At 37.6% G+C, this 238,419-nt stretch overlaps 3 protein-coding genes, 1 non-coding gene and 2 pseudogenes across 6 annotated transcripts; 2 read left to right on the top strand and 4 right to left on the bottom strand.

Moving 5' to 3' along the window:
- Positions 1-10,083: 10,083 nt before the first annotated feature.
- PPM1E (protein phosphatase, Mg2+/Mn2+ dependent 1E) lies at positions 10,084-217,771 on the bottom strand. Of its 2 annotated transcripts, XM_036836473.1 has the most exons (7): positions 217,226-217,771; positions 35,488-35,606; positions 29,408-29,607; positions 22,958-23,146; positions 20,420-20,563; positions 20,088-20,181; positions 10,084-15,301 (listed from the first exon to the last, which is right to left on the bottom strand). In XM_036836473.1, the coding sequence occupies exons 1-7, from the start codon at positions 217,669-217,671 to the stop codon at positions 14,241-14,243; spliced, it is 2,253 nt and encodes a 750-aa protein (XP_036692368.1). In that variant the 5' UTR covers positions 217,672-217,771; the 3' UTR covers positions 10,084-14,240. The 2 variants fall into 2 exon arrangements, with proteins under 2 accessions (XP_036692368.1, XP_036692369.1); XM_036836474.1 differs by lacking the exon at positions 22,958-23,146.
- On the top strand, positions 47,177-48,404 carry LOC118886544 (annotated as a pseudogene).
- On the top strand, positions 158,628-159,204 carry LOC118886548 (deoxyuridine 5'-triphosphate nucleotidohydrolase, mitochondrial-like). The gene has a single exon (XM_036836475.1). It carries the CDS (start codon positions 158,650-158,652, stop codon positions 159,142-159,144), a length of 495 nt encoding a protein of 164 aa, XP_036692370.1. The 5' UTR covers positions 158,628-158,649; the 3' UTR covers positions 159,145-159,204.
- Positions 198,759-199,495, bottom strand: LOC118886547 (annotated as a pseudogene).
- Positions 208,972-209,250, bottom strand: LOC118886549 (small ubiquitin-related modifier 2-like). 2 transcript variants are annotated; one of them, XM_036836478.1, is made up of 2 exons: positions 209,103-209,250; positions 208,972-209,045 (listed from the first exon to the last, which is right to left on the bottom strand). In XM_036836478.1, the coding sequence occupies exons 1-2, from the start codon at positions 209,248-209,250 to the stop codon at positions 208,972-208,974; spliced, it is 222 nt and encodes a 73-aa protein (XP_036692373.1). The 2 variants fall into 2 exon arrangements, with proteins under 2 accessions (XP_036692373.1, XP_036692372.1); XM_036836477.1 differs by having other exon boundaries at positions 208,972-209,250.
- On the bottom strand, positions 209,265-209,370 carry LOC118887632. Its single transcript, XR_005018106.1, has one exon. It is a non-coding gene; the product is annotated as a U6 spliceosomal RNA (small nuclear RNA).
- Positions 217,772-238,419: the final 20,648 nt, after the last annotated feature.

Here is a 238,419-nt window from a genome sequence, read left to right as displayed (position 1 = left end):
TGATGGTGGCCTCATAGAATGAGTTTGGGAGTGTTCCTTCCTCTGCAATTTTTTGGAAGAGTTTGAGAAGGATGGGTGTTAGCTCCTCTCTAAATGTTTGATAGAATTCACCAGTGAAGCCATCTGGTCCTGGACTTTTGTTTGTTGGAAGATTTTTAATCACAGTTTCAGTTTCATTACTTGTGATTGGTCTGTTCATATTTTCTATTTCTTCCTGGTTCAGTCTTGGAAGGTTATAGCTTTCTAAGAATTTGTTCATTTCTTCCAGGTTGTCCATTTTATTGGCATAGAGTTGCTTGTAGTTGTCTCTTAGGATGCTTTGTATTTCTGCGGTGTCTGTTGTGACTTCTCCTTTTTCAGTTCTAACTTTATTGATTTGAGTCCTCTCCCTCTTTTTCTTGATGAGTCTGGCTAATGGTTTATCAATTTTGTTTATCTTCTCAAAGAACCAGCTTTTAGTTTTATTGATCTTTGCTATTGTTTTCTTTGTTTCTATTTCATTTATTTCTGCTCTGATCTTTATGATTTCTTTCTTTCTGCTAACTTTGGGTTTTGTTTGTTCTTCTTTCTCTAGTTCCTTTAGGTGTAAGGTTAGATTGTTTATTTGAGATTTTTCTTGTTTCTTGAGGTAGGCTTGTATAGTTATAAACTTCCCTCTTAGAACTGCTTTTGCCACATCCCATAGGTTTTGGATCGTTGTGTTTTCATTGTCATTTGTCTCTGGGTATTTTTTGATTTCTTCTTTGATTTCTTAAGTGATCTCTTGGTTGCTTAGTAACGTATTGTTTAGCCTCCATGTGTTTGTGTTTTTTACGTTTTTTTTCCCCTGTAATTGATTTCTAATCTCATAGCATTGTGATCAGAAAAGATGCTTGATATGATTTCAGTTTTCTTAAATTTACTGAGGCTTGATTTGTGACCCAAGATGTGATCTATCCTGGAGAATGTTCTGTGCGTACTGGAGAAGAAAGTGTAATCTGCTGTTTTTGGATGGAATGTGCTATAAATATCAATTAACTCTATCTGGTCTATTGTGTCATTTAACGCATTTCTTTCCTTATTAATTTTCTGCTTGGATGATCTGTCCATTGGTGTAAGTGAGGTGTTAAAGTCCCCCACTATTCTTGTGTTACTGTCGATTTCCTCTTTTATAGCTGTTAGCAGTTGCTTTATGTATTGAGGTGCTCCTATGTTGGGTGCATATATATTTATAATTGTTATATAATCTTCTTGGATTGATCCCTTGATCATTATGTGGTGTCCTTCCTTGTCTCTTGTAGCATTCTTTGTTTTAAAGTCTATTTTATCTGATATGAGTATTGCTACTCCAGCTTTCTTTTGATTTCCATTTGCATGGAATATCTTTTTCCATCCCCTCACTTTCAGTCTGTATGTGTCCCTAGGCCTGAAGTGGGTCTCTTGTAGACAGCACATATATAGGTCTTGTTTTTGTATCCATTCAGCAAGCCTGTGTCTTTTGGTTGGAGCATTTAATCCATTCACGTTTAAGGTAATAATCGATATGTATGTTCTTATTACCATTTTCTTAATTGTTTTGGGTTTGTTTTTGTAGGTCCTTTTCTTCTCTTGTGTTTCCCACTTAGAGAAGTTCCTTTAGCATTTGTTGCAGAGCTGGTTTGGTGGTGCTGAATTCTCTTAGCTCTTGCTTGTCTGTAAAGCTTTTGATTTCTCCATCGAATCTGAATTAGATCCTTGCTGGGTAGAGTAATCTTGGTTGTGGGTTCTTCCCTTTCATCACTTTAAGTATATCATGCCACTCCCTTCTGGCTTGTAGAGTTTCTGCTGAGAAATAAGCTATTAACCTTATGGTAGTTCCCTTGTATGTTATTTGTTGTTTTTCCCTTGCTGCTTTCATTAATTTTTCTTTGTCTTTAATTTTTGCCAATTTGATTACTATGTGTCTTGGTGTGTTTCTCCTTGGGTTTATCCTGTAAGTGACTCTCTGCGCATCCTGGACTTGGGTGGCTGTTTCCCATGTTAGGGAAGTTTTCGACTATTATCTCTTCAAATATTTTCTTGGTTCCTTTCTCTCTGTCTCTCCTTCTGGGGCCCCTATAATGCGAATGTTTTGGCATTTAATGTTGTCCCAGAGGTCTCTTAGGCTGTCTTCATTTCTTTTCATTCTTGTTTCTTTATTCTGTTCCGTGGCAGTGAATTCCACCATTCTGTCTTCCAGGTCACTTATCTGTTCTTCTGCCTCAGTTATTCTGCTATTGATTCCTTCTAGTGTGTTTTTCATTTCAGTTATTGTATTGTTCATCTCTGTTTGTTCTTTAATTCTTCTAGGTCTTTGTTAAACATTTCTTGCATCTTCTCAATCTTTGCCTCCATTCTTTTTCCGAGGTCCTGGATCATCTTCACTATCATTATTCTGAATTCTTTTTCTGGAAGGTTGCCTATCTCCACTTCATTTAGTTGTTTTTCTGGGGGTTTATCTTGTTCCTTCATCTGGTACCTAGCCCTCTGCCTTTTCATTTTGTCTATCTGTCTGTGAATGTGGTTTTCCTTCCACAGGCTGCAGGATTGTAGTTCTTCTTGTTGCTGCTGTCTGCCCTGTGGTGGATGAGGCTATCTAGGAGGTTTGTGCAAGTTTCCTGATGGGAGGGACTGGTGGTGGGTAGAGCTGGCTGTTGCTCTGGTGGGCAGAGCTCAGTAAAACTTTAATCCGCTTGTCTGCTGATGGGTGGGGCTGGGTCCCCTCCCTGTTGGTTGTTTGACCTGAGGCGACCCAACACTGTAGCCTACCTGGGCTCTTTGGTGGGGCTAATGGCGGACTCTGGGAGGGCTCACGCCAAGGAGTACTTCCCAGAACATCTGCTGCCAGTGTCCTTGTCCTCACGGTGAGACAGAGCCACCCCCCGCCTCTGCAGGAGACCCTCCAACACTAGCAGGTATGTCTGGTTCAGTCTCCCCTGGGGTCACTGCTCCTTCCCCTGGGTCCCGATGCGCACACTACTTTGTGTGTGCCCTCCAAGAATGGAGTCTCTGTTTCCCCCAGTCCTGTCAAAGTCCTGCAATCAAATCCCTCTAACCTTCAAAGTCTGATTCTCTAGGAATTCCTCCTCCCATCGCCGGACCCCCAGGTTCGGAAGCCTGACGTGGGGCTCAGAACCTTCACTCCAGTGGGTGGACTTCTGTGGTATACGTGTTCTCCAGTTTGTGAGTCACCCACCCAGCAGTTATGGGATTTGATTTTATTGTGATTGCGCCCCTCCTACCATCTCACTGTGGCTTCTCCTTTGTCTTTGGATATGGGGTATCTTTTTTGGTGAGTTCCAGTGTCTTCCTGTCAATGATTGTTCAGCAGTTAGTTGTGATTCTGGTGTTCTCGCAAGAGGGAGTGAGAGCACATCCTTCTACTCCGCCATCTTGAACCATCTCCTACAGTAGCATTTTGAGGTGTCCCTCTGTCCTTTATTTGGGGGGAAGTACCCGTTTTGTTTTTTGTTTTTAAATTGTAAATGTTTTTAACCTTTACTCTTATTTTTAATGACCTTGAGGTCTTTTTAGTCAGTGGATTCCCCATAATGGCATAGGGATATTTGAATCATAGTACATTTTGGATCTTGAGTATTTTTTTGGCTTTTCTTATGCTGTCAGGTTATGTATAAAAGCAATTAGGAGAGCTGCCCTTGTTTTAGATGAATTGAGAATTGGTTGAGACCCTTTTACATTGGTGGAATTTGAGTTCACTGTGTCAGCAAGACTATTTTTGGTTGTTATAGCTATAGGAAATTTTGAAGGTATTTCTTTATGCTTGTACAAAAATTTTGTAGGGAAAATTATTTGAACTTAATTGGTATATTATCTTCTCATATATTTTAGAAACCCAAGCCATTTGTACCATATTCTGATTTCTGATTCCATATTAAGAATAAAGTCTATCTCTTGAAAAGCAAAAAAAGTAAGCTTCTAAAGAAATGATTTGTAACTGCCCTCCTGGCATAAAATTCTCTATTTTTATAATTAAAGTTGATAACAGGTTTCATGAAAAAAACAAACTTGTAGGTAGCTAAAGGATGTACTCAAAAGCAGTTCTCCTATGATGAAGAAAATCATGTCCTGTCTGTTTTGTTGGGCTCCAGCTCACCTCAAGTATTGTTGTTTGTGAATTTAAAAATAGTAAGAAATATGCAGCATATACAAATTCACACAGTCCATTGAGGAAAACCTCTGGGGTTCAGTTAACAAGTATCTTCCTGGCATTCCCTCTAGGGGTAGACATTCCACCTTGTTGTGTGAATCAGAACTTTATTCCTTTTTACTGCTGAATAGTATTTCACTGTATGGATGTATATGATTTATTCATTTACCATTGAAGGACATTTGGGTTATTTCTAGTTTAGGGTGATTATGAACCTTATAAACATTTGTGTGTAGATTTTTGTGTGAACATAAGTTGTCATTCTCTAGGGTAATGTTTGCCTTGGAGTGGGATTGCTGGGTATGTAATAAAGAATTTGGCCTTTGTCCCTGGTTCCTGGGACATAGCCTCTTAAGTCCTTGGAATTTCCTGAGCGATAGGAGTGTCTTTGTTACTTATGGTGGATCCTGATAGCTTAGTTAATGAGATGACTCAGGGTAAGGACTGGCTGTGCCAGAAAGACTAACCATGTGATTAGAGGATTCGGCCACTGAGTCACATGTTATCAGCCTGAGTAGTTTAGACTCATTGCCAGTGAGTCAGTCATGCTTATGTAATGAAACCCCAGTAGAAACTCTGGACATTGAAGCTCAGCTGAGCTTCCCTGGTTGGCAGTACTCTGTCATAAATTGATGTTTTGGGAGGGTAACATGCTCTGATCACAAGGAAGCTTCACACTGGGACCCTCCTCTACCTCACCCTGTGTCTCTCCTTTTGCCAGGTTCTGATTGGTATCCTTTTGCTATAATAAAACTGGAATTGTAAGTATTTTCCTGAGTTTTGTGAGTTGTTCTAGTGAGTAATCACACCTAGGGGAGGGTTGGTGGGGGAACCCCAAACTTGCAGCTGGTATCTGAAGTGAGAGCAGTCTTGTGGAGGACTTTGCCTTTAACCTGTGAAGTTTAGCCTAACTCCAGGTACTTGGTGTCAGAACTCATTGCACTGAGTCATGAGGTAGGTATATGCTTAACTTTATAAGAAACTGCCAGACTTCCAGAAGGCACTGCCATTGCATTCCCACCAGCAACATATGAGGGTTTCCAATTATGCATATGTTAGACTGATATTGTTCCATAGCTCTTATATGTTCTGTTCTGGATTTATTTTGCTTTTGTTTTTCATTCATTCTTTTTCTTGTGTTTCAGTTAAGGTAATTTTTATCGACTTACCTTTAAATTTACTGATTCTCTTCTCAGCAATGGTAGATCAACTGATCAGCCCATCAAAGGCATTCATCATCTTTGTTACAGTATTTTTCATTTCTGGTATTTCTATTTATTATAGTTTCTGTTTCTTTGCTGAAATCACCCACATGATCTTGCATGTTGCCCACCATTTCCACAACATATTAACCATAGTTATTTTAAATTCTGTAAGCTCCAAAATCCATGTCATATCAGATTCTGGTTCTGATGGTTACTTCACTCTGTATTTGGCTTTTTTGTTTTTGTTTGTTTATTTTTTTGGAGTTCAGGTTGTTTTGTTTTTTTTAAAAAATTTTTATTAGAGTATAGTTGATTTACAATGTTATGTTAGTTTCAGGTGTACAGCAAAGTGAATCAGTTATACATATACATATATTAACTCTTTTTAAGATTCTTTTCCTATATAGGTCATTACAGAGTATTGAGTAGAGTTCCCTGTGCTATACAGTAGGTCCTTAATTAGTTATCTATTTTATATATTGTAGTGTGTATATATCAATCCCAATCTCCCAATTTATCCCTCCCCGCCCCCTTCCCCACTGGTAACTAATTAAGGACCTACTGTATAGGTATTTACAAACATAAATTTGTTTTTTTATTTACAAACATAAATTTGTTTTTTACATCTGCAACTCTATTTCTGTTTTGTAAGTAAGTTCATTTGTACCATTTTTTTAGATTCCACATATAAGTGATATCATATGATATTTGTCTTTCTCTGATTTACTTCACTCAGTATGACAATCTCTAGGTCCATTCATGTTGCTACAAATGGCATTATTTTGTTCTTTTTTATGGCTAAATAATATTCCATTGTATATATGTACCACATCTTCTTTATCCACTCCTCTGTTGATGGACATTTAGATGGCTCCCATGTCTTGGCTATTGTAAATCGTGCTGCCGTGAACATTGGGGTGCATGTATCTTTTCGAATTATGGTTTTCTCCAGATATATGCCCAGGAATGGGATTGCTGGATCATATGGTAGCTCTGTTTCTAGGTTTTTAAGAAACCTCCATACTGTTCTCCATAGTGGTTGTACCAGTTTACATTCCCACCAAGCTCAAATTTAATTGGCTCAAGTTACAAAGGTCCCCAAGGAGGGCCTGGGAGGGGAGGCCACCTGGAGAGAACCTGGGAGAGGCAGGTTCCCTGCCAGTACCCACCACCCTGGTTACTTCACTCTTTTTTTTTTTTTTTTTTTAATAGTTTTATTTATTTATTTATTTATTTTTGGTTGCATTGTGTCTTCGTTTCTGTGCGAGGGCTTTCTCTAGTTGCGGCGAGCGGGGGCCACTCTTCATCGCGGTGCGCGGGCCTCTCACTGTCGCAGCCTCTCTTGTTGCGGAGCACAGGCTCCAGACACGCAGGCTCAGTAGTTGTGGCTCACAGGCCTAGTTGCTCCACGGCATGTGGGATCTTCCCAAACCAGGGCTTGAACCCCTGTCCCCTGCATTGGCAGGCAGATTCTCAACCACTGTGCCACCAGGGAAGCCCTACTTCACTCTTAAGAATATATTTTTTCTTGTTTTCAGATGCATCTGTGTATTTTGTTGAAAACACATTTTGTGTAGGACAGTAGATTGATGAATGGGTTTTCTGCCTAAAAATGGGCAGGCCTTTCCTGCTGCTTAGACCTTTACTGCAGAATTTGAATTAATCTAGTTAGGAGTTGTGTTTGGTTTGAGGTTCATGGTTGCTGTGATTAACCTTAGTGGCTTTGAGTTCCTATAGCAATACATTGCATTCCTGATTGGGGATGGATTACCAGAGCAGTGTCTCTTCTGACCTTGAGTTTAGGGCTTCCCTTTGTACTGTGCCTCAGAAAGTTGTTAAGTCTCTGCATGCTGTTGTTGCTTTCCTGTCCTTCTCCCAGAAGTGTTCTGTTATTTGAAGCTTGACTGGAGGCAGGGGAGAGACTGACATTCTCGGATTAAGGGGAAGCTTTAGGCGCTGTGTGTTTCAGTTTACTGTGTCTTGATTCACTTGCCCCTCCACAGCTAGTTGTAGGCCCGGTGATATTCCTGCCTCCCCCAGAGTAGGGTTTTTCTTCCCTGTTCCCTTTCATCAGCTGCAATGACTTTTCACAGGTACCCTAAGGGTGGCAGCATTTGTGGCCCTTTTCCCCCATAGAATAACATTTATGTAGGAGAGATGGGAGAAAGGGTCTGATAGTTTCTTGACTCTCCCACATCCCACTGCTGGGTCTGCACCACAGTTGACCCTTAGGGCTGTTTCTAATCTTTTCTTTGAGCACCTGGTAGAGTTTGCAAGAGAGTGCAGACTCCACTAATTTCTGCAGCTCCCGGGACTTCCCACTGTCCTGCCAGCACCAGTTCATTACTAACTCATGCTAAACAGTTTTTTCCAGTGTCTGCTTATAGCTGCCCTATGTAAACTAGTGCTGATGGCTCGTCTTTCCCGGCAGGTGCCTGCCCCTCTTTAGATTTGGGCCAGTTGCAACCTCGGCTCTCTGATGGGTTTGAAAAAAGTCATAATTTGAAGTTAATCTGGATTTTTTTTTTTTTTTTTTTTTTTCTTTTGTAAGGGTGGAAGCAATATTCCCTTTAGCTCTACATTTCAGAATTGGAAGCTGGAAGTACTGTGGTTTTCAAAATATATATAATTATATTTTTTGAATTAAAAAGTAAGTGTAATTAATTTCACATTCACAATTCAGAAAGTAATGAGCCATTCTTAGTTTTCTATCCAAAAGAATTTTTTATTTTTCTTTTAATTATAAAGGTGATAAGATTATAGAAAATTTGGGAAGTACAAAACTGAAAGAGCCATGTGTGTGTTTGTGTTCCTTTTAGTCTTTTCATAGTGATATTTTTAGATTTCCCCTCATTTATCGCTAGTTCCCACATTAACCCATACATGGCTTCATAGTCTTACGGAAGTTTCATAGAAGTTTTAAAATTCTGTCTAGGGAGGGTTAAGAGCAAATGGTGACATCCGTCATTGTATAGTTTGGGACATAAATTATATGGTCTGCTCTGTTTCTAAAAACCTTTTTCTCCACTTGGCACATTTATGTGTTTTTTCCTATTAGAGAGTCTTCTCTTCCATTCCTGCAGAGCCTCTGCCCAGCCAGAGCCCTTGCCTGAGTCCTGCAGGGCAGTTAAGTCTGTCTCCTTATGTGCATTTAGGAAAGCCTACTCCATAGGCCTCCCTGCTATTCAGTTTCATTTGATCCCATAGCAACTCTTATTTGGCTTAATTGCCCACCCTGAATGCCCTAGCTCCAGGATCTCCCAGTGTAACAACTGGCAGGGACAACTTTTTCATCTTTGGTTAAATTCCAGTTACTCATTTGAAAGATGGTTTCTCCAAATACATATAATTCCTGACATATTTCACATTTATTTTTTCCCTAGTCCTAAAGCAGGATAAGAAAAATCAGAACCTGTGTGTGAGGGCCCCTGCTTGTACCATGAAGCAGGGCACATCTCATCTGGAGGTTTCATGACTGGGGGTCTTAGACTCAGCATAAGAGGGATGCTAAACTCAGCTGCTCAGGACGAGAGCACTTTTCTCCTGATCACCACTTAACAGTTTTGAGTCTGAGAGGAATTAGATTTGTTTGAAATATAAATTAAAAAGGCTCTTCTATGAGATTATTCCTTGGCCAAGCAGAAGTAGGTTTTCCTAAAGTGCAATAGAAGGGTGTTCTTTACTAATTGCTGTTAAAATGACAGAGGACAAACTTGTAATGGAAAAAGGAAATGAACAATTAAACACCTTATTTCAGGCAATCATACTGGATAATTTGGTAATTTAGATAAATTTCTATTAAATTCAAATGAGTTCAGTATACTTAGTGGTTTGCTTAATATCTTGCTGTGTGCTGCTTCAGAAAGAGATGTTCCTTTTGAACTAAGAATACTAATAGGGGATTTTTTTCAAGTATAAATAATCCTTATCAAAATATTGCTTTTCTTTCATTCCCTGCTTTAGCAAACTCTTGCAAATACATGATTCTTGCAGACCTTCACTTTGTTTTCTCAATTATTCTTTCTTTGGGTTCTATATAAAGTCATACTAAGTACTTGAATGAATTTAATGTAATTAGGAGTTTAAGGTTGTTATAACTATGGTGGGGAGAGGAGTGTAAGAATGCAGTGTATTGATTAGGTTTACTTATTTTTCAGGTTTAATGCCATTCCCTTAGATGGAGATGTCTTGTTTTATCAGCTTTATTTGTCCCCCACATTGTCCTTTCTTTCTCTTTTTATCTCCTGTTACTCTTCCTAACAGACTTTCAGCCACAATTCACCTGATTATTTCCTTTCTTCCAGTTTGAAACGACAAGGGGAAAGACGTAAGGGAGAGGGAAGAACTTGGGCTGGACGCAGAGTTTGAAGAATAAAGTAGTTGGGAGATTGGAGGAGTCAGCACTTAGCCGTTGGCAGGTCCTGTTCCTCATTCATCATCTATTTTAGGATAACCCCCTGCCCCCAACATTAAACTGATGGGGGAAATGTGTAAGATGAGATATATCTCTTCTGGTTTTTCTGGGGAGGGAATAACAACAGTTGTAGCAGCACTTAGCAAACTTTCTTTTTAAAATGTTCCCACTTTAAAGTTTAGAAAACTGCCACCTCAGGATTTTAATTTCAGTTCTGAGGGAATCAACCTAAATCCCAGCACTAAATAACCTTCCTTTGAATAAAAAGACAATTGCCTAGTGGTTTTAAGTTGCTGGGTTTTATTAAGATATTGGCAAAATGTGAACATACTTCTTACCTGAATGAACAGTTTTAATAAAATATGAAGGATCACTCATGATTACAACTGAACTCAAAAGTGAGCTGTAGAGAAGATTTATAAATTGATAAATTTGCTTGGTAAGAAATGATTCACTTCATTTGCTCCACTCCATAGAGAATTCTTTGCAGAGAAATGTCATGAACAAGAGAACAAAGCCTGTCTCTCACCAAAGAGCACCTAGAGTAAGAGGTAACACTGACGTGTCTGTACATTATCTCATGCATCAAAGTTTATCAGAGTATTTTCCTTTTCCAGAACAACTGCTGTGTCAGTCTGGAGCTCCCTATCATCTTTTATTTCATATTTTCTAATTAGTATAATATAAATAGTCTTTAAAACAGAAGATAAAATGCTGCTAGAGGAAGTAACAATAATTATTTTTCAACACAGTACCATTTCTGGGAAATAGTCGTAACACTGGCAGTATCTTGTTTTGGAAAAAAAGCATTTAAGCTAGTCACGGGTCAGAACAGAAGAGTGGGTATTTGTCCTTTAACGTCATGTGATTTTAAAAGGTGAAAAGAAGCATGTTCTTTCGTTTTCTAATTCATGATCCAAAGAATAATTCTCCTAAATTATGGTATGACCAAAACTTTTATGGCATTGCTTCGGTGTGAATGATCACTGAGTGAACGAATTATGTTTAAACAAACATTAAAATAATAATTTAGATCACTTTCTTACAAAGCCTCAGCAAGCCTTTGATGGGGAAGGAAGTACTTGAACCACAGCAGTTTTATCTGTAAACAAACACTTAACTTCTTTATGCATCATTTCATCTGCCCGTTGGATGTTGCGCTTCTTACTGGCACAGTGTTCCAGCAAAGGAGTATGGTTGTCATGAAGATGCAGTGTGACACTATACCACCATGTTGACATTGTAGTACCACTATAAATGTGGTCAGAATCAGACTCAGTGTTGACATTGACATTGTTGACATTGTCCTTGGAAAAGGTGTTAACTTTCCAGGATCCTCCTAGTTAAATTAAATGCAACAGTAACTTTATATTAATTCAAGGACAATGGATGGCACTTTTAGGTAAAGAAAAGATATATACATGTATTTCCACCATCCTTTTCAGTACAGACCTAAATGGGATTAATAGCCCCAGTGTTTGGTGCTGTAATGTTGCTTAACCTCAGATATCCCTCAAAAGCACACATCCAGAAAGTGAACAAAGGAAACCTTTAAATTAGGGACTGATTCCCTTTGAAACTCACAGTGAATGTACAAGGAGTTTGTATTGACTTCAGTTAGTGACTTGAAGTCTGTTTCCCTAACCAGTACTGCACTTTCTTTTTTATATTTATTATTTCCTATTCTAACAAACAAAACCTTAGCAAGCAAACAAGTTGATGCAGATCATGTTAAACTGTAAAAGGGATACTGCCATCTTAAGGATTGAATGTAGAACTTCCACCATCACTAAATCACACAATGAATAAAAGTACAAAACACATAATTCACAGACTGTACCTCAGCATTAACGGTTAATATATATTATATACTTTTATATCTGTCTAATATTTTTACAATCACCAGATACACCATCATTAAATACAAGTTACAGAAATGTGTAGATACCATTAGTAAGAGGGGGGACTTATTGCTTACGTCAGCAAGCAGCAGATGAGGGCACAGGATTTGAACTGAAGGGAACTACTTCCTATCACCAGTGGCATTAAGATATAATACTGCATTTCACAAAGCACTGCTTTTTATCTAGTTTATAGAACCAAGAGCAGTACATATCAGACCAATAACCACTACTTTAATATGTATTATAGAATTTTAAAGGACTTACCTTACAAGTGGTACCTAACTATTCTATAAATATGCATGTCGTGAACAAATGAATAGTAGTTGCTATTTTTTACAATATTGGCTTATAACGTGACCACACTAGGAACTACTTTGCTTTATTTTCTAGAGGGCTACTGGTATCAGAAATGGAGTTAACACTGCTTATGTAGTTACACCTACAAAATTCAGACCCTTAAAGATGTGGTCTCTTAGTCCCAATTTCATCCAACCATTTTTCCCCACTGAAAAAACCTGTCACTTGTACCTTATTTCCTTTCACCTTCTTTATTCTGATCAAAATCATTAGCAATAGACAACTATAGAAAAATCTTAAAAAATTTTTTAACTTAGCTTAGTGCTTTGGGCTATAATATATACCAGTGTTCTGCTGCCTGTTTTCTTGTTTCCTTAGATGATAATTTGATTTGAAACTGACACTGCACCTGATGGATCTAGGCTTCCAAAAATGACAGATGTGAGTGAGGTCCATGTATGGGGGTAAAGCATCAGGATGGTGAAAAGATTCTGGTACTACGGTTGGAGCCATGGGTGCTCCCTCCTTTTCAGCCATGTGTCACAAGACTTGAGAAGAAATGACTTCAAAATAAGGGAAAATACTGAAAATCTCTACTTACATCCAAATTTTAAAAAGTAAAATCTGTAGATTATCAATCTGTTGCTAAAGTGAATCTGTTTTTATTTGTTTGATGTAGCTACACTGGCACCCCAAAATATGCTACAGTCCTCTGTGTTTTTAAGATCCAGGAATCTTAGTCCTCCACTTTGAGTCTGGGGAACATAAAGTAATTAGTATTAGTGTGTTAGTATTATGTTAAAACAGGATTGCTCAGTGCACGATTCTCGGCGAGAGCATTTAGCGCCTCCCAACAGGATGAGGGAGTGAGCCCTGCAGCAGGCAGCTCCTGCGCATTGGCGAGGCTGCTCCGTGCTCGACCGGGGGAGGGTAAAATGTCATGTGGAGACACTCACGATTCTCAAAGAATCAGGCTGCTTCACTGAATGAATCTGATTATTAGTTTATCTGCCGCCTCTAGTTGCAGATATGGTTCTGACCTGAAACTGTAGAAATGACAAAAAGCAGACAATTTCAGAATATCAAATGTAAATAAATATTGAAAAGAGAAACATGTACTATTTGGTCTGAAGCTGCCGGACTCAAATTTACAACTAAACAGACCTCAGCTGCAGTAATCTGCAGTCTCCTTTGCACTTGGCCTCTGGGCTCACTTTAGGCAGTACTTTCAGCCTCTTCCACACCAATTATTTCATTCCCTTGGGGGAAACAATTTTAGAGAAGTTAAAACTAATATTTTTCATTCTCCAACACCACTTTTTATTTGATCGTAGTACATGCCTTTGCTGTCTGAACTTTTTTTTTTAAAAAGGCAGAAAAAAATAGAGATACTATTTGATTTCCTTTTAAAATGGCAACTTGATTCTAGTATATTTGTACCTGAAATCATCTCCATTAAAGAAGTTTTACTCCTGAGATGAAGGTACAGTGAAAAACACATTAGCGTCATAGGTTAAAACCAATTGACAGCAGTCTTCTAAAAAATAGTAATAATTCCGTCAAAAGCACCATAACAGGTTATGAAACTCCCAAATAGCTACAGCCCTAGGAAATACTTTTTAATTCAAACAATTTTCATTGTTGGTCTTTTATGTTACAGGAAAAAATTAGTGAATCTGTTTGACTATATACCACCTCACAAGTCTGAGAACATGACATTTTTACACTAGTTTTCTACTTTCATTGTTACCAGTTAAAACCCATGTGGCTTTTAGCCTTTTACCTACCAAAAAAAGGGGAGGGGCTTTCCCTCATAGTCCCCAGTCTTTTGAGGAACATTCCCCAACTAGATCTTATTCTGCATTAAGTTTTCCAGAGATATATTAGGCACATCAGAACAGATTTCACCTGCCGTGAGATTTCAACACTGTATCTCCTGACTGAAATAACCAACTCGCAAGCTTCCACTAGTGACGTGAACGGGTCATGGGGTGGGGGTGGTACGTAGGTACAGAGACACGTCACTGGGACCAGGTGTATAAATTTGCTAGTGAAACCGCCAGTACTTTTTTATTAGATTGAAAACACTGTAGTGAGTTTCCTAGAGATCTATTTACATTTAAGAGTTGAGCCATCCATGGCTCATCATAATGAAGCACACAATACTTCAGAAATGTCTACCTTGTTTCTACTCTGATAGTGATGCTTTTATTGGGGGAGAGCTAGCTAGCCTACTTTAAAGAGAAAGTTATTTATTATATTTTAAAGCTCCAGGGAAGAGCTGGGTATGGAATAGCATTACTCTTTTTAAGCTTCCCCATCATGTTTTCACTGTACCCTTTCCAACTGTTTTGTCTCCATGGCAGAGAACTTCTTAACATCCTATTTCTCTTCCCACTTCGAATAAGTGAGGACAGGCTAGTGCCTGTTTTGTGGGAAGGCTCTCGAGCAGAGAGAAAAGAATAAAACTTTGGATTAAACCTGAATCCGTGCCGCCTCTTTGAGTAGTGGTAGTGTAAACGAGACAATCTAGAAACTCTCTTTCCCAGGAATTTGAACTGTTCATTTTCCAACCTAGAACAAACAGGAGACAAGCTCTCCATTCTGCATATCTGCTGCCCTGCTGAACCCAAATTAAAAGAAGAGGGAAACTCTCCAGCACCACTCCGTTCAGGCAATGATGATTGAACTGATTTTTTCTCCATTATTAGCTCATTAATAAGATTTGCTTTCTTTGGTGCACCAGGACCAAACATCTCAACTGGTGGCAAAAACTGGGCACTGTGAGGTTTGCTTGCTTCTATTTGTGTGAGATCTAGGTAGCCTGGGTCTTCCAGCACGTTGATTTGGGACCCTGGGCTCAGGCTAGTTCTATCAGTGAATGAATCCACACGCCCATCATAGCCTAGATCGGCTGGTGCTGAGCACTGGTGCTGAGGCCAAGGGCGTTTGCACTCTCCATGATTCTCCTTATCATCCCCACCATCTTCTTGCCCTCCTTGAAAAGAGTTCTCTGTCCAATCTGATTCCTCACTAACATTTACAGCTTTGTTCATGTCCCTCAGGAACACCACAATGACAGTGATGTTATCACTTGACCCAGCATCACGAGCTGATGCCACTAATTTGTGGGCAACCATGCTGCTGTCTCCATTATTCTCCTTCAAGTGGTCAGAAACAACTTTCACTGCCTCATCAGGGTTCACGGTGTCATAGAAGCCATCACAGGCCAGAATGAGGTAGTCTTCAGTTCCGTCCAAAACAGTAGAGGCAGAATCTGCATCCCCACAGATATATGGCTTATGTTCAGCATCTCCTGTGGGAATCAGAAAATAGGTCAGATTTTGGTTTATCTTGCATGTAAAAATGTTTACGGCCAGCTCAAATGTCCTAAGCAGAGAAGGGTCCTCTGTTGAGGGAACAGTATCAGCAAAGATACAGAGGTAACTGTTAGGGAGTAATTTGTAGTTGAATATTGGGTGCTTGGAGGGGCAACAGACTGGAGACCTGGGGCCCAACTAAGCTAGGTTTCTGTCACCAGATTACGGAGATAATTGATCATCTACAGTGCATTTTGGAACTTTCAGATCCAGAGCACTTCCAGATCCCTTGCTTGTTTATATTCGTTGTTTTCCTTTAGTACTTGAAGAGAGCCTTAGCAAACAGGTCCTTCGCCTGTTGGGTAACCAAATAACATTACTACAGGGGATACTCATTTACTTCTTTACATAAAAAACATGGAGTATTGAGCAATAGTTCCTAGTTTAGGGTATCATAGTTCACTGGCAAACAGTAGTTTAAAAAAAATTTTTTTTACAAGATGCTTTATCATTCTTAAAGTGGTAGCATATAGCTTAGTGGTTAACGATGCAAGCCCTGGAGTCAGACTGCCGGCATCCGGATCTCAGCACTTGTTACTTACAAACCCTCTTCATTCCTGTCCATTTTATTGTACTAAAACTGAACTATCTGACTAGGGGAAGATAAAATGAAGTTACGTATACTTACTTAAACGATGTGGCCATATTGTTACTGTTTCTGATATCTGTTATAGGTTCTCTCCTACCCAAGTAAAGTTCTCTCCAATATTTCACATCCCTGTTTAATCCTCAAATAGGCCCAAAAAGCTCAATGGGAACGCTATGGATAACTCTGCTAGAACCACTGTGGGCCACATACCCTATCCAGCAGGCTGCGTGACGGGATACCCTGAACAACAGATACTTAATATTTAACTACCTGGGTTAGTTTATCTACAAGGTAAGAAACTAGTCTTTTTCACAGACTAAGGTAGCCAGAACCATCTTCCTCAAGTACGGTTTTGATTTCGTCAACTTCACTGCTATACTGTGGCACCTCCCAATAGCCTGTTACAGCTAATTAACACTTCCAGTCACTGGGGAGTCAGTGTCCTCCACCAATCCACTTCACTAAATTTCGCCATTCCCTGCTCCACCTGACTGTATTATTATCATCATTATTTTCTGAATTCCAACTCTAAAAATAAATGTGATCTGAGTCATACTGTTCCCAAAAATCTTGTTTTAGTGCTTCAATTAAAAGGCTACTGCAACTGTTAGTTTGGAACAGAACAAAGATCTGCACAGAGAAAATGCTGCCAAAATTCTGGCTTTTCACCTGATCTACTGTTGGATGTCAAATTAATGACATTTCGCCCCCAAATTTGGTGGGAGGGCATGATTATCCATTTCATTGTAGAAATGGCAACATCCTTTTGTCTTAAACCTCCTCTCTCCATATGCTAGAAAACATATCATGCCTCTTGTCAACTTTGGATTATAAATCTGAAGGGCTCATGGGGAGAAACAGTTGAAAAGTGTTTTATTTGTAAAGTGTTAAGTGTTATTTACTTTCTAAGTAGAGTTGAACTCTGCTCAGGAGTCCTTTTTCTTTTTTTAAAATTTATTTATTTATTTATTTTTGGCTGTGTTGGGTCTTCATTGCTGTGCCCTGGCTTCCTCTAGTTGCGGCGAGTGGGGGCTACTCTTTGTTGCGGCACGCGGGCTTCTCATTGCGGTGGCTTCTCTTGTTGCGGAGCACGGGCTCTAGGCATGTGGGCTTCAGTAGTTGTGGAGTGTGGGCTCAGTAGTTGTGGCTCGCGGGCCCTAGAGCGCAGGCTTAGTAGTTGTGGCGCACGGGCTTAGTTGCTCCATGGCATGTGGGATCTTCCTGGACCAGGGCTCGAACCCGTGTCCCCTGCATTGGCAGGCAGATTCTTAACCACTGTGCCACCAGGGAAGTCCCAGGAGTCCTTTTTCGTGTCCTTATTTAGCCCCTATTTTATTCCACGAGCTTTCCAAATCTTTCTCACATTCTTCAGCTCTTTCCAATTAAGTTAACTGGATTTTGGTAGATGGCCTAATTTCCTACTTCAAAGAAAATTCAGTTTATCAGGCCCGAATTCCCTCAATTCCTCCTCCCGACTTAAAAAAAAAAAAAAATCTTTAGTGATTCACCTATATCCACAACCATTTTCTATTTTCAAAATTCTATGACTTGACCTCTGCAGCATTTGACCCTGTTGACTACATACTCCTAGAAACCCCCTTCCCCAGCATCTGTGATACCCCGTTTCTATGTCTCTGATCCCTTCCTGATTTTCTTCACTGGCTCCTTCACTTAAAATCACCAAAAATCATTGTGTGCTAAGACTGTGCCGGGCAGGGTTCTAAGTGTGGTGTGTGTATTATGCCATTTAATACAGAAACCCTATGAGTTAGGTACTGTTACTATTCCTGCTTTACAAAGGGACAAATAGATACAGAGAAGTGCAGTAAATTTCTCAAGACCCACAGCTGGTAAAGTGGCAGAGCCAAGATACAAACCCAGAGAGCATGACTTCATGTTATTCTACAACAAGTAATGAGTCTCATCCTTGGTCTCTCTTCACACTAAATATTCCTGGGCAATGTCATCCATTCCTGTAGTTTCAACTAATACACACACACACACACACACACACACATATCACTTCACAGGTTGCTAATATTATTGTCAAAATGGGATGAATTCCCATATCTCTGTCTCTAACTCAGAACTCTGCTAAGCTCTAGATCTGTATTTCCAATTTCATATAAATTATCTCTTCCCAAGATATCCCACAGGCACCTAGAATATAAAATATGTCCAAAATGAACTCATTATCTGCCCTCCTCCCCACTCCCAAACTGCTGCTGCTGCTTTATTACAAATGTTTTATCATCTTCTCAGTCACACAAGTCCGAAACCTGGAAGTTAACTTTCCTCTTCCCCCACAAACTGTCGTTTCTGTCTCATCAATTTATACCCTCCTCTGTATCCCTTTTTCAGCTGTCCTTATCTCTGAAACAAATTGTATCAACAGCCTCCTGAATGACCTCTCATCTAGGCTTTCTACTCTAGTTCGTCTTCCATGATTATTACAAATATTTATAAATACAAACCTGACCACATGGGCCCTCGTCTTATTCACCTGGCAAAGTCCAGACACTTAGCCTGGCATTTAAGCCCCTTTGCCCTCTGGTGCCAACACTTACCTCTTCCCACTCCCACCCTCTGCCCCAGCCTCCTGCACTTGTCACTGTTCCTAAAACAAGACATGCCCTTTGAGATGCCCATGTGTTTGTATTCGCCATACCTGGCATGTCCTTCTCTGCGTACTATCCTCCATGTCCACTTCAGAAGTCATTTCCTCTCTGAAGTCAGCCTGGTTTTCTCTTAGATTGTCACTTATTCAAGGACATTCTTTCCCTGCTTTTCCCCCTTGTGTCATATTTTTAGAAGCAAGAAATGACAAGTATCCTCTAGGATAAAGTTGGTTCTATAACAAGCATTAAAGTTACCTCTCAATACTCGGACAAAGACAGATCAAGAGAAGAGGTCTTTGGTTGGAGTTGTCAAAAATAATTCTATTTGAGGGTGTGTTTTAGAAATCAGAAATTTCTCCCCTTTGGCCTTATTCCAGAGTTCCTAATAACTCCCTCAGTCTAAGGTAAGGCCAGCTCTCAGTTTTTCAAGAGGTACTGCAGAACCTTTGAGCTTCCTCCTTCTCTCTCAGCCTCTGCTGCTCCCATTTGGGCCACTTCACAGCTTGCCAGCACCTTCCCAAAGAGTAGGAGGGAAATCACATCAGTGGTGAAACTGAAATCAGTCCTTTGAGATTTTGTTAATGTTCCTGGAATATTCTGGTAATGATAAGCAAAATTTGGGGATTAGACCTCAATTCCATTTATCCATGTTATCCCTATGTCAAACTACTTCATTTATTTAGGAGGCAGTGACTGAGAACTGCAGTATATATGCATATATGCATACCACCCATATAGACACACGCACATTGATTTGTTCTTTTTAAAAAAACAGAAAGTGAAGCTGAGCCATGAAGCCTAAAGCAGTAGACCCAGGTGCAAAAGTGAAACAGACAGAAACAGTACTATAGCCCAATTCTTTGAACTACACCTTTGCATTTTGTCCAAACAGCTTAGCTGTTTACTCACTCAATTTTAGACAGAGAGTTTTATCGACTTCCCCTTCTTTTAAAGAATTTAGGTCCAGGGAAGCAGATTCGCTGAAACCCCAGGGTTATCTGACAAATTACTACATTCCACATATAGTAAAATTAGTTTTCTAACTTTAATATAGTAAAAATTGTTTTCATCTAAAAAGCACATTATTTGTGTTATTTTAGAATTCATTGAAAAAATTAAAGATATAAGCAAGGTAAAATATGGGGGGGAAGCTTCTATTTTATGGAAAGTACTGATTTAAGCTAAGTATGACCCAAAATGGAATGAAAAATGAGGATCACTGTGGTTTTAAGCAGATTTGTATGCCAAAGGTTAAAGGTTTCCATTAAAAAAAAAAAAAAAGAAACTAGTAAGAGAACATTTCTTAATATAGTTCTCTTTTAAGAATGGAATTTATATAAATGAGTAGGTTAAATAATTAATTAAAAGAAGCATTATCCAAATGTTATTTTAAACAGTAATAAGCATTCTGAAAATCTGTTATTATCTCAGGTTCCCTTGTTGTATCAGATTAATATAAGACAGTGTTCTGGAAAAGGAAGTTTGGAGAAACAAAAATTAATCGGTTTTTCCTACCAATAGCTCTGGAGACCGACAGACTTCCATTCACCCTCCAGGCACCAAACCAGACTACACAACCTCCAAGGGCCTCAATTCGCTGCTTTTCATCCTGCACAGTAATGTAATAGAAAGAAGCAAATAATTGGATTCAGGATTTATTCATCTACCTTAACAGTAAACAACAGATATAATACTCATCAGCTTCCTGGAAAGGGTTCTCTTTATTTTTCCTTTGGAAGGTGGGCATGGTTACTGAGATAATGGTGATAATTATAATAATAAGTGAAAATCAGTGACTAGAAAACTGCCTTTGTGGCATGTGCCCTAACAGAACAGACCATACTTACCTCTCTGTCCGGTTTGTGTGGCTTCATTAGTTCAACAGCTTGGCCTTTTCTCACAAGCATAACCTGCGAATCACCTACCCAGGCCACATGTAGCATGTTGCCTCTGATAAAAGTCACCACTCCTGTGGTCCCGCATCTTAAGCTCTGAAAGTAATTTAAATAAGAGTCAGTAAAAATAAGTAGACATCAAATTCTCATTGAGAAGCAATTTATAGGTAATACAAACTTTTCAGTTGGAAGCTAGACTACTAATAACTCGATTTCATAAATAGCAATTCCCATTTCTCAATGCATTCTTATGTGCTTGTATGTATTTATATGTGCACACACACATACAGATCCATTTTATCTGTGATATGCAAGGCAGAGACAATTATCAATTCCATTTTATACACAGGTACTATGGCAGGTTATGTGACTTGCCCAAGATCAGGTAACTGATTAGAACAGAACTGAAATTTTTTCCTCCTAGTCCAGTGCTAAGCCACTATATCAATCCTTAAGAGTAAAGATTTCCATACTCTGGTCTCTGTTTTGTTACTGACCTACTGTATGTTCAGGGGGAGAGTCCTGGCTTTACAAAATAACATACAAAGCATCTGGTGTGTACACAACAAATGCTTGCATACTCTGGATATTAAAACAGGAGCCAAGAGATTACATACATTCCCTGGAGCGCTAAGTTGCTTGTACCTTTAAAAAAAAAAAAAAAAATCTCCTACAATAATTTTAGGGGCCTTTGCTTTTGGAACATTGCATAAAAAAACAAACAGCCTGGAATTTCATCACAATAGCTCAGTACCACTGTACTTAATGTCTTGATACTACTATCCTAAAATGACATCTCCATTTGACATGAGTCACTACCAAACGAGCATGACTTTCTGTTACTAAGGACTTGGCCTAAATTAGAACCAATGCGTCAAGACGGTAGAAGGCCCCTTGTATCCAATGAGAAAACAACTTCTCATTTTCCCTATATAGGGAAAGTTTGTTAAAAATCCTCACCCACCAATAAAATGTCTTCCCACACAGAATGTTCAAAACCTCAGCCCCCTGGAACACACGATAAAGACACTTCAGTACATATGCCCCAGAGAGAACAGGAGGCAGGGCTGCTGCACAACAGGAATAGCTCCTTTCTTCCCAGCAGTTAGCAGCACATGGAAGCACAAGAAGGAGAAAAGTAACTGCTGAGACAAACCTAAATTATTCACGAGAACTGTTGGCAAGACTAAGAGACACTAGCATCATTGGCAAAGCAAATGAGGTGAACACGGTCAGAAAAAAAGCCGTGATTTTGAGGACACAGAGGAAAAGGGATAGGACGGAGGATGAAGAAGACAAGGTGATTCTCTTAGTTTCACGTTGATGATCTACAGATCACCTCTCAGGGGCCAGGTCTTGTCCTCAGTCAGAATGATGACAGCCGGCAGCTCCAAGGCAGGCAGAGCCAAGCAGTGCCGGCCCGCCACAGACTGGCAAAGTCTGAGGTCAACAACTGTATTTTGTTTTCTAGCCCCACCTCTATTTGCAGACCATAGTGGTTACTACTGTTGGATTTGCATATTAATCTAAACCTGGGGTGCAGGTGGGGAGATAGAGAATGTTGCCCTTGCTTAACACCAAGTAGTTATGAATTATTGCTTCATTAATTCCAAACCCCACTGTTGCTGTGTAGCGTAACTATGAGATCAAAGAAAAGGATTCAATGATTACCCTGTTCTCTCCAAGTCCATTTCAAAAAGAGTTAATGTTTAAGTCATAGGGCAGGAGTCGTATTTTCTTTGTGTATATAATTCTGCAATTACTTTTTAAAATTAAAAGTTATTCTCTTTCTGTTAGTCCCTAGTTGGAAATGAATATAAAGTCCTGTAGTTAATTGTGTACCAATGCCCAGAATGATAATAGATTAAAATTTTTACTTTTAGATCTTAATTTAGAGCCCCTGTCATTCGTTCAGAGTAAAACCTTAGGTCTGATTAACCTTAAGAAATCAGGACATGAGCTCTGACCTTTCTTCCTGTTAAGAGAAAATCAGTTCAAGGATCATCTAAGGATTCACTCTCTCCAAGCAAAACTTTCTTCAAGAGATACACAGCAAAACACTGCCAACCCATTTAGAACCAACTGTATGGAGAAATCCCAGCTTCTGTTTCTCTTTTATAGACCACTGTTTTAACCACCATATCCAGATTTTGTCAGCAAAAGTCTGCTTAGAGAGATGGTCCTGGTGTGAACCTGACAGGCAATGGTGAATAAGATAAAAGTCACCTGCCAAATCCAGCAATGGACTGGCTTTCTAGAAAATTATAGCTTGGGAGTTTCTATACAGTACATCATAGCACCCCACTAAATCTATTCCTAAAGAGGGAGTTAGAAGTACAACAATCCAATACTGTGTGTCAAGAATATAGTTTGGAAGAGAGCTTTAAACAATGTCTACCACAAGAGAAAATCCAAAATAGCCTTTTAACCACAGAACAAGTAGATCTCAGCTAATGCATCATGGCTGGAATTTATGTGGAAACGGCATACCTCCCTGGCTGCCTTCTGTACAAACCGCTCGTCAGTGACCCGGAAGGCCCGGCACAGGGCCTCAGCAGGATCATGGGGGAACATCTCCTGGCGTACTAAGTTAACATGCAGGTGAATGGAGGCATAAATGGCAGCGTCCACTCCCCCATGGCCATCAAACACTGCAAAGTAAGCTTGTTCTTCCTGGTCCTGTCAATAGGAACACAGAAACAGTTAAGGGAGTTAGGTGTAGCATGACTCAAAATGAGCCAATCCCCCGCACTGCTGCCCATCTTCCTCCACTGCTTTGTCACCCAGATAATGAGACTAAATGTTTCCCTTTTCTGACGTGCCTGATCAAATGCTAAAATACCTGCAACATTAGGGCATCTGTGTTTACACACCAGAACACTGGAACACATCATGCCCAATTAGCTCAGGCTGAAGTGCCCTCTCTCACTGTGAAAGCTGTTGTCTTGTACCATGGAAACCACCTACATACATTGGCTTCAAAGTTGCTGTTATAAGTTGTGGGGAGGGGGAGAAAGAGAAGATATGAGGAGGAATTAAGCAAAGGCTGTTCTGGATTGAGGATTTTTGTCAAAATGAAAGTACTTTAATAATAAAATTAGAAACTGAGAACAATAGGAAATAACTGGCCTTCCAAGCACGAGGCCAATTATGTTAGACTGTTTAAAATACACAGAGAAAATGAAAGCATACACATACTTCTAAACTATAATATCGCCTTCATAAGTCATTCATGGTCACATTGTATTCTCACCATAAATAACACAGTCTCTAAATTGGTTACCCAAACTTGAACCACATCAGATGTCTATATGTCTTTACCTAATCCCCTAATTCAAGATGTAGCTTCACATTTCCTAGCTCACCCTCTGCTCGAAGCCCTGTGGCAACTGCCAGAAGAGAGTCTTCCAAACCTGTGACTTGTCTTGACAATGGAAGCCTAATCACAAGAGTATATTTAACTCATTAAATACTTAGTTTTTTCTTTCTCTTCAACTCAAGTGTTTAAATCTCAGCTCTAGCTCACTTAGGAGATCTGTAACTCACTGAACTCTCACTGAGTTCTGGGCTCCTTTTAGGCAACACTAATGATTTTCATTTGGAGCTGTGACTTCTTCCTTGGGCTCTTGGAGAGTTCAGTTGAGTCCAGGCCCTGTCATTCAAAGTGAATAAAATATACAGAGTAAAGCATATAATCTTCTTGTGCTTGTTTTTTCATCTGTTAGGTAGGGATGAGTTGGTACCTCATGGGGATTTGGAAGGACTACTAAAATATACTAAAACAACAGGTGTATTTGTGCTTTGAAAAAGTTCTTTTTAAACGAACTACTACATTTACAAAAGTACCAAATATAAATGTCCATAGAGTAATGATACAAACTAATATTATGAAATCTATATCTAATACAGATTATTACAACTAGTTAATTTAGCAATATAATCAAACCACCTATAATGCCATTGAAGATGACATTGATAAACAGAACTCTTTAGAAAAAAAGTCTTGACATGTAGAATTTCTACCTTGTACTAAAGAAATACTCATTTTTCGACAAGGGGGTAATATCCAAACTATATTAAAATATATATAATATGTTAAAACATATTAAATATATATATAATATATTAAAATATATTAAATATATAAAATATAAATATATTTATATATATATAAATAGTTATACAAGTCAATCAAAAAAACCCAAATAACCCAATCAAAAAAAATGGGCAGAAGACCTGAATAGACATTTTTCCAAAGAAGATACACAGATGACTAACAGGCATATGAAAAGACGCTCAACATCGCTAATTATCAGAGAAATGCAAATCAAAAGAACAGTGAGATATCACCTCACACCTATCTGAATGGCCATCATCAGGAAGAACACAACAAATGTTGGAGAGAATGTAGAGAAAAGGGAACCTCCTACACTGTTGATGGCAATGTAAATTGATGCAGCCACTGTGGAGAACAATATGGATGTTCCTCAAAAAACTAAAAATAGAATTACCATATGATCCAGCAATTCCATTCCTGGGTATATATCCAGAAAAAACAAAAACACTAACTCAAAAAGATACATGCACCTCAATGTTCATAGCAGCACTGTTTACAATTGCCAAGATAAGGAAACAACCCAAGTGTCCATCAATAGATGAGCGGATAAAGAAGATGTGAAATATATATATATATTATTCAGCCATAAAAAAGAAATTCTGCCATTTGCAGCAACACAGATAGACCTAGAGAATATTATGCTTAGTGAAATAAGTCAAACAGGGAAAGACAAATACTATATGATATCACTTATATGTAGAATCTAAAAAATAAACCAAACAAATGTATATAATAAAACAGAAACAGACTCACAGATATAGAAAACTAGTGGTTACCAGTGGGGAATGGGAAGAGGGGAGGGGTGAGATAGGGATACAGGATTAAGAGATATAAACTACTATGTATAAAATAAATAAGCAACAAGGAAATATTATATAGTACAGGGAATTATAGCCATTATTCTTCTAATAACTTTTAATGGAATATAATGTATAAAAATACTGAATCACTATGCTGTACACTTGAAACTAATATTATAATGTAAATCAACTATACTTCAATTTTTAAAGAAGGGATAAAGAGATGTGGTGTGTATGCATACACACACACACACACACACACACACACACACACACACAAAATTGAATAGTACTCAGCCATAAAAAAGAAGGTAATTTTGCTATTTGCAACAACATGGATAGACTTGGAGGGCATTAGGTTTAGTGAAACAAGTCAGACACAGAAAGATAAATACTGTATGTTATCACTTGTATGTGCAATTTAAAAAATAAAAGAAATGAATATAACAAAATGGAAATAGGCTCACAGATACAGTGAACAAACCTAGTGGTTACCAACGGGGAGAGGGAAGGGGGGGCAATGTAAGGGTAGGGGATTAAGAGACACAAATGACTATATATAAAATAAATAAGCTACAAGGATATAAGTATAGCACAGGGAATATAGCCAATATTTTATAATAACTTTAAATGGACTATAATCTATAAAAATTTTGAATCACTATATTGCACACCTGAAACTAATTATAAATCAAAATACCTCGATAAAAAATTCTTATTTAAAATAAATAGCGGTAAATTATTTTAATGTACTCATTTTTAAACAGCTCAATTGGCAGGATAAGGGTAAAATTGAAAAACTGCATGTCCAAGCAGTTTTTTTTGGTTTTGGGGTTTTTTTTGAATTTTTGAATTTTATTTATTTTTTTATACAGCAGGTTCTTATTAGTTATCCATTTTATACAGATTAGTGTATATATGTCAATCCCAATCTCCCCATTCATCCAAGCAGTTTTTAAATGATGAGTGGACTGATATGGGATCATCACAAAGAGGAAGGGGGCAATAATAGCTTTATGTGGGCATGAGAATATAACTTTAAACAGTGTGAGATTGGTGAGGAGATTCTTAAACAATATAACATAAGAAGAAACAAAGGAGCCAAGTGGATCTCTTTAAAAAAAAATACTGATGTCTTCCCTGTTATAAAGATAACGTATGTCTATGGAAGCAACTTAAATGTCCATCGACAGATGAATGAATAAAGATGTGGTATGTGTGTGAGTGTGTCTGTGTGTTGGGGTGTGTGTGTATAATGGAATATTACTCAGCCATAAAAAAAAGAATGAAATAATGCCATTTGCAGCAACATAGATGGACCTAGAGATTATCATACTAAGTGAAGTAAGTCAGACAGAGAAAGACAAATACCATATATCACTTATATGTAGAATCTAAAATATGACACAAATGAACTTATTTATGAAACAGAAACAGACTCACAGACATAGAAAACAAACTTATGGTTACCAAAGGGGAAAGTGGGTGGGGAGAACTAAACTAGGAGTTTGGGACTAGCAGATACAAACTATAATACATAAAACTGATAAACAACAAGGTCCTACTGTGTAGCACAGGGAACTATATTCAATACCCTGTAATAAGGCATAATGGAAAAGAATCTGGAAAAGAATACATATATGTATTCTTCAGGATATATATATATATAAAATAACTGAATCACCTTGCTGTACACCAGAAACTAACACAACATTGTAAATCAACTATACTTCAGTTTTTAAAAAAAGATAATGTATGTTTATTTGGACTAATAAAGAAGTGTACAAAGGAAATATATATCTCTAATCCCACCATCCACAGATAACCAGTCTTTTTTCTATAAATATAAATTTTTAATAAAATAAAATTAGAATCATAATGTACACAAAATTTTATATCCTGCTTTTTGTTATTTGCCATATCATTAGCATTTCCCCCAAGTCATTATTTAAATGGATAAGTACTATACATCTTATGAGCATATCATAGTAATCATTTCCTATATATGACTCAGATCATTTCCAATTTTTTATTATTGACTATGTTGTGTAAAACATTTGTCAAACAAAACATATGTAAGAATTTTCTGCATTTCTTTTACCTTATAAAAGTAAAAGTGAAATTATCGGGTTTCCCTGGTGGCGCAGTGGTTAAGAATCCGCCTGCCAATGCAGGGGACACGGGTTCGAGCCCTGGTCCGGGAAGATCCCACATGCCGCGGAGCAACTAAGCCTGTGCGCCACAACTACTGAGCCTGCGCTCAAGAGCCCGCGAGCCACAATTACTGAAGCCTGTGAGCCTAGAGCCCGTGCTCCACAACAAGAGAAGCCACCGCAATGAGAAGCCTGCACACCACAACGAAGAGTAGCCCACGCTCGCCGCAACTAGAGAAAGCCCGCGCGCAGCAATGAAGACCCAATGCAGCCAAAATTAAATACATAAAATAATTTTTTTTTAAAAAGTGAAATTATCAAATCAAAGGGTGTGAGGGGCTTCCCTGGTGGCGCAGTGGTTAAGAATCCACCTGCCAATGCAGGGGACATGGGTTCGAGCCCTGGTCCAGGAAGATCCCACATGCCGTGGAGCAGCTAAGCCCGTGCACCACAGCTACTGAAGCCCGTGCGCCTAGAGCCCACGAGCCACAACTACTGAAGCCCGTGCGCCTAGAGCCTGTCAGCCACAACTACTGAAGCCCGTGCGCCTAGAGCACGCGAGCCACAACTACTGAAGCCCGTGCGCCTAGAGCCTGTGCTCCACAACAAGAGAAGCCACCGCAATGAGAAGCCCGCGAAGCCAGCAAACCAAAACGAAGAGTAGCCCCGGCTCGCCGCAACTAGAGAAAGCACATGCGCAGCAACGAAGACCCAATGCAGCCAAAAATAAATAAAAAATTTTTAAAAGGGTGTGAAAATTTATAAGGTTCTAAATATGTGTTCCCAAATTGCCCTCAAGGTCTGTTTCACTACAGCAAAGTGCTCCTTTCTGAGTTAGGCCTTTGGGTTGATTTTTGAGGCAAAATGAAAACCAACCAGGTCAACAAACAGCCATGATGCCCTCAAACCTGAGTACAGTCTTCAAGCGGGTGCAGTGATGTGAGGCTGTTTATCACACCGCAGCCTTTAGGGGTTACATTTGCACGGGCGTGGTATCAGCTGATCTTTCTTGTAACGTAAGCACCAATTACCAGCCCACTATCACTGCTTGTCAGACCTTGACAGTCAGCTAAAATTTAAATTTAGCTGCTAAATGAAGGAAACAGTGTGCTTTGTATAAATCACTACGTTGTAATTTTTAAGTTATGGACTTCAGTGAGGAAAAGCAGCAAGTGACAGGCATAGGAAACAAACCTACCTCTGTTTGCATTAACATAATAGAAAAAGAAGAGGAAGATAACAAGAAAATGGTTATTAAGTTGACAAGGCTCATATGATCCAATTTGTCAGTCACAGAGATTCATGAAATGTAATTCCAGCTACTTTCCTATCTCAGAAACCAAGATTTAAAAAGTAAAATCACATGAAATCAGAAAACTGTCTTAGTCTTAAATTTATTCTTTTATGTTTGTGTTTTGTGTTGCTTCAGAAACATAGTAATGTGGGAACTTAATAGACAACGTTTGATTATACTATAGAAATAGGTTCCTTTTAAAAACAGCTTTATTGAGATATAACAGCTTTCTTTTTTGTTTATATGTTTATAGAATGTCTCTGGAAGGTTACACAAGGTCTGGTAAGTTTGCTTGCCTCCGTGGAGGGGATATGAAGTGTCTGAGAGACAAGGATAAGAGAGGGATTTTTATTTTCCAATTCTAAACCATGCGAATGCATTACCTATTCAAAATAACGTAAAATAGTTCCTTTCCTTTCATCTAATGGAAGCAAATTTGTGCCACTTTGCCCTTAGTCCTATTCGAACCTATCAGAGATACTATTACAATATATTAGAAGTTCTCTTGGTAGAAAACAGGCCCGTGATGGTGTTTTGCTTTCCACATCTCACTGACACTTCAGAAGTGTCCTTTACCTCTAGGTTGAAGAGCATATTAAAGTCAGGAATGCAGACATGTTTGTCCTCCATTTTCCTGCGCATGTTTTTGATGGCATGGATTGATGTCTCATAATAAAGCTGGGGTCTCCTGCGGAGAGGGAAGTCTTTCACCCAGCTGCAGCAAATCTCGTGTAGTTTACTGAAGACAGAACGGGCCAATTTCACTGTCTCAATCTCTGTGAAAGAAACAGAAACCCCCAGTGAAGAGCCTTGTAAAACTGCTTTTCACTTGCCTGCTTGGTAAAGACAGAAGTAGGTCACCTTAGTCGAGCTCCTCCTTAATAGAAGAAATTCCTCCTTCTCAAGAGAAGTGAAATGTTGCTTCTGAAGAGAGAAAGTGAAAACCTATCTAGTAGAAAATCATCAGCCAGCAGCTGCCACTAAGATGTCCTTACGTCATGAGGGGAAAACCTCTGAGCAGGGCTGGATCTATTCCTAGGCTGGAGTTCTTCCAGCCGGTGAAGTGCTCTGGCAACACCATCTAGTTCAGAGCACTTTTGTTTGGCTGCCAAGGTTATCATCTGGAAACCCAAGCCCCCTGTGCTTAGAAGAATGACTGAAATATGAACAGTGGTCATCCAACTAATTGGAATATGAAAGCCTTATGAAAACAGATCATTTATTTATAAACAACAGGAATAAGAAGAGTTTACTTTGATTACCATTTGTCTTAGTCTCTCTCTTTCTTCCTGACCTTTTCCTGTACCTCACTCCAGTTCCCTTACTTTTCTTTCCTGTAACTGATTATAATTCAAAGCTAAATTATATATTTTTGTTATTTGATGTATTTTTAAATTAAAGTGGTAGGCAATAGCTTAAATAGTTTAACCGAGAGGTTAACAAATGAGTCTAAAAGTTTGGTATTTCTCTAAGGAAAACATGCTTACATTCTGTCTATGTGTATAGCCCTAGATAGAAGAAAGGAGATAGCAATCAGAGGGTTCTTCACCCTAGACTAGTAAGTCTACTACTTGACCCATTAAGTGGAGCAGACTAGCTCCCTTCTGAGGCTCCCTTGCATCCCTCAGTGGATGGACAGATGTGGAAGCCTTTCAAGCAACACTGAATAGCACTGAAGAGATTGCATCTCACATCATCTCCACTCAAGCTGTCCTCTACTCAAATTGCAGCTGTTGAAATAACCAAGGGAAGATTAGGTTATCTCAGGCCAGTATTTTAGAGGGTCCCCCTACATCCCAAGTAAAAAAATTTAGAATTCTCCAAAAAAAATTTTTTTTTTTTACTTTACTAAATCAGATATAGCTTGACAGCCTGAGAAAACGTGTGCCAGATGGGCACACGTGTAATGCACATACCTCTTCTGATCTAGAGCACAAATCTCAAAGAAGAGAGACTATGTGTTCTAGAATGGCCTGGGAACTTAGATTCCCATTTTTTTATTCTTTACCCTGCTGTTGCCTTAATCTGTAACTTTACCTGTTTTCTTATTCAAAATTCTTCTTTCAGTGACTATATTCAGAAATCTGGTCTCAAGGTTTTTGTTGCTTTTCTTTTTCTCATTAACATAGTACAGGGTGGCAAACCATGTTTGTGACTTTGTCCCCTTTGACATTTTTATATAACTGAAAGTCAAGGGTACATTTGAAAGAGAAAAGAAGTTCAAAGAGCAAGTACAACCTGAGGAGGTGTGTATAAGAGGGAAAAACTGAGGCCAGTAGACAACCCAACATTTTGATTGTTTTTAGCAACTCCAATCTTTTTGTTTGTTTGTTTAAAGCACCAGTTACCAGAGACTGTCTCTTTCAGCCAGCAATTACCTATTTGTATCTCTCCAACCCATCTGGTCTCTGCAACAGCATATCCCCCCAAATCCAGACCCTACATTTGGGTGTGCATTTGACTCAATCACAACAGAAGATTGCAAAACAATAAGTGAATTAAGAAACTTTGAGGGAGCATGGGGTGGGGTGAAACAAATAACTGATACTAACTATCAGGATAGTTCCCAGATTCCCAGATAATAATATAAAACATTATATCATACTTTGGTTTAATTATTACTTTTTATATTACTCTTAGTATATACACCTCTACTGTCCAATTGGGTAGCTTACTAGCTACATGTGGCTATTTAACTTTAAATTAACTAAAATTACATAAAATTTAAAATTCAGTTTTTTGGTCACATTAGCTATATTTCAAGTACTCAGTAACTATATATGGCCACTGGCTACCACAATGGACAACGCAGGTAGAGAACATTTCCGTCATTGTGCTGTCTACTGGACAGCCCTGGTGTAGACAGATTAAACTGGTCAAGTGAAGCAATACCAGCTTTCTCTAATATTTAGTAAACCACTAGATCTGTCTTTGTTCACACCATCTATTATAGCTCTTACCACATTTTTAAACAATGGATAACATTTATTGACTATTTGCTACATTCTATGTCTCTGGAACATTTCACAAACAGGCAATACCATTCTCAATCCCAGGTCTATCTGACTCACACCCATACTCTACTTTTCCCAAATTAGATTGCAGATAGAGACTGTGTCTTAATTGTCCTGGATTAGTCATAGTACAGTACCTAGCAGATAGCAGGAGCTCATAAGATGTTGACTAAATAAATGAATAAGCAAACTTATATAAATAACCACTAAAATATTAAAATATTTGTATGCTTCTTGGTTGTTAATTCTTCTTCACTGATCTCTCCAACTGTTTCTACAATGATGTCATTCTTTAAAAATTACTATAACTTTATAACGTGCTTTAATATAAGAAGGACTAATTTTCCTATTATTCTTAATTTTAAAAGATGTCACTTGTGTAGTTTGACATGTTTATTCTTCCAAAGGAACTAATTATTTTGTCAAAGTTTGAGGGGGAACTATGTTGCCATTGTGTTTGGGATCATATTGAATTTACAGAGTTATGTGGGAAAAAATTGACTTCTTTTTCATATTAAGTCTTATTCAGGAACAAGTTATATTGTTTCATAAATTTAAATCCTTTTTATGTTGCTCCATAGAGTTTTAACGTAGGTCCTTCTTATTTCTTACTGAATTTATTCCTAGTTATTTTATTTATTTGCTACTCTGAGTCAGAACTTTGTTTTAATGTGTTATTTGCCACCTAGCAAACATTCCTCTTTCTACCAGGAACATTTCCTTCTCTACCCTCAGTCCATGTGCATCTAGGGGTAAAACGTTATTCAGGTCTAGCCAATTAGGAACCACATTCCTCTGGCCATAGTTATTCGTTCAGGAAAGGGAAATAACCCAAGCTGGGCTGATTACAATGAATCCTGTGATTTATGTAAGAGCAACTGAGTAAAGTTACTCTTATTTTCCTGCTTGTTTTGAACCTGGGCAGATGAAGATCTGGTGCTCCTAGCGGTCATTTTGCCATCCCACAGAGCCTGAAAATAAAATCAAAATGAAAAAGAGTACAGCTGAGAGTTGGAGAAATGCCAGGTCTTTATGACATCTTGTGAAGCCTTGAATCTAGCTGTGTAGCCCTTACCTGAAGGGTAGCCAATAAATTCTGTTTTGCTGAAGCCAGCGGTCACTTGCAACTAAAAAATTCTTTAGTATATACTTTAAGCATACCTGCTAGATTTTTGGTTTGAGCCAAATTTGGTCCTACAATGTCCAAGATGTATCCATCTAGTTCTACTCTATTAAGTGTATTTTAAAAATTAGGAATGAATATTGAAGTTTATCAAATGCTTCTTTGGGCATCCTTAGAGATTATTCTGTTTTTTTCTTTTGACCTATTAGTATACAAATTATGTAATAAATGTCCCAATATTTTTGTTTTTTTCACTGCTGTTTCCCCAGGACAGTGCTAAGCTATAGTAAGCCCTCAATAAAATACTCATTAAATGAATTAATTGTTGTACTCAATATACAAATATTTCACTTAAGATTTTTTACATTGATTACTAAGACTTATCTCTCATTCCTTATTTTAGTTTTGTCTTAGGCAAGTTTTGGTATCAGTGTTATGCTGTGCAAATTTTCCTTCTTTCCCTATGCAATTGGATAATTCATTTTAAAAAGCAATGGGATTATCTGTCTTTGTTTGAAAATGTTCACCTGTAGAATCACCTACTCCTTTTGTCCTTTTTGACAATCTTCTCAATTTCTTTCTTCTTCGGTAAAGTTTTGTTAACTTGTATATTTCTAGAAAATACCCAGGTTTTCAAATTTATTTACACAAAGTTTTCATAATTTCTTTTAATATCCTCTGTATTAGTGATCATTTTCACCTTCTTGTTTTTAATTTTTACACTGGGATATTTTAAATTGATTTTAGGTTTTCTGGACAGGAGTTATGTCTGCCAACAGAAATGCAAGGTTGTTTAACAAACATTCTGTTAGGGATGACATAAACATAAAAAGAACTTTAAGGTAAGGATTTTTCTTCTTTAAGGCTGTTTTTGGAAACACCTAAGAGAAGAGTCAAAGGGCATTTCAGTGGGGACTTCAGTGCCTTTAAGACAATGACAGCAGGCCTTATTCAGTATGCTCATTTTCCACTCTGATGTATGGCTAAACACAATATGCCCTGTAGAGATTCTCCTCAGTGCAGTTCACACTGAGTGATTTGGGTTAAATAGATTAAGGACGTGCAAATAGTTTGGAACTATAATAGATCATTCTGAATCACAGCAGCGGCATGGAGACATTACTGGGTAATCTCTTGGAAAAATATGAAATCTGAATGACCAATGATATCCACCAAAAGAAAAATCCTTAATTTCACTTTTGCTATCTTATGGGGGTTCAGAAAATTCTTCCAAAGTAGGCACGTAGGGCAACACTTCCATCTTGCTACGTTAAGTATTCTCCTGCAGGAAGTGGTGTGAGAACCTCAGTATATAAATTATTGCTGCTTGAAATGGAAAAATAAAATAAAATTAAAAAGGGTGCGAAAAAGAGAAAATTGTCCAAAGTAGCAGTCCACCCCCTCACAGCTGTAAATTACTCATCAGTCGTTAATGTCACTGTAGTGAGCTGGAGCTGAGCCAGCCATCACCCTGGCTGCAGCGAAGCAGGATTTAATTTCCCTCATCTTTTCATTATAGGGCTTTTACTTCATGCATCAGTACAAGAGGAAAGACCAATGCTTTGTAGCAGGAATTCCATCCAACTTGACTCTGGAACAATTTGGTTCCAAGTAAATCAATTACTCTCAGTAAAAACAAGCAGAGGAATTCCTTCTTTGCCAATTTTCTATCAAAAATTATCTAGAGAGATAAAGGAAGAATAGGAATGTTTATTTTTATATCTGCCTCACATTCTCTGGAATCTAGCTGTCCTGATTCATTAATATATGCTTTGTTCCTTCTGCACCATGTTTAAAGGCAAATGCTTAAAATAGAACAAACAGAGTGAAATATTAAAATCCCCAACAATTTTGAGTAGCCATTCCCTAATTTTTATAAAAATTGGTATGTTTTTAGTCTGTCAAATATGTATAAGCCTAATACATTAATAAACATGCCTTCGTTAATAAATAAAGCCTCAAAATTTACCTGGAAAAAAGATGTACAATGATCCAGGCAGTTAAATCACATTACAAAATTGTCATAAAGAGCTCTATTTACTTATTGGTAGATATAAAATTTAATATAATTAATAAGAAGTTCTGTTACAACTGATTTCTTGAATTTGTATATATGATTTTTTTACTTGACTTCTTAAAGACAAGCTGAAATTTGAAAATAGGTTTTGCTCAAACTCTCCTTGCCCTCACTTACTCATCTTTTCTGCTGTGGCTTCACATTTCTCAATTACTCTCTCCATTTATCTAGATATTATTTATGATAACATACAGTTATGATAATCTCTCACTCCAGTTACCTTCATATGGTTTCAAAATATGCCTGTATTTTTCCCTCTTTTCCCTACTTTTATTGATTAGTTTGAAAAAAATTTTTTTGCTTTTTTTCCTCTTGATACTACTATAAAATCAACCAGTGGGTAAACATAATTAGATATAGTATTTTGTAGACATTTTCTGTGAATCACTACACAGGAGAAGATTTTAATATTTTAAAATAAATAATGCAGAAAAGTACTTACCCACAGTCCCTTCTGTGCCATCGGTTTCCTTTGGAATATAATGTGCAGAAAGATCACTCTGAAGGACTTCATCTGATGTGGCTCTGGCTAAAGCAGCAGCCAAAAAGGAAGGGCAGTTACTAAAAGAGAAAAATAAAAGGCTATTTCAGTAAGAATTAGGAACCATCACATTTTAAATTATTACTAATTACTTATTAACATATTGTCTCAAAACAAAATCATACCTTTAAACAATATTCACTGCATATTTGTTGAGAGCATATTATATGGTAGGCAGTCTGCCTAGGCACTGGGTATACACTGGTGAATAACACAGATATGGCCCCTGACCTGGTGGGACTTACAGTCTGGTTAGGGAGACAGATGATGAATAAGTAAACAGATAGGATATAACTTAAAATTGCAATACGTTTTATAAAGGAAACAAATAGGACAGAAAGTATTAAAGGGAAGTACCTACTTAGAATAGTCAGGAATGCCATACCTCAAAGGATGAGAAAGATGCAGTTATGTGGGAGTGGGAAGCTGGGGGAGAATATTCCAGACAGAGAAAACAGCATGTGTACAGGCCCTTTCGGAAAGCTTAGTATGTTTGAGGAACCGGAAGAAGCCCAAAGAAGATAAAGTATAGTGGGTAAGGGGGAAAGTGGTGAGGAATAAGGTCAGAGGAACAGGAACAGGCCAGTTATATGGATCTTTTACTCAAAATGCAGGGGGAAGTAACTGAAGATTGTGAGCTAGACAGTGTCATAACCAGACATATTAATTAAAATATTACTTTGACTGCTGTGTCAAAGAAAATTGGACGGGAACAAGAATGAAGGAGGGTGACCAATAAGGAGACTGTTGTAATCCAGGTGAGATTAAAAAAAAAAGTGATTTTGGAGAAAGAAAATATAGAACTTGCTGATTACTGTATGTAGAGGTGAGAGACAGAAAAGAATGAGCCTGAGTCCTAGGTTTTGGTCTGAGCAACTCGGTGAATGGTGGCATCATTCACCTAGACGGAGAAACCAGGAAAAGACAGATTTGTGGAGGAAAAGGGTAAAGTAGAGAATAAGAATTCATTTTAGCCATGTTAAGTTGGAAAAATCTGTGAGATATCCTTGTGAAGGTGTCAGATGGCTAATTATATATTTTAGTGTGGAGCTCAGAGATGTTAGGAAATTTGGAAGTCATGAACATATGGATGGTATTTAAAACTATGGAAATAGAGGGGAATTCCCCTGGCGGTCCAGTGGTTAGGACTCCGCACTTCCACTGCAGGGGGCACGGGTTCCATCCCTGGGGGGGGAACTAAGATCCCACAAGCCGCGAACCATGGCCAAAAAAAAAAAATTTTTTTTAAACTATGGAAATAGAATAGATCACATAGAGAAAACATAAAAAGAGAACTACTATGGACCAGTGACTTCTATGTGCCTCCTGTTTTCCCCCTTTTGGAATATTAAGTACCTTCCCAACATACGCATTGTATGTTGGGTAGTAGTGGGGAAGGGGGTAGATAATATGCCTCTTTAGTCCCCAAGTTTTCAAATCAAATGGAACTATATTCAAGGAGCTGTCATCAAGAAATTATACCCAAGGAATATCACCTGGACCTGACCTCAGTGAGATCCTGAACCTCAAGCCTGAGCCTGATGCCATTAAGGGATGAAACTTTGGGAGACTTTGTGGGGAGGGTGAGTGATTTTTTTGCATGTGGGAAGGATGTGAATTGTGCGGCCAGAACAGACGGTGGCAGATTGTTTTTCTAAAAAAGGTCACAGCAATATTTCTGGTCCTACATGCTCTTTAAGAACTTTACCGTTCCAAATGAAGAGGCAGAATCTGTTTTCCCTTCTTTGAATGTGAATGAGACTTTGATGAAAAAAAAAAGTGGCAAGAGTGATGCTGTGTGACTTCTGGGATTTGGTCATAAAAGACTACATGACTTCCCCTTGGCTTTCTCTTCTCTCTTCCTCTCTCTTCCTCCCTTTTCTCCTTTTCCTCCCCTTCCTCTGCCATTCCCCTCCCCCTGGGACATGGACAGGTTCATGTGGGTGTCAGCTGAGGCTCCCAGTCAATGGCTATTATCAACTGCTCGACATGTAATGGCAAAGGCCTTCAGGTGATACCAGTCCCAGCCTGAGTCTTCCAGCTGAGGCCCCAGACATCCTGGAACAGAGATAAGCTGACCCTGCATTGCCCAGTCTTAATTCCTGGCCCAAAGAAACTATGAGCATAATAAATGATTGTTTTATGCCACTAAGTTCTGTGCTAATTTGTTACACAGCCATAATAACTGAAAACCCAACACTGAGAAGCTTGGTGGAAGATAAGGAACCTATAAATACTGAAAAGACATAGCAAGATAAGTAAAAGGTGAACCAAGAGAGTAGAATATTTGAAGAACAGAATGGTCAACTGTGTCAATACTACTGAGAAGTCAAACAAGATAAGGGAAAAATTAGATATTGAATTTAATAACATGTAAATAAATCATCACTGACTGGGTGCCAAGACAATTCAATGGGGAAAAAAATAGTACTTTCTACAAATGGTGCTGGGACAACGGGATATCCACAAAATAATCAAGTTAGTGTCTTTCCTTACACCATATACAAAAATTTACTCAAAATGGATCATAGACCTAATTATAAGAGCTAAAACTATAAAAATCTTAAAAGAAAACATAGCAGTAAAACCTAATGACCTTGGTTGGATTAGGCAATGGCTTTCCTAAATATGACACCAAAAATACAAGCAGCAAAAGTAAAAAAGAGTTAAACTGAACTACATCAAAATTAAAAACTTTTATGCCAGACTTCCTTGGTGGTGCAGTGGTTGGGAATCCGCCTGCCAATGCAGGGGACAACATGTTCAAGCCCTGGTCGGGGAAGATCCCACATGCCGTGGAGCAGCTAAGCCCATGCGCCACAACTACTGAGCCTGCGCTCTAGAGACCGCGAGCCACAACTACTGAAGCCTGCGCGCTCTAGGGCCCGTGCTCCACAACAAGAGAAGCCACCGCAATGAGAAGCCTGCGCACAGCAACAAAGACCCAATGCGCCCCAAAAAAAATAAAATAAAATAACACTATAGAAATATTAAAAAAAAAAAAGAATTGTAGTGGTAGTGGTAGTACTTGGGCATATAACCTAAAAGGATGGAGTGTTGTAGTCTGAGAACAGGATACTTGTGTGTATGATTTTGGAGCTGGTGCAATTTTTGTGATAACAAGGTTTAGGTGGGACCAAGAAAGTGAGTGGTTTAGAAAGAGATAAAATTAAAATGTTTACGTTCTAAGTCCCCAAGGGGGAAAAAAAAAACTTAGAAAATTCTGTTTATCATTCATCAGTATTTTTCAAATTGTAGATTATGATCCATTAGTGGGTAAATCAATTTATGAATTGTGAGCAGCATTTTTTTTAAAAAAAGGAAATAGAATAAGGTGCATGAGGTAAAGCTAAGTATTCCAGATATATATTAAGTATATACTGAATCCTGATTATGATGAAAAAAAATTGAAAGTTACTGCCCTTTAACAATTATGAAATAAATTGATGGCATCCCTTGAAATCCAAATGCTCTATAAACAATATTACCATTTCTCCTTTCATGCTAAGTTAACTGAATTTTTCTTGATGAGTCAAAATCTTCCCTCATAGACCTAAACTCTTTGTCAGCATTGCTTGTCTTTACCTTTCATCACGCTTTATTTTGATTAACTGGACACATCCAGATATTTTGCCCAAGCACACTTTTAGTATATAGTTATAACATTTACTTGGTCCCTTTGCTGTTTTAAAATTTATGTTTAAAAAAATCTGAAAATCTTTATTGCAACCTTGTTCCCAAGAGTTCCCCCCAAAAAGGATATCTTTTGTATAATTATTAAACTATCTGGATCTCGGTTCACCAAAGAATGTGAAAACTTTAGAGAATGAGGCAAGAACCATTAGTCTCATTAATGTGTCATCTGCAGTACATTTTTAGTCACAGTTAATGTAATTTTTTACTTTTTGTCAGACAGAATGAAAATATTTTCGGTGAAGTAGGGAGGAGGATTAGCTGACTAATAGCTAGATATAAAACATCAAGCTAGACACCTCACCCACATCAGCTATTCCTACATGTCAGAAAGCTACAACACTTAGCATGAATAAGTTCTTATGGTTTTGACTCTGATTGAAAGTGATTATTTCTGAAAAATCAGAATTGCAAATATATTTTAAAACATAGTCACATCAGAAAATATTTGATCAACTCAAATAAAAGCTTATCATTAAAGCTTGTCATTTCTAAGAGAACGAGCGAGAGAAACTAACATGATAATAACATAGCAAACTGCTTTCTTTCATCATTTCTCATACAATACTTGAAAGATCCCTATACAGCAGGTTTTAGAGTTTTAAAGTTTGGCAAATGTATTACATAGCAAATATCAGAGGAGGGCCAGTAATCAAGGCAATCTGGGGAACTGGGATTACAAATGTTACTATGTTGAGAACATTGCTGAAGAAGAGTATGATTAGAAAATTTTTAACTTTTGCAGTATGTGTCATTTTGGGGGACTGGCTCTTTTAAAATCAAATTAATCTTGTTAAGGCCCTTCAAATATAGTCCAAGAACACTCTTTTGCTATTTACTTGTATTAACAGATATTTCTAAGTGGTTATTACCATTCCTATCTTCAAGCAATTCACATCGTGCGAACAAAAGGAAATATGTTTTCATACATACCAATTTGTTACTTTCTTGTTTGTTTTGGGAATACAAGTACAGACTTTATATAGTCATAGATAAAAATAAAATCTTTAGTTTATGTCTAAGTCATATACAAACTATATGCATAAAAACCTTTTGAACAATGTTGAGATATCATTAGGGGTCTGGTTAGTTTTAGTTTTATTTATTTATTTATTTTTAATTAATTAATTAATTAATTAATTTTTGGCTGTGTTGGGTCTTCGTTCCTGCACGCGGGCTTTCTCTAGTTGCAGTGAGCGGGGGCTACTCTTCATTGAAGTGCACGGGCTTCTCATTGCAGTGGCTTCTCTTGTTGTGGAGCATGGGCTCTAGGCGCACGGGCTTCAGTAGTTGTGGCACGTGGGCTTCAGTAGTTGTGGCTTGCAGGCTCTACAGCGCAGGCTCAGTAGTTGTGGCGCACGGGCTTAGTTGCTCCGCGGCATGTGGGATCTTCCTGGACCAGGGATCGAACCCGTGTCCTCTGCATTGGCAGGCAGTTCTTAACTACTGCACCACCAGGGAATTCCCTGGTTAGTTTTAATTTTTAAGTTTAGTCACATACATAAAAAAATTCCACTTCACGGGAATTCCCTGGCAGTCCAGTGGTTGGGACTCCTTGCTCTCATTTCCGAGGGCCCAGGTGAGGGCCTGGGTTCAACCCCTGGTCGGGGAATTAGGATCCCGCAGGTGCAAAAAAAAAAAAGAAAACAAATTCCACTTCATTAAAGCTATTTGTCAATGAATACATGAATGCATATTTGGATTTCTGTGTATACTGACTTTCTCAATGTTATGTATTGTGAAGCAGAAATCCAGCTCTATTAAACTTCATACACTGAACTCTATAAACAAAGCACAGGGTCTTGCTTTAAGCTAACAATAGTTCTTCAGACACACAAAATAAAACTCAGATTCATAAATGTTCTGACTCTTCTTCCCTGCTGCTCATATTGGCTAGTGTCATCTTTATCCTCAGACTATTTATCTGAGTAGGTCAGTCTCGACTCCTCAATTCTATTTCAGAAATAACCACAGCCCAAAACATGCTTGGTGGAAGATTTTGAATTATAAAAATACAGTTGTATCCTAGTGACCTTGAACAGTTCAGTACTTATCAATGTTTATACTATTTTATTTTAATCAGTATTTTCCCAAATTAGTCCTTTAAAAAGCCATACAGTATATCTGGGAGCAGTATTTAAGGATGAGGCAGATGTTAAGTCATTGTTACAGACTGAAAGTTTGTCCCCACCCACCCAGATTCATATGTTGAAATTCTAATCCCCAATGTAATGGTATTTGGAGGTGGAACCTTCGGGAGGTAATTAGGTGATGAGGGTGGAGCCCTCATGAATGAGATTAGTGCCCTTATGAAAAAGAGACCCATGAGAGCTCCCTTGCCCCTTCCACCAGGTGAGGACACAAGGATAAGACAATTATCTATAAGCCAGAAAGCATGCCCTCACTAGATACCAAATCTGCCCGGGCTTTGATCTTGGACTTCCCAGCCACCAGATATGTAAGAAATAAATTTCTGTTGTTTATAAGCCTTCCAGTCTATGGTAATTTGTTAAAGCAGCCCAAATAGACTAAGACAATCATTATGGAACTACTCAAATCATTATCATAATTAGTGGAGCATAGAGAAGGAAAACTACAGTACTGAGTATGTTCATGTCTTGTGCTCTAGATGAGCATTGATTTCTTTAGATTTCATAACAGGACCAAGTCATAGGAGAATCCCTAGCATTACTTTCACCTAATGTGCTTGCAAAAATTTTTTTAAGTGATGAAGAATAATTAGGGATCACTGTTGACTTTGAAGCCTGGACATAAACACAAGTGAGACCTAAAGTTTCTGCCAACTTACTTAACTGCTATTCAACTAACTTGTTGGAGACAGGTTATAGCATAAATATAAGGAGTTAGAAAGCTGGGTTCTAATTCTAGCTGGATAACCTGAAAAAAGACTCTTAAATTCTCTGGATTTTAGTTCCTCAATAGAAAAATTAAGAAATTGAAATAAAATAACTCTAAAGTCTCTTCCAGGTTTAAAATTCTAATTCTATGATTCTATTCCAATAAGGTTTTGAATTTGTAAGATGGGGACAAAGGCAGTGTAAAGGTATAAATTAACACACTTCAGATCTAAACAAATGTTTTTATATACACCAGCAGAATGGAAATAAATTCTATATATTCCTTTTGTAAGCAATATGGGGATATTCTGCTTTATGTACTAGTGTCTACTTAAAAGCTGAATGTATATTTATTTTGATAAATATAATCAATCCTTGCAGTGAATCTACCAGTTAGGAAAGAATCCCTCAGATTTTATATATTAAAAGAAACAGGCCATAAACATCATATAAAATAATATTGTTACCAACTGGTTATGAAGCTCTATATTTCAAACGAAAGAGTACTATTTCTTACCTCTTTAAAAATATTTATTTACAAAAGCTTATTATTCTTTCTCCACTCTATAGGTTGACATGAGTCCAATCCAATTTTTCCATTAGAGAAAAGGAAAGGAGTCAGATTGGAATTGAATATGAAAGCTGGCTCTCTTTCAGCACTGTATATTGCCATCTTGGTAGAAAACAGGAACCAATAATTAAATAGATTATTCTAGCATAAAACATTTAATTTTCATTTATTTTCAAATATCACGGGTGGGTAAGTTTTGTTAGATGGACAGGATAGTATTTTAGTCAGATCTTTTTTCTAACTTGACTTGTTAGTATCTTCCACATGCATATTAAGACAATACACATTTTAAGACTGCCAACTGAATTCTTGTTATAAACCAAGCCAGGAAGCATTTTCCTCACAATGCCAAACCTACACAAATCACTAAAGACATTATTAGAGAAATTAGAGGTTTAAAAGTACATCCTTCCTGTCACTGACAATGTGGGCGTAAGCACAGCACCCACAGCCGTGTTTCAGCAGTCTTGGCATAGCATTCCTAAGGTAATAAAAATTCTTGAAGGTGGGCAGTTTCCGTCAATTAACTCTGAGAGAAACTCATCTGGAGCAGCCTCACCTCAGCCCACATATCACGATGATGCTGTCTACTCAATATGCCCTTGCTAGGGTGACAACATGTAAATGTTAAATTTCTGATCACTCCCCTCCCCCAAGTTAATCATATGTATTCTAAATCTAGAATACACATTAAATTAAAATAAAGAAGGCAAATTCTCCACCAGACTTGGTATTCTTTTTCTTAGTGGACCAAAGGGAGTTAAACTCAGGGTTGAAATTTTTCCTCTTTAAGTTATCTTCTTTCTTTCTATAGCAGCCTCCAGGAACGCCACCTGGAGTCAGCTGATTATAATGCACACACATCACAGAGTCTCTTAGTTAGCCTTGTTGAATATAAATAATGCCAACTACCAAATAACTGGCTCCTGAAGTGCTGGGTTTGGGGTTCTTACAACAGAAATTTCATTCCCTACTGTTGCTATCAGTGTAATCTTAACAATCATTTGTTCACTCTGACCAGGTTGATATTCAAGCATAGCCAACAGGATCTTAAGTTTTCTGTGAATGGCAACCTAGATGTTACACATTTACCAAAGATCAAACTACCACTAGTGTCATAAGACCACAAAAAGAAGAGAGCTTAGCAGTAGCTCTTTTTTGTCATTATTCTTCCATGACCAAAAGGAATTAAACTGCACAAGTTAACTGAAACTTGTCAGCATCACCAATGTACCTTCCTGTTGCTAACTCCTACAGTCTGTTCTCAGATCTGACTCACTTAGAAGCATCTGACTGCTGATTATTCCCTCTACTATGATACACTCCCTTCTCTAGGTTTCCAGAACATCACATTCTCCTATGTCACTCACAGGATTCTGTCTTCTCAATCTCATTTGATGGTTCTTTCTCTTCTTCCTGCCCTTGGAATTCCTTTTACCATGCTGTAAGTCTTTTCTTTTTCTTTTTGCATAGCCTTCATCAATTTCTTGTATACAATATGCATTTCTTATTTATTATGTTTATCATTTATTTTATGACTGCATTCTTTCTCCCACTAGACTGCAGATGTTTTTGTCTACTTTTGGTCATTGATGTCTGATGCCCGGATCAGTGCCTGGCACACAGTGATCAATAAGTATTTGCTGAATAAATAAACTTCTGTCTTTCTGATTTATATCAATATATATTTAAGCCATTCCCTAACTTCTTAGACTGAATGTTGCTTGAGAGGAGAAAATCAATACATTTACATAAGAGTATGTCACATAACATGATGTTGAGTTCTTACATGTAGGCTATGAAACTTGGGCTAGTATTAGTAAACAGGTGATAACCATTGGCAAACAGGAACTATGGTCATATTTACACTTTTGTTTCCAACTCAAGTAACTGGTTTATGCTATCTCTAGTCCCTTTCACTAAGAGATAATGTATTCAAAAATTTAAAACATGTATGGCTTTTTAGTAGGAACTTTAATTCAACCAATATTTTTAAACTATTGACTAGTTTTAAGAAAGCAGGGGCTTCCAAAACCCCTAGGCTGTGCAGACAGCCATGCGGGGCCCCAGCCCAACAACCAGGAGGCCAGCAGCAGCCCCATGTACCTCCTGGGTTGCACAGTCAACCTGCCCTCCAGTGGGCGCACAGCCACTGCACAAGACACAGCCTCACGGCCAACCAGGCTAGGGGCCAGCCCTGCCTCCCAGTGCACCTACAGCAGTCAGCTCATCACAACATAAGGGACCATGCAGCCCACATAGGGAGCACACCTAGAGCATATAACTCTGGTGACCAGAGGGGAGTGTGCTGTGGGGCCCCACAGGATGTCTCCTAAAAAAGGTCACTTCTCCAAGATCAGGAAACGTAATCAACTGACCTAACACATTGAAATAAACAGATAATTGGGCAAAATGAGGAGACAGAGGAATATGTTCCAAACAATGGAACAAGACAACTTCAGAAAAAGAACTAAATGTGGAGATAAGCAATCTGCCCAATAAAGAGTGCAAGGTAATGATCATAAGGATGCTCACCAAATGTGGAAGAAGAATGAACACAGTGAGAATTTCAACACAGAGAAAATATAAAGAAGAACCAAACAGAGCTAAAGAATACAATAACTGAAATTTTTAAATACACTAGAAGTAATCAATGGTAGATTAGATTATACAGAGGAATGGATGAGCAATCTGGAAAACAGAGTAGTAGAAATCACCCAAACTCAATAGAAAAAAGAATTTTAAAGAAAGCAGGATAGTTTAAGAGACCTCTGAGACAACATCAAGCATAATAACATTCACATTATAGAGGTCCCAGAAGGAGAGGAGAGAGGGAAAGGGGCAGAGAAATTATTTGAAGAAATAATAGCTGAAAACTTCCCTAACCTGGGAAAGGAAACAGACATCCAGGTCCAGGAAGCACAGAGAAGCCCAAACAAGATGAACCCAGAGAGACTTATACCAAGACACATTATAATGAAAATGGCAAAAATTAAAGAGAAAGAGAAAATCTTAAAAACAGCAAGAGAAAAGCAACTAGTGAGGAATTAGGGAACTCCTATAAGACTATCAGCTGACTTTTTAGCAGACACTTTGCAGGCCAGAAGGGAGTGACATGATATATTCAAAGTGATAAGAGGAAAAAAACTTACCAAGAATACTCTACCCGACAAGGTTATCATTCAGATTTGAAGCAGAGACAAAAAGTTTTACAAACAAAAGCTAAAAAAGTTTAGCACCATTAAACCAGCTTTAAGAGAAATGTTCAAGCGACTTCTCTAAGCAAGAAAGAAAAGGCCACAACTAGAAATATCAAAATTATGAAAAGAAAAATCTCACTAGTAAAGGCAAACATACAGTAAAGGTACTAGATCAACCACTTATGTAGCTCGTAGGAAGGTTAAAGGACAAAACTAATAAAACCATCTATATCTACAAGTAGTTAAGGGATATACAAAACAACAAGATGTGAAATTTAACATCAAAAACATTAAATGTGGGGACTTCCCTGGTGGCACAGTGGTTAAGAATCCACCTGCCAATGCAGGGGACATGGGTTCGAGCCCTGGTCTGGGAAGATCCCACATGCCGTGGAGCAACCAAACCCATGTGCCACAACTACTGAGCCTGCACTCTAGAGCCCGCGAGCCGCAACTACTGAACTTGCATGCCACAACTACTGAAGCCCACGTGCCTACAGCCCGTGCTCCACAACAAGAGAAGCCACCACAGTGAGTAGCCCCCACTTGCCGCAACTACAGAAAGCCCACACGCAGCAACGAGGACCCAACACAGCCAAAAACAAATAATAATTAATCAATTAATTAAAACAAAACAAAAAAACATTAAATGTGGTGAAGGGAGTAAAAATGTAGGGTGATTAGAATGCCTTTGAACTTAAGAGATAATCAACTTAAAATAATCATTCATATATATATATATACTGTTATATATGAACCTCATGGTAACCACAAACCAAAAACCTACAATAGATACATATAGAAAAACTAGAAAGGAATCCAAACAAATCACTAAAGATAGTCATCAAATCACAGGGGAATAGAGCAAAAGAAGAAGAAAGGAACAGAGAAGAACTACAAAAACAAACAGGAAACAACTAAAATGGCAATAAGTACATACCTATCAATAATTATTTTAAGTGTAAATAGACTAAACGTGCCAATCAAAAGACACAGCGTGGCTGAATGGATAACAAGACCCATACATACACTGCCTACAAGGACTCGTTTCTGGTCTAAAGACACACAAAGACAGGCCTAGGGCTGGTTGCCAGGTGGCAGGCAGCTGGGTGCCGCCATCGTGCCATACAGGGGGAGCTGTGTGCCTGGCTCCCACGTCCTGCAGCCATGTTGCCTTGCACCCTCCCCTCAGGGCGGTCCTGCCCTGGTCTGGGCTCAACGAGGCAAGGGCTGGAGCCTGGCAGTGGCAGGGCAGCCCAAGGCCCGAGATGGTGATCTTTCGTGCAGCTGTAAATTACTCCAACTGGCAGGGCAAGGGGGAGAAGCACGCTGTCTCCTGCCACAGGTTTCCCCCTAAAGGACTCAAAATGTCTGACCCAGTTATTAAAGGCTGTTCAGAAGGATAACTGGACCCCCACTAAGTAGTCTTTCCACAGTAGTGAACACTTCACCAAAGAAAGCTTCTCCACGAGGCTGGAGGATCAGCACTGACTGCTCAAGATCATGGCCGTGGCTTCCATCTTCCACCGGACTGAGAAGAAGCGAGCTGGAGGCCATGGATGCACCAGGAGAAAGGGTACCAGAAAGGCCTCAGGGCGCTTCAGGGGACATGTGAGTGAAGCAGACAGGAAAGGAGCTGCAGGGTCATCAACATCCTCAAGTGAAAGCCCAGGGGTCAAGCTGGAGCCCTGCAAGTTGAAGTGAGCTGCACTGTAGGGTAAAACTGCACCCAGGGCCACCCCAGAAGCCACCGGTCAGAAACTGGCGCAGCAGCCTCTGGAAGTACTCCAGAAGCCAATCTGGCTAGCGCAGCATTAGACGGCCGGGGAGAAGCAAACATGTCTGCTGCAGGTGCTGGCAGTCAGAACACCGCCTCCCCGGATGGGGGCCTGGTAGATAAGAGTGGCATTTCCATGGATGACGTTATCCCCCGCAGTATCTGGGGCTTGCAAATTTACTGGGTCGCTTCATTCTTACAGTTTCTCCTCCAAGCACGCTGGAAAGAGGCTGTCTGTCCCCTGAGAGCCCGCTGACCGAAAGAGGCTGAAGAGAGACATGGAGCCTGACTGCAGCAAAACCAGCCTGGGGCCCAACAAGGGCTTGGCACAGAGCCCCACAAGTTTGTCCCTCACAGCAACGCCTCAGAAGCCCTCCCAGAGCCCCTCCACCCCTCCAACAGATGTTACCCTGAAGCCAGGCACAGAAGCTGTGCTAAGTGAGCACAGGGACACCAGCCCCATGTTCATCAAGGAGAGCATCCTGTCAGCATTGCGGGCCTACAAATTCGTCAGTTTGTTGCAGTCCTGCTGCTTCTCATCCTGGCAGAACAAGAACAAAGTGTGCTTCCTTTGGGAGCAGGCGGAGAAGGACAGCAAGCTAAAGACCCTGCGACACAGGGTCAGCTGCTTGGACAGCCAGGCGTGCAAGCTGCAGGAGAAGCGGGACCAGCTGAAGAGAGTGAGCTTCCCCTACCTGAGCAGGCGGCTGTCCCCTTAGCCCCCACCCTGCGGTCAGTACCAGAGCCTTGAGGCTCCCACACTGCCTGGTTATCATGGGGCGGGGTTCTGGCTGATGGCCTCCGAGCACTTCTATGTGTTGCATGCTCCCTGCTGTCTCTGCAGAGGCTATGATAGTAGCTGTACCTTGTAGAAGAGGAGCCCAGGTTGGTGAGCTTACCTCACTCACTCCAGGGCACACTCAAGAGGCATCTTAGGAATGGGGGTTTAGCTAGTGAGAAAGAAGGCATTTCGTGTCAGCTGGGAAAGCCAGAACCACTCAATGAATGGTTGACAATTGGTTTTCCACTTGAACAGGGGAAATCCCTTTGTATTGCATAGCTCACACAAACATAAAATCCTAATGAATTAGGATCTAAATGTAAAATAAAATAGACATAGTAAACTATTAGAAAAATTATAGGAGACTCTTAAAATCATGTGGAGGTTTTTTCATTCATGTTCTAATTAATATCCTTGAAGTTAAAGAATTTTGAACATTAATAATAATTTCTTTAAAAAAAAAAAACATACACACAGAGTGAAAGTGAGGGGATGGAAAAAGTTAATCCATGCAAATGGAAACAAAAAGAAAGCTGGAGTAGCAATACTTATATTAAAAAAGTAGCCTTTAAAACAAAGCTATAACAAAGACAAAGAATGACATTACATAATGATAAAGTGATCAATCCAACAAGAAGATATAGCAATTGTAAATATATATGCACCCAATATAGAAGCATCTAAATACATAAAGCAAATATTAACAAACATATAGGGAGAAAGTGACAGTAATACAGTGGATACACAGTGATCCAAAATCTATGGGATGCAGCAAAAGCAGTTCTAAAAGGGAAGTCTAGTGATACAAGCCTACCTCAGGAAACAGGAAAAATCTCAAAAAAACAATCTAAACTTACATCTAAAGAAACGACAAGAAGAACAAAGAAAACTCAAAGTTAGTAGAAGGAAAGAAATAATAAAGATAAGAGCAGAAGTAAATGAAATCGAGACTAAGAAATAGAAAAGATTGATGAAACTAAGAGCTGGTTCTTTAAAAATATAAACAAAATTGATAAACCTTAAGCCAGACTCATCAAGAAAAAAAAAGAGGCTCAAATTAAAAAAATCAGAAATTAAAAAGGAGAAGTTACAACTGACACCAGAGAAATACAGAGGATCATAAGAGATTACTATGAACAATGACATGCCAATAAATTTGTCATCCTAGAAGAAATGGGTGAATTCCTAGAAACATACAATCTTGAAGACTGAATCAGAAAGAAATAAAAAATATGGACAGACCAATTACTAGTAACAAAACTAAATCAGTTTAAAAAAAAAAAAAAAAACTCCTGACAAATAAATGTCCAGGACCAGATAGCTTCACAGGTAAATTCTACCAAACAGTTAGAGAAGAGTTAACACCTATCTTTCTCAAACTACTCCAAAAATTTAAAGAGGAAGGAATGCTTCCAAACTCATTCTATAAGGTTAGCATTACCTTGACACTAAAACCAGACACCACAAAAAATGAAAATTAGAGGCCAATATCACTGATAAACATAGAAGCAAAAATCCTCAACAAAATATTAGCAAACTGAATTCAACAACACATTAAAAGGATCATACACCGTGATCGAGTAGGATTTATCCCAGGGATGCAAGGATGGTTCAATATACACAAATCAATGTGATACGCCACATTAAAAAACTGAAGAATAAAAATCATATGATCATCTCAACAGATCCAGAAAAGCTTCTGACAAAATTCATCATCCATTTGTGATAAAAAAAAAAAAACCTCAAAAAAAAACAAAAAAAAAAACAAAAAAAAACCTCATCAAAGTAGGTATAGAGAAAATATAGCTCAACATAATAGAGGCCAACAGTTACAAACCCACAGCCAACATCACAGTCAACAATGAAAACCTGAAAGCATTTCCTCTAAGATCAGGAACAAGACAAGAATGCCCATTGTTCCCACTTTTATTCAACATAGTATTGGAAGTCCTAGCCACAGAAGTCAGACAAGCAAAAGAAATAAAATAAATCCAAATTGGAAAGGAAGAAGTAATACTGTCACTATTTGCAGATGGTTTGATACTACATATAGAAAATCGTAAAGCCACCACTAAAATACAGTAAGTCCCCTACATACACATGAGTTCTGTTCCAAGAGCACAGTCGTAAGTCCAATTTGTTCATAAGTCCAACAAAGTTAGCCTAGGTACCCAACTAACACAATCGGCTATATAGTACCGTACTGTAATATGTTTATAATACTTTTCACACAAATAATACATAAAAAATAAACACAAAAAATAAAGAAAACACTTTTAATCTTACAGTACAGTACCTTGAAAAGTACAGTAGTACAGTACAACAGCTGGCATACAGGGGATGGCATCAAGTGAAGAGGCAAGAAGACTTAATGGAGGAGGGAGAGGAGGTGGGAGATCGTAGAGCTGAAGGATCATCAGCAATAGGGAATGGAGGGTAAGCTGCAGTTTCACTCACACCTGACGTTAATGGTGCAGGTTCTGGTTCCTTGCTGGATTCAATTCTATCTACCCTCCTGAAAAAATGACCCAGTGATGTCTGGGTAGTAGCTCTTTTTTTCTCATCATAGATGACACAGTAGCACTGGACTGCATTCTGAACGGCGGCTGCAACCCTCATGTACCGTTCTACGTTCGGGTCCTGTGCCTCTAAAACTAACAGTGCCTGGTCAAATAAAGAAAATCCCCTTGTCATTTCCTGCATCATGAATCTCTTCGGTTCTTCAGTTACTACTTCTTCCTCTTGTCTCTCTTAGTCCTTTCTCTGGGCCTCCAGTTCCATCAGGTCTTCATCAGTAAGCTCCTCGTGTTGCACAGCAAGGAGTTCGATGAAGTCGTCCTCTTGCAGATCTAGCTCCAGCTTCTCACTGAGGGTCACTAAGTTGCTGAAGACCACGTTCACATCTTTGAAAGTTTGCAACTTGAAGGTTCATATGTAGGGGACTTACTGTATACAAAGCACTCTACAACTCAACACCAACAAAAACAAACGATCTGACTAGACAATGGGCAGAGGGCCTGAATAGACATTTTTCCAAATAAGACATACTGATAGCCAACAGACACGTGGAAAGATGCTCAACATCACTAATCATCAAGGAAATAAAAATCAAAACCACAAAGGGATACCATTTCACACCTGTCAGAATGGCTATCATCAAAAAGACCACAAATAACAAGTGTTGGTGAGGATGTGGAGAAAAGGGAATCTTCGTGTACTGTTGGTGGGATTGTAAAATGGTACAACCACTATAGAAAACAGTATGATGGTTCCTCAAAAAATTAAATATAGAACTGCCATATGATCCAGCAATTTCACTTCTGGGTATATACCTTTAAAAAGTATGAATTTGAAAACATATATATACCCCGAAATTCACTGCAGCACTTTTTACAATAGCCAAGATATGGAAGCAACCTAAGTGTCTGTCAATAGACGAATGGATAAAGAAGATGTGGTGTATATATACAATGGAATATTATTACTCAGCCGTAAAAAAATGAAATTTTGCCATTGCAACAACATGAATGGATGTAGAGGGTATTATGCTCAGGAAATAAGTCAAACAGAGAAAGACAAATACTGTATGATCTCAATTATATGTGGAATCTAAAAAACAAAAAACAAATAAATGAAAACAGACTCATAGATACAGAGAACAAACAGGTGGTTGCCAGAGGGGAGGGGTGGGGGTGGGGAACAAAATAGGTGGAGGAGATAAAGAGGTAAAAACCTTCAGTTATAAAATAAATAAGCTGTGGAGATGTAATACACAGCATAAGGAATACTCTTCAATAGTATTGTAATAACGTTGTATGGGGACAGATGGGTGCTAGACTTACTGTGGTGATCATTTCATAATGTATGCGAATGTCAAATCTCTGTAGTACACCTGAAACTACATAATATTATATATCCAACTATATATATATTTTTAAAAAAAAAACAGGGGCTTTACTAAGATGAAACACAATTATTCTTTGAAACACAACCAGAAATAGAACCCTGTTTAATGATTCTACTAATCCACATCACTATTTCTAGATATTACTTTAGGTCATAAGCTGTTACATATACATTCTGAATACAATATTGATATAACAAAATATCTTATTTTCATGAAAAATGATAAAAGTAGCTACAATTTTTTGAGTTCTTATTACCTGCCAGCTAATGTACTAAATTCTTTACATCTTTTATCTCTTTTAATTCTCACAGTAACACTGTGAAATAGGGCGTTTCTGAAATTCTTAACTGAAGAAATTGATGATTAGAGAGGTTAAAGTGGAGCCGCATTTTAAATCCAGGTGTAAGTCTTGAAAGCTATACTGTAAACCCCTAATGGTGTAATTGTTTACCCCAGGAACACATGTGATAATAATCAGATTCTACCGATTAAGAAAAGAGAGACACAAGATAATATGCTAAAAGTTGTATAGCTAATCAACAACATGGTGGCTACAAGAAACATATTTCGTGAATTCCAGTCCCTTAACCTAGTTTTCCCATGAACATAGCTTATGTATTTATTCATTTATTTCATTAATTTTAATTAAGGGGTAATACATACCACACTGTTTTTGAAAAAAATCAAAGAATACAGAAATACTTAAAGTAAAAAGTAAAGGTAAAAATGATCAGTTTGCTAAATCCTTCTAGAATTTTTTTCTAAGTGTTTACAGACAAACAGAAAAATATAGCTTTGTTTTGGATTTATTGCAGTATAAATGAAATGATATATGTACTATTACAAAATGTACTTTTCCCTTAGCAATGTGTTTTACGGAACTTTCCATGCCAATGAACGCACACACACACAAACACAAAACTTATTTTAAGTTGCTAAAGTTTCTCTATCAATGACAGATTATTTATAATTTTCAATACTATAGACAATGCTTCAGTGAACATCATTACATCCCGTTTTGTGCACACTGCACAGATATATAATCCATTATTTGTTAAATTACTGTAATTTTTATCAAAATACTGCAATCATATATACACTTATTAAAGTTGAACTAAAAGACTCATGATGAAAGACAGAAAACCCTTACCCACTGTTCTCTATGCTGCAGAGGATACCAGCGTCAACTTTTCTAGTCATTCTCCTGTTTCCATATTTCTAAGTAAAATCTTTATACTGATATTTCTTTTTTTTTATATATAACATGGGCATACATTTCTTTAAAATTTTAAAAATTTATTTATTTTATTTATTTTTGGCTGCGTTGGGTCTTCATTGCTGTGTGCAGGTTTTCTCTAGTTGTGGCAAGCGGGGCCTACTCTTCATTGCGGTGCACAGGCTTCTCACTGCAGTGGCTTCTCTTGTTGCAGAGCACGGGCTCTAGGCGCGTGGGCTTCAGTAGTTGTGGCACGTGGGCTCAGTAGTTGTGGCTCGCGGGATCTAGAGTGCCGGCTCAGTAGTTGTGGTGCATGGGCATTGTTGCTCCATGGCATGTGGGATCTTCCCAGACCAGGGCTTGAACCCATGTCCCCTGCATTGGCAGGCAGATTCTTAACCACTGCGCCACCAGGGAAGCCCTATATTGATATTTCTTAATTTATCAATATTAGATATCAGATATATTATCTTCTTCCCATGGTAGAGGAGGTGTTAGTTCTTCCTGATTTATCAATATTAGCCATATCTTTTCTCCACAGTGAAGATTTACTGATTCTTCTCACTAACCCAACTCCCCTCCCCCCCAATTTTTGGTTAAATCAGTAAGTTTTAAAAAATTCCAGGGACTTCCCTGGTGGCGCAGTGGATAAGAATCCACCTGCAAATGCAAGGGACATGGGTTCAATCCCTGGTCCAGGAAGATCCCACATGCCTCAGAGCAACTAAGCCCATGCACCACAACTACTGAGCCTGTGCTCTAGAGCCCACGTGCCACAACTACTGAAGCCCCTGCGCCTAGAGCCTGTACTCCGCAACAAGAGAAGCCACCGCAATGAGAAGCCCACGCACCGCAACGAAGAGTAGACCCTGCTCGCCGCAACTAGAGAAAGCCCACGCGCAGCAACGAAGACCCAACACAGCCATAAATAAATAAATAAATTTATATATTAAAAAAAACTCTTTAAAATATTCCAGGTATACAAAGAGTGTGAATTTCTGAAGCGTATACTAAGATCACAACTCCTTTCTTGTACAACTTTTTTTCCCTAGAGTTGATGACTGCCTCACTTTTTCCCATTTGCTTTGTTTTCAACATACCTATCAGTAATTTTTTCCAAATGCTCCAACACCATTGTGGCACACGATTCAATGATATTTTCCATATGTTCAAGCAAATCAGTTTCTATTTTTTCTCCTGGAAAACACCCTGGACTCTACAGTCTTGCTGTACAAATGACACCCTGGGACTTTCTTATGGAGCTCTTCTGTGTTTGATTTCCCATTTCCTAGATCCCTCATCTTCTTTTCTTATCAACTAGCTTTTTAGATTTTGCTAGGGTACATCCTCTGTAGTTTTACAGCTTTCTACTATCTCCCCCCCTTATCCTCCCAATGCTTTTGAGTCATATAATATCTACATATCAGAGTTTATAATATATAAATTCTGTCCTAGAATAGTAAGCCCCCCATTAATCCTATGGATTCAATGCTCATATCAAGTCTTTTGCTATATTTTCATCACTTGGTTACCTAAAGTGTGTCCTCTAGTAGTTTCTCAAGAAGGCATTAGGGAAATTATATTTTCTGAGTTTTTGCATGTTTAAAAACGTTGCCTTTTCACCTGAACAACAGTTTGAGTAGATATAAAATTCTTAGGTCACACTTTCCGTCCTTGAGGACTTTACAGATCTTGCTCTACTGTCTTCTGACACTGAACTTTTCTGAGAATTCTGAAGCCAATTTGAATCATTCTCCCCGTCATGTTTATTCTTCTACTCTGGAGTCATTAAAAAACATTTTTTTTGTAGTCCAATAACATTACTAGATTATGCCTTAACGTTAATTGTTCTCTGTAAATTCTTTCTGGCTCATGATGTGCCCTGTCAATCTATAGATTCAAATCTGCATTTGTTTTGAGCAGTTTCTTTGAAAAATACCTGTAAATATTATATTGTATTACTTGAGTTTTATTCTTCAAGGACAACAATTATTCTCCTTTATCCATGTGCCACATCTAACACTGGTTCTTTATTCCTTTTAGACATGTGGTTAAGTTCCATTTCATTTTGTTCATTTTTTCTCAATTTTACCCTCCATGTACCTTACTGTGTTTTCCAGAAGTGTCTATTCTTTTTCCTGCTTCCAATATGCCCCTCATTTCATTGACATTTAATTTTTCTCTTCCACTTATTTTTCGAGCTCTGTTAGCTAAACTTCACCTTTTGCACTAACCCTTCCTTGACCTACCTCTGCTTTGAGTTCTAGTTTTATCAAAGAACTTGCAAGATTAATTTTTAAAAATTATCATTCAAGACAATATATCTTATTGCAACTTTCATCAGGAATATTTTTCAATTGTCATTTATTTTTATTTTTGTTTACATCAACTTTTTATTTTTTTATTTATTTATTTTGCCATGCTGCACGGCATGTGCAATCTTAGTTCCCTGAGCAGGGATCGAACTTATGCCCCCTGCAGTGGAAGCGCAGGGTCTCAACCACTGGACTACCAAGGAAGTCCCTACTTAAACTTTCTAAAATTGTATCTCTTTATATAAAATCCCTGCTGGTTCCTTTATGATAATAATCTATAAATGAAGTACGTTTTTCCTGGACCAGCTCTTCATAAGAGATTCATGTAGCTCACAATGAAGTTCCTGAGGACCCAAGGTTGTGTGAGGGAGTTATTTTATTCTTGACTTCTCCCTAGCCAACAAAGCTGCTAATAATACAGAGTCTCTTGAGACTTCCCTGGTTGCGCAGAGGTTAAGAATCTGCCTGCCAATGCAGGGGACATGGGTTTGAGCCCTGGTCCGGGAAGATTCCACATTCTGTGGAGCAACTAAGCCAGTGAGCCACAACTACTGAAGCCTGTGCGCCTAGAGCCCGTGCTCTAGAACAAGAAGCCACGACGATGAGAAGCCCGTGCACCGCAACGAAGAGTAGCCCCCGCTCGCCGCAACTAGAGGAAGCCCGCACACAGCAACAAAGACCCACACAGCCAAAAATAAAACCAAATAAATGAATTTTTTAAAAATATGGTGTATTTCCAATTCCTCATTCAGCTTATCTTCTTTTCTTTCTTGGTGCCAAACTAGGTATTGAGAAGTCCCTGCTAGTAGCCTGTGAAAGGTTCCAAAATTATTTTTGCCCCCCCCAAAGAATACCACCTTTTGTGGAGCATACACCTTACTGGCTTTCACTGAGATCTTCAGATGAAAGCATTCTATCTCATCATTTTATGAAACCCATTTGGCCTTTGTTGCATTTGGTAGCCCTTAATTTTCTGATTTGGTGTTAACAGATATATCCTACTCTTACTGAAGACGGAGTTTGCATTTTTCTTTCTTGTTCATCCTCCTTCTTTTTTTTCCTGGCGATTTCTAAGAGAAGCAGACAATGTCATTGTTATTCTACTATTTTAAAGTCTGTAATGAGCCCTTTTTTTTTTTTTTATCACTCTCTGAACTGCTTTTCAGACAGAGAGTGATAATTACTCTCATAATACTGAGGCACATGCGTTAAGTCTATCTTGATTCTTGAGTATGGCAAACAAGACAAAATAATACTTTCTTGAAGGAGTGCATATTCAATGAGTTGAATCAAATACATTCAACTATGAAGCATAATAAATTAGGGAAAGAAATGATTCCAGAAGGAAAATTGATGTGTGAGAAAAATCTGTAATTCTAAACTCTGATTCTATGCTACTTAATTTATGCTATGACCCTGTATTAGGCATTTTGCCCTCAGATTCTTCTCTGTAAACTTAAAATCTTTAGTTATTTGTTGCATGTATTTTGGATGGAATGTAGAGATCCTGTTTAAATATAAATTTGTAGCAACTGAGTAATATTGAGAGTAAATATCAAATCAACCAAAATTTATGAAGTGTTTATAATTACCTTTTATTCTCCTTTCTGCCCTCTAAATTATTCCAATAAGCCCAAGGAAAACTGAAGCCAGGCAAAATCTGTAGCAGGTTGTAGATTCCTTCTTTCTAGTCTGTATAGCTAACATATGTGCAAAACCAACTGCATTCACCAGAATTTAAATAAATCACCAAGGAGAAAAAGCTGTAATTTACTTTCCTACTTTATTTTAATCCACATGATTATATAGAAATTCCAACAAGTAGTCTTGCAAATACTTGCTTCTTTATTTTTTTTTAATATTTATTTATTTATTTATATGGTTGCCCCAGGTCTTAGTTGCAGCAGGCGGGCTCCTTGGTTGTGGCTCACAGGCTCATTAGTTTCAGCTTGCAGGCTCCTTAGTTGCAGCACATGGGTTCCCTAGTTGTGGCATGCAAACTCTTAGTTGCAGCATGCATGTGGGATCTAGTTCCCTGACCAGGGATTGAATCCAGGCCCCCTGCACTGGGAGCGTGGAGTCTTAGTCACTGCCCCACCAGGGAAGTCCTGTACTTGGTTCTTATAAATTGTGATCGAACCTCAAATAAATTCTTAGGACAGAGGTAGGAAGAAATTTTCCTGATACTGAAAATAATGACAACTTATTCCATTAAGACCTTCCAAACTTACCAGAATTTGAAATGATGAGTTGAGATTAGATAAGTTAATTTCTCAATGACATATATAAACAAAATAACATGGTAACATAAATAAATCCAGCAGTGTTTCATATTAGTTTTGTGAAAACTTACACCCAGCCAGAAACATAAGTAACTTAACTTTCAAAGGTAATTGCTTATATTGCTTCACTCTGTGAAGTAAATAAGGAAGCAATTGCTTTTGAGGGTATTAAATGCTTTTTGCTTTCTCAGTATTCTATGATGAAAATTTTCAAATGTACAGAAAAGTTGAAAGAATTTTACAGTAATTATTCAGAATCTCATCACTTAGATTCTTCCATTAATATTTTGCTACCCATCTATTTACTGATTAATCCATCAATCCATCTTATTTTTTATGTGTTTTAAAGCAACATGCTGATATCAGTATACTTCCCCTTAAATATTTTAATATGCATATTCCTAACTAGAATTCAATATTTGTTCTAGCAAAATTTACATACAATAAAATACACAAATCTTATATTTATTTTCACTGAATTTCAACAAGTGCATGTACCTATGTAACTCTTCTACAAAGCTACAGGACATCATCAATACTCAAGAAAGTTCCTTCATGCTCCTTTCCAGTTATTCTCCACCTCCAGCCTCCCACTGTTCTCACTTTTCACACCACAGATTAGTTGCATCTCTTCTTGAACTTAATATAAACAGACTCATAAAACCATGCACTCTTTTATGTAAGTCTTCTTTCACTCAGCAAAGTGTTTTTGAGATTCATCCATATTATTGTATATTGATAGTCCATTCCTTTTTATTGCTGAGAAGTTTTCTATTGTGTTAATATACTGCAGTTTACGAAAGAAATTGAAGATGACACAAACAGATGGAAAGATATACTGTGTTGATGGATTAGAAGAATTAATACTACTAAAATGACCATACTACTCATGGCAATCTACAGATTCAATGCAATCCCTATCGAAAATACCAAGGGCATTTTTCACAGAATTAGAATAAGTAATTTTAAAATTTGTATGGAAACACAAAAGACCCTGAAGAGTCAAAACAATCTTGAGAAAGAAGAACAGAGCTGGAAGAATCATGCTGTCTGACTTCAAACTATACTACAAAGCTACAGTCATCAAAACAGTATGGTACTGGCACAAAAACAGAGACATAGATCAATGGAATAGAATAGAGAGACCAGAAATAAGTCCACATACTAATGGTCAATTAACCTATGACAAAGGAGGCAAGACTATACAATGGAGAAAAGACAGTCTCCAATAAGTGGTGCTGGGAAAACTGGACAACTACAGGTAAAAGAATGAAATTAGAACATTCTCTAACACCATATGCAAAAATAAACTCAAAATAGATTAAAGACCTAAACGTAATACTGGAAACCATAAAACTCCTAGAAGAAAACACAGGCAGAACACTCTTTGACATAAATCATAGCAATATTTTTTTGAATCTGCACCCTAAAGCAAAGAAATAAAAGCAATAATAAACAAATGGTACCTAATTAAACTTAAAAGCTTCTGCACAGCAAAGGAAGCCACTGACAAAATGAAAAGACAACCTACTGAATGGGAGAAAATACTTTCAAATGATGTGGCTGATAAGGGATTAATATCCAAAATATATAAACAGCTCATGTAATTCAACATCAAAAGAACAAACAACCCAATAAAAAAATGGGCAGAAAACCTGAATAGAATTTTTCCAAAGAAAACATACAGATGGCCAACAAGTTCATGAAAAGATGCTCAACATTGTTAATAAGCAGACAAATGCAAATTAAAAGCACAATGAGATATCACCTCACACCTATGAGAATGACTATCATCAGAAAGAACACAAATAACAAATGTTGGTGAGGACGTGGAGAAAAGGGAACCCTCGTACACTTTTGGTGGGGATGTAAATTGGTGCAACCACTGTGAAAAACAATATGGAGGTTTCTCAAAAAACTAAAAATAGAACTACCATATGATCCAGCAATTCCACTCCTGGATATATATCAAAAAAAAAACCAAAAACACTAATTAAAAAGGCTATATGCACTCCAATGTTCATAGCTGCATTATTTACAATACCAAAGATATGGATGCAACCTAAGTGTCCATCGATAGATGAATGGATAAAGAAGATATTGTCTATATATACAATATTATTACTCAGCCATAAAAAATGAAATTTTGCCATTTGCAACAACACGGATGGACTTGGAGGGTGTTATGCTAGGCGAAGTAAGTCAGAGAAAGACAGATACTGTATGTTATCACTTATATGTGGAATCTAAAAAATAAAACAAAAGAATGAATATAAGGAAATGGAAACAGGCTCACAGATATAGAGAACAAAACTAGTGGTTACCAATGGGGAGAAGGAAGTAGGGAGGGGCAAGTTAGGGGTAGGGGATTAAAAAGTACAAACTACTATGTATAAAATAAATAGGCTACAAGGATATAGTGTACAACATGGGGAATCTAGATAATATTTTATAAAAACTATAAATGGAGTATAACCTTTAAAAATTGTGAATCACCATGTTGTACACCTGTAACTAAAATATTGTACATCAACTATACCTCAATAAAAAAAGGGAAAAATGTACAATAAACAAATAAACAACTAACAATATATACTAGAGTTTATTTATTCTACTGTTTGTGGACATGTGGGCTGTATCCAGTTTTTGGATGTGATAAATAAAGTTGCTATAAATATTCTTGTGTGAGCAATTTTGTAGACAAATGTTATCATTTCTCTTGAAGTAGAATTGCTGGGTCATAGGGCAGGTATATGTTTAGTTTTTTTTAAGAAACTGTACACCTTCTCCCAAAGTGATTGTACCATTTTTATATGACCACACTGACAATGTATGGGGTTCCAGTTGTTCCATACCTTCATCAGCATTTGGTATTGTCAGTCTTCTTATTTTAGCAATTGTGGTGGGTGTGTAGTGGTATCTTGCTGTGATTTTAATTTGCAATCAAATCTTTTTTTTTAAAGTTGAGATAATATAATAAATAACAGTAATATAATAAATAATAATAAATATAATTTCTTTCAAATGTCAAATAATCCTAATAACAATATCAGAATGCTTCTAATCTGAATAGTAAATTTTTCCATAGTAAGAAGCTTTTTTGTTTCTGGTTACATTTGCCAGACAAAGCAATTCCACTTTAAAAAGCAAACACATTAAGTGACAATCTTTTACTACACCTGCATTAATGAACAAGAGCATGTAAATTTTATATTTTCAAGTAGTCAGAAAAACAAATGTCACATATTAACTAATTAATATCTGAAAACCCTGATAGTACGTTTATAGTCAATACCCTAATAATCTTTGGTTTAAAGCAGAAATAGCTTTATGCCATGAATGAATTCTAAAGTGACAGAAAACAGAAGAGAGGATACCAATTCATGGAAACAAATTGCTTCAGGTGGTCATATTATGGGGGAATATGACCCAAAGAAGGAAAATATTTGCTCATGGACCTTAGCAACAGCAATATGTGTCAAAAAATGTTATAGAATTGCAAATTTATATAAAACTATTAAACTAATAAGGTTCATTATCAGAGAACTATGGATGCAGTAAAGGAAAAGTTACTCAGGGTAGGTGAAATTTAAAAGTATGGAGACCTAAAACTGGTTCCAGCAAAAAGATGTACTATTTTCATCATTAGCCTTATAAAGATAATATATTTTATAAGACCTTCCAGTAAAAGGCGGCCCTTTTTTCTTTTTTTAAACAAACATAGACTATTCCTAAAAATGCTTTTTACAAAGTTATTTTTCATGGGAAGGCAATGGAAAACGTCCCAATACACCTTTACGAATTTTCACTTTTAGTTCTCTTAGCACAGCAAGCACAACATAATAGCTTAAAAATAAAACAAAGAAAAACTTGGGCCGCCATATTTTACCTACCTGAAGAATTAGTATCAGTATTAGCAAATTTTATGGGCTAAATTGTGTCACCCCAAAATTCATATGTTGAAGGCCTAACCTCCAGTACCTTATATTGTGACTGTCTTTGGAAACAGTGTTTTTAAAGAGGTAATTAAGTGAAAGTGACGTTGGGACTTCCCTGACGGTGCAGTGGTTAAGACTCCGTGCTCCCAACGCAGGGGGCCTGGGTTTGATCCCTGGTTAGGGAACTAGATCCCATACGCATGCTGCAACTAAGAGTTCGCATGCCAGAACTAAGGAGCCCACCTGCCGCAACTAAGACCCATCGCAACCAAATAAATAAATAAATATTTTAAAAAAGGTTAAAGTGAGGTCATTAAAGGTAGGCCTAACCCGGTATGACTTATATCCCTATATGAAGAGGAAATATGGATACATATAGGTACAGAGGAAACACCGCATGAAGACACAGGGAGAAGATGGCCATCTATAAGCCAAGAAGAAAGGTCTCAATAGAAACCAATCCTGCTGATGCCTTGATCTTGGACTTTTAACCTGCAGAACTGCGAGAAAATCGATTTCTGTTAAGTCACCAAGTCTGTGATACTTCGTTACAGTAGCCCCAGAAAACTAACACAATATAATACTAATGGTGTAAGATACTTTCATATTAAAACCTGGTATTCATCAAACTTTTTTTTTTAGTTCCAAACTAATTTCTTTAAGACTCTGGCCTTTGCTAACTCTAATGGCAGTTCTAGCAGGAAAGCAATATGAAAGTAGGAACTATTCAGATTAGAAAGAGTACTGACATAGGACTCAAGAGAATAAATCTTAATCATACTGTATTTCAGTTCATACATCCATGAAGTGTGGAATTATGGTACCCTCACCATTCCTGTCTAGTGTCTACATATCTGTGTTTCACACTTTTAACCTTAGCTATTTACCATCAAACTATAAAATAATCCCTCAAAGCATAACCCTGATAAATGAGATATGTGAGAGACTTCTAAAGATAGAGAAAAAAGTATTACTCCATGTTAAACAAAGAATTAAATGAATTTATTTGAGGTCCCACTGTTATGGTAACAAAGGCACCTGATGTATCTATTTTGGGAAACTTAGAACAGTGAAGAAACTGCGATTCAAAGACTCCATTATTTAACTATTTTTGCAAAGGTAGCTACAGGAGGCCAAAAGACTAAAAGTATGTATGTGTGTGTGTACACACACACACACACACACACACACACACACACACACACACTATATAGCCAGTTTAAAAGTCAGTAATATTCATATATCTTTATAGTATACAAATGAATATATTTGAAAGCAAATCTATTTATTACAAGCCCATATATTCTGACAAATCTAGATCAGGTTTAAAAAACTAAATTGTGATTTAAGATATTAAAAAGAAAGCACAAAGCCTCTGATTCAGTGTTAGTCAACATTTAAAAAATCAACTGTTTATTTTTCATGTTATAATTTGAATAACTTGGTTTTTAAAAAATATTTATTTAGGGCTTCCCTGGTGGCGCAGTGGTTAAGAGTCCACCTGCCAATGCAGGAGACACGGGTTCGATCCCTGGTCCAGGAAGATCCCACATGCCGCGGAGCAACTAAGCCCGTGCGCCACAACTACGGAGCCTGCGCTCTAGAGCCCATGAGCCACAACTACTGAGCCTGCATGCCACAACTACTGAAGCCCATGTGCCTAGAGCCTGTGCTCCGCAACAAGAGAAGCCACCACAATGAGATGCCCACGCACTGCAACGAAGAGTAGCCCCCACTCGCCACAACTAGAGAAAGCCCGCGAAGAGCAATGAAGACCCAACACAGCCATAAATAAATAAATTTATTTGTAAAATATTTCTTTATTTACTTATTTATTTGGCTGTGTCAGGTCTTAGTTGCGGCATGCGGGATCTTTAGTTGCAGTATGCAAAGTCTTAGTTGCAGTATGTGGGATCTAGTTCCCTGACCAGGAATCGAACCCAGGCCCCCTGCACTGGGAGTGCAGAGTCTTAGCCACTGGACCACCAGGGAAGTCCCTGAATAACTTGTTTTAAGTACACATTTATTTTATACATTTGAACTTATAACATTTACATATTATAAAGTCAATTCCAGGAACTTCCCTAGTGGCCCAGTAGTCATGAATCCGCCTGCCAATGCAGGGGACACGGGTTCGATCGCTGGTCCGGGAAGATCCCACATGCTGTAGAGCAACTAGGCCTGCAAGCCACAACTACTGAAGCCCACCTGCCTAGAGCCCATGTTCCGCAACAAGAGAAGCCACCGCAACAAGAGAAGCCACTGCAATGAGAAGCCCGCGCACCACAATGAGGAGTAGCCCCTGCTCGCTGCAACTAAGACCCAAAGCAGCCAAAAATTTAAAAATAAATAAATAAATAAATAAATAAATAAATAAATAATATGTCAATTCCATTAGAAAATGAGGTTGGTTTAATTAATGTAAACACTTTAAACCTGAAGTTGTAGATATTGTTGCAAAGTTCTATCAGCCTTGATATCTAGCTTTCTTTTTCTATTTTGTTTTTGTTATGTTGTACTGAAGACAATCCAATTTTGACAAATGTCATGTAAATAGTAACAGTTTTTTTTTTTAAATGGGCTTCTTCTAAAATCTCAAGCTACTCTTCAATTAAATACAAGTGGCAAAGTTTATTAGGAGATGAACACAAACACAAAATAATCTGGCAGCACAATTAATTGGTTGTGGTCTCTAAGGGTATTAATATTTGTGTTTCTTTATTATAACTTTTAGATAGCATATATAAAAACCAAAAATATATGTACAAACATATATATATTTTTAACTATATAAAAAATCAAAAATACAAAAGGACTTATAATAAAAAGCAGCAGTCCTTTTCCCTCCTCTTTTAGTTCTAGTCAATCAGAGATAACCTAGAAGTAATCCAACTGTCCCATCAATAGGGCACTGGTTAAATACAATGGAACACAATGCATTAAAAAGCCAGGGAGGGCTTCCCTGGTGGCGCAGTGGTTGAGAATCTGCCTGCCAATGCAGGGGACACGGGTTCGAGCCCTGGTCTGGGAAGATCCCACATGCCGCGGAGCAGCTGGGCCCATGAGCCACAATTACTGAGCCTGCGCGTCTGGAGTCTGTGTTCTGCAACAAGAGACGCCGCGATAATGAGACGCCCGCGCACCGTGATGAAGAGTGGCCCCCACTTGCCGCAACTGGAGAAAGCCCTCGCACAGAAACGAAGACCCAACACAGCAATCAATCAATCAATCAATCAATCAATAAGTAAATAAATAAGTAAATAAATAAGTAAATAAATAAATAAATAAAAATTTTTTTAAAAAAAAGCCAGGGAATTCCCAGGCATTCCAGTGGTTAGCACTCTGTGCTTCCACTGCAGGGTGCACAGGTTCGATCCCTGGTTGGGGAAGTAAGATCCCACAAGCTGCGTGGCACAGCAAAAAAAAAAAAAAAAAGCCAGTAAAAAGAATAAGGTAAACCTATATCTTCTGCTGCTGCACACAGATGTCCAAGATATATTGTTAAGAGAAAGAAGCAAGTAAGAGAATAGTATCAGTATTTTAAAAAGGGATTTAGGTGTTGACATGTACACACACTTCTAAATAACTGGACAGCAGTAGTAGGAAATGAAGTTTCATTTTTCTGTATTATTTGAATTTGTAATCATAACATAATATTACTTTTAGAAATAAAATAAATAAATCAGTGGCATAACCAGGAAGCCTGACAGTTTTTACTATATGAGCTATCTAGAAGTCCTAGGTGACACAGTGGCTAGGGTTTGAGAATCATCTCCTCCAAGAATCAATCCAATTATGCCCTATATCTCAGTCACCTCAAAAAGCCAACATCTCCCAGGTAATCCCTTATATCACAGTCTCTCATCTCCATTAAGCTCTGTATGTCCCTTAAAATAATCTGGACTCATATCCTTCCTCTTCAACCTCCCCAACTCTTCCACTGTGCTCTCTGGAACTAAAGGTCTATCGTTAACAAATCTCATATCTTCAGCCTCTTCTCTGAGTATTCCATTCCTTTCACCTTCTTACATTACCGATACTTGACTCCCTTGAAGATACTGTTTTCCTTGAGCCCTCTCAGTTTTTTCTTTCATCCCTTGTATCACCTGGCCTTGAGATAGGTTAGATGTGTTTCTTGCTTGTCATTGCCACCTACCTTCTCCCTAAAACCCTTTAAAACTACGCTATTGGACTATTTCATTCACTACCTACTACCATTAGAGTCTTCAGCAGACCTCCACATCACATGGTCTCATTATTCAAATATTTAGCACCTACATTACTGTCCTTCCACAACTCTTATAAATTTTTAGTGATTTCAGTGTCTACACAGATGATCCTTCCAACATTCAGAGGAGATGGGCCTCCTCACCTCCAATGATCCTGTCCTCCACTTCAAGTCAGTTCCATGATCATCCCCTAGGCCATGTCATTACTAAGAACCTTCATAATACCCATTTCAAGCATCTCACTCTCCATCTACCAGCTCCTACCTTTCCAAGTTACTCCCTACAGAATATGGACGTCAACAATTTAACTCCACCAGGACCTTTAATCCATGTTCCCTACAGTCTTCACTACTCTCCTTTCTTGGTCCATCATTATAATAACCCCTTTGCATAAATTCTCAAGTCACTTATCCTGCCAAACTCACTTTGTAAAATCCTGGTTAACTCCAACTCTCTCCTTACTCCAGCCATCACACAAACAGCCGAATGTGACAAAAGTAAAATTCAAACATACAGACTTGTCTTCCTTTAATTCATGACCACTAACTTTAAGAGGGCCCTTAATGTTGCTTAACGACTTACTATATATTTTCTAAATCAGCTTACTCTCTCTTCCTTCCCTCTCCTCATTCTCATTGAGAAAACAGAAATGATTAGAACTCACATAAGCTCCCATCACATAAGCTATGTACACCTGTAACTGTAAGCTCTTTCTCCCTATTACAATGATAAAACTGTCCGTGCTCCTACATAAGGCCATTTCTTCCACTTATCTACCATATTCCATCCCCTCTAAAACCACCAAGGATATTACTCCTGCAATTTTCTTCTCATATTATCAATTTTTCTCTCTGTAAATCAGCCCCAACAGTATAAAGTATCTCCAATGTTAAAATACAAGTTTCTTGACCAACATCTCACCTTCCCAGCCAATGTTCCATTTCTCTGCTGCCTGCTACAACCAAATTTGAAAGAGCAATTTGTATTTGCTGTCTCTACTTTCTCTATTCCATTGTCTCTTTTTAAAAAATTTTTGTGTTAAAATACACATAACATTAAAATTTACCATTTTAACCATTTTAAGTGTGCAGTTCAGTGGTATTAAATACATTCACAATGTCGTGCAATCATCACCACCATCAATCTCCAGAACTCTTCTCACCTTGTAAAACTGAAACTCTATACTCATAAAACTCCCCACAACAAATCTCCTATCTCCCCATTCCCTCCTCCCGCTGCCTTTGGCAACCACCATTCTACTTTCTGTCTCCATGATTTTGACTACACTAAGTACCTCATATAAGGGAAATCATACAGATTTCTGTTTTTGTGACTGACTTTTCGCTTACCATAATGTCCTCAAGGTTCATCCATGTTGTAGCATGTCAGAATTTCATTGCTTTTTAAGGCTGAACAATATGCCATTGTTTACCACATTTTGCTTATCCATTCATCTGTTGATGGACACTTGGGTTACTTCCATATTTTAATTACTGTGAAAAATACTGCTATGAACATAGGTGCACAAATATCTCTTTGAGACCTTGCTTTCAATTCTTTTAGGTAATTCTAATATGGTAATTCTACTTTTAATTTTTTGAGGAACTACCATACGGTTTTCAACAGCAGCTGTACAATTTTACATTCCTATGAACAGTGCACAAGGGTCCCAATTTCTCCATATCCTCACCAATACCTGTTATTTTTTGTTTTCTTTTCGATAGCAGCCATCCTAATGGATGTGAGGTTGTATCTCAGTAGAGTTTTGATTTGCATTTCCCTAATAATTAGTGATGTTGAGCATATTTTCATGTGCTTATTGGCCATTTGCTTATCTTCTTTGAAGAAATGTCTATTCAAGTCCTTTGCTCATTTTTGAATTGGGTTTGTTTTTTTTGTTGTTGAGTTTTTGGAGTTCTCTATGTACTCTGGATATTAATCCCTTATCAGACATGATTTACAAATATTTTCTTCCACTCTGTCGGTTGCTTTTTTACTCTGTTGATAGTATATTTTGATGCACAAAATTTTAAATTTTTATGAAGTCCAATTTGTCGATTTTTTCTTTTGTTGCCTATGCTGTTGGTGTCATATCCAACATATCATTGTAAAATACCGTGTTGTAAAGCTTTTGCTTTAGATTTTCTCCTAGGAGTTTTACTGTTTTAGGTCTCACATTTTAGTCTTTGATCCATTTTTAAAAATTAATTAATTTTATTTTTGGCTGCGTTGGGTCTTCATTGCTGCACTCAGGCTTTCTCTAGTTGCGGCGAGCAGGGGCTACTCTTCATTGCGGTGCGTGGGCTTCTCACTGCGGTGGCTTCTCTTGTTGTGGAGCACGGGCTCTATGTGTGCGGGCTTCAGTAGTTGTGGCTCGTGGGCTCTAGAGCACAGGCTCAGTAGTTGTGGCACATGAGCTTACTGGCTCTGCGGCATGTGGGATCTTCCCAGACCAGGGCTCGAACCCGTGTCCCCTGCATTGGCAGGCAGATTCTTAACCACTGCGCCACCCAGGAAGTCCCCTTTGATCCATTTTGAGTAAACTTTTTTATATGGTGTTAGGTAAGGGTCCAACTTCATTCTTTTGCATGTGGATATCCAGTTTTCCCAGCACCATTGTTGTAAAGACTTTCCTTTGCCTTTTGAATGATCTTGACACCCTTTCCAAAATAATTTCACCATATATGTGAGGGTTTTTTTTTCGGCTCTCTATATTATTCCATTGGTCTTTATATCTGTCTTTATGCAGTACCACACCATTTTGATTATTGAAGCATTAGAGTAAGTTTTAAAATTACAAAATATGAGTCCTTTGATTTTGTTCTATTTTTCCCCCAAGTTTGTTTTAGCTATTTGGGATGCCTTGAGATTCACATGAATTCTAGCATAGGTTTTTCTATTTCTGCAACAAACATAATTGGGATTTTGATAGGGATTGCATTGAATCTGTATTTCACTTTGGGTAGATATCTTAATAATATTACATATTCCAACCCACAAGCATGGGATTTCTTCCCATTTATATGTCTTCTTTAATTTCTTTCAGCAATGTTTTGTAGTTCATTATAAAAGTCTTTCACCTCCTTGGTTAAATTAATTCCTAGGTATTTTATTATTTTTGATGCTATGGTGAATGAAAATGTTTTTGTAATTTCCTCTTCATATTGTTCACATATAGAAATGCAACTGATTTGTGTGTGTTGACTTTGTATCCTGCTACTTTGCAGAATTCATTTCTTAATTCTAACAGGTTGTTTGTTTTTTTTTTTGGCGGAACCTTTTGGGTTTTCTACATATAAGCTCATATGATCTGTAACATATCATTTTACTTCTACATTTCCAATATGAATGCCTTTTATTTCTTTTTCTTGTCTAATTGCTCTGACTAGAACATTCAGTACTATGTTGAATAGAAGTGGTGAAAGTGGGCAGTGCTATGTTGACTAGAAATAATGATAGCTCTGCTCTTATTTATGGCTCTGTTAGAATGCCTGGAGTCTTAAAGATACCAACATCCCAGTTTACTTAGAATAAAATTTAGATCTCATGACTATAGCTTATAAAAACAATGTCTTTTTTTTTTTTGCTGCGTTGGGTCTATGTTACTGTGAGTAGGCTACTCTTCGATGCGGTGCATGGGCTTCTCATCGCGGTGGCTTCTCTTGCTGCAGAGCACAGGCTCTAGGGTGCGCAGGCTTCAGTAGCTGTGGTTTGCGGGCCCTAGAGCGCAGGCTCAGTAGCTGTGGCGCACGGGCTTATTAATTACTCTGTGTCGTGTGGGATCTTCCTGGACCAGGGCTTGAACCCGTGTCCCCTGCATTGGCAGGCAGATTCTTAACCACTGTGCCGCCAGGGAAGTCCCAAAACAATGTCTTTTCTATATTTTACCTAGATTTAGATTTTGAATTCAAGAAGCAAAGATCCCCCTGAATCCGAATCTTTGAAAGTATCTAAATAAATGTTTCTTATTCAGTTTGTAAAAAGCTATTTTAGGAAATTTATGGTAGGTAAAAAACACCAAACTAAAATTATAAATTAAACATGATAAGTCATAATGAGATAATACAGCATTAAATCTAGCCTTACGTGAAAGAGGATTTTCTTTTACTTGACACAAATTCCAGTCATCTAAGTAATCTCTACCTGATAAAGGAATATGCCCTTAGGAATTCTACCAGTTAAATAGTTCAATTTCTGAAGGACCTATTTTTAAATAAGCCTTAAATATGCACCAAACCCCCAATACAGTTGGCAGCTTCAGAAAAGCTTAATTACCCTTATTCTTTTAACCATCCAAAGAAACCAATCCAGTGACTATAGTACTTATTACCTGCTGTGAGCACAGTCAAATGGATTCCCCACTGTTAAATTCAGAAAATAAACTAGGGAAGAAGGAGAAAAAAAAAAAAAACAGAAAAGAAAAGAAATAGCAATGCTGATGGGGGAAGTAACAAAATATAGCAACCAGTGACAAAATGTCAATCTCACACTGGCTTTTGATACTGAGAAAGATCTGAGAAATTATTTTCAGGAATTACATGAAAAACATCTAGGAAAAGACCTTTGTTCATAGTGGTATGTATAATTTGAATTTGAAATGATCTGGTAAGGTCAATAAATGAAAACTGAACAAAACTTAAAAAAAAAAAACATGGTCGTAAATTTTTTTTTTTTTTTGCAGAAGAACCATAACAGTACAAAGCATGTGTTATTCTCATAATGAGAAGAAGAAATAATTGGCACTAGACACTGGAGCAGGGCTCAAAATCATTCTGCTTTCCATCTATAGCTTCCCTTCTGAAGTCACCATAAAATCGGTCTGTGCTGTTTAAGTTAAAACCAAGAGTAGTGGCATCAAGCTGAACGAATCTGATTGCAGAGAGCTACTGCCTATTTTAAAATGGTTTTTGGAAAGACGTCTCCTTAATGGAAATGCTGAATTATAACCTTAACCATAGCAACACCTCTTGGCATCGCCTCAGGAAAAACTATCGTAGAAGTAAATGGACTGAATGGATGCTATATTTAAAAAGTGCTATAATTCTCTAGCTAGGGAAACAAATATAAACAAAGACAATAACAACAGCAACAATTACAATAGTAATAATAAACTCCAGGTCTCACCAGAAAAAAAAAATCTTAACACATCAGGTATACCCTTTAATTTCCAGTGAATATAGATAGTTCTTATAGTTACTGAAGGAATCTCTGTCAACTAGCTAATTAGTGGTATATCATATATTTGTATCCTACTTTACGTTTACAAATGGTTTTCACATATATTATCTTGGTTATCCCTTATCAAACCCTGTGGGGTAGGTATAATAGGTATTAAAACATAAAACAGAAGGAAGCATAGAAGTTATGTAGTCAACCTTCAATTTTTAGGTAGGAATTCTTTCTATAGTATCCATAATATCTGATTAGCTAGCTTCTGTTATAAAATTTATTTAGCAACAGGGAATTATCAAAGGCTTATGAAGAATGAACAAGGCTTAACTGAATATTTACTTAAATAGGATCAGGAAAACAGGGCAATAGAAAATTCTACCTCTATCAGCTATTTTCTGTTTATTGAGAATTTATTATGTGCCAGGCATTGTCTTTATGTATATGATCTCATTTAATCCTTACAACAACCTGTAAGGAGCAGCTATTAACAGCTTAATTGAAATATTTTGCTAGAAACTATTTTTTCCCAAACTATTTAATGGCCTTTAAAATCTATTTAAATGGAGCCCCTCTGAGAATGCATGTTGAATAGTAGGCATAGCTGGAGATAAGATATGATTATTCCCATTTTATAGATATGAAAAATGAGTTAAGTAAATTAGTCACACTTACAAAGTAATGGGACAGAACCTAGAACACAGATCTTCAATCCACTAGTCCAATACTATTCCATTCCATATTGCAAAGTAAATAAACTACAATGCATTTTAATAGAGATAAACGTTTTAAAGTCCCTTGAATTTACAACAAAAATAAAACTATTTGGGATATAATAATAGTGTTTAACACAGCCAACTCTGAATTATGTGTACTTTTAGTGAGTAGTCTATAGAAAATCATAAAGTGGACAAAGCTTTCTCAAAAATCAGGTTTTGTTCACATGTTATCTCTATATCAAAATCTGTTCAACATGACTTGAACAGATTACATCCTATCAACATGACTTATCACCGGTAATATTAACCTTGACCACTTGGTTAAGACAGTGTTTGCCAGGTTTCCCCGTACATTTTCATTTGGAAGTGAGCCAGCCCTCAAGGCAGGGACAGGGTTAACTCACCTCCTGGAAAAGGGCACTTCACTTCTGTGTATTCTTCTAAAAAACTGTAACACCAGTCTAGTCATTTAGAAAACATTATCAGATAAATCCAGTTGAAGAACATGCTATAAAACACCTGGCCAGAGTTCCTTAAGACTGTCAAGGTCATAGGAAACAAGGAAAGACTGAGCAACTGTCATAGACCAGAAGAGACTAAGGAGACATGATGATTAAATGTAATATGGTAGCCTGGATTGGGTCCTGGAACAGAAAAGGGACATTAGCAGAAAAACTATGACGTCCAAATTAAATCTGGATTTTATTTAATAGCAATGTACCAACGCTGGTTTCTTAGTTTTGTCAAAGGTATAATGGTTATGTAAGATGTAAACATTAGGGGAAACTGAGTAAGAGGTAGATGGTTATATTATCTTAACAGCTTCTTATAAAATCTAAAATTATTCAAAACAAAAAAGTTTATTTAAAAAAAAATCTGCTCAAGGTTACATACTTATAAACTCACTCATTACCTTGCTGACCATGTCCTACAATTCTACTCTTTCTTCAGTCCACTCTAGTCATACTGGCCTCCTTGTTATTTCTCAAACATACCCATCATGCAGTCACTTCAGGCCCTTTGTTCCTTGCATCATTTCCTCTGCTTGGAATGATCTTTCAGATATTCAAATGGCTCATACCCTGACTTCCTTCAAGTCACCATCAAATGTAACATTATTATTATTTTTTTTTTAAAGACTCATGGATGTTTCCTTTTTTTAATTAATTAATTTATTTTTGGCTGTGTTGGGTCTTCGTTTCTGTGCAAGGGCTTTCTCTAGTTGCGGCAAGCGGGGGCCACTCTTCATCGCGGCGCGCGGGCCTCTCACTATCGTGGCCTCTCTTGTTGCGGAGCACAGGCTCCAGACACGCAGGCTCAGTAGTTGTGGTGCACGGGCTTAGTTGCTCCGCGGCATGTGGGATCTTCCCAGACCAGGGCTCGAACCCATGTGCCCTGCATTGGCAGGCAGATTCCCAACCACTGTGCCCCCAGGGAAGCCCAAATGTAACATTATTAAAGGGGATTTTTCTTACCCACTTTGTAAGAAAAAAAACAGCTCCTTACCATTCTTCTTATTACTTATTTGTGAATATATTGTCTGTCCACAGGGGCACAGTCAGTTTTGTTCACTGCTTTTGTTTCCATTACCTAGAACAGTACCTAAAAACAGGTTTTAAAAATCCTTCATGGGTATCTGCATCTTAACAAGAACAAAACCTTAAATCAAAGGAACAAACCTCTTGTGCTGTAATTTTAGATATCATTATTAACCAGTAGAAGTATTTAAAAATAGAACAGCCTTCAAACCACCCCTTGAAAGCATGCATAGATTGTTGCTTACTTCATCTGGTCCTAAGGCCCACACTATTCTTTAGTACACAGGAAGTGGTTAAAGGTTATCCACTATTCTTGTGTTACAATGAAAATTGAGGGAAGAAATGTAGAGAGACATTTAAATTAATATGATCAGAGTCAAAGCAGGAAATTAAAGCTGTTTTTCTGAATATGTACATTATGCAGAGGATACCCTGAAATAAATAACTTTGGAACAGTGATATTTTAAAATATGAAGGGCTCATATCTAAAACTAATTTCTCAGATTTGATAGGAGTATGTTATTCAGACAATAATGGTTCCAAATTATATTATATTCTTAAATTTCTTTAATTTATTAAAATTAAATCTTTAATGTCAGATTTTAACTTGGATGACAAAAGCCTAAAAGCTAGTTTTAGTTCAGACGGTCATATTAAAATCTACCTGTTTCTAACGCATATTGTACAGCATGTGGCATGGTATCTCATCTGCACCTACAGCTAAGCATCACAAACTCAAAGTGTTCTTGCGTCAGCAAGCCAACTGCTTCCACTATATCACATTCCCACTCTCTGCCAAACTGTTTACGCATCAGGCAAAATGCTAAAAATGAACTAAAATGGGTTCTCAGAAACAATTAAGGTTTACAGTTAAGGTCCAATTACAATTGTCTTTATTACAATTAAGGTCCAAGATACAGTACAGCTCAGGTGAACTCAAAGGTATCAAGATAACTGGAATTACTAACAAATCTGTGCCAGCCCACATATTCCAAGTTATTAAAATGAGTGAAAAGCTTGATTAATCATTTATTCAACTAATATTTACTAAGTGCCTGCAAAACATCATAGAATGATCCCTTTTTGTGCTGTGGAGCATAGAAAAATATATAACCCAGTGGTTAAGAATCCACCTGCCAATGCAGGCGACACGGGTTCGATCCCTGGTCCGGGAAGATCCCACATGCCATGGAGCAACTAAGCCCGTGCGCCACAACTACTGAGCCCATGAGCCACAACTACTGAAGCCCGCGCGCCTAGAGCCCGCACTCGGCAACAAGAGAAGCCACCGCAATGAGAAGCCCATGCACCACAACGAAGGGTAGCCCCCACTCGCCTCAACTAGAGTAAGCCTGACCGCAGCAAGGAAGACCCAACGCAGCCAAAAATAAAGAAAATAAATTTTTAAAAAAAAGTAGTTTACAGTCCATTAAAATAATTAAAACTTCATTCCATTTTACAAGTCTTTCTTATACAGTACTTCACTTGTAGAGGCTTGGCAGGTATTATCATCTCTACTTGCCAAATGAAGAAATTTGAGTTGAAAGAGGTTAAGTTCTTACAAAGAGCAAGTGGTAGGATGGTGTAGTCATAATCTATAGGCGATCAGAGGAAGTAGAAATTATTTCTAGCAAGGGTAGTAATTTTTTTCCTACTGGCTGGTATTTTTACATTTTGAACCTGATTTATAGGATTAACCTTCAACAGACTTAACTGTGCCCCAAACCCAAAAGCACAAGCATACCACTACCCTTCTCCCAAATTAGCTGCTTGTTTAGAAGAATTTACCAGCTCGTACATCTTGACTAAAAGCACTGGCTTTGAATCAGGATTAAAATCTGTGTTCTGATACTTACTACCTATGTGACCTTGAACAAGTCACTTAAACTCCTGAGCTTTTTATTCTTCTGTAAAATGGTCCCACTACTTACTTTTCAGGGCAGTTGTGAGAATTAAACGGCATAATTAACATATAGTACTTATTATTATAGAGCTACAGCACTTAGTACTGTATGCCTGGCTTATAGTAAACTCCTAATGATAACATTATTTCATTTAGAGGGTTTCTATGGTGGTAATTGTGTGAGATTTTACTCGCTATCAACTATTAACTCATCCTTTCTCATCCACTACACTTAGTTTATTACTAGTTCAAGAAATGTTACTGAAGATCTGTTTTGTGCTCTGCCACTCCATCAACCTAACCTCTACTTCTGGACACTCCATCATAGCTTTCAGCAAAAGATGTAATCATATTGTTTTGGTTTACTGTCTGGCTTCCTACTTTATTTTTTTTTTCACTTTTCAAACGTTTATTTCATTAAAAAAATTTTTTTTAACTTTTTATTTTATATTGGAGTATAGCCGATTAACAATGTTGTCATAGTTTCAGGTGCACAGCAAAATGACTCAGCGATACATACACATGTATCCATTCTCCCCCAGACTCCCCTCCCATCCAGGCTGCCACATAACATTGAGCAGAGTTCCCTGTGCTACACAGTAGGTCCTTGTTGGTTATCCATTTAAAATATAGCAGTGTGTACATGTTGATTCCATACTCCCTAACTACCCCTTCTCCCCTTCCTTCCCCACTGGTAACCATAAGTTCCTTCTCTAAGTCTGTGAGTCTGTTTCTGTTTTGTAAATAAGTTCATTTGTATCATTTCTTTTTAGATTCTGCATAAAAGGGATATCATACAATATTTCTCTTTGTCTGACTTACTTCACTCAGTATGACAATCTCTAGGTCCATCCATGTTGCTGCAAATAGCATTATGTCATTCTTTTTAATGGCTGAGTAATATTCCCTTGTATATATGTACCACATCTTTATCCAACAGCTCAGGAGGCTTAATATCATCAAAACAAATAACCCAATCAAAAAATGGGCAGAAGAGCTAGATAGACATTTCTCCAAAGAAGACATACAGATAGCCAAGAGGCACATGAAAATATGTTCAACATCGCTAATTATTAGAGAAATGCAAATCAAAACTACAAGGAGATATCACCTCATACCAGTCAGAATGGCTATCAGCAAAAAATCCACAAACAGTAAATGCTGGAGAGGGTATGGAGAAAAGGGAACCCTTTTGCACTGTTGGTGGGAATGTAAATTGGTACAGCCACTGTGGAGAACAGTATGGAGGTTCCTTAAAAAACTGAAAATAGACGTACCATATGACACTGCAATCCCACTCCTGGGCATATATCTGGAGAAAAACGTGGTCCAAAAGGATACATGCACCCCAATGTTCATTGCAGCACTGTTTACAATAGCCAAGATATGGTGGCTTCCTGCTTTAGAAGGCAAACTCAGTGAAAACATTATCTTTTTTATTCACTGCTTATCCATAGTGCCTGGTAAATAGAACTGAAATATTTGTTGACTGGCTGAATGAATGAATAGCACATGGTCTCTTCTCTTGAGAATATTAGAGACTTCTGGGGAGGATACCCTAGTTAGATAATCTTTATACAAAATTAAGACAGACTTACATGTTAGATGCAATAGAAATCCAAAAGATGGCTAGGACAGTTTCCTGTAACAGGTGGGTAACAAAACTTTAAAATATGTTTTGCTTTGTTTCTTAAGTTCAGCTTGTTCTTTTCCTCAAGGTAAAAAAAAAAAAAAAAAAAAAAAAGTGCCAACTAATATTTATTCAGCATTTACAATGTTCTAGGCACTATTTTTAGTGCTTCCCATTTAATAACTCATTTAATCTTCAAAACAATTCTATGAGATAGATACTATGATAGCTGAAGAAACTGAAGCACAGAAAATATAAGTAACTTGCCAAGAGTCAGATGATTCAAAATAAGGCATTTTGCTCTTAGTCACTTCCATAAGTTATCTCTCAAAATCAATCAAAATAGTTTTTTTAATGGAAGAACACAAAAGTAGCTTTATAAGGAGATTTTTCTTCTAGAAGAAAGGAATTTATACTATAGATTAAGAACTTAGCTCCTCAATAAAATATTAACAAATCAAATTTTTTAAAGTATAAAAAAATTACACACAAAGACCAACTGGGATTTATCTCAGGTGTGTAAAGCTCATTCAACACTTGAAAATCAATTAATGTAATCTATCACATCTACAAACTTAAAAAAGAAAAATCACATGATCATATCAAGAGATGCAGAAAAAGCATTTAACAAAATCCAACACCCATTCATGATAAAAACTCTTGTAAACCAGGAATATAGGGGAACTTCCTTCAACTTGATAAAGAATATCTAGGAAAAACCTACACCTCTAACATCATACTTAATGGTGAGATACTCGAAGCTTTCTCATTTAGATCATGTACAAGCAAGGATGTCCCTCCCCCCACCATTTCTTTTCAACATCTTATTGGAAGTCTTTGTTAATGCAACAAGGCAAGAAAAGGAAATAAAAGGTCTACAGAATGTGAAGATATAAAAGTACCTAGCTATAGGCCTCTCACTTTCTGAAGAATGGTAAGTTCTTACCCAATGCTATTTTCACACTATAATAATTCTGCAATTCACAATTTCCATATTATTCTTTTATCTCAATATAGTCTCTAAAGAGGAATGCCTGATTTAAAATATTATGCCAATGGAATTTTTAGTACATACTCACAGTACTCAACGAGAGAATAAAGAATTTTAAATGTCATTTACCTTGCTTTTTAAAATTCTACTATCATTGAACTCACAAGGGAGTTTATCTTGGCTATATATATAACACAACTCCCACAGTAAAGGGGATTTCTGGCTCTACCAGTAAGTCTTTTGTCTTATGGAGAATTTCCACATGCTCATTGCCAACCATAATTTGTCCTATTTTATATTCCTTCACTCTTGGTAAGAGAGACAGCACTCCAGGAACTGCCCCTACTCTATCATAATTTTTCCCTCTCTCAGTAGGTTATCCTATCAGCATATAAACATGTTATGATAGCTCCAATATATTTTTTTAAAGGCTGTTATTCCCTCACTTAACTGTTCTCCTACACAACTAAATTCCATGAAAGAACTGTCTCTACTTACTGTCTTTAATTCCTTTCTTCCCATTTTCTCTTGAACCAACTGTTCACTAAAATTGTTTTTGACAAGGTCACCAATGACCAATCCAGTGATAATTTCTCAAATCTTATTTTATTTGACCCATTGGTAGCATTTGACATAATCTCTCCCCTCCTTCTTGATATAATTTCTAGGCCACCTCTCTCTCTCTTGGTTTCTCTAAATAAATAGTGATGTCCTCCTCAGTCTTGTTTTCTGGTTCATCCTCTGTTTCTGACTTCTAAACTTTGAGGTACCACAGGGGTCAGTCCTTGAACCTCTACTATTGTCTATATTTATTCCCTAGATGATCTTACCTCATCTCGTGGTTTTCAATACCACTATTTCCTTATGACCCCCTAATATTTATTTCTAGCCCAAACTTCTCATCTGAACCCCAGGCCTCCATTTCCTCTTGCTTACTCAATAACTCAACTTGGAAGTCTGATAGATGTTCTGAACTTAACATGACTAAAGCCAGATTCCTGACTCCCAGTTCCCAAACCCGATCCTCCCACCATCTTCCCAATTCCAGCAAATGGCAATTCCATTTATTGATAAAAGCCTTCAAGTCACCTTTGACTCCTCTTTCTCAGTCCTACATCAGCAGATCCAGGTGACTTTTTCTTCATAATATATCCAGATTGTGACCACTTCTCACCATCACCACAGCTACCACCCTAGTCCATCTTCTGTGATAGTTGAATAGCTGGAATCTGCCTCCACACAAACTTACAGTCTATTTCCCACACTGTAACCAAATAGATCAAACTCCAAACCAAAGTCAAACTCCAGTGAAATGATGAATTCAGGCAAGAATGATTAATGGATATCTGAGTCAATAGATGAAATGGTGGCACTGTGGTTATGTAAGTGAATATGCTTATTTTTTAAGTATGAAGTACTGTAATTTTCAAATGGCTCAGCAAAAATAGATAGATAGACAGATAGACAGACAGACAAAACAATTAAGACAAAAGGTTAAGAGCTGCTGAAACCAGAGGGTGGGCAAATGAATACTCATTTTACTATTTTTTCAACTGTTTTGAATGTTTGGAAAATTTCATAAAAAAAAGTTGGGAAGAAAAATGTTTTAGGTCAAATTATGTCTCACTCAAAACCCAATGGCTTCCCATTACATTCAAAGTAAAGCCAAAGTTCTCACAATGGTCTACAATGCCCTGAATAATCTGTGTCTGTTCCCCACTACCAACTCTTAGCCCTAACTCTCCCCACTACTCACTCCTTTACAACACACTGGCACCTGTTTCTCAAATATACCAGGCACTTCTCCTCTATCTGAAAGAAGTATAACCTTACTTCATGAGACACAAATCTACCTTAACCCTATATTATGCCGCAGTCTCTTCCCCAATCCTTCGTGCTTTCTAGGACCCTTACTTTCCTTTATTTTTCTCCATAAACTCATCCTACCTTATATATTATATATGTTTGTTTTTGTTCACTGTCTGTTCCCCCAAAGTAGTGCTCTCCATGAAGGCCAGGACTTAATCTGTTCACTGCTATATTCCTAGTACAAAGGACAATATCTGGCACAGAGTAGTAAAATAACTAATATTTGTTACCTGAAGGAAGAAAGGAATAACAAAAAAGTTTTGGGGCAGCATAAATTGTTTTTTGATTATTAATTTAAATGAATATCCATGAAGAGAACTCTATTATAAAATTTAAAATGAAAAACTGGAGATAGAGGAACCCACATATTTTTCCTGAGAAATAAATCTATTATCTTCATCCTTATGCTTTTCATGCATTAGCAGTTCTCATGATGAAAAATAAAAATTCTCAGAGTTAGGTTCACAAATTGAAATTCATTCTGAAACATTCTTGGTCATTTCATGTATAAAAGATCACTTTTATACAAAAAAAGCTACAGCTTAGAAAACTAGAGGAAACATTGATGATCCTGAAAAAGGACATTTGAAAATAACAAACTAATTTGGATTATTTTAGTGTAAAATAACCAACTGACACTGAATTATAGAGTAAGTATATTTAATTCAGTTATAGAAAACTATAACAATGGCTTCCTATGGGAACTGAATTAGAGGCTGAATGACAGAGGTGAGAGAAAGACATACTTTTTACTGTATACCCACTTGTATCTTTTTGTTTGTTTTTTAAGTTTTTTTTTTTTAATTGAATTTGTTACAGTATTGCTTCCGTTTTATGTTTTGGTTTTTTGGTCACAAGGCATGTGGGATCTTAGTTCCCTGACCAGGGACTGAACCTGTGCTCCCTGCATTGGAAGGCGAAGTCTTAACCAATGAACTGCCAGGGAAGTCCCCCCACTTGTATCTTTTGAATTTGTATCATGTGCAATATTAAAAATAATTTTTAAAAATAGTTTATGTAAACTTCAACTTCTGGCATGAGACTACGTATTTAGACTAACTCTTTCACTGAAAATAATTTAAAATGCTATTTAAAAATCTTCTTTAACATATCCATGAGTTAGCAAAAATCATGCAATACTCACCAAAAAACCAAGTGAAGGCAGGGAGCCCCCAGAGATGTAAGATGAACACTGAAGCTAGCTTTTGTCTTGAGGACATTTGCTAACTGGTGACCTAAGCTTTGATTTTCAGAGCTTAGACTGATTTGGAGGTCAAGAGACAAAGCCCAGAGTATTTCCAAACAGGGAATCCAATAAATGATACCCTCATAAAGCAGGGACTTCCCAAACCACCCATCTCAGAGTAAAGGTAAACTGGAAATGCCACCCTCCCAACTTCAAATGCTAGAAGAAAACCTGTTTTAAATCACAGCATTGAGTGGAGATGGAAAAAAAAATCGTGTGAATTCAAAACCTCAATGTGGCTCACACAAAGGATTGCAACCCATATCATACTATCTGTAAAGTCCAAGAAAATTTATGTTAATAATTTACTTGAAAGTTATCTGGTAATACCCTTAGGGCACCCAACAGAAGCAAACTCAAAATACTGTCTGGATGAATCCAAGCCTCATTCTAGGCCTCAAATCATTTTCCACATAAAGTTTCAAGGAAAATTATAGCTCATAGTCAAAAGTACAAAGCACACAAGGAAAGACGTCACCATGAGCAACAGTCAGTAGAAATAAAAGATAACAGAACTTCAAAATCAGATATGTGAACTACCGTGTCAGGCTATAAAATTGTTCTGTTTAGTATGTTTTAAAAAATAAAAGACCTGAAAAATCTAAGTAAAAAAAGAATATACAAATCAATTTTCACTGCAAAGTAAAGGAGCTGTTACAGTGGAGGATTACTGGACTGAATGTCAATATTATGACATAGCATGAGTGTTTCATGTTTGGTAATTGCAATCATTGTTGCTTTTGTTGTGGTCATCCATTTACAATGCTTGGTGTCAGTCTATTGATCTCTTGTAAAAATAAAATACAGTGTGTGTGTGTGGAAAAAAAAAAAAAAGAAAGGGAGTAAACCTTGATTTCAATACTGACCATATCACAGTCAATGTGCTAAGTGATGATGATGACTTAAGTATAGAAAAATAATTTAGAAAATGTAGTGATAAATGTATGTACCAGGTGTGCACTAAGAAAGGACTCTGATGGGTGTGGTCATACCTGACCAGGGGAGAGGGAAGCACTTGGCCTGTTTGATTTTTTTTTTCCAATTTTATTGACAAATAATTAAGATATAACATTGTATTAGTTTAAGGTGTACAACTTAATGATTTAATAAATGTATATGTTGTGAAATGATTACCACAGTAAATTTAATTAACATTCATCAAAAAAAAAATTAAAAAAAATAAAAGACCTGAAAAATCTAAGTAAAAAAACCAAGCAGATCCAAAAGAAATCAAACCAAACATCTAGAAATTAAGAATATAAACTCAGGGCTTCCCTGGTGGCACAGTGGTTAAGAATCCACCTGCCAATGCAGGGGACACGGGTTCAAACCCTGGTCCGGGAAGATCCCACATGCCGCGGAGCAACCAAGCCCGTGCGCCACAACTACCGAGCCTGTGCTCTAGAGCCCGCGAGCCACAACTACTGAGCCTGTGCGCCTAGAGCCCGTGCTGCACAACAAGAGAAGCCACCGCAGTGAGAAGCCCGCGCACCGCAACAAAGAGTAGCCCCCGCTCGCCGCAACTAGAGAAAAGACCGCATACAGCAACAAAGAACCAATGCAGCCAAAAATAAATAAATAAAATAAATTTTAAAAAAAATATATATATATATATAAACTCAATGGATCAGACTAAGAGGGGAATAAATCCAATTAAAATGAATACTAGTAAATTGGAATATAAATATGAAAAAAAATTCTCCATAATGCAACACAGAGAAGCAAGAGATGAAAAATGTAAGACAGCTCCTAGCCACAGCAATCAGACAAGAAATAAAAGGAATCCAAATTGGAACAAAAGAAGTAAAACTGTCACTGTTTGCAGACAGCTTGATACTATATATAGAAAATCCTAAAGCCACCACCAAAATACCATTAAAATAAGTGAATTCAGTAAAGTTGCAGGATACAATATTAATATACAGAAATCTGTTGCATTTCTATACACTAATAACAAAGTATCAGAAAGAGAAATTAAGAAAACAGTCCCATTTACAATTGCATCAAAAAGAATAAAATACCTAAGAATAAATCTGACCAAGGAGGTAAAAGACCTGTAGTCTGAAAACGAATAAGACATTGATGAAAGAAACTGAAGACAACACTAACAAATGGAAAGACACGCTGTGCTCATGGACTGGAAGAATTAATATTGTTAAAATCACCATACTACCCAAGGTAATCTACAGATTCAATGCAATCCCTGCCAAACACCAAGGGCATTTTTCACAGAGTTAGAACAAAGAATCCTAATATTTGTATGGAAATGCAAAAGACCCTGAATAGCCAAAGCAGTCTTGAGAAAGCAGGAAAAACTGGAGGCATCATGCTTCTTGATTTCAAACTATACTACAAAACAGTATGGTACTGGCATAAAAACAGACACATAGATCAATGGGACAGAATAGAGAGCCCAGAAATAAACCCACACTTATATGGTTAGTTAATGTATTACAGAAAAGGTAAGAATATACAATGGGGAAAACACAGCCTCTTCAATAAATGGTGTTGGGAAAACTGGACAGCTAAATGCAAAAGAATCAAAGCAGACAACTTTCTCATACCATATACAAAAACAAACTCAAATATGGATTAAAGATATAAATGTAAGACCTGAAACCAAAAAACTCCCAGAAGAAAACATAGGCAGTACACTCTTTGACACTGGTCTCAACAATATTTTTTTGGATCTGTCTCATCAGGCAAGGGAAGCAAAAGCAAAAATAAATAAATGAGATGACATCAAACTAAAAAGTTTTTGCACAGTGAAGGACACTATCAACAAAATGAAAAGGCAGCCTACTGAATGAGGGAAGATATTTGCAAATGATATATTCAATAAGGGGTTAATATCCAAAATACAAAGAACTCACACAACTCAACATCAAAAAAGCAAACAACCTGATTAGACAAGGGGCAGAAGACCTGAATAGATATTTTTCCAAAGATGACATACTGTTGGCCAAAAGGCACATGGAGAGATGCTCAACATCACTAATCATCAAGGAAATGCAAATCAAAACCACAAAGAGATACCACCTCACATCAGTCAGAATAGCTATCATCAGAAAGCCCACAAATAACAAGGGTTAGTGAGGATATGGAGAAAAGGGAATCTTCTTGCACTGTTTGGAGTTGTAAAATGGTTACAGCCACTATGGAAAACAGTATGGTGGTTCCTCAAAAAATTAAAAATAGAACTACCACAAGACCCAGCAATTTCACTTCTGAGTATTTACCTAAAGAAAACAAAAACTAATTCAAAAAAATATATATGCACATCAGTGTTCACTGCAGCATTATTTACAATAACCAAGACATGGAAGCAACCTAAGTGTCCATTGATGATAGATGAAGGCATAAAGAAGATGGAATATTACTCAGCCATAAAAAATGAAAGCTTGCCATTTGTGACAACATGGATGGATCTAGAGGGTATTATGCTAGGTGAAGTAAGTTAGACACAGAAAGACAAATACCATACGATCTCACTTATATGTGGAATCTAAAAAACAAAATAAACAAAGCAAAATGAAAACAGACTCGTAGATACAGAGAAGAAATGGGTAGTTGCCAGAGGGGTGGCAGGTTGGCGGGGGGGAATTAGATGAATGGGGTTAAGACGTACAAACCTGGGGACTTCCCTGGTGGTCCAGCGGTTAAGAATCTGCCTTCCAATGCAGGGGATGCAGGTTTGGTCAGGGAACTAAGATCCCACATGCCGTGGGGCAACTAAGCCTGCGTGCTCTAGGGCCCGGGCACCACAACTACTGAGCCTGTGCGCTCTGCAGCCCATGCGCCACAACTAGAGAGAAGCCCGCATGATGCAATGAAAAGCCCGCACGCCTCAACGAAAGATCCTGCATGCCGCAATGAAGATCCCACATGCCGCAACTAAGACCTGACGCAGCCAAATAAATAAATAAGTAAAAATCAAAAAAAAAAAAAAAAAGGACACACCCGTAGTTATAAAATAAATAAGCCATGGGGATGTGATATGCAGTATAAGGAATATGGTCAATAATATTGTGATAACTTTGTATGGGGACAGATGGGTACTAGATTTATTGTTGTGATCCTTTCAAAATGCATGCAAACGTCAAATCACTATGTGGTAGGCCTGAAAGTAACATAATATTGTACATCAACTATATTTCAATTTAAAAAAAGTAAGAGAGTTAAGAGACATGGAAGATAGAAAGAGCAGGTCTAACATTTAATCACACTTCCAAAGGGAGAGAGGAAACAATGAGGAAGAGGCAATATTTGAAGATATAAAGACGGAGTATTGGTTAGGTATATATATGATTACTTTCATAAGAAACTGCTTCATCTTTTTTTTCAAAATGGTTATTTCTGTCTTTTTGACATCTTTCCATCATTCTTTGAGCATCTTCTTATTTTCAGGCACAACATATTCTAGGATCGACTTTTATATCCTTTCCCCAGCTTGGAATCAGCAACTCTTACAGATAACTCTGGTTCCTTTTAGTGGGTAATAGTATTCAGAAACTCATATTTGGGCACTAGTTGTGCTCACTGATATTGGATATAATTACCTCCAGGCCTTCTCAGTAGACAGAGCTAGAGAATATATGTATGAAAAAATATATATGTGTATGTATATCTGTGTGCACACGAACACACACATATACACATTTCATCTCTATTTCTCTATATATGTCCACAGATACAGAAAACCATGTGCTCACACTGATAATCTCTAATTCCAACTTAACACTACAAAGCCCATTCTAGGTTTCTTCCTTTCCATATGTCTAACTCTCTATTACGACAGTAAGAAACTTGGTTCCTATTATCCTTAATATATTTACCTCCTATTATCTTTTTTTTTTTTTAAAGATTTCTTTTAATAAATTTATTTATTTATTTATTTATTTATTTTTGGCTGTGTTGGGTCTTCGTTTCTGTGCGAGGGCTTTCTCCAGCTGTGGCGAGCGGGGGCCACTCTTCATCGCGGTGCACGGGCCTCTCACTGTCGCGGCCTCTCCCGTTGCGGAGCACAGGCTCCAGACGCACAGGCTCAGTAGTTGTGGCTCACGGGCTTAGTTGCTCCGCGGCATGTGGGATCTTCCCAGACCAGGGATCGAACCCATGTCCCCTGCATTGGCAGGCAGATTCTTAACCACTGCGCCACCAGGGAAGCTCTACCTCCTATTATCTTTAATATATCCTTGATATGAACAATCGTCTTGTACGTAGTCAATTCCCCATTACCGTTATCCCACCCCCACCTTGCTCCAGTGCTTGCTCTCCTCATCCTGCTTGGACACCAATGCCCCTCACTGGTCAAAGGTGCCTCCACTCTCTGCAAATACTCTCCTAACCCTAGGTTAGTCTCTAACACTCATAGTGTGATGACACTATTACCTTCCTGCATGGAATCCCTCTTCACTCTTTTTAGGCTCTTATATCCCCCACCATACCATCCACCAACGGCCCTCTCCCCTGCTTATGGACACCCTCCTTACCTCACTTGGGCTCCAACAATCAATGCCAGGATGCCCTTTTATGTGGATACCCACTTCACCTGATTCAAGTTCTGACAACCTGTGCCAAGAGGCCTCTGACGTGGACACCTTCCTCATGCTGTTTGGGCTTTGACATTCCACAATGGGACAGAGCTACTGCTTCCATGACCTCACACAAACATGTTTCTCCCTATTCTAGGCCACCCTCCCACATAGATGCTCTCCTTACTCCACTTGGATCACCTCTCTACATAGATTTCCCCCCACCAATGCAGATACCCTCAAAACCTGACATCACATTGCTCCTCTACATGGATACTCTCCTCACCTCACTTAGGCTCCAACAACCTGTGTTAGAAATCACACAGAATATGTTCTCAGACCACAGTGAACTTAAGCTAAAAATCAATATTTAAGAGATAACTAGAAAGTCACCATTTGTTTGAAAATTATATAATTTGCTTCCATATGATCCATGGGTCAAAATGTAATCACAGTGGAAAATAGAGAATATTTTGAACTAATGATAATGAAAACACCATATGTCAAAATTTGTGGGACACACTTAAAGCCACACTTAGAAGAAATTTATAAAATGGATATATTAGAAAGAAAAAAAAGGCATAAAAAATCAATGTTCTAAGCATTTATCTCAGGAAATAAGATAAAGAACAGAATATTGAACAAAAAAGGAAGAAGGAAGAAAATAATGAGAAGAAATTAATGAATGAAAAAAATAAACATACAACAACAAAGATCAACTAAGCTAATGAGAAGTCTAGTTTAAAAAAAGACTAATAAAATTTATCAACCCTGGTGTGGCAAAAAGAAAGAAAGCATAAATTACTGATAACAGGAATGAAAAATGGTATAGAGTTATAAATCATACAGGTTAACAAATAACCAAAAGGATTTTAAGAAAAACCAGTGCTAATAAGTTTTAAAATTTAGATAAAGTAAATAAACTCTTAGAAAAATACAACCTATCAAAACTCTGTAAGAAGAAATAGAACAGAAATTCTGAATAGACCTTCATCTATTAAAGAATTTGAATTCATAATTTAAAACTTTCCCATGAAAAATTCCAGTCCAGGTGGCTTCAACAATTAAATCTAACATTTAGGAAAAGATAACACCAATCTTACACAAACTATTCTAGAGAATAAAAAAAGAGGAAATAAATCCCAATTCTCTTTATAAAGGGACAACTTAGATACCAAAAATCTAACAAAATTAGAAGACAGTAAAAGAAAAGGAAATAGTCTATTTTTGTAAAAGTACAAAAGAAAATATTAGCAAATTAAATAATATACCATAACTAAGTTAAAATTATTCCAGAAAACAATAGTAGTTTAAAATTAGAAAATCAATCTTCAGGACCTTGGTGTAGACAAAGTTTTCTTAAAAAGGACACACAAAACTCTAACCTTAAAGGTTTGACACATTTGATTATATTAAAGTTAAAAACTCTGTTAGTCAAAATAAAGGATTTTTTCCCAAAGGAATTCCTTTCTTTTTATTATTTATTTATTTATTTATTTATTTTTGGCTGTGTTGGGTCTTCGTTTCTGTGCAAGGGCTTTCTTTAGTTGCGGCAAGCGGGGGCCACTCTTCATCGCGGTGCGCGGGCCTCTCACTATCGCGGCCTCTCTTGTGGAGCACAAGCTCCAGACGCGCAGGCTCAGTAGTTGTGGCTCACGGGTCTAGTTGCTCCGCGGCATGTGGGATCTTCCCAGACCAGGGCTCGAACCCGTGTCCCCTGCATTGGCAGGCAGATTCTCAACCGCTGCGCCACCAGGGAAGCCCTGTTAGTCAAAATAAAACTTTAAAAATTGTTTTCAAAATATTTAAAACAGTGAGAAGTGAGGATATGGAGACGAATCTGTTGAGAAGTTTGGCTATAAAGGAGGAAAAAAGTGTGATAATAGTAATTAGAAGAGGGCTTTTTTTTTTAAGATGGGAGAGAGTAAAGTGATACCTTTGAATACTGATAATAAAGATCCAGTAAAAAAAAAAAAAAAAAAAAAGAAGCTAAAGATGCAGAAGAGACAATAGCATATGGAATTAGACCTCTCTCTAAGCAAGCAGAAAAAGATGTAACTTAGGTCACATGTGGAGAGGTCAGTCTTTGACAGGAGGACAGGAGGAGAAGATAGATGCAGATGAGCCTGGAGAACTCCTGTCTGTGAGGAGAGGAAATTTTCATTCAATTGTTCCTATTTTCTCTATGAATTATGAGACAAGCTGCGGTAAGGAGGGAGAGGGCATTGGGAAGTCTAAGCAGACAAAAAAGTATGAAATAGAAAATATGCAGTGCGGAAGAGTGAACTTACTAGAGAAAATAAGTTAATAATTACTCAGCTGAGGTTGTTTATCATGATTTTACAGTGAGCTCACAAGCCTGGTTATGGATTTTTCTTGAGCACTGCTCAGTTGTTTGCAAGTAGTCACAGAGAAAGTGGGGGTAGGGTTTTGCTAGGCAGATGGTATACAAAGAGAGAAGGGCAAAGGACCTGATCGTATATACAAGAGCATGAGTATAATGAAGAACGGTAAAATCTAGGTTGAATAAGTTTGAGAGTAAAAATAAAAGGGAGGGCTTCCCTGGTGGCTCAGTGGTTGAGAATCTGCCTGCCAATGCAGGGGACACGGGTTCAAGCCCTGGTCTGGGAAGATCCCACATGCCGCGAAGCGACTAGGCCCCTGAGCCACAATTACTGAGCCTGCGCGTCTGGAGCCTGTGCTCCGCAACAAGAGAGGCCACGATAGTGAGAGGCCCACGCACCGCGATGAAGAGTGGCCCCCACTCTCTGCAACTAGAGAAAGCCCTCGCACAGAAACAAAGACCCAACACAGCCATAAATAAATAAATAAATAAATTTAAAAATAAATAAATAAATAAAAGGGAACCAATGGAATGAAGGTGTTAATGAAATCAAAGAACTGTTGCAGTAGGGTGCTTGAACAAATGAACTTGGGGAATAGGAGGATGTGGCTGATGAATGGAATGTCTGAATTAACAATTTTGGAGGCGGGGCAATTTCGGGTAATTACAAGATCTTTGGACACAGGTAACACTTTGGCAGCTGAGAGGCAGAAAATGGTAAGAATTGGGGCTAAGACGATCTTTGCTCATTAGCAGTTCCTTAAACTGCTGTTTCTCATGAGAGTGCCTAGAGGAAGGTAAATCCATATGTTAAGCATAGTTAAGCAACTATATTCCTACAGAAGCAAATTCAAGGTAGATCTGTAAATATATACTAGACCAGTTAATGACATGCAACGTATAATAGTAGGCTGATACAAAAAGGGGAAATAAAGTCATCCAATTATATCTGAATTCAACTCACCTGTATGACATCTCTTTCTCATATTATAATGATTAAAAGTTGATAGTCACCCTCTCCCAGTTTGGATATATAATAATAAAAACAAACTAAGTTAGGGACCTCCCTGGAGGTCCAGTGGTTAAGAGTCTGCGCTTCCACTGCAGGGGGTGCAGGTTCGATCCCTGGTCAGGGGACTAAGATCCCAGATGCCACGTGGTGTGGCCAAACAAAAAACAGCTAAGTTATATTTGATGTATCTCAAGCACTATAAGTTTAAGTGATCATTACTATTTGTTCCTCACTATGTGGCAAAGGGTGTTTGCTGGCTAACAAGTCACTGCAAACAATGCCATTTTTAAAAAAGGGATTAATTTCCAAAATATACAAACAGCTCATACAGCTCAATATCAAAAAAACAAACAATCCAATCAAAAAATGGGCAGAAGACCTAAATAGACTTTTCTCCAAAGAAGACATACAGATGGCCAACAGGCACATGAAAAGATGTTCAACATCACTAATTATTAGAGAAATGCAAATCAAAACTACAATAAGGTACCACCTCACATCTGTCAAAATGGCCATCATTAAAAAGTCCACAAATAAATGCTGGAGAGGGTGTGGAGAAAAGGAACCCTCCTACACTGTTGGTGGGAAAATAAATTGGTGCACCCACTATGGAAAACAGTATGGAGGTTCCTCAAAAAATTAAAAATAAAGTTGCCATATGATCCAGCAATCCCACTCCTGGGCATATATCTGGAGAACACCATAATTCGAAAAGATACATGCACCCTAATGTTCATTACAGCACTATTTACAACAGCCAAGACAATGCGAGCAACCTAAATGTCCATGGACAGATGAATCGATAAAGATGATGTGGTATACATATGCAATGGAATATTACTCAACCATAAAAAAGAATGAAATAATGCCATTTGCAGAAACATGGATGGAGATTATCATACTAAGTGAAGTAAATCAGATAGAGAAAAACAAATATATCATATGATATCACTTATATGTAGACTCTTAAAAAATGATACAAATGAACTTATTTACAAAACAGAAACAGACTCACAGACATAGAAAACAAACTTATGATTACCAAAGGGGAAGGTGGGGTTGGGGGAGGGATAAATTAGGAGTTTGGGATTAACAGATACACACTACTATATATAAAATAGATAAACAACAAGGACCTACTGTATAGCACAGGGAACTATATTCAATATTTTATAATAACCTATAGTGGAAAAAATCTGAAAAACATATATATATATATATATATATATATGAATCACTTTGCTATGCACCTGAGACTAACACAACATTGTAAATCAACTATACTTCAATTAAAAAATAATAATAATAAAAATTAAAAGAGGCACTAGGATTTTTTTTTTTTTTTTCTCTTTTATTTATTTATTTATGACTGTGTTGAATCTTCGTTTCTGTGTGAGGGCTTTCTCTAGTTGCGGCAAGTGGGGACCACTCTTCATCGCGGTGCGCGGGCCTCTCACCATCGCGGCCTCTCTTGTTGCGGAGCACAGGCTCCAGACGCGCAGGCTCAGTAATTGTGGCTCACGGGCCCAGTTGCTCCGTGGCATGTGGGATCTTCCCAGACCAGGGCTCGAACCCGTGTCCCCTGCATTGGCAGGCAGATTCTCAACCACTGCGCCACCAGGGAAGCCCGGCACTAGGATTTTTGGCAATGCAAATTTTATATTTACTTGCTGAACAAGTGACAAATGTCTCAACCCGAAATTATCTTATTGTATTTCAACAATATAATTTTAATTAAAGTTTTGATTTATATAGCAAATTGAAAAGTTTCACCTCAGTTTAAACTGTCATCTTTTTTTCAAAATGGAAATATCTTGTTTTTTTATTATAAAAGTATTAATATGCTCATTTTAAAAATCATAGTAAAGGGAATTCCCTGGTGGTCCAGTGGTTAGGACTCCATGCTTTCACTGCCTAGGGTGTGGGTTCAATCCCTGGTTGGGGAACTAAGATCCCGCAAGCCAGGAGGCTTGGCCAAAAAAAAAAAAAAAAAAAAAAGTTAAAAAAAAATCATAGTAAAAATGAGAATTAAAACTAGCTGTTGGTGTTTTATATAAAATAATAAAATACACATAGATAAGACATACATAATGTAAAATGAAGGACATTTCTTAAAAATTTAGATGAGTATCAAAATTTATTCAGTTCTCTAAGAATTTTAATAGTTTCTCACCTTATCTCAATTGTTAACCACTTTATCTAGTTAAAGCAACATCATAGCTATGGTCTCCCTTACCTTCCCTCTAGCTATAATCAGAAAAGTAGGCATACCATTTATAAACATTAATTAATGAAGCCAAAAACATTAACCCTGCTTGCTTTCAATGAGGGCACAGGCTAATTAGTACACTTCTTGGCAGACTAACAGTTACAATTATACCAGCTTTTCCAATGGCTGAAGTTTTTTAAATACTTCCTAGTTGTAATTGATATTTAATGTATGACATTTGGCTGTATCTGGTTACTAGCGCTACCTTTAGAATAAACTGCAAAGAAACTGTACTTCATTGTTAACTAGAGAAAACAAATCATTAGTGTAGAATGACTGATTATTCAAAATTATCCTCAAGTATTCACATAAATGTCACTTTCATAGTGTAGGTTTATAACTGATCTTGCTGTTTAATAAAAGCCATTCTTTTAACTGCTTTTCTTCACTTTTTTCTTCTCCTTTATTCCATTCTACTGAGTAACAACACCATTACTTCAAATACTTTTAATAACACAGTTGCCAGTAGTGGTTTGATAGAATTAAATTATGTATAGTGAAAAGGAATAGATAATTAGCAACAAGATAATAAAATATCAAGGTAGCTCTTACTTGTATGTCATTACGGTGCTAAGAGATAGCTCCTCCATGGGATAGCACTGTATTAGGAACTTACAGGTAGCTACATAAGAGTTAAGGTAAACTTAACAAAATAGTAAAGGAAGGCAGTTTAATAAAATTCTTCCAGCTTTATTTCTCTAAGGAGGTCTTCAGTGGGAAGATTACTGGAGAAGTAGGCAAAAGGCCCGCAGACACCTGAACGTATCATATCTGGTCCATGCTCTCTGCCTTCAACCTATCCCTCTCATGCAGCCTTTGCTCCAGTCCCACGGAACTACTTACACAGTAGAGGCAGCCATAACTATGTGTTGTTGTTTTTATGTTAACACACACTCATAGATGTCATTTCCTCAGCTTGAACCACCTTTCTTTTCTTCTTCACTTAGTCAACAACCCTTATTGGGCTTTAAAAAACTCATTTAAAGCATTGCCTGCTTCAGGAAACTTCTTTGACTCCTTTCTTTCTGCTTGTATACCTTCATAGCATCTTTTCCATTTATTACACTAGAATTATTTATTTGCTCGTATAGTTTTCACTAGTCTGTAAGATTCTTAAGGGTAAAGACATATTGTACTCAAATTTATTCTCTATCTCAGCTCTCAGAATTGTATAGGCCTCAATAATGATTGTTGAGTGTTCTTAAATTCTCCAGTCTTTTTTTTTTTTTGGCCACACCGCGAGGCATGCTGGATCTTAGTTCCCCAGTTCCCCAACCAGGGATTGAACCCATGCCCCCTGCAGTGGAAGTGCAAAGTCTTAACCACTGGACTGCCAGGGAAGTCCCTGTTGAGTGTTCTTGAAATTATTTCAAACTCAAGTAAAAGTCATAATGATACGTAACAGATCTGGGTTTTATGGACTCATTATAGATCTGTGGTACTTTATCATTCCTTAATGTATATTAAAATATACAATAATGATATATTTTATTTGGGAGATATTATTTGCCATCTAAATAACTGAGGAACAAAGGCCTATGTAATAGGATGCTTTACTCTGATTTTTACAGCAAGAGAAATATAATATACAGCTTACTCATTTTATTACTCATGTTTCCATTATTCATAAGTGCTCAATAAAAACTGAACAACTAATAATTAACCCTAGGCAGAAAGATGGGGTGGCAACTGTACATCTATGGATGACCATGTAAGAGTTTCAGGGTAACTTATTAAGATTTTAATTTGCATTTTGTTCTCCATTTATTTCTCCCTTCCCCATTCTAAATAGGTAACCAGGTCTTTGGGCTCCGTATTTCATGGAAGATCTTTACTGAATGGAAAATAGAAGTTACTCATGGATAATCTGCCTTCTAACTTTTATTTTTGGGAGTTTGATTTAAAGGCAAAGCTTCTGAGGGCTGTCAGGGAGACTGGGAAAGGGCCTCCCAAAGGCAATTTCCCCAGAATGGAAAAGGTTCAGCAATATCAGGCACAGCAGATACCTGAATCCTACTGCATAGCAGTGCTTCGAGGAAATAGCAAGACCACCAAGAAGAATGGCTACATGGAGCACCTTGGGAGGCTATACTCTAGGTCCTGGGGGAGCTCAAAACCAGCAGAGACTCTCATGCACAAACTTCGCCGAAAAGCAGTAATGTTGTCTTACTTTAAGGAACATATGGGCTTTTTAAATAAGAACAGCAGTTAGGATCATGATAAACTGCAGACAAGTGAGCCCATCCCACTTTGTTTTCTTTTAAAAGGCTCTTAAATTCTTGGGTGGGGAGGAGAAAGGAAGGAAAGAAAGGGAGCTTCATTCTTCTCCATGGGCTCCCATAATGACTAATATGAATCACCATCTTACCAGGTTGGGCAATTCAAAGTCAGATTTAATTTATCAGAAATAAAATAATATTACATTTTAAAAAATATGAATTTTTGGTATAAATTATCTAACTAAACATGACAATATGAATCTGTATGTTTCTAATATACTTTAGTATACATTTTTCAATGTTCATTTTTATATTATTTGTGCCTCACAGCCCCTATAGCAGAATGATTGAAATTGTTGCATTTTGAAAGTCTAAAAAGATTTTTTTTTTGGAAGCAAAACAATGATGGCTTTATGGGCAGAACTGATTATGGCTGTTAATAAAAAGTTCATCATCATAAGAAGTATAATACTGCAAGATAAATTGATAATTTAGATTAAGGGATTACAAACAAAACATCTGAAGGCGTGGGAGAAAAAAGCAATCTCATTAAGTGTTCCCTAGAAAGGCGTATACATAGAAACTGACGACATGACTACTTTCATCCCACGTGCTAGACTAAATGAATGATATTTTGTTAAAAATCAAACAAACAAAAAACCACTGAAGGAGCCCTAGCATCCTAAAATCTACCCATATATAAGGCTTAGCTGGAAAAGATAAATACAAAATTCAGGGAAGTGCTTCAGTGGGAGGGAAGGGGCAGGCACAGGATTAAGGAAGGGTATGTAGAGGACCTTCAACTTAGATTTGTAAGGCTTAGTTTTAAAAAAATCTTTAAATATAGCAAAACATTAAATATGGGTCATGGGTTTAGTGGTGTTTGCTTTGTTAGTTTTTCAATACTAGTCTGTATTTTTGGAAATTTCAAAATCAAAATCTAGCATAAGCATGTATCCTAATTTTTTCCTGAGTATAAACTTTCTCCTCTGCAGTTTAGAATCAGGATAGTTTGATACAGAGCCTAGTGCATTACTGTGCTCAGTAAGTCCATGTTTGCACAGAAGAACTTTAAAAGGTAATTTAAAAAAAAAACCTGATTGGTTCATTATTCATGCCTTTCCAAATAAAGCAGCTTCATCCAAATGAAAAAAGAACCAATAAAAACAGAGATAACAAGAGATATTCACTAGTATAAAATGTGTAACGATTTCCACTTCAATATAGTCTGCAATTTTGAATTAAGACAGATCCATTTGCAGAGAGATTTAATTGAGTTATTCAATTACAATTTATTTAATTTTAACTATGTGAAAGACCCTGTGTTAAGTACTAAGGATACAGAAATGAATGAGAAAGGATCCCTGTTCTTCAGGAGCTCATAGCCTAAAGAATCCTGAAAAATATTAACATAAAATGTAATAGATGTTATAAAAATGTACAAGGCGATATGAGATCACTCAATGAGTACTGGAGAGAAGGCTAAATCTGTCTGAGAGAGCTGGGAAAGGTTTCAGAGATAGGATAATCTTTAAGATGGGACTTGAATAATGAGTAGAAGGTCAAGAGATAGAAAAGAAAGGAAAATGTGCTTCAGGCAGGAATGAAAAAATATATATATATATTAGGTCCATATTATTCAGAGTCTCTATTTGCAAATCCACCTATGTACTCACTAAAATTTACTTGTAACCCTGAAGTTACTATTTTCTCAGTCATTTATGGACATACACAGAGTGACAAAAAACTTGAGTTGCCTCAAGCACACATTCCAAGATGAGGTCAAACAAGGCAATACTCACCACTCTGCCTTCTTGTTTCAGCTTTCATACTGTAAATAAAGTGTTCTTTTCACAGTCTATTTACTGCCACATCTGTCTCATTTTTGTGCTTTGTGTTGGTGATTTTGCTGTTTAAAATGGTCCTCAAGCATAGTGCTGAAGTGCTAACTAGTGTTCCTAAGAACAGGAAGGTTGTGTTGTGCCTTACGGAGAAAATACGTGTATTCGATAACCTTCATTCAGGCATGAGTTATAGTGCTGTTGGCTGTAAGTTCAATGTTAATGAATCAACGGAAACACACATAAAACGAGGTGTATTGATTGGTTGATGAAAACGTTGTGAGAGGCTCACAGGAACCTAACTCTATATTTCCCCTAGGAAATATGGCTCATTATTCACTAATTCAGTGTTTGTGGTGACTTTATAGAACATAACTACTGTGAATAATGAGAATCAACAGTGTGTGTGTGCATTTGTATGTATTCATTAGTTAACAAAATATTTCTTTGAATAAAATTTATTTATAGGAACCACTGACTACTCTGATTAGATACACATAGCATAGTACCTTGTCTTGAATAAGTAATGAATAATTAACTATAATAAAGATAACTGACAGCTTATTATGCATACTTACAGTCTTTAAAGACTTTAAATAGCATAGATATCATGAGGCATTTTGAAGTTTCTAGTAGGGGGCAAAAAGACCTTGCTTTGAAGATAGTTAAAATATTTGCAACCACTTAAGAGATGGAGTAGAAATTTACAGAAGCAGATGCGGCACAATTTTACTGATTTAGTTATTTCTACAAGGTATTATTGTGGATAATGGCAAAAGCAGTATGGTAAAAACTATGCATTAGAAAAATCGCAAGATTATTTTTAACAGTTTCCTTAATCAGTTAACAGAACTGAACTATTACTTTCCCTAAGTGATTCCAATGAGCAAAAAACAAAGAAGATCCCACACACAAAGTAGCTCATTATAATAAAAAATCAGGTAATATCCTTTAACAGTCATGTTGCTATAAGGTTAATATTTACAGAAAGGTAGAACAAGTGAGTTGTACTGTTTAATACTTTATGAAGACTTTTTTTAACATTTACATTTCATGTAATTAATTATACCAATAGCTTTGAAGCACATACTTTAAAAATTCACATTTTCTTTCATTAGAATAAAGAAAATGAAAAACTAAAATGAACCTAAAAGAACACATAGACACTTGGGTCATGATGTCATAAATCCTTATCTGATTGAAATGTTATATTTTAAGTTTATAATGCCACGTTTTCCACCTTTGGTAAATGGCCTGCATCTTTTAAATTATATTCAACAGTTCTACAATTAAGAGCTACATCTTACACATTTTAAATATTCATTTATAGTTTGGGAAGATAGTTTTCAGAAGCTAATGAGACTGACAATGCTAACAGATAAAAGTCTTCTGATAATTTCAAATTCTATTTAAAAATACAGAAAAGAAGGATGAAAATCACTGTTTAAAGAGAAGAGGTCAGAAGAGAACAAGAGATCAACATCCCATAATGCAAGAAAAAACAGTACAAGTTTTCATTTTTGTATAGATAGTAACTGTAAAGCCAGTTCCATGGATATCACTCACTTATAGATAATGCTTAAATTTGTATCTCCAGTCATACCTCTCTTCTGAACTTCAGGTTCTTATATCCAACCACACACTCAGTATTTCTACTCAGATAGGTGCCACATCTGAATGTGTCCAAAACCAACCTCTTGATTTTCCCTTAAATTTAAGCCTGCTTTTCTCCAAGCCTTCTCCACCTTAGTAAATGGCAATTTCATTCTTCACATTGCTGAAACCAAACTCCTTGGATTTATCCTTGACTCTTTTCCTTTCTCATATACCACATAAACAAATCCTATTGTTTCTTCCTTCAAAATATATGCAGAACTTGACCTCTTCTTACTGCATCCAAGATTACCTCCTTGGTCTAAGCCACCATCATTTCTCACTCGGGCAACTGTGTTAGCCTATAAACTGCTCTCACTTTTTCTACCTTTTTTTCTTCATACTCTAGTTTCCACACAGCATCCAAAGTGATTCGCTAAAAAATAAATCAGATCATGTCCTTCCTCTGCTCAAAACCCTCTATTGCCTTCCCATCTCATTCAGGGAAAAATTCAAAATTCTGATGGTGGTTTATAAGACCCTATTTGATTTAATTCCCTGCCACCTCTCTGACCTTGTCTTCTTATACTTTCTTTCACTTCACTCTAAGTCACACAAATCTCTCTGCTGTTCCTCAAACCTGCTAATAAGCATTCTCTCACCTCACTGTCCCTGAACTTTTTGATTCCTCTGCCTAGAAAGCTTTTCACCCAGATATCTACATCACTCACTCCTTCACTTATTTCAGATATCTACTTAATCTTATCAGAGAGGGTTTCCTTGATTAACTTATAGAACAATAATCAAACTCCCTATGCACCCCTACCTCATCATTCTCTAGTCCCTTATCTTGCCTTTATTTTTTTCTTCATAGCACTTATGAAAACCACCTGACCGAAATATTTAGTGTTTATTTTCTGTCTTTTGCCCATTAGAATGAATATTTTCTGTCTTTTGCCCATTAGAATGAACTTAAGTTCCTGGAAAGAAGAGGCGTTGTTTTTGTTCAGGGCTATATCCTTAGGATCTAGACTAGTACTTGGCACATAAAAGATACTCAATAAACATTTGGTAAATTATGAATGAAATGAATCCAAATAATATTTTTTGACCATGGCAGTGTGGCATATGGGATCTTAGTTCCCCAAACAGGGATTGAACCTGTGCCCATTGCATTGGAGTCTTAACCACTGGACTGCCAGGGAAGTCCCCAAATAATTATATTAAAAGAAGTTCTCACTTATGAGATCAATAAACCTAAACCTCTACAAGTTAATCTAAAAATTAATAATTATATGCTATAATAATTTTAAATTTGCTAGCCAGGATACAAAGAGCTTTATATATGCAATGGTTACATTCCTATAATTTAAAGTGTAAATCCCATTTTAAGACCTTTTGAATTTACATTTTAACGGACTATTTTTTAGAGCAATTTAGGCTCACAGCACAAGAGCTCCCTCACACCCTTTGCCTTTATACATGCACAGCCTCCCCCACCAACAGTCATTCTATTCTCTCTAGATTTGTCTCTTCTGGACATTTAATATAAACATAATCACAATTATTTAGCCTTTGCATCTGGATTCTTTCACCTAGTGAAAGAATAGCTTTTAAAAATTAAAAGCTTTTTTAATTTTTAAAAATAGCTCATTGGTCACCTTGGAGAACAACTCTTTTATTTTTTTGGCTGCGCTGCACTGCATGCGGGATCTTAGTTACCTGACCCCCAGGGATCGAACCTGTGCACCCTGAAGTGGAAGCACAGAGTCTTAACCGCTGAACCGGCAGGGAAGTCCCTAGTATAATATTTTTGAAGTTCCTTCATGTTGAAGCATGCATCAATAGTTTGTTCCTTTTTATTGATAAATGGTATTACATTACATGGACATACCACTTTCCTTTTAATTGCTAAATAGTATTCTATTATATGGATATACCACATGTTGTTTAGAGTTGCCAAGGTGGGACCTTATCTTTCTTATGTGTCAGAAAAGAGAAGCCCTCAATGAATGCCAAGAATTAGAATTGGTAAGAGGAAGAGGGGAAGAAAAGGAAATAGAATTGTGGCTGAGTAAAACCTGTTCCTAGCAGAGATGGAGAAGTCAAGCTCCAGTGAATTATCTGTAGGTAGAGGAACCTGCCCTGGCTGTAAGAATTCAAACTCTTTCCACTGGACCCTATGACCTGAGTTTGCTCACTACTACTTGCTTGCTATAAGGAGGAAGGTGAGGTCATGGCAGCCACCCTCTACATCTATAGGAAGAAAATTGGTCTTTTCTTTCCCGGTGTGTTAGAGATTGCCAATCCGTTATATAATTAAGCAGTATAACTAACAGCAAGTATAAAATATTTTTAAAATAACATTCATCTGATGACTTCTGGTTAAAAAATGGCAGATTAGGTATATGCATTTATCCCTTCTCCTTATAAAATGACAGCAAATTAAAAGATTTAAATCCACAAGGAAAAAGCAACCAAAGAGAAGGCAACAGTAGATAAAATATTTCAATACACTTTTGGAAAAGGGAGAACAAATGGAGGAGTGGTATCTGATTTATCAAGTGGAAGAAACTATAACCTCAGAGGGACACTGGTGAGAAGAGAGCCAATTCACCCCCAAAGAACCTGGGAAAGACTCAGACTTTGAAGTACCAAGTGGGTGGAGGGGGAAGGACAAAATGAAAAAACAGGATGAAAGTGTATGTATGTGCCTGAAATTAATACAACACTGTAAATCAAGTATACTCCAATAAAAAATTTTTTTTAAAAAGTGTATGTATGTGAATTGTTGATTCCCCTCCCCACTCCCACATATAGAATGCCAGCAGCTAAGTGCACATACTGCAGCCCTGATAAGAGAATGAAAGTTTACCTCTAGAGAAATTGAAAAGGAGTGTTCTAGATTAGGAGACACTGGGCAAGGTAGAGACTAGAAGTGAGACAGAATAAAAAGAAAGGGATTTATCGAAATATCAAATGGCAGGACTTTAATTCCTCTAACCATTCCTCTACCCACCCCCCGCCCCACCCTTAAACACTTGCATTTTATTGCCCCAGCAAGAAATCTGTAAGGTCTTTTTCTGGAGGCATCTGGAGGAACGGAGCAATCCTAGAGAAAAGTCTTCCTCAGAGTGATGTATGGCCATGTCTCCATCCCAAAATGAGGCTACTCACAATAAATCTTCTTACTCCTAAAAAGCTTTTAATCAGTTTAAAACAAATATATACAGACCATCAACAGTCATCAGAAATGTAAGGAAATCATGAAAGATTAAAATCAGATATCAAAAGAGATATTTGATACTTAAAACATAATTGCTGAAATAAGGCATAAAATAGAGGTTATGAAAATCCTCAGGAAAGTAGAACTAAATATGAAGTGGAAAAGTGAAAGAAAAGATAGTTAAAGAACCAATCTAGGGAGATTAACTTTTGACTAACAGGAGTTCCAGGAAAAGAGGACAAAGGAAAAAGATGGAAGAAAATAATAACCAATACTTATCAAAGGCATACTATATGTGCTAGGCATTGCTCTAAGTGCTTTAAGTAAATTAATTTAAATTAATTAACTAATTAATTCTCCGGTCAGCCTATGAAGTAGGTATTATTATCACCCCCATTTTATAGATGAGGAAAATTAGGAATGTAGAAGTTAATCGAATAGCTAGTAAGTATCAGAGCCAGAGTTCAAACCCAAGCAGTCTGGTGCCATAACTCACACTCTCAGCAACTATGTACTGCTGCCTCTCTACCAAAGAAATCATATTAAGAGGGCAGGCTAAGACGGCAGATTGAACGTGAACATTCAATTTACTCCCTCCAGAAACTCCGCTAAAACAACAGTACAGGGAATTTTTTAAAATACATAATCCCAAAGAGTGAGGAGGCAAAGAGAAAAAGAAAACAACAACAACAGATTTTTGGATACCAGAAAGTAGATGATAGAGTGGTAACTGATTTAGCAGATGAGAGAAAGCCAAGTCTAAAACCAACAGTGAGGAAAGCTGAGAACAAACTCAATATGTACCACAGAATCCTCTAAACAAACAAGAACTGGCAACACTTAGGTACCTGTAGAACTGCAGGTAAGTGGGGAGTGAGATGGATAAAATAAGAACTGGGTGAAACTGTTTAAGAAGCTGTTAGATCCCTAGGTCCCCTCTCTCCGTTCTACGTGCCTAGGTGACCGCCTCTCCCTAGTTCCCTAATCCTGGCCGAAGTCTGCCACTTATCCCCTGGAGAGGGTAAAACAGGGATTCTTGATTAGGGGACACCAGGCAGTTAAGGGCATAAGTACCATAGTGAAAAACAAAGGGACTGAATGACTTCATGCATAAGTAAATGCTGAATTCTAAGATTAGTGGTCCTCTTCCCCCATTCTATTGAGCCAGACAGATTAGAAAACTTTTTTGTCATGAATCTGGGTTAGCGTCAGAAGATTCCCTAATAAATGACCCAACCAGGTTATACTAGAATGAAACTCAAAACTCCTATTCTTGTGCTTAGGCCTCCCAATCTTAAGAACAGCCAGCTGAGGGACGTCCCTGGTGGTCCAGTGGTTAAGACTCCGCACTCCCAACACATGGGGCCCAAGTTCAATCCCTGGTCAGGGAACTAGATCCCACATGCATGCCGCAACTAAGAGTTCACATGCCGCAACTAAGGAGCCCGCCTGTCGCAACCAAGACCCGGCACAACCAAATAAATAAATAAATATTAAAAAAAAAAAAAAGAACAGCCAGCTGAGATGACAAGATAACCTAAAGGAAGTCTATATATGGAAGACAGAGACCAAAATCAATAAGAGAATACAAAGCAATTAGGTAGAAAGAAATCATGCAAAGAAAATTTTAAGAAAAAAAATATTTCCAAGAGATACTTAAAACAAATTAAACTTTAAAAGAAATATAAAAAGAGGAAGGAACACTTCTAAACTAATTTTATGAGGCCAGCATTACCCTGATACCAAAGCCAGACAAGGACACCAGAAGAAAAGAAAATTACAGGCCAGTATCCCTGATGCACATGGATGTAAAAATCCTCAACAAAATATTAGCAAACCAAATTCAACAATACATTAAAAGGATTATACATAATAATCAAGCGGGATTTAATCCAGGGATTTAAGGATGGCTCAACATCTACAAATCAATCAATATGATACACCACATTAACATAATGAAGGATAAAAATATGATCATCTTAATAGATGCAGAAAAAGCATTTGACAAAATTCAACATCCATTTGCGATTAAAAAAAAAAACTCTCAACAAAGTAGGTATAGAGGGGATATACTCAACATAATAAAGGCCATATATGACAAGCCCACAGCTAACATCATCCAGATTAGAAAAGAATAAGTGAAATTATTTGTTTGCATATGACATCCTCTTATATGTAGAAAACCCTAAAGACTTATTTAAAAACTGTTAGAATAAACAAATTCAGTAAAGTTGCAGGATACAAAATCAATATGCAAAAAATCGGTTGCATTTCTATACCCTAACAGCAAACTATCAGAAAGAGAAACTAAGAAAGCATGCTACAAACGACAAATACACCTACTACTGTATGAATAGCATTTTAAGTGCTTCTTAGGGGCAAAAACGAAACTTGAAGCAAAATAAAATCTCGTGTTCATAATACATTTAAACCACAAACCACAGTGTTCATCGTGCAGTCAGTTTAAAAAAATGTAACATCCCAACAACAGAAAAACATAAACTCTTTATCCACTGAAGAGATGTATACTCGTATGTACTCCAGGGAGTAATTCTCTTCAGATGAGGTATTTGTAAAATCTCTCTCATTAATGACAGTGCAGATGTGCTGACATCCTCGGGATGTTTCACTGAGATTCAAACTCACTGTATCCCATCTCCGGGGTCTCTTATTTGATGAGCTGCATTTCCCCCCTTTTGTATTACCCATGATGTTAGTAAGGTTAGAACTAAAACAGACTTAATTACAGTACCTTTCAAATAAGTTACTAAATATAGTTCTTCGTTCGGTCAACTGTGATTGCCCATGAAAATTACAGGAGTGTTTAAAAACAAGGTGAATAGGAGTCTATTAAATTATGTCTGGGACCAAAGCTTTTTTTATATGGGACTTTATGAGATAACTTATATTTGGAGAATTGATTACAATTTTAGGAAAGTGAACTTTGTTCTGCCATATGGGTCTAAAAACGGCAATACCTGAAACACTGGGATTTACAAGTACAGTATGGAGTCCCCCCTTATCTATGTGGGATGTGTTCCAAGACCCCCCAGTGGATGCCTAAAACCATGAATAGTAGTGAACTCTAGATATACTATGCTTTTTCCTATACATACATACCTAGGATAAAGTTTAATTTATAAATTAGGCACAGTAAGAGATTAACAACAACTAATAATAAAATAGAGCAATAATAACAATATACTGTAATAAAAGTTATGTGAATGGGGTCTCTCTCAAAATATTGTACAAATTTAATGCCTTTTCCATCTTAACTAAGCATTGTATCAAGCACTGTGGCCGTAAAACTAGCATGAATTTGTTTATCTCGGAAAGTAAAACTGAGGATAAGGGGGACCACTGTGTATATTGTGCCTGTTCATTTTGAAACAAAGAATTGCTTCTATAAGAGCCAAGCAAAGAAAGATCAAAGTAAATTTATGAGACCTAACTAGAGGTTCAGCCAAGATCAAGAGAGGATATCCTTTGACTCACTTTTGTCCACATTCCTCAAGCCATTAATTTAAACCTTACTTTCTTTCATAAGGTTCTTTTCCCCAAACCTTTTCTTTCCTAGTTGCCTGCTGCTAATTAGACAAATTGATATTGATACAAAGAGCATATATTATGTAATATATAATACAGAGCTACTTGGTTATAGAGCTACTTGGTAGAAAATGTTCTGTTTCTCAAGTTCATTATGCTGTATTAATTTACTAATCTAAAAGAAATCTGTAGAGCAGTCTTTCAGACCTTCTGTTTTTACATTTATAATTAGCTAAGTAGAGAGAAGTTCTATTGTTTTTAGAAGTAATCATTTTATGAGTTAGGCACATCAAATTCATGACAGGTTGCCTCTCATGGAAAGAGACAAATGAGACAAACATGGGGTGGGGAGAGGAAAAAGGGTAATTTAGCTTTATACATTCACGTTTTTTTTTTGTTTTTTTTTTTTAATTTTATTTATTTATTTTTGGCTGTGTTGGGTCTTCGTTTCTGTGCGAGGGCTTTTCTCTAGTTGCGGCAAGCGGGGGGCCATTCTTCATCGCGGTGCGCGGGCCTCTCACTATCGCGGCCTCTCTTGTTGCGGAGCACAGGCTCCAGACGCGCAGGCTCAGTAATTGTGGCTCACGGGCCTAGTTGCTCCGCGGCATGTGGGATCTTCCCAGACCAGGGCTTGAACCCGTGTCCCCTGCATTGGCAGGTAGATTCTCAACCACTGCGCCACCAGGGAAGCCCCTATACATTCACGTTTTATTACTTTTATTTAAAATATTTAAATATTGGAATTTCTCAAAATAAAAATTTTTAAAAACTGTGTAGGAACTCATATATACTCCTTATCACAGCCAACCAATCTCCTTTCTATAGGCTGTATAGGAAATCACAATGTGCAGAGTTTCCAATGGGGAAAGGCCAGTTACTTTCTCCCACACATCTTTAAAGTCCCAATTATCCAGTAAGTCACTGAGAAAATACCCAAAGGCTCTCTGATGTAGTCTAAACCAGGTTCTCACTAACTTCTCCAAAGACCCACATAGGTACATATTATTATTGTTAACTGGTATCTCTGAGGTCCAGAATCCACTTCTACCTGAGTAATGACATCTTCATATAGACATCTTACAGCGTGAACACTCTGGCATAATTCATCTTATATTCTCAGACATGAAATACTATTTTCATCTGGGGAGATTTCTATAACTATTAGAATCTTGCTAGAACTCTCAGAGCTACACGAATATAATCAGTGATAAAATCATAAAACATTAAGTCTATTTGTTCTTCAGTAGTGAGAGACTGATTATACAAATAGACAATGACCAGATCATATACAACTCTGACACACAGTCTCTCTGGAGGGCAAACAACCTGGGAAGTCAAATCACCATCTCTGCAGCAATCAGTTCAGAAGTTAGGATTTGGTCAATGACTGCCAGCTTCCTTTTTTTTTTTTTTTTTTTTCTCCACAGCCCACCACACGCTTTCAACTCAGCACCAACCAGAGAAAGACAAATATGCTTCCCAAACCAATTACCTAAGATGACTGGCTTCTAGTTAGCATTTCAGCTTCCCCATGCCAAACAGTCTCCAATCAGCGTATCTTTTCTTTTTCACCATAAAACTTGCCCACTCCCATGTGAATCTGCCAAATGCAAGTGATGGTGGTAATTTTCTTGTTACCGCCAAGCTTTGAATTTATAGCCTGTTTGTTCTCATCTTGGGTGGTCTTTATTTCCACAGTAGTGCAAAAATCATGCAAAAAGAAAACTAACATTATGAGCATTTTATTCTAATCCAATTAAGATCACACTTCAATCTGGCTGTTAGCTATTGTTCTGTTTGCCAATCAGCTCACCAGAAACACTTTATTTCTTTTGATAAACGGTTTTTCATCACTTGAAAGACAAATCTGGTATTCTACTTCAATATTTGATGTTTCAGACTCACATTGGTATAGTTTCTTTCTTGAGAACTGTGATCACTTGAAAATAATAACCTAAGAAAAGATTGTGCTATATTTTAGAAAAACAATAATGCTGACGATATAACTTAGAACTAAATAGTGCAGTAAAATATCTGCTGTCAATCTGTGAATATATCTGCAGAAAATATCAGAGGGTGATTCCTAAATTTTGTTGATATTGAAATGATAAACCAGAGCAACCTACAGAGAGTTATGAAAATTTATCTGCAGTAAATTGAAGTTGTTTTGGGTAAATTGTGAGTTTAGACCTACAATGGCATAAGTAATGTGAGTAGAAATTTTAATGACTTTATAAAAAAAGGTTAAGAATGAAAAATCAAGAGCATTATATTTTCAATCACATCTTTTAGATTTGGTAATAATGTAATTTCTTAAGGAAGTAAAACAAAACTCCAAAATGTTCTCAGTTCTTTGTGTGATATTACGTACCTGAAAAAAAATTTCAAAATATTTATTAGAGGAATGAAGTATAATATATAGGAAGTAGTGTTTATAGTAAACATATCGCAGTTTTACCGTAAATTATTTGCTATGATAGAGGAGCTTCCACAAGTTATTAGAACAACAGAAGTTTTATCAAATGTTTTTTTAAACCACAAGTGGCCAGAGAATTGAATAATTTACTGACTTAAATTTTTATTTATCTTTTTTTAAACTTCTATTAAGTGCTATTCCAGGAAGTTGTACTAAAGAGCTTCGGAGTAGAACTCTAGAATTCTAGGCTTTCTCCTATATAGTTTACAATTTGAATTTTAAGGTCATTATTTTGAGAAAATATTCCTATATTATTAAAAAAATAAGTAGCCCCTTTAGAAATAAGTTCATCTGAAATTCCATTACTAACTCTTAAGGGCAGAGTAATCTGAATAAGCATTTCTACTAAATATTTTTACTAAGATTCACTGCCCTATCTGACAAACCCATTTCTTTCAGTTGCATTCATTATCTTGATAGCTTCGTCTAAGTGTTGAATATTGCTGAACAAAAGACCACAGCCTCAACTGTAGGATAGTAGTAGCTCCAATTAGGAGACAAAAGATTGATTTATGGTTCACATTTGAAAGGAGTGTTGTTATTCCAGAAGATGATCTCTGTATTATATGCAGTGATATACCATTTTAAAGAACTAATCCCATTTGGTTGAAAATCGTGAACCATGACCTGAATTATAGAGGAAGAAATCTGTAAAGTAAATTTAGTTGCTAGGTTGCTATATGCTACCATTGGGTCCTTCCTGAAAATGCTAATTAATGATGACTACCAGAATATACCCAGATATGTACTATGTCAGAAAATTCTAGTAAATTCATATTTCGTCACACAATTCTCCTATACGATTGGCTACACTAAGACTGGGCATTCATACATAAACAAAGCCTATTATAATGGGCAAAGTGACCACGTCATTCCTTGAACACATAACTAACTTATAGTCTACCTCCGTATCCACAGTTCTTCCATATCTGAGGTTCCACATCCAAGGATTCAACCAACCCACGGATCGTGTAGTACTGTACTATTTACTATTGAAAAAAAACTGTGTATAAGTGGACCCATGCAGTCCAAACAGGTTTTGTTCAAGGGTCAACTGTACAGGCATACCTTGGAGATATTGCAGCTTCGGTTTCAGACCACTATAATAAAATGAATATCACAATAAAGTGAGTCACACAAATTTTTTGGTTTCTAAGTGCATATGAAAGTTGTTTACACTATACCGTACAGTCTATTAAGTATGCAATAGCATTATATCTAAAAAATCCATGTACATACCTAAATTAAACAACACTTTTTTGCTAAATAATGCTAACCATCATCTGAGCCTTCAACAAGTCATAATTTTTGCTGGCGGAGGGTCCTGCCTCGACGTTAGTGGCTGCTGACTGATCCGGGCGGTGGTTGCTGAAGGTTGGGGGGACCGTGGCAATTTCTTAAAATAAGACAACAATGAAGTTTGCTGCATTGATTGACTTGTCCTTTCGTGAATGATTTCTCTGTAGCATGCAATGCTGCTTGACAGCATTTTACCCACAGGAGAACTTCTTTCAAATGTGGAGTCAATCCTCTCAAACCCTGACACCGCTTTATCAACTAAGTTTATGTAATATTCTAAATCCTTTGCTGTCATTTCAACAGTCTTCACAACATCTTCACCAGGAGTAGATTCCATCTCAAGAAATCACTTTCATTGCTCATCCATAAGAAGCAGCTCCTCATCTGTTAAAGTTTTATCATGATAGCAGCAATTCAGTCACATCTTCAGGATCCACTTCTAATTCTGGTTCTCTTGCTATTTCCACCACATCTGCAGTTGTTACTTCCTTGACTGAAGTCTTGAACCTCTCAAGTCATCCACAAGGGTTGGAATCAAGTTCTTCCAAAATCCTGTTAATGCTGATATTTTGACCTCTTCCCACGAATCAGGAATGTTCTTAATGGTGTAACAGAGGAGAACAAACCTGACTCCATGTTGGTTCTATTCCTTTAGCTCTGACCTTTGTGTTCCGTTGCCTGCGTTTAGTCATGCTGGTTCTGCACCTTTGTAAAAGAATGTTGCCTAGGGGCTTCCCTGGTGGCGCAGTGGTTGAGAATCTGCCTGCCAATGTAGGGCAACGGGTTCGAGCCCTGGTCTGGGAAGATCCCACATGCAGCGGAGCAAGTAGGCCCGTGCGCCACAACTACTGAGCCTGCGCATCTGGAGCGTGTGCTCCGCAACAAGAGAGGCCACGACGATGAGAGGCCCGCGCACCGCGATGAAGAGTGGCCCCCGCTCGCCGCGACTAGAGAAAGCCCTCGCACAGAAACGAAGACCCAACACAGCCATGAATAGATAAATAAAAATTAAAAAAAAAAAAGAATGTTGCCTATAGTCTGACATATACATAATAGCCCTTCCTCAAGGTTCTGCCTCCCAGACTTGACTTTTAAAGGTATAGCACTTTTCATATAGAGATAAAAAGTTGTAGAACAGAGAACATTTGTCTTGTTGGAGGTCTACAGGAACATCGTGACCAGACCTACATGGACAGCCGCAGGAACAAACGATTATCACATCCCCTCTGGGGTCTAGCAGGCCCCAAGAAGTCTGCAACAACCAGCCACACCCTCTCCCCTTTTATTATAAAAGAAGCCTGAATTCTAACTTGTGTAAGATGACTCTTTGGAACACTAGTCCACCATATTCTCAGTCTGCTGGCTTTCCGAATAAAATTGCTATTCCTTGCCCCACTACCTTGTTTCTCAATTTATTGGCCTGTCATGCAGCAAGCAGTACAAGCTTGGACTCTGTAACAATGGCATCTAGAGCGGTGAATCCTTTCCAGAAGGTTTTCAATTTACTTGCCCAGATCTATCAGAGGAATCACTATCTACAGCAGTTAATAGCCTTATAAAATGTATTTCTTAAATAGTAGGACTTGAAAGTCAAAATTACTCTTTGATCCATGGGTTGCAGAATGGATTTGGGTTAGCAGGCATGAAAATATTAATCCTGTACATCTCCATTTCAGCTCTTGGGTGACCAGGTGCATTGTCATTGAGCAGCAATATTTTGAAAGATACCTTTTTTTCTGAGCAGTAGGTCCCAACAGTGGACTTAAAATATTCAGTAACCCATGTTGTAAACAGATGTGCTGTCGTCCAGGCTTTGCTGTTCCGTTTATAGAGCACAGGCAGGATAGATTTAGCATAAGTCTTAAGGGCTCTAGGACTGGGTGGGATGGGAGGGAGGTCCATGAGGGAGGGGATATAGGTATACATATAGCTGATTCACTTCATTGTACAGCAGAAGCTAACACAACGTTGTAAAGCAATTTTACTCCAAGTAAATAAATAAATAAATAAAGTGGGGGAGAGGTTCCCCCCTCCAAAAATTAAATAAACATTAGGTTGTTTTGAAAAAAAAGGGGGGGGCTCTGGGATTTTCAGAATGGTAAATGAGTACTGGCTTCAACTTCAAGGTACCAGCTGCACTAGCCCCTAACTAGAGATGACTCTGTTGTTTGAAGCTTTGAAGCCAGGCATTAGATTCTCCTCTCTAGTATGAAAGTCCTAGATGGCATTTTTTTCCAATAGAAGGCTGTTTCACGAATATTGAAAATCTGTTATTTAGTGTAGCCACCTTCATTAATTACCTTAGCTTAGATCTTCTGGATAACTTGCAGCTTCTACTGATACATCTGCACTTGCTATTTCACTTTGCATTTTACGTTATGGAGATGGCTTCTTTCCTTAAAGCTTATGAACCAACCTCTGTCAGCTTCAAACTTTTCTTCTGCAGCTTCCTCATCTCTCTTAGCCTTCAAAGAATTGAAGAGAGTTAGGATGTTGCTCTGGATTCAGCTTTGGCCTGAGGGAATGTTGTGGCTGGTTTCATCTTCTATACAAACCACTAAAATTTTCTCCATATCAGCAATAAGGCTGTTTTGCTTTCTTATCATTCATGCGTTCATTGAAGTAGCACTTTTAATTTCCTTCAAGAACTTTTCCTATGTATTCACAACCTAGCTAACCAGCGCAAGAGGCCTAGCTTTTGGCCTACATCAGCTTTTTTTTTTTATAAATTTATTTATTTATTTATTATTTTTTTGGCTGTGCTGGGTCTTCGTTGCTGCGCGCAGGCTTTTCTCTAGTTGCAGCGAGCGGGGGCTACTCTTTGTTGCGGTGCCCGGGCTTCTCATTGCAGTGGATTCTCTTGTTGCAGAGCACGGGCTCTAGGTGCGTGGGCTCCAGTAGTTGTGGCACACGGGCTCAGTAGTTGTGGCTAGCAGGCTGTAGAGCTCAGGCTCAGTAGTTGTGGTGCACGGGCTTAGTTGCTCTGCGGCATGTGGGATCCTCCCAGACCAGGGCTCGAACCCGTGTCCCCTGCATTAGCAGGCAGATTCTCAACCACTGCGCCACCAGGGAAGTCCCTACATCAGCTTTTGATGTCCCTTCCTCGCTAAGCTTAATCATTTCTAGCTTTTGATTTAAAGTGGGAGTCATGTAACTCTTCCTTTCACTTGAACACTTAGAGGCCACTGTAGGGTTAATAACTGGCTGAACTTCAATATTGTCTCAGGGAATAGGGAGGACTGAGGAGAGGGAAAGAGGTGGGGGAATGGCCTGTTGGTGAAGCAATCAGAACACACACATTTATCGATTAAGTTTGCCATCTTATACGAGCACAGTTCATGGCACCCCCAAACTATTACAACAGTAACGTCAAAGATTTATTGAACACAGATCACCACAAAAAATACAACAAAGAAAAAGTTTGAAATATTCTAAGAATTACCAAAATGTGCCACAGAGACATGAAGTGAGCATATGCTGTTGGAAAAATGGCGCTGATGCACTTGCTCAATATGCAGTTGCCATGAACCTTCAGTTTGTAAAAAATGCAGCATCTGCAAAGTACAACAAAGCTAAGGACAATAAAATGAGCTATGCATGTATGAGAAGCCAGTCTAATAATCTAATGAAAAATGATAACATCCAATAATACTTGAATAAAAGATTATCAGCAGAAATATTTAACTTAAAAAATTTAACCTTTAAATACCACTGGTCTGTCTTAGTTCAAACCAAATTGTCTGTAGGATCATGATATGCCAGTTAGTGTATGTTTTTCTTATTCAGGTGCAAATATCACAAAAATCACATTTTTGCAAATGTCCAATATTCCAAAGATTGATTGCTGATGTCTTTTTTTCATTGAATCCTTATAAAATATACTGTCTCTATAAAAGACTCTAGGTAGAAATAAGACTCAACAGTGAAATAAATTCCATTAACAGATTTTTATGGAAATAAGTTTAGTGACAGCCTTCCAAAGCCCCATGTGGAGAGGTGGTAAACTATCTTTTAAAGCCCACACTGGGGGGCTTCCCTAGTGACGCAGTGGTTAAGAATCCAATGCAGGGGACACTGGTTTGAGCAGGATCCCACATGCCGCGGAGCAACTAAACCCGTGCACCACAACTACTGAGCCTGAGCTCTAGAGCCCATGAGCCACAACTACTGAGGCCACGTGCCACAACTACTGAAGCCCGCGTGCCTAGAGCCTGTGCTCCACAACAAGAGAAGCCACTGCAATGAGAAGCCCGCGCACCGCAACGAAGAGTAGTCCCCACGCGCTGCAACTAGAGAAAGCCCGGGCACAGCAACGAAGACCCAACACAGCCAAAAATAAATAAATAAATAAATAAATAAATAAAATATGTATTTCTTTTCAAACTAAATAAGACACTGAAGGATATATTATACGGGCCAGCACTCATACAATGTTTATTTACATTTTTCTTCACAGTTTTTAATCTCAACTGAAAAATTATACCTGACACCAGTTTTAATCTATAAACATACTCTCATCTTTATTAAAACACTTTACTTTCTTCCTTTTAACGTTATCCTTATCATTCATGTCCATATACCCATTTGTAATATAAATTACAATTACCTGTAATTCATTTTATACCAGGAATCTTGGTAACTTTTATTTTTTTGTGACCACGTCACGCATCTTGTGGGATCTTAGTTCCCTGACCATCGACCATCGTTCGTACCTGGGCCCCCTGCAGTGGAAGTGTGGAATCCAAACCACTGGACAGCCAGGGAATTCCCGGTAGCTCTTTAAATCAACTCATTATATTAGAAAATCTTCACAATAAATTCAGATAATAATTCAATACATTTGCAAATATGGATGCTTGTTTTTAATCTCTAAAATGAGTAAAATTCTCTTATATCTCAGGACGTATACAAGGTAAAATAATATTGGAACACACTTTTCAAAAAACAGTATTAAATTCTTATGGACTGAATCCCCTCAAATAATGCATCTCCATATTCAACTGTAATATGGCATACAGAAACGCATGAAAGTGTTGTGACAGAAACTATAATGATTTGCCTAAAACAAATACTTGCAAAACAAACCCTGCCCCTTCCTTTGAAGGTCTAACATTTGTTTAAATTGTATGCTTGGGGCTCTTAGTTATGACTAATCACTTCATACATACCATTTTCCCTATGATCTTCTTTGTTCCACAGGACTATCTTTTTGTTAATCAAAAAATATTTTTACAGTTAATAGATTTAAAGACAAACTGGGCATATAGCAGAGTTTATTACCACCCCCCCACACACACACATACACAGTTTCCCCTATTATTACATTAGTATAGTACATTTCTTACAATTTATGAACTAATATTGAAACGTTATTAAGCAGTCCATGGCTTATTTGGATTTCCTTAGTTTTCACATAATGGCCTCTTTCTGTTCCAGTATCCCATTTAGGATACCACTTACATTTAGTCACCATATCTGTTTAGACTCCTCTTAGCTCCTTCGTTTCTTTTTAGGATCTTGACAGTTTTGAGTAGTTCTGGTCAGGTAAATCGTAGGTTGCTTCTCTATTAGAATTTTTGTGATGCTTTTCTCATGGTTAGACTGGGATTAAGGACTTTTGCGAAGAAGATCATAGAGGTTAAGTACCATTTTCATCACAGCATATCAAAGGTACATACTATTTATAATGATTTATGACTACTGATGTTGACCTTGATCATCTGGCTGAAGTAGTGTTCATCAGATTTCTCCCATAAAGTTACTCTCTGTGTCTCCCTGTTCCTACTTTCCACACTGTATTCTTTGGAATGAAGTCACTGTACACAGCCCATACTTAAGGAGTGGGGAGTTATGCCCCCCTGCATAATTTGGTTTTATTCTGTATGAAGAGATTTGTCTCTTCATCTCCATTTATTAATTTACCCAATTATTCATTTGTATCAGTATAGACTCACAGATATTTATTTTATACAGTACTATATTATTTATTATTTTTTGTCGTTCAAATGTTTCCAGGCTTGCCCATCAAGAGCTCTTTCAGTTTGTTCCTCTGCCCCTTTGACATACCCCCCACTAATGCTTTTTTTTTTTTTAAGCCCTTCCTTACTTTCTGCCACTACAAGATGATCCAGGCTGATACTGTATATTTTTTGCTCCAATCCTTGAAACACAGACACACAACACACACAGACATATACACACATGGGGAGAATGACATGTAACGATGGAAGAAGACTGAAGTGCTGCAGCTGCAAGCCAAGGAACTCCAAGGATTGCTGGCACAGCACCAGAAGCTAGGCATAGGCAAGAAAGGATTCTCCTCTACAGGTCTAGAGCGGCCCTTTAATTTTGAAGTCTACTCTCCAGAACTGTGGAAGAATAAATTTCTGTTGTTTTGAGCCAAACAGTTCATGGTACTTTGTCATGTAAGCCCTAGGAAACTAATATATTCACCTGAACTCTTCCCCTGCCCTATATGATTTTCCCCAAACAGTAAATGGCACCACCATTCACCCAGTTGCTCAAGTTGCTCCCACAAACCTGGGAGTTCTTGATTCTGCTCTTTCTCTCATCCCCACATCTAATTTATGAGGAACTTTTGTTGATTCTATCCCCCAAATATACCCTGAATCCATCCACTTCCATCTCCTCGGCTACCACCATAGTCCAATGACTATTATTCCTAGCCTACACAGATTACTGCAACAGCCTCTCAATTGGTCTCCCTACTTCAATTCTTACCCTTTTCCAGTCCTTTCTCCACATAGCAGCCAGAGTTATCTTCTTAAAATGTAAATATGATCATGTTACCTCTTTGCTTAAGAAAAAAATTCAAACTCCCTATAGGAGTCACAAAGGCCCTATGAGGGTCTGACTTGACTCCTGCCTAACTTTTCCAACTTTATATCTGGTTACCCTCTTCCTCATCCACAAAGCTTCAGCCATGATGGTGGCTCTCAACTGCCTCATGGCTTCTACCCTTCTGTCTGGACCCCTGTCCCCAGCACTCTTCATGTGGTTAGATCTTTCTCAACTCCTTCAAGTCTAATCTTAAATATTTAATACATATATATTTGTGAGATGAATATAAGATGAGAATGAGTTCCTTGGTAAATGCAGTTATAGAAAGTGTCACTCAGGAAAGAAAAAGTATTATTTCCTACCAGTATTCAAATTAAGAAAGTGTTAAATAAAATCACTAATATAATGCAGGTAATTTATTGGTGTTTATATTATATACAAGATCTCTATTAGGTCAGGAGGGAAGGATACTAACATAGAATCTAAATAAATATTGTACCCTTATAGACTTGGAAAATAGTGGGTCAACTCCTGTTTTCAGAGACAATTCCCTTATTTGGGCAGAATTAAAGATATCTGGCCAAGAAAATTTTTCCTACTGACAAGAAAAACATTCTCACCTCATTCCTCTTTAGAATTTACTCAATGCCTATAGCATTTGCTCTAGAATAGAACAAATTATCAATGTATCAGGTATTAACACCATACAGACACAAACTCAATTTTATATTTGAATTGTCTTATTTATCTTCAAAATCCCCTCACTCATAACTTTTCATAGCTGTCTTCCTTAAAACTAAAAAAATGTATATTCTTCATGTATGCCATATTAATCATGTCTTTCAAACAGAGGGTCTGTTTTATGGGTTGTAAAATCAATCTATGAGTGAACAATGTTTTTTAAAAATGAATAGAAATATCAGAGTTCATCACTGTATTAAGTTTCATAAAACTGATTTCAGGTTGTATTTGTGTGTGTGTGAGTGCATGTGTGTAGTAAGTCACAATACATCTCTTACTGTGGATTGAAGTTAAAAAAAGATTAAAAGCATTGCTATATATGTCTACCTAAGCAATAATCAGATCATGTCACTCACATGCCTAAAATTCTTCAGTGCCTTCCTAATTCACTTAAAATAAAATCTAACCTTACCATGATCTATAAAGGCCCTATACAGTCTGAACTCTGCCTCTCTTTTCAGTGTTATCATATGCCACCTTCCTCTTTACTCACTAATTCCCCAGTAATATCAGTGTCCTTTCAGGTCCTCAAACATGACAAGCTATTTTGTCCTCAGGATCTCTGCATATGTTCTTTTCTCCTTTGTTATATTATCTGTAAAAAATACTTTAAAATACTTTAGTATACAGTGAGATGGTTTGTTTAAATCTCTTCTACTGTTTCTCAATAAGGTTAGGGGTGAGATGGGATGGTAACAGGTGAAGTGGCATGCTCCCGCAAGGAATATTAGAAAGGTCTGTGTGGAGGGGTAGCTTTTGTTACTACAACATAACCTGGGGGTGAGGGTGGGGCTGTCACTGGCATTTGTGGGCAGGATTCAGGGATGCTAAATATCCTGTAACACATAAGACAGCCTGCCTAATGAAAAACTGTCCTGCTCAAAATACCAAAAGAACATTCTCCTCACCACCCGTCCCCATTATGACAAATCGCATCCTTAATCTAAGGGCAGTTAGTTAATATTTGAATCATCATAATTCAGATATCCATTCCAAGGTATTTGAATTACATACATACATACATACATGCACACACACATAAATAACAAAAGCAAAAAATCCTACCCTCTAAATTTTGGAGTTTGGTCTACTCACATTTAATGCAATTACCAATATGGTTGGATTTACGTTTATTATTTTGCTATCTGTTTTCTGTATGTCTTACAGCTTTTTAGGTTCTCTATTCTTCTTTTACTGCCTTCTTTTATGTTAGACAATTTTTGGGGATACCATTTTAATTTCTCTTATTTTTAAACTATAATTTTGGATTATCTTCTAGTATATTTCTCTTAATTGGTTGCTCTAGAGATTAAACTACATATCTTATCACAATCTACTTAATGCTAATACTAATTTAATTCTGGTAAAATATAGGAACTTGGCTATAATATAGCTCCATTTTCTTCTCCTTCTTTTGTCTTAGTATTGTTATATATACAATATTTCTATACATTATAAGCCCAACAAACAGTATTATATTTACTGCTTTATATAATCTTTTTTTAAAAATATTTATTTATTTATTTATTTATTTATTTATTTATTTATTGGCTGTATTGGGTCTTAGTTGTGGCACACAGGATCTTTCATTGTGGCGCTCAGGCTTCTCTCTAGTTGTGGCACGCGGGCTCCAGAGCTCATGGATTCTGTAGTTGTGGCACACAGGCTCTCTAGTTGTGGCGTGAGGGCTTAGTTGCCCCGCAGCATGTGGGATCTTAGTTCTCCAATCAGAGATTGAACCAACGTCCCCTGCATTGCAAGACAGATTCTGAACCACTGGACTACCAGGGAAGGCCCAACAATCTTACATTTTGAAAAGCTACTACGAAAATTAAAGAAAAAAATTGTTTAGACTATCTTTTACATTTACCCAAATAGTTACCATTTCTGGTGTTCTTATTCCTGTGTATTTGAGTTATTGTCTGGTGCCATTTCCCTTTAGCCTGAAGTACATCTTTTGGTATATCTTGTAATTTTCTCAGTATTTATCTGGGAGTGTCTTTATTTCACCCTCATAGTATTGCTGGATATGGAAATCTTGACTGACAATGTTTTTTTCCCCCCAGCATTCCACTGCCTTCTGGCCTCCACTGAAACAGTTATACATTTTGTTCCCTTTTACACAATGAGTCATTTTTCTCTTGCTGCTTTCAAGATTTTCTCTTTGCCTTTGGTTCTCTCAGTAGTTTGATTATGACTACAATGTATCTAGGCGTGGATCTCTTTGTGTTTATCTTTTTGGGTCTTGGGTGTTTACTGACCTCCTTAGATCTGCAGATTAATGTTTTTCCATCAAATTTAGAAAGTTTTCAGCCATTATAAGTTCAAATACTTCTTTTGCCTCTTTCTCTTCTCTCCTTCTGAAACTCCTATTGCACTTACAGGGGTACACATTTGATGTCTCACAAGTCTCTAAGGTTCTGTTCATTTTCCTTCAGTCTCTTGTTCTCTGTTCTCAGATTGGATACTTTCTCTTAATCTATATTTCAATTCACCAAATCATTCTTCTGCCATCTCAAACCTTCTGTTTCCCATCTACTGAATTTTTATTTCAGTTATTGTACTTTTCAAATCTAGAATTTCCATTTAGTTCTTTTAGTTTCTATTTGTTTATTGATTTAATTACTTGAACATATTTATAATACCTGTTTTAAGATCTTATATCTGCTAAATCCAACATCCAGGCATACTCAGAGTTAATTTCTAATGGCTGCTTTTTCTCCTGAGTAGGGCTCATAATTTCTTGTTGAAAATTGGAAATTTTATTTATGTATTTATTTTTTTTAACATCTTTATTGGAGTATAACTGCTTTACAATGGTGTGTTAGTTTCTGCTTTATAACAAAGTGAATCAGTTATACATATACATATATCCCCGTATCTCCTCCTCCTTGCGTCTCCCTCCCACCCTCCCTATCCCACCCTTCTAGGTGGTCACAAAGCACTGAGCTGATCTCCCTGTGCTATGTGGCTGCTTCCCACTAGCTATCTATTTTACATTTGGTAGTGTATATATGCCATGCCACTCTCTCACTTCGTCCTAGCTTACCCTTCCCCCTTCCCGTGTCCTCAAGTCCATTCTCTACGTCTACGTCTTTATTCCTGTCCTGCCCCTAGGTTCTTCAGAACCACTTTTTTTTTTTTTTTACATTCCATATATATGTGTTAGCATATGGTATTTGTTTTTCTCTTTCTGACTTACTTCACTCTGTATGACAGACTCTAGGTCCATCCACCTCACTACAAATAACTCAATTTCATTTCTTTATATGGCTGAGTAACATTCCATTGTATATATGTGTCACATCTTCTTTATCCATTCATCTGTTGATGGACACTTAGGTTGCTTCCATGTCCTGGCTATTGTAAATAGAGTTGCAATGAAAATTGTGGTACATGACTTTTTGAATTATGGTTTTCTCAGGGTATATGCCCAGGAGTGGGATTGCTGGGTCATATGGTAGTTCTATTTTTAGTTTTTTAAGGAACCTCCATACTGTTCTCCATAGTGGCTGCATCAATTTACATTCCTACCAACAGTGTAAGAGGGTTCCCTTTTCTCCACACCCCCTCCAGCATTTACTGTTTGTAGATTTTTTGATGATGGCCATTCTGACTGATGTGAGGTGATATCTCATTGTAGTTTTGATTTGCATTTCTCTAATGATTAGTGATGTTGAACATCCTTTCATGTGTTTGTTGGCAATCTGTATATCTTCTTTGGAGAAATGTCTATTTAGGTCTTCTGCACATTTTTGGATTGGGTAGTTGTTTTTTTTTTTTGATATTGAGCTGCATGAGCTGCTTATAAATTTTGGAGATTAAACCTCTGTCAGTTGCTTCATTTGCAAATATTTTCTCCCATTCTGAGGGTTGTCTTTTCATTTTGTTTATGTTCTCCTTTGCTGTGCAAAAGCTTTTAAGTTTCATTAGGTCCCATTTGTTTATTTTCTTTCTATTTCCATTTCTCTAGGAGGTGGGTCAAAAAGGATCTTTGCTGTGATTTATGTCACAGAGTGTTCTGCCTATGTTTTGCTCTAAGAGTTTGATAGTGTCTGGCCTTACTTTTAGGTCTTAATCCATTGTGAGTTTATTTTTGTGTATGTTATTAGGAAGTGTTCTAATTTCATTCTTTTACATGGAGCTGTCCAGTTTTCCCAGCACCACTTACTGAAGAGGCTGTCTTTTCTCCACAATATATTCTTGCCTCCTTTATCAAAAATAAGGTGACCATATGTGCGTGGGTTTATCTCTGGGCTTTCTATCCTGTTCCATTGATCCATATTTCTGTTTCTGTGCCAGTACCATACTGTCTTGATTACTGTGGCTTTGTAGTATAGTCTGAAGTCTGGGAGCCTGATTCCTCCAGCTGTTTTTCTATCTCAAGATTGCTTTGACTCTTTGGCATCTTTTGTGTTTCCATACAAATTGTGAAACTTTTTTGTTCTAGTTCTCTGAAAAATGCCATTGGTAGTTTCATAGGGATTGCATTGAATCTGTAGATTGCTTTGGGTGGTATAGTCATTTTCACAATGTTGATTCTTCCAATCCAAGAACATGGTATATCTCTGCATCTGTTTGCATCATCTTTAATTTCTTTCATCAGTGTCTTATAGTTTTCTGCATACAGGTCTTTTGTCTCCTTAGGTAGGTTTATTCCTAGGTATTTTATTCTTTTTGTTGCAATGGTAAATGGGAGTGTCTCCTTAATTTCTCTTTCAGATTTTTCATCATTAGTGTATAGGAATGCAAGAGATTTCTGCACATTAATTTTGTATCCTGCTACTTTACCAAATTCATTGATCAGCTCTAATAGTTTTCTGGTAGCATCTTCAGGATTCTCTATGTATAGTATCATTTCATCTGCAAACAGTGACAGTTTTACTTCTTCTTTTCCGATTTGGATTCCTTTTATTTCTTCTTCTTCTCTGATCGCTGTGGCCAAAACTTTCAAAACTATGTTGAATAATAGTGGTGAGAGTGGACAACCTTGTCTTTTTCCAGATCTTAGAGGAAATGGGTTCAGTTTTTCACCGTTGAGAATGACGTTGGCTGTGGGCTTGTCATTATATGGCCTTTATTATGTTGAGGTAAGTTCCCTCTATGCCTACTTTCTGGAGGGTTTTTATCATAAACAGGTGTTGAATTTTGTCAAAAGCTTTTTCTGCATCTATTGAGATGATCATATGGTTTTTCTCCTTCAATTTGTTAATATGGTGTATCACATTGATTGATTTGTGTATTTTGTAGAATCCTTGCATTCCTGGGATAAACCCCACTTGATCATAGTCTATGATCCTTTTACTGTGCTGTTGGATTCTGTTTGCTAGTATTTTGTTGAGGACTTTTGCATCTATGTTCATCAGTGATATTGGCCTGTAGTTTTCTTTCCTTGTGGCATCTTTGTCTGGTTTTGGTATCAGGGTGATGGTGGCCTTGTAGAATGAGTTTGGGAGTGTTCCTCCCTCTGATATATTTTGGAAGAGTTTGAGAAGGACAGGTGTTAGCTCTTCTCTACATGTTTGAGAGAATTCGCCTGTGAAGCCATCTGGTCCTGGGCTTTTGTTTCTTGGAAGATTTTTAATCAGTCTCAATTTCAGTGCTTGTGATTGGTCTGTTTACATTTTCTATTTCTTCCTGGTTCAGTCTCGGAAGCTTGTGCTTTTCTACAAATTTGTCCATTTCTTCCAGGTTGTCCATTTTATTGGCATATAGTTGCTTGAAGCAATCTCTCATGATCCTTTGTATTTCTGCAGTGTTAGTTGTTACTTCTCCTTTTTCATTTCTAATTCTATTGATTTGAGTCTTCTCCCTTTTTTTCTTGATGAGTCTGGATAATGATTTATCAATTTTGTTTACCTTCTCAAAGAACCAGCTTTTAGTTGTATTGGTCTTTGCTATCGTTTCCTTCATTTCTTTTTCATTTATTTCTGATCTGATCTTTATGATTTCTTTCTTTCTGCTAACTTTGGAGTTTTTTTGTTCTTCTTTCCCTAATTGCTTTAGGTGTAACGTTAGGTTATTTATTTGACATGTTTCTTGTTTCTTGAGGTAGGACTGTATTGCTATAAACTTCCCTCTTAGACTGCTTTTGCTGCATCCCATAGGTTTTGGGTTGTTGTGTTTTCCTTGTCATTTGTTTCTAGGTATTTTTTGATTTCCTCTTTGATTTCTTCAGTGATCTCTTGGTTATTAAGTAGTATATTGTTTAGTCTCCATGTGTTTGTATTTTTTACAGATTTTTTCCTGTAATTGATATCCAGTCTCACAGCGTTGTGGTCAGAAAAGATACTTGATATGATTTCAATTTTCTTAAATTTACCAAGGCTTGATTTGTGACCCAAGATACGATCTATCCTGGAGAATGTTCCATGAGCACGAGAGAAGAAAGTGTATTCTGTTGTTTTTGGATGGAATGTCCTATAAATATCAATTAAGTCCATCTTATTTAATGTATCATTTAAAGCTTGTGTTTCCTTATTTATTTTCATTTTGGATGATCTGTCCAATGGTGAAAATGGGGTGTTAAATTCCGCTATTACGATTGTGTTACTGTCGATTTCCCCTTTTATGGCTGTTAGCATTTGCCTTATGTATTGAGGTGCTCCTATGGTGGGTGCATAAATATTTACAATTGCTATATCTTCTTCTTGGATTGATCCCTTGATCATTATGTAGTGTCCTTCTTTGTCTCTTGTAATAGTCTTTATTTTAAAGTGTATCTTGTCTGATATGAAAATTGCTACTCCACCCTTCTTTTGATTTCCATTTGCATGGAATATCTTTTTCTATCCACTCACATTCAGTCTGTATGAGTCCCTAGGTCTGAAGTGGGTCTCTTGTAGACAGCATATATACGGGTCTTGTTTTTGTATCCATTCAGCCAGTCTGTCTTTTGGTTGGAGCATTTAATCCATTTACATTTAAGGTAGTTATCAATATGTATGTTCCTATTCCCATTTTCTTAAATGTTTTGGGTTTGTTATTGTAGGTCTTTTCCTTCTCTTGTGTTTCCTGCCTAGATAAGTTCCTTTAGCATTTGTTGTAAAGCTGGTTTGGTGGTGGTGAATTCTCTTAGCATTTGCTTTTAATTTCTCTGTCTAATCTGAATGAGATCCTTGCTGGGTCAAGTCATCTTGGTTGTAGGTTTTTCCCTTTCAACACTTTGAATATGTCCTGCCACTCCCTTCTGGCTTGCAGAGCTTCTGCTGAAAGATCAGCTATTAACCTTATGGTGATTCCATTGTATGTTATTTGTCGTTTTTCCCTTGCTGCTTTTAATATTTTTTCCTTGTATTTAATTTTTGAAAGTTTTGAGTAATATGTGTCTTCACATGTTTCTCCTTGGATTTATCCTGTATGGGACTCTCTGCGCTTCCTGGACTTGATTATTTCCTTTCCCATATTAGGGAAGTTTTCAACTATTATCTCTTCAAATATTTTCTCAGTCCCTTTCTTTTTCTCGTCTTCTGGGACCCCTATAATTCGCATGTTGGAGCTTTTAATGTTGTCCCAGAGGTCTCTGAGATGGTCCTCAATTCTTTTCATCTTTTTTCTTTATTCTGCTCTGTAGTAGTTATTTCCACTATTTTACCTTCCAGGTCACTTATCCGTTCTTCTGCCTCAGTTATTCTGCTATTGATTCCTTCTAGAGAATTTTTAATTTCATTTATTGTGTTGTTCATCGTTTGTTTGCTCTTTAGTTCTTCTAGGTCCTTGTTAAACATTTCTGGTATTTCCTCCATTCTATTTCCAAGATATTGGATCATCTTAACTATCATTACTCTCAATTCATTTTCAAGTAGACTGCCTACTTCTTCTTCATTTGTTTGGTCTGGTGGGTTTTTACCTTGCTCCTTCATCTGCTATGTGTTTCTCTGTCTTCTCATTTTGCTTAACTTACTGTGTTTGGGGCTCCTTTCACAGGCTGCAGGTTCGTAGTTCCTGTTGTTTTTGGTGTCTGCCCCCAGTGGGTGAGGTTGGTGCAGTGGGTTGTGTAGGCTTCCTGGTGGAGGGGACTGGTGCCTGTGTTCTGGTGGGTGAGGCTGAGGCTGGATCTTGTCTTTCTGGTGGGCAGGACCGCGTTTGGTGGTGTGTTTTGGGGTGTCTGTGTATTTATTATGATTTTAGGCAGCCTCTCTGCTAATGGGTGGCCTTGTGTTCCTGTCTTGCTAGTTGTTTGGCATAGGGTGTCCAGCACTGGAGCTTGCTGGTCGTTGAGTGGAGCTGGGTCTTAGTGTTGAGATGGAGATCTCTGGGAAGCTTTCGCCATTTGATATTATGTGGAACTGGCAGGTCTCTGGTGGGCCAATGTCCTGAACTTGGCTCTCCCACCTCAGAGGCACAGGCCTGACACCCGGCCAGAGCACCAAGACCCTGTCAGCCACATGGCTCAGAAGAAAAGGGAGAAAAAAAGAAAGAAAAACTAATAAAATAAAATAAGGTTATTAAAATAAAAAATTTAAAAAATTATTAAAAGTATAAGAAAAAATTGAAAAGTAATTTAAAAAAAAGAAAGAAAGAAGAGAGCAACCAAACCAAAAAACAAATCCACCAATGAAAACAAGTGCTAAAAACTATATATATAAAAAAAAAAGACAGACAGAACCCTAGGACAAATGGTAAAAACAAAGCTATACCAACAAAATCACACAAAGAAGCACACACATACACACTCACAAAAAGAGAAAAAGGCAAAAAGGAAGAGAGCAACCAAATCAATAAATAAACCTACCAACAATAAACTCTAAATGCTAAACTAAGATAAACATAAAACCAGAAACAAATGAGATGCAGAAAGAAAACCCCAAGTCTACAGTTGCTCCCAAAGTCCACCGCCTCAATTTTGGGATGATTCGTTGTCTATTCAGGTATTCCAGAGATGCAGGGTACATCAAGTTGATTGTGGAGATTTAATCCACTGCTCCTGAGGCTGCTGGGAGAAATTTCCCTTTCTCTTCTTTGTTCGCACAGCTCCTGGGGTTCAGCTTTGGATTTGGCCCCGCCTCTGTGTGTAGGTCGCCTGAGGGCATCTGTTCTTCGCTCAGACAGGACGGGGTTAAAGGAGCAGCTGATTAGGGCTCACTCAGGCCCAGGTGGGGGAGGGAGGGGTACGGAATGCGGAGCAAGCCTGCAGGCAGCAGAGGCTGGCGTGACGTTGCAACAGCCTGAGGCGTGCCATATGTTCTCCCATGCAAGTTGTCACTGGATCACGGGACCCTGGCAGTGGCGGGATGCACAGGCTCCCGGGAGGGGAGGTGTGGATAGTGACCTGTGCTTGCACACAGGCTTCTTGGTGGTTGCAGCAGCAGCCTTAGCATTTCATGCCCGTCTCTGGTGTCCGTACTGATAGCCACAGCTCACGCCTGTGTCTGGAGCTCGTTTAGGCAGTGATCTGAATCCCCTCTCCTTCCACACCCCGCAACAAGGGTCTCCTGCCTCTTTGGCAGTTCCAGACTTTTTCCCGGACTCCCTCCCGGCTAGCTGTGGGGCACTAGCTCCCTTCAGGCTGTGTTCATGCAGCCAACCCCAGTCCTCTCCCTGGGATCTGACCTCCGAAGCCAGAGCCTCAGCTCCCAGCTCCCATCCGCCCCGGAGGGTGAGCAGACAAGCCTCTCAGGCTGGTGAGTGCTGGTCGGCATCGATCCTCTGTGCAGGAATCTCTCCGCTTTGCCCTCTGCACCCCTATTGCTGCGCTCTCCTCCGTGACTCCAAAGCTTCCCCCCCGCCACCTCCCCCCGTCTCCGCCAGTGAAGGGGCTTCCTAGTGTGTGGAAACCTTTCCTCCTTCACAGCTCCCTCCCACTGGTGCAGGTCCCGTCCCTATTCTTTTGTCTGTTTTTTCTTTTTTCTTTTGCCCTACCCAGGTACATGGGGAGTTTCTTGCCTTTTGGGAAGTCTGAGGTCTTCTGCCAGCGTTCAGTAGGTGTTCGCTAGGGGTTATTCCACATGTAGATGTATTTCTGATGTATTTGTGGGGAGGAAGGTGATCTCCACGTCTTACGCCTCCACCATCTTGAAGGTCTCGAAAACTGGAAATTTTAAATAATATACTGTAGCAACTCCGAATTCCCATTTTTTTCCAGAAGGTTGTTGTGGTTACCTGGACTTAATCTGTAGAAACTGTCTTCCCCATGATGTGCAGCTGTTACTTTATCTACTCAGTTTGTTTGCTTTTCATTCTTGTATTATTTTTCTTTTTTAGCCTGCTTCCCAGGAATCACCCCATTGACTGCATAGCTTAGTGATCAGCCAATGATTGAACAGAGATTGTGCTCAAACATATCAAGCCCATTAGGTTTCCACCTTCTTCTGATGTTTCTGTGATAGGTTGAGGGGTGTGCATCCAGAGTTTCTGCTGGGCTCTTTCAATTCTCTCCTCTGCTTTCTTTCAGCCTTCCAGAGACTGGGTGGAAAACTTATCTAGCCCTTTTATGGCTTTCTCATTTCCAGAGTCTCCCCATCAGATTTCTGGCTAGTCTTCCATTCACCCTAATTGGGACTGCAACTTCAGGCTAGCACAGTTTCAGATTTTCATTTCCTATCAAATTTGCTACTTTTACCAATAACGTTGTCAGAGTTTTCATCTTCAGCTCAAAATCATATCTGCCCCCTCTAGTAATAAAGCTTCTGGTTTTCAAGGCCAATTGCATCTTGCTAAAACTACCATGCTGACAAAGCTGGTAAAGGAATGGGAACAGCCCCAGAAAAGGTCACAGGCTCCCACTGTTTTCTTACCTGAAATTACAGCAGCTTTTCATGAATAAATACTTCTCAATTTTTTGCCTTTTCCAGAGCACTGAAATAGTTGTTTCTGAAAATTTTGTCCAGTTTATAATTGCTTTTGGAGAGAATATTTGCTGACCTCTTCACTCTCCCATACCCAGAAGCCCCCTGCACCTTAAAGTTTAGAGCTGTACTGTCTAATACAGTAGCCACTAGCCACTTGTGACTACTAAGCACTTGAAATGTGGGTAGTCCAAATTGAGATGTATTATAAGTATAAAATATACTGCAAATTTCAAAGTCTTAGTACAAATATATATAAAATATCTCAAAACTTTTTATACTGATTACACATTGAAACCACAATATTTTGCAATATACTAGCTTAAATAAACATATTATTAAAGTTAACTTCACCAATTTCTTTTTACCTTTCTAAGTGTAACTACTAGAAGATGTTAAATTACCTGTGTGGCTCACATTATATTTCTAATTGACAGCACTGGTTTGGAAGGTAGAGATTTAGAGTTTAGAATTAAAGAAAGTCTACAGTCTAAATGGGAGTTATAAGTTCTTCAGCCATTTTTATCTAAATTAATGCCATAGGTTTTGTTCATTGGCATGATAGATGTTACCAATAACTTTTCACTTGTGAAAAACATAGTGTTCCATGATTTGTAGATTGGGTGTTGTATTAGTTATCTATTGCTACATAGCAAATTACCCTAAAATTTGGTGGCTTAAAAAAAACAAATATTTATTATCTAACAGTTTCTGTGTATCAGGAATTTGGGAGTGGGTTAGCTGGATGGTTCTGACTTGGGTCTCTCATGAAATTGCTGTCAAAATGTTGACCAGGGGTTGCAGCCATCAAAAGGCTTTGCTGGGACTGGATGATCTGCCTCCAAGAAGGTTCACTCACACAGCTGTTAGCAAGAAGCCTCTGTTGACAGAAGGACTCAGCTCCTCACCATGCCAGCCACTACATAGGGCTGCTTGAGTGTTATCATGACATGGCAGCTGGCAGAACAAGTGATCTAAGACAGAAAGCAAGGAGAAGCCACATGTCTTTTATGAGGTAGCCTCAGAAGTCATATGCCTCTATCATATTCTATTGGTTATATAGGCCCACCACAATAAAATGTGAAAGATGACTAGACAAAGGCATAAACATAGGAGGTGGAGTCACTGGGGGCCACTGTAGAGGTTGGCTCTCCCATAAAAATACTTACATATAAATCTAACAACATACATATAGGATATGTGTATTGAAAACTACAAAATGCTGATGAAAGAAATAAAAGATGGCCTAAGTAACTGGAGAGACATAACATGTTCATGAATTGGAAGACTTAACATAGTAAATTTCTCTCAAAGTTTATCTGAGGGCTTCCCTGGTGGCGCAGTGGTTGAGAATCTGCCTGCCAATGCAGGGGACACAGGTTCGAGCCCTGGTCTGGGAAGATCCCACATGCCACGGAGCAACTAGGCCCGTGAGCCACAACTACTGAGCCTGCGCGTCTGGAGCCTGTGCTCCGCATCAAGAGAGGCCGCGATAATGAGAGGCCTGCGCACCGCGATGAAGAGTGGCCCCCACTTGCCGCAACTAGAGAAAGCCCTCGCACAGAAACGAAGACCCAACACAGCCATAAATAAATAAATAAATAAAAATTAAAAAAAAAAAAAAGTTTATCTGAAATTGGTTTAATGCAATTCTTATAAAAATCTTAACAGGATATTTTTGTAGATATAGACGAGCTGTTACTAAAATTTATATGGAAAGGCAAAGAAGGTAGAATAGCTAGGATGATTTTGGAAAAAAAGAGAAGAAAATGGGAGGTATCACACTATCTTTTTAAGACTTACTATGTATGGGGGGACGGAGTCAAGATGGCAGTGTGGGAGGATGCAGAGTTCACGTCTCCCCACAACTAGGGCACCTGCCTAACACTGGTGGGGGACCTCGACGCCCAAGGAGATGGGAGGAACCCCCGAGCAACTGGGTAGGACGCGGGGGGAAGTAAGTGGGGGAGGAGGAGTGGAGGCCAGACAGGACCAGTGCCCCTGAAGGATGGCTGGGAGAAAGGAGGGGTACCCATGCCTGGACAGACCCTTGGGGGCTTGGAGGATCAGGGGAGAGCGTGCCTAGCATTCCCCCTGGCCAGTCAGGCCCTGGGAAGCCTGCTGGGCTCCCGAGCCAGGTCCTCTGCCCTCTGACGCCTCCTCTGGGCCATGTGGGTCCTAGGGGCATGGGAAGGAGGAGGGGGGAAGAGGAGGAGAAGCAGATGGTGGGAGGGACCCTGCAGGACTGGAGGATCAGGGGAGGTGCGGAGGGTATTTCCCCTGCCCACTTGGGCCCAGGGAGCCTGCTGGGGTCCCGGACCTGGTCTTCCACCCTCCTAAGCCAGAGGCACTCCTGGGCCCCTCCTGGCCCAGGAGCCTAAGCCCCCCATCCCACCCCAGGGCCTTTTCCTGCCCTGTGGGTCCCAAGCAGAGACTCCGCCCACCACCTAAACCCCGCCCCTGCATAAGCCCTGCCCCCCACAGGCAAGGCCTTTTCCGGGTTTTTTTTTTCCTCCTCTTTTTTGCTACTGTGGTTCTGTTTTACCTTCCAGTTGTTGTTTCATCAATATTTTTATTATTTTAAATTTTTTCTAACATATCTGTTAGTTTTCTAAACTTATTTTATTTTTTACTCTTTGTTATTGTTCAGCTTTTTTTTTTTTTTTTTTTTTTGGCCACCCTGCACAGCTTGCGGGATCTTGGTTCACAAGCCAGGGGTCAGGCCAGAGCTCCTGTGGTGGGAGCTCCAAGTCCGAACCACTGGACTAACAGAGAACCTCAGACCCCAGGGAATATTCATCAGAGTGAGGTCTCCTGGAGGTCCTCATCTCAGCACCAAGACCCAGCTCTACCCAACAGCCTACAAACTCCAGTGCTGGAAGCCTCAGGCCAAACAACCAGTAAGAAAGTAACGCAATCTCACCCATCAAAAAAATAAATCAGATGACAAAAAAATATGTCACTGATGAAGGAGCAAGGTAAAAACCTACAAGACCAAATAAATGAAGAGGAAATAGGCAACCTACCTGAAAAAGAATTCAGAGTAATGATAGTAAAGATGATCCAGAATCTCGGAAACAGAATGGAGGCACGGATTGAGAAAATACAAAAAATGTTTAACAAAGATCTTGAAGAACTAAAGAATGAACAGAGATGAGCAACACAAAATGAAATGAAAAATACACTAGAAGGAAACAATAACAGAATAACTGAGGCAGAAGAACAAATAAGTGAGCTGGAAGACAGAATGGTGGTAATAACTACTGAGGAGCAGAATAAAGAAAAAAGAATTGAAGACAATCTCAGAGACCTCTGAGACAACACTAAACGCAACAACATTCAAATTACAAGGGCCGCAGAAGAAAAAGAGAAAAAGAAAGGGTCTGAGAAAATAGTCGAAGAGATTATAGAGGAAAACTTCCCTAACATGGGAAAGGAAATAGTCACCTAAGTCCAGGAAGTGCAGAGAGCCCCATACAGGATAAATCCTAGAAGAAACACACCAAGACACATATTAATCAAACTAACAAAAATTAAATTCAAAGAAAAAATATTAAAAGCAGCAAGGTAAAAGCAAAAAATAACATACAAAGGAATCCCTATAAGGTTATCAGCTGATTTTTCAGCAGAAACTCAGCAGGCCAGAAGAAATCACAACTGACACCACAGAAATACAAAGGATTATAAGAGCCTACTACAAACAATTATATGCCAGTAAAATGGACAACCACGAAGAAATGGACAAACTCTTGGAAAGGTACAATTTTCCAAGACTGAACCAGGAAGAATTAGAAAGTATAAACAGACCTATCACAAGTAATGAATTTGAAACTATAATTAAAAATCTTCCAACAAACAAAAGTCCAGGACCAGATGGCTTCACAGGCGAATTCCATCAAATATTTAGAGAAGAGCTATCCCTATCCTTCTGAAGATCTTCCAAAAAATTGCAGCGGGAGAAACACTCCCAAATTCGTTCTACGAGGCCACCATCACCCTGATACCAAAACCAGACAAAGATATCACAAAAAAAGAAAATTACAGACCAATATCACTGATGAACATAGATGCAAAAATCCTGAACAACATACTAGTAAACAGAATCCAACAACACATTAAAAGGATCATACACCATGATCAAGTGGGATTTATCCTAGGAATGCAAGGATTCTTCAATATACGCAAGTCAATCAATGTGATACACCATATTAACAAACTGAAGGATAAAAACCATATGATCATCTCAATAGATGCAGAAAAAGCTTTTGACAAAATTCAACACCCATTTATGATAAGAACTCTCCAGAAAGTGGGCACAGAGGGAAGCTACCTCAACATAATAAAGGCCATATATGACAAACCCACAGAAAACATCATTCTCAATGGTGAAAAACTGAAAGCATTTCCTCTAAGATAGGGAGCAAGACAAGGACGTCCACTCTCGCCACTCTTATTCAACACAGTTTTGGAAGTCCTAGCCATGGCAATCAGAGAAGAAAAAGAAATAAAAGGAATACAAATTGGAAAAGAAGAAGTAAAACTGTCACTGTTTGCAGATGACATGATACTATACATAGAAAATCCTAAAGATGCTACCAGAAAACTACTAGAGCTAATCAATGAATTTGGTAAAGTTGTAGGATACAAAATTAATGCACAGAAATCTCTTGAATTCCTATACACTAACAATGAAAAATCTGAAAGAGAAATTAAGGAGACACTCCCATTTACCATTGCAACAAAAAGAATAAAATACCTAGGAATAAACCTACCTAAGGAGACAAAAGACCTGTATGCAGAAAACCATAAGACACTGATGAAAGAAATTAAAGATGATGCAAACAGATGCAGAGATATACCATGTTCTTGGATTGGAAGAAGCAACATTGTGAAAATGACTATACTACCCAAAGCAATCTACAGATTCAGTGCAATGCCTATCAAACTACCAATGGCATTTTTCAGAGAACTAGAACAAAAAAGTTTCACAATTTGTATGGAAACACAAAAGACGCCAAAGAGTCAAAGCAACCTTGAGAAAGGAAAACAGAGCTGGAGGAATCAGGCTCCCAGACTTCAGACTATACTACAAAGCCACAGTAATCAAGACAGTATGGTACTGGCACAGAAACAGAAATATAGATCAATGGTACAGGATAGAAAGCCCAGAGATAAACCCACACACATATGGTCACCTAATTTATGACAAAGGAGGCAAGAACATACAATGGAGAAGAGACAGCCTCTTCAGTAAGTGGTGCTGGGAAAACTGGACAGCTTCATGTAAAAGAATGAAATTAGAACACTACGTAACACCATACACAAAAATAAACTGAAAATGGATTAAAGACCTAAATGTAAGGTTGGACACTATAAAACTCTTAGAGGGAAACAGAGGAAGAACACCCTATGACATAAATCACAGCAAGATCTTTTTTGACCCACTTCTTAGAGTAATGAAAATAAGAACAAAAATAAGCAAATGAAACCGAATGAAACTTAAAAGCTTTTGCACAGCAAAGGAAACCATAAACAAGACAAAAAGACAACCCTCGGAATGGGAGAAAATATTTGCAAATGAAGGAATGGACAAAGGATTAATCTCCAAAATATACAAACAGCTCATGCAGCTCAATATCAAAAAAACAAACAACCCAATCAAAAAATGGGCAGAAGAGCTAAATAGACATTTCACCAAAGAAGACATACAGGGCTTCCCTGGTGGCACAGTGGTTGAGAATCTGCCTGCCAATGCAGGGGACACAGGTTCGAGCCCTGGTCTGGGAGGATCCCACATGCCGCGGAGAAACTAAGCCCGTGTGCCACAACTACTGAGCCTGCGCGTCTGGAGCCTGTGCTCCGCAACGAGATGCCGCGATAATGAGAGGCCCGCACACCGCGATGAAGAGTGGCCCCCACTTGCCGCAACTAGAGAAAGCCCTCACACAGAAACGAAGACCCAACACAGCCATAAATAAATAAATAAATAAAAGTCAATAAATAACAACAACAACAACAACAAAAAACCAGTCTAGGCCTAGTGCTTTTAAAAAAAAAATAAGACATACAGATGGCCAAGAGGCACATGAAAAGATGTTCAACATCACTAATTATTAGAGAAATGCAAATCAGAACTACAATGAGGTATCACCTCACACCAGTCAGAATGGGCATCATCAAAAAATCTACAAACAGGGCTTCCCTGGTGGCGCAGTGGTTGAGAATCTGCCTGCTAATGCAGGAGACACGGGTTCGTGCCCTGGTCTGGGAAGATCCCACATGCTGCAGAGCAGCTGGGCCCGTGAGCCACAATTACTGAGCCTGTGCGTCTGGAGCCTGTGCTCCGCAACAAGAGAGGCCGCGATAGTGAGAGGCCCGCACACCGCGATGAAGAGTGGCCCCCGCTTGCCACAACTAGAGAAAGCCCTCGCACAGAAACGAAGACCCAACACAGCCATAAATAAATAAATTAATTAAAAAAAAAAAAAACCATAGCAACGTTGTAAATCAACTATACTCCAATATAAAATAAAAATTAAAAAAAAATCTACAAACAATAAATGCTGGAGAGGGTGTGGAGAAAAGGGAACCCTTTTGCACTGTTGGTGGGAATGTAAACTGATACAGCCACTATGGAGAACAGTATGGAGGTTTCTTAAAAAACTAAAAATAGAACTACCATATGACCCAGCAATCCCACTACTGGGCATATACCCTGAGAAAACCATAATTCAAAAGGACACATGTACCCCAAGGTTCATTGCAGCACTATTTACAATAGCCAGGACATGGAAACAAACTAAATGTCCAATGACAGATGAATGGATAAAGCAGATGTGGTACATATACACAATGGTATATTACTCATATATACTCATACCATAAAAAGGAACGAAATTAGGTCATTTGCAGAGATGTGGATGGACCTAGAGTCTGTCATACAGAGTGAAGTAAGCCAGAAAGAGAAAAACAAACATATTAATGCATATATATGTGCAATCTAGAAAAATGGTACAGATGAACCTATTTGCAGGGCAGGAATAGAGACACAGACATAGAGAACGGACATGTGGACACAGTGGGAGAAGAGGAGGCTGGGACGAATTGGGAGATGAGGTTTGACATACATACACTACCATGTGTAAAATAGATAGCTAGTGGGAACCTGTTATGCAGCACAGGGAGCTCAGCTCGGTGCTCTGTGATGACCTAGAAGGGTGGGATGGGGGGCAGGGGTGGGAGGGAGGTCCAAGAGGGAGGGGATATAGGTATACATATAGCTGATTCACTTCATTGTACAGAAGAAGCTAACGCAACATTGTAAAGCAATTATACTCCAATTAAAAAAAAAAAAAGACTATGTAGATAAAAGTAATGAAGATAGTGGTATTGGTAGAGAGATAGACACAGAGATCAATAAAATAGAATAAAGACGCTAGAAATAGACTCACACATATAGACACAACTAATTTTTGGCAAGGCATAAAAGCAAGTCAATCAAGAAAGGACAGTCTTTTTAACAAATAGGCATCTATATCCAAAAAAATGAACCTTGACCAAAACCTCACAATTTATACAAAAATTAACTCCAAAGGGATTATAGATCTAAAGGTAACACTATAAAATTTTTAGGAGAAAATATAGGAGAAACTCTTTGTGACCTAAATTTAGGCCAAAAGTTCACAGATATGACACCAAAAGTACAATTCATAAAATAAAAAAGTTGGACTTTATCAAAATTAAGAACTTTTGCTCTGTGAAAGATACTGTTGAAAGAATAAAAAGACCAGTCACAAACTGGAAGAAAAGAGTATTAGCAAATCATGTTTGACATAGTAATTATATCCAGAATATACGAAGGACTCTCTAAACTCAACAGTAAATAAACAATCTAATTAGAAAATAGGCAAAAATGTAACCAAAGAAGATAAATGCATGGCAAATAGGCACATGAAAAGATGTTCAACATCATTAGGAATCATAGAATGCAAATTAAAGCCACCATGAGACACCACTACTCATGTATTAGAAAGGCTAAAATTAAAAATACTGACAATACTGTGCTGGGATTAATAGTGCCCCCTGAAAATTCATATCTACCTGGAATGCAGAATGTCATCTTATTTAGAAAGAGGGTCTTTGCAGATGTAATTAATTAAGATGAAGTTACACTAGAGCAGGATAGGCCCTCAATTCAATGACTGATGTCCTTATAAGAAGACCACGTGAACATACAGAAATAGAGCAGATACATACACAGAGGAAGACAGCCATATAAAGACAGAGGCAGAGACTGGAGTTACGCTGCCACAACACAAGGAACACCAAGGATTACTGGCAACCACCAGAAGATAGGGCAAACACATGGGATGGTTTTTTTCCTCAAAGCGTGGCCCTGCCAACACCTGATTTCTGACTTCTAGCCTACATAACTATGGGAGAATAAATTACCACCCCGTTTATATAATTTGTTACGGCAGCCCTAGGAAACGAATACAAATACCAAGTGCTAGTAAGGACATGGAGCAACAGGATCTCTCATACACTGCTGGTGGGAATGTAAAATGGTACTGTCACCTGGAAAACTGTTTGGCAGTTTCTCATACAGTTAAACAAATACCACACAACTCAGCAATCATACTCCTGGGTATTACCCAAGAGAATTAAAACATGTTCACACAAAAACCTCCACATGAATGTTCATAATAAGCTTTATTTGTAATAGTCAAAAGCTAGAAACAACACAAATATCCTTCAATGGATGAATGGAAAAATAAGCTGTGGAATATCCCTACAATGGACTACCATTCAGTAACAAAAAGGAATGAACTACTGATATATGTAATGGTGTAGATGGATCTCAAGGGCATACTGCTGAGCGAAAAAAAATCTCAAAAGGCCACATATTATATGATTTATATAACATTCTCAAAATGACAAAATTACAGTGATACAGAACAGATCAGTGGCTGCTAGAGGTTAGGGTTGGGAGAGCATGTGGGAGTTTCTCTGGGAGTTCTATATCCCAATTGTGGTGATGGTTATATGAATTTATACATGTAATAAAATTTCATAGACCTATACAGCAGAAAAAAAGTTTTCAAGAGTTAATGTAAAATTTGGTGAAATCCAAATAAGGTCTGTAGTTTAGTTAATAAATAGTATTGTACTAATGTTAGTTTTCTGGTTGTGATAATTATACTATGGTTATATAGTTTAGCCTATAGTTCTCTCTTTCAGTATCTTAACAAAATATATACACACAGATACAGGTAGTAATAAATTTTCATCCATTTATACTCATATATGAATTTGGTTTTGGGCTTTTTATGCCTGCTATTTGCATTTATTTGTTGGTAGAAATGTATGCTTCAGAGGCTTGGCAAAGAAAGCAGATTTGCCTCACCTTTCTTCCACACTTTTCTGATGACATCCAATCTGTGTATCAGTCCTATAGAGATAGTTGTTTCTACTGGGTGAAGAATACATGTGAACTCTCTACTATTTCTGCAACTTCTATGTGAGTTTAAAATTATTTCAAAATAAAAGTTTTAAATTATTTTTACTTTATTATAACTCTCAACCTACAACCCAAAGTTGTAGTATAATTATACTGGGGGATGGGGGTAAGTGGTAGCAGGAGTTGTGTAAGATTGTTAAATCTTTACCTTCTAGAATAAGAAACAAAGATTATAAAATTGAAAAAGCATGAAACAGCAATAGAAACATTCTTTAGAGACATAGAGGTATACCCCAGAAAGAACTTAAAGAATTAAAAATAGTTGCCTCAGGGAATTCCCGGGTGGTCCAGTGGTTGAGACTCAGCACTTCCACTGCAGGGGGCGCGGGGTTTGATCCCTGGTCAGGGAACTAGGATCCCGCATGTGCAACCAAAAAAAAAAAAAAAGTTGCCTCTGAGGAGGAATTGTGGGTAGAGAAGAAAAGGGTAAGAGATTGCTCTTTTTTATTATAAGCTTTACAGTATACTATTTGACTTTATCCTAAAAAACTGCAGGTGTTACATCAAATAAAAATGAAATTATTTTTAAAATCTACAGTTTCCAGTGTTCTACTTCCAGACCTACTGTGTAACAATAAACGAACAGATCTACATATTTCAATGGCCTTAAAAAATTTTAACTGGTTAGTTCAGTTGGATAAACCATTAGTGTAAGATCATGGACTTAAAGCCCAATGCAGGCTTTGCCATATGCCATGGACTCAAAAACACACCCTCAATCCTAGACAGTAGATTTAAATAAGCATTCAACTCATTACAAAGAGAACTAAGAAAAAGAGTTTAAATGGGTCAGTACAATCCATCACCACTACATCACCACAATCCAAAGCCTCCTTAAAAAAGTCAGACAGTAAGTTAGAATCTTTGTACATTAAGGAAAATAATTTACATTGACAAGTTAAAACTAATTTCTCTCTTGCAATCTAAAATGACAGATAGGGCTTCCCTGGTGGCGCAGTGGTTGAGAATCTGCCTGCTAATGCAGGGGACACGGGTTCGAGCCCTGGTCTGGGAAGATCCCACATGCCACGGAGCAACTAGGCCCGTGAGCCACAGTTACTGAGCCTGCGCGTCTGGAGCCTGTGCCCCGCAACGGGAGGGGCCGCGATAGTGAAAGGCCCGCGCACCGCGATGAAGAGCGGTCCCCGCACCGCGATGAGGAGTGGCCCCCGCTTGCCGCAACTAGAGAAAGCCCTCGCACGAACCGAAGACCCAGCACAGCCAAAAATAAATAAATAAATAAAAATAAAAGTAGCTATAAAAAAAAAATTTTAAAAAAATAAAAAATAAAAATAAAAAAAAAAAAATAAAATAAAATGACAGATAGTAAGCAATAATTTTATCATATAACTGGATTAAATGTACCTTTAAAGTACTCTCCTCCTTCAATACAGCTTATCTTTGAGGTTCTGCGGAATTTTAGTTGCCATAACAACCTGAGTAAACCCTTTATTGCTGTAGATATCTGTAGCTATTTATAAATGCAACAGCTGGATCTGTTCATCAATTCCCAAATATTAAGCAGTTACAAACAAACAAACAAAAGATAAAAGAATAGCATTCCTTCATCTCCAAATACTCCTGACCATGACTAAAAACCCCAGAAAAGGGATCAACGGTTAATATTCGTAAAACAAAAACTCACCCTATATTCCTTCATTCTCAAGAAAATTTTACTTTTCAAACTATGCTCACAGGTGTTTCCAGAGCCCTTCCAACTTCCAATAAACCAAGACTGCCAGAGGATGAGCATGACACTGGTATCTATGGTGGTAACTCATCAGCCTACCGATGTCTTCAAGGTTTCACAATGCTCACTCCATGCCCTCACCACAGCCCTCTCCTCTACTAGTAAAGCAAATGAGACTACTGGGGGAGCAAGCCAGGGGCTGGGAGCAGCCAAGTAAATCAGCTGCCAGGCTGGGAACAGAATCCAGGATATGATCCCATTACTAAGAGTTATCCATTTAGCTTTTGTCTGTTTTTAGTTTCTCCCTGTATTTTTTTTTTCCTTCTGAATAAACAAGCTTGCTCTAAGACAGCAAGACTCTCAAGATGTGAAGGCTCCTTCTTCACATGTAAGCTGTAACTCCTCAAGATCTCTATTTTCTGCATGTGAATATTTTATTACATTAGATTCACAGATTCTCTGTAGTCTCTGGGGTGACTGCAAACACAGATCCAGAAACAACCACTGGAAGAACAACTACCCTCAAAGTATGTAATTAAAGACCTTTGTTTTCAATTTTGATGGATTCGAGACCACTAAAACCTAACTCATTCATTATTCTTTCAACAAATATTTATTGAGCACCTACTATGTGCCAGGCCTGTGCTTGGCACAGGGTATATAGAGATTTTAAAAAACACCACCACACACTCAAGGGCAGAGATACCAGGGACAGAGGTCTACTCTAAGATGAAGTGTGGAGTGAGTCCTTAGGCATCATTATTTTATAGTAAGAGGATCATTAGTCCTTCTCTGGCTTTTAAATGCTGTAAGGATGTGTTAAAACAGGAATTCAATACAAGTAAGCAAGCATTTTTGACCACCCACTACGTACTCATCACTGAACTAGATATGATAAAGTTCTAAAATGTACTGGAAGCAACCACGTATTGTTGAAAAAACATAGATTTTAGAATCATAAACTCTAACTCTGGCAAGTCCTAGTTGTAAAGCTGGGGCAAGTTACTTAACCTCCCTGAAATTCAGCTTCCTCAACTTGAAGTGATAAGAAAACCTGTCTGGTAAGGATTAAATGAGATATAATATAAAGTGCCTTGCAGAGGGTAGGTGCTCAATAACTGTTTATTGTCTTTCCTTCAAAGAAATTAGGGCCACTGACACCAATTAAGAGATTGCCAATGGGAGGGAAGTCCAAAAGGGAGGGGATATCTGTATGTGTGTGGCTGATTCATTTTGTTGTGCAGTGGAGGCTAACACAACACTGTAAAGCAACCATACTCCAGTAAAATTTAATAATAAAAAAAAAGGGATTGCCATTTTAGTAGATGGTCTAGACTAGGACAGCAACAGTAAGACCAAAGGAAAAGTAAGAAATACCAAAGGCAGTCAAACAGGCAGGAAGGACATTTAGCATTGCAACAAAAAGGTTTCATTATACTCACGAACTAAAAGAAACATTCTTTTAGGCATAACCAAAATATGGTATATCCATACAGTGTAATATTGCTCAGAAATAAAAAGAAATGAAGTACTGATATATGTACAACAAGGATGAACCTTTAAAACATTATGCTAAATTAAAGAAATTATTCCCAAAGAACCACCTATTGTGTAATTTCATTTATATGAAATACCCAGAATAGGCAAACCCACAGGGACAGAGGTATATTAGTGGTTGCCTCCATCTGAGGGGTGGGGGAGATTGGGGGAGATAACTAAAGGATGTAAGGTTTCCTTTTGCAGTGATGAAAATGTGATTGTGATGGTTGCACAACTCTGTGAATATACTAAAAGCCACTGAAGTGTATACTTTAAGTGGTATGTGAATTGTACTGAATGTGAATTATATAACAATAAAGCTATTTTTAAAAGATTAAATAAGACAATGCTTATAGCACCTTGGAAGTGCTCAATAAATGTAGGCTGATGATGTTACTAATATTGTTGTTTCCAGAAGAAAATACATTTAATGTCATTTTTTTCTTGCATGTAATTGATGAGAATCATCTACACCCTTAATCTCAAAATTATAAAACCATTATGTAATACAGAGGAAACGTTAAGAAGTCTCAGCAATGGTCTAATAACCTAAACTCCTATAAATATTTAAAACAATCAGAAATAATAACAACATTTATAACAATCAGAAATAATAACAGTGATACCAATGAAGTCTTCCTCAACTACTTCAGGTGCAGTTTACTGCTTCTTCCTCTGTAATTTATCATTTGTATTTCCATCACATCATTATCTATTGTATATGACATTTTTCCCACTAAAGTGTGAGTTCTATCAGAGCAAGGACTATGTCCATTCGTTTCTGTATCCTTTGGGAGAGCATATTACAATGCTGGTACACAGTAAGTGCTTAATAAATGTTTATTGAATGAGCATTTAACTAAAAAAAAAAGCTAATTTCTCTCTTGCAATCTAAAATGATAGATAGTAAGCAATAATTTTATCATATAATTGGATTAAATGTACCTTTAAAGTACTCTCCTCCTTCAATACAGCTTATCTTTGAGGTTCTGCGGAATTTTAGTTGCCATAACAACCTGAGTAAACCCTTTATTGCTGTAGATATCTGTAGCTATTTATAAATGCAACAGCTGGATCTGTCCAGCTAAATTCTTTTATAAGACACAAAAGGAGTTTTCATTTGTTCTGAATAAACTTGAGAAAAATGTCAGGGACCATTAAAAGTAAAACATATTTATATTTTTAAATATACTATAAACTATATAGAATGTCAGAAAATGCCTGCCAGCATTGTTTCCTGAAGAAATATCAATATAAACACGAAGCTTTTAAACTGTCAACCTTTTTCTGAATTGAAATATGCTTAGATATTTTAAATGAATTTCTTCTCTCCATAGTTAAAAAAAAAAAGTGAGACAATCCACAAAGAAGTAAACATTAGCATTTACATAAAACAACATTTATCAGCAGCTAAGGCAAATTAAATTCATTCAGAAAAATAGAATAACTATTTTATAGCTGAATCCTTTCTCTTTTCAAAATGATTATATTGGTTTAATTAAAATGACTAATAATATTTAGACTGGAGAAATGTCTATCTTCTCTGACATGAGTTTTTGCATACACAACGATTTAAAAATAAAAGGTTTATTCTTCAGCATGCAGCAGTTGATTAGCAGTTCTTACATAGAGTGCCCATGCTACACAGTCTCACAAAGTGTTGGCTCAACAGATCACTCAGATTAAGACCTCTATATTTAGGTCAACCTACAGTTTTTAATCACAGGAAAAAATAAGTTTTAAATTACGTATAAATAAAATTTTTGACTGATATTGTTACATACATTTTTCTACCCTGGATTGTGATTTTCATCTATGTGCTCATCTCCTTTCAAACCCCTTTCTCCAATTATAATTCATATGTTTTAAAAGCAAATATAGTATCTTAAACATCAGTATATTTGGGGATAGTCTATTAATTTGTATGAAAATTAAGTTTCCACCTTGTCTATATTTAACATAATCTATGCTTAATTTTACAAAATTAAAGAATGTACAAAAGACAATTTCCTAAGGAAATAAAATTAAGAACCAAACAACGGGCAATTCAAACAGCAGCAGCAATGTTATTTCCAAATTTCACAGGTTAACAATAGATGCATAAGAACTATTCTCCTATATTCATTTCTGTTGTATTTTGATATAAAACATATCCAATTATTAAATGAGGCCTTTTCCCTTTCACCTAAATCTTTTGGAGAACAGCATAATTACAATTCTAAGAAACTATTCCTGTGCCTGGAATTTCAAGTAAGTCTGCCTTTCATGCAAGTACCCACATGATTATTTTCCTGTTACTTTTATAGTTCCTTTCCTGCCCATTCCTTGAAGTGCTTATATGGCAGAAATATGTCCATTTAAGCTTCTCTTCAACTAGATACAATTTTCCTTGGGTGACAAAAATGAAATTAAGACTTTATTCTTATACTTTGCCTTTATAGTTTAAAAAGTGCTCACATACACTATATTATCTGGTGTACAAATAATGTGCTGACATAGGTAAGAGAGATATTATTCTCATTTTGAAAATCAGAAAAAAATAGGCTAGAAGGGTTTGCCCTAGGTCAAACCAGAAGAGCAAGAATAATCAGAACTCAGCTCTCCTGACATACCTTTTTCACAACACTTTGCTGCCTTCCTATTTTAAGTGACAAGGAGGAAAGAGTGGTGCAACTGACTTTGGCAGCCTGCAGTTGTTACAGACCCTGAACAACAAAATCAACTACAATCTATATTCTTCAGCAGCAAGCCCTGGCAGTATGGCAGACCTGTCTGATATCATAGGTTTATCAACCAGAGGCTTAAACTTATGCTTGTTATAATCAGAATTTCCCTACAGGGAAAAAAGAAAAAGCACATTGTATTCCAGAAAAGAACCACCTATTAGACCCAAACTTTCACATTTTCTATTCATGGCCAATCAGTGTTTAAAATAGGAATTATCTCAATCAAAGAGCAAGTTTATAAATGCCTATTGGCTATACCTTTAGGAATGTGAATACACTCTATTTTTAGGAAACACTTAAATACTAGTATGAGGCCAGAACAAAATGGAAATAGAAAATGGAAACAGAAGAACGTCCAACTTTGACATTCTTCCTACCAGCTAACAATATGGCAAATGCTTTTGTTTTAATATATTTTCTTTTTTTACTTATTTTTTATTTTTTATTTTTTGCCCGTGCCATGCAGCTTTTGGGGTCTTAATTCCCTGACCAGGGATCCAACCTGGGCCATGGTAGCGAAAGCACCGAGTCCTAACCACTGGACAGCCAGGGAATTCCCACAAATATTTTTGATTTGTTCTAACCTTAAATATTAGCTAAACCCATAACAAAATCAGAGGCAGGCTCATATTCTCTCCTGCTTTGGGAGAGGAGGGGGACTGGGGTGAGAGGGTGAGAGAGAGAGAGAGAGTGTGTTAGCAACTATCCTTCTAAGTAAACAACCCACCACTCCTCACATTTTATAACGTCTGTTCCTATTCACATACTTGTTTATCTCATTCAGTGCCTTGTTTCAGTGCCTCCTTTCTTTGATCTATTTCCCACATTATTTTTGTTTTGTTTTTGTTTTTGCTGTTGTTACTTGCCCACCTCCATTATTATATCTTTCTTTCCACCTCTCTTTTTAGTAATCCTCATCTCTATCTGGGCAGTCTTTATCTTCTGCCTGCCAGATTCCTCCCTGATGCTGCCACCTCAACTCCCGCTTAAAGCTTTGCCTTCACCAACTCATGCCTTAAAATGCTTTAAAATTATCTTACTTTTTCCTTGATCACCTTTCAAAATCTTTACCTTGATGCATCTCACATAGTTATTAGAAAAGCTAATTGATTAAAGTAGTTTGTACTAAAAGGTGCATAACTCTTGAATAACTGGTGTCATTACAGACGGAATGAGGGGAGAAACTTAGGAAAGGACAGTTTTCACACAATTCAGCTCACTCCCATCCCTGCCTCTAGCAAAGAATAATGGAGTTAGTAAGCCTAAGAAAACCCTTTCACCAATCCCATCAGTTCTTAAAATAAGTTCCCTTCACTGTTGAAGAGGACTTCAGTTATTATTCTATTTCCATCTCTTCTTCTAGTTTCCTGAGGCCCTAATATTTGCTCTACAATGAAGAGTCCATTTCTATTATATTGGGAAAGTACCCACTTGCTCTAAGCTAAGTTAAATCAAACACCTAAAGTGTTTATACAAAGGTATATGATTATTCTGGCCCCTGAGTGGCACCCACTGGAAAAGAGGCTTGAATGTAGGAATCTTCATATTAAAATGAAATTGCTTCTTCTTTTTCTAGTGAACTCCTTCCTCCTAATCAGGTGACTATAAAAACACAAAGTTTAGCTGAAGGACATTAATATTAATTTTTTATATATATACCTATATATAGAGAGAGATAAGAGTATAATCACTTATAGGGATTGCTTACCAGTTACACTTGAAACATCACACCTTACAGTTAGAATTAAGTACACCATTAAGTGTTTCAGACTAAGTCATGTTTTGTTTTATTATAACACAAAATTTAGTATCATAGTTTGTTATTCATACAGCACAGTAATCAGTAGGACTATTGCTACTAACTCCTAATTATGACTTATCCCTGCAAGTAATTTCATTTATTCATGATATACTTTAAATGGATTTATTTTTAAATACTTATTTGTATACCTAAATGAAATAACTTAGCACATAGACAATAATTCTGTTGAGCTTTTAGCACAATTTGGACACTATGATGAAATAATTGATGGGAACTCAAAATGGATTAAAGACTTAAATGTAAGATCTGAAACCATAAAACTCATAAAAGAAAATATGGAGAAAAAAGGATATTAGTCTTGGCAATGATCATTTTGGACTTGACACCAAAAGCACAGGCAACAAAAGTAAAAATAGACAAGTGGCACTACATCAAACTAAAAAGTTTCTTCACAGTAAAGGAAATAATCAACAAAATGAAAAGGCAACCAACAGAATGGGGGAAAATATCTGCAAGTCATACTTTGATATCTAAAATAAATAGCAAAAAAAAAAAAGCCAACAAAACAAAACAAACAAAAAAAAGCAACCTGATTAAAAATGGACAAAAGACCTGAAGAGACATTTTTCCAAAGAATACAAAGAGATGGGCAACAGGTACATGAAAAGATGTTCAACATCACTAATCATCAGGGAAATGCAAATCAAAACCACAATGAGCTATCACCTCATACCTGTTAGAATGACTATTATCAAAAAGTCAAAAGATAACAAGTGCTCAGATGTAGAGAAAAGGAAACCCTTGTGCACTGTTGGTGGGAATGTAAACTGCTACAGCCGTTATGGAAAACAATATGGCAGTTCCTCAAAAATTTAAAAATAGAACTACCATATGATACAGCAATCCCACTTCTGGGTGTATATCCAAAGGAAATAAAATCACTATCTTGAAGAGACATATTCACTCCCATGTTCACTGCATTACTCATAGTAGCCAAGATATGGAAACAACCTAAGTGTTAATGGACTGATCAATGGATAATGAAAATAGATATATATATATAATTATTATTTAGCCTTAAAAAAGAAGTAAATCCTACTATGTGTGACAACATGGATGAATCTGGAGGATGTTATGCTAAGTGAAATAAGCCAGATGCAGAGAGATATATATCATATTAACTCACTTATATGTGGAGTCTTTTAAAAAACAAAAAAAAAAAAGGTCAATCTCACAGTGAGAGAGAGTAGAATGGTAATTACCAGAGACCAGGGGGTAGGGGAAAACAGGAAATATTGATCAAAGGGTACAAGTACAAGTTACAAAATGAATAAGTTCACAGCATGGTGACTATAGTTAATGATAATGTATTGTACTTGAAATTTGTTAAGAGAGTAAATCTCAAGTGTTCTTACCACAGAAGAGTAAGTATGGGAGGTGATGGATATGTTAATTAGTTTGATTGTGGTAATTATTTTATAATGTATACATATATCAAAATATCAGATGTATACCTTAAATACATATTTTTGTCAAAAATACACAAAATTTTTTTAATTTTAAAAATAGTAATGTGTATTCAGTCTCCATTTTATTCATCCTAACTTATTCAAATATTTTGTTAGAGTTTTAAAGTTATGTATATATGTGTTTTCTATTTACAGCATAATAGGTACATTCCTTTAAGACATTGATCATGTCTTATATAGTTGATTCCCAAGTAATAAGTAATCTGAAACAGAAAAATAACACTTATTGCACATTCAAATGGGTCCTGGATTTAGTTTAGCACATCACACATATTCTATTATTTAATCCTCCTAGCAATCCTGTTAGGATTTCTATTTTCCTGATAAGAAACTTGAGGTTTGAGAGGTTAAGTGCCTTGCTCAAGGTTACATAATTAGTAAGTGGAGCCAGAATTAATTCCAAGTCCTTCTGATACTGAAATCCATGCCCTTTATCACTGTTTTATTGTTTCTCATCTATTCAAGAAAAAACATGTAATTAGAAGTATGGCTATGGAGAGTCAACAACCATAACAACATTTATAGTACAAGATTTCATCATCTTATTTGATAAGGATTTATAAAAAGAAAAGAGAGCTTTACAAATTTATTCACCAAGGACTTACTGAGCACTTAGTATGTACTAGGCATTGTTCAAAGATTCCTGTCATTATGGAGCTTACATAAAGAGGTATTTCCAGGAAGCAAGAAAGTTTCAAGAAAGTGAGAGAGGCACTACAAAATGACAAAGTACAAAATGGAGACAGTAACCATCAGTAGTAAATTTTACCCAGGATCTATGTAATCTAATATCACTGGCTTATATATGGATTGCTAATGCATGAGATACCAAGAAGATACTGAACTTGGGGACTATATTAAATAAAAGCTTATACTAATTAAAGTCTGTATATGGAAATAAGTAGCCTGCAAATATCTATAATTAAAATCAATTATCTTTTTCCCTGTATCCTTACAATAGTAATCTGAAGTGGTTTGGGCTCACCTTTACTGTAAATTCATTAAGATAGGAATAAAGATACATTTATTATCTTTGTTAGTGCCAACAAGTAGTCACTAAAATATGTTTTTGGGTAAAGATGTTCTGAATTAAATACGAATCTACTACTTGTTAGCTTGAGTGGCCTTAGGTAACTTATTTAACCTCTCTGTATGCCTCATGTTCCTCATCTGTAAAATAAAGATAATGAAGAGCTCCTACTTGGTGGTTGCTATGAGGGTTGAATTAGATAATGTGTTTAAAGTACTTAGCACAGAGTCTGGACACAGTAAGTATTGAATAAAATTTATCTGTTATTAAATACTATCTCTTTTTCACCCTGTTTAATATTATTTACTTTTTAAATAAGGTACTCATAATGGACTAGATCCAGTACAAATTTAACTTTAGGAAAAAAAAGAGTTTATTCCTCTTGGGAAACTCAAGTACTTTCTAGGAGACAAGCAAAATTTAGTGTTTTATTACCATACAAGTTTCAGAATGCTTGGAAACCCTGAGTGTTAACTAGTTTGAGAAGTGGCATAATTTATTTATAGCATGTTTCACTTGCTGGAATGTAAGAATTTTTCTAGCTTCTCAGTGGATGTATATCAAAGAAATGGCTACTTAACACTTCCTTCAGAAATCAAGGATTCTTCAATATACGCAAATCAATCAATGTGATACACCATATTAACAAACTGAAGGATAAAAACCACATGATCATCTCAACAGATGCAGGAAAAGCTTTTGACAAAATTCAACACCCATTTATGATAAAAACTCCCCAGAAAGTGGGCACAGAGGGAACCTACCTCAACATAATAAAGGCCATATATGACAAACCCACAGCCAACATCATTCTCAAGGTGAAAAACTGAAAGCATTTCCTTTAAGATAAGGAACAAGACAAGGTTGCCCACTCTCACCACTATTATTCAACATAGTTTTGCAAGTTTTAGCCACGACAATCAGAGAAGAATAAGAAATAAAAGGAATCCAAATCAGAAAACAAGAAGTAAAACTGTCACTGTTTGCAGATGACATGATACTATACATAGAGAATCCTAAAGATGCTACCAGAAAACTACTAGAGCTAATCAGTGAATGTGGTAAAGTAGCAGGATACAAAATTAATGCACAGAAATCTCTTGCATTCCTATACACTAATGATGAAAAATCCAAAAGAGAAATTAAGGAAACAATCCCATTTGCCACTGCAACAAAAAGAATAAAATACCTAGGAATAAACCTACCTAAGGAGACAAAAGACCTGTGGGCAGAAAAATATAAGACTGATGAAAGAAATTAAAGATGATACAAACAGTTGGAGAGACTATACCATGTTCTTGGACTGGAAGAATCAACATTGTGAAAATGACTATACTACCCAAAGCAATCTACAGATTCAATGCAATCCCTATCAAACTACCAATGGCACTTTTCACAGAACTAGAACAAAAATGTTTCACAATTTGTATGGAAACACAAAAGACCCCGAATAGCCAAAGCAATCTTGAGAAAGAAAAATGGAGCTGGAGGAATCAGGCTCCCTGACTTCAGACTATACTACAAAGCTACAGTAATCAAGACAGTATGGCACTGGCACAAAAACAGAAATATAGATCAATGGAACAGGATAGAAAGCCCAAAGATAAACCCATGCACATATGGTTACCTTATCTTTGATAAAGGAGGCAAGAATATACAATGGAGAAAAGATAGCTTCTTCAATAAGTGGTGCTGGGAACACTGGACAGCTTCATGTGAAAGAATTAAATTAGAACACTTCCTAACACCATACACAAAAATAAAGTCAAAATGGATTAAAGACCTAAATGTAAGGCCAGACACTATCAAACTCTTAGAGGAAAACATAGGAAGAACACTCTTTGACATAAATCACAGCAAGATCCTTTTTGACCCACCTCCTAGAGAAAGGGAAATAAAAACAAAAACAAATGGGACCTAATGAAACTTCAAAGCTTTTGCACGGCAAAGGAAACCATGAACAAGACAAAAAGACAACCCTCAGAATGGGAGAAAATATTTGCAAACGAAGCAACTGACAAAAGGATTAATCTCCAAAATATACAAGCAGCTCATGCAGCTCAATATCAAAAAAACAAACAACCCAATCCAAAAATGGGCAGAAGACCTAAATAGACATTTCTCCAAAGAAGATATACAGGTTGCCAACCAACACATGAAAGGATGCTCAACATCAATAATCATTAGAGAAATGTAAATCAAAACTACAATGAGGTATCACCTCACGCCAGTCAGAAAGGCCATCATCAAAAAATCTACAAATAATGCTGGACAGGGTGTGGAGAAAGGGAACCCAACTGCACTGTTGGTGGGAATGTAAATTGATACAGCCACTATGGAGAACAGTATGGAGGTTCCTTAAAAAACTAAAAATAGACTACCATATGACCCAGAAATCCCACTCCTGGGCATACACCCTGAGAAAACCATAATTCAAAAAGAGACATGTACCACAATGTTCACTGAAGCACTACTTACAATAGCCAGGACGTGGAAGCAACCTAAGTGTCCATCAACAGATGAATGGATAAAGAAGATGTGGCACGTATATACAATGGAATATTATTCAGCCATATAAAGAAATGAAATTGCGTTATTTGTAGTGAGGTGGATGGACCTAGAGTCTGTCATACTGAGTGAAATAAGTCAGAAAGAGAAAAACAAATACCGTATGCTAACACATATACACGGAATCTAAAAAAAAAAAAAAAATGGTTCTAACAAACCTAGGGGCAGGACAAAAATAAAGACGCAGACATAGAAAGTGGACTTGAGGACACAGGGCGGCGGAAAGGGTAAGCTGGGACGAAGTGAGAGAGTAGCACTGACATATATACACTGTCAAATGTAAAATAGATAGCTAGCGTGAAGCAGCTGCATCGCACAGGGAGATCAGCTCGGTGCTTTGTGACCACCTAGAGGGGTGGGAGGGAGGTGCAAGAGGGAGGGGATATGGGGATATATGTATACATATAGCTGATTCACTTTGTTATACAGCAGAAACTAACAGAACATTGTAAGGCAATTATACTCCAATAAAGATGTTAAAAAAACAAAACAAAACAACAACAAATAAACACTTCCTTCAAATTTACAGAAATGAAAAACCACAAAGTACTAAAAAGGCAAATCTAGAAATGTTACTGCTCCTAAATAACACATTTATAAATTCTAAGCCATCTTCATATGTTAAAATGAAAATAGTATATTTTCAAAAACAGGTAACAAAAAGCCTTCCAAAACTATCTTTTAAAACATAACACCTGGCGCCGTCACTGTGAAAAAGTTTGGCAATTCCTCAAAGTTAAACACAGAATTATCATATGATCCAATAATTCCACTCCTAGGTATACACCAAAAAGAGTTGAAAGCAGGGACTCAGATAATTTGTACACCAAAGTTCACAGAAGCATTATTCACAATAGTCAAAAAGTGGAAATAGCACAAGTGTCCATTAACAGATAATGGATAGAGAATTCCCTGGCAGTCCAGTGGTTAGGACAGCACACTCTCACCGTTGAGGGCCCAGGTTTGATCCCTAGTGGGGGAACTAAGATCCCACAAGCCATGCAGCGTGGCCAGGAAAAAAAACAAAAAAACGATAATGGATAAACAAAACGCGGTACATATATAAACGGAGTATTATTTAGCCATTAAAAGATGAGAGTCTGATACATGCTAGAACATGAATAACCTTGAAAACATTATGCTAAGTGAAATAAAACTGACACAAAAGGACATATATTGCATGACTCCACTTACATGAATGAGGTACAGAACTGGCAAATTCATAGAGATGGAAAGTAGATTTGAGATTACCAGGGGCAGAGGGAAAGGCAGGGAATGGACAGTTACTATTTAATGGGTACAGAGTTTCTGTTTGAGATGATGAAAAAGTTCTGGAGATAGCGGTGACAGTAACACAACACTATGATTATATTTAATGCCTCTGAACTCTGAATTGTACACTTAAAAATAATTAAAATTAATTTTATGTTATATATATCTTACCACAATAAAAAATTTTTTGAAAAACAAAATGCAAGTCGAATGTATACATTATATAGAATAAAGAGAAATATTTTCAAATGTAGAAATTAGAGGACATCATTTATTCCAAATGACAACTATAAAAACTTTATTTTAACATTGAGAGTGGGAGAACAGAATTATGTATGGCAGTTCAACATCAAAATATTCTCACAACAATGATTAGCAAATAATATCCTAAAAACAGCAATTAATTTATTATTCCTAAACCAAGACTCAAAAGGAATGTCAAAAATCAGCCCTAGTAGATAATCAAAATTTGATTTACATAATCTGATATGAAAACTCTTCAAAGCACTGAGAAAAAAACAAAAAAATAAAAAATATGCCTTGAGATGCTTCCCTGATAGTGCAGTGGTTAAGAATCCGTCTGTCGATGCAGGGGACATGGGCTCGAGCCCTGGTCCGGGAAGATCTCCCATGCCGTGGAGTAACTAAGCCCGTGTGCCACAACTACTGAGCCTGCACTCTAGAGACCGCGAGTCACAACTACTGAGCCCGCATGCCACAACTACTGAAGCCCACACGCCTAGAGCCCGTGTTCCGCAACAAGAGAGGCCACCGCAATGAGAAGCCTGTGCACCACAAGAAGAGTAGCCCCTGCTCACCACAACTAGAGAAAGCCCGCCCAGCAACGAAGACCCAATGCAGCCAAAAATAAATACATAAAATAAAATAAACCATGAAAACTGCAGAAAAACGACTGATAAAAATCTCCAAATATTAAAAAAAAAAAAAAAAAGCCTTGAAAGGAACAGCATTAACAAAGCTATAACTAAGTAAAGTCAAGAGAAAGCCCATATTCACTTCACCCCTTCTGGGTATCTCTAGTAGAACATATGCTTTTTCCCAATTATTAACTGCATTCAAGAACGATACAGTGGTGGTCTGATGTGGCAGGGATCAAAATCAGGACAGCACTACTTCCATATGCTAATTCTGAAGACAGCCAAAGCAGTATACACTCTCCAGGTTAAAATCCTAGCTTACACAAACACAAATCACATGAGACACTGAATAACAGTACCATCAATTTAAACTTCAAGCTTTCTATCATGTTGTGTTTAAGACTGCTGGATAGAGTGGCACTCAGTTATAACCATGTCTCAGCCATAATTTCCAGTTAACACCGATTTTAAGGAGTTCAAAACATCATCAAGATTTCACTCTGACTTACACAACTAACTGAGAATTCTGAAGTTAAGGGCAAAGGTTTACGTGGTTTACCCAAGAATTCAATGGCAATAACTTTAAAAGGGAATGAGAGGAAAGTGGATGGACTTTTACCATTGAACATCCACATGCACTAAGTTAGAACTATTACCATGCTGTGAATAAATATTTCCTATAACTCACGTATTATTCCTTAAAACAACCTATACCACGTAAGTGCAGAGTTCAAGGGCGCACCATTCATATCCCAGTCTATGTCAGGAGTAAGCAAACTCTGGGTTGTGGGCCAAATCTGGCTCAACACCAGTTTTTGTAAGTGAAATGTTATTAGAATACAGCCACACCCATGTCTTTACATACTGCCTATGGCTGATTTTGTGCTACAACAGCAGGGCTGAGCAGTTGAGGCAGATACCTTGTTGCTTGGAAAGCCTAAAATACTTACTATCCGGCCCTTTATAGAAAAAAACTGCCAATCCCTAGTCTGCGCGAATGCTGCCCCTATAATAATGCAGTGCACGGCTTATGTAGCATCCCTGGAAACAAACTACTGAAGAAGGTACCATCCATATTTGACAGACGAGAAAATTAATACTCAGTAATATCAAGCAAGGTCACGAAACTTAAGTGACAAAGTCAACTTTCAAATCCAGTTGACTTTGTCACTTAAAAGCTAATATTAGAGAAATGGGTATGAAAACTACAATGAGGTACCGCCTCACACCAGTCGAACGGCCATCATCAAAAAATCCACAAACAATAAATGCTGGAGAGGGTGTGGAGAAAAGGGAACCCTCCTACACTGTTGGTGGTAACGTAAACTGGTGCAGCCACTATGGAAAACTGTATGGAGGTTCCTTAAAAAGACTAAAAGTAGAGTTACCATATGATCCAGCAATCCCATTCCTGGGCATATATCCAGAGAAAACTCTAATTTGAAAAGTTACATGCACCCCAATGTTCATAGCAGCACTGTTTACAATAGCCAAGACATGGAAGCAACCTAAACGTCCATATATATATATAGAATATTACTTAGCCACAAAAAGAATGAAATAATGCCATTCACAGAAACATGGATGGACCTAGAGATTATCATACTAACTGAAGTAAGTCAGACAGAGAAGAACAAGTATCATATCACTTATATGTGGAATCTTAAAAAATTATACAAATGAACTTTTCAAAACAGAAAGACTCACAGATGTAGAAGACAAACTTGGGACTTCCCTTGTGGTCCAGTGGTTAAGACTCCACGCTCCCAATGCAGGGGACCCAGGTCTGATCCCTGGTCAGGGAACTAGATCCCACATGCTGCAACGAAAGAGCCCACATGCCACAACTAAAAGATCCCAAATGCTGCAACTAAAAAAGATCCCACATGCTGCAACGAAGATCCTGTGTGCCGCAACTAAGACCTGGCGCAGCCAAATAAATTTTAAAAATAAAAATAAAAAATAAAGAAAAAAAGAAAACAAACTTATGGTCACCAAAGGGGAAGGGGGAGGGATGAATTAGGAGTTTGGGATTAACAGATACAAACTACTATATATAAAACAGATAGATAGGACTTCCCTGGTGGTCCAATGGTTAAGAATCCGCCTTCCAATGCAGGGGACACAGGTTCAATCCCTGGTCAGGGAACTAAGATCCCATGTGTCACGGGGCAACTAATAAGCCTGTGCACTCTAGAGCCTGTGTGCCACAACTGGAGAGCCTGCCTGCCGCAACTACTGAGGTCGCGAGCCCTGGAGCCCACGCGCCACAGCTGGAGAGAAGCCCATGCACCACAACTAGAGAGAAGCCCACGCAACAAAAGATCTCACATACTGCAACGAAGATCCTGCAACTAAGACCTGATGCACCCAAAAACAAAAAAATAGATAGGGACTTCCCTGGTGGTCCAGTGGCTAAGACTCTGCGCTCCCAATGCAGGGGGCCCAGGTCCAACCCCTGGTCAGGGAACTAGATCCCACATGCTGCAACTAAGAGTTCGCATGCCGCAACTAAAGATCCCATATGCCGCAACTACAAATCCTGCATGCTGCAACAAAGGTCCCGCACATGGCAACGAAGATCCCGTGTGCTGCAGTTAAGACCCAGCACAGCCAAATAAATAAATATTTTTTAAAAAATAATAAAATAAAATAGATACACAACAAGGACCTACTGTATAGCACAAGGAGTATATTCAATATCTTCTAATAGCCTATAATGGAAAAGAATCTGAAAAAGAATACATATTCATATACATATGTATATCTGAATCACTTTGCTGTACACTTGAAACTAACACAACATTGTAAACTAACTATACTTCAATTTAAAAAGTAAATTAAAAATCCAGATATTTCCACTAAATCACACAAGGCCATGTATAAATTGGGGATAGAAATAATACCTCCCATAGCTGTTCTTATAAGTCTCAAACAAGTACACAAAAATATTCGAGAAATGTTAGTTGTTACTAACATTACAGAGTAAAAATTAAATACTCATATATTCTCTAAGAATACTTACATTCTCCTTTATCCTTCCATAAAATCAGGGCTTTAACCATGCATGCCTTCACATTTACCAATCCCCCAAAATGAGATCCTCACACTCCTATTCTCAACACCTGCCATCTATCCGAATACTACTCCTTTTCCAGAATCAACTTAAATGCCACATTCTTGCTGACACCTTCTCTGATTCTCTGATCAATCTTCATTGCTCTTTCCTATGTTCCCCTATGGCACATTACTGCAAATTCTGTTTAACATTTGTTTAATTCTATTTTCTATTATTTACTGATCCTATTTCTCCCACTGGATTTTACATTACTTAAAAGACTATTTCTTATTCATCCTTATATCCACCTCCACCTCCCTCCCTGCCTAGAGTGTCTGTCAAAGTTTCTTGTACAGGGACTTCTCTGGTGGCGCAGTGGTTAAGAATCCGCCTGCCAGCTCCCTGACTTCAGACTATACTACAAAGCTACAGTAATCAAGACAGTATGGTACTGCCACAAAAACAGAAACATAGAGCAATGGAACAGGAGAGAAAGCCCAGAGATAAACCCATGCACATATGGTCACCTTATCTTTGATAAAGGAGGCAAGAATATACAGTGGAGAAAAGATAGCCTCTTCAATAAGTGGTGCCAGGAAAACTAGACAGCTACATGTAAAAGAATGAATTAGAACACTCCCTAACACCATACACAAAAATAAACTCAAAATGGATTAAAGACCTAAATGTAAGGCCAGATACTATCAAACTCTTAGAGGAAAACATAGGCAGAACACTCTATGACATAAATCACAGCAAGATCCTTTTTGACCCACCTCCTAGAGAAATGGAAATAAAAACAAAAATAAACAAATGGGACCTAATGAAACTTAAAAGCTTTTGCATAGCAAAGGAAACCATAAACAAGACAAAAAGACAACCCTCCGAATGGGAGAAAATATTTGCAAATGAAGCAACTGACTAAGGATTAATCTCCAAAATATACAAGCAGCTCATGCAGCTCAATATCAAAAAAACAAACAACCCAATCCAAAAATGGGCAGAAGACCTAAATAGACATTTCTCCAAAGAAGATATACAGATTGCCAACAAACACATGAAAAAATGCTCAACATCATTAATAATTAGAGAAACGCAAATCAAAACTACAATGAGATATCACCTCACATCGGTCAGAATGGCCATCATCAAAAAATCTACAAACAATAAATGCTGGAGAGGGTGTGGAGAAAAGGGAACCCTCTTGCACTGTTGGTGGGAATGTAAATTGATACAGCCACTATGGAAAACAGTATGGAGGTTCCTTAAAAAACTAAAAATAGAACTACCATACGACCCAGCAATCCCACTACTGGGCATATACCCTGAGAAAACCATAATTCAAAAAGAGTCATGTACCACAATGTTCACTGAAGCTCTATTTACAGTAGCCAGGACATGGAAGCAACCTAAGTGTCCATCAACAGATGAATGGATAAAGAAGATGTGGCACATATATACAATGGAATATTACTCAGCCATAAAAAGAAATGAAATTGAGTCATTTGTAGTGAGGTGGATGGACCTAGAGTCTGTCATACAGAGTGAAGTAAGAAAGAGAAAAACAAATACCATATGCTAACACATACATATGGAATCTAAAAAACAAACCAAAAAAATGGTCAAGAAGAACCTAGGGGCAAGATGGGAATAAAGACGCAGACCTACTAGAGAATGGACTTGAGGACACGGGGAGGGGGAAGGGTAAGCTGGGACAAAGTGAGAGAGTGGCACTGACATATATACACTACCAAATGTAAAATAGATAGCTAGTGGGAAGCAGCCGCAGAGCACAGGGAGATCAGCTCGGTGCTTTGTGACCACCTAGAGGGGTGGGATAGGGAGGGTGGGAGGGAGGGAGATGCAAGAGGGAAGAGATATGGGGATATATGTATATGTATAACTGATTCACTTTGTTATAAAGCAGAAACTAACACACCATTGTAAAGCAATTATACTTCAATAAAGATGTTTAAAAAAAAGTATATTTTTGAAATATATGTTCAAAATATAATGAAATATAATTTGAGGTAAGAAAAAAAAAAAAAAAAGAATCCGCCTGTCAATGCAGGGGACATGGGTTCGAGCCCTGGTCCAGGAAGATCCCATATGCCACAGAGCAACTAAGCCTGTGTTCCACAGCTACTAAGCCTGAACTCTAGAGCCCGCAAGCCACAACTACTGAGCCTGAGTGCCACAACTACTGAGCCCACGTGCCACAACTACTGAAGCCCGAGCGCCTAGAGCCCATGCTCCGCAACAAGAGAAGCCACCGCAGTGAGAAGCCCGCACACCGCAACGAAGAGTAGCCCTCACTTGCCACAACTAGAGAAAGCCCGCGTGCAGCAACGAAGACCCAACACAGCCAAAAATAAATTAAAAAGAAAAAAAAGTTTCTTGTACATAGTAAATATACACTGAATTGGACTCCTGACGTTATATACCTACTTCTGCTCTATATTCCAATCTGTTGCTTATTACACCAAGCTAGGTTGCCTCCAGTACATCTGTCCACTGCTCAAAAAAGGCAACAAGAAAGCCAGAAAACTCTTCTAAATGAAATATACAAAGATTTTTCAATTTCTACAATGTTCAGTGTGATATTCAATATGAACTCCTCTCTCTAATTTAGTAATATTTCTTTAAAAGACTAATGATTTCATCAGGTTTATCAGTAGAATTTATTCCTTCATTTAATCTTTATACCAAATTGTTCATATTTAAATCCTCTCACAAATAAACACAATGTTCCAACTCAGCTGTTGGCGGCAGAATGTGTTCACAATGAGCAACCCCTACTATCCTGGCAAGAATTACAGGACTAGCTAATTACAGGACTAGTACAGTCTCTCATATCTGTTTTCACTGGGATAAGGAACAATATGGATATATCAAAAAGCAAATGGCCCAGAAAGACATCTTAGGATTTTTCCATAGATATGGAAGTCCCACTAAGTTGACTTAAATTGGGCTTTTCTCCACCATGTGCACAGTTTTTCTATGATAGTAAGAAAAATGCCAGAATATGAGGTTTTCATGAGAAATAGGATAAAAAGGTCCCATTGTACAAGCTAGTCAAGACAAAAGTATTTTAAATAAGCTGGAGATTTATATGGGCCTGAAGTTTGACATAAAGAAGATAGAGATACACAAAATAGAAGACAGTCTCTCCCATAAAAGAGCCTGGGTTTTCTTTGGGGGAGAAAACATATGAAACATATGAAATAACTTCAGAATAATAATGAATATCATATCTTAATGCTGGTGATTCAAAATATTTCTCTCATCTCACTGCTACATCACAGATTAGAACCGCTGCCCTAAATAACCCATACATTATTTGGTCCTTAAGACTGAGCCACAGAAACTGAAGGAAAGGAGGAGATTATTTTCATTTTTCATGAATTGTATTCCACTTCATGAACTGTATTCTCTTCTCCAGCTAATGATATGAACTTTAAAAAGAAAATGTACATTAGAGGAACAGCACAAATGCATTCACTTTATGCCTGCTAATCAATAATTAGTAATATCTTACAGAGACAGGTAAAACAGGACACTTCACACTTAGATGCCTACAGTTTAAGACAACAGTTAACCATACAAAAGATGTGACAATGCAAAGAATGAATTCTAAAATTTCTATTTTAAAAGGCAGAGTCTCATTTTATATTGCTGTAGATAACATTATTTCTCCTATTTTTTCCTAATTAATTAACTAAAAATATCTTATATCTTCCATTTCAGGCAAATAGAACACTAACGTACCCTGAAAAAAAACCTTATAAGTCACCTAAAAATGCTGGCTAAACTATGAAAACTATCTTGAGATAAATGAACATAAACTCACAATCAAAATCACAAAACAGGGGCGGGGAGTTGTTGGCGGGAAGTTTAGAACCGGTGTGCTGCGCTCATCCTGCTCTCTCCTGTTCCGCCTGCTTCCTCTTGTGCTCACATTCTGCCCTGCCATGCCCTGCTCTCAAGAGGCACAAGTCATCTCCCCCAGCAAACGGGCCCGGCCTGCGGAGGAGGGCGGCATGTGGCTCCGCTTTGTCCGGCTTTTGGAGCACGCCACCGCTCCGACCAGGGGGTCCGAGCGTGCCGCGAGCTATGACCTATACGGTGCCTATGATTACACAGTACCACCTATGGAGAAAGCCCTTGTGAAAACAGACATTCAGATAGCTATTCCTTCTGGGTGCTATGGGAGAGTAGCTCTACGTTCTGGCTTGGCTGCAAAACACTTCATAGATGTAGGAGCTGGTGTCATAGATGAAGATTATAGACGAAATGTTGGTGTTGTACTGTTTAATTTTGGCAAAGAAAAGTTTGAAGTCAAAAAGGGTGATCGAATTGCACAGCTCATTTGTGAACGGATATTTCACTCAGAAATAGAGGAAGTTCAAGTTTTAGATGACACTGAAAGGGGTTCAGGAGGTTTTGGTTCCACTGGAAATAATTAAAATTTATGCCAAGAACAGAAAATGAGAAAATATACTTTTTCCTTGAAAATTAAGACTTTGCTTAAAGTGAAAAAAAAAAAAAAATCACAAAACATAGGAAACAAGCCACTGTGATTAAGGGTCAGCAAAAATAATAAACATGAAACTCATGCCCACAAAGACAGTGAAAATTAATAGCTGCAGAATAACATTTCAAGAAACAAGAAAGGATATAAAAATATGAATAAGGAACAAACTCCGTTCAATAAGCAGGCAGATTTGAAAAGGAACGTGATAGAATTTCTAGAAACTGGATATACAATTAAAATTAGAAACTTGGTAGACAGGTTACACAGCAGGATAGATGAACCTAAAGTGAAAATTCACAGTTTAAACTAGAAGAGAGATCTAAAGAATTACTCAGATACAAAATGGAGACATAAAAGAGATGAAGTTAAAAGACAAAGAGGAGGGGCTTCCCTAGTGGCGCAGTGGTTGAGAATCTGCCTGCTAATGCAGGGGACATGGGTTCGAGCCCTGGTCTGGGAAGATCCCACATGCCGTGGAGCAACTAGGCCCGTGAGCCACAACTACTGAGCTTGCGCGTCTGGAGCCTGTGCTCCGCAAGAAGAGAGCCCACAATAGTGAGAGGCCCGTGCACCGCGATGAAGAGTGGCCCCCACTTGCCACAACTAGAGAAAGCCCTCGCACAGAAACAAAGACCCAACACAGTCAAAAATAAATAAATAAATTAATTAATTTAAAAAAAAAAGACAAAGAGGAAAAAGTAAGAATGTTTAATAATCTAATTAATGTTTAATCCAATTAGAGTTACAGAAGAAGAAAACAGAGACTCTAGACAAGAGGCGATATTTGAAGAAATAATGGCTAAGTTTTCAAGCTTGATGAAAACCAGATTCTCACATTCAGGGAGCCCAACAAATCACAAACAAGATAATAAAAAAAGAAAACCACCCTATATACAGTGTGGGGGAAACTGGAAAAACCAAAGGCAAAGAAAATATTTTAGAGGCCACAAGAGAGAAAAAACAGATACCTGATAAACAGACCGACAGCTGATTTCTCAACAGCAACAATAAAACTCAGAAGACAGAGGAATAATAACTATAAAAGAGCTAAAAGAATAACCACCAACCTGGAGTTGAAATACATAAAACAATCTTTAAAGTGTGAGAGCAAATAATGACATGATCAAACAAAAACTGACAGCATTAAGTACTGAGACCTTTTTTAAAAATATATATATACATTTATTTACTTAATTTATTTATGTATTTGGCTGCACCGTGTCTTAGTTGCAGATCTTCGTTGGGGCATGGGATTTTGTTAGCTGCAGCATGCGGGAAACTTTTAGTTGCGGCATGCAGGATCTTCAGTTGCGGCATGGAACTCTTAGCTGCGGCATGCATGTGGGATCTAGTTCCCTGACCAGGGATCGAACTCGGGCCCCCTACATTGGGAGCATGGAGCCTTAACCACTGGACTACTAGGGAAGTCCCCTAAGAAATCTTTAAGCGCACTTCTAAATTATGTACTTTAGTAAGAAGGGAATTTGGAAGAAAGGTCTATCTTGAGATGCAGGAATTCTAACAACAACAAAAAGATAAACATGAATAAATCTAAACAAACATCTATTTATAAAATGATAACAATGATGTCTACTTTGTAGAATTAAATTTTTTAAAAATAGAACTAAAATATCAGACAACAAACAATCACCCTTAAGGAAAATTTATCAGCATTTAAACATTCAGAAGTCCTTGTCATATAAGGAAACTGGGTAAATATATTGATTAACTTTGGGTTTTAGGTTAAATATGCATGTTAACATTTTTAGAATAACCAGTAAAAGAAATATATTGTGTATATATTCCAAAGAAGGACAAGAAAAAGAAAACAAGGAGGAGGAAGGGAGGAGGAAGGGAGGAGGAAGAGAGGAGAAGAACCATAAGAACAACAACAACAAGCAGAGAAAGTGTGACAATAAAAAACATAAAAGATGGTAGAAATAAACCTGCTATATCAGTAATAAAAGAAACTATAAATGGACTAACATCTATAATTAAAAAGACTGTCAATCTAGATTTTTTAATATTAAAATCCAACTATAGGGACTTCCCTGGTAGCCCAATGGTGGCTAAGACTCCACGCTCCCAATGCAGGGAGCCTGGGTTCGATCCCTGGTCAGGGAACTAGATCCCACATGCCGCAACTAAGAGTTCGCATGCAGCAACCGAAGATCCCACATGCCGCAACTAAAGATTCCGCATGCCTCAACAAAGATCCTGCATGTGGCAATGAAGATCCCGCGTGCTTCAACTAACACCCAGTATAGCCAAATAAATAAATATTTTTAAAAAATCCAACTATATATGTTCTCAAAAGACATCTAAAATATAAGAAAAGAGATTGACAGTAAACGGATGAGTAAAGTTGTACCAGACAATACTAACCAATATTAATATCAAACAAGATAAACTTTTGCGCAAAAAGTATTACTAAAGTAAAGAGGGTCACTACATGATGAAAGGTTCAATTCACCAGGAAGACATAACAGTTCTAAACTTGTGTGTAACTAATAGCCAAATGCCAGAATATATAAAGCAAATACCAATAGAATTACATGAATAAATCAATAAATTCACTATCATAATAGAAGAAATTATAACTCATCTCTCAGTAATTGATAGATCAGACAAAAAAATCAGTACAGATACTAAAAATGTGAATGATATAATTAACAAGTTTTATTTTATAATCATATTTAGCAATGTACCCAACAACTAGGGCATACACATTCTGTTCAAGCACACATGAAATATTTTTGAGAACTGACTATACAATAGGCCATAAAGCAAGATTCAATAGATTTCAAAAACTGCATCATATACAGACCATATTTTCTGACCACTATTCAATTAAGTTAAAAACTAATAACAAAAAGTATAACTATGATAGAGAATAGTTTAATAGAGAAGCAAACAACTGATTAGGGAAAATTCTTCTTCACAGAAAAATTCAGCTATTAGATGCAGAAGTAATGACAGAATTAGACAGTCACCATTTTCAACAATTAATGAGATATGAATGCAGGCAATTATCATCAATGGCAGCTAAAACCATTAGGTGAAAGTCTAAATGATCAGGTTGACAATAACTGAAACTTTGGACCAAGCTTAACATTAAAAAAAAAAAAAAGACATTATTTGCCTCCTGCTGGAATGCAATATAAAATACAAAGCACCACCTATGAACTGTTCTTGACAAAGACTCAAACCTAAGTCAGATCAAGCCTCTAGATCTGCACTGCCCAATCGCATAGTCACTAACTAGTCACCTGTGGCTACCGAGCACCTGAAATACACCCACTCTGAATTGAGATATGCTGTAAGTGTAAATTACACAACAGATTTCAAAAAATAAGAAAGAATGTAAAATATAATTATTTATATTGAGTACATAAATGATAATATTTTTGATATCTTGGGTTGACTAAAATGTGTCAAAACTAATTTCACCTTTTTCTTTTTTAATGCAGGTATTAGAAAATTTTAAATTAATTATGTGGCTTGCATTTGTGTTTCATGTTATATTTCTACTGGACAGCATGTGCTGCTCCAGAACTACCTACCATTTTACAAAAAACATTTTACAGATTACCAACAAATGATCTGGTTTCTTCAACAAATAGGTGGCGAGAAAAAAATGGAGGGTCAGGAAATTGTTACAGATTATAAGAGATTTAAGAGACATATCAAAAAAATGCAAAGTATAGATTGCTTTGAATAGTGCTTTGAAAACTGACTGAATGTTAGATGACACTAAAGAATTATTGTTAATCTCTCTAGGTGTGAAAATGGTATTGTAGTTAAGCTTTTTGAAAAGAGACCTTTGGGACTTCCCTGTTGGCACAGTGGTTAAGAATCCGCCTGCCAATGCAGGGGACACGGGTTCGATCCCTGCTCCAGGAAGATCCCACGTGCCGCGGAGCAACTAAGCCCACATGCCACAACTACTGAGTCTGTGCTCTAGAGTCCGCGAGCCACAATTCCTGAGCCCACGTGCCACAGTTGCTGAAGCCCGCGCACCTAAAGCCTGTGCTCTGCAACAAGAGAAGCCACCGCAATGAGAAGCCCACGCACCACAACGAAGAGTAGCCCCCGCTCGCCGCAACTAGAGAAAGCCCACGCGCAGAAACGAAGACCCAATGCAGCCATAGATAAATAAATTAAAAAGAGACCTTAGACCTTGGAGACGCATACATACTTACAAACTTATGAAAGAAATGAAATTATGTCTGAGATAGGTTTTAAAATAATCCAGGGGAGAGGTTAGACAGAATTTGGAGGAAATGGAAAATAAGATTGACCAAATTGGCTGTTTTGGAGTTATTGTTCTATTTTCTTGACTTTGTGTATTTATTTTTAAATGTCCATAATAAAAAGATTTTTTGGTGTGTCTACCAGATTAGTAGTTGCCTGGGGCCAGGGGTGGGTACAGAGTGCCAGTGGGTACAAGGTTTCTTTTTGAGGTGATGAAAATGTTCTAAAATTAGATTGCGATGATGGCTGCACAACTGAAAATTTCCTTAAAAGCACTGAACTGTACTGTACACTTAAAATGGGTGAATTTTATGGAATGTAAATTATACCTCAATAAAGCTGCTTTTTAAATTGACAGTATTCTCTCTCTCTCCAACACACACACCCCTAAAAATAAATCTAACAAAAGAGTATGAGATCTTTATAAAGAAAATTATAAAATTTGATTGAAAGACACTAAAGTCCTAAATAAATGGAGAAATATATTATCTTCATGAAAATTCTTTTCAAAATGACCCATAAATTCAAAGTAATTAAATATAAGTTCAATAACAATCCAGCCGGACTTCTCATAAGACTTGCAAGCTGATCCTAAGGTTTATATGGAAGAGCAAAGGACCATGAATAGCCAAAACATTCCTGAAGAACACTTCTGAAGCAGGTGACCCTACTAGATGTTAAGGCTTATTTTAAAACTACAGTAATTAAGCCAGAACAAAATTGGTGCATAGATAAACGAACACATTTAAAATAATAGAAAGCTCAGAAATAGGCCCATGAAAATGTGAAGACTTGATAAAGGTGGCATTACAGATCAGTGGGGACAGGACAGAATACACATACATAGGTGTATATACAAACACACACATACACCTACCCCTAGGAGTAGAACTGCTGGATCAAAGGACATGTGCATCTTCAATTTTACCAGATAATACCAAAATATTTTCGAAAGTGACTGTATCAGGCTTCCCTGGTGGCGCAGTGGTTGAGAATCTGCCTGCCAAGGCAGGGGACACGGGTTCGAGCCCTGGTCTGGGAAGATCCCACATGCCGCGGAGCAACTGGGCCCGTGAGCCACAACTACTGAGCCTGCGCATCTGGAGCCTGTGCTCCGCAACAAGAGAGGCCGCGATGGTGAGAGGCCCGCACACCGCGATGAAGAGTGGCCCCCGCTCGCCACAACTAGAGAAAGCCCTCACACAGAAACGAAGACCCAACACAGCCAAAAATAAATAAATAAATAAATAAATAAAAACAAGAAATCTCTTTATTTAAAAAAAAAAAAAAAGTGACTGTACCAGTTAACATTCCCACCAGCAACATATAAGCCTTCTTGCTCCTCTACATCTTTGTCAATACTTGGGATGATCCAACTCTAATTTCTACAAATCTGGTAAGTGTAAAAATTCTGTTTCACTGAATTTACCACTTGCATTTCTCTGATCTCTAATGAGGGTGAGCATCTTTTTAGTATTTCTTGGCTACTCTTGTTTCCTCTTTGTGATGTGCCTGTTCCTGTAATTTGTCTATTTATCTACAGAGTTGTCTTTCCTTATTGATTTGTGGGAGTTCTTTCCTTTATCAGTTATATGTGTTACAACTATCTTCTCCGAGTTTACATCTTGTCTCTGCATATTTTTATATTCTTTTTAAAAACTGGGATATAATTCACATATTATAAAACGTACTCACTTAAAGTATTCAAAATTCAATGTTTTAGTATATTCACAGAGTTCTGCAAACATCACCACTATCTAATTTCAGAACATTTTCTCACCTTAACAGCATTAACCAAAAAGCCCATTTTTACTTTATATATCAACCACTACTTAAATATTCCTTACATTTAAAATTGAGCAACAGGACTTCCCTGGTGGCGCAGTGGTTAAGAATCCTCCTGCCAATGCAGGGGACATGGGTTCGATCCCTGGTCCGGGAAGATCCCATATGCCACGGAGCAACTAAGCCCGTGTGCCACAACTACTGAGCCTGCACTCTAGAGCCCGCAAGCCACAACTACTGAGCCCGTGTGCCACAACTACTGAAGCCCATGCGCCTAGAGCCCACGCTCCACAACAAGAGAAGCCACCACAATACGAAGTCCATGCACTGCAACGAAGAGTAGCCCGCGCTCGCCGCAACTAGAGAAAGCCCACGCACAGCAACAAAGACCCAACGCAGCCAAGAATAAATAAATAAATAAATTTTTAAAAAATTGAGCAACAAAATATTATATTTGGTTCAACTCAAGATGTTTATTTATTGAGTGACTACTACATGTAAGGCACTCAAAAATATATAACAATATACAAGATATAGTTCTGACATTCCAGGATTACAGAAGGATCCTAACAATCAAGTATGATCACTAAGACATTTTCTTTATTATAGAAAACATCAAACATATACAAAAGTAGAGAGAATAACATAGTAAACTCAAATATCTAAGTTCGAGTATTATCAACATAAAACATTTTCTAACACTGCTACAATTAGGAGCTACTAGCATTCACTGTGAGATTTGAAGAACTCCACTGAAAACTTTTTTTTTATGTATTAATTAACTTATTTATTTTTAATTTTTAATTTTTTGGCCATGTGGCACGTGGGATCTTAGTTCCCAGACCAGGGCTCGAACCTGCAACCCCTGCAGTAGAAGCATGGGGTCTCAACCACTGGACCACCAGGGAAGTCCCAAAAAGTTTTTTTTTTTTTTTTAATGCAACCATGACAAGGTACAAAGCAGAAAACATGGAATAATATGATTAGACTATCCTGCAGTGGCTACTTTCATATTCCTTCTACCTCATCCCTGTCTCTCAATTCTACATTACAAATCACCAAAGACCTAGTCTGACAAATGCTAAGCCCTCCTTGGAGGGAGGGGAAAATGGAGGAAATTGAATTAGCAAAGGCAGAACTGTCATTAACACACAGAGGAAGAGCAGAAAGCTAAAAACTCTCACACACCGAGTTTTCTCCCATCATATTTTTTACCATTTATTAGTTAGAAAAGGGATCTAATTACTCTTTCAACTAAATCCCTATACTGTCAACTAACTGTTCCCATCTTAGCCTCTTTTCTACATAGTTTACATTTCTGATCCTATTAATTTTCTCAGCAAAATGATAGTAATAAAGAACATGGATTTTGGAGTCGATTGGTATGAATCCCAATTCTGACGCTACAAGCTGCATGACCTTAGCAAGTTATTTTAATTCCTGAAGCCTGTTTGCTGCAAAACTGAAATACTTCCTAGTTTCAGAAGGCTGTTAAAGAAGTTAAACGAGACAGAGTATATATAGCACTTGATATATAGTAAGTCTTACCAATTTATTTTTCCTCTAATGTCCTATCAGGTGGCACGTTCCTTGACCAATTTATATAAAAATTCCCCCTGCTTGGTATGAACAATTCATCTTGCTCTAACCATGCATACATATACAAATGACAAAAGCATCATCTTTGAATCATTAAGATCATCACTAGAATTATCTTTACATTTTTTACATTTTCTGTTTTACTAACATGAAGCACATAAACAAAACTGAAAACCATTAATTGAGCTAATTTAAAAAATTAACACAGCAACTCTCTTATGTTTAGTTTATTACTAATAAAGTATGGTATATTTTAAATCTTTAATAATAAGAAGAACTTGCCATATGCCAGGCATTGTGCTAGGTGCTTTGCATATAATTTGATCACTTGATGCTCACAATAATCCTATCACTATTTCATAGATGAAGAAACTGAGGCTTAAAGAAGTTAGCTAACTGGTCCAATGCTAACTTGGCAGAGCTGGCCTAGGTCTATCTGACATTAGGCTCTTGTTCATGATTATTCATTATTATTCCATTAAAATGGCTCATCACTATCTAATATTTCCTCCTGGTGGCTATGGAAACACAAGGGAAACTCTGAACAGACTAAAAGCTTTAAAACTAGACACACACAACGTCTTAAACAAACAAACAAAAAAGACAAACCAAAGCAAAAGAATTTCTCTAGTGCTATGGAACTAGTACCTGAGATCCCCTAGACATACCAGAATCTGACTTAACATTATAATGTAAGATTTGAAAAGTTAGCCCATATTTTTCTGGCTTTCTCAAAGATAGAAAAATGCCTTGGGCACTGTAGGAGGGAAGACACCCCTGGTTTTCCTACTTTCCTTGTTAAAAATTTATTAGAGCTCCAGGGATAGAGTAGAACTGAGTCCTATCTATTACACAGCTTAATAAATGTTTTATACCATTTGACATCATAGAGTATCACTAGATTAAATGCATCTTTCTTACAGAAATGGCATTCTTCTTACCTAGATGACTCCTTGCTGAGATTTACTCATGGTTAGTGAATAATATTTCTAAACTCCAAAACTTAACACATGAACTGCTGCTGTCAAAAATTATTACATTTAGTACTTACGGGTTTGAAACAAAAAACCATATGAAAAAATGGTCTTGATTTAAATAGTTTTTTTTTTTTTTACTGAAAACGTGTCCTATGTGTTTTAAATTCTACCTTTTTCTTATGTAAATAATAATTAGTGAGGACTAACTTTCCAAAGGGGAGAATAATTTTACATTTTTGTATAGCATTTTCTTTACATACCTGCTAGAAAAGAGGACTTAACACTAATACTGGTAAATATTTTGTTCATATTACACATAATTATTATTTCCCTTCATGAAACCACAATTTTGGATCCTGTTGACTCTTCCATAGATGGGAGGACAAGCCAGTATGAAATAAGATAATGAATACGGAAGAAAATGTAATAGTATAAGTACTGAGTATCTGAACTCAACTCATTCATTGAAAATCAAAATCAATACATTAAAAATTAATTATCAATTCTCATCCTAAGCTATAAAACGACTCTTCCTTCATACCTATGCTGTTGCCTTTGCAGAGTCCAAAACATACACATTACACAGAAAGTCAGGTACTTTCTGTGTACCTGACAGAATATAGAAGAGAATATAATGTTGAAAAAAAAATGAATCCTTGGGACTTCCCTGGTGGTGCAGTGGTTAAGAATCCGCCTGCCAATGCAGGGAACATGGGTTCGATCCCTGGTCTGGGAAGATCCCACATGTTGCGGAGCAACTAAGTCCGTGCACCACAACTACTGAGCCTGCGCTCTAGAGCCTGTGAGCCACAACTACTGAGCCCGAGTGCCACAACTACTGAAGCCTGCATGCCTAGAGCCCATCTGCAACAAGAGAAGCCACCACAATGAGAAGCCCGCGCACCGCAACGAAGAGTAGTCCCCACTAGCCTCAAGCAGAGAAAAGCCCACGCACAGCAACAAAGACCCAACACAGCCAAAAATAAATTAATTATTTTTTTTAAAAAAAGAATCCTTTTCTAACGCTTATTTAGTTTCGTAAGTCTAAAACACCATAATCTGTGTCATACTTCTTTAGTGAATGGGATCATATGAGCCATACCTCTTGTTTAACAAGTTGAACTTGTTTTTATAAAAAGACTACATCAAAATCAATATATTAATATGTATGAGAACAGTCTGAGCCTCACCCTAAAAAGTTACTAGAACTTCTCTGGATCCATATTTTAATAAATCATATACCTTTAGGTTACCTGTTCTTATAGGTGCAATGATTTTACATAGACGCAAGGATAGCCTATTTGCTTTCTTCATATTAAAAGAAAAAAATATTTCCAGATCCTTAACGATCAGAAAATGAGAGTAGTTTGTTTTCTGATACCTATAACACTACTAGTATGTTAATTTTCCTCCCACTCAGGGCTATTTTGGTGAAGTCACATATTATCACAGAATATCTGGAATAAAATTATATCAGTACATACAAGTGGATCTATGTATTTATATGAGGATAATGGCACCATTTGAGAGCAACAGCAAAAAGATTCTGTAACAGGGTACATTTTAACTAATATTTTCTCAAACAATTTGAGTATCAAAGAACTATTATACCTGATCATAATATTTAGAAACTGTAAAAAGTAGATGGCCTATCTTTAAAAGTTCAATCAAATTTATTATAATAATGAAACAAGTGGATCACAACATGTGAAGTCAAAACTATTTTTATGCACTTGAAATGCCACCTTCCTTCTCTTACTACTTCCATGTCTTCCAAAGATCTATAAAATATTGATAAACTATATGGATAATTCACTAAAATCTGGCTAACTGAGAATTAAACCTAGTCTGAGAGGTGCTTCCCTGGTGGCGCAGTGGTTAAGAATCTGCCTGCCAATGCAGGGGACACGGGTTCGAGCTCTGGTCCCGGGAAAATCCCACATGCTGCAGAGCAACTAAGCCCGTGTGCCACAACTACTGAGCCTGCGCTTTAGAGCCCACAAGCCAAAACTACTGAAGCCCACGCACCTAGAACCTGTGCTCTGAAGCAAGAGAAGCCACCGCAATGAGAAGCCCGCGCACCACAACAAAGAGTAGCCCCTGCTCGCCGCAACTAGAGAAAGCCCACGTGCAGCAACAAAGACCCAACGTGCAGCAACAAAGACCCAACGTGCAGCAACAAAGACCCAACGCAGCCAAAAATAAATTAATTAATTAATTTAAAAAAAAATCTAGTCTGAGAGAAATGTTTTCGTAGGAATAAGAAAATAAAACAGGAAGTCAGAGGGCATATCCTCAGTCACTGGTGGGCTAATAGCAAAAGGTATAAAACCTAATTAGTATCTCAAAAAGAGAAAACAGGGATGAGGCAGAAATACATTTGAAGAAATAATGACCAAAAATTTCCTAAATTTTGGAAAGACATAAATTTTCAAATTCAAAAGCTTAGTGAACCCCAAATAGGAGAAATACATAGATAACCATATCAAGGCACATCACAGTCAACCTGAAGAAAATCAAATATGATGAGAAACTCTTAAAACCTGCCAGAAAAAAATCACACAATTTAGCTGACTGAGAAGACAATGAAATGCCATCCTTAAAGTAATATAAGAAAAAAAACAAAAACCCTGCTAACCCATAATTAATCTCCAGTGACAATATCTTTCAATAATGACAAAAGAACTAGAAAATGATTAGATAAATGAAAACTGAGAGAATTTGTTTCTGCAGCACTATAAGAAATGCTAGGGCTTCCGTGGTGGCGCAGTGGTTAAGAATCCACCTGCCAATGTAGGGGACACGGGTTCAAGCCCTGGTCCGGGAAGATCCCACATGCCACGGAGCAACTAAGCCCATGCGCCACAACTACTGAGCCTGCGCTCTAGAGCCCGCAAGCCACAACTACTGAGCCCACGTGTCACAACTACTGAAGCCCGTGCGCCTAGAGCCCACACTCCGCAACAAGACAAGCCACTGCAATGAGAAGCCCACGCACCGCAAGGAGGAGTAGCCCCTGCTCGCCACAACTAGAGAAAGCCTGCGTGCAGCAATGAAGACCCAATGCAGCCAAAAGTAAATAAATTAAATTAAATTAATTTAAAAAAACATAAAAGAAATGCTAAAGGCAGTTCTTTGGACTAAAGGAAGAAGAAAATTTGGAACTTCAGGACTGAAAATGGTAACTATGTTTGTAAAGAAGAGACAGATTTCTCTTGGTTTCTTTAATTACAGATGACTGATGAAACCATATTTTAACAATTATTATGGAGTTCATACTATATGTGTATAATACATAGAACAACTGTATCATAAAGGATGATGAGTAGGGGTAAATGGACCTATACAATTGCTATGTTTTTGTATTTAACACAGAGTGATACAATATTAGCCTTAAATAAATTATAAAGAGTTAAAGATACACTTTGTAATCCATGGATCAAATACTAAGTAAGTAATGTAAAGAGATACAGATTTAAAAGCCAAAAGATAAATTAAAATGGAATGCTAAAAATAAATATTCAGTTAATGCAAATGAAGGCAGAAAAGAAGGAACAGAGGAACAATAGCAGAGGAAACACAAAGAAAAAAAATGTAAAATAGAAGACCTAGGGAATTCCCTGGTGGTACAGTGGTTAGGACTCTGCACTTTCACTGCCGAGGGCCCAGGTTCAATCCCTGGTCGGGGAACTAAGATCCTGCAAGACATGCGGCGTGGCCAAAAAAATAAAATAAAATAAAATAAAAGTTTTAAAACAAAGAAGACAATGACCTAAACCCAGACATGTAAATAATTAAAGTATACGTAAATTGACTAAATACTTCAAATAAAAAGGCAAACAATACCAGAATAGATGTTTAAAAAGCAGGAGATAACTATATGCTGTCTGTAGGAGATGCAGATAGATACAGATAAATAGATGGAAAAAAATATGATGCATAAAAAGACTACAGTGGCTATATTAACATCAGATAAAATAGTATTCAAGAGAGAATATTACCAGAGACAAAAAGGGAAGGATATCTCATAAAGATAAATCCATCAATTCATAAGAAGCAAACAAAAATCATAAATGCATATGTATCTAATAACAGAGCTTCAAAATACATGAAGCAAATTGACAGACTTAAAAGGAGAAATGGAAAAAATCACAATCACAGTTGGAGATTTTAACACCCTTTTCTCACTTAACAACTAGATCAAAAATACTAATAAAAACATATAAGATCTGAAAAACACTATCAACCACCTTGACCTGACATTTATAGAACATTACCTCCAACAATATGTACAAAATACATATTCTTTTCAAGTGTACGTAGCATGTTCCCCAAGATATACCATATACTATGACATAAAATAAGTTTTAATAAAAATACAGTTGAGGGACTTCCCTGGTGGTGCAGTAGTTAAGAGTCCGCCTTCCAATGCAGGGGATGTGGGTTTGATCCCTGGTTGGGGAACTAAAATCCCACGTGCCACGGGGCAACTAAGCCCGCGTGCTCTAGAGCCCATGCGCCACAACTACTGAGCCCATGTACCACAACTAGAGAGCCCACACGCCACAACAAAAGATCCCATGTGCTGCAGCTAAGACCCGATGCAGCCAAATAAATAAAGAAATATTTTTTTAAAAATACAGTTGACCCTTGAACAACACAGGTTTGAACTGTGCAGGTCCACTTATACGCAGATTTTTTTCAATAAACACATACTACCATAATACACAATCCATAGCTGCTTGAATCCACAAATGCGGAACTACAGATACAGAAGGCCAACTGTATGTTATACGCAGATTTTCAACTGGGCGGAGGAAGTGGGGGGGTTAGGAGGGGTGGTCAGCGCACTTACCCTCCCTATGGTTCAAGTGTCAACTGTAAAAGAATTGAAATCATACAGAGTACGTTCTTTGACCATAATGCAATTAAATTAGAAATCAAGGGACTTCCCTGGTGGTGCAGTGGTTAAGAATCTGCCTGCCAACGCAGGGGACACAAGTTCGATCCTTGGTCCGGGAGGATCCCACATGCTGCAGAGCAACTAAGCCTGTGCACCACAGCTACTGAGCCTGCGCTCTAGAGCCCGCGACCACAACTACTGAGCCCACGTGCCATAACTACTGAAGCCTGCACACAGCAACAAAGACCCAAAGACCCAAAAATAAAATAAATAAAATAAATAAATTTATTTTTTAAAAAAGAAATCAAAAAGATAGCTAAGAAAAACTTGTTAACTATTTGGAAACTAAACAACATGCTTCTAAATAACCCACAGGTCATCAAAAATTATAAACTGAACTGTAATGAAAATAAAACATATCAAAATTTGTGGGATGCAGCTAAAGCAGTATTTAGAAGGCAATTTATAGCTTTAAATGCCTACAATAGAAAACAAGAAAATAAATGACTGAAAGGTTCAACTTTTAAAATCTAGAAAAAGAAAAGCAGACTAAACCCAGAATAAATCAAAGGAAATAATACAGACCTGCAATCAATGAAGTAGAAATCAGACAAATAATAGAGAAAATAATAAAGCCAAAAGTTGGTTCTTTGAAAAGATCAATAAAATGGATAACAATCAACAAAATTCATAACATCCTAGCTAGACTAGTGAAAAAAATAAATAGAACACCAGCTTGAGAAATGAAAGAGAATATCACCCTATATCCTACAGACATTAAAAGGATAATAAAGGAACATTATAAACAATTTTATGCCAATAAATTTGACAACTTAGGTGAAATAAATTCCTTGAAAAACACCACTTATCAAAACTTACATAAGATGACACAGAAAATCTGAAAACACCTATATCTATTAAAGAAACAGAATTTATCAAAAACCTGTCCAAAAAGGAAACTCCAAGCCAAGATGGTTTTACTGGTGAATTCTATCAAACACTTAAAAAAAGAACATCAATGTTATAAAACTCCTTCAGAAAACTGGAAGAGAATATTTTTCAACATTTCATGAGGTCAACAAAACCCACTAATAAACCCAGAGAAATTACAAAAAGAAAAAGGAAGAGGGCTTCCCTGGTGGCGCAGTGGTTAAGAATCCACCCGCCAACGCAGGGGACATGTGTTCAGGCCCTGGTCCGGGAAGATCCCACATGCCACAGAGAAACTAAGCCCGTGCACCACAACTACTGAGCCTGTGCTCTAGAGCCCGCGTGCCACAACTACTGAAGCCCGCGCGCCCAGAGCCCGTGCTCCGCAATAAGAGAAGCCACTGCAATGAGAAGCCCGCGCACCGCAACAAAGAGTAGTTCCCGCTCGCCGCAACCAGAGAAAGCCCATGCGCAGCAACGAAGACCCAACGCAGCCAAAAATAAAAATAAATAAAATAAATAAATTTCTAAAAAGCAAAAAAGAAAAAGGAGGAGGAGGAGGAGGTAGGGTGCGGGGAGAGAGGGAGATTGAGACTGAGATAGGGAGGGAGCGGAAAAGAAGGGAAAAATAAAAAATTACAGGCTGAGGTCCTTAATGAAGATGTAAATATCTAAAGCAAAATATTAGTAAGTTGATTCTAGCAATACATAAAAAGGACAATATATCATGACTAAGGGAGGTTTATCCCCAGAATGCAAGATTGGTTTAACATTTTTAAAAAAGAAGGTAATTCACTGTATTAACAGAATAAAGGACAAAAAACATACAATCATTTAAATAGGTGCAGAAAAAACATTTGACAAAATTTGATATCCATCCATGAAAAAAACTTTCAGAAAATCAGAAACAGAATGGAACTTTTCCAATCTCACAAAGGACAAGTAAAATATCTACAGCTAACATCACACTTAATGGTGACAGATTTACAGTTTCCCCCTAAGATCAAGGACAAAGCAAGTATGTTCACTCTTACCACTTTTATTCAATGTTGTACTGGTGGTTTTAGACAGTGTAATAAGACAAGGGGGAAAAAAAGCACAAGGATTGGAATGGAAGAAGTAAAACTGTACCTGCTCACAAATGACATAATTCGGGTACATAGAAAATCCTAAAGAATATATAAAACAATTACTAAACCTAATAGTTGTATGTTACAGGATACAAGGTCAACATGCAAAAATCAGTTGTAAGATACATATTTTAAAAAATCAGTTGTATTTTTAGATACTAGTAGTACATAATTGGGAAAATAGTATTTTTTTAATTGTATTTACAATCATTTCAAAAAACAAATCAGTTAAGAATAAATTAACAGAAGTCATGCAAGACCTCTACACTGAAAACTAAATATATAGATATATATATAATGTTCATGGGTTGGAAGACTCACCATTAGTAAGATTTCTATTCTTCCTAAATTGATCTGTGTATATTAAATGCAATCCCATGCATATCCCTACCAGGAATACTGCAGAAATAGACAGCTTGATTCTAAAATTCATATGGAAATGCAAAAGACCTAAAAAATCCAAAGCAATCTTGAGAAAGAAAAACAAAGTTGGAAGACTTACATTACCTGATTTCAAGACTTAGTATGAAATTACAGTAATCAAGTCAGCATGATCCTGGCATATAAAAAGACAAACAGATCACAAAACAGAGAAAAATGAAAAAAAAAACCTTATTTGTCTAATCAACTGATTTTCAAGAAAAGCAACAAAGCAATCCGATGGGAAATGGAAAATCTTTTCAACAATCATGTCAGAACAACTGAATATCCATATGAAAAAAAGTGAACCTCAATCTCTACCTCACACTGAACACAATAATTAACCTGTAATGGATCAGAGACCTAAACATAAGGCTAAAAGCGGTATCTTTGCAACTTTGGGATAGGCAAAGATTTCTTAGAGCAAGAAAGCAGTAACAATAAAAGAAAAAACTGATATCAAATTTTAAAAATTCTGCTCTCTCAAGACAGCATTTTAAAAAAAGGATAGATAGGGAATTCCCTGGCGGTCCAGTGGTTAGGACTCTGTGCTTTCACTCCCAAGGGCCCACGTTCAATCCCTGGTTGGGGAACTAAGATCCCACAAGCCGCATGGCGCAGCTAATAAAAAAAGAAGGAAAAAAAAAAAAAGGATAGACAATTCACCCAACAGAAGAAAATATTCGCAAACGACGACTGTTATCCACGGGCTTCCCTGGTGGTGCAGTGGTTACAAATCTGCCTGCCGGTGCGGGGGACACGGGTTTGAGCCCTGGTTCAGGAAGGGGACACGGGTTTGAGCCCTGGTTCTGGAAGGGGACACGGGTTCAAGCCCTGGTCCAGGAAGATCCCACATGCCACACAGCAACTGGGCCTGTGTGCCACAACTGCTGAGCCTGCACTCTGGAGCCCGTAAGCCACAACTATTGAAGCCCACAAGCCTAGAGCCCGTGTTCTGCAATGGGAGAGGCCACCGCAATGAGAAGCCCGTGCACTGCAATGAAGAGTAGCCCCCACTCGCTGCAACTAGGGAAGCCCCGCACTCAGCAACGAAGACCCAATGCAGCCAAAAATCAATCAATCAATTAATTAATTAAATTAAAAAAGACTGTTATCCAACTCAGTAACAAGAAAGACAAACAACTCAACTTAAAAATAGGCAAAATTGGGACTTCCCTGGTGGCGCAGTGGTTAAGAATCCGCCTACCAATGCAGGGGACACGGGTTCGATTCCTGGTCCGGGAAGATCCCACATGCCGCAGAGCAACTAAGCCCATGCGCCACAACTCCTGAGCCTGCGCTCTAGAGCCCGTGAGCCACAACTACTGAGCCTGCACACCACAACTACTGAAGCCTGTGCACCTAGAGCCCGTGCTCCGCAACAAGAGAAGCCACCGCAATGAGAAGCCCGCGCACCGCAAGGAAGAGTAGCCCCCGCTCGCCTCAACTAAAGAAAGCCCATGGGCAGCAACGAAGACCCAACGCAGCCAAAGATAAATAAACAAATTAATTTTTTTAAAAAGGTAGTAAACTTCATGTAAAGTAAAAAAAAAATCTCAGGGAAGAGAGATATACTTAAATTGGAATCTTCCAGGAACTTTTCAGAGAGGAAGTAGACTTAAAATAGCTCCCAAAAGATATATATAAGCAGAAAGGAGAGGAAAGGCTAATCAAGGGAAGGGGAAAGACACATGCAAAGAAAGACACAAAGGTGGGAATAAGAATGGTGTGTGAGGAAGAAGCAATGTTAAGTAAAACCTGAGTAAAGAATTACTTCCTGGACCATACTAAAATGAAATTAGGCAGACAGTTCATGTGGGGAATAATAGAAAATAAAATAGGTAAGGGTTATAGAGGATATGATAGAATAACAGACTTCATCTGAGCCTTAGTTTTCTTCCAGTAAGTAGGCCCACTTCTGTGCTCTTTGGCATCAGTCCCTCTCATCATCTGCCTAACCTCATCTATGTATGTGATGTGCCCCATCATGATTAAGTTCCCAAAGTTGTTCAAAGGCCTAGTGCTCAGCCATAATCTTTGGAAGGAAAATAATGCCCCAATCACCTGAGTCCTGGGTGTAGGGTATTTAGTCAGTCCAGAAAACCTGGAATTTTGTGCTTGAATAGAATGAAGCATTGCTATACAAGATGGACAAGGAGGAATGTTTTTCTGCTAATGAAGTAAATTTAACCTTTTTGTAGTTATAGACTTCTTTGAGAATCTAGTAAAAGTTCTTCACCGTTACTTCAGCAGGTATTAAGCATATATGCCATGTACTGGGGATACAGTTAAGAACAGGACAGATATAGTCTCTGCCTTCATGAAATGTATAGTTGAGCAGGAAAGACAAAACATTATTAAACAATTATAGGTTGGCTTCTCTGATCATCTAAATTAGGTTTTCCGTTTATTCCTGTTCATGTCCACCCCTAAATTTAGCTGCTTTAAACAATTCATTCTCTCTCAAGAGTCTGTGGGTGGACAAGGCTTAGCTGTGTAGTTCTCACCTGATCTTCTCACAAGTGGTTGTAGTCAGATGGTCCTGGAGAATGAAGTCATCTGAAGGCTCAACTGGACTAGCTGTCCAAGAGGGCTCTCTCACATGGCAAGTTGATGTTATCAAAGCTCAGCTAGGACTGAGTGCCTACACAAACCCTCTCCATGTGGCTTCAGTTTCTCACAATATAGTGGCTGGGTTTTGAGAGGGATCATTCCAAGAGAAAACATTCTAAGAGACCCAAGTAGAAACTGCAAGGCTTCTTAAGACTTGGTCTCAAAAGTTCCAAAACATCACTTCTGCCACATTGTTTTGGTCAAGGAACTGAGGCCAGTTCAGACTCAAGGTGAGGAGAACTAGACTCTACTTCTTGACATGAAAAATAGTATGCATGGATATAAAGGGAAGGAATTGATGGTGTCTACCAGACTACCCTAATTGGCCATTTGTTTAGCATTTGCCTTTCCCACCAGATCATAAAGGCAGAAACCATATCTGCCTTTTTCAATGACATGTACATCACCGTCTGTCACATAGTTGAGTCCTCAATAAATGTTTGCTGAATTAATTCATTTATTCAATAACAATTTCACAAATACACAAGAACTGCCACACATTGTGCTAGAGTGAAAATTCCGTAGTGCCTGCCCTCAAGAACTTTACTTTCTGGTGGCAAAAATAAAAACAAACAAAACTCTGAAACTGGGACTTCCCTGGCGGTCCAGTGGTTAAAGACTCCATGCTTCCAATGCAGGCGGTGTGGGTTCGATCCCTGGTCGGGGAACTAAGATCCCACATGTTGCATGGTGCAGCCAAAAAATAAAAAAATTTTTTTAAAAAAGGGAAAAACTTAAAAAAAACAAAACAAAACTGTGAAGCTGGATCATTATCTTATACCATACATAGACATTAACTCAAAATGGATTAAGACTTGAACATAAGACCTGAAACCATAAAACTCCTAGAAGAAAACATAGGCAGTAAGTTCCTTGGCATTGGTCGTGGCAATGATTTTTTGGATTTGATACCAAAAGCAAAGGCAACAAAAGCAAAAATAAACAAGTGGCACTACATCAAACTAAAAATCTTCTGCACAGCAACAAAATGAAAAGGCAAACTACTGAATGGGAGAAAATATTTTCAAATCACATATCTGACAAGGTGTTCATATTCCAAAACATACAACTCAATAGCAAAAAAACCAATGTGATTTTTAAAATGGGTAGAGAATCTTAACATACATCTTTCCAAAGAAGACATACAGATGGTCAACAGGTACGTGAAAAAATGCTCAACATCACTAATCATCAGGGAAATGCAAATCAAAACCACAATGAGATATCATACTTGTTAGAATGGCTATTATCTAAAAGACAATAAATAACAAGTGTTGGCAAGGATGTGAAGAAAAAGGAACTCTTGTGCACTGTTGGTGGGAGTGTAAATTGGTATAGCCACTATGGAAAACAGCATGGAGATTCCTCAAAAAAATAAAAATGGAACTTCCATAAATGAAAACACTAACTCAAAAAGATATCTGCACCCTCATGTTCACTGCAGCATGATTTACAATAGCCAAGACATGATAGTAACCTAAGTGTTCATCAATGGATGAATGGATAAAGAAAATATAGTATATATATATAATGGAGTGCTATTCAGCCATAAAAAAGAAGGAATATTGCCATTTGCAACAATATTAATGGACCTTGAGGGCATTATGTTACGTGAAATAAGTCAGACAAAGACAAATATCATATGATCTCACTTTTACGTGGAATCTAAAAAAAAATTAAAAACCGAACTCTCATAAAAGATTTGGTGGGGGCTTCCCTGGTGGCGCAGTGGTTGAGAATCTGCCTGCCAATGCAGGGGACACGGGTTCGAGCCCTGGTCTAGCAAGATCCCACATGCCGCGGAGCAACTAGGCCCGTGAGCCACAACTACTGAGCCTGCGCGTCTGGAGCCTGTGCTCCGCAACAAGAGAGGCCGCGATAGTGAGAGGCCCGCGCACCGCGATGAAGAGTGGCCCCCGCTTGCCGCAACTGGAGAAAGCCCTCACACAGAAACGAAGACCCAACACAGCCAAAAATAAATAAATAAATAAAAATTAAAAAATAAAAAAAAAAAGATTTGGTGGTTGCCAGAGGCTGGGGCTGAGGGTGGAAGAAGTGGGTGAAAGGAGTCAAAGGTACAAACTTCCAGTTATAAAATAAAGTCGGGGGGATGTAATGTACAGCATGGTGACTGTACTAGTACCATACTGTATATTTCAAAGTTGTTAAGAGAGTAGATCTTAAAAGTTCTCATTGCAAGAAAAAAAACAATTGTAATTATGTATGGTGATGAATGTTAACCAGACTTACTGTCATCATTTTTCAATATATACAAACATTGAATTACACTGTCCATCTGAAACTGTTATATGTCAATTATATCTGGAAAAAAAAAACTAGCTATTTCAAAATAGTGAAATATATACTGTACTGAACATGGGTGAGATGTCTAACCCAATCTTGAGGGGGCGGGGGTGATGGTGCCAGTGGTAAGGGAAGAGATCTTAATGATATCTAACTGAAGCCTGAGAAATTAGATTACTTGATAAATTGAGAGCATGGAGTTAGATAAAAATCAAATGCTTGTTGAATGTCTGAAATAGGCAACAGCGTTCTTGTGTATTACATCAGGAGAAGGCAATAGGCTAGGATCACAAGCACCATGCAAAAGATCACATCTAGAAGTCATCTAAGTAGAAAAAATGAGAATAAGATGCCTTTTGTTCAGACAGCAGGTAGATGTCAAGTTAACAAGAAAAGCACTACTGGATCATCGCTCTTCTGATAAAACATCCTACACATTGAGACAGAGAGGTTAGCTAGTGAATTTTGCAGAGTTCCTGGGATTACCTCAGAGAGAGACATGATGAAAGCAGTGTAAATTTAACCTACTACCAGAGAGAAGGATGTAAGCAGGAAAACAACTAAAAGGCATAAAAATGAAGACCTGAACTAAGGTGGTTGCAATAAGAATAGAGACTCTGAGACATTTCAAAAAAATGACCGAATGAAAGTGGGGAATAACTTAATAGAAGTGGGGATGGAAAAGAATGAGATGACTGAGTCTTTAGAAATTCTAAAGAGGTGCTATTTGGTGAGGAAAGAGGCAGAATCTTGATTTGGATGTACTAAAAAGAAAAGTGACTATGCTTCCTATGTTCTCTTAGAAATATGGGCTTGAGCTCCAGTGAGAGTGAAAGGCTCAAGGTGTAGAAGTCTATCATCATAGAAGATAGAAAAGGTCATCTAATTGTTTTTACTAGGCCATCGTTCATGTTAAGTTTGATAGCCTGTTTTGTGATCTGTCATCATGAAAATTCTCAATCTTGAGGATATGAAAATAATACACCTGAAGCATCTGCCACGTCATTATTAGGATTAATTCATTTGATCTGGCTGGTTAGGTGAGCTCTGAGTCATTGGCCAAAAGTAAATTTACCAAAAATCATTTTATCTAAAGGCCAATTCACTGAATTCACCTTAAGTCTTGAGTTGATAGGATTTGTCTTCATAATAGCATTTAAAGGAACATTCAATTTGTTTGCCCTAAATCCCCGCTAATGTCACCAGAGACTGAGAGGCAGAGAAAGGAAGAGGACTAGGCCTAAAGTCTCCAAATTCTCCACTGATAAAGAATATATTCATTGCAATTATATTCCTGAATATGAAAAGTTTTTCTCTGTCCACCTCCTTAACAGCAGCAAGGAATTAGAGGAGAAACAAATTGAATATTCTTTGAAATGTTACTTAAAAATATGAAAACCGATCAACTAACTCTAGTTAAAAAGAAGCAAATTCAGGGAATTGGCATTTGGTGAAATGGACTTCTTCAGCAAAATAAATGTACGCTTCTTCCCTCACAGTTATATGTGATCCCTCTTGAAGCTACACCTTGATGAAAATATCATTCCACCAGACTGAAGAGGCTCATTCTTCTGTCTAGGGCATACAAATTGCTCCAGTCGCCATCTTAAGAAAAGAGCCTCTTTGGATGAAAATCAAGGAGAGACTTTACGTAGTTTGATGTACTGAAAGACTGTGAAAACAGAAACCTGCAACAAGAATTTCTATAAAGAAGTGGCACTCTCATGCTTTAAAGAAAACTTATCTCTGAACGTGGCAGAGCCATTTTTTTCAGACTATTAGCATTTCAAAATTAATGTTTCTTTTCAAGCATCATTTTATTCTTATAATTCTGATTTTCCTCTTTATATTTCAGGCTAGAGCAATAATTATGACTTGTAGGCAATTATTTCAAATACTAAACACATTTAATAATTCTACAATTGAAATAGCTACTAACAGCTGAACACTATTAATTAAATATACATTATATAGGACTTAGATGCCTTGATCAGAAGTGCTATTGTGTATATTCTCCCCCAAATACTAAAATTTATATATTTAAGATATCACGAAATTTTGATTTACATTTAAGTATCAAAGATTTCTAATTCCTTTTCCATTTTCTTTTTTATTGCATTGAGTCAAGAAACAATTTCTATATTGGTTATGCATGCTCTCTAGACCATTTGGAATGGCAACACTACACAAATGGAAATAATACAAAATGATTAGTTCATGGGGTCCAAGAATAATGAATCATTAAATCTACAGAGAAAAATCAGTCTTAATTCCTATTTTTTAAAAACAAACTTTGGGCCAATAATGCATTCGTACTTAACAAGTCATGTGTATTCAGAGAACTTCTGCACAAAATACCTAACCTAATAGAGCCTACTCTGTAAGAATCTTGCCATTATAATTGTGTATGTCCGGTCTGGGAGCCAGTGGAGTTTTGCAGCCACACAGTCCTGTATGCCATTTTTGCCTTTTATTAGTTATACAATTTTGGACAAGTTATCAAACTTTGGCCTTGAATACCTTATCTAATAGAATTTGTAGGATAATTAAATATAACTACACACACAAACTATTTGGCACATTGCCTGAACCACAGTCAGAGGTATCAGCTGCTACTGTTATCTTAAATGAGCCAACAACTACAACACATGCAACCCAGGATTCCCCAAATCAAAGTTATATAGCTAGTCTCTAGTTGGTTTTCAATATTTGTTGGAAGAAATCCTTCCAGAAAATTATCTAAGGAAATTATCCAACAGTAGCCTAATAGGTTATGCACAAAGATTATCATTACAATGTTATTTAAGTAATAAAAAATTAGAGTAAACCCTAATATCTAAAATAAGGGACTGATTTATTAAATTATGTAAGAGCCTGCAGACGGAACATTTAGGCAACAACAAAAAATAATTTGGAAATCTATATAGTAATATGGAAAGTGTGTATCATATTCATATACTAAGTGAAAAAGGCAATATATATAATTAGCACATTATGATTGCAACTGTATAAAATGTGTATGTTTATGGGATGGGGACTAGAAGGGAATACACAAAATAGTGAAGTTGTGAAAGGGTGGTAGAATTATGCATTAGTTTCTCATCTTCCATAGTTATTATATTGATATTTCTTATTAAAATAAAAGTTATACTATTTAAAAATTCGAGTGTTAAAACAATTCAGTGGGGAAGAGAATAGCCTTTTCAACAAATGGTGCTAGGACAACTGGATATCCACATGCAAAAGAATGAAGTTGGACCCTTACCCCTACCATACACAAAAATTAACTCAAAATGGATCACAGAACTAAATGTAAGAGCTAAAACTATAAAACCCTTAGGAGAAAACATAGGAGTAAATCCTTGTGAACTTAACTTAGGCAACACCAAAAGCACAAGTAAAAGAAAAAATAAAGGCATGCCTCACTTTATTGGGCTTTGCTTCACTGCACTTCCCAGATACTGCTTATTTTTACAAATTGAAAGTTTGTGGCAACCTTGTTTGAGTCAAGAAAGTCTATCAGTGTCATTTTTTCCAACAGCATATGCTCACTTCCTGTCACTGTCACATTTTGGTAATTCTTGCAATATTTCATTAATATTGTGTTATGATGGTCTGTGATCAGTGATTTTTGATGTTACTGTTGTAATTGTTTTGGAGTGCCATGAACCAAATAAGACAGCAAACTTACTAATGTTGTGTGTGTCCTGATTGCTCCACCAATTGGCCGGTCACCTCTCTCCCCCACTCTCCTTGGGCCTCCTAATTCCCTGAGACATGAGAATATTGAAATTAGGCCAATTAATAACCTTGCAGTAGCCTTTAAAATCCTAGGGCCCTTAAGACTTATGCTAAATCTATCCTGCCTGTGCTCTATAAACGGAACAACAAAGCCTGGATGACAGCACTTCTGTTTACAACATGGGTTACTGAATATTTTAAGCACACTGTTGGGACCTACTGCTCAGAAAAAAGATTCCTTTCAAAATATTACTGCTCTTTGACAATGTACCTGGTCACCCAAGAGCTCTGATGGAGATATACAAGATTAATGTTATTTTCATGCTTGCTAACACACATCTGTTCTACAGCCCACGAATCAAGGAGTAATATTGACTTTCAAGTCTTACTATTTAAGAAATACATTTCTTAAGTCTATAGCTGCTATAGATAGCAATACCTCTGAAGGATCTGAGCAAAGTAAATTGAAAACCTTCTGGAAAGGATTCACCATTCTATGCCATTAAGAACATGTGTGATTCATGGAAAGACGTCAAAATATCAACATTAACAGAACTTTGGAAGAACTTGATTCCAACCCTCAGGGATGACTCTGACAGGTTCAAGACTTTAGAGGAGGAAATAATTGCAGATGTGGTAGAAGGAGCAAGAGAACTAGATTAGAAGTAGAGGGCTTCCCTGGTGGCGCGGTGGTTGAGAATCTGCCTGCCAATGCAGGGGACACGGGTTTGAGCCCTGGTCTGGGAAGATCCCACATGCCGCGGAGCAACTGGGCCCATGAGCCACAACTACTGAGCCTGAGCATCTGGAGCCTCTGCTCCGCAACAAGAGAGGCCGCGATAGTGAGAGGCCCGCGCACCGCGATGAAGAGTGGCCCCCACTCGCCACAACTGGAGAAAGCCGTCGCACAAAAACGAAGACCCAACACAGCCAAAAATAAAAATAATAAATAAATAATAAATTTAAAACTTAAAAAAAAACAAAACCAAAAAAAAAAAAAAAAAGAAGTAGAGCCTGAAGATGTGACTGAATTACTGTAATCTCATGATAAAACTTTGATGAGGAGTTCTTCTTATGAATGCATAAAGAAAGTGTAACCTACTCTTGAGATGGAAACTACTCCTGGTGAAGATGTTGTGAAGACGGTTGAAATGACAACACAGGATTTAGAATGTTATGTAAACTTAGTTGATAAAGCAGTGTCAGGGTTTGAGAGTATTGACTCCAAATTTGAAAAAGTTCCACCATAGATAAAATGCTATCAAATAGCACTGCATGCTACAGAGAAATTGTTTGTAAAAGGAAGAGTCAATTGATGTGGCAAACTTCATGGCTGTCTTATTTTAAAAAATTGCCACGGCCACCCCAACCTTCAGCAGCCACCAGCTGATCAGTCAGGAGCCATCAACAACAAGGCAAGACCTTCCACCAGCAAAAAGATTAAAAATCGCTGAAGGCTCAGGTGATGGTTAGCATTTTTTAGCAATACAGTATTTTTTAATTAAGGTATGTACATTGTTTTTTAGATATAATGCTATTGCATACTTAATAGAGTACAGTGTAGTATAAACGTTAACTTTTATATGCACTTGGAAACCAAAAAATTTATGTGACTTGCTTTACTGAAATATTTGCTTTATTGCAGTGGTCTGGAACCAAATCTGCAATATCTCCAAGGTATGCCTGAACATATGTAAACTGGACTATATAAAACATTTTAAACTTTTGTGCTGCAAATGATACTATCAAGAAAGTGAAACACCCACAGGATGGGAGAAAATATTTACAAATCATATATCTGATAAGGGACTTGTATCCAGAATATATAAAAAACTTTTACAACCCAATAATAAATGACAAATAACCCAAGTAAAAAATAGTAAAGGGTTTGAGTGGATATTCTCCAAGGAAGATATACAAATGATGAATAGAATATGAAAAAATGCAAAACCAATACATTCAAAAGTCATTTACGGACTTCCCTGGTGGCACAGTGGTTAAGAATCCGCCTGCCAATGCAGGGGACACGGGTTCAATCCCTGGTCCGGGAAGATCCCACTTGCCACAGAGCAACTAAGCCCATGCGCCATGACTACTGAGCCTGTGCTCTAGAGCCCGCAAGCCACAACTACTGAAGCCCGCCCTCTACAACAAGAGAAGCCACCGCTATGAGAAGCCCGCACACCACAACAAAGAGTAGTCCCCCCTCGCCGCAACTAGAGAAAGCCCCATGCAGCAACTAAAGACCCAACACAGCCAAAAAAAAAAAAATTCGTTTAAATTTTAACACCCTCTGTATCACCTTTACCTGGGTAGTAAACTAGCCTTGCTCAAACTCTACACACACAAACCAATGCCTCTCAAGGCAGCCTGTTATTTTCTAAGCACTAGAAAATTCTTCCTTCTGTTGGTTTGAAAGTTGTTTTTCTATAATCTTTGGTACCAGAGCTACTTTATGGTTCACATTAAGTCTACTTCTTTTTCTACACCACAAATGCCTGATACTGCTGTCATTGGGACTTATGCCAATTTCCTCAAATGTGGTACCTAAATCTGGATACAGGCTAGGTGTGGCCTAACTAACTTCCCTTGTTCAGAAAACCGTAATAATCAAATTTTGGCAGGCAAATCATGCTGCTGATTCGTATTAAGTTTACCAACAGGGAAATTTCCTTTGTCATAAATACTACCACAAGGCTATTTATCCTTTTTCATCAATTCTTCAACTCATTTTTTTTTTAACCCAAATGCAGGATTACATATTTAGTTATACTAAATTTCTTATTTAAACCAATCTGTTAAATGCTTGTTGCTATGGACTTACAAATTGTTTTCATTTCTTGCATAAAAGTCCAACAAGCTTTGTGTCATTTCTGAATTTGATCAACATGCTGTCAATGTCCTTACCTGTTGCTCACTTCCATTCTTCTTCCCAATAATTCCTCAAAGTTTAGCTTTCTCACCTACAAGTATGCACAGCATCCTCAGATATAACTAGTTCAGGTTATGAAAAAAAGTCCTATTGAGCAGTTAGATGCCTCCTTAATTAATTTCACCTATACTGGACTTTAATTATTCTTTACTAGGTAATTTTTTGTTGTTGTTACAGCATAAAGATTGTTCTCCTTGATAGAAAATATGGAAACCAATAAGAGCTGTTAATATTAAGTAAGCATGTATCTTCCTTATTATTGTTTCTGAATATAACTGTAAGATTTTATAATTATCTTTAGCATATTCCTCACATCTGTGATTTCCGGATTTTAGCTTTTCTGACACACTTAAATGTTTGTGTCACTTTTATATATTCATCTTCTATAAACGTCCTTTTAAAACCTGAGCTAAGATTGCTCCAAGTGGAGTCAAAGTAGTTTTATTTGCTTTTGCCTTTTAAAAAACTCGTTATAATCTGCAATTGTATAATTGTACAATTATTTTTGTGTTCTTCCCACCTTTCCTAGTCTCAGGTCATAAGGTCATGACAATATATATTTTTGTTTACTTTTTATAAGTTTTATTCCTACAATCTAGAGTATGTATATATGTGACCACTTCTAGAATTCTCTACCCCAGCTATAACAAACTATATAATGATATGGTCATGTTGTCTCCAAAGGTTTCTTTCATTTCTATCCACCAAGCAATTCTTCCTTATTGGCTATAAATAGATCCAGAGTAGCAGTATCCTTCATTGCATTCTTTACCTCCCCGCTATATTATTTTTACTAAACAAATAACATTTTTTTTTTTTTATTGCATTGGGTCTTCGTTGCTGTGCGCGGGCTTTCTCTAGCTGCAGTGATTGGGGGCTACTCTTCAATGCGGTGCACGGGCTTCTCATTGTGGTGGCTTCTCTTGTTGCGGAGCACGGGCTCTAGGCATGTGGGCTTCAGCAGTTGTGGCATGCGGCCTCAGTAGTTGTGGCTCACGGGCTCTAGAGCGCAGGCTCAGTAGTTGTGGCACACGGGCTTAGGTGCTCCACAGCATGCGGGATCTTGCCGGACCGGGGATCGAACCCGTGTCCCCTGCATTTGCAGGCGGATTCTTAACCACTGTGACACCAGGGACGTCCCTAAACAAATATCATTTTTAGTGATAAAAATGTAAAACACAGTAAGTAGAAAAAAAAATTAAATATATCTGAGATCTCTCCATCCAGAGAAAATCATTGCTAATAATTTGGTGTATACCCTTCAAGATTTTTTCTCATACATATATATAAATATTTTCCCCTTATAGTCTAAGAGAGAAAATGTCAGCAAGGCAACAATTTGTCAAATAACCTACTGTTATGTTTCAAATGAACTTGATTGGCCGTGAAGCCTGCTGAGAAATCGGCACTTTTGTTTAAACGTTTTCCTATCCAAAAAATATCTACCCTTACTCCAACTCCTTAGAAAGCTTAGATTCATGCTCAAACCAACTATATTTACCATCAAGTCAAGCATTTTAACAAAATTAGAACTCCCTTCAGAAACTCACTGATTGGGACTTCCCTGGTGGTCCAGGGGTTAACACTCGGCGCTTCCAAAGCAGGGGGCATGGGTTCGATCCCTGGTCAGGGAACTAAGATGCCACATATCACACAGTGCAGCCAAAAAAATAAAAATAAACGAGTAAAAATTTTTTTAAAAAGTCACAAAAAAGAAACTCACTAATCTTCCTTATTATGAGTTGTTTAGTTATCAGAAGTAATAATTATATCAACTTTAAGTAGCCAAATGTAATACAAAAAATACAAAAATTAATTCTCAATGAATAAACAAGAAAAGCTGCAAGTATAGAGGAAAATATAAGAAAGTAAGTGGAGAAGGTCAGTTATACCCTTTAAAACATGATACAAATCCCAGAATCCATAAAGAAAACAAAAAGCTGATTTGATCAAGTACAAAAAGTTAAACTTCTATATAGAAAAAGATTCCATAATAAGGTTTCAAAGATGATTTATAGACTGGGAGAAGCCATTTGCAACATATAATACTCAAGAGGCTAATAAACATAATACATAAAGATTTCCTACAAATCAATAATAAATAGAAAAATCCACAAAGGATATAAGCAAGCATTAGTAGAAGACACATAAATCGCCAATAAGCATATGAAAAGATGCTAATCCAATACATTCAAATTATAAAAGAGATTTTTTTGCTCATCAGACTGGCAAAAATCGAGGTTGAAAATATCCAATGTTAACACTGTGGGGAAATTTTTTCCCTCATATACTATTAAAGGTAGTACAAACTGGGAATTTCCTGGCAGTCCAGTGGTTAGGACTCTGCACTTTCACTGCTGGGGGCCCTGGGTTCAATCCCTGGTTGGGGAACTACCATTCCACAAGCCGCGTGGTGCGGCCAAAAAAAAAAGCAACACAAATCTTCATTAACAATGGAAAGGTTAGAATATGATCCACCTATAACGGAGTACTAGGCAGAAGACAAAAGAATGGTGTAACTTTTTACATGTTGATATGAAAAGATATCCATGATACATTAACTAAAAAACTTAAAAGGTGTTAGAATAACAGCATTTTTATTTAGGAGAAAAAATGTGTGTATAGAGATTGATATAGAGAGTGAATGACTGCATAGAAAAATCTGAAAGTCACTTTACACTTTGCACACTTTGCATAACACAATATCATGTGTTAATTGTATCCTAGTAAAACTGGAGGAAAAAATTAACAAAAATTACAAAACGCCCATGCCCAGGACCAATGTAAGCCAAGTTATTAAACTCTACTGAGGGCCATAAAAATAATTTTAAAAATTTGACAGTGTATCTCACCTTTGCATGAAAAAAAGAAAATCTGAAAGGATATACATCAAACTGATAAAGAAGACTTTTACATTTTAACACTTTAGCAACAATTTATTATAACCAGCATAAATTACTTTGGTAAATATGCTCAAACACACTTTTAAGAACTTATACCTACCGGCAAAAAAATGGAAAGAACCGAATTTGTCCAATAAAAGGGGCATAACTGAATTACAGAATACTCATACAAGAGAACTGTACTTTTCCAATTGTAGGCTGCAACCCATTACTGAGATGCAAAATCAGTTTGGAGGGATGTGACAAGCATATTTCAAAAAACAACATATGAAAAAATCAGAATCATCACACTTCATAACTACTGCTTTACAATTTTTAATACAATTAAATGTTTATGTATAGTCTTAATCACAAAGTAAAATGTATTTATTACTGTGAATTTTGAGCAAAACTGCACTTAGACCCTTAACAACCTTTTAACATGTTTTCAAGTAATAGTTAATGATTTAGAAAAATGCTCACTTGAAAGTATTAAATTAAAAAAGCAGTGCACAAAACTATATGTATTATGTGTATGTGTGATCTCAATTTAGTTATAAATATATCTGCATAAAAAAGAATTAGAAGAAAATATTCCTAAAGAACGGCTATTTGAAGTTGCAAACTACAAGTAACTTTTCTGTTCCATAATAGTTTCAAATATTTCTACAGTGAGCATGTGTCTTTTATCTAACCAGATATAAAAATGCCATTTAAAACATGTTAATTATTATGTATATGTCACCACGATAAAAAAACATGTATAAACATCTATTCATTTACTAATCAAGTACTTACTGAAAACCTACTATGTACTAAGCATTCAGTATGCTAGGTATTGAGGCTAGGATGGTGAGTAAAACATAGTCCCTGCCTTCAGGGAGCTTATATTCTAGTAGGAAACTCTACATAAAATAAGTAAATACAGAATAACTTCCTTGTATAAGTAAATTAAAATTCTATTTATTTGAGAAATAAGACACGATCATTCTTCCTACAGTTATTAAATGCTTTATGTACTCTCTAAAGGTACTCATTAGGTACCCCTCTTGACTATGTTTGACTCCTCCTAGCCATCAGGTAAAATGATATGTTTAGTAGCACAATCAAATATTTAATTTATATTTTTAAAAACTTAAATATTTACAGCAAGGTTCATACTGGTTTCAAACTTAGAAAAAAATATTTTGTTCATAAAAAATGATGTTTATTCTCTTTCCACCATTAACAAAATGACAAAATACAGATCAAAAGATAAAAGTACAAGAAATATCTTTTCCCATATAAAAGTGACCCTTCCTTAAGAATTCCACAGATAATTCAATGTTCATCTGCTTTTCAGTTTACTAGATTATAAATTTGCATTGAAAAAATAAAAATAATGCTATTAAGAGCCACTTAATTGGGCATACCTATGACCTTCTTATTCAAGATTCTTAGAGCCCACCTCCTCATTGTGGAACCCTTTATTCTAAGGGTAAAAAAATCTCTTCTTTATTTTCCATTCTGGGTTTCTCTAATTTACATCTCCTCTTCTTCTGAGCTGTCCTGATTTATAACAGAGGTTGGTGATATTTCAAAACTGAACTTTTTAAACAAGTTAGTGTTTTGATGGGATAGATTTTTAAAAACAATTAACATATTAAAACACAGTCTAATATATAGCATTCATAAGTTAGCTATTTTTACAAGGTACTTAAATCACCTTCAGTATTTATTTATTGAAACAAAACAATTAATGACACCTAAAATGACCAATTTATAGAATTAAAAATGAGGAAATGACACAGACCAAGGACAAATATTTTATTCATGTGTACCACAGAAACACCAATTAAAAAAATGTACTTTTTGGGAATTCCCTGGCAGTCCACTGGTTAAGACTCCACGCTTCCAATGCAGGGGGCGCGGTTTCGATCTCTGATTGGGGAACTATTGATAAGATCCCACATGCCTTGCGGCAGGATGGCCAAAAAAATAAATTAAAAAAAAAATGTACTTTTTGTAGAGAAAAACTTCAGTGCTTTATCAAAAAGAATATATATTACTAAACATCTTTTATATATAATTTTTAAAAATAATCAGTGTGAAAATTTATCTAGCTTTTTTATTTTCTAAAAATCTGTTAAGTGGAGCTTCCCTGGTGGCGCAGTGGCTTTTAAGAATCCACCTGCCAATGCAGGGGTCACAGGTTTGAGCCCTGGTCCAGGAAGATCCCACATGCCGTGGAGCAACTAAGCCCATGCGCCACAACTACTGAGCCTGCGCTCTACAGCCCGCAAGCCACAACTACTGAGCCTGCATGCCACAACTGCTGAAGCCCACATGCCTAGAGCCCATGCTCCGCATCAAGAGAAGCCACCATGATGAGAAGCCCGCACACCACAACGAAGAGTAGCCCCCACTCGCCGCAACTAAAGAAAGCCAGCGCGCAGCAACAAAGACCCAACGCAGCCAAAAATAAATAAATAAATATAGTTTTTTAAAAATCTGATAAGTGTTCCAATAGCTTCTGAAAATTAAAATTACTGGACCTGGGACTTCCCTGGTGGCACAGTGGTTAAGAATCCACCTGCCACTGCAGGGGACACGGGTTCAACCCCTGGTCCGGGAAGATCCCACATGCCATGGAGCAACTAAGCCCGTGTGCTGCACAACTACTGAGCCTGCACTCTAGAGCCCATGAGCCACAACTACTGAGCCCACATGCCACAACTACTGAAGCCCACACACTCTAGGGCCTGCGTGCTGCAACTACTGAGCCCACATGCTGCAACCACTGAAGCCCGCGCACCTAGAGCCCATGCTCTGCAACAAGAGAAGCCACCTCAATGAGAAGCCTGCGCACCGCAACAAAGAGTAGCCCCTGCTCGCCACAAATAGAGAAAGCCCGTGCACAGCAATGAAGACCCAACGTAGTCAAAAAATAAAACAAATAAAATTTTAAAAATAAATTACATTAAAAAAATAAAATAAACTTACTGGACTTTCACTCGTGTCAATCAGATTGCCAAAACAATCTTTTGACAGCCAACTAATTTTAAGTAAGAAATCTTGATATTACTACGTAAAATCAGTAAAAGTAGGAATAGCATTAAGACCATTCAAAAAAGATGATGTTTAGATATACGCTGAATTTGCTTAAAATTTTTACTTGGAAACATTTGCCAATTATTATTATTATTGCTGGAAAATGCTCCTGATAGTGACTAAGACAAAGTCAAGTTATGTGCTAGTTAAAAAAAAATAATAACGTTATTGCAGAGTGGTTAAGAGTGCTGACTCTGAAGCTACTCTGTAGGGGTTCATATCCTAGCCACTTACCAGCTATGTGAACTTGGACAAATTTCTTTCTCAATACCTTAGCTTCCTTACCTGCAAAGTGTGGTTGATAACACTGCCTACTTCATTTGGTTGTTCTGAGAATTAAATGAATTAATATATACATAGTACCTGGACCAGTTCTCTCCATTATAAGCGCTTCTTATTTTTATTACTATTATAAGAACAGCTTAAGTTTATAAAACAATTTATATTTTAATTTTTTTTTAATTTATTTTTGGCTGTGTTGGGGCTTTGTTGCTGCACGTGGGCTTTCTCTAGTTGTGACGAGCGGGAGCTACTCTTTGTTGAGGTGCTCAGGCTTCTCATTGTGGTGGCTTCCCTTGTTGCGAAGCACGGTCTCTAGGCGCACGGGCTTCAGTAGTTGTGGCTCGCAGGCTCTAGAGTGCAGGCTCAGTAGTTGTGGCACGTGGGCTTAGTTGCTCCACGGCACGTGGGATCTTCCCAGACTAGGGATTGAACCCGTGTCCCCTGCACTGGCAGGCAGATTGGATTCTTAACCACTATGCCACCAGGGAAGCCCAACAATTTATATTTCAGAAATAAAAGAACTACCTGGATGATGAAGATCTATATTGGACTTGCTTGCTACAGCTTATCCTAGCCCTTATCAATTTAAACAATACATAAGTCAAGATAGTTGACATTCTACCAACAATTTCATATTTTTAAAAATCACAGATAAAAACATTCACAGACAAGTAAATCTAAAATACAGTGTGTGGTTAAAGATAAGGAGAAGCATATATTGTTAAATGGTATCTAAACCACACTATTTCTTACAATAAAACTATGAGTCACAAACTATATTATAGGAAATCATGCCTTAAAAGACATCTATGCATACAGCAATACAAGAATGTGCCAATAAGAATGTTCAAAGCATCTTTTCTTAGTCTTTAGTTATAAAACCATGGTGTTTTACTTCAAATGCATTCAAAGAAAATGGTCATCAATATTCTAAATTATTTACATCTAAATATGCTTTTTAATACTAAAGTTCCAGGGCTTCCCTGGTGGCGCAGTGGTTAAGAATCCGCCTGCCAATGCAGGGGACACGGGTTCGAGCCCTGGTCTGGGAAGATCCCACATGCCGCGGAGCAACTAAGCCCGTGCGCCACAACTATTGAGCCTGTGCTCTAGAGCCTGCGAGCCACAACTACTGAGCCCACGTGCCACAACTACTGAAGCCTGCATGCCTAGAGCCTGTGCTCTGCAAGAAGAGAAGCCGCCACAATGAGAAGCCCATGCACCACAATGAAGAGTAGCCCCCGCTCGCCGCAACTAGAGGAAGCCCGCACGCAGCAACGAAGACCCAATGCAGCCAAAGAAAAATAAAATAAATAAAATTAAAAAAAAAAAAAAAAATACTAAAGTTCCAGAATATGGAACATTGATCTTTCCTGACATACAGATAAACTTCACTGAAAATATCTTCCTGTTCATTTCTTTCTTCTTATATTTTCATCTTATATGCTATGTACAAAATACCGTTTTTTAATATTTATTTATTTATTTATTTATTGGCTGCGTTGGGTCTTCTTTGCTGCATGCGGGCTTTCTCTAGTTGCAGCGAACGGGGCTACTCTTCGTTGTGGTGCGCGGGCTTCTCATTGCGGTGGCTTCTCTTGTTGTGGAGCACGGGCTCTAGGCATGCGGGCTTCAGTAGTTGTGGTTCGTGGGCTCTAGAGCACAGGCTCAGTAGTTGTGGTGCACAGCCTTAGTTCCTCTGCAACATGTGGGATCTTCCTGGACCAGGGATCGATCCCGTGTCTCCTGCATTGACAGGCGGATTCTTAACCACTGCACCACCAGGGAAGTCTCGCTACTTTATTTATTTATTTATTTTTTTAATTGAAGTATAGTTGGTTTACAATGTTGGGCCAATCTCTGCTGTATAGCAAGGTGACTCAGTTATACACATACATACATTCTTTTGTAATATTCTTTTCCATTATGGTTTATACTTTATTATTTTTAGCATTAAGCACATCTGCAATTCAATGTAAATTTAATTTGGATTCTTGCATTCTCCCTAAGGCAGTGGGTTCTCAAACTTTAGTGTACATCATAATTATCTAGTGTTTTTACTCAAAACAAGATTACTGGAAACCACAGAAATTCTCATTCAGTAGGTGTGGGCAGAAGCACAGGAACTTGCATTTTGAACAACACATTCCAGGTGATCCTGAAGTAAGTAATTCATGTCCAACACTTTAAGAAACACTGCCCTAATGATTTAGTTTATGATAGGGATGCTATGCTTTAATTCATTAAATATTAGCTCAATGCCTTATATGTACAAAGCTTAGTGCTGGGGATCAAACATGAAGGTACGTACAGTTTAAAAGAGGAGATGAGACATGCATATAAATGACATTATAAAAAGGAATTATTGGATGTATTTTAAAAAGATACAGATAAAATGCTGGGAAGTTCAGGAGAGGGAATAATTACTTCCAGCTGACCTCAGGGAAATTCCTCTACTAGAAGACAGCATTTGAAATGAATGTTGAAGACTGTCTCTTTAGATTGTAAAGATGGAGAAAACAAACTAATAATCATATCACTGAATGATAAATGTGTCTAATGATAAACATCACTCCTTCAAACTCAGAAAAACCACTGCCTACCTCCTAGATTTTATATGTTGATTAATATCTGGGTCATGGTCTTGCGTTGTCCTGTATATCCATCTAGCAGCTTGATGTGCGTCTCTCTCTCCAAACATGTCCTTGAAAGGATCTATTTTAGTAGTTTTAGTACATTTATCCTCTGAAAGATAAGGTCATACAGGGGATACTGATACAGAGAAACATACTTAGCCTTTCTTAAATCTTAAGGAAGTAAATAGAATTTAGCATAGTTGAATTGAGAACACTTTAGGCAGTCTTCAGTTCTAAAATCTCCACACAGTTTGGCATCAGGTAGTATGATGAGAGAAATGATCAGAAAAAAGAGAGAAAGAGAGAGAGAGAGATTTTACAATTTAGAAGCCATTGTTCTAAAAGCCAAATAAAACAAATTAGAGGACAAAAGAGCATAGAGTTCTTCTCTTTCCTGATTATGTGGCATTTTGTTAACATTAGTGGCATTTCTATGACTTGTAGTTTTAAAAATTCCAGTATCATCCCAGAGATGCAGTGAATACAGTCTACAGTGCCCAATGTTGACTGAATAAATGAATTAATGAATGATTTGAGGGTTATTTCTCCAGTTTTTCTTGCAGGTTTACTCTCCTTTATTCAGAGAAATAAGGGCTTACAAGCCCCAAATGGGCTACGCTTTCTCATCTCTATGCCTTTGCACAAGTTAGTCTCTCTGTTGGAATGCTTTTCAGCTCCCTCTTCCTCTTGGCTAATTCTTATTTAGTCTTCTAAACTCAATTTAAGCATCCTCTTCCAGAACCTAATAGCCTACATTGGCACACCCACCTTATGGTCCCCATAAATCCTCTGCATCACTCTGTCTTAACTCCTACCAGTATAGAGAGGCAGCAAGATAAAAAGCTTTGGAGTCAGAAACATCTGAGTTCAAATTCTGATTCTACCACTTACTGTGTGACCTTAGATGAGTTAACTAATGTTGCTAAATATTAATTTCCTGATTTAAAAATAGAAAATAACAATGTATGCGCTTAGTATATCACCTCCTACATAACAGAGTTAATAATAATTTTTATTGTACTCACATTGTACTGTACATGCTGGTTAACTTGTCTGACTTTTCCTCTAAACCGCACACTTCTTGAGGAAAGGAACATGTATTTTATTTCTGTATAAGCAGCATTTAGCACAATGCTTAGCATATGGTAGATACTTAACTTTTTTTGATGACTAAATAAATATTACTCCCATTATAGTAAAATTAATTTGCCACTTGAAATCCTTTCTATAATGAGGTGAAAAACAAGTGAATAAGTAAAGAAAACAAACGCCATTAACATTAGTTTCAAGAAAGGACACTGTCTTTAACTCTAATCATATTACGATTTACTACTAATTATACATATTACAAAATACCAAATGATTCAATATCTTGCTTGAACATAGCTGATCATATATGCTTCATGAATTGAATTCCTATAATAACTTTTCCATGGTATACATTAACCACAAAATTACCAAGCCACACATAAGGTTATCTTTATGTAGACAGTCACTTAGAAAAGCTGTAGTAACGTACAAACAGCTTTCTAAAATCAAGGAAATTCTTAACATAGCAAAGCTTAATTAAAATCTCTTTCATAGTCCTTGGGGAAATGAGAAGAAATTCAGTTTCATGGTTTGGTAATTTTGACCTATGTAGGAATATAAAAATTACTAATTACTTAATGTAATATTTAATGAACTTTTCCACTGTAATGTTTAATTGGTTTGAGTATTTATAAGGCCTCATTCTGAGAGAATGCTTTTATTTTACACTTGATTTTCAATGTATTTTGATCTTATATATATATATATATATTTTTTTTTTTTAGTTATAAAATTTAATTGTAAGGATCAAACAGTGGTTATTGGTCAAACCAATCAACATTAATAGCTTTGAAGTGTGCAGAAGCTAGTTTTTAAATAAAGGTGACAAATACCAATCAGATTCTTATAACACTGTTCAGGATCTAAACAAATGTGATTCTGGAAGTTGAATACAAAAGGCTAAGAGAATCACAGTGCAATCATCAATAAGTAAACCAAAGACATAATTTTCTGAATCATTTTTAGTGAAACAGAATAAATTCTAGTTTTAAAAATAGTTTAAAGCTACATAAAACTCAAAGCAATCTAACTATTTTCTACCTGAGATCAAAACAAGTTTCTTTTTTCCTATCTAAACATAATTCTTGGCATTGAGGTAAATCTGAATTCACGTGATGTACTTTGTCAAACTTTTCCAAAAAATTTTAAGCCCTGCTGTAGAGAGAAATTCTCATATTATATATACATATTTACATATTTTTTCTTCAAAGACTAATGACAAATTTATGAGGTTAATCGGCCTGTAATGGGACCATGATACTATTAATAATATGAAAATAAAAAGCCATTCATTTATACCATGTATTCCTATATGGTGCAATATGAAATGGGATCATAGAATCTATGTACATAGATGAATCACCAGGAGTTCAGAAATAAAGCTCACTTTAAGAAAACTCATTCTATTCTTTTTTGAAGCAGAGGTTGCAGAGTTGTGATGTATAAGAAAAATATTGTGTACACAGGCTCCAAAACCAAGCATTGGCCTAAATTGGCAATAACTGCAACTTAAATAGAAATTAAACCCAACTAGATCTTCACTGTGGTTATGCAACTTTTGGCTTTAGGGTCTGCAGGTTTTACTGAGGTAACAACTTCTTATCTCTTGCCTCTCCTCCTTGTGCCTGCCCCCACTGCCTTTTACATGGCTGCCTTTGGCAATGCTTCCAAATTTTGAAAGCAGGAGAACCTGCTAAGTAAATGGAGAGAATGAAAAATAACACTATATATGATGTATGAAAACCAACCTAAGAGTATGGACCAAGAAAGAAAATACTAGAAGGAAAACTAAGCAGCAGTCTACCCTCAAGGGAAAAAGAGAAAATAAAAGAATAGGGGGGCTGTTACTCCTAGATCTTCTTCCACATCATCTCCCGATTAGAAGAGTGTGGAACCAAAATTTCAAACTCTGGAAAGGTAATGGCTTTGAAGGAGGCGCTAGGGAGGTGAATAAACGATAAAGAAGTACAACAGTAGCTTTAGGTGTCAATGAGTTTCTTTGCTCTGGCATGGCATTGTCAATACGATCTTTGTTGGTGTCAGCCTTTTCTGTGATCCGTTCTATTTGTCAATTTTGAGCCTCAATCTCATTGCCTATGTCCAGGGCCATGTTTTTTAGATTTCCTAGGATACTGCCCACTTGAGTCAGGTTCTCTTGTATTTCGTCTCCCCTGGCATCATTTGTTATACATTTAATGTATCAGCCGCTGGTTGCTGCTGTCATTGCTTGCTGAGGCTGACCATTTGTCACTCGGCCTGGCTTCTTAGATACTATATTGCTAGTAGAGTTGTCTCCAACATCTCCCCATGTTGCCTTACAGGCTTCACTAGACTCAAAGTTCTTTGTCCTATTACATGGGCATACACAAAAGCCACAGCACTTGTTTAGTTCTGTTAAAGTCTTCTCTGCTTCTCTCATGTCTTTGTTTATTTGGTCCATGCCTTCTTCTATGCATTTTAGTTGTTCCCCTTGTTCATCCAGCATAGTGATAGTCTTCATTCCTGCATCCTGAGACTCAGTGGCTAAACCCAGGATTCTCCTTGTACTTTCCAGAGACTCATCAGTAACCTGGTTAGCCCTCAGCTGAATTTCTTCTGCTAACAGATTATCCATGATGAATTAAAACTCTTGATAGGTGCAGAAACTGAAATGTGGATATTCAAGCAGTTCCCGCCACTCCTCTCCGGCCGCGGCAGCTCGGACACCCGCAAGCTGGACACCCAGCTGCGCTCCAGCTGCGCCCTTTTTGCGCCTGCGCTCGCCGGACCTGTGCGGCTGTGCACTTCTTCAATATATTTTTACAGACCTACATTAGAAGGTGATATCACTTGTCCTATTTCCTCCTCCCTCTCCTTGATAGTCAAGGATAGTTTTACTTTAACATCATGTATATGTTGAACATAAACTGGATATTTTAATATATAAAATGGAATTCTGACTAAAGGACAGGCTTTATTTTGAGCCATTCTTGAGTGCATTATGCAAAGAAATAATGATTTTACAATGATAATGATTCCAAAACCATGTTACAGCATAAGGACCCAATGATGGGAATACACTTCTAGAAAACAAGTGATCACTGCTTTATATTAATCTATAATCCACTGCTTATTAATGACCAATATGTATTTTACTGGCTTTTAAAAGATAACATACTGAATATATGACATTAGTATAGATTGCAAACTAACTGAACAAAAGAATACTTCTCTTTATACTTAATTTAAAAAAATTTTAAAGGATTTCTTTCCAAGAAACACTGTGTTGGGTAGATGGCTATTATATTAGGCATTAAAACTCTATAGAAAATAGGTGCCTTTGGCTACTTCAACAATTAATACTGAAGTTAAAAAATCGAAATAGATTGCAGGATTAGTCAAGTACAAAATGGAAAAAAATAATCTCCAGGCACCTTATGAGCTATATACCAAGTTGTGAACTTTCTGTCAGTCTATTGTTTAAAGAATTTCTGGATTTCAATTGTGTTTTTAATAAGCAGCATGAATTTTTAGTTTTTTCTTGTCTTTCATTAGAGGCCAGAGTTTAGAAAAATATTTGGTGCAAAAACCTTAGTATGTTCTTTATTTATAGTTAATAATATAGCACTTTATGGTTGAAGATAGTAAAAATCCAACCACCCTCTCTCCCTCAAAAGGTAGGTTAGTTATAGTTAGCCAAGAAAGTGATGTTCCATGAGGAAGAAACAGCATCTACAAAGGCAGAGAGGCAAGAAATAATCTGATATCTTTAGAGAACTGCAGTGAATTCAATTATGTCAGAAAACCCAGGGAGCCTAGATTAGAGGGAAAAGAGACTAACGGCAGGCACATTAGTTAGGAGGCTACCAAAGTAATCAAGGCAAGAAATAAGAGCCTAAACTCAGAAATGGCAGTGCTCAAAATTCAAACAATTGAATTGCATCTTCACTGTGATTTTTCCCTATAGAAACATGTTTGTAACATAGCATGAAAATCATAAAATGAACTTTATAGCTATAACCCCTGGAATCAGTCTGCCTGGGTTCATGTCCTAGTGACACCACTGATGGTGGAAACTTGAGTTCTTTAAACTTTCTGTGCCTTGGCCTTCGCATCTGCAAATTGGGCTAATAATAGAACCTAACATCAAATAGTTTTTGCAAGGATTAACTGAGGTATTAAATATAAAACAGTGCCTGAGCAAGCTCTCAATAAATGTAGTAGCAACAACAGAAACAGGAGCAGCTTACTACTACTAGTTCTACAATTATTATTTCAGATGCAGAGGTGTAAACCTCTGGTTTACACTTCTAACTAAGTCTTATAGAAAGATATTTATGATTAGAGACTACCCTGGTAAAGGGCATTTAAATGCAAAGTTGTATTTATCTGTCTTAAAAGACTGAAAATTATTTTTAGATGCACAGCTAACTTTCCATATGACCTTGAAAAACAAAATATTTATGTTCCTCTGATTGTATAAGTAGACTGTGAATAATACAAGTCTCCTTCTAAGTAGTATATGAGATTATTTATAAGCTGCCTGAACCAAGACTATACGAACTAATAAATATTCAGTGTTGCCAGAAATCAAATTCCAAAACTTCAGAGGTCACTCCTATTGCAAAATCAGTGATAGCCTGATTTAATGACTATCACCTCTCATATTTATGTGATAACTTGCTAGGTTCAATGAAGAACACGTTTACAGCATGATTCTTGCCCTCTAGAGTTTTAGCCTAAGAAAGAATTTTATATACCACACACCTCAAAGACAATTTTATAAATAATATATATATCAACTTAAAAGCATTACATTTTTGTTGCTTATTTTTATATGCAAATGTGAAAACTGGCTGTAGCACAATATACTTCTCAAGAAACAAGCTTATTAAAAACCGGTTTTTATTTTAGTTTTTGTTTTTAGATTCACAAAGTAGAAAAATGTGAATAAATATCAAAGATCAGAGGCTGTGCCTTGTGGTAGAAGTAGGTCAAATGCTTCAAATCTATAAAAGACAAAAACTGTAATGTTTCTGTAGGAATCTTATAATTCATTATGAAATCAAGTCACCAGGAAAAGCTCTTCTTTGCTATTTCTAACCCAGCAGATAAGTCTTTTGGTTCTTTTTATTTTTAATTTATTTTTTTTATTGAAGTATAGTTGATTTATAGTGTTGTGTTGAAGTCTTTCGGTTCTTTTTCTTTGATGACTTAAACTAAGATAGGAAGTAATGGACTGGTTTTCCTCAGAGCTATACACCAGAAGGTAAAATCTTAAGTGAAAATACACACAAGGAATTAAGAATACTCTCAACCGGGCTTCCCTGGTGGCACAGTGGTTAAGAATACGCCTGCCAATGCAGCGGACACAGGTTCAAGCCCTGGTCTGGGAAGATCCCACATCCCACATGCCGCGGAGCAACTGGGCCCGTGAGCCACAACTACTGAGCCTGCGCGTCTGGAGCTTGTGCTCCACAACAAGAGAGGCCGCGATAGTGAGAGGCCTGCGCACCGCGATGAAGAGTGGCTCCCGCTTGCCACGACTAGAGAAAGCCCTTGCACAGAAATGAAGACCCAACACAGCCAAAAATAAATATAAATAAATAAATAAAAATTTTTTTTAAAAAAAGAATACTCTGAACCTTTTAACTAGCTCATTACTCTCTACAAAGTATTATTATGCTTCAAAATTGTCATTGTTGACAATATTCTCAAAGAATTTACATAAGACTACTCTTCTAAGTCCACAAAAATTTTCATTTACAAAATTGTGGAGTATTAATCAGTAATAAAAACTGCAAACATATTTCTGCTGCTAGTTGAAAATGTTAACACATACCAACAATAACATAAAACAGGAAGCCACGTTCCTCCACCACTCAGAGTAGAGCAAAGGAAGAAAATAATAACAAAGAGAAAGAAGGTAATGAGAATAGGCCTATAAAAATCTAGAAAGGAAACAACCTGGACCGAGCAGAGAAAAAGTTGAAGATTCATTCATTTATTCAATAAATATTTAATGAGTGCCTACTATGTGCCAGAACCTGTACTAGGTGCTGGATACACAAAGGTAAACAAAACATTCTTTATCTGTTGCCCTCAGTGTGGGACAGAGACATCAAATAACTAACACATGAATACATATATGTATAAATTATGATAAGTGGATATAGAGAAAAAGTAAAGGATACCATGGAAACCAAAAACCAAGACTTAATTTAGACCATAGGTAAAGAAACACCTCTATGAGGAAGAGATATTTAAGATAAGACCTAATGGTTGAGTTGGACAGTTGTAGAGAAGGGGGCAAGTTGCTGGGGCAAAGAAAACAAAAATACAGAGTCCCTGAGGCAGGACAGAGCATGGCAGTTTCTGGGAACTAAATCAAGACCACTGTGACTAAAGCATAGTGGCTGAGCAAGGTGAGACCCAGATGACTGTTATATGGAAAACTGACTGAAGGGAGGGAAACGTGGAACAAGAAATAGCAGTTAGGAGTACTGCTACAGCCAGCCAAGAGGTGATGGAAGCTTGGACCACACTGGTGGGAGTAGAGACAAAAAGAAATGGGCAAAGTATTTTTCTTTCATTTAGAAGTGAAATTAAAAGACCTCTAAACAAAATAATTAAAATGTTCTTCCATCTTCCTTCTCTACTATAGCACAAAGAATTACCAAAATGGTCCCCCAAAGATGCTCACTAAAATCTGTGAATACTAATTTGATATCACTCCTGTGATTGTGTTATACTATATGGCAAGTTGATCTTAAGACAGGGAGATTATCTTGGTGGACCTGATCTAATCACATGAGCCCTTACAAGCACAGAGCTTTCTCTGCCTGATAGCAGGGGAAGCGAGAGAGACTGAAGCATAAGGAAGACTTGATGTGCCACTGCTGGTATGAAGATAGAGAGGGCCACATGAAAAGGAAAGTGGGTGGTTCTGTCAATAGATAATCAGCCCACCTCATCATCACCCCACAGCCAGCAAGGAAATGGGAACCTCAGATCTATAACAAAGGTCTAGACTGTTAACAACCTGAATGGGCTGGGAAGTGGAGCCTTCCCCTGAGCCTCCAGATAAGAGTCCAGCCTGGCCAACACTTTGACTTCAGCCTTGACTCGAGACCTTAAGCAGAGAACCCAGCTGAACATTACCAGACTTCTGACCTACAAAACTGTTAGATAATAAATGGATGTTGTTTTAAGCCACTAAGTTTCAGTAGCATGTTACACAGCAATAGAAAACTACCACACTATAAACTATGTGAGGAGAAATTAACAATTCGATAATCTAAATCTAAATCATATTATTCTCCGGACTTCCCTGGCAGTCCAGTGGTTATTAGGACTCTGCATTTCCACTGCAGGAGGCATGGGTTCGATCCCTGGTCACAGAACTAAGATTCTGCATGCCGCACAGCATGGCCAAAAGAAATAAATAAAAGCTCTTACATATATATGTGTATATATATGTGTGTGTATATATATATATATAGTTCTCTAGTCAAAGAAAGAAATCTAGGAAAAACAAATTCAGCTTGCTGTTTCTCCAAAGGCTAGATAAATATGAATTTGGTAATTGGAGTGAGCATCCATTTAAATATGACTTTGAGGGACTTCCCTGGTGACACAGTGAATAAAACTCCGCGCCCCCAATGCAGGGGGCCTGGGTTCAATCCTTGGTCAGGGAACTAGATCTCACATGCATGCCCCAACTAAGAGTTGCATGCCTCAACTAAGTAGCCAGTGAGCTGCAACTAAGGAGCCCTAGAGCTGCAACTAAGGAGGCTGCCTGCCGCAACTAAGACCCGGGGCAACCAAATAAATAAATAAATATTAAATAAATAAATGAATATGACTTTGAAATTAAATGTCAGATATGTGTTATAGAATTAAAGTTTTTGTTATTAAATCTAAACCTGTGCCATTCAATACAGTAGCCACTAGCCCCAAGTGGCTACTAAATATTTTAAATGGGATATTCCAATTGAGATGTGCTTTAAGTGTAAGATACAAACAGGATTTTGAAAACTTGCTATAAAAAATGAAAAATATCTCAATAATATTTTAATACTGATCACATGTTTAAATGATAACATATTTAGATACATTAGGTTAAATGAAATAAATTATTAAACTAAATTCACTGTCTTTCCATTTTTAAAATGTGGTTAATAGAAAACTTTAAATTATATATGTGGCTCAATTATGTTTCTATTGGACAGCACTGGTCTAGACTTTTAGGCAAGTGTCCTCCTCCAAAATGCCCTAAACCAAGACCACAGTCACCTATAACTATTCTCCTCTTTCCAACAGAGTTCAGTGGCATTAACGGCACACAGCTGTGTAGAAATACAAGACAAGCAGTACTGCAATTCAAATATTAGTGAGAACATGGAGAAACCAGACCTCTCATACAGTGCTGTTGGACAAAGTAATCTGTCAATATCTAACAAAGTAAAAGTGTATGTAACTTCAATCTGACAATTCCATTTCTAGGTATATACTCAAGAAATCTATGAACACATACACAAGGAGACATGTCCAAACTGTAGAATTATTTGTAAAGCAGAGAATACCAGCTATCCACCAAAGTTATGTGGTTTTTTCTACATAGTATAAAGTTGTTTCTTAACTGCCAAGCCAGTGGCTACATTTCCCAGTCCTGTTTGCTGGGAAATGTGGGCCCTAGGTGGTGTCACGTGACTGGAATTCTAGTCAATGGAAAGTGAACAAAATTATATATGCCACTTCTAAGGACTGGCCCCTAAAAACCTCCAATACCATTCTCCACTCTTATGTTTGCTGGATGTATTTTGATGCCTAGAGCAACCTTAGAAACCAGAAATTTAAGATGACAGACTCTCTATTAGCCTGAGTCCCTTAATCACTCCATAGAACACAGTGCCTTCTCCATTGAAGGTACTCTATGAGCAAGAAATAAACTAACATTATGTTAAGCTTTTGAGATTTCAGGATTTACCCACTAGAGCAGCTATTTTTAACCATTATAGTGCATAACATGCAAAAATTAGAAACTCAACTGTCCATCAATAGGAAATTAGATAAACAAAACAAATACACTCATATAGAATGCTATATAGTACCTAAAATGAAAAAACTATATCTATGTGTATCAATATGAATAAATCTTTTTTAAAAAGGTTAGTCTCAAGATAGCTACTTATGAAAACAAAAACAAAAAAAGCCCACCATATACTGACCATACAAATATGTGTGTAGTAAAAATATAAAAATATAGAGCAGGATACATTCCCCAAACTCACAGATTACCTCTGGAAAGAAAGAAAAGGGAATGGGTTCATAGAAGAGAGTGAAAACAAAGTCTTCAATTCCATATGAAATGTTTTATTTCCTTAAAATAATCTTAAACAATTATGATAATTTGTTGAAACTGAATGGTGGGTATATGGATATTTTTATTATTCTCTGTTATTTTCTAAATGTTTAAATCATTTCATAACACCAATAATCTTTTTCTTATATATAGCTGCTTAGAGAGTAAACTAGTAAAACCTTGTTAGAAGACATTTAAAAACTATGTACCAAAAGCCTTAAATATGTGAATATACTAAATGTAATCCCAACACTGTATACTATATATAAATACACTCTAAGAAAACCAAAGGTGTGCTCAAAGGATGACCATCAAAATATTCTTAGAGCAACCAAAAATTGGTAACACCTAAAATGTTTAATAGAACTGTGATCAAATTATTGTGTATTCATTTAAAAATTACACAGAATATAAATAATGGGAGGTGGGGTGAGACGTGTGAAGACATAGATGAAAAAAGATTGGCCACAAATTGATCATTGCTGAGGTTGGGTGGTAAGGACACTATTTTTTATATACTTTAAATTTTCTATAATAAAAAGTTTTAAAAATATGAGAATAGCAAAATTTACTAAGTTTTTTAAAAAGCAGTTTAAAGTAGTAAGAATAATATCTTATTTTTAATCTCTTGGCTCATTCACTGGATCAGCAAATATTTACTGTGTGTTGTATATGTCCCTGTCATTACTGACCTAGGGATGTGATGGCAAACATGTAGCTAATAATCTAATGCAACTGCCTCCAAACACTTGCTCAAGCACTCTATCAAAAAAATTTGGAGGAACCATAAACAAGATGAAAAGACAACCCTCAGAATGAGAGAAAATATTTGCAAATGAAGCAACTGACAAAGGATTAATCTCCACAATTTACAAGCAGCTCATGCAGCTCAATATCAAAAAAACAAACAACCCAATCCAAAAATGGGCAGAAGACCTAAATTGACACTTCTCCAAAGAAGACATACAGATTGCTAACAAACACATGAAAGGATGCTCAACATCACTAATCATTAGAGAAATGCAAATCAAAACTACAATGAGGTATCACCTCACGCCGGTCAGAATGGCCATCATCAAAAAATCTACAAACAATAAATGCTGGAGAGGGTGTGGAGAAAAGGGAACCCTCCTGCACTGTTGGTGGGAATGTAAATTGATACAGCCACTATGGAGAACAGTATGGAGGTTCCTTAAAAGACTAAAAATAGAACTACCATACGACCCAGCAATCCCACTACTGGGCATATACCCTGAGAAAACCATAATTCAAAAAGAGTCGTGTACCACAATGTTCACTGCAGCTCTGTTTACAATAGCCAGGACATGGAAACAACCTAAGTGTCATCGACAGATGAATGGATAAAGAAGATGTGGCACATATATACAATTGAATATTACCCAGCCATAAAAAGAAACAAAATTGAGTTATCTGTAGTGAGGTGGATGGACCCAGAGTCTGTCATACAAAGTAAAGTAAGTCAGAAAGAGAAAACAAATACCGTACGCTAACACATATATATGGACTCTAAAAAAAATTTTTTTAAATGGTTCTAAAGAACCTAGGGGCAGGACAGGAATAAAGAGGCAGACGTAGAGAATGGACTTGAGGACACGGGGAGGGGGAAGAGTAAGCTGGGACAAAGTGAGAGAATAGCATTGACATATATACACTACCAAACACAAAATAGATAGTTAGTGGGAAGCAGCCGCATAGCACAGGGACATCAGCTTGGAGCTTTGTGATCAGCTAGAGGGGTGGGATAGGAAGGGTGGGAGGGAGACGCAAGAGGGAGGAGATATAGGGATATATGTATATGTATAGCTGATTCACTTTGTTATACAGCAGAAACTAATACAACAATGTAAAGCAATTAGACTCCAATAAAGATGTTTAAAAAAAAAAGAATAAAAAAAAAAATTTGGAGCATCATGAATACCCCCACCCCAAATGTAGATACACATTTCTCATGTGTGTATATATACAAATATAAATTCCATACATACACATCCATGCATACACACCACTCTCACCAGCAATATATTAGTATTTCTTTGAGTAAGCTGTATTCCACATAATCTACTTAATAGTTCCATTTTTGTGGATTTCTCATCAAATATAATCACCTTTAAAAAAATCTAATATAAGTAAGGATGGGAGAAATATAGGCTCTTAAGTTTTGTTCCTTTTTACATGTGCATTACAAATATTATGTTCAACCCATGATTTCTTTTCAGGAATCTTTTTTTTTTTTTTTCATTTTAAACAAGAAGTTTATTTAAACTTGACTTGAAGGGAAAACTATCTAGGATTCATTTCTTTTAGAGTAATTTATCCCTACTTAAAGACAGATTGTAACATGAACATGTAACAGCTACATACAAAAAAGTTGTAAAATTGTCCTTGGTTTTACAATGATAAATGAAAAACATTAAAATTCTCCAATCGAACAAGGTATGCAAGAATTTTTATGTTGTTCTTTTTTTGTTAAACAGTGAGAGCAAAATAACTTACTGGAATATAAAGATAAGAGCTGACGAGCATGTCACTCATGGACAAAAGCGGGTATTTTCACAGAACCAGTATTTTTCCCCATTCCATCTCCATTTGATGTCAATCAAAACATACCATTGGCCATTTACTTTAAAAAAACATGCAATATGCTTGTGCATATACACCATTTACTTTATGTACAATAAAGGAATGGGGAAGAGGAAAATGAAAGAATAGAGAAGCTACACAGCAGGAGTCAGGATGTGGTGGAAGGAACCAAATTGCAGTTTTCTAATTGAGAATGTCTCCTTGGTCTGCAGGAACAGAATTCTGGAGTAAAGTAGCAGGTTCCCTTTTTAGTAGACACCTGTCTGCTGCTGGAACACATCTATTGTATCTTCATCCTCCATTTTCAACTGTGCAGGTGTGTCTGTTTCATTGATTGGCTGCCCATCAAATCGGAATCTAATCTGCCTCATTGACAAACCCTGTTGTTCACAATAGGCTTTCATTAGTTTACTAAGTGGTGTATGCCTCTTAATCTTAAACTGCACCACAGAACAATCCTGCCCCATCAAATTATTATGACCGTTGTTGTCAGTCTTGACTCCTTCCTTGGGCTTTTCGTCAGCCATGGCGAGCACCAGAGTCTCCTCAGGAACGCTTCACGAATTGCGTGTCATCTTTGTGCAGGGGCCATGCTAATCTTCTCTGTATCCTTCCAATTTTAGTATATGTGCTGTCAAAGCGAGCACTTTGCAGGAATCTTTAAAGTCAATTGTCTATTTTGTAAGGGCTAATTTTGTTAAAACCAGTAAATATAATCAATGAATCGATTTAATCAGAGCAGGTAAACTGCAATAATTCATAATGTTCTGAAAACTGGAGTAAGGGTGCCACTGTCAACTCTTCTAAGCTAAGAAACTTGCACTTCATCAGGATACCTCATTTACCATGTTTGACATGAAGTCAACTGTCATACAGAACAAGCTGCCAACCTCAATCAATATATCAAGTTGCGATGGTCCAGCCACCGCAGGGGGTCTTCCAGGTCCCGACAGAGAGGGGTAAGGTACTGAATAGCACCGCGAGTATGGGGTCAGAAGGACCAAGACAACTGATGGTTGCTAGGCACTTTATTTAGAATTTACTGAATCTTATATAGACAGAAAAGGAACTTATTATTAGACAATAATCCCATGGAATTGCTTATCATCTCAGTTCAGTCACTACCATGGACGTCAACAAGTTTACAACAACTATCCTTGAACATTATCTTCCCTTAACCAGGCTCACACACAGCCCCCAGCCATAGGGAACAACCAGGACTCTCAGTTCCCTGAGGTCTCCTGGCTTGAGATAGCTTAGCTAATCTCTTTTACATTCCTCAGGCCTGGGAAAAAGAGTGTATTCCAAGGTAAGGGCTTTGCTTTTTGTGAGAGACATACTGTCTCCTCCAGGAGTTACCTCCGGCTAAGACTGCATGCTTCCCACATCAAGTATTACTAGCACCTAAGTTCATTTTTTTTTTTTGGTCACACCGTATGTCTTGCAGGATATCTTAGTTCCCTCACCAGGGACTCAACCCAGGCCACGGCAGTGAAAGTACTGAGTCCAAACCACTGGTCAGCCAGGGAATTCCCTTAAGTTCATATTTTGTATACAAGGAAAAAGATTTTAATATTTTATTCCTTCACTGAAATGGATCATTTTGGGTACACCTTATTTTGAAGACCACTAGTCAAGTAAAAGATATATAAGTATTTGTGGACAAAAAAATAATAAATTAAACAAGTGCTACAAAAGGAATAAGCACTGAGTATTCTGTAAGAGGACGTGGAAGAGACACCTAACTCATTATGAGTGTGAAGTTGGTGAACAAAGGAAGTGATGTTAAATGGAGACCTAAAGAATGGGTAAGAGATTGGACTGGGTGAGGTGAGGGTGGGATAGCATGGTAGATCAAGAAGGAATAGTATGTTATATCCAAAGGTGCAGAAGTAAGAGCAAACACAGCACATTCAAACTAATACATTAATAGTCTAAAACAGCTGAAGCGTAGCTTCTAGAGGTGGGATGGAGTGGGTGGATAGTGATTCAGGGATGAGGCTGATAAGATTATAAAGCTTTGTTTGGATTTTATCTGGAGGGCAATGGAGAAATAGGTGATGAAGGTGTACAGTAAATAATTGGCTTTGCCCAAAGAGAGGTCTGGCCTTTGTCCTCAGTTCCTGGGAGTAACCTCTAAATCCCTATTTCTAAAGTAATAGGATTGTCTTCGTTATTCAGGTGGGCCCCTTGGATCACATGGTATCAGCCTGAGGGGAGACTGGAAACTAAGTTCAACCATGTGAGCAATCAATCAGTAAGTCCCAATAAAAACTCTGGACACTGCAGCTCAGGTGAGCTTCTTGGGTTGGCAATACCCCATGAGAGAGAAACACATTCCTGAGGACAATGGAAGCTTCACATTTGAAACCCTTCTAGATAGCATCTCATGCATCCCTTCCTTTGGCTGGTTCTAATTTGTATCTTTTCCTTATAATGAACCATAATCCATTAATATAATAGCTTTCAGCGAGTTCTTTCTAGTGAATTATCAAATCTGGAGGTGTTTTTGAGAAACCCCAAACTTATAGTCAGTGTCAGAAGTGAGGGTGGTCTTCTGTGAACTCTTCCCTCTAACTTTGTATTTGGACCCTAACTCCCTGCAAACTTCTGCCTCAGGCAGACCTGGCTTTCTGGAGGACTGTGCCTTTGACCTCACAGTTTGGCTAACTCCAGGGAAAGAGTAAAAATGTTTAAGCAGTGGGTGACAATTAGTCAATCTACATAATCTAGACTCTAGAGGAATCACTGGCTACACTGGGGAGAATATATTGAAAAGTTAAGACTGGGAAGAGATGACAATAACAGTGGGGATGGTGAAGGACATATTTATGAGATATTTATAAGGCAAAATTTGACTGAATGTGAGGGTGAGAGAAGGAGAAATCAGGGATGAACCCACCAAAAAGAGAATTAGGTTTTAGTTTTGTCTTCTGCAGGGGAGAGAGAGGGAGGTGGAGGATTAAATTCAGTTTTGGACAGTTTAATTTGAGAAGATATTTAGCCATCTAGATAGAGCCATTCAATTAGCAGTCAAAGCAGGGACAGAGACAGAGTCGGGAGCCATTAGAATAACTACAATAACCACAATCATGGGAGAGACTGATGTTGACTACAGACAAATAAGTCAACCAGACTTGAAAAGGCCAAGGACCAGGACTTCCCTGGTGGCACAGTAGATAAGACTCCACACTCCCAATGCAGGGGGCCCGGGTTCCATCCTTGGTCAGGGAACTAGACCCCACATGCATGCCGCAAGCAAGAGTTCACATGCCACAACTAAGGCGTCTGCCTGCCACAACTAAGGAGCCCACTTGCCACAAGTAAGGAGCTGGCAAGCCGCAACTAAGGAGCCCAAGTGCCACAACTAAGGAGCTCATGTGCTGCAACTAAGGAGCCAGTGAGCCACAACTAAGAAGCCTGTGAGCCACAATAAGGAGACCGCCTGCTGCAACTAAGAGCCAGTACAACCAAATAAATAAATAAATATTTTTTTTAAAAAAAGAAAGAAAGAAAAGGCCAAGGACCAAACACCAATATAAAAGGGTTAGGCAGAGTATTAAAAGCTCACAGAGAAGTGGCAGCCTGAGAGGTAGAAGAAAAACCTGAAAAGTATGGCTTACACTGAATGGTTGGTATTTATTGTCTTCTTTTTGCTACTTCTTACTACTTTTTAATAAGAAAAAAAGGTATTCTAAATGAGTAGTATAACTTGCATCCATGTATTTTTCCATATATATACATAGACAAAGTTTAATGGTTTTCTAACCTATCTCAAAGTCATTAATGAGGCACATAACTCAATATAACTGAATTATTAGTAACTATAAACAATGATTTTCTTTTCCAAGCCATTTTTAAAGTGCCCACCCTCATTACTACTGTAAACCATGTGTAAGTACTTAACTTTGTCAGGCTGCTGGGATATCTGTCTCCCCCTTGAGAAGTCCAACCCAGACTAAATGAATAACTAAGGAAAAAACTGCTCTAAAAACGTAATGACATACAGTTCTAATAAAGACTTCAGAGTATTTGTTTCTGCTGGGTTAAAACAAATAGATTTATCCCCAGTAAAATATAGAGAAATAGAATACAGTATTGACCCATGTAGCCTATCCAAGGTTATTCATATCTGCTACAAGATCAGCTGTAAATTTTATTTGCAAATTATTTCAAAGCTATAAAATATCTCACCTCCACCTTTTCAAAGAGATTCATTAACCTCAGAAATCCTAATATTATGTCATTAGAAAGTATTTATTTTAATCTCTTGGGGGGCATTTTAGTTTAAAGGAGTAAAGGAGATAATTTTTATACTAACAGCTAAAGGTTCCAAATCATTGGAATATTTTATTGACAAGTAATAGACGAATTCAGTGATATAGTTCTAAAGTATTGCATGAATTTATTATTGATTCTTAAGGTTTAATTAGTTGAAACAAAATTGTTTAAATGGTCCTTTAAAAAAAGTATTTAGGGGGGCTCCCTGGTGGGGTTAAGAATCCGCATGCCAATGCAGGGGACACAGGTTCGAACCCTGGTCTGGGAAGATCCCATATGCCGCGGAGCAACGAAGCCCGTGTGCCACAATTACTGAGCCTGCGCTCTAGAGCCCGCGGGCCACAACTACTGAAGCCTGCACCTAGAGCCCATGCTCTACAACAAGAGAAGCCACCGCATGAGAAGCCGGCGCATCACAACGAAGAGTAGCCCCCGCTCACAGCAACTAGAGAAAGCCCAGGCACAGCAACGACGACCCAACATAGCCAAAAATAAATGAATGAATTAAAAAAAAAAAAAAAAAGGGATTCCCTGGTGGCGCAGTGGTTGAGAATCTGCCTGCCAATGCAGGGAACACGGGTTCGAGCCCTGGTCTGGGAGGATCCCACATGCCGCGGAGCTACTAGGCCCGTGAGCCACAACTACTGAGCCTGTGTGTCTGGAGCCTGTGCTCCGCAACAAGAGAGGCCGCGATAATGAGAGGCCGGCGCGCCGCGATGAAGAGTGGCCCCCACTTGCCGCAACTAGAGAAAGCCGTCGCACAGAAACGAAGACCCAACACAGCCATAAATAAAAATAAATAAATAAATAAATAAAAATTAAAAAAAAAAAATTACTGGAAGAATCATGAAAAAAAAAAAAAAAAGTATTTATAGCCCACAACAGACATCTTTCTCATCCAAGGGGAGTTTTACCATTTTGAATTATTTTTCTTTCAAAATGTTACGTTTATATCTAGCAGAGAAATATCTAAGTACATATTTCCTATTTTGAAGCCTAATGGCAAAAATTCTGTCCCGAACACTGAAAAACTTTTAAGTTGCTAATTATAACCATATTTTGTCCATTTAAACCTTGATCCTTTACTTATCTAAGCAACTGCTTATCTCAAGCTAATCCTAAGCTTTGTGTTTACCAAAATGAAGAATGATAAATATATCTGCTGTTCTTATTCTAAAAACTCTGAGAGAAGCAAAATAGTGACAAAGACATTCACTACATTTTTAAAAGTAAAATTTCAGCCAGTGTATACATAACAGTATTGAGAAGGTAAGCACCCTTTTCTTCTTCAGCGAACCTGTCTGTTTAGCAGTTTCATACTGTATATTTCTAAAATACTAACAGAAAAAAACACGCTAGAGATTTATGAAACTGTTATTATACGCAGTGTTATTCTCTTCTTACATTAGTCCCAACTGTGAAATTGGTGAATATATATTTCAAGTAACTTCATTTAAGAATTTTAGCACTGGGCTTCCCTGGTGGCGCAGTGGTTGAGAATCTGCCTGCCAATGCAGGCGACACGGGTTCGAGCCCTGGTCTGGGAAGATCCCACATGCCGCGGAGCAACTAGGCCCGTGAGCCACAATTACTGAGCCAGCGCGTCGGGAGCACAAGCTCCGCAACAAGAGAGGCCACGACAATGAGAGGCCCGCGCGCTGCGATGAAGAGTGGCCCCCACTTGCCGCAACTAGAGAAAGCCCTCGCACAGAAACGAAGACCCAACACAGCCATAAATAAATAAATAAAAATTAAAAATCTTAAAAAAAAGAATTTTAGCACTATTTGACAAGCATGACAGAGGTTTTAAAGAATATTAAGAATTCCCCAAATAAACAGAGTGGGTATTTGAGAAAATATTTTGGGAAAAAAAAATCTTCACCTTCTCCAAATTAGCAATTCCAACATATCCCTAATCAGAACTATTTCAAAGTATTTCCTAGGAAATTTGACAACCCAACATTTCATATTCTGAGAGTTCTGAGGTTCAGAGATTATGGAAATGTTGGAATCATTTGTACATAATTTGTCATTTCTGAATCTGGATCCTCAGTTCTCTCATCTGTAAAATAAAGAGAACAGGAAAATGATCTATCCCTCCAATGTCTTCCAGTCTCGATTCTTGTGGCTAAGTGATATGATTTTCCTTTATAAATAACAAAATAAAAAATAAAAGCATTAAAAGTATGTGTTTTTAAACTGTGAGACTTGGGGTTTTTTTTTTTTTTTTAAATCTGTTAAGGACCTTGAAGATACTTTACATAAACAAGCCAGCCATTTTATATCTGAATAAAAATAGGTTAATAGCTTCTGCACAAAACAGTATATATGATGAAATCTCTGATTTAAGGTGAAATAATGTTTTCCAACTTTAATTTTGCTAGTTTTACTTCAAATCTAAACTTCTGTTCTCAATTAGATGGCCATTTTATAATTTGAATACTTTTCTAGTTTATACATGTATTGAAAATCTTGCTTCCTTTCCATGTGGAAAAACACACATCTACTTACCATCATCTTTACATGGATTTCATTTTTTAAAAAACTTTCAATGGCACATGTTCAAAGTTGTTCTAAAGTAATGACTCTTTTTTTTTAAAATGGATCTTCTCTAATATTTAAATGTGTGTTTCTTTAATTCTGCAACTGCATTTGTAAAGGTAAGAATTGTCAAAATAGAATTAGTCTGATGCTGAGATAAATCCTTCCACTTTGGTAAACATTTCCATTTTATTTTAAGCAGGAAGTCTTAAGTGTCTTTATATAGTATTAAAAATGACATTTCATAAGCCCTTTTCTATGATACTTTACAAACACTAGGAAGAAATACTCTAAGATGGTAATACTGTTTATATCTGGGTAGTGGTATTACATGCCATTTTATCTTTTGCATTTCCCAAAAAGCATTATTACTTTGGTAACCAGATAGTATTTCAAAATTAAATTTTAAATAGCATATAAAGTGTGGGACATCAACACAGTCCACTTCTACAGCAGACATGTTAAATATTTTTTCCCTATTGACAAGCCTCTGTTTTAACAGGAAGAGTGATTTGATCAGGTGTCTGTTAGGCTGGATAAAGACAAAACATTTACTTTCCAGGTCCTTCTCTTAATCTAGGTTTTTGAGAAGATCCAAGAAGTGAATTTAACTGCAGTGAATCTTGCAGTAGTAAACTTTCTGAGGGGTACAGAGTAACACCTTTCATTACAACTATCAGCAGAATGGGGAAAGACTCCCCAGGTTTACCAGTGTTCTCGGAAACTTGTTCGTATTCTCCTTTGTCATTATTTCAGAACAATTCCATTTAGAAAGAAAAGCAATTGTAACTTTCTATTTCAAGTCCATAAAAACTGGGAGGAAAGGAAAAGCCTTGACCTTTCTATTTTAGACTTTCATCTGTGTAGCTAAGCCATCTGCTTTCTCTCCCCTACCCCATCTACTTAATGGACTGAAAATACTGCACCTAATTGCAATTTAATCAAACCAGCCAGAGTTTTCCACTTTAACGAATTACAACTGTCTTTCACCTGAAGGCTCGCATGTAAAATTTTGCTTACCCGTCCCTCCCAATTCCTTCCCACCTCCCTCAACTGTGAGTTAGACGAAGATACTAGGCTTCCGTGTATTAAGCCATCTACACTTTCAACACCGAGTGCCCGACAGAAAATCTACTCCAGTCTCTCCTCCTGTGCATCTGGGGCTGGGATTATCATCTTTGTTGCGGTTACGCAGGAGGCACCTAGCAGCTCTGCCCAGAAAGGAGTCGCGTCTCTCCGCCGCCAAACAACAAGGGACTCAGGCTGGGAAAAGACAGACCCGGGTGGGAAGAAACCTCCAGGAGGAAGAAGAGAGCTGGGAAGAGGGAGCTCTCAAGACTGGAAGGAAGGACCTTCCCAGGCACGAAGGGGAAAGGGTGTGTGAAGTGGAGCAAGAAGTGGGCGGCCGGGGAGAAGCGGGAAGCAGGGGACGGGGCCCGGCGGGAGGGCGCGGGGGGCGGCTCCCGGGCCGGGCAGGAGGCGCGGGGGCCGCGGCGGGCGTGGGCAGCTCGCAGACAACAGCCCAAGTCCGAGCAGCAGGGGCGCTTTTAACCGCGCCAGGCGCCGGCGTGGGGGGGCATGAAGAGCGGAAAAGAGCAGTTTGAGGGGCCGAGGGAGCCGCGTCGAGGCCGGTGCGGCGGGGACAGCGGGCCCACCCCCAACCGAGCCCCGCTACTTAACTATTTGTAGAGCTGCTGCAGGCACAGGTCCAGGCTCTCGCCCTCCACCTCCTCGCGGGTGATGCGCTCCGACAGCGGCCGCGGGAGCGGGGGCAGCGGCGGCAGCTGGGGCTGCGGCGGCGGCGGTGGCACGGCCGACTGCCCCCGGGCTGCCGCCGCCTCTTCCTCCTCGCCCTCCGCCGCCACCACCTCCTCCTCGGGCTCGGGGTCTTGCTCCTGCTCTTGCTCCCCCTCCTCCGTCGCGGCTACAGTGGCCGCCTCCTCCCCGGGTTCCTCGACCGAAGCCTCGGGCGCCTCAGCCGCTACCAGTTCGGGCTCGGGCTCGGGCTCCGACTCGGGTTCGGGTTCCGGCTCGGGCTCGCCGCCGCCGCACGGTCCGCGAAACTCGCCCAAGAATAGCTCCAGGAAGCGCCGGTAAGTTTTCTCCTCGGGGCTGCAGCCGGCCATCGCTGCTCATGCCCCGGAGCCGACCGGGAAGTGGGTGGGGGAAGCCCAGGAAGGGGAGGGGGCTGCTCGCGAGCCACGGGCTCCTGCAAGGGCGGTTAACTGCCGCACCGGCACGAGCGATCAGCACTAGGTTGCTTGGAGAGGGCTCCCGCAGGCGTGCGCGCCGCCGAGCCCGGACGTGCGCGGCCCGGGGGCGGAGGCGGAGCGCGCTGCCCCTCTCTGGTCTGGAGGGAAAGTTTGGTCGCGGCGCGCGCGCGGGGTCCAGCGACAGCCCACCCTCTAGCCCTACGAAGAGCTCAGCCCACGCTGCCTAGAGACTGTCGCCATGGCAACCGGCTCTAATTAAGAATTTCAGGGTCCCTCCCGTCGAGTCCGCGGAGTCGAAAGGGCACTCGACTTGTCCCCTCTCCAACTCTGAATGTCTTCATTGTATGGATATCCTAACCTCCAGTGTATAAGACAGAACTAAGACATCTCCAGGTCTAGCTGTTGGTTCCCACTTGGATTGGATTTACCTCAGTTTTCCTTATCTGTCCTGCCTTGCCTTAGGGTGCTTATCTGTTGAAAGATACCACAGTGTGAACACCTTTTGTTGTTGATGACACTAATTTAATAGTTTGCAGGGGAAGGCATCCAACACCTACCAAGTGGTAGTTTCCTTTGCCTACATTCTCTCATTTGATTCTGTGAAGAAAGTGGTGTTATCCTCATTTCTCAAAAAGAGGAAACAGGATTAAGTACACTCCTTTTTTTTTTTAATATTTATTTATTTATTTGGCTGCCCGGTCGCGTGCAGGATCTTTTAGTTGCGGCAGGTGGGATGGAACCCGGGTCCCCTGCATTGGGAGCACGGAGTCTTAGCCACTGGACCACCAGGGAAGTCCTTAAGTACATTTCCTTTTTTCAAGGTGTCAAAGCTACTAGCCATGGCATTGGAATTAGAACCCAGGTTGTAAGCTTCCAAAGCCTGTCTAGACCCTTTTTCCTGTACTCTTCTCTGCCTCTGAAGATTCAACAGTGTAATAATACGTCTATAAAGCCTTATTTTTTTTTAAAGAAATTCACGTTCATTCATTCATTTATTTATTCATTTATTCATTTATTTATTCATTTATTCATTCATTCATTCATTTATTTATGACTGTGTTGAGTCTGTTTCCGTGCGAGGGCTTTCTCCAGTTGTGGCAAGTGGGGACCACTCTTCATCGCGGTGCGCGGGCCTCTCACCATCGCGGCCTCTCTTGTTGCGGAGCACAGGCTCCAGACGCGCAGGCTCAGTAATTGTGGCTCACGGGCCCAGTTGCTCTGCGGCATGTGGGATCTTCCCAGACCAGGGCTCGAACCCGCATCCCCTGCATTGGCAGGCAGACTCTCAACCACTGCGCCACCAGGGAAGCCCTAAAGCCTTATTTTTAAAGGGTATAGTTTACGAGTCATTTTCATCCCTTTAATCCTTACAATAGCGCCTCAAGTTAGAAGATATTACCATGATTCCATTTGATAGATGAGAAAACTGAGACTTAAATACATTGCGACTTTGCTCAAGGTCACACGCAAATGATGTAACAAGGACTAAATCCAGGTCTTTTCACTGCAAAGCCATCAGTTTTCCAGCACACCAAGACACCCTTCTTTAGTGTCTGCGTAATATATATTAGACTTTATTACATAATATGTATTTTTTGGTACATTTTGTTTGCTCTTCTTCCCCATCCCCCTGAGCCTCTTTCCTTTGTAGATTGAAACTGAAACAACTTTAAATTATTCTAATTTTCTTACCAAACTACACACAAACCTACTATTTTCAAGCCTTACTGAGGGGGGTGGGAGAGGGAGAAGCTGTGTGGTTATACAGCTGTATAGATGACAGCATCATTACTGCATACTTCCATGTCCACGGCAACATATAATTCAGCAAAAATATAGTGATTCTTTCTCTACTTTGAAAAACATGTTCACAAAATATCCACCCCATCCTCTCCATTTATTGTTTCTGGGTTTCAGTTGGATTTAGGGTCTGAAATACCATTTCTAGTCAGTTATTAATGGCAGAAGGAGTCTCCCTGCCAACTGTTTTCATATAATACTGTATTCTAAATCCCTGACGTGATACTGTTATTTTAAGAGTAAATGGCTTGAGCTCACTAATGTACATTATGGCATCATGTAAAACAGACATCCATTCTCTCCTAGCTTGAGATTAATTTAATACACGATAGAAAGCGTATAGTGAGTAATGCACATGAGTCCTCTGTAACTACTTATTTTTGTCTCAAAAGTAAATGGAAAGACCTAATAAATAAGTCTGTTTCCAGACAAGCTAAATGTATTTATACGTGTTTTGTTTAAAACATCACCAGTGTAGAGCAACTTCTTTATGAGATGCCAAGAAAGTCTTTAAATTCCTCATTTGTCTTTGTTTTCAATCCACCTGTTCCTTTCCGTTTCAGAATGTCTAGGAAAGATTGACAAAATTTATAAGGCTGCAAAACATCAAAATGTCCACAATTTTACATTCCAACAACTATTTAATATCTCAGAATTTGACATGATGACATTTAGTTCAAGAGTACATAGCTGTCAACTGTAACAATTCACATCCAGCTACACCTTCCTATTTTGTAATGTAGTTGCCCCCTTCACCTAGATGACATTCATTTGTGACATTAATTTATGACTCAACCCACATATCAAAGGGAAGTGTTATATGTTGGGGAAACATTACTACTAAAAGAAAAAGGCTACACCTCCACATTACTATAAATGAGAGGTGTGTTTGCTTAGTTTAATAAAGATATTTCTTTACAAAAGATCAGTATGGATCCTATTGCATCCATTTGACAGAGTAGCTTTGCCAGAAGGTTGCTGACAGCAGTGCTGGGATCTCAGAGCAGCTGTGTAGGATGATTTTGCCATCGTCAAGAAGTCTTTTTAGTCACTATTTTGCATTGCTTTACTTTCCTCTTCAGTTCCTCTCCTCTTATACTTCCCTAATCCCCTTTCTTGCTGTCTATTTTAAAATATTGAGCTATAAAAAGCATATGTATTAAGTGTTTTTAATTTTTTTAAGGTTTTTTTTTTTTGAGATTTGTCGTAAGAATTGTTCTCCCTCTAACCCTTAGCTCTTTGGAGGAAATGCACGTGTTCTTTCATAGACATTCATTGTAATGATGATATTTATAAGATTAAAGAGGGAAATTCCCTGGTGGTCCAGTGACTGGGACTCAGTGCTTTCACTGCCGAGGGCCCAGGCTCAATCCCTGGTCGGGGAACTAAGATCCCACAAGCCGCACAGTGCAGCCAAAAGAATAAAAATCTAAAAAATAAAAAAAGATTAAAGAGAATTGTTGAGTTGGGCAGTTTCTTATATGACCCAGTAATCCCTCTCCCAAATATTTACCCACAAGAAATGAAAACATATCCACCAAACACATACACAGATAACACATCACCAAAAAAACCTTGTATATAAATTTTTTCAATAGTTTTATTTTATTCATAACAGCTCAAACTTGGAAATAACCCAGATGTCCATCAGTAGATGAATGGATAAACAAATTGTGGTATATTCCTACAATGGAATACAACTCAGCAAAAAAAAAAAAAAAAATCAACTACTGATAAACACAACAACATGGGTGAATCTCAAAAACATGCTGAGTGGGGACTTCCCTGGTGGCGCAGTGGTTAAGAATCTGCCTGCCAACGCAGGGGACACGGGTTCGAGCCCTGGTCCAGGAAGATCCCACATGCTGTGGAGCAACTAAGCCCGTGCGCCACAACTACTGAATCCTGTGCACCTAGAGCCCGCGCTCCGCAGCAAGAGAAGCCACCACAATGAGAAGGCCGCGCACCGCAACCAAGAGTAGTCCCTGCTCGCCACAACTAGAGGAAGCCTGCGCACAGCAACGAAGACCCACCGCAGCCAAAAATAAAAAATAAATAAATAAATTTATAAAAAAAAAAAAAACATGCTGAGTAAAACAAAATCCAGGCGCAAAAGAGTACATACTCCATGATTCCATTCATATGAAATTCTAGAATAGGCAAAACTAATCTATAGTAACAGAAAGCAGATTAGTGATTGCCTAGGACTGATGTGGGGTGGATGATTCATGGCAAAGGATTAAGACAGAATTTTGTGGGGGTGATTAGAATGTTTGATATCTTGACTGGGTGGTTATATAGGTGTACTTGTCAAAAATAATCAAAGTGTACATTTTAAATAAGTGTATTGTATGTAAATTATACCTCAATAAAGTTGATTTTTAAAGTTAAAAAGAATTGATTACTGTTTAGTCCTTTTTTTGTTCTCATATCCATTCCTTCTCCTACCTTGCTCTCCTCTGTATTGTAGGGGTACTGACTCTTTCAAGCTGCATTCACCAGCTTCCTTGACAGCTGACTTCCAGCTGAGATTTGCCCAGTGGGCGACATCAGCAGGAAATTGGAAGGTGGAAGGAAAGGAAAAAAGCCAAGATATTTCTTCCCTGTCCCCTACCTCAGTCCTAATGCTTGCTGCATCTCCTTTATAGCTTTGCTCCCTCTGAACCTGTCCATTGCAATTCCAGCTTTTGTCTGTGACACCAGTCCCTGAGCTCCAGAAACATCATCTTCTTCCATTTGTCCATCAGCCTAGAGATGGTAGCTGGTTTTAGCTTCCTAATCTTGCCTGCTATGGACTGAATATTTGTGTTCTCCAAAAATTCATGTGTTTAAATCCGAACCCCCAAGGTGAAGGTATTAGGAGGTGGGGCCTTTGGGAAGTGATTAGGTTACGAGGGCACAGCCCTCATGAATGGGATTAGTGCCATTAAAGATGAGGTCCAACCACCTAGAGGGGTGGGATAGGGAGGGTGGGAGGGAGGGAGACACAGAGGGAAGAGATATGGGGATATATGTGTATGTATAGCTGATTCACTCTGTTGTAAAGCAGAAACTAACACACCATTGTAAAGCAATTATACTCCAATAAAGATGTTAAAAAAAAAAAAAAAAGATGAGGTCCAAGAGAGACCCCTCTCCTTTCTAAATGTGAGAACACAGTAAAAAGACTGCTGTCTGTGCCAGACACTGAATCTGCCAGAACACTGTTCATGGAACTCCTATCCTCCAGAACTGTGAGAAATAAATTTCTGTTGTTTATAAGCCACCATATTTATGGGTTTTTTTTGTTTTAGCAGCCCAACCAGACTAAGACACTGCCTCACCTTCCCTTTTGGCTTTTTAGCTCTTCTATCACTTGTGTAACCAATTGCCTGATTCTATTCCCTCTGTTTTCTTAACTGGATCTCAGTTGATACAATAACAAATAATACTTTAAAGAACGATAAAATATATATATATAAAAGAACTATAGGGGCTTCCCTGGTGGCGCAGCGGTTGAGAGTCTGCCTGCCAATGCAGGGGACACGGGTTCGAGCCCTGGTCTGGGAAGATCCCACATGCCACGGAGCAGCTGGGCCCATGAGCCACAATTACTGAGCCTGCGCGTCTGGAGCGTGTGCTCCACAGCAAGAGAGGCCGCGATAGTGAGAGGCCCGCGCACCGCGATGAAGAGAAGCCCCTGCTTGCCACAACTAGAGAAAGCCCTTGCACAGAAACGAAGACCCAACACAGAAAAAATAAATAAATAAATAAAATTAAGAAGTGTTGTAAGAAAGGTTAAAAAAAAAAAAAAAAAAAAGAACTATAAATGGATCAAGCTGACATTAAAGCAAGTTTAGGTCTTCAAAGGTACTACTCAAACACTGAGTTTACTTGAAGTCAGCAGTAAATGATTTCCTGGAATTAAAAATTATGAATAGGCTGCCAGTGGTTCAAGGGTAAGGAGGGAAGGATGAATAGGTAGAACATGGGATTTTTAGGGAAGCAAAGACTATTCTGTATGATACTACAATAGTGGATACAAATCATTAGACATTTGTCAAAAGCCGTAGAACATACAACACAGAGTGAATCCTAGTGTAAACTATGTACTTTGGTTAATAATAATGTATCAATATTGGCTCATCAGTTGTAACAAATGTACCTCACTAATGTAAGATGTTAATAATAATTGGGGAAACTGTGAGAGGGACTTACATATATCTCTGATCTAGTGCCTAGGCAAATGTTTAAGGCTAGGCCTAATGACAAATGTTATATTGCAAATATAAAAATGTGTCATTTTTCATTCATATTTTTTCAATTGATGGAAGGATAACTAATATATAAGTACTTTTTAAGATATATATTTTTAAATTTATTTATTTATTTATTTATTTATTTATTTATTTTTAGCTGTGTTGGGTCTTCGTTGCTGCGCGGGCTTGCTCTAGTTGCAGTGAGCGGGGGCTACCCTTCGTTGCGGTGCGCGGGCTTCTTACTGTCGTGGCTTCTCTTGTTGCGGAGCACGGGCTCTAGGCACACAGGCTTCAGTAGCTGTGGCACGTGGGCTCAGTAGTTGTGGCTTGTGGGCTCTAGAGCTCAGGCTCAGTAATTATGGCGCACGAGATTAGTTGCTCCACGGCATGTGGGATCTTCCCGGACTAGAGCTCGAACCCGTGTCCCTTGCATCAGCAGGCAGATTCTTAACCACTGCACCACCAGGGAAGCCCACTTTTTAAGATATTAATTCGATTGTGTTGTCAAACTGACTAGTAGGGAGCAAGAGAATACCTGTCAACTGAAAAAACTGAGCACATAAATGTTTTCAAATAAGAACATCTTCCTCCTTTCTTCTCAGTATACCCTACCTACATCCTCTACATCCTAGATTAATAATATAACTTTTAAATCATATCCATTTGCTGCCAAAAATATTACTGCTATATTAATTTTTATTCCTCTTCTCTTGATGGCTAATATGTTCATACTGCAGCAAGAGTCCACAGCTGTCAAAATTAAAATTCACATCAGGTAATAACAGGTCCACATGCACTATTTTCATCAGTCTTAAAAAGCAAAGAAGTCCCCAAAACAGGTTCTAACTTTTTTTCTTAATGTTTTAACCATTAATGATAACAATCTTTTTTTTTTACCTTGCTTAGTTCTTTGAGGAATCAAAAAAATTTTTTAACTTATTATGACATGCTTATGAAATAGGAAGAGGGCAGGGGTTGATGGTACTTTCTGATGAGGATACTATAAATGGCAAAGATGTAATATATTCCTTCTATAATAAATGGTTCTTCTAAAATGAATTGACTCCAGGGACTTCCCCGGTAGTCCAGTGGCTAAGACTCCATGCTCCCAATGCAGGTGGCCTGGGTTTGATCCCTGGTCAGGGAACTAGATCCAACATGTCGCAACTAAGAGATTGCATGCCAGAACTAAAGATCCTGCATGCCGCAACTAAAAGATCCCACATGCCACAACTAAAGATCCCACACGCCGCAACGAAGATCCCGCATGCCACAACTAAGACCCGGCACAGACAAATAAATAAATTAACTTTAAAAGGATTAAAAAATAAAACGAACTGACTCAAAAAAAAAATCCACTTCAACATTTTGCTACTAGTTTTCACTTTACAAAAACCAAAAGCACTATATGGTGGTTAAAAAAACCTATGTTATCTAATTTTTCAAAAATTTATTTATTTTATTTATTTATTTTTGTCTGCATTGGGTCTTCGTTGCTGTGCGTGGGCTTTCTCTAGTTGCGGCGAGTGGGGGCTACTCTTCATTGCGGTGCGCGGCCTTCTCATTGCAGTGGCTTCTCTTGTTGCGGAGCACAGGCTCTAGGTGCGCGGGCTTCAGTAGTTATAGCACACGGGCTCAGTAGTTGTGCCTCACGGGCTCTAGAGTGCAGGCTCAGTAGTTGTGGTGCACAGGCTTAGTTGCTCCACGGCATGTGGGATCTTCCCGGACCAGGGCTCGAACCCGTGTCCGCTGCATTGGCAGGCGGATTCTTAACCACTGCGCCACAAGGGAAGCCCTAATTCCCTTTATATATTTACTTAGAATAAATACATGCAAGAATCGAGTGATATTGATCATGTTCTCTTTTAGTCAGCAGATGCCCATTACCCACTCTGGAGCATTCATCAAAAAATCCAACTGCTTTTTTAAATGAAAAAGAAGCAGACAACTAAATATGAAAACTCCACACAAAGTTGTCTCCTATGCTCAGATAATACCAAACACTTTATTCTTCACTGAGTGTGGAGTTGATGGAATTGAGCCACAATGACATTTGTGACTAGAGGGGAAGATGGAAACGATTCCATTAACCTAGAGTGCTGTAACATATGGTAATCATAAGTGGTAGAATAGCTGGGTTGGACAAGGGTAAAGTAAGCCATGTGGCACAGACATTATCAATTACCACACATGGTAACCATGCTGATACAATGTACCTTCTCCAGAAAGGAAATGATTTGGGCATATGAATTGGTTTGCTGGCTTATGAAAGAGTGATCTATAAATGACATATCTGGCACCAATATAGCACATGTGGTTTCCAGTAATTTTGCAAGTTGGGGGCTATTAAGATTTGAAGAACCTCCATATACCTAAATATCAGTACAATGCATTGCAGTTACTTGCACAAAGGCAGCAAATCAATATCTATGCAAAATAAACTTGGGTCATTCATATATAAAATTATTTTTCAAATATCTTTTATAAGTGTCACATAAAATCCTGGAGTTTTGTATCTGAAAAAATAATTTCATGACTGTTTAAGGTATAAAGCTTATGGTCATGGCAAAAGTTCAAGATTAGATCTAAACTGTACTGGGAGATGGAATTACATTTGTTCCAAATATTGGCAAAATATTGATTTTGAAAGAAACATGATGAAAACTGTGTTTTAAGAAAATTAATATACGAATATTCTTCCAGAAGAAACACTGAAGGCTGAAAGATCAGTTGGGCAATGGGAGATAATAAGAGTACAGAAGAGAATGGTGTCAGTGGGAATGAAGATGAACACAAGAAACTAAAAGACACTCTACAGGAAGATCTGAAATTCTAAGAAGACACCTGAAGATGCAGCTTAGGAAGAGCCAGTAACCCACCCAGAGAGGCTCTCAAGTGGCTATTCTGGCTATCTATTGCTGCAAAACAAACTACTGCAAAACTTAGTGGCTAAAACAAAAACGACCTAATAAGGACCTACTGTCTAGCACAGGGAACTCTACTCAATACTCTATAATGGTGTGTATGGGAAAACAATCTAAAAAAGAGTGGATATATGTATATGTATAACTGATTCACTTTGCTGTACACCTGAAACTAACACAACATTGTAAATCAACTATACTCCAATAAAAATTAAAAAAAAAAAAAGAACAACACTACCTGTAACTGGGAGACAAATTTGAAAACAATTAGGACAATTAAAATAGAACATTATAGGTTGAGTGTACAGCACAATAAATAAATAAGTAAATAAAACAAAAAGCACTTTACTGTATTTCACAGCTCTGTAGGTTGACTGGGCTCAGCTAGGTGGTTCTCACTTGTAGGTCTCGTGAGGTTGCAGTCTGATAGCAGTTGGTTAGGGATAAAATCATGGCTAGATGTCCAAGAGACTCACTCACATTCTACTTTTTTCCATTTATATTGAAAAAAAATTGAGCGGAAAAATGACTAATATGTAAATTATTTTCAAGATATTAATTTGATTGTGTTGCCAAACTGGCAGTTGAGGCTGGCTGTTAACTGGGAGCTCAGCTGGGACCATCAACTGTAATGCCCACACATAACGTCTCCAGTGGCCTTAGGGTAATCAAATGTCTTACATGGTAGCTTAGAGTTCCAAGATTGAGTGTTTCAATGAATAAGACAGAAGGTGTGACCTGGTGTCATAAATCAATAGCATTACTTCCGTGGTACTCTATTGGTGAAAGCAGTAATAGGCACATTTGGATACAAGAGAAGGGGACATAATACACCCCAACCTCCTGATGGGAGGAGTGTCAAAGAATTCATCTTGAAACTACCATAGTGACATTTACCTGCATGAACTTATGACAAAGTTTAGCAACTTAAACTTGGAAGCTCAGAAATTTGAGTGTTCCACAACCTAAGTGTCCATCAATGGATTAATGGATAAAGAAATTGTGGTATACATATATATATGCATATATACATATACATACATACATACATACATATAATGGAATATTATTCAGCCACAAAAAAAATGAGGAAATCCTGGGAACTTCCCAGGAGGTCCAGTGGTTAGGACTCCACACTTCCACTGCAGGGGGCACAGGTTCGATCCCTGGTCAGGGAACTAAGATCCCACATGCTGCGTGGTATGGCCAAAAAAAATAAAATGAAGAAATCCTGCCATTTGCAACAGCATGGATGGGCATTGAAGGCATTATGCTAAGTGAAATGAGTCACACAGAGAAAGACAAACACTGTATGAGCTCACGAATTTATAGAATCGAAAACAAACAAACTCATAGAAAATGAGATCAGATCTGTGGTTACCCAGAGGCAGAGTGTTGGGGGAGGGGGAATTGGAGAAAGGTGGTCAAAAAGTACAAACTTCCAGTTACAAGATGAATAAGTATCAGGGATACATGCATGATGATTATAGTTAACACTGATATATGATACACATGAAAGTCAAGAGAGTAAGTCCTAACAGCTCTCATCCCAAGGAAAAAAATTTTTTTCTTTTTGCTTTCTGTTTTAATTGTATCTATATGAGATGATGGATGCTAACCAAACTTATTGCAGTAATCATTTTACAATGTATGTAAGTCAAACCATTATGTACACCTTGAATTATATCTCAATAAAACTGGGGGAAAAAAAGAAATTTGAGTTTTCCAAACTTAATTACACAGCAGTATCTTAACTGACACTAACAAATCTCATAAGAAACTGATGTATAAAAATCACAATGACAACATATGAATTTACAATGAGAACTACTAATTCCATTGAGACCAGACAATTGTATCGATCTGGCTATAACCAAAGTACCTGGGAAATCAAACTATCAACAAATTGATAACTGATGTACATGGGATCAGACAAGAGTTCATTCTGTATTTAAAGCATCAAACCGAGATAGCCTCGTGCAACCATTTCCACAATTAGGATCAGCTATCAGGACCAATCTAAGAAGGACCCTCATTCCCTTGAGCAGGGCTTGAGTGGTTAAACCAAAGTTAGCTCCATTTTGATCCTTTTCCTACCATACTCTATTGCTTGCCAACACTTCTGATTGACACATTTAAAGAATATGGCCCTATGCCATATTTTCCCAGGTTAGAGTTTCTAACCTAAACATTACTGATATTTTGGGCCCAGTAATTCTTTGTTATGGGGGGCTGTAACGTACATTTTAGGATGTTTAGCAGCATACCTGATCTTTATCCACTAGATGCCAGTGGCACCTGTCCCTAGCCATTGTGATGAGCAAAATATCTCCACAATGCTAAATGTCCCCTGGGAGGCAAAATCACCCCAAGCTGAGAACCACTTCATTAATATAAGAGCATGGACTCTGGAGTTAGACTTATTTTGACTTTCGGATAGGCTGTTTCCTAGTAGTATGACTTTGAACAAGTCATAAATTACAATGTACATTCCTTGTTTTTGGTTGCCCAGCAGCTATACCCCTTTCTTAGCAGCATCTCAATCTCTTTGAGGGAATTACCTCTCCTACACTGTATGCAGTTTTGGTAGGCCTCCTGGCCTCCTCTTGCAGAAGCCAAAGATAACTGTACTGACATTCTCCCCCGGATGCTACCACATCCCGGGGTCAGACACTGACCTAAGTTAGGTCAGTAGAATACTCTCTCCCCTGACTTTGAATCCTGACCAAGTAATAAGGATAGAGAAGGGTGATAGTTCATTCATCTCAGTGGGCTCCTACCATGAGACCATTCCTATGGTCCCTGCTGTCTGGGGCTGTGGAACTAATTAACTAGGTTATGCATTTCCAAGCTGGCTTCTTCTGCCTTCCTATTGTTTCTGTAACATACAGTAAATGTTAGCTACTATTAGTAAGGGGTCTTGAAGATTCCATAGTTTAATTCTGAGAGCAAACTTATTTCTCTAGGGTCTTCCCTGGCGGCGCAGTGGTTAAGAATCCGCCTGCCAATGCAGGGGACACGGGTTCGATCTCTGGTCCGGGAAGAGCCCACATGCCACAGAGCAACTAAACCCGTATGCCACAACTACTGAGCCTGTGCTCTAGAGCCCGCAAGCCACAACTACTGAAGCCCATGTGCCTAGAGCCCACGCTCCGCAACAAGACAAGCCACTGCAATGAGAAGCCCGTGCACTGCAAAGAGGAATAGCCCCTGCTCGCCACAACTAGAGAAAGCCTGTGCCCAGCAATGAAGACCCAATGCAGCCAAAAGTAAATAAATTAAATTAAATTAATTAAAAAAAAAAAAAAGAAATGCTAAAGGCAGTTCTTTGGACTAAAGGAAGAAGAAAATTTGGAACTTCAGGACTGAAAATGGTAACTATGTTTGTAAAGAAGAGACAGATTTCTCTTGGTTTCTTTAATTACAGATGACTGATGAAACCATATTTTAACAGTTATTATGGAGTTCATAGTATATGTGTATAATACATAGAACAACTGTATCATAAAGAATGATGAGTAGGGGTAAATGGACCTATACAATTGCTATGTTTTTGTATTTAACACAGAGTGATACAATATTAGCCTTAAATAAACTATAAAGAGTTAAAGATACACATTGTAATCCATGGATCAAATACTAAGTAAGCAATGCAAAGAGATACAGATTTAAAAGCCAATAGATAAATTAAAATGGAATGCTAAAAATAAATATTCAGTTAATGCAAATGAAGGCAGAAAAGAAGGACCACACCACAATGAACAGTAGCCCCCACTCGCTGCAACTAGAGAAAGCCCACGTGCAGCAATGAAGACCCAACACAGCCAAAAAAAAAAAAACTTATTTCTCTAATTTCCAAGTTCTTAGAGTACAACTTGCTGACACTTGAGCGTACCTGTTATAGAATTAATAATTTGGCAACTGACTAGATATGTAGTCATTATAAGAGTAAGTCTTTGAGGAAGGTTCTGACATTAAGAGAAACGAAGTAGAAGAAGGAAACCAATTTGGGGAAAAATGGGTTTGGTTTTATATATGTCAAATATTTGATAAAACTATGACATTGTTAATGTAAAACAGATTGCAGTGGGTTTGGAGCATGGGTGATAGAGCTTAATATGTTGATTTGGGACACAAAAGAGGATTAACATGACAACTGAAATAAGGACTAGAATAATTCTTTTGAGGTTAGAGAGAAAAGCGGACATTCAACTGGATTCTGGTGTCACTACAAACAGAATCCAATTCTGGCTGATTTAAACAAAAAATATCTAATATTTATTAAGTAAATGAATGAAGAAACCCCAAATTTCATGAAGAAAAATGCATTAGCTATAATACTACCATATTTCACTAATTGTCCTACATAGAACTTGCCTTTAGAGTTTGGCTGATATAAGATAGAATACATTGGCATTTTTCATCTAACTGCCTTCTGAGACACCTCTTACTCAGGGGCCCTTTGTCAAATTCAAAACTCAAGGCCATGGTTAACATACAAATAAATTCCAGATGGAGAGATTTAAACATAAAATTACACTTGTTTACAGTTCTCTAAGAAAAAATGGGAGAATTTAATAATCATGGAGTGGGAAGGTCTAAACAGGACACACAACTCAAAAGTGAAAAACTGACTACATAAAAATCTAATTATGTGAGACAAAAAAATAAGAAAACTGGGGAAAATATCTGCCATATCACAAAGGCCTAATACCTTCCTTAATACGTAAAGAACTCTCACAGATTAAAAAGACCAAACACCCAGGGGCTTCCCTGGTGGCGCAGTGGTTGAGAATCTGCCTGCCAATGCAGGGGACACGGGTTCGAGCCCTGGTCCGGGAGGATCCCACATGCCGCGGAGCAACTGGGCCCGTGAGCCACAATTATTGAGCCTGCGCGTCTGGAGCCTGTGCTCCGCAACAAGAGAGGCCACGATAGTGAGACGCCCGCGCACCGTGATGAAGAGTGGCCCCCGCTTGCCACAACTAGAGAAAGCCCTCGCACAGAAACAAAGACCCAACACAGCCATAAATAAATAAATAAAAATTAAAAAAAAAAAAAAAAAGACCAAACACCCAATAAAAAAATGGACAAAAAATAAGAACAGCCAGTTTATAGAAAAGGAAATAGAGTAACTTGTAAGCAAATCAAAAAACATTCAACCTCACTTATAAAAAGAGAAAAGAACAAGAAAATGTTAATATCACACTATGAGATGTCATTTTAATAAACGTCAAATTGGCAAAAAAGATAAAATACGATGTTAAGGGCATAAACAGCCTCTCTCAAAGAACACTGGTGGAAGTATACATTGGTAGTATCTCTGGAGGATACGTGGGCAACATCTATCAAAATTCTAAATGCACATACACTCTGACCAATTCCTTATATCCTCACAAAAAATTTGATTAATCTAAATATCCATCAATTTAAGAATGATTAAATAAAATGATATTTGTACAATGGAATATCACACAGCAATTTTTTAATTGAGAAAATTCTATATGTACCAATACAAAAATAAGGTGCAGTTTGGGTTAAGATTTAGGTGTTGAAGAAAAATTATATTTATATTTTAGATACATGGAATAGCTCTAGAAGATCACACAAGAAACTGGTAATGATGATTGCCCCCTAAAAATGAACGGAGTGACTAAGGTACAGGGGAGGAAAGAAGACTTACTTTTCACTGAATTTCAAATCTTGTGCAAATATTGCTTAGTTAAAAAAAAAAAAATTAAAAAATAAAATAAAAAACAAAGACCAGAAAAACATTTTTCTCTTGAAAAACTAATGATAGCAATTATGTTTCCCATTATTAGACCAAGAGTTATATAATCAATTGTGTTTTCCTCTTTGCCTTGGTTTATATAACTTAATTTAAATTCTCTTTACTTTGCTACTTCACTTTTTCTTATCTGTGTTAATTTTTAAATTTTGAAAATAGGTAGAACATAATTTCCATAAGTTCTCAAGCTCTTCTGAGTGAACCCAACTTTTAAATTCTCATAAAATAAGCTATATGTAAAATCACTATCTGAGTATCGCTGTATTTAAAAACTCACATCTTACTATGCATAATGAGAGTCAAATGGATAGCTGAAGCACAAAAAGGCCTAAGTCAATGGTGAACTAAAACTGAAAACAGGCAAAGGAATATATTGTGGTCGAAAACACATGAAATCTTGTCAACATGTTTTATGCCAAAATCAGTTCTAAGGGAGCAAAATGTTCTGTAAATTCTAACAGTAACAGTAAATTTAGGCACTGACGTTAAGCCACCTCTCTCCTGCAACTCAGTGTTTTTTTTTTAAACGTAATAGAACATTTCAACATCATGTCTCAAAACTGAAATGCAATGTATTGGAATGGAAACCCTAGAATTATTGATTTTGAAAATTAAAAATGTGTAAATGTCACTCTTCCATATTTCCAGTATTGTTCATTTAAAGTGAATATTTAATAAATGCCTCTGCAAAAACAGAAACCACAAAATTTTGACCAATGAATTTAGCAATCATTTAGTCCTATCTTTTTTTTTTTTTTTTAACATCTTTATTGGAGCATAATTGCTTTACAATGGTGTGTTAGTTTCTGCTTTATAACAAAGTAAATCAGTTATACATATACATATGTTCCCATATCTCTTCCCTCTTGTGTCTCCCTCCCTCCCATCCTCGCTATCCCACTCCTCTAGGTGGTCACAAAGCACCGAGCTGATCTCCCTGTGCTATGCAGCTGCTTCCCACTAGCTATCTATTTTATGTTTGGTAGTGTATATATGTCCATGCCACTCTCTCACTTTATCACAGCTTACCCTCCCCCCTCCCCATATCCTCAAGTCCATTCTCTAGTAGGTCTGTGTCTTTATTCCCGTCTTGCCCCTAGGTTCTCCATGACCATTTTTGTTTTTTCTTAGATTCCATATATATGTGTTAGCATATGGTATTTCTTTTTCTCTTTCTGACTTACTTCACTCTGTATGACAGACTCTAGGTCCATCCACTTCACTACAAATAACTCAGTTTCATTTCCTTTTATGGCTGAGTAATATTCCATGTATATATGTGCCACATCTTCTTTATCCATTCATCTGTTGATGGACACTTAGGTTGCTTCCATGTCCTGGCTATTGTAAATAGAGCTGCAAGGAACATTTTGGTACATGGCTCTTTTTGAATTATGGTTTTCTCAGGGTATTTGCCCAGTAGTGGGATTACTGGGTCGTATGGTAGTTCTATTTTTAGTTTTTTAAGGAACCTCCATACTGTTCTCCACAGTGGCTGTATCAATTTACATTCCCACCAACAGTGCAAGAGTGTTCCCTTTCCTCCACACCCTCTCCAGCATTTATTGTTTCTAGATTTTTTGATGATGGCCATTCTGACCGATGTGAGGTGATATCTCATTGTAGTTTTGATTTGCACTTCTTTAATGATTAATGATGTTGAGCATTCTTTCATGTGTTTGTTGGCAATCTGTATATCTTCCTTGGAGGAATGTCTATTTAGGTCTTCCGCCCATTTTTGGATTGGGTTGTTTGTTTTTTGATATGGAGCTGCATGAGCTGCTTATAAATTGTGGAGATTAATCCATTGTCAGTTGCTTCATTTGCAAATATTTTCTCCCATTCTGAGGGTTGTCTTTTCATCTTGTTTATGGTTTCCTTTGCTGTGCAAAGGCTTTTAAGTTCCATTAGGTCCCATTTGTTTATTTTTGTTTTTATTTCCATTTCTCTAGGAGGTGGGTCAAAAAGGATCTTGCTGTGACTATGTCATAGAGTGTTCTGCCTATGTTTTCCTCTAAGAGTTTGATAGTGTCTGGCCTTACATTTAGGTCTTTAATCCATTTTGAGTTTATTTTAGTGTATGGTGTTAGGGAGTGTTCTAATTTCATACTTTTACATGTACCTGTCCAGTTTTCCCAGCACCACTTATTGAAGAGGCTATCTTTTCTCCACTGTATATTCTTGCCTCCTTTATCAAAGATAAGATGAAAATATGTGCGTGGGTTTATCTCTGGGCTTTCTATCCTGTTCCATTGATCCATATTTCTGTTTTTGTGCCAGTACCATACTGTCTTGATTACTGTAGCTTTGTAGTATAGTCTGAAGTCAGGGAGCCTGATTCCTCCAGCTCTGTTTTTCTTTCTCAACATTGCTTTGGCTATTCGGGGTCTTTCGTGTTTCCATACAAATTGTGAAATTTTTTGTTCTAGTTCTGTGAAAAATGCCAGTGGTAGTTTGATAGGGATTGCATTGAATCTGTAGATTGCTTTGGGTAGTAGAGTCATTTTCACAATGTTGATTCTTCCAATCCGAGAACATGGTATATCTCTCCATCTATTTACATCATCTTTAAGTTCTTTCATCAGTGTCTTATAATTTTCTGCATACAGGTCTTTTGTCTCCTTAGGTAGGTTTATTCCTAGATATTTTATTCTTTTTGTTGCAATGGTAAATGGGAGTGTTTTCTTAATTTCACTTTCAGATTTTTCATCATTGGTGTATAGGAATGCTAGAGATTTCTGTGCATTAATTTTGTATCCTGCTACTTTACCAAATTCCTTGATTAGCTCTAGTAGTTTTCTGGTAGAATCTTTAGGATTCTCTATGTATAGTATCATGTCATCTGCAAACAGTGACAGCTTTACTTCTTCTTTTCCAATTTGGATTCCTTTTATTTCTTTTTCTTCTCTGATTGCTGTGGCTAAAACTTCCAAAACTATGTTGAATAACAGTGGTGAGAGTGGGCAACCTTGTCTTCTTCCTGATCTTAGTGGAAATGGTTTCAGTTTTTCACCATTGAGGACGATGTTGTCTGTGGGTTTGTCATATATGGCCTTTATTATGTTGAGGAAAGTTCCCTCTATGCCTACTTTCTGGAGGGTTTTTATCATAAATCGGTGTTGAATTTTGTCGAAAGCTTTTTCTGCATCTATTGAGATGATCATATGGTTTTTCTCCTTCAGTTTTTTAATATGGTGTATCACATTGATTTGCGTATATTGAAGACTCTTTGCATTCCTGGGATAAACCCCACTTGATCATGGTGTATGATCCTTTTAATGTGCTGTTGGATTCCGTTTGCTAGTATTTTGTTGAGGATTTTTGCATCTATGTTCATCAGTGATATTGGCCTGTAGTTTTTTTTCTCTGTGACATCTTTGTCTGGTTTTGGTATTAGGGTGATGGTGGCCTTGTAGAATGAGTTTGGGAGTGTTCCTCCCTCTGCTATATTTTGGAAGAGTTTGAGAAGGATAGGTGTTAGCTCTTCCCTAAATGTTTGATAGAATTCGCCTGTGAAGCCATCTGGTCCTGGGCTTTTGTTTGTTGGAAGACTTTTAATCACAGTTTCAATTTCAGTGCTTGTGATTGGTCTGTTCATATTTTCTGTTTTTTCCTGGTTCAGTCTCAGAAGGTTGTGCATTTCTAAGAGTTTGTCCATTTCTTCCAGGTTGTCCATTGTATTGGCATAGAGTTGCTTGTAGTAATCTCTCATGATCCTTTGTATTTCTGCAGTGTCAGTTGTTACTTCTCCTTTTTCATTTCTAATTCTATTGATTTGAGTCTTCTCCCATTTTTTCTTGATGAGTCTGGCTAATGGTTTATCAATTTTGTTTATCTTCTCAAAGAACCAGCTTTTAGTTTTATTGATCTTTGCTATCATTTCCTTCATTTCTTTTTCATTTATTTCTGATCTGATCTTTATGATTTCTTTCCTTCTGCTACCTTTGGGATTTTTTTTGTTCTTCTTTCTCTAATTGCTTTAGGTGTAAGGTTAAGTTGTTTATTTGAGATGTTCCTTGTTTCTTAAGGTAGGATTGTATTGCTATAAACTTCCCTCTTAGAACTGCTTTTGCTGCATCCCACAGGTTTTGGGTCGTCGTGTTTTCATTGTCATTTGTTTCTAGGTATTTTTTGATTTCCCCTTTGATTTCTTCAGTGATCTCTTGGTTATTAAGTAGTGTATTGTTTAGCCTCCATGTGTTTGTATTTTTTACAGATTTTTTCCTGTAATTGATATCTAGTCTCATAGCGTTGTGGTCAGAAAAGATACTTGATATGATTTCAATTTTCTTAAATTTACCGAGGCTTGATTTGTGACCCAAGATATGATCTATCCTGGAGAATGTTCCATGAGCACTTGAGAAGAATGTGTATTCTGTTGTTTTTGGATGGAATGTCCTATAAATATCAATTAAGTCCATCTTGTTTAATGTATCATTTAAAGCTTGTGTTTCCTTATTTATTTTCATTTTGGATGATCTGTCCATTGGTGAAAGTGGGGTGGTAAAGTCCCCTACTATGATTGTGTTACTGTTGATTTCCCCTTTTATGGCTGTTAGTATTTGCCTTATGTATTGAGGTGCTCCTATGGTGGGTGCATAAATATTTACAATTGTTATATCTTCTTTTTGGATCGATCCCTTGATGATTATGTAGTGTCCTTTGTCTCTTGTAACAGTCTTTATTTTAAAGTCTATTTTGTCTGATACGAGAATTGCTACTCCAGCTTTCTTTTGATTTCCATTTGCATGGAATATCTTTTTCCATCCCCTCACTTTCAGTCTGTATGTGTCCCTAGGTCTGAAGTGGGTCTCTTGTAGACAGCATATATACGGGTCTTGTTTTTGTATCCATTCAGCCAGTCTATGTCTTTTGGTTGGAGCATTTAATCCATTTACATTTAAGGTAATTATCAATTACCTTACATGTAATGTTATGGTATCATACATTCCTATCATACAATAGGAACATACATAATATGTATGTTCCTATTACCATTTTCTTAATTGTTTTGGGTTTGTTATTGTAGGTCTTTTCCTTCTCTTGTGTTTCCTGCCTATAGAAGTTCCTTTAGCATTTGTTGTAAAGCTGGTTTGGTGGTGCTGAATTCGCTTAGCTTTTGCTTGTCTGTAAAGGTTTTAATTTCTCCATCAAATCTGAATGAGATCCTTGCTGGGTAGAGTAATCTTGGTTGTAGGTTTTTCTCCTTCATCACTTTAAATATGTCCTGTCACTCCCTTCTGGCTTGCAGAGTTTCTGCTGAAAGATCAGCTGTTAACCTTATGGGGATTCCCTTGTGTGTTATTTGTTGTTTTTCCCTTGCTGCTTTTAATATTTTTTCTTTGTATTTAATTTTTGATAGTTTGATCAATATGTGTCTTGGCGTGTTTCTCCTTGGATTTATCCTGTATGGGACTCTCTGTGCTTCCTGGACTTGATTAACTATTTCCTTTCCCATATCAGGGAAGTTTTCAACTATAATCTCTTCAAATATTTTCTCAGTCCCTTTCTTTTCCTCTTCTTCTTCTGGCACCCCTATAATTCGAATGTTGGTGTGTTTAATGTTGTCCCAGAGGTCTCTGAGACTGTCCTCAATTCTTTTCATTCTTTTTTCTTTATTCTGCTCTGTGGTAGTTATTTCCACTATTTTATCTTCCAGGTCACTTATCCGTTCTCCTGCCTCAGTTATTCTCCTATTGATCCCTTTTAGAGAATTTTTAATTTCACTTATTGTGTTCTTCATCACTGTTTGTTTGCTCTTTAGTTCCTCTAGGTCCTTGTTAAACATTTCTTGTATTTTCTCTATTCTATTTCCAAGATTTTGGATCATCTTTATCATTATTCTGAATTCTTTTTCAGATAGACTGTCTATTTCCTCTTCATTTGTTAGGTCTGGTGGGTTTTTGCCTTG

Source organism: Balaenoptera musculus, chromosome 20 (genome assembly GCF_009873245.2).
Source record: "Balaenoptera musculus isolate JJ_BM4_2016_0621 chromosome 20, mBalMus1.pri.v3, whole genome shotgun sequence".
Taxonomy (NCBI): domain Eukaryota; kingdom Metazoa; phylum Chordata; class Mammalia; order Artiodactyla; family Balaenopteridae; genus Balaenoptera; species Balaenoptera musculus.
This window is presented reverse-complemented; position numbering and strand designations above follow the sequence as displayed.

Excerpts from the sequence above, each read along its gene's own strand:
- LOC118886548 (XM_036836475.1), top strand. The coding sequence starts at position 158,650 with ATGCCCTGCTCTCAAGAGGCACAAGTCATCTCCCCCAGCAAACGGGCC.
- LOC118886549 (XM_036836477.1), bottom strand. The coding sequence starts at position 209,250 with ATGGCTGACGAAAAGCCCAAGGAAGGAGTCAAGACTGACAACAACGGT.
- PPM1E (XM_036836473.1), bottom strand. The coding sequence starts at position 217,671 with ATGGCCGGCTGCAGCCCCGAGGAGAAAACTTACCGGCGCTTCCTGGAG. Across the intron at positions 29,608-35,487 it reads TGGCACAGAAGGGACTGTGG|AGATTGAGACAGTGAAATTG; the intron begins GTAAGTACTTTT and ends TTTCTTTCACAG. Across the intron at positions 15,302-20,087 it reads GTCGGTCTCCAGAGCTATTG|GAGATGCTGAACATAAGCCA; the intron begins GTAGGAAAAACC and ends TGATTCCCACAG.